Here is a 288,358-nt window from a genome sequence, read left to right as displayed (position 1 = left end):
CAGCCTGCAGCATTGGGACAGTCATGAGCATCAAATGGCCATTCGGCACTCTACACTTTGGCCAAGCTATTCCACCATGGGAGGCTGTGCACACTACATCAGGGCTTCACTCTGTCCAAGCTATTCCACCATGGGAGGCAGTGCACACTACATCAGGGCTTCACTCTGGCCAAGCTATTCCACCATGGGAGGCAGTGCACACTACATCAGGGCTTCACTCTGGCCAAGCTATTCCACCATGGGAGGCAGTGCACACTACATCAGGGCTACACTGCGCACTTACAGCCCGTCCTTTCTCTTGCAGGCTAAAGTAGCCTTTAATCGCCAGGCCCGTGCCAGGGGTGGCCGCGCCAAGCTGCAGAAGCTCACTCGGCTGGAGGAGCGCGTGTGTGTGCTCATGGGAGCCCGTGTGATCGTCCCCACAGCGTGCGGAGTATCCGACCCTCCACTGCCCGGCAATGGTAAGGACCTCGCCTTTTGGCCCTCTCGCGTCGCACTGGCCCATCCGAGCTACCTCCTTTGCCACTGTCCCACCAATGCGCTGAATGCCACCAGTCCTAACTCCCTCGCTGACGCCGTCTCCTCACTCTGAAGCTACTCTTGTGCATTCCTGCTTTCAGCTGGTGACGACCAGGACCCTGAAGCTGCCAGTGACAGCACCTCCGAGCAGGAGGAGGAGGAGGAGCAAGCCGGACCATCGGGGGAACAGTCACGTCCCGCAGGAGAGGAGGAAATGCTTGACACCTCCTCACTGGACGAGTGCCTGGAGGAACTGTAGCAGGGCAATGCAGCTTCTGGGACCAGTGGCGTCCAGCCACCCAGGAGCTGTGCGCGTGGCCCGCGGCCTTCCCCCCAAAGGGGGGAAGGATCAGAGGGGAGTGCTGCTGATCGGCACACTCGCCGCCACCAACGTGGCAAGGGTCCCTTAGTTCGGCCCCCTCCTCCCCAGCGGGAGAGTTGCGACTCCAGTCCGGACACCTTCACCTCGGAGGAGGTGCGGAAGCTGGATAAGATGGCCGAGGATTCGGACCGGCGCCACACGGAGCTCATGAGCGTGGTGGGGCGCATGCCTGAGGCCATCGAGTCGCTGGCGACCAGTGTGCGCGAGTTCGGGGCAGCAACTGCCGCGAGTGGCCGCATGCTGACTGATGCCGTCAAGACCCTGGCGGATGTGATGCGCGCGCACACCAGGACAACAGGGGCACTCACTGCTGCCACACGCGCTGTCTCAGGCAGGCATCGCCAGGGCAGCCGCCGCGCTGGACCATCCCAGCAAGCCGCCCCTCGGCTGATTGTTGCGGATCCTGCAGTGCGGGCCCGGCCGAGTGCCACCGCGCCACAGCACCAGCCAGCGCATCCCAGACGCCAGCTGGCCCACATTGCGCCATCCGTCGCCGCCATTCCCCCACTGGGGCGTCAAGGGCAAGCGGCTGCAGCTGATGGTGGCCAGGCTCAGGTGCGCCACTCAGCAGACGGCCCCTCGAGGCCCAAACGCCGTGTAGGCCGCCCCCCAGCGGCATCTGGTGGAAGGGCATCTGAGCCTCAGGCACCTTCCCCCAGCCTCGCAGCAGCCACTGGGCAGAGCTTGCGAAGGAGCAGCAGGCAGGGCAGGGGAGGCAAAAGGCTGGGCAAGGTCTCGCCCTCGCGGGCCACTCAGTAGAGGGTGTGGCCAGCTTTCCTTTTATATGGCGGTGGCCATCTTTATTTTGCCCATGGTTGTGTTGTTGGAGGGCTTATTTTTTGCGTTAGGCCGACGTTGAGGCCCAGTTTGAAGAAAGGTGGAGTGACTCCTCCCCAGTTTGTGGGAGTGAGTCGTTTGTTGGGCTTTTTGTGGGGCCCGTTTATTGTTTTTGGGGATTCATGTGGGAAGGGCTTTTCATTTTTGTGTAATAAAAAATTATCTTTATTCATGCAGTCTCCATGGTTATTCTTCTTAGTGTTTGTTGGCTTCGCCGGCTGAGGGCTTGCGGAGCGGCTGCATTCATCTTCCCTCATGGCCCCTGGCCATTCCCTTACAGGGGGCTTAGAAGTACCGTGTAATAAGGTGGCGTCGTGCGGCCCTTGGCCCTGGTCGCTCCCTCCTGGGAACGTACTCCAACTCCTCCTCCTCCTCCTCCTCATGCTCCTCCTGCTCCTCCTCCTGAGGTGCTGGTCCAACGTCAGGTTGCAGTGCCTGAGTCCTGCGGATAGCCAGGTTGTGTAGCATGCAGCAAACCACCACAAATTGGGAGACCCGGTCCGGCGAATACTGGAGAGCTCCTCCGGAGCGATCAAGGCAGCGGAACCGCTGCTTGAGGACCCCAATAGTTAGCTCGATGATGTTGCGGGTGGTTTGATGGCTCTCGTTGTAGGCCTCTTCAGCAGCGGTCCTGGGCGCGCGGAGCGGGGTCATGAGCCAGGTGCACAAAGGATAGCCTTTGTCCCCGAGTAGCCATCCTCTTGGGGGAGGCTGTGCCTGGAACATGTCATGCACAGTACTCTGCCGCAGGATAAAGGCATCGTGGCTGTTGCCTGGGAAGCTGGCATTGACTGCCATGATGCGCTGCTTGTGGTCACAGACCAGCTGCACATTCAGAGAATGGTAGCCCTTCCTGTTGCGATACTGCTCGCCATGCTCCAGGGTGGCCCGCAAAGCCACATGCGTACAGTCAATGGCGCCCTGCACCAAGGGGAATTCCCCGAGTCTGGAAAATCCCAATGCGCGCTGATGCTGGCTCTCCAGGGCCATGGGGAAGGAGATGAATTGGCTTCTCCTTCTGAACAGTGCTTCGGTCACCTGGCGGATGCAGCGATGCGCGCCGTACTGGGAGATGTTTGCTATGTCCCCAGCAGCGTATTGGAAGGAGCCGGTGGCATAGAAGTTCAATGCCACCGTCACCTTCACTTCCACCGACAGAGACGTCCTGCACCTGAGCTTTGGCCGCAGATCTCGGCGAAGCAGGTGGCAGATCTCTGCAATCACCTCCTTTCGGAATCGGAGCCTTTTAACACATCGCGCGGCACTCATATTTAGGTAGGAGCGCTGCTGGCGGTATAGCCTGACTGGGTAAGGCCTACGCGGCCGACACCTGTAGCCCCCTCTGCCTCTAGCCAGGGCTGCCCCTCTCACAATGCGTCTGCGAGCCCTATGGACATGGAGCTGCAGCTCCGCGTTGGCACCCCATGCAACCCCCATCAAATCCTGGCAAACACTCAAATTTCCAAAAGGCCACTTGCAGCGCTCTGGCCTGAGTCCAAAAATACCTGAGCTCTTGCTGCTTGAAACCAGTTAGCTATCCTCCTTGTTGTGTCTCCAGAAATTCGTTGCACAAGAGTGTTTTCTGAAAAAAGGCTGGCCTTTATACTGGAGAGCACGTCCCCTTTAATTTGCGCCCCCCGGGGCCCGCGCTGGTTGTGTTGCGTTCCTTTTTCCAAACGCTCTGGCCGCCAGCCGCACAATGGGGCGGTCCGACTGAAGTTTGGAATCGGGGCGCACAAAGGGCGTTGCACGAGGATGTGACGTCATTTTCTGTGCGCGCTTCCGGGCGGGCGCTAAACTTTGCGCCGGCGCTAACGGGCAACTTAATTTGGGGCGGGGTGCAAACTGCGCTGCGCACGGGCGCTACATGCATAGCACCCGAAAATCACTTCTCTTAAGGCGCTAACTGCTGGCGCTATCAACTGAAAATCTAGCCCTAAGGATATAAAATGACCCACTGAGATCCAACATAGCAAATTTTAGACCCAGTTTGAGACTACAGTGAAGTTATAGTCCAGGGGTGTCAAGTCCAAGCACGGTGAGATGGTCACATTGCTTGACTTTAGCGCATTGTGGAGTTAGATCAGATCCTGACTTGAAGTTACCCTGCCATTTTGGTGTCGATGGGCAGCGGTAACTTCGACTAATCGCAACCTGTAATTTGAGGGAAGCATTTCAACTATACTTCCCAACACGAGGCAGCGCATGGGTTGAGATCATAGAATCATTGAAATTTACAGCACAGAAGGAGGCCATTCGGCCCATCTTGTCCGTGCCGGCCGACAAAGAGCTATCCAGCCTAATCCCACTTTCCAGCACTTGGCCCATAGCCTTGTAGGTTATGGCACTTCAAGTACATAGCCAAGCACTTTGTAATGTGATGAGGGTTTCTGCCTCTACTACTCTTTCAGACAGTGAGTTCCAGACCCCCACCACCCTCTGGGTGAAAAACTTTCTCCTCAAATCCCCTCTAAACGTCCGACCAATTACTTTAAATCTGTGCCCCCTGGTTATTGACCTCTCTGCTAAGGGAAATAGGTCCTTCCTATCCACTCTATCTAGGCCCCTCATAATTTTATACACCTCAATTAAGTCTCCCCTCAGCCTCCTCCGTTCCAAAGAAAACAACCCCAGCCTATCCAATCTTTCCTCAGAGCTAAAATTCCCCAGCCCAGGCAACATCCTCGTAAATCTACACCTTCTGACTAAAAGGTGAGAGGTCGCGGTTTTGTTGCACAAGAATAGTTGCCACTTCACCAACAATTTAGTCCAACAACCTAGAAATTCGGTCAGCACAAGCAAATCCTGTAGCTCCAGACAAATGTCCAAAAATACAGAAGGTGTGGAATGGAGATGAAAACTTGACTCGTGAAGAATGACCTACGACCCAAGTGAATTTATGTTTCCCTAAACGATAAAATAAGTTTAACAGTTGAGGCCAAAAGGGTGAAACAGTAGGAAATTAATAACGAAAGATAATCTAACGCTGTATTTTCATGCAGCTATTTTTCATCAAGGTGTTGCATTGGTAGAGACAGAGGCAGACATGAATAAATCAATGTCAAAGAGCTACTTAGTTATTCAAGGGCGATGAGGACTTCTGATATCTTGCAAATAACAGTAGTTTGCAAACATGCATGCTTCTATACAGCCACGAATGTGCGTGTATTATCTTCAGTTTATCCTACAAAAGCATTTCTGTGCTTTATTGCCTTGAGCCAGACTTGTACTCCGTTCAACCTGATGTCCGAGATCGATGATGTGCCCTCTGGGAATGCAGGAAGCCCTGCTGTCTGCCCATCCGGCATCTACCATCTACAGGAAACTCTTTTTTTATCCGGCACCGACGGGACCGGCGTGGTGCCGGTTTATCAAAAAGTTCAGATTACAGAGAGGTATAGTTAAAGGTACGAGAGCCCCGTACATGGCCACAGATCCAGGCGTCCCTGTTGCATAGCAACAGGTGCAGGAACACCAGCCACAGACCAAGCGTCCCTGTTGCTTAGCAACAGGTGCAGGAACCCCGGTTACACGGCCACAGATCCAGGAACGGCCACTAATATGAAGTAAAACTTACCTGAATTTTGCCAGTTAACAGAGATTTCCGGTTATTTAGATGCCAGTAAATCAAGAGTTTCCTGTATTCTTAAAATGCATGAGGTTTCCCTTCTATGACAATTCAAAGCAACAACAGGTAGCTGGTTTCGTCAAACATCTTGAAACATGCCTTGACATCTTTGGCCGAGATGTGCCCGATGATTGCATTGAGCGTAAATTCTTTTCGGAGCTGCATTCCAAAGATTATTTATTTTGTTACTGGATTCGAGAGGTATCATGCTCAGATGCCAGCTTTTTGGGACTGCTTTCAAACTGATGACGTGGTATATACATGTTACAAATGTAACTGAATGGTGATCGTCTCCATCACAGAATCCCCAAACCTACTAATGTTATGACCAAAAAACAGAAACAGTTTATTCCTCCTACTTCAAAGTTCCTTAATTCAATTTTTCTTGCACTATAGCCTTGACATGAATCAGTCATTCATGAAAGAAAGACTTATGAAATAATACTGAGTGGCCTACGGGTGGCGCTGTCCAGGGAGAGTATAAATACTCGGGCACGGGCCCAGCTTGCGCAGGACATTCTTAACAGGAACTAGTGAAGGACACAACTAGACCTCCATGTTGTAAAACAGTTGATTAAAGCTTTGTTTAACGCTTAGACCGAGTGCCTAGTAGTTTTCTTACGTCAAGCCTCACCTTTCTGTGTTATGTACATTGCTTAATTCAAATTATTAAATGACTCCATTTTTTCTAGTACAAAAAACAACTTTGAATGACTGCACATTTAAAAAATAAGTCAGCCCCTAATAATATGTAATATCAACTAGATCTACAATTTGGGATTCCTATTTCGTGAAATGATAAACTACTTGACTCTACGCTATAACCAGTAGCATAAATCACATTCATATTCTCTCTTTTACCATTTTCAGTGGCAGCTGTGAGGAAACAAAATTGGCAAATATCATAAAATTCGACAAAGTGCACACAATGTGTCAGCTGTGGCTCAGTGGGTAGCACATTATCCTCTGGGTCAGAAGGTTGTGGGTTCAAGTCCCACTCCAGGGACTTGAACATATAAAGCTAGGCTGACGCTCCCAGTGACAGCGCTGAGGCAGTGCTGCACTGTCGGAGGTGCCGTCTTTCGGATGAGATGTTAAACTAAGGCCATGTCTGCTCTCTCAGGTGGATGTAAAAGATCCCACGGCACTATTTCGAAGAAGAGCAGGGGAGTTCTCCCCGGTGTCCTGGCCAATATTTATCCCTCAACCAACATAACAAAAACAGGTTATCTGGTCATTATCACATAGCTGTTTGTGGGATCTTGCTGCTGCATTTCCCACATTACAACAGTGGCTACACTTAAAAAATACTTCATTGGCTGTAAAGCACTTTGAGATGTCTGGTGGTCATGAAAGGTGCTATATAAATGCAAGTCTTTCTTTTTCTTTTTTATCTGCATTAAAGATTTTCAGGTTTGCTGTAAACAAATGGAAGATTCCTATTCTCTGAGACATGCACTATAAGAAATACACTTAAACACGGGACCATTCATCAATGATGAAATTAAGGGCAACAGTATGTTGATGGCTGATAATGCATTTCAATGTTTATTCCTGCTGCACAGGGAAGTCATTACAATACAGTCAATGCACATCTCTTCATCTTATCCCATGGCACCGTGAGATTTATTTTTGTAAAGATAAACACTGACGTTATCCTATCCAGTTGCTAAAGTTACAGAAGTGCAATAAGATCACATGAAAATCGGTAGTATTTTAACTTCACTGGTGAGAAAGGCCTCTGGGAAGCAACTTGTGAAGAAACATGCTTGATGTCTGGTTAATAGTGTATTGTTCCATTATTTTCCACCAGAGAGTGGCTGATGATGTATTCTTGAAGAAGAAACAATGATATCAGCCAGTTGCCAGGATAATAATTAATGCATGAATTGGCATTTTTTAATGGCAATGTGATGTGACTTTTTTTGACAGCAATATGGAGTCATACTTCATTAAATCGTTTACTATAAAATTTTGAATTTGATGATCTTCTGACTGCAAGACAAGATAACCAAAAAATTATGTTGTTAAGGTATAGTTGTGACTAATCAAAGTAATAAAGGTAACGATTCATCCAGATGCTTTGTTACCTCAAGTTGGTGAACAGGTGACTGTTCAAGGAAATTGCTAGAGATGGCTATGGCTCAATGGCAGCACTTCCACCTCTGAGTCAGATGGTTGTGGGTTCAAGTCCTCACTCCAGAGACTCGAGCACAAAAATCTAGGCTGACACTCCCAGTGCAGTACTGAGGGAGTGCTGCACTGTTGAAGGGTGCCATCTTTCGGAAGAGTTGTTAACCAGATGTCTGCCCTCGAAATGTAAAAGATTCCATGGCAGTATTTTGAAGAAGAGCAGGAGAGCTCTCCCCGGTGTCCCGACCAATGATTATCCCTCAATAAACACCACCAAAACAGATTATCTCTTCATTATCACATTGCTGTTTGTGGGAGCTTGCTGTGTGCAAATTGGCCATCATGTTTCCTACATTACAACAGTGATTACCCTTCAAAAGTACTTCATTGGTTGTAAAGCACTTTGGGAAATCCTGAGGTTGTGAAAGGCACTATATAAATGTATGTCTTTCTTTGTTTAGACAGTAATTAATTTGTAGGGCACCAGCTGTCATTATGAAGCATCAGTGACGATCTGCAGGACGAGCTGTAGTTAAAATTAATACCTACATAAAACTGTGACAGACCTGAACCAGGAAACTACATGCTAATTAGTCAAAAATAACGCAGGTTTGAAAACGATCTATAATTTGATGATAAACAAACAGTGTGGTTTTAGAAGGGAAAGATGTAGAAACCCCATAAAGGTGACTGAAAATGTAGTATTTGGTTGTCCAGAATGAGCTCTTCTGGAGGCCCAGCCAGCAGAGGGGAAAAGTGACCAAAACAAGGCCCTCTCCCTCCTTCAATGGAGTTCTTCTTCCTCTTGCAGCAGGTGTCCCTCTCCAATCTCCCTGGTATCAGTCCTGCTATGGGGTGGCAGTACTGAAGCAGGAAGACACCAAAATTGACCTGTTCCAAACTCCGATCCCTTTAAAAAAAAATTGTTTAGGGATGTGGGCGTCGCTGGCAAGCCCAGCATTTATTGCCCATCCCTAATTGCCCTGGAGAAGGTGGTGGTCAGCCGCCTTCTTGAACCGCTGCAGTCCCTGTGGTGAAGGTACTCCCACAGTGCTGTTAGGTAGGGAGTTCCAGGAACTTGACCCAGCGACGATTAAGGATCGGCAATATACTTCTAAGTCAGGATGGTGTGTGACTTGGAGGGGAACTTGGAGGTGGTGGTGTTCCCATGCGCCTGCTGCCCTTGTCCTTCTAGGTGGAAGAGGTCGTGGGTTTGGGAGGTGCTGCCGAAGGAGCCTTGGCGAGTTGCTGCAGTGCATCTTGTAGATGGTACACACTGCAGCCATGGTACGCCAGTGGTGGAGGGAGTGAATATATAAGGTGGTGGATGGGGTGCTTTGTCCTGGATGGTGTCGAGCTTCTTGAGTGTTGTTGGAGCTGCACTCATCCAGGCAAGTGGAGAATATTCCATCACACTCCTTACATGTGCCTTGTAGATGGTGGAAAGGCTTTGGGGAGTCAGGAGGTGAGACACTTGCCACAGAATACCTAGCCTCTGACCGGATCTTGTTGCCACAGTATTTACGTGGCTGGTCCAGTTAAGTTTCTGGTCAATGGTGACCCCCAGGATGTTGATGGTGGGGGATTCGGCGATGGTAATACCGTTGAAAGTCATGGGGAAGTGGTTAGACTCTCGCTTGTTGCCTGGCATTTGTGTGGCGCGAATGTTACCTGCCACTTGTCAGCCCAAGCCTGAACGTCGTCCAGACCTTGTTGCATGCGGGCATGGACTGCTTCATTATCTGAGGAGTTGTGAATGGCACTGAACACTGTGCAATCATCAGTGAACATCCCCACTTCTGACCTTATGATGGAGGGAAGGTCATTGATGAAGCAGCTGAAGATGGTTGGGCTGAGGACACTGCCCTGAGGAACTCCTGCAGCGATGTCCTGGGGCTGAGATGATTGACCTCCAATAACCACAACCACCTTCCTTTGTGCTAGTTATGACTCCAGCCAGTGGAGAGTTTTCTCCCCGATTCCCATTGACTTCCATTTCACTGGGGCTCCTTGATGCCGCACTCGGTCAAATGCTGCCTTGGTGTCATTAAAGTTCGGGAGTAGGGTTGCCAACTGTGGGTGGATGTAATCCCAGAGGATTTATCACACGACTTCCTCCCTCCAACTGACCTGTCCCCGGGTTCTCTGGTCGACCATTCTCACAGCGCAACGTCTTCCTGTGCCAATTGGAAAGTGAGTAAACTCTTCATTATCTGATTGACTGGCCGTCAAACAGCCTTTTCTTTCCCAACTCCAACATTTTTAGACAAAAGTGTTGAAAGATGCCCCTATGATTTTTCTCCTGGGGTTTTGCTCCCAGCAGTGTTCTGTAAATGAATCTTCAATTCATGGAGGCTCCAGGACAATCCTGGAGGGTTGTTCTCAGTTGAAGAGCAAACTACTGACATCCCTCGTGGTGGTGTGGGAGAAACACTTGGAAGGCCAGGTTTAGGGGGTGGGCATTTATCAGTCGGCCTCCCATCCCGGGGCACCACTGCAGCGCAGCTCGAAAATGGGCAGATTCCCAGAGGAAGGGAGGCCTTGACTGTAGTCCTACATGGATCACTGCTTGAATCCTTATTGTCTCTAATATACAAGGATAACCGGATACTGAATCCAAGTGGTCAAATTCGGGTAAAGGTTCAACAAATGAAACTGAACACTGCTAAATGTAAAATATTTGCTCAAAGGTCAGAAAAATATGGGACATAAATATACAAAGAATATAATTGACTTAATGCCAGCAGAACCCGGCATCATAATAGACACATCACTTTTAATGTCCGGACAATGTGGTAAATCAATTAAATCCCAGGACAATAGCACATAAATTTACAGAAATTATTCTAAGGCTTTGCAAAGTACTTGTCGGATGGCGTTAAACTATTGTACTCGGTTTTGGCTGGCATGCCACAAAAAAAAAATCTAAATTTGCATTAAGATGTCTGCAGCAAAGAGTAACAAGGGTAGAGGGAGATAGCTCGGAGGGAAGATTAGAGCTACTTAAGCAATACAGCCTAGAAGGAGCCTGGTTAAGGGGAATCTCATTTAAGTATGTAAAAATAGTAAGTGGTATCGATAAGGTAAACCCAGATTATTACTTCAAATTATGCCAAGAAAATAGGACTGGAGGACATAAATACAAAATCATGTAAATTTAAAACCAATACAGCAAGAAAAGCTGCTCATGGAATGCTAAATGTTTGGAATAATCTGCCAAGCGAGGCAACAGAAGCAAAAACATTGGGGTGATTCAAAGTACAATTAGATAGCATGCTAGGAGAGTTATCACACTACAAGGATGAGCTTTAATGGTCCAAATGATCTTTAATCATCTCTAACTTTTCTTATGTTCAATAAGAGACCACTAAAAATAATTTATTAAGGATCAAAAATGAATACAGGGAGCTTTGAAGGCCTCGCTGGCAGTCAAGGGCGATTTGGTGTTCTGGATACATACACCAAAGCTTTCTGCATAAGGCTTGAAGAATTAGGGCTTAATTGCTGTCTAGAAATAAATAATGGCCCAGAAATTCGGGTCGGGGGCTTCCCGCGGGTGCAAGCCCCCGACCTGCACTAACCTAGCGCGCCGGCCGTTGAGCTGTGGGCCCGCGTGGGATCCCGATCCTGGGCCTCCTCCAACTGCCGGCGTGCAGTGCTTGCGTATCCCAGGGGCGCAGTTAGTTCGATGCGTTCCCTGGGATCACATGGGCCATGGAGAGCCAATGGTAGCAGGGAATGCTTCATTCATAAGTTTGACAGGAAGAGCTGTCAAACCTATAAATACTATAAGCCCCAAAACTTCAAATAAATTTAAAAAAAAATAACATTTTTAAAATAACTATAAATTACATGAAATAACTATTTTAAACAATAATTTAAATTTTTGAAAAAATTAATTACATTTTCTAACGGGGCTAAAAATAAACTTACCTTTCTTTAAAGTATTTAAAAATAATAAACCTGTGGAAAAAATGTTTTAATTTTAATTAATTCACCACTTACCTTGTTAAAAGCAGGCCTTGCGCAGTGCACGCACGAAACCGGCACTTTCGTTGGGCTTACGCGTGAGTACTGTAATGATATCAGCAAATAGAGATGGTATTTGCCTGTTCAATTATGATGCCTTAATAGCATGTTTGCATGTATTGATTGCTTGTGCCTGACCAGCAGAGGGCATGTGACCGAGAGAAGCAAGGCAGTTAGTTTTAGTTTCAGTTTCGTTCTAGATGGATCACAAGCATCATGTCTCCTGTAAAAGATGTATAAAAGAGTTGAACAAGCTTTAGATTAAAAGCCATTCTCTTTCATAAATGTCTCATCATTGAACCGACAAAGAAATCAATACATGGTGTCAGAAGTGGCTGAAAGAGATGAAGAGAAAAAAATCTGAAGTTAAATCAGCTCTCCACAGATTAGCAAGCCAAAAGAGAACATTGTTACTTACCATTAGAGAATAGCTAACGAAGTGAAAAATGGAAGGTTTACACCCACCGGCGACGCTTCAGTTGACAGGTAATGTGGCTGAAAATTGGAGGAGATTCAAACAACGTTTAGAGTTGTATTTAGCGGCAATCGGAGCTGACGAGAAAAGTAATAAAAGGAAATCATCACTGTTCTTACATGTCGTGGGTGATGAAGCGCTGGAGGTGTATAATAACTTCACATTCGCTGCTGATGGAGACAAAATGAAGCTAGATAAAATAATGGAACAGTTTGAGGCCTACTGTGTACCTAAAAGTAACGTGACGTTTGAGAGGCACAGATTTTTCACATGTGTACAGAAAACGGGTGAGACTATTGATCAGTATGTGACTGAACTGAGAAACAGAAGCAAATCGTGTGAATTTGGGGGACTGACAGACTCGCTGATAAAAGACAGACTGGTGTGTGGTATTCCAGATAATGGTCTAAGGGAAAGACTGCTAAGAGAGCAAGATCTAGACCTGGGAAAAGCCATAGCACTGTGTAGGGCCACAGAGACTGTGAAGTCGCAAGCAAAGGAGCTGTTCAGTGACAATAGCTGCAACGTGGATGCAGTGAGAATGAACGGACATAAACCGTTTAACAAAAAGAGCGCCAATGTGAAAAAAAAGGCGTGGCCAGCGAACGAAAATGAAAGGGACAATCGAAAGACATGTAGTCGATGCGGTACACAGCATGCACCAAAAAAGTGTCCAGCATATGGTAAAACATGCAATAGTTGCAACAAGAACAACCATTATGCCCGTTGCTGTAAGAACCAAATGCAACAAAGCAAGGTCCATGCAGTAGATGAAAGCGACATAGAGGAGTTCTATGTAGATGTTGTGTCTGAAAACAAAAAAGAAGAAAGAGACTGGATGTTGACACTAAAAGTGAATGACATACACATTCCATTTAAATTGGATACTGGAGCACAAGTTAATGTGATATCAGAGACTGATTTTAAGAAAATTAGACCCAGACCAAAGATACATGGAATAAAAGTGAAAGTGACAGGATACTCAGGTACTGATATACCAGTGAAAGGAAGATGCATTGTCAAAGTAACACACAAGGACAGAGAGCACACGCTAGCATTAATCGTGGTGCCAAAGGATGTGCAAGCCATACTAGGTTTAAAAGCCTGTGAGAGACTGAACCTGGTAAAGAGAGTTCTCGTTGTGGAAAGTGAAGGAGAGACAGTCTATGATGAACTGAATGTTGCGTACACACCGGGTAAGCTGATGTATACAGCAGACACGTTGTCCAGATCTGTTGACCCAGGAGAGCCCGCAAACACAGTGAAAAGACTGAAGTACAAGGCAAAAGACAGTGGAACTGACTTCTACCAAAGCATGCTTGTATACCGCACAACGCCGCTCGAGTGTGGTAAGTCACCAGCCCAACTCCTGATGGGACGTCGGCTAAGGTCAAACCTACCCATCCCGGAGAACCTCCTGAAAACAAAAGAGGGGGAGAAAGTGAGGAAGTTCAAAGAGCAACAGAAAGAAAAGCAAAAGTATTACTATGACAGAGGAACACAAAACCTACCTGAACTCCACACTGGTGACCAAGTAAGGTTAAAAGACAAAACAAACACATGGACTCAGAAGAGAACTGTCCTGAGTGAAGTTCAACCAAGATCATACACCATTCAGACAGATGAGGGTGCTGTTCTGAGAAGAAATCGTCGAGATCTTCTCATGGGACCAGCCACAGCAGGTCAAGAGACTGATACTGTTGAACAACCTGATCACACAGCTGAGAACCAATCATCTGAGGCAACAACTCAGATTCAAGGACAATCAATCAGAAAATCCTCAAGACACGTGAAGCCTCCTGAGAGACTCATTGAGCAAATTTAAGGACTATTGTTATAGAAGGAAGTAATGTTATCTTATTCTTTCTTCAAGTTCTAGTGTATTGACATATTTCATGTGAACACACAAAGCAAGGTTAAAAAACCTTGATCATGATAATGATAATGTAAGTTCATTAAGTGTTACAGTTAAAATGCAGATTAATACAAAGAAAACATGTTGTTAGTTAAAAGTAAAGTACTTTTGTTTTAAGAAAAGGAGATGTAATGATATCAGCAAATAGAGATGGTATTTGCCTGTTTGATTATGATGCCTTAATAGCATGTTTGCATGTATTGATTGCTTGTGCCTGACCAGCAGAGGGCATGTGACCAAGAGAAGCAAGGCAGTTCGTTTTAGTTTCAGTTTCGTTCTAGATGGATCACAAGCATCGTGTCTCCTGTAAAAGCTGTATAAAAGAGTTGAACAAGCTTTAGATTAAAAGTCATTCTCTTTCATAAATGTCTCATCATTGAACCCACAAAGAAATCAATACAAGTACCCCATGCGTACTCACGCGTTGGGACCTGAATTTCTGGGCCATTAGAATAGGTGCACCTGATGTCTCTCTATGTTCTTTCTCCACTAAAGAAGCTGGTGACGACCACCGTCTCTACATTCTGGTAGACCCTGTGCTACTGGTAGAGCCTCGCACGCATGGAGCGGCTTACCAGAAAACCACGGGTGCGATTTTTCCAAACACCGACTGCATGAGAGACATCAGGTGCAGCTATTCTAATGGCCCAGAAATTAGGGTCCCATATCTTGAAATATTTTGCCCGGAGCATCTGCGGAGATGGATCACGTAGAGTTTACAGCACAGAAACGGACCATTCTGCCCAACTGGTTTGTGCCGGTGTTTGTGCTCCACACCAGCCTCCTCCCGCCCTACTTCATCTCACACTATCAGCATAACCTTCTACTCCTATCTCCCTCATGTACTTATCTAGCTTCCTCTTAAATGCATCTAACTACGCCACGCAGTAGCGAGTTCCACAATCTAACCAATCTCTGGGTAAAGAGGTTTCTCCTGAATTCCTTATTGGATTTAAGAACATAAGAACATAAGAAATAGGAGCAGGAGTAGGCCAATCGGCCCCTCGAGCCTGCTCCGCCATTCAATAAGATCATGGCTGATCTGATCCTAACCGCCAATCCACTATCACAGAACCATCTCCTGAATCTAACAGAATTAGACACACGAAATAGGAGCAGGATCAGGCTACACGGCCCCTGGGCCCGCTCCGCTACCCACAGGGCCATGGCCGATCCGAACCTAGACTCATGTCCAAATTCCTGCCCGCTCCCCGTAACCCTTAATTCCCTTTACTTCTAGGAAACTGTCTATTTCTGTTTTAAATTTATGTAATGATGTAGCTTCTACAGCTTTTTGGGGCAGCATATTCCATGGACCTACCACCCTCTGAGTGAAGTAGTTCCTCCTCATCTCAGTTTTGAAAGAGCAGCCCCTTATTCTAAGACTATGCCCCCTAGTTCTAATTTCACCCATCATCGGGAACATCCTCCCCGCATCCACCCGATCCAACCACTTCACAATCTTATATGTTTCAATAAGATCGCCTCTCATTCTTCTGAACTCCAATGAGTAGAGTCCCAATCTACTCAACCTCTCCTCATATGTCCATCCCCTCATCCCCGGGATTAACCGAGTGAACCTTCTTTGTACTGAACCTTATTAGTGACCATCTTATATTTATATTTATATAATCCCTAGTTTTTGACTCCTCCACAAGTGGAAACATCTTCTCTACGTCTACCCTATCAAACCCCTTCATAATTTTAAAGACTGCTACAGGAAACTTTCATTTAACCGGAGGTTAAAAGTCCGGAAATCTCTGTCTACCGGCAAAATTCAGGAGCCGTTTCCTATAATTTTTTTACTTCTCGTTGCTTTTTTTTTCCCAGTCAGGCTCTGCAAGGTCTGTAGCTAAGCAACAGCTTCAGCTAGAGACGCTTGCAGCTGCAGCCGACTGTTTTGAAGCTGTTGCTAAGCAACAGGGTTTGTTGATTCACACGGAGCTGAAAAGCTCTGTATGTTTCAACATTAGGGCTGGATTATACGGCAGTTTTGATCTAACGGCACCAGCTCGGTCCCGTCAGTGCCGGATACCAGAAAGTTTCCTGTATTAGGTCACATCTCAGCCATCTCTTTTCTAGAGGAAAGAGCCTCAGCCTGTTCAATTTTTCTTGATAGTTATAACATCTCAGTTCTGGTATCATCCTTGTAGATCCTTTTTGCACTTTCGTCAGTGCCATGGCACTGTTTGATTGAGAGCAGGGAGCCAGGCCAATATTCTCTTCTCAACCAGCAGCACTGTACAAAGATAAAGTGGCCACTCATCTTTTTCCATTGGGGGAGACCTTGTCTGCAAGTTGGCTGCTGCATTTGCCTCTATAACAACAGCAACTGTGCCTCAAAAAAATGTAAAACAAGAAAAAGTAGAAACAAGAAAATATTAGGTTTGAGCACCAATGACATTTTTTTTTTAGCTTTTGGGACTTGTACATGCCTTTCTTACCTCTAGACTTGACTATTCCAACGCACTCCTGGCCGGCCTCCCACATTCCACCCTCTGTAAACTTGAGGTCATCCAAAATCCGGCTGCCCGTGTCCTAACTTAACTCGCACCAAGTCCCGTTCGCCCATCTCCCTTGTGCTCGCTGACCTACATTGGCTCCTGGTTAAGCAACGCCTCGATTTCAAAATTCTCAACCTTGTTTTCAAATCCCTCCATGGCCCTCGCCCCTCTCTATCTCTGTAATCTCCTTCAGCCCCACAAGCCCCCGAGATCTCTGCGTTCCTCTAATTCTGCCCTCTTGAGGATCCCTGATTATAATCGCTCCACCATTGGCGGCCGTGCCTTCTGTTGTCTGGGCCCTAAGCTCTGGAATTCCCTGCCTAAACCTCTCCGCCTCGCTACCTCTCTTTCCTCCTTTAAGATGCTCCTTAAAACCTACCTCGTTGACCAAGCACCTGCCCTAATTTCTCCTCATGTGGATCGGTGTCAAATTTTTTGTCTTAAAATACTCCTGTGCAGCACCTTGGGACGTTTTACTACGTTAAAGGTGCTATATAAATACAAGTTGTTGTTGTTGTATAAGGGTATCAAGGGTTATGAAACCAAAGTGGGTAGATGGAGTTAAGATACAGATCAGCCGTGATCTAACTGAATGGCGGAACAGGCTCGAGGGGCTGAATGGTCGACTCCTGTTCCTATGGCTCTGTATCTGATTGCTGAACTAAACAAAGCTTATTCAACAATTGATCTTGTACTTCAAGATCGGTGTTGAGAACGGACTGGCTTAATATGGGGCTTGGTGCTACTACTAGACTGCACACTGCCAGGACGTGTGAAACCACGTCTTGCAAATCGAACTCTGACTCGAGAGAGAGAGAGAGACAGCAAAGATAAATCAGATGTGATATAACATTTCATCCAAAAGACAGAAACATGCACAAAGTTTTCAGATGGTCCATTTCATCTTGACTACGGGAGACGAATGCTACATGGGCCAAACCAAATGATTGGCATAAACAGGCTACTGAATAAAATTGCACAACCTGCACTTGGCTTCCAGTAATCGATTTGTAATACTTGGATTGCCTGCTGTGTGCATTTCAAATACAATGGAATGACAGTTGAGTTAGATTAGAAACTGCTATACTCCCATGTGTCTATTAATGCTTAATTATCTTAAATGCATTCTATTCAATTCACAGTGGGAATTGCAATTATAAGATTTTGGCGATGGATTATACTGATTGTATTAAAATTTAGCCTGCAACTCTTTGTAAGTAAATCTTTGACCTCATGGGTTCCCTTCTTAAAAAAAACTATCCAATCTATATATAAATATCAAAGACTTGTTATAGAGCCAGTGACAAAGCTAATTATTGATTGGACCCAACTGTTTGCCCAGTGAAATTCAGTGATGAGATAACAGGAGGCAGAAGTACTGTAACAATAAGTTCTAGAAAAGAAAGTGAAGTTGTTGAACATTAGCCAGATGCACAGATTGCATTCACACTAAGAGCTTTGCTCAATGTGAGATTTTATTTCAGACCTTCGGCTAGAGGCCTGAACCTAACTACAGGAAACTTTCGTTTATCCGGAGGTTAAATGTCTATGTCGGCAAAATTCAGCAGTCAGTTCAGATAATTTTTTTTCTTTTCGTTGCTTCTTTTCTCCAGTCCTGGCTCTGCAAGCGTCTCTGTAGCTAAGTAACAGCTTCAGCTAGACGCTTGCAAGCTGCGCCGACTGTTTTGAAGCTGTTGCTAAGCAACAGGGTTTGTTGCTTCACACGGAGCTCTGAGCTCCGTATGTTTTAACATTAGCGCTGGTTTCTATGGCAGTTTTGATCTAGCGGCACCAGCTCGGTCCCGTCGGTGCCGGATAGCAGAAAGTTTCCTGTATGAAGGACTTAGCAGGACTGCGAGTCTGTCATTCGGCCACCAAAGATACTCCAGACTTACACCACCGGTACGGTCACATCAGCGGAAACTGTCATTAGATCTAACTTGGCCAAAATGTTGACCCCAAATGGCCAAATGGAAATGATAATCCGACGGGTTCGGTAGCAGGCAGACAACCCACTCTGCCTCTGTACTGCCCCGCCGATGAAAATCAAAATGACTCCCAGCGAGTTTGCAATTTTAGGCAAGTTTCAAAACAGTGTTAAGAGGACACTATAAACTTGCCCGTATTGAGAAAACCGAAGGAAAATCACTTGAAGGTTCCCTAGTGACCGATTTCAGTGCAACATTTGTGCCTGGGAATTGGTAACTCATTCTTTTATTGGGGATATTGTGTCATTTAAGAGATTCAAAAAGGGAAGGGGAGAAAATATCTATAAATAAGCGGGTGTCTCACTGCAATTACATAGAGTTACATAGGATTAACAGCACAGAAAGAGGCTATTCAACCCAACTGGTCTGTGCTGGTGTTTATGCTCCACACGAGCCTCCTCTTCATCTATGTCAGCTGTGGCTCAGTGGGCAGCACTCTCTAGGTGGGAGGGGCTAGGATTGAGCCAGGTGTGACTAGTTGCCTAATTGCAGCTGAGTGTTGGAGGAAGTTTTGTAAAAAGTTGGTGGAGGGTTTTGGGGTGTTGTTTTCAGGTTTTAGGGTCTTTTTGGCCCACAAAAAACAGCCAGATGGCTGCTGAGGGGTCCGGAGTGCCGGGCCCCTCAGAGGACAATATTCCCGAGAGGAATTTTATTAGGGAAGAAACTGTGGTGGGAAGGGGAAAAAAAAGGCCCAAAGATTTGGGCCGGGACCTCAGGAGGTTTGGTAAAGAAAATACGGTGGTGGTGCAATGTGAAGATAAGAAGATTCGAGCCTGGGATATAATCCAGGCGGTTCATGAGGACTGTGGTGAGGGAAGCTGTTTTGCCTGCCGACCAAAACCAAATGTGGGATTTGAGGTGACGGTCAGTGGCCGTGAGTAGGTGGAAAAACTGCTGCTCAGTCTGAAAGTTGGGGAGAAATTTTTGGAGGTGACTCTGCTATATTCAGAGGAGGTGGTGGTTTCATTTTTGAACTTGCCTGTGTACATCGAGGACGAAGTGCTGAGCAAAAAGTTGGAGTCGTGGGACATTAAAATCTGTTCCGAAATAAAGAGGAGGTACTATCCGGGAACACGGGTGGCAGACGGATCCCGGTATGTAAAGGTGCGGTTCCCAGAGGGGGTGAGGTCTTTGCCTTACAGTATGAAGTTCGAGACACTGGAAGGAGTGCAGTACTTTCGTGTGCTGCACGATAACCAAGTAAAGGTGTGTTACTATTGTCTGGGACATGACCATCTCATAAGAAACTGTCCTGATTTGTATTGTTACAATTGCGGTGAGTCGGGACATATCGCGCGGAGCTGCAAGGCGGAGAGCTGTGGGGTGTGTCGTAAAGGCCCCGCCCGCTGAGTGTGTGTGGCAGAAGGGAGCGAAATGAGTGATGAGGAGATGGGAGAAGGAGCAGGAGAGGAGTGTGGAACGGCCGGAGGTGCGGTGCAGTCGGAGGACACAGCCGGTAAAATGAAGGAAAAAGGAGCACAGGAAGAGGCAGAGGTTGGTGGAGCGGAGATCGAGATGGAGATGGCGGAAAACACGGCGAGTGCTATGGAGGGGAACAAAGACAGCAGCGGGCAGCAAGGGTCGAGTGCAGACTCGAGCCTTAGTGCAGTTCGGCTCCCCCTGGGGAGTCTGGTGTCTGCGGGGGGAGAGGAGGCAGGAGCAGGGTGTGTGGTGGAAGTGAGTGCTCCGGGGAAAGGCGGGGAGTCGGATATTTTGGTGAGCGGGAGGGGGCAGGGCAGGGCGGGGAGAGGGTGCAAGAGGCAGGAGCCTTAAAGGGACAGCAGAATGGGATCGGCGAGATAGAGACGTCAGAAGGGAACAATTTAGGTGCACCATTGTCCCATGGAGTGAGGGAACAAGGTGCAAGGGTCAGAGGTAGAGACGTGGTCGAAGGGGACGGCACAGTGGGAGAAACTGCGATAACAGGAAGACTCTCTATGGGAGATGAAGTATCTGACAGGGAGCAGGATTGTGTATCTGACGGGGAGCAGGCACAGGGGGTTGCAGAAGAGCTTGAGTGTGAGGAATTAGAGGGGGACAGAGACATGGAAGTCGGGGATGGGGTGGCATCATGTGGAAAGGGAAAGGTTAGTGAGGGGCAGAAGGAGGGAGAAAGGGCAGCTCCTGGGCCCAAAGTTAAGGCAAGGAAGAGGCTGAAACAGCAGGGAGGGGTCAAACAGGAGGGGAAAAAGAGCCGGAGGCTGCAGGAAAAAGCAACAGCTGGCCGAAAAGTTGAGAAGGAGCATGAGAGGATGGAAGAGCCAGAGATTAAATGATGGGGAGATTATTGGGCATACTTCCCTTCTTTGGAGCCATGATTACATTGGTCTCGATCAATGTGAACGGACTGAGGGGTGAGAAGAAATTGCAGCAGTTGTTGCAGGGTTTTAAAGGCACGGACTTGTTGTGTCTGCAAGAAACCTTTTGGGATGAGGATATTCTAGAAAGAGTTCAGAAGGTTTGGAAGGGAGAGGTGTTTGCAAGTTGTGCAAACAATAACCGTAGAGGGGTGGCTGTTTTGATGAGTCCGTCCATAGAAGAGAATGTTGCCTTGGTGGACAAGGACACTGAGGGGAGATTTTTACAGCTAAGGGTAAAATTGGAGGGATTTAATTGTGATCTTTTTAATATCTATGCACCGAACGACCATTGCAAGCGTCGCGAGTTTTTTCGGGGGTTATTCACTGAAGTGGCAGAGGTGGAAAATCCTTGTATAGTGGGGGATTTTAATGTATTTTTATCTTGGATGGACATTTCAGCCCAGATGACCTTTAAAGAGGATAACTCCAGAGGGATGATTATAAAAATGATGGCAAATTTAAATTTGAGAGACTTATGTAGGGACCGGAACCCCATAAAAAGGGAGTTCTCCAGAGCAGGTTGGGTGGGTGATGTTTTAAAACAGAGCCGAATAGATTTTGTGTTAATGCGGGAAGGGTTAAGTTCGGAGGTGATGGAGATTTATTATAAAAAAGTATTTTTTAGTGATCACTCGGCTTTGGTTCTTAGAATTAGGAACAGCAGAGTTAAGATCGGTTCAGGGGTGTGGATTTTAAACAATCAATACCTGAAGGAAAGTGCTTATAAAGGAGGGATTATAAATATAATAAAGAATGCTCAGAAGGAACTTTTGTTCTTGAAAGAAAGAAGAGTTTGGTGGGACAATTTCAAATATGAGGTAAAAGATTTTTCGGTACGTTATGGGAAAAAGAGGGCGGCAGCTAACCGGCATCGAGAAGAGAATATAAACAAAAGGTTTACGGATGTCTGTAAAGCAGTTGACGGAGAGGATAAGGGAGCTGAGACTAAGTTCCGGGTGCTAAAGGAAGAGTGGGAATTATTGCAAGCTGAAAAATGCAAGGGGGCCATTCTCCGTGCAAAGGCTAGAGATGCATTGGAGGGCGAAAGATGCACTAGATATTTTCTAGAGCAAGAGAAGCTGTGACAGAGATTATCGTTAATTGAGGAGTTGAAGGTTGGGGAGAAGATCATTCATGAAAGTGAGGAGATTTTGGAGGCAGCTAGCAGCTTTTATCAAGAGCTATATACAAAAGAAGACATTTCCAATTTGGAGATGGAGAAGGTTACTGCTTTTATTGAAAAGGGTTTAAAGGAGGATGAGAGAAGCATGTGTGATAAAGAAGTAGGATTAGCGGAAATAAAAATAGCAATAAGTGGAATGAAGGGGGGGAAAAGCCCAGGGTCCGATGGACTAAGTGCAGAATTTTATAAGGAATTTTTCGAGATTTTAAGTCCATTGCTCTTAGGAGTTTTTAAGGAAATTAAAATTGAGGGAAGCCTGGCCCCATCTATGAGGAGAGGTATCATAAGCTTAGCTTATAAAAATAAAGGGGATAGACAGGATCTGAAGAATTGGAGGCCCATCACACTATTAAATGTGGATTATAAGATCTTGGCGAGGGTTATGGCAAATCGTTTGAAGGAGGTGTTACCGGAGATAGTTTGGCCCTCTCAGTCCTATGGAGTCATAGGCCGGGACATCGCAGACTCTGTGGTCTCAATCCGAGATGCGATAGAACTCATGGAAGAGAGTGGGAGGGAGGCTTATGTATTAAAGATAGATCAAGAGAAAGCCTTTGATAGGGTCTTTCATGAGTTTTTATTGAAGGTTTTGGAAGCATTTGGTTTCAAGGAAAATTTCATTCAGTGGATAAGGATTTTTTATTCAAACATATTTAGCTGTGTTAAATATAATGGTTTTGTATCTAAGTATTTTCCGATACAGAGATCAGTGAGACAGGGTTGTCCCCTGTCCCCACTGCTGTACACATTGGTAGCAGAACCATTAGGTTACATGATGCGAAAGAAACAAGGTGTAGTTGGGATTGTGGTACCCAGTTCCGGGCTGGTATCGGTGATACACCAATATGCAGATGACACAACCTTAACATTGAGAAATGGGGAGTCAGTGAGGAAAGCTATGGAGGTAGTGGAGGAATATTGTAGAGCTTCAGGTGCCAGAGTGAATTATAGTAAGTCCCAATGCCTGGTTGCAGGGAGGGGTACGGGGGAATGGTTGGGGGAATGTCCCTTTAAGGTGGTGGAGGTTTTGGAAGTTCTGGGGTGCATATGGGGTGCAAGAAAGACAGGGAAGAAGTGGATCGATTAAATTGGGAACCGAAGGTTATGAAAATTACAAAGATTTTGGGAAGATGGGAAAGAAGGTGGTTGAAAGTGCAAGGAAGAGCGACAGTGGTGTCTGCTCTCCTGCTATCTAAGCTATGGTACTTATTGACGGTGGAGGATATTCCTGAGTGGGCAGAAAAGTCCATCCGAGAGGCTTGTGTGAGGTTTTTATGGGAAGGGAAACCAGCCTTGGTGGCTTACAATACCATCATTGGACGGAGAAATCAGGGAGGACTCAACTTCCCAGATATTGATTTGAAGAAAAAATCCTTTAGAATCAAATGGGTGAAGAGATTTCTTCAGAAGTCAAATTCAAGTTTTTGGAAGAGTTGTTTTGAGCATTTTTTAAAACAAAGTGGGATAGGAGGGCAGGGGATATTGTATATGGAATACAATAATATGTTTTTGAAATCGATTAAGCTTCTCCCTAGGTTTTATAAGGGGGTTGTAGAGACTTGGGTTCAATTTTTAAAAAGTGTGCAGTTTATGCCCAAGGGGGCTGAGGAATTTTTAGAACAGCCCTTATTTTTGAACAGGTGGGTCAACATCGAAGGAGAGGTTTTATTTAGTCAAGCTTTTATAAAAGCTGGGATTATATCGGTGAAAAATGTATTATACGAGGTGATTCCAGGTTGGTTGCCGGAAGCGATAGTGAGGGACATGGTGTGGGAGGAGGATCAGGAGGTAGAAGGAAAAGCAATAGGAATCATGTATGAGAAGATTGTGAGGGCAATGCCACAGGATTGGATGGAAGAAACAAATGTGGAAATCTCCAAAGGAAGTAAAATGCGTCCTGCTTTTCCAAGCTTTGTACTGGAGAAAGGGGGAGAGTTAGTCCAATTTGACAACTGTAATACTCGAGATTTCTATGAGGTATTCAGAGAATGGAGATTCAAGACACCTGCTGGTCAGGAGTTTTGGCAGACTATATACCCACAGCTGGACTTCAACAGGATTTGGAAGGGAGTGTGGGCGAATTTTAAATGCCCAGAATGGATTGAACTGGATTTCAAATTGGCTCATAACCGGATTTTTACCATGACGGTCTTGTGCAAGATTGGACGAGTGGAGGCGGCAACTTGCCCAATGTGTGGGACACAGGATGAGACTCTGTCCCATTTACTGGTGTTATGTCCACAGTTAAATGACTTTAAGTACTATGTTCGACAGTTGTGTGAAGCTTTTTTGCTGTGTTGGGACCGAAGAGCGAGAATGGGAATCCCGTGGAACTCAATTTTGAGATGGGGATTGCAGGAGAGTCTGCCAGAGTCTAGTGGAGCGGCAATTAATTTAATGTTCAGTTTGGCTAGATTCGTGATTGTGCAAAGAAGGAATGCTCTGTTTTTTAAGGGGAGGAGAATCAATCTAAAAGAGTATTTTAAATATAAGCTAAAAGACCATTATAAGGCTCTGTGGATGTTTTATTCAGAAAGGAATTTAAGGACAGTATTTTACAACCAATTTTTAAAGTACAATCGATTAATATATGTTACAGGTGACAAATTAAACTTCAGGTTTGGATGTTAAAATGTGGTGGCGGAATGGCTGTGCAGGGCGGTGGAATTGATTTGTATCATACAATGTAATGATCACGATGTTGTAAATGTTCTTAATGTTCAATAAAGTATAATAAAAAAAAGAAAAAAAAGTGGGTAGCACTGCGTCTGAAGGTTGTGGGTTCAAGTCCCACTCCAGGGACTTGTAGCACATAAAGTGAGCTTGACACTCCAGTGCAGTGCTGAGGGAGTGCTGCACTGTCAGAGGTGCTGTCTTTTGGATGAGATGTTAAACCGAGGCCCCGTCTGCTCTCTCAGGTGGACGTAAAAGATCCCATGGCAGTATTTCAAAGAAGAGCAGGGGAGTTATCCACGGTGCCCTGGCCAATGTTTATCCCTCAATCAACATAACAAAAACAGATTATCTGGTCATGATCGCATTGCTATTTGTGGGAGTTTGCTGTGCAAATTGGCTGCCGCATTTCCTACATTACAACAGTGACTACACTTCAAAAGGACTTCATTGGCTGTAAAGGGCTTTGGGACGTCTGGTGGTCATGAAAGGCGCTATAGGAATGCAAGTCTTTTTTCTTTTTAACCCTACCTTCTATTCCTTTCTCCCTCATGTGTTTGCCTAGTTTCACCTTAAATGCATCAATGCGATGCGCCTCAACGACTGATTTCTCTTTTCTTGAGAAAAATGCCCCAGTCTGTTCAGTCTTTCCTGATAGTTATAACCTCTCAGTTCTGGTATCATTCTTGTAAATCATTTTTTGCACCTTCTCCAGTGCCTCTATATGCTTTTTATAATATGGAAACCAGAACTGTAATGAATGAAACGTACTTCAAATGCTTCCCTTTCAGCAACTGAAATGTATTGTGCCTACTGTTTATTACTCCTTTGTGGCAAAGCCACCAACGGACTCCTGTATAAATGTATAACTGCCTTTAACAGAGCCCTACAGCACCTATGTTTGTTTACTGTATGTAAATAGCCGTTCTGGATAAGCCCCAGAATCAGCGCGATGACATCATCACGTTGGTCACGTGACGCCCCGAACGGCGGGAAACGTGATGACGTCATGACGTCAGAGAGTGGGAGGTTCCCAACTCAGACCTCGTGAAACCAGCACCAGAAAAGACCTGTTGATTATTTCTCCTGCATGCAATTGTTTGTTCTCTAGTTTCTATTAAACTTCGTTTTATTATCGGACTGACTCGACCTCAGTGCTTCAGTTAGGGATCTGTCGATTCCTACACCTTCTTATTTATTCGCAGCCTCCTTTCTGTCTCAATCTCTCAGAAGACCACATCAGTCATGAAACACAAAATGGAGTGAGGTAACAAGACAGAATGGCGTGTATGTCACAAAACACGGAACGGAATATGGTTAACTATACCTGCGCTTGTCCGGAATAAAATGACACCTAACTCAAGTTCTGCTCAGTAAAACTCTGAGAAGGCTGAATGATTGACATCCACCCTATGTAAGGCCTCATGAGTGTTTGCTCAATAGGACCAGACTGTATTGCAATCAGTGGCGAACTATAGTGGTCAGCCACTATGTCTGCTGAGATCCAGTTGTGGGTGGTGGGAGATTTCCTCTGTGTGCCGTATGTAACAGAATTGTAGATCCCTTCTTTATAACGGGTGTACGGTTCTGTTGTATGTGACATAAGAACATAAGAAATAGGAGCAGGAGTCGGCCATTTGGCCCTTCGAACCTGCTCCGCCATTCAGGGGGGGGGGTGGAGTGGAGGAGGAGGGTGAAATTCGTCTTGGGCAGTCAATGGGAAAGAAAACTGGGTGGGGTGTAAAATCAGGCGGCCAATTCGCTAATGCCTATTTTAGCCAAGATGAATTTCACCCCCAACTCTACAGCACTCTACAGCCCTCTGGACTCAACATAGAGTTCAACAGTTTCAGATCATAACCTCGGCCCCTATCACATATATATATTTTCTTCCTTTTTTTTTATCCACAATTTTTGTTTGACCCCCTTTTATCTTCTTCCCTCCCACACGGCAGCTGTCCTTTATTCTGCCAGCACAATTCACACCCCATCTAGAGTGGCTAACCAGTAGTTTTGTTTAAAAATACTCTTAACTATTCCTTATTTGTTCCCAGTTAGTTGGTTTCAGCTGGGGCAGTAGTAGGAATCCGACAAATGTCCTGGTCTAGGAAGGAGAAAATCAGCCAGACACTCTCCTCCTAATTGCTATTCAGTCATTGCTACTAAACAGTGCCATTATGTGGATGTTTGGTTAGAACAGTAATGCACCTCCAATGCACTCAGTTACGGTAGTGTTGTCATTATATTACTGGACTAGTAATCCAGAGGCCTGGACTAATACTCCAGAGAATGTGAGTTTAAAGACTACCATGGCAGATTGAGAAATAGAATTCAGTTGCAAAAAGAAACCTGGAGGTTAAAAGGGTGGCATCAGTAAAAAAAAAAGTGAAACGAGGTTAGCGGATATTGGAAAAACCCAACAGAATCACTAATGTCCTTTCGGGAAGGAAACCAAAGTGGTTGACTCTTAACTGCTCTCAGTCGTCAGGGTAACAAGGGATGAGTCATAGAGTCATGGAGTTATACAGCACAGAAAGAGGCCCTTCGGCCCATCGTGTCCGCACCGGCCATCAAGTCCTATCTATTCTAATCCCATTTTCCAGCACTTGGTCCGTAGCCTTGTATGCTATGGCGTTTCAAGTGCTCATCTAAATGCTTTTTGAATGTTGTGAGGGTTCCTGCCTCTACCACCCTTTCAGGCAGTGAGTTCCAGATTCCAACCACCCTCTGAGTGAAAAAGTTTTTCCTCAAATCCCCTCTAAACCTCCTGCCCCTTACCTTGAAACTATGCCCCCTGGTTATTGACCCCTCTACTAAGGGGAAACATTCCTTTCTATCTATCATATCTATGCCCCTCATAATTTTGTACACCTCAATCAAATGCTGACCACCACATCCTGAGAATGGATAATTAAAGGAAAAAGGTCGAGATTCTGCTCTTCAGTTGTAACCTCGCTGGGACTGTGTCCAATCGTGGCTCCCAGTGTGGATCCTATTGGATTGTCCATGGCCAGCTAGTTTAAATATTGTTGGGTGGGTTTCGGGCGGGATTACGGTGGCACTGGGGAATCTGTCTCTAGTGGGAGGGGTGAGGAACATCACCGCTGTAGCCCTACTATGAATTGCTCTTGACCTGCGGGCCATATAAAATTGAAAAGCCCTCTTTAGTAGAGGGAGAAGAAGAGTGCCAACGTGCACTGAGGGGTGGGAAATAGGAAGAATAGTGCTTCTGTAAACAAGGGGGGAAGGGGGAGAAAGAGTGCTTTAATTGTCACCGCGATAATTATGAACCATTTAGAAGAATTTATCAGATTTAGAGGCGAGGAATACGAAAGCAAACAGTTTTTTAAACAGCGAGTTCTGATCTGGAATGCGCTGCCTGAAAGGGCGGTGGAAGCAGATTCAATAGTAACTTTCAAAAGGGAATTGGATAAATACTTGAAGAAGAAAATATTTTCAGGGCTATGGGGAAAGAACAGGGGAGTGGGACGAATCGGATCGCTCTCTCCAAGACTTGGCAGAGGCACGGTGGACCGAATGGCCTCCTTCTGTGCGCTATCATTCTATAGGAATCTGCAATTTACCCCCAAAATCCCCAAATTTTTGGATCGGTCTTCTGCTATATCAGTGATCGAACGTTGGGTATACCAGCAACCTCAATTATGACAAGTGCCAGGGCACATTTCATGCAACTACATGTCATGGGTTTATGGGCTGGGCTATTTTTGGCATTGCCAGCTTTTCTGGAGGCTCTGTGTACTTTTCTAGGTTGTCATGCGCATGTCTTTTGGGAGACCTAGCGAGAGAGAGGGAGAGATTTTTCAAAAATAATTTAAAAAGAGGCCCAAGATAAAGTGAGAAAGCCAAAGATAAATTTCAGGCACGATTAAATTTGCTTTATTCAGACTACTTGAGACGCCTTTTATTTAATTACGCTAGGTAGAAGCATCTCTCGATGCCTTTTCCCACAAAAACCTGACATTTTATGAGTTTACTTTGACTGGGTTAAATTAGTTTTCCACTTCCCAAAGTCTACAGCAAAGGTTTACATATGAACATGTGTGTTTGGCTAAAGCAAATTCCAAAGGCAGTGTAAACACCTTGAAACATGCCCACCTTCAGGCAAATCGTATTCATGTGCTGTCACATTCAGAGCATTTTTCCCATCTGCAGATACTCACACCTCCTCCTTTCAACAAACTTTGCAATCATGTACCGCTTGTGTGAATAGCCTGTCGTGTATTCAATAGCTGATTTCTCCGCACTCTCTAAAACCCCAGGGTCTTCCTTCAAAATCTCTTTCATTCGTGGCCGCCACGAGCGTTTTTGTGCCAAATTGCAACCTAATGGACCGTGCCCCTGCTAAACAAGTTTTGTGCGCAGATGTTATTTACTGTACAGTTGGTCGGAACATCTGAGCATTCATTACTCTTTGTTTGGTCCATGGCATGAAACGTGTAACATCTCCCCGACAGACGACCTGCATTCATGACTCCATAGAATCTGCAAAGGAATGTGGATTTCTGACATTTCCTTTCAACCTCTTTCCGGGCAGTCGAACTGTCACATCTTTGTGCTTAGATGTCAAGGGCTCTTAGTCTTGAGAAACAGCATCTAACGTTCAGAATGTAGCTGTTTCAAACACTAGAGGCCACAGCTAGAGTACTGCGTACAGTTCTGGTCACCACATTACGGGAAGGATGCGATTGCACTGGAGAGGGTGCAGAGGAGATTTACGAGGATGTTGCCAGGACTGGAGGATTTTAGCTATGAGGAAAGATTGGATAGGCTGGGGTTGTTTTCTTTGGAACAGAGGAGGCTGAGGGGAGACTTGATTGAGGTGTATAAAATTATGAGGGCCTAGATAGAGTGGATAGGAAGGACCTATTTCCTTTAGCAGAGGGGTCAATAACCAGGGGGCATAGATTTAAAGTAATTGGTAGAAGGATTAGAGGGGAGTTGAGGAGAACTTTTTTCACCCAGAGGGTGGTGGGGGTCTGGAACTCACTGCCTGAAAGGGTGGTAGAGGCAGAAACTGTAAAGTCTGTAGGTATTATGGCGAATTAATACACAGACTACAAGAGTAACTTTAACAGGACTTTACTATTCGAAGGTCAGGGCGAATCTGCCCAATAAATCCTGACACAGCACTTATATACCGGTGTGGTCACCGTCGGTATTACAGTATACAGCAGCCAAGATAAAGCAGTGCCACACCTAAAATAGTTCTCTTAAAGGTGGACGGTTACATACAATAGTTCTCTTAAAGGTAGAACAGTTACATACACTACAATCCTCCCTTTTTAGCTTACAACATACTTATTCCCCATTAACATAACATATATTCACTTCATGTAAAAACAGTTCACAGATATAGTCTCTGCGGGAAACAGTTCACAGATTCAGTCTCTGCGGGAAACAGTTCACAGATTCAGTCTCTGTGGAGGCGTCTCCTGTGCTTCTTGACTCGGTCCGGACAACGCCTCCGTGGTGTAGCAGTTCCTTGTGGTGTAGTCGGTTCACGTTGCTGGAGTGACTCATCCAATAGTCCTTCCCTAACTTAACAGCTTGAACTTCCGTCACTTCGGAACCAGCATTGTTGACTTTTACAAACAGCTAGATTGCCTTGGGAAGTTTCTCTACTTCCCAACTGATTTGGCTCCGTTCGGAGGGACCACGTGCGTGATCTGGTAGAGGTGATAATGGTTCAGATGGTCATCGTCTTCTGCTTCGTCTTTTCCTTTTCTGCTTCCTGGAGACTCTCTGGGCTCCACTGTCAGCTGCCAGCTGCATGCACAGTTCCTCCCTCTCATCCTCCTTTTCCCGTAGTAGCGCCACCATCTCCCGATGTTCCTTAGACTTTAGGTGATTCATCATGGTTTCGGCACCTTGGGAGTTTTCAGCACAAGCTGGGCAGACCAGGTCATCGTAATATTCAGCGTCGCTCAACAGGTCATGGTAATATTCGGTGTCGTCCTGAGCTAGACCAGTGAGAGGGTCTTCTATTTCCTCCTTACCCAGCTGGACGTTAGCCAACTTTTGTTCCAAATCCAGACATCTTTCCTGAAGAGACTTCTTCATGCGTTCAGCTTCATCCCGCTTTTCCTGGGCTTCCTGCAAGTCTTTTACTAATGACCTCATTTGTGATTTCAATACTTCAACATCATTCGGAGATTGATTGATCGGACTATTCAATCCTTCTACTGAAGTAGCTGTTTCAGCATTCCGTTGTTCTATATTGACGCGAGTCAGTGTACTTTTGGCATCCAAGGGCTGCTCTGCTGCAGTCTTCTCAGCCTGTGTTGCCACCTCAGCTATTTCAATAACTTTTGAGAGCTCCGAACCCCTTTTCTTTGAAGATTGAGGCTCGTGTTCAAGTTTTTTCCATTTTAGAGTCTTGTCCCTCAGCATATGAAGGAGTTGGCTGACTGTTAATTCTTCTGCCATCATCCGTTTCCCATTAGCTGCAGGGCTGTTTATAACCTTGCCCTGGGGCTCCTTTGCTGTTTCTACTTTGCCCTCATCCGCAGTCTCCACCATTCGAATTTCCACAATTGAATCGTCCGGTGATGCTGCACCCAACTTCAGTAGGAGCTCGGAAGTCATGTCGACCAACTCAGCCTTTTCTGCCTGCAACCTGCTAACAAGCGCCTTCAGTTGCTGAACATCATGTTCCACCAGATTAGAGCACGCACCTTCAGAACCCGAATCAGCTTTGATTCGTTTGGCCTCCTCGCGCAGACGGTTTGTGTGCTCCTGCTCCCTTTTCTCCCTCAGCTGCTTCTGTTGTCTTTCCAGATTCTCCCATTCGGTGTCCAAGAACTTTTGCATTGCTTTCATCTCTTGCTCAAGACGGCAACTCAATTGTTCTAATTGCTGTCGTAATTTGCAATGGAGTTGAGTTCGAGCTCGGTGTTCCTCAGTAATGTATATGTCTGTAACCTGGACAGACTCAGAATTCGCTGTCAAACTATGTTGTTGTTGTTCAGTGGAATTCTGTTCTGCAACTTTGTTCTCCTCTGGAGCATAAGCATTTATGCACGCCTTCGTTTTTCCAACCTTAGTCAGCAAGTCCATTTTAGACTTGTCTTTCGTACTTGGGCTGGTCTTATCGTCATCCGTTTCAGAGTCTGAGCTGATTGTCTGCACCGAGTCCTCACTCGTTATTGCTTTTAGGTAGTGCCATTCCATGTTTATTTTCTTGATCCACTCCCGTCCTAGAAGTGGTGGTCCTCCCTCAGGTAGTACATATAAATCCATTCCTGGGTGTTCTTTGCCCCTGTCTCTCACCTTGACTCTTATCTTTCCCATGGGGTATACTTTATGCCCCGTGTATGTCTGCAATACAAACTTAGTATCTCTCAAGGGTATATGTGAGAATAGCCGGTTGTAATCCTTTCGATTTATGACTGATAGGGCTGATCCTGTGTCCAATTCCATTTTCACTCGGACTCCGGCTATTTTTAGCATGACCCATATAGTTTGTAGGTCAGTTTCTTTACTCACATTGTGAATTCTCAGACTACCCAGTTCCTGGCCGTTTGGGTCTGAATCCGAATTCTGTTCATCTGAACTCTTCTCAGCCACCTTGTGTACCTTATTGTACTTTTCCTGCGGTGACTTTTTTTAATTGTTGCTGGTCTTCTTTCCTGACCGGCATACCTTAGCTATGTGACCAAGTTTGTCACATTTTCTACATTCCTGGTTTTTAAACCAGCATTGGTTCTGGTTATGTGTTGTCTTCCCACAACAATAACATTTCGATGTACCCGAAGTAATTTGATCCACACTGAGTACCGCTGCCTTCAGCTGCATTTCCGCTGTGCCTCTCGCTGCGGCTTCGTGCGATGCTGCAATAAGGACAGCCTTATCAAGTGTGAGATCGTTCTCTTCTAGCAGACGCTTTTGTGTTCCTTCCTTCGACAACCCGCACACGAACTTGTCTCTCAATGCCTCTGTCAGATTTTCCCCAAACTGGCAGTATTTTGCTAGTCTACGCAGTTCGACCAAGTATTCCGCGTTGCTTTCCTCTTCCCGTTGCGTTCTCGCATAGAATTTGAATCGTTCCGCCAACATCAGTGGTGTGGGGTTCAAATGATCCTTCAGGACAGCAACAATATTAGCGAAAGTCTGATCCGCCGGTTTAGCTGGTGATAGAAGATGCTTCAATAGCCCGTATGTCTTTGCCCCCATTGCGTTTAATAAGGTGAGAGCTTTATCATCATCTGCTATCTTATTGGCCTCACAATATATCTCGATACGCTCTACGTACGTGGCCCAATCTTCCACCTCGGAATCGAAGTTGTTGATGTTACCATGCTTAGGCATCTTCACTATCTCTCACTATCTTTCTGCGAAACAAACACGAAATTTTTCTTTAACTTTTTTTTTTTCAAAATGGCGGTTTCCCGCGCTTGCCTTCTTCCCCCGCCCACTTTCAAAATGGCGGTTTCCCGCTTCTGTCGTCTTCCCCGCCTACTGGCGGCTTCCCGCGTTTCTTCCCTTGGCGGGAGGGGTAAGCTTTTCCCTCGGGTGACGACCGCTGGCTTTCGGGGTTCGCAGCCTGCGCGTCAGCTTCAGTGCGTTCCTTGTTCCCTTTTCTCGGCAGGGCAACCGGCGCTGGGTACAACCCATTGACGGCGAACAGTTTCAGCCGCTGGGCTGGATCTCGCTCAGTCTCCCTCGCTCGGGCTCTGTTGTTCCCTTTTCTCGGCAGGGCAACCGGCGCTGGGTACAACCCGTTGACGGCGAACAGTTTCAGCCGCTGGGCTGGATCTCACTCAGTCTCCCTCGCTCGGGCTCTGTCTCTCCCGCTCGCTCGGGCTCTGTCTCTCCCTCAGCGGCTTCCAATCGCGCCTCCCAGCCCTCTCGCAGTCCGGTGCTTTCCTCCCCGGCTGCGGCTGAGTTCTCCGTGATTTATTTATTTTTATATCTTCCCGCGCCTTACGATCCCGGTCGCAGCACTTCGTGGCCTCGGTCGCTGCCCGGCCTTTTTCACTCCAATCGCGCCTCCCAGCCCTCTCGCAGTCCGGTGCTTTCCTCCCCGGCTGTGGCTGAGTTCCCCGCGGTTTATTTATTTTTATATCTTCCCGCGCCTTACGATCCCGGTCGCAGCGCCTCGTGGCCTCGGTAGCTGCCCGGCCTTTTTTGCCGGTCGCGGTCTAGCTGTCTCACGACGCCGTTGCGTCTCCCAGCCCGCTTGTACCGCGGCTTCCGTGCTCCACGCTGCCCCAGTCTCAGCGCCTCTGGGCCCGACTTCTGTCCGGCTCCTTTCCCCCGACCGTGGTCGAGTTCACCGCCCTTATCCTCCGTTTATTTTTTTTATTTTCCCTTTACTCACAGTCACTGTGGCCAACTTGCTTCTCGTGCTGATCGGCTCACTCACCACTGTGGCAGAAGGGACAATCAGTGCCTGTTGCTGATGGAAGGCTTCGTGTCTGAATTCTTCCTTCTTCCTTGCTCTGCAGACTCGAGTTTTCTCTCAGCAGAACGACGAGGGCGGGTGCCTCTTCTCGACGCTCGTTAACTGCTTCGGAAGTATTGTTGCCGCAGGGTAAGATCGAACTCGTCGCCACTGTAAAGTCTGTAGGTATTATGGCGAATTAATACACAGACTACAAGAGTAACTTTAACAGGACTTTACTATTCGAAGGTCAGGGCGAATCTGCCCAATAAATCCTGACACAGCACTTATATACCGGTGTGGTCACCGTCGGTATTACAGTATACAGCAGCCAAGATAAAGTAGTGCCACACCTAAAATAGTTCTCTTAAAGGTGGACGGTTACATACAATAGTTCTCTTAAAGGTAGAACAGTTACATACACTACAGAAACCCTCATCACATTTAAAAAGTACTTGGATGTGCACTTGAAGTGCCGTAACCTACAGGGTCTACGGACCAAGAGCTGGAAAGTGGGATTAGGCTGGATAGCTCTTTTTCGGCCGGCACAGACACAATTTCATTTACCGAGGTGGGTCCAGGGTCGGTAGCGCGGTCCAAGTCTGCTGCCTGCTCCATCCCGCTCTGTTGAAGTGATTTTACAATGATTGGGCTGGTTAAACCTGCCCAGCGAGGTTCCCGGCCAATTAAAAGGAAGTGGGTCTGATGACGTCATTTGATGACGTGTCATCAGCTGGTTTCCTTAAAGGGACCATGCCCAAATTTACTTTGACAGTTGTGCTGTCAGTGTTCTGCAGCATTGAGGTGCTGCAAACACTGACAAGCACTGCGCAAAGGTGCACGGCTGCACCCAGGCTTTCCCATGACTCCCTCCATATCCTTATGGAGGGAGTCACAGCACGCCGGGAGGTTCTTTTCCCTTCCAATGGGCGGAAGAGACCTCCCCAGGACACCAACGCAGCCTGGTTGCACATTGCAAAGGAGGACACAAGCAGGGATGTCATCAGGAGGACCAGGCTGCAGTGGCGCAAACCTTTCAATAATCTCAGTGGATCAAAAAACGTTACTGCAAAGCCACACTCAACCTCATCCTGCTGTGCGACTCATCACATCCCCATCACTCTGCCTTCCCCACCCTACTCCTGCACATCCTTACTCACACCAACTTACCTTGCACCTCCACCCATCTCTCTCTATCTACATTATCACTTCCCCATCTCACTAGCCACCCCTCACACTCACCCGCATCCTAGTGCAATCATACCAACTAACAACACACAAGAGCAGGCACTTGGGTGTTTTAGCCAATGATCATGTAAAGTTTCTGGTAATGTGCTGTCAAACATTGAAATCTTTATTTTCAATTGTGTTCTTGGACAGATTTGTGGGCACCTTTGGAAGTGGCTTAGTGAGTTGCAGTGAATGGTGAGACATAACAGTACCCCCCGCAATGGTGATGAGTGTGTAAGGAATGGCTTGGTCATTGTAGGGATGCTTTATGGTGTTGGTGTGGGGTAGTGCCAACCTGGCGCATCATGTGGCAGCTAGGGTGTACAGCAGTGAAGTAAATCTGGCCATGGTGAGGCCATCCCTGGCCTCCCTGGTAGCAATGTGGTGTGTCCTGTGCAGCATCAAGTGATAGCGGAGAAGGTTGGTGTTGTTGTTGGTGCTGCTGGTGTGCCCGGTGATGCTGGTGTTGGGGCTGATCATGGTGGGATTCTGAGGACCAAGGTGAAATTTTTTAATGGGCACCGATGCTGATGGAATAGATGGCAGGTGAAAGAACTAATCTGTCATTGGTGAGAGAGGTTGTTTCAATGAGGTGACACTGGATGGAGAGTTTGCTCCAAAAGCTCAATCGGTCTTCCAAATGCAGTAAGCAACAGCTTCTAACCTTGGAAAGTGAAGACCTATGAAATGGGAGCTTTTATAAACCATTTGCAGCTGTCAAGTTAGTAAATGATCCCATGCTGACACAACACCCGACTTCCTTACCTGACCTGATCCCCGAGCAGCGGGGAAGCCGTTGGCGAACTCTAAAAATCTAAATGTAAACTTAAAATAATACTTAATTGCCTCTTAACAATCCAGCTAATGATCTAAATTGCCTTCCCCTTGTCACTTGGCGTCGAGTCTGTTCAGCGCTGACAGACCCGATGCCTGGGAGACTAGCGTGGAGGCGGGTTGACAGCGGGGTCCCGACCAGCTGTCAATCATTTCCAAATTTCACAGCTGACCCGCCTCCAATCCTGCTCGCTCAGCGCCGGTAAAAATCCGGCCAATGGGTCAAATGGCCTCCTTCTGTGCTGTAGATTTCAATGATTCTATGATTCTACTGCAGTAAGGTAGGCAACCATGTTGCACTACACTGACTGAGATCAATGCTGCACCTTTCATTGAACCTTAAGGGTCACCCTTTACTGAGGACGTGAGTGCGAATGCACGATTCATTTTATCACGAATATGACCCTTGAATGACAAAGAAAAAAAAGTGCATATTAAATATAACCCCACACACAACTTAATAGCTCAAGAGATAGGGGGGGAAATTGGGTATGTAGCACCACCTGTTAGCGCTTAAAGAGGGCAGTCAGTGGCTGTAGCGCCACTGGCTGCGCCTCCCGCGATATTCAGCGGGGGCGCTAATGGTGGCGTTAGCCTGTTGCGCTGCGCCGCCACCGATGATGTCATCGGTGTGCGCAGCGCCCCATTAGCGCCCCGATCGTGATATTTGGTAGTGAACGCTGCTGTAGCGCCGTTCGCTACCCGCGCCCGGTTCACGGGGCCTTGCTGTGCCGGCAGTGGCGCAAGTTAAGGTGGAGGTGCGGGGCGGCCTCTTTTTTCGGCGGCCGCCTGCCAACACCTTCGTCCCCGGCCTCCTGACCCCCCCCTGCTGTTTCCCGAGAGCCCGGCACTTCTCCTCGGTGCCGGGCTCTTCTGCCGGCACTCGCGTGTGACGCTGCGGCACGTTGCGCTGCGATATTCAGTTTCAGCGCCCTAAGAGGGACGCGGAGTGCCTCGAGCCTCACCCCGTCTCCCTCTAGGGGTGCTGAAACTGAATTTCTGGTGATCGGTATTACTCCGAACGCTGCGCAAAAATCAGCACCCAGGCGAACTTGGCGCCACTTTGGCGCCTCAACCGAATTTCTAGGCCAAGAACTTTTGGTCACCTGTCCGAATATCTCCTGATGTGGCTCAGTGTCAAATTTTATTTGATAATCGCTCCTGAGAAGCAACGTTTTACTACATTAAAGGTGCAAGCTGTTATTATTGTTGTTGAGAGTAAGAAATTCTTCTACCCAGGGAATATTTCTCTATTCAGATGTTATTCTGGAGTGTGAACGGTTTTTAAAAAATTCATTCTTGGGATGTGGGCATCGCTGGCAAGACCAGCATTGTTTTTGCCCACCCCTGGTTGCCCCTGAGAAGGCCATTTCAGAGGGCAGTTAAGAGTCAACTACATTGCTGTGGAACTAGAGTCCCATATAGGCCAGACCGGGTAAGGACGATAGATTTCCTTCCCTAAAGGACATTAGTGAAACAGTTGGATTTTTAAAAAGAAAGAAAGACTTGCATTTCTATAGCGCCTTTCACGACCACTGGATGTCTCAAAGCGCTTTACAGCCAATGAAGTACTTTTTGAAGTGGAGACACTGTTGTAATGTAGGAAACGCGGCATCCAATTTGCACACAGCAAGCTCCCACATACAGCAATGTGATAATGACCAGATAAGCTGTTTTTGTTATGTTGGGTTGAAGGACACCGGGGATAACTCCCCTGCTTTTCTTCAAAATTGTGCCGCGGGATCTTTTACGTCCACCTGAGAGTGCAGACAGGGCCTCGGTTTAACGTCTCATCCAAAAGACAGCACCTCCAACAGTGCAGCACTTTTATAACAATCCAACAGCTCCGTGGTCACTTTTTACTGATATCTGCTTTTTATTTCCAAATTTTTGAAACTGAAATCAAATTTTCAAACTGCCATAGTGGGAGTTGAACTCTCATTCCCTGGATCATTGTCAAGGATCTCTGTAATGTAAGAAAACTACTAGGCACTTGCTCTGAGTATGAAATAAGGCTTTAATCAACTGGTTTTCAACATGGAGATCGAGTTGTGTCCTTCACTAGTTCCTGTTAAAGAATGTCCTGAGCAAGCTGAGCCCATGCCTGAGTATTTATACTCTCCCTGGACAGCGCCACCAGCAGGCTGCCCAGTATTACTTCATAAGTCTCTTATGTTCATTAATAAATAGACATTCTTATTATGAACACAGCTAGCTTTTGCTAGACACTTTTATTGAGCACATGTGGACTAGGTACAGTATCTGTAGAGGCATCCATCTTGACTGCTGCCTTGTGGGTAGCCTAGTGCCTCATGGGTAATGTAGTCTTAATATACATACAGCTGGGTGGTGTAGTCTTATATACATACAGCTATATACAGCTCTACACAGCTCTACGGCTCCACCTAGTGTCCACTATAGAATGACATGTTATTGATCATTACATCCCCCTTTCTTTGAGGTTTAACAAAATCAATATCAATCAACTTTCAAGAAAATAATAAAGATAATATCAGTAACACTTTTGTTAGTGCTCTATAAACATAAACACTTTCAAAACAGTCAACACATTTTCAAAGCTTTACATTGTACTCAAAGATTAAGTCTATCAGGCTTTTTTACTTCACGTGTGGATCTTCTCAACACGGGTAAGTCTGATGTGTCTTCATGAGATTGTTCTGGCGGTGTATGACAAGATGCAGTTGCGGCATTGTCATCAATCTGCTCTTGAATAGTCTCTTGTGTTTTTAGGAGGGAACGGCGGTTCCTCCTGAGAATCTGTCCTTCCTCAGTTCTAACAGTGTATGACCTTGGTCCTACTTCCTCAAGAACTGTAGCTTTCCTGTTCCATGCATCTGGATCCTCAATCCTGACAACATCATCCCTTGTCAATGGTTTTAGAGTTTTGGATGACTTGTCATAGTATGATTTCTGTTTCAGCTTTAACAGTTGAAGTCTCTGTCTCAGTTCCTCACTTTGCTGTTCTTTTGCACAGCAGGGTAGCGTGGTGCGCAACTTGCGACCCATTAGTAGTTCAGCAGGTGAAGAACCACAGTCTAAAGGTGAGGCTCGGTAGCTCAGCAGGGCGAGATAAGGATCAGACTTGCTTTCTGTCGCTTTCTTCAGTAGCTGCTTGAGAACTTGAACACCTTTCTCTGCCTTACCATTTGACTGAGCATACAAAGGACTGGATGTGATGTGCTGAAAGTCATAATGTGCTGCAAACTGTTGCCACTCCTTACAGTTGAAGCACGGACCATTGTCGCTAATGGCAATCCTGGGAATTCCATGTCTGGCAAAGATGGATTTCACATGCATTATGACACTGCTTGCTGTGGTGCTTGAGAGCAACGCCATCTCAGGATAGTTAGAATAGTAGTCAATCACTATTAGATAGTCTTTACCATTTAAATGAAAAAGGTCCATACCAACCTTTTGCCATGGTGCTGTTGGTATGTCAGCTACTATCATTGGTTCCTTTGCTTGTTTGTTTTGGTGTTTCTGACATGTCTCACATTTGCCTATCATGTTCTCAATGTCCTTATTTATGCCAGGCCAATAAACAGTGTCTCTTGCTCTCCTTTTGCATTTTTCAATTCCGAGATGTCCCTCATGAATCCTTTTGAGCATGTCTTGACGTAGAGCCTGTGGAATGACTATTCTGTTCTGTTTTAGTAATAATCCACTTGCGACACTCAATTCTGACCTTATGTGAAAATATTTTGGACAGGAACCTTTTGGCCAACCATGATGAATGTTCTCTATTACTCTACACAGCTCTATGGCTCCACCTAGTGTCCACTATAGAATGACATGTTATTGATCATTACAAAGTCATTTCCACATGAATTACAAGATTCATGTCAGTCTGTATTACTAGTCTAGTAACATAACCACTACGCTACGGTGCAACTCCCCTGGAATTAGAAAATAACAATGGGCAGCAAATGAAAAGAGAAGAAAGAAAGACTTGCATTTCTGTAGCGCCTTTCACAACCTCAGGGCGTCCCAAAGCGCTTTACAGCCAATGAAGCACTTTTGAAGTGTAGCCACTGTTGTAATGTAGGAAGCGTATGTCTTGTGATGAAATGGTAGAGTGAGATGGCATCAGCTGATTGGCTTTTTGTTGTCTATTCCTGATCTGGATAAATCAATTGGAATTAAGGTTAAAAACCATATTTTGATGCTTCCAGCACACTCATGGAAGAGTGGCGCAGCATGGAGCAGTGAAAGACGTGAGGGCTTGTGGGAGCAGAAGTTAAAACCTGAATTACTACATCAGGAAGAAAAGCTTTTTTCCTAACCTGCTCGTGATAGAGCATGAATAGTCGCATTTTCGAAACTCAAACCCAGTCCCATACTCAGTTTGAAAATGCATTAAATTATAGCTCACTGTAAATTATCATAAGACTTTACCCTAATTCCCATGTGATTGTCCTACAGGGCAGAGGTGTTCTTTTGGTTAGTTGCATTTATCTAATACGTAGCCTCAGACATTGAAGAGAGTTGTGGAAACCAGCCATGATGTAAATAAAGTCTTCTCATTTGGAAATAAAGCCCCTGACTTCTCCTTCATGTTATAAAGAACCAGGGAGGTAATTTTTTTCCATTCATTTACAGGATGTGAGCATCCCTGGCTATAATGATCGCTTAATAACTATCCATGCAGTCGCTCCCAAGCTGTCAGGGTCAGTAATCCCTCCAACCAGCTCATTGGATGAGGCCATCCCTATTCGTCATGCATACAAAAATAATTCTTCAAAAATCAACGTACTAAATAGGAGAGAAGTGTTATTCAGAATTTCCTCCTTTGATCCTTTTCAATGTAGGAATAATGGGGAGACCCTTCCTTTAATACAGCATCTCGGTTTCTGGACTCTGGTTTCATTTTATTTTGTGCTCATGTCCATGGTCCCAAGCAAATGGACATCACAAATCAAACCTAACACAACCTAGAATGCACGTGTTTGCCCTGCTGAATTTTTCCAAGGTGCTCCAAGAACTCCTACTCCCATTTGCTCTTTCCGTTGGATCGTAAACCCATTCCTTGCAGCCGGAAACATGGAAAAATAGGAGCAGGAGTCGGCCATTCGGCCCTTCGAGCCTGCTCCGCCATTCGGCCCTTCGAGCCTGCTCCGCCATTCAATATGATCATGGCTGATCCTCTATCTCAATACCATATTCCCGCTCTCTCCCCATACCCCTTGATGCCTTTTGTGTCTAGAAATCTATCTATCTCCTTCTTAAATATATTCAGTGACTTGGCCTCCACAGCCTTCTGTGGTAGAGAATTCCACAGGTTTACCACCCTCTGAGTGAAGAAATTTCTCCTCATCTCAGTCCTAAATATCCTACCCTGTATCCTGAGACTGTGACCCCTCGTTCTAGACCCCCCAGCCAGGGGAAACATCCTCCCTGCATCCAGTCTGTCTAGCCCTGTCAGAATTTTATACATTTCAATGAGATCCCCTCTCATTCTTCTAAACTCTAGTGAATACAGGCCTAGTCGACCCAATCTCTTCTCATACGACAGTCCTGCCATCCCAGGAATCAGTCTGGTGAACCTTCGCTGCACGCCCTCCATGGCAAGTATATCCTTTCTTAGGTAAGGAGACCAAAACTGCACACACTACTCCAGGTGTGGTCTCACCAAGGCCCTGTATAACTGTAGTAAGACATCCTTGCTCCTGTACTCAAATCCTCTTGCAATGAAGGCCAACATACCTGTCTCCCTAACTGCTTGCTGCACCTGCTTTCAGTGACTGGTGTACAAGGACACCCAGGTCCCTTTGTACATCAACATTTCCCAATCTATCACCATTTAAGTAATACTCTGCCTTACTGTTTTTCCTACCGAAGTGGATAACTTCACATTTATCCACGTTATACTGCATCTGCTATGTATTTGCCCACTCACTCAACTTGTTTAAATTGCCTTGAAGCCTCTTTGCATCTTCCTCACAACTCACAATCCCACCTAGTTTTGTGCCGTCAGGAAAAAAAAAATCAGATCTGTTTTTGGATCTGATTATTTCTTTGCTGCTATAAACGGAGGAGGAGTCGGCCACTCGGCCCTTCGAGCCTGCTCCGCCATTCAATAAGATCATGGCTGATCTTCTACCTCATCTCCACCTTCCTGCACTATCCCCAGATCCCTTGGTCCACCTAGTAACCAAAAATCTATCGATCTCAGTCTTGAATATACTCAACGACTGAGCCTCCACAGCCCTCTGGGGTAGAGAATTCCAAAGATTCACCACCCTCTGAGTGAAGAAATTTCTCCTCATCTCAGTCCTAAATGGCCGACCCCTTATTCTGAGACTGTGACCTCTGGTTCTAGACTCCCCAGCCAGGGGAACTGAGAGTTCTGAATTGGGAATCAGCCTCCCCACTCTGGAGTAGGTTTGACATCAGCACCAAATATATGCATGCTGGCACCTGCCAGTGCAACTTGGCAGCAGATTCTCATCCCAGATCAGCAATTATTCATACCACCCCGTTGCTTGTCCCATCATGAACTGTCTGCTACATGCCCCTCCCCAGTACAGCCCGCCAAGGCCAGATAAAAATAAGTAAAATTAAATAAAAATGAGATTTTGAAAGGTCTGTGCATATACATGTTGCATGTATATGTGCCATACATGTACAGTACACACATGTGTCTACCATTTCAATGAAAGGAGCTCTCCAATTATTGTTTGTTAGATGCGACATAAGAGAGGCAGTTAAATAGAATTTACAGCACAGAAACAGGCCATTTGGCCCAACGGGTCTGTGCCTGGTCTTAAATTTTTTTAAATTTGTTTATGGAATGTGGGCGTCGCAGGCAAGGCCAGCATTTATTGTCCATCCCTAATTGCCCTTGAGAAGGTGGTGGTGAGTCGCCTTCTTGAACTGCTGCAGTCCGTGTGGTGAAGGTACTCCCACAGTGCTGTTAGGGAGGGAGTTCCAGGATTTTGACCCAGCGACGATGAAGGATCGGCCGATATACTTCTAAGTCAGGATGGTGTGTGACTTGGAGGGGAACTTGGAGGTGGTGGTGTTCCCATGCGCCTGCTGCCCTTGTCCTTCTAGGTGGAAGAGGTCGCGGGTTTTGGAGGTGCTGCTGAAGAAGACTTGGCGATTTTCTGCAGTGCATCTTGTAGATGGTACACACTGCAGCCACGGTACACCGGTGGTGGAGCCAGTGAATGTTTAAGGTGGTGGATGGGGTGCCAATCAAATGGGCTGCTTTGTCCTGGATAGTGTTGAGCTTCTTGAGTGTTGTTGGAGCTGCACTCATCCAGGCAAGTGGAGAGTATTCCATCACACTCCTTACTTGTGCCTTGTAGATGGTGGAAAGGCTTTGGGGAGTCAGGAGGTGAGACACTCGCCACAGAATACCCAGCCTCGGACCTGCTCTTGTTGCCACAGTATTTATGTGGCTGGTCCAGTTAAGTTTCTGGTCAATGGTGACCCCCCCAGGATGTTGATGGTGTGGGATTCGGCGATGGTAATGCTGATTAAATGCAGCTAGGCTGTTCATCTCAACCACTCCATGCTGTATCAAGTTAATTGGCCAAATGATTCAATCGCTGAAACCATATTGCAACACCATGGTTCAGCATAAAGAAGATACATAGGAATCGCTGGACGGAAAAAGACCGATGTCCATCTAGCTCGCCTTTCACTGTCCTTGTACCCGCATGATACAACGATAATGGGAGTTGTTGACCAATCACAGCAATCAATCTCTATCAATGTGTCTACAACAGACCCAGACATGAGGTCAGGAAAACCCCCAGTGGTGGAGAGCTTTGGGAACCAGAGGTCCAAAGTCACCTGTTCCTCCCGAGCTCGCTACACTCACCACACGTTAGGCCAGAAATTAGGATCGGGTGCTTGCCGCGCGTGCAAGCCCCCGATCTGCACTCACCTTGCTTGCTGACATCTGAAGCCCGGGCCTGCTTGCATTTCCTGTCACAGGTCCGGTTCAGATGTCGGAGCGATGTGCTTACCTGATCCAGCGGCGTAGTTAGTGCGATGTGCCGGCTGGGATCAGGTGAGCACTCTGCAGCCAATCAGGGGAGGGGAAACTCATTCATGAGTTTGATACTAAAGCCCAAAAGACTACTTTAACTTTAATTAAAATTTTTAAAAACATCCCAATAATTAAATAAACTATAATTAACTTTAAAAAACTATTTAAAACAATTAATAAAATGTTTGAAATTTTTTTTTTCTCACAAAATCGGGTTTAAAAATAAACTTACCTTACTGTAAAGTCCTTAAAAACAATGAAGCTGTGGAAAAAATGTAATAATTTTAAATATTAGACCACTTACCTTCAAGAATCCACTGCTTACGCCTCCTTTTTTCATTTCCAAAAAGTTCAGTCCCTTGCACACGCGCAAACCTGTCTAAACGAAGGAAGTTTAACGCGTGCGCGCAGAGTCCTGCGCGCACGCGTTGGACCTCTTAACCCCTTAGTTCGATGGAGAGGAAATGCCGGTTTCCCGCGCATGCGCTGTGCATGCTGGAATCCGGCACTTCCAACGGGCCCACGTGTGAGTACACCGTCCGTACTCACGCGTTGGGACCGGAATTACTGGCCCGCTATGTCTCAAATTACTCATATATTCAGATATACAAAGGGCTGGATTTTGCCAATGAGGAGCTTTTGGAGGCGGCACTCCCATTTGTTGGGTTTTAGTCCCGCCTCCATCAACTTCTGGCCATCCCACGCTATTTTTCCTTGATTGACCTTGTTAATCCCGCCCAGCGGGTTTAGCAGGCCAATTAAGGGAAAGCTGGTTACAGAGAACGTCAATGTATGACATTTCATCTGCCAAAAAGTTTTGACAGATGACTTGCCATCGCTGTCAAACACTGACATTCTCTGTAGTTTGATGAGGTCTTGAATTCAGACCTCATCAAACTTCTTTCTTTTACAGAAATGGGATGGTTGTTGCATTGGCGAATGCAACGGCCATCTGTCATCTGCAACACGGAGGTCCAAGACACTCTGCATACCCACCGACTGAAGCCTGCAGGAAGAAACAAAGGTAAGTACACCTTTTCTAACACTTTGCACTTACCTCAGATACTCACCTCTCCACACTTACCTTCACTGCACACTTTTGCAACCCCCGACCCCGCAGACCCAGTGCTCGCCTCGGTGACCCTGGCGGGTTTCGGAGCCTTCGGGAAGCCCGCACTTGTGAGGGCAAAAAGGGGATAATCCTATTTTCTGCCTGTTAACTACCTGTTAACAAGCAGTTAATAGGCTTTAATCCCTTCCCACTTCCAACGAGATGGGACCCGGCGCGGGACGGCTACCCGCCTCCTGGCAAGATGGCACGGAGGCGGGTTGGGGGTGGGTTGGGCACCCGTCCCCAAATTCTACCATTTTTCCAGCAGTCCCGCCTCCAAACCCACTTCCCCATGGCTGGCAAAATCCAGCCCCTTGGTGCTGGGACCTTTACAAAAGACAAGCAAGTGTAAAAATTCAGAAAACACACATTAAAAAAAAATTGCAATACACTGTTCGTGCTTGATTCTCACTAAACGTGCTGTGTCCAGAGTGCATTTGTGCAGTATTAAGAATTAATGCTCCCCGACTTACTGTAATCAGCTAATATGTAAATTAGCATCATAACCTGTAGATTTTTCTGTAAAATCTGCACCATAAGGTAGCTGTGATTAAGAACTTAGCTCCTGGCAAAATCAGTGACTGCAATCAATTATTATTTTAAATATGATTAAACTAAAGGTTCCCATTTCCTGATCTCATTTTAGCCAGTTGATAACTTACGTAATGTATCCTTGGAGGATTGTGACATGACTTAATTGACTAATTACTGTAATTGAGTACCAAACATTGAGTGCTACACATGCAATCAATCATTAACTGGTCAATCCAGTTAAAATCTACTTTTCAAAAAATCCAAAGTGGGTTTTTCCACAGTAATCAGTATAATAGCCGAGTGAGTGGCAAAGGATAAACATTCCAGTCCAGTATCTCTGACGGCCCTAACTCGGTCTTTGTAATGCCATATCCCTGCTTTGAAAATTACAGAGGCTTCTGCGAATACCATCGGATTAGTACTTGCCGGATAATGGTAGAACAAAGGAAGGGAAATGGCACATGCTGGTCACACGTTGACAGCAACAGAAAAGAAATATGACAGCGTACAATGCCCTCGCTGTTCAGTCCGACCACTAGTCACTGCGTCAGTGAATACCTTCCCCTCCTAAGTTACTTGTGTGGGATTTCAGAAGGTCCCTGTTGAATATAAGCCTTCAGGTTACTGAAGAGAATAAACTTTTGTGCTCGCCCCTTATCAGAGGATTGTGCAACAGTACAACTGGTAATGAAACCGTGGCAATGCAGATAAGGCACTTTGCTAAGGAGACCAAAGGAAAATGAATGTAGTTCTGTGACATTGAAATTTGAGCACAAAATCTAGGCTGACACTCCAGTGCAGTGCTGAGGGAGTGCTGCACTGTCGCAGGTGCCGTCTTTCGGATGAGACGCTAAACTGAGGCCCCGTCTGCCCTCTCAGGTGGAGGTAAAAGATCCCACTGCACTATTTCGAAGAAGAGCCGGTGTCCTGGCCAATATTTATCCCTCAACCAACATCACTAAGAAAAACAGATTATTTGGTCATTTATCACATTGCTGTTTGTGGGAGCTTGCTGTGCGCAAATTGGCTGCCTCGTTTCCTACATTACAACAGTGACTGCACTTCAAAAAAAGTACTTCATTGGCTGCAAAGCGCTTTGGGACCGTCGTGAAATGGGCGAGTCTTTCTTTTACAAAAACAGGTCCTGCTGCCCCCTCCTCTTGCCGCCGTCATTCTCAGGAATTCTGCGCAGTCTTCCGCATGACAAACGAACGCTTGTCATCGTCAGTCACAGACTGCTCGAGTTTGACGAGTATTTTTTGAGAATTCTCATTGCTTCTCTTATGGAATTCCCACCAAAGTAGCGAAGCTTCAATCGTCTTTCGGTGCAGGGTGCTGTATCTGTTTAAGTGAAGTCCTCCGTGTGCAGGAGTCAACAACTTGTATTTATATAGCGCCTTTAACGTATTAATTAGGGCAGGTGAAAGAGGTAGGTTTTATGGAGTGTCTTAAAGGAGGAGAGGTAGAGAGACAGAGAGGTTTAGGTAGGGAATAACAGAGCTTAGGGCCCAGGCAACAGAAGGCACGACCACCAAAGGTTGAGCGATTATAATCAGAGATGCTCAAGAGGGTAGAATTAGAGGAGCGCAGATATCTCGGGGGGGTTGTGGGGCTGAAGGAGATTACAGAGATAGGGAGGGGCGAGGCCATGGAGGGATTTGAAAACATGGATGAAAATTTTGAAATTGAGGCGCTGCTTAACTGGGAACCAATATAGGTCAGCGAGCATGGGGGAACGGTAGTTAGGACATGGGCAGCCGAGTTTTGGATGACCTCAAGTTGCGGAGTCATTCATTATACATTATTTCTTGTACAGGCGCTATTTTAGTTTTCTGTAAGCACCTTGAGACTTTATCTATGTTAAATACCCTATATAAATGCAAGTTGCTATTGCTGATGAATGCATTTTTAGGATAAACATAGGTCTACTGTCTAAAATGTATGTCAACGACAGCTTTCAGCCATCAGAGTTGCCTTTGCTGCCTTTTGGGGTTGGTTAAGTATCATCCTGCATTGGGAAGGAGCTCGGAGTTATGGAGTTACCACTTACAACCTCTTTCTTCCACATGGTCCCGCCTGCTGTATTGGCGGGTCAATTGTCACCCACTCCCACTATTCCATCCACCGCCCCCCTCCCGTTCCTGTGCCTAATTTCAATCAGAATCAGATCGAGGTCGCTCTCCGAGCAGTCTCCGGCTTTCTTCTTCCTGGCGTCTTTTTTGATCCGTGGATTGGAATGGCTGCACGCCGGTGCTGCTTTAAGAGCAGCCCAGCTTTAAATGCAGCACTTCCGCCTTTAGCCTCTACTTCTGACTCTGCCGTTGTAACTCAGTCGCTGCTGACGAGACGTGACATTTCATCCCGCCCCGGAAATATTTATATTTGCTGACCGTTTGGAATTTCGGATGGTGTCGGCGCTGGACAAGTTGGGCGGACAGAAGTTCTGCTGCAACGCATTTACAGCAGTGGGTCATGGGACTCGGGAATCCCAAGGCTTTAGCCAGTTTAATCAGTATTTTCTTCTGATGCAGGCGTTAACAAGTTTAATGAAATCAGATGTCGGTACAAATGCCCCTTGAGACACAGAACAAAGCCAGAACTGATCTGATTTTGTTCTACCAGAAAGATTGCGACTCAGCAGCTAGCATCTTTAACATGCAACATAAATCATGAAATACCTTTTGGTCTGCAGGAATACCATGGAGCCATTCAGCGAGCAAGGCTGCCGACACCTGGATACATCAATTAGCATTTCAAAGTGAAGCCCTGAGTCCCAAATTCAGGCTGACAACTTAGATTTAAAGAGGCAGGGCTAGTTGGACTTTGGTAATCTTAAGTGAAATGCTTTCGAAATTTCTCGAGCACAAATGGAGAAAGAAAGGCTTGCATTTCTATAGCGCCTTTCACAACCACCGGACATCTCAAAGTGCTTTACAGCCAATGAAGTACTTTTGAAGTGTGGTCACTGTTGTAATGTGCAGCCAATTTGCACACAGCAAGCTCCCACAAACAGCAATGTGATAATGACCAGATAATCTGTTTTTGTTATGTTGGTTGAGGGATAAATATTGGCCAGGACATCGACCTCCCCTGCTCTTCTTTGAAACAGTGCCATGGGATCTTTTACACGCACCTGAGAGAGCAGACGGGGCCTCGGTTTAACTTCTCACCCGAAAGACGGCACCACTGACAGTGTAGCACTCCCTCAGTACTGCACTGGGAGTGTCAGCCTAGCTTTATGTGTTCAAAGCCGCTGGAGTGGGACTTGAACCCACAACCTTCTGACTCAGAAGCAAGTGTGCTACCCACTGAACCACAGCTGACACTGTCATGCTTTACCTAACAACCGGGCCTCCATCCACAATCACTTATTCTGAAGGACCTTTGACCCTGTTCTCAATATTGACATAAACACTGTACTTGGTTGGATTATTTAAGCTTAATTGCAACCAGATTGCTGTCATGTTGATTTGGATTACTTGAAGAGTCTCAATATTTTGCTGTTTTTTTTCCCACAGACGACAAATTTTAAATTTTTTAAAATTCATTTATTGGATCAGGGCGTCGCTGGCAGTGCCAGCATTTATTGCCCATCCCTAGTTGCCCTTGAGAAGGTAGCGGTGAGCCGCCTTCTTGAACCGCTGCAGTCCGTGTGCTGATGGGGAGGGAGTTCCGGGATTTTGACCCAACGACGATGAAGGATCGACAATATACTTCTAAGTCAGGATGGTGTGAGACTCGGAGGGGAACTTGGAGGTGGTGGTGTTCCCATGCGCCTGCTGCCCTTGTCCTTCTAGGTGGAAGAGGTTGCGGGTGTGGGAGGTGCTGCCGAAGAAGCCTTGGTGAGTTGCTGCAGTGCATCTTGTAGATGGTACACACTGCAGCCACGGTACGCTGGTGGTGGAGGGAGTGAATGCTTCCTGATTTAAAAATAAAATCAATGTCCAACAGTTTTTATTTACCATTGAAGCATAGAAGGAGTCCATTTGATCCATTGTACCTGTGCCAGGTCTTTGCTAGAACAGTCCAAAACTAATCACACTGCCCTTTCATTACCGTATAACTTTATATCTTCATCTACTTCCACTTGCATGACAGGTTTTGGCCGTACAGTTTCAGACAGTTGGATTTGGATTGAAAACTAATGTTTTTTTAATTTTAGCATTGAGAAACAGGTGAAAAGCCGTGGCCCATAGCCCAGGATAGTACTGAAGGTGGAAAGGGTAGGAGGGAGAGCAGGTAAAATTAAGAAGTAATGTTTGGGCGACTAAGACTGGGTTTTAGTGTCAGCCGTGGCTCCGTCTGTAGCCCCCGCACATCTGAGTCATAAGGTTGTGGGTTCATAGTCCCACTCCAGGGATTCTAGGATGACACTCCACAGAATCACACAGCGCAGAAAGAGCCCATCCTGCCTGTGCCAGCTCTCTGAAAGAGCTATCTAATTGGTCCCACACCCCTACTCTTTCCCCCTAGCCCTGCACATTTCTCCTTTTCAAGTATTTAGCAACTTTCAAAAGTGAATTGGATATTGAATCTGCTCCCACTGCCCTTTCAGGCAGTGCATTCCAGGTCATAACAACTCGCAGTGCAGTACTTTTCCATGAAAGAAAGAACTTGGGGGAAAAATTCAGTTGTTGGCACCTCCCGTTAGCGCCTTAAGAGGGCGCTAATGTGGAGCAAAGCAACTAGTGCCTGGGCACGGCGATGTTTGCGCCACTCGCAAAATTAACTAGACATTTTGCGGCGGCACTAAACACTACCGCCACCATCTCCTGCGCCGGCAGATCGTGACGTCAGTCGAGTGTGCAACGCCCCGGTAGCGCCCTGGACCGGATATTGAGTGGCGCCCCCTGCCTTACCGCCTGCCGCTAGCAGCGACAGGTTGAGGGGAGCGTTTTGCAGTCGGGAAGGGACTGGGGGGAGCGCTATTTAAAGGTGACCGCTTCCTGCCTTTTTTTGTTGGTGACATTTTTGCACCACACATTCTGAGAGAGAGAGAGAGAGACTTCTGGAGAGATTCAACGCTGTGTGAAGGAGTTTTGAGTACTGAGCAGCACTTTGCAGGTTTATTTTGATTGGCCCTTCCTTGCTTCGCCAGCGCTCTGAGGTAGCTCCTCGGCCTTTGCACCTTAAGACAGGTGTGAAGCGCCTGATTTAGTGCTCCAATCACCTCCAGGGGCGATAAAAGCCAAGTTTGCTGTTGGAGGTGATAATTAGCGCCAGGCGCTAAACTTTGCGCACGGCCGATAATGGCGCCCCAAAAAGGGCGATACTGAATTTTTCCCCCCTTGTATTTATATAGCGCCGTTTCGCGCACTCTGAATCTCTGAAAATGCTTTACAACCATAGATTACTTTTGACGCGTGGTCAATGTTGTTTTGTAGCCAATTTACAAACATCAAGACATAAACAGCAAATGAATGAATGACCAGTTCATCTGATTTTGGTGACTGTGTTCACTGGCCAATGCGAGCGTCTTGATCTAGTAAGAAAGTCTGATCTACTCTATGCCTATCCCAATTACAGGAAACTCTTTTTTATCCGGCACCGATGGGACCGGCGCGGTGCCGGTTTATCAAAAAGTCCGGATTACAGGGAGGTATAGTAAAAAGTACGAGAGCCCCGTACACAGCAACAGATCCAGGCTTCCCTGGTGCAGGAACCCCGCCACAAGAGCCAGGCATCCCTGTTGCTTAGCAACAGGTGCAGGAACCCCGGTTACATGGCCACAGATCTAGGAACGGCCACTAATATGAAGTAAAACTTACCTGAACCTACTCCTGAATGTTGCCGGTTAACAGAGATTTCCGGTTATTTAGGTGCCGGTAAATCGAGAGTTTCCTGTAACCTAGCGAGGCAACTGTGTCAGTACAAGTACCTTTGCTTTTAGTTAAATGTGAAACAAATGCAATCAATCAACTTGCAAATTATTGAAATTCTAGCCATATATATTTTATGGGAAAAGAGTTAAAAATTAAATGATAAACCAGTATAGTAGACGAACCTGGATCAGAGCCAGCATTACATGCATCAGTTCTGCCCGTGTAGACTTGCTTTTAGACTCCATGCTCATTCTCTTTGGAAAAACAGTTATTAGAAATGAGATACAGTGGCAGCAATTCATCGCGGACAAAAATAGGCATTAGCTCAATGGCTAAATAAGATCAGTTCTGTTCTTCAGCAGCTCAATGCCACTGCACAGTGTTTCTTTCAGGATAGCGTGCTACGTTGCCAGAGTTTTGGCGTATTAGATTGGACAGTGGTTGGAGTAATAAATCGTGTGACAGTATTTTCTTTGGGTCAGAGCGAATTCATTTCCTGGTTCTCTTGTGAAGATGCACCTTCTTCTGGGAGATGAAGGTCATTGGACAATAGTCCGTGTGGTTTCTTAAAAAGGGAATCAACCTCATTTTATATATACACACTTCAGTAAGACACCCCTACCCCCCACAAACACCTCCTCTCCAAACTCCAGAGATGGACTTTCTCTAAACTTTGGTCATTACTCATCTCCGTTAGAGCCGGTTTTAATTTTATTATTCTTCTCTGCACCCTTTCCAATACAGAATCACAGAATCACAGAAACCCCACAGTGCAGTTAGAGGCCATTTCGGCCCATCGAGCCTGCACCGACACATATCCCACCCGATCCCCGTAACCCCTACACCAACACATATCCCACTCTATCCCCGTAACCACACATATTTTAATCCCCCTAACGCTAATGGTCAATTTATCATGGCCAATCAACCTAACCCGCACATCTTTGGACTGTGGGAGGAAACCGGAGCACCCGGAGAAAACCCACGCAAACATGGGGAGAATGTGTAAACTCCACACAGACAGTCACCCGAGGCCAGATTTGAACACGGGTCCCTGGCGCTGTGAGGCAACAGTGCTAACCACTATGGAATATCTTTTTTTATTGAGATGCGGTGACCAGAATTGCACACAATACTCCAAGTGGAGTCTGGCCAATGCATTATACCACTGGAAACGTGTACGTTTATAGTTCCATGTATTGCAGAATTCTATTTCGTTTTTTTAACTGCTCTGCCATGTTGTCTAGAGATTGAAAGAGATGAGCTTACCATCACTCCCAGGTCCCTCTTTTTGTCCTCTTCAGCCAATGCAATTCATTTGAATGGTACATCATAAGTTTTGAAATTTATCAAGACTGAGATCGACAGATTTTTTATTAGATAGGGGTATCAAGGGATGTGGATCAAAGGTGGGTAAATGGAGTCGAGGTACAGATCGAATAATTGATATTTAATTGGTAGCTTTAAAAGGGAGCTGCATTGATACCTATTGAGAAGGGGGTTGAGGTCCCGAGAGATATTAATAGTATTGATTGATTGCTTCCTCTAGGGAGACAGGGAAAGGAAGCATTTCTTAAAAGGTGGGAAGAATTCCATGATAGTATAATCAGACATGGACTTCGGATGGAGTGTCATTAATGGGCCAAGTGGACTTTACTCACTCCCGACTTTACGTTCTGTTCCCTAAAATGCAAAAATATTGTAGTGAAAGGGTTAATCTAATTTCCACTTTGAGGAATACGTGATGTGAACTCGCTTCACACATTCAGTCTGGATCTTGCCTGGGAGAAGTGCAGACAGATGGGAGCATCTAAAATTACTTGTTGCTTCTAAAAAAAATGAATGGCTTAAGCAAACAATTGCTTCAGATCCAGATTTAGGGCAAGAAACAATATTTCAAAAAATATATTTGTCTTTTCTTTCTCTGGTCCTAAAGTTGTTGACCTCTTGCTGGATTACATTTCTGGATATACCAGAGGTCCTCATAGTATCTCTTATTCTTGTGTGAGACGTGACAGTTAATGATGCCGGGTTATTCAATCCCATAGGACATCAGAGTCAGACTCAATCCTGTCCTCACCCAATGACTATAGATACCTCATCAAATGTCCATAGATACCTCAAACAATGTCCATAGTTACCTCACCCAATGTCCATAGATACCCCACCCAATGACCATAGTTACCTCACCCAATGTCCATAGATACCTCACCCAATGTCCATAGATAACTCACCCAATGTCCATAGTTACCTCACCCAATGTCCATAGTTACCTCACCCAATGTCCATAGTTACCTCACCCAATGACCATAGATACCTCACCCAATCTCCATAGTTACCTCACCCAATGTCCATAGATACCTCACCCAATGTCCATAGATACCTCACCCAATGTCCATAGTTACCTCACCCAATGTCCATAGTTACCTCACCCAATGTCCATAGTTACCTCACCCAATGACCATAGATACCTCACCCAATCTCCATAGTTACCTCACCCAATGTCCATAGATACCTCACCCAATGTCCATAGATACCTCACCCAATGTCCATAGATACCTCATCGAATGACCATAGTTACCTCACCCAATGTCCATAGATACCTCACCCAATGTCCATAGATACCTCACCCAATGCCCATAGATACCTCACCCAATGTCCATAGATACCTCATCCAATGTCCATAGTTACCTCACCCAATGTCCATAGATACCTCACCCAATGTCCATAGATACCTCACTCAATGTCCATAGATACCTCACTCAATGTCCATAGATAACTCACCCAATGTCCATAGATACCTCACCCAATGTCCATAGATACCTCACCCAATGATCATAGACACCTCACCCAATGACCATAGATACCTCACCAATGTCCGTAGATACTCACTGCCAACAGGACTCACTGGATAGTAAACAGTAGTGAGAACACATGTTGATTTTCTGACCCAGGGATGCTGAAGCTAATTATATGACCGACCATCATTGCCCTGGCTAAGGTTGATTAATTCAGCACAGGCGAGGGATTGAACTTGGGACTTTCCTGATCTTTGTGGCTCAGCAACTCCCTGGATGGATTTGTTGGGTCATTGTGGAGACAATTCTTTTAAAAAGTATTTCAAGCTTATTTTAACCAAGAACAGGTCAGTGAAAGCTCAGCCAGCTCAAACCTGTTTGAATTAGCCTTGAGTTCTGGTTCTTGGCATTGTGTGGATCTGGAACCAAGGCGGGTAGATGGAGTTAAGATACAGATCAGCCATGATCTAACTGAATGACAGACTGGGCTCGAGGGGCTGAATGGCCTCCTCCTGTTCCGATGTTCCTAATCTTATACCTATATCCTCGCATTCTAGACCCCCTCAACCATGGAAACAGTTTGTTCCTACTCACCTGTGTAAATCGTTCATTGTTTTAAATAATTATATTAAATCATCCCATGTTCTCCCCTGTTCTAATGGAAATAGCTCCAATTTTCCCGGCTTTCTTTTTATTTCCTCAAACCAGAAAGAATCCTGTACCCTTTTGTTTTGTTTCAACATTCTTCGACTGGGGCCGGGCTCTCAGGCTGATTCCAGTGGGTGTGGAGCCCCAAAGCTGTACACAGGACTTAAACTATAGTCTTATTAAGGTCACTACCAGCTCTCTCTCTCAGCAGGGTAACTTCCCGCTAAAACCCTTGCTCCAAAAGCCTCTCTCCCTCCCTGCCATGTTGGATTGTCTTCAACTTAACCTCAAGATCTGAGATCTTGAGCTTCGTTACTGCGTTCAATTCTGGGCCCCACACCTCAGGAAGGATATCTTGACCTTGGAGGGGGTGCAGCGCAGATTCGAGGGGCTGAATGGCTTACTCCTGTTCCTAAGTACTGTACATGCAGTTGGAGGCACATCTCACAGATTTGTTTGTCCGAGTTGACATCCGCTGCTCAAGACTTCCACATCCTGAATAAACCGTACATCACTATCCCTTCCTATCCTGCCATTCTCACTATAAATGCTAGTTTAGTTATAGTTAAGTTTTAAGTTTATATTCCTTGTCTACTTTTAACTTCAATTAAATTACTCTACTCCTCCTTTCCCTCTACTACTAATTTCCATTCTAGCCAAATTCCTGTTTAAGAACTGCTGTTTTCACTCAATTAAAGAGCTCACTCCACGATATATTCTTGCAACTAACTCTCTTTTTTATACTCACACCAAATTAGGCCATTAACCAGTTTCAGCTGTTCAGTCAGTCCAACGGCACACCCGAGGGACTGGAGCACATCATCGCCACCGGAAAGGAGGTGGGGGTCCCCAAAGGAGGGTTCTCTATGCTGGAGTCCTCCCTTTATCGATTGGGGACTTGGTCCGGAGGGTGTTGCGCGGAGCAGTCCCGGCCAATAAATTTTTAAGTCGGTTCACGGGCTCCCAGGCCGCCTGCCTTTTCTGCGGCCTGGAGGAGTCCGTGTTCCATGTTTATAGAAACATAGAAAAATAGGAGCAGGAGTGGGCCATTCGGCCCTTCGAGCCTGCTCCGCCATTCAATATGGTCATGGCTGATCCTCTATCTCAATACCATATTCCCGCTCTCTCCCCATACCCCTTGATGCCTTTTGTGTCTAGAAATCTATCTAACTCCTTCTTAAATATGTTCAGTGACTTGGCCTCCACAACCTTCTGTGGTAGAGAATTCCACAGGTTCACCACCCTCTGAGTGAAGAAATTTCTCCTCATCTCAGTCCTAAATGTCCTACCCCGTATCCTGAGACTGTGACCCCTCGTTCTAGACCCCCCAGCCAGGGGAAACATCCTCCCTGCATCCAGTCTGTCTAGCCCTGTCAGAATTTTATACGTTTCAATGAGATCCCCTCTCATTCTTCTAAACTCTAGTGAATACAGGCCTAGTCAACTCAATCTCTCCTCATACAACAGTCCTGCCATCCCAGGAATCAGTCTGGTGAACCTTCGCTGCACTCCCTCTATGGCAAGTATATCCTTTCTTAGGTAAGGAGACCAAAACTGCACACAGTACTCCAGGTGTAGTTTCACCAAGGCCCTGTATGTGGAGTGTGAGGGCTTGCAGCCCCTCTTTCACTATTTGAAAGGGCTGCTCCTCGATCTTTGGCTGCACTTCAGTCCCATGCTCCTGATCTTTGGTCACCCGGTGTGGGAGGGGAGCAGGCAGTTCGGGGGGGGGGATCCTCCTCATGGGACTGCTCCTGGACCTGGCCAAAGCGACCATCAACTGATCCAGGCAGCGGGCGGTCGAGGGGGTCATTCGGCCCGACTGCCCAGCCTCTCTTCCGCGGCCACGTTCGCGCCCAGGTGTCCGCCGGCACGCTCGAGGCCTTCTGCGACCGGCGGGCACCGCGGGGACTGGAGTGCTTCATCACCCCCGGCAACCAAATTTCAATTTAATTTGTTACGGTTCATTTGTTGTATATTTGTTAAATTACAGTTTTAGTTGATCGCACCAAAACAGCATCACCACCGGAAATGGAATTTTAATGTAATTTATTAAGTTTCCTTTTAACTTGTTTTTTGTTCATTTACAGTTTTTATTGGTTGTGCCCCTTTAAAAAGGGGGGCACATGTTTGACTTTTAATAGGCAATTGCCTGTAACAAGAAGAGCCAGCCCAATGACACAGCGAATCAATTAACACCCAGCCAGTGACCAATGATCGCCTGCTACCTGTTAACTGCCAATTCAACATCAGTTGCACAAATTTAAAGTGCAGGGAAGGAATCGCAAGAAATTCTGGAATATTTACCTTTTTTTTATCCCTACTCACTGCTGAAATCTCAATTAGCCAAATTTCCATTTTGGAAATTCTGTTTTCACTTCACCGGTGTACTGTGGCTGCAGTGTGTACCATCTATGAGAGGCACTGGAGCAACTCGCCAAGGTTATTTTGACAGCACCTCCCAAACCTGCGACCTCTTCTGCCTAGAAGGACAAGGGCAGCAGGTGCATGGGAACACCACCACCTCCAAGTTCCTCTCCAAGAAACACATCATCCTGACTTGGAAATATATCGGCCGTTCCTTCGCTGTCGCTGGGTCAAAATCCTGGAACTCCCTCCCTAACAGCACTGTGGGAGTACCCTCAGCACACGGACTGCAGCGGTTCAAGAAGGCGGCTCACCACCACCTTCTCAAGGAGCAATTAGGGATGGGCAATAAATGCTGGCCTTGCCAGCGACGCCCACATCCTGTGAATGAATAAAGAAAGAAAAACTCCGTAGTGTGCTTTCTGCTCGTGAGGTATGTCACTAGGATGTTTTTGTTCCTGTAAGTATCACCAGCTGGGTTTGAAGAGCTAACTTACCATCAATAAGATCTTCACTGTCCATTTAAAGGGATTATCTGTTTCGTGAAACTAAATACCCAAGCTCCATGTTTCACCGTGACAACTTCACAAACAATGCAAATAATATCATCACAAAACAGCAACAACCTGCATTTCTATAGCAGTAAAACCTCCCAAGGCGTTTCACAGGAGAGTAATCATATAAAATTTCACACCGAGCCACATCAGGAGATATTAGAACAGGTGACCAAAAGCTTGGTCAAACAGGTAGCTTTTAAGCAGCGTCTTAAAGGAGGAGAGAGAGGTCGAGAGGCGGAGAGGTTTATGGAGGGAATTCCAGAGCTTAGGGCCCAGGCAGCTGTTTAAAATGTGTTTAGAGACAGCAGATGGAAAGGTTCCCCCCCATTACTTTCCTGGTCTGACAAGACTCCTTTTAATAGCTGCTGGGACGGGTTTGAGATGATTGCTGTAGAGTTTCTATGTACTGCCAAACCACAGTGACCACGTTCAGAGAGCTTGGCTTCTCATAGATTTCAGTGGGCAGTGGAGGCCCTTTCCTTGTGGTGGGTTGGCAACACACTGATGCCAATCTTCAGCTTTGTAAGAGGTGTTCAGGCACAGTCTACCTCACGGTTTAGTGATGCTCCCAGTTCGCAGGGGAGATGATTGACCATCTGGTGAGAAGCATTGTGAATAAGGCCACCCCGCTACACTTTGTGTAAGTCTTGAAAGAAAAATACAGGAAACTCTCTTTTAACCGGCAAAATTTAGGAATAGTTTCAGGTAAGTTTTACTGCATATTAGTGGCCGTGTAACCGGGGTTCCTGGACCTGTGGCCATGTAACCGGGGTTCCTGGATCTGTGGCCATGTAACCGGGGTTCCTGGATCTGTGGCCGTGTAACCGGGGTTCCTGGATCTGTGGCCATGTAACCGGGGTTCCTGGATCTGTGGCCGTATAACCGGAGTTCTTGCACCTGTGGCCGTCCAACAGGGACTCCTAGATCTGTAGCTGTGTAACCGGGGTTCCTGGATCTGTGGCCGTGTAACCAGGGTTCCTGCACCTGTGGCCGTCCAACAGGGACTCCTGGATATGTGGCCGCGTAACCGGGACTCCCGCACAAGTGCCGTGTAACCGGGGCTCCTGCACCTGTGGCTGTGTACGGGGCTCTCGTACTTTGGTAAGTATACCTCTCTGTAATCCGGACTTTTTGATCAACCAGCCGCACGCCGGTCCCGTCGGTGCCGGATAAAAAAAGAGTTTCCTGTATTGGGCCTGTCCAGATGAGAAATCAAATGATAAGTCATATATGACAACAATATTTCGGTATCTGAGCTGAGTTTCCAAATAGCCTTCCATTGCAAAAACTGCCCACTTCTACTTCTGTAACATTGCCACTCCTGCTTCGGACCTTCTGCTGCTGAAACCCTCATCTATGCCTTTGCCACCTCCAGACTCAACTATTCCAATGCTCTTCTGAGCAACCTCCTACCAGCCACTCTCTCTAAACTTAAGTCCATACAAAACTCTGCTGCCTATATTGTATCTGCACCAAGCCCCGCTCACCCATCACCCCAGTCTCACTGACCTACATTGACTCCCTCTCCCCTAACGCCTCACCATTGCCGGCTGTGCCGTCAGCCGTGTAGGCCCCCATGCTCTGGAATTACCTCCCTAAATCCCTCCGCCCCACTGCCTCTCCCCCTCCCTCTCCTCCTTGAAGACCCTCCTTAAAAACCCAACTCTTTCACCAAGCTTTTGGTCACCCTTCCTAATAGCTAGTTCTTTGGCCCATCATCTGTTTATTTTCCCCTATGCGTAGTGCCTTGGGATGTTTCTTCTACGCTCAAGGCGCGAGATAAATGCAAGGTGTTGTAGTTGTTGTTGCTTTTGCATCTTTGTAAAGTGCTTGGACTGAGATGCTAAATGTGATTGATGAAGCTCCCTTCAATCTTAGTGGCTACAGGCACCTCCTGATGTAGCACTGTGCTATACTGACCAGGAGCTCCCAGTTTTGCTTCCTGGCCTGTACTGGTCTGCACCAGGGCAGAGGTTGGGGTTCTACAAGTAGACTTAGTGCCCCAGGGCTACTCCTGATTGCGGTTCAGTGCCCCCACCCCCCGCCCCCGGCTGAAAAGTAGATGCATGTGTACGCTGAATGAGGATAAGGTCAGGCTCCTCCACGGTCAGAACAGGCCGGCAACCTCACCGTCTAAGCTCATGCATGAAAAATAGCTACTTAGATGAGATATTGGAGGGTGCCCAATATCCATGGCACTGTCCCCCAGCAAGGAGAGGGGAGGAGAGAATTGAAGAAAAACAGGATTGGTGTAAAGAAGATGGGGGCGATTTTATCAATGGGGACGCTTTGGAGGCGGGACTGCTGCTTGTCGGGTTTTAGTCCCGCCTCCATCGACTTGTGGCCAACCCACGCTATTTTCCCTTGATTGACCTTGTTAAGCTCGCCCAGCGGGCTTAGCAGGCCAATTAAGGGGAAGCCGGTTACAGAGAACGTCAGCGTATGATGTTTCATCTGTCAAAAATGTTTGACAGATGAATTGTCATCGTTTGAGAGCTCTGTGAAGCTGTCAAACACTGACATTCTCTGTTGTTTGATGAGTTCTTGTACTCAAGACTCAGCAAACCTCTTTTGTGAGCAGAAATTAGATGGTTGTTGCACCGGAGAATGAAGCAGCCATTCTGTCATCTCTGCCATGGAGATGTGGGAGTCTCCGGGAGTTCCCCAACTGTTGAGCCTGCAGGAAGAAACAAAGGTAAATAAACATTTTCTATCACTTTCCACTCACCTCACATACTTACCTCTCTACAATTGCACCCATCACTTACCTTCACAGTGCACTTTTGCACCCCCTCCGACCCCCGCAGACCCACTGCTCGCCTCGGTGACCCTGGCAGGCAAGATCACGCACAATGTTTCCACTTGTGAGGAAGTCCAAAACTAGGGGGCCATGAATATAAGATAGTCACTAATAAATCCAACAGGGAATTCAGGAGAAACTCCTTTACTCGGAGAGTGGTTAGAATGTGGAACTCGCTACCACAAGGAGTAGTTTAATTTATGACCCCTAGTTTTGGACTCCATCACAAGTGGAAACATCTTCTCTCCATCTACCCTATCGAACCTCTGTGTAATTTTCAAGACCTCTATCTGGTCACCTCTCAGTCTTCACTTTTCTAGAGAAAAGGGCCCCAGCCTGTTCATTAGACCTTTCGAAAGTAATTACCTGTGATTAGTTTGCACATTTAAATTAGAACAGATGTAAAATGGATAAAATGTTTTACCAGCAGCACGAATACTGGGTTATTTAAATGCTTTTACCACCCCTCCTGGCCTGTCATCCCCGACCCCAACCCTGGTGTCCATTTGCTAACCACTGTCCTTTAATACACTGTGAGACGTCTCTTTGTACATAATGAGCACTATAGAAATGTAATTTGTAGATCACATACAGAAATGTTGTTTATGGTGCTTGAGGATGTTTGGGGGGCCTCACACTTTTGGCATGAGACCAGAGATGCTTTGCTGCTGGTACAATCTCTTATTCCTATCGCTATTTTCAGGGCAATCTGTCAAAATGCTGCAGCAGTTCACAAATGCCAGTCGTATAGTGTAATAAACCAAATACATTGGCAGGATAGGTGCACCAACGTCAGTGTTCTTGCTCAGGCCAACATCCCCAGCATCGAAGCTTTGACCACGCTCGATCAGCTCCGATGGACGGGCCACATCGTCCGCGTGCCCGATACGAGACTCCCAAAACAAGCGCTCCACTCGGAGCTCCGGCACGGCAAGAGAGCCCCAGGTGGGCAGAGGAAACGCTTCAGGGACACCCTCAAAGCCTCCTTGAAAAAGTGTAACATCCCCACCGACACCTGGGAATCCCTGGCCCAAGACCGCACAAAGTGGAGGAGAAGCATCCGGGAAGACGCCGAATATCTCGAGCCTCTTCGCCGGGAGCAAGCGGAAGCCGAGCGCAGGCAGCGCAAGGAGAGCACGTCAACCCAAGCACCCCACCCACCCGCCCCTTCAACCAGCGTCTGCCCCACCTGTGACAGAGACTGTAGGTCCCGCATTGGACTCATCAGTCACCTGTGAACTCATTTTTAATGTGGAAGCAAGTCATCCTCGGTTCCGAGGGACTGCCTAAGAAGAAGAAGACTATTGATTTACAGAAGTGACCTAAAGACTGCTTTACACCCTTCCCACCCATCACCTTTTATAATCTCGCCAGTCATTGACTGCAGTCAATATTCAGGTAATAAATGAACCTTCATTCTCCTCAATAACAGACATCTACATAAAAAAACTCCAAATATTGGAAATCAACAACAATGTGCATTTATATAGTGTGGCGGAGCCACCAAAGGACTCGGAGCGGTTGTACATAATTCCTTTAACAGCAATATAGTTACTGTCTGTGCCTGTACCTTTAATTACACTGTTTGACTGTACAGTGTCTAGTTACCTTTACAGCACGGTTTCAACGTGATGACGTCATGCCGTTAGTCACGTGATGCACCAATGGTCGGAAGAACATGATGACGTCATGACGTCAGTCTTCTGACCAGAGGATCAGTCCTCGTGGAGCCCTCAAGGAGAGCAGACCTGTTATTGATGTGTTCTAGCAGTTTCCAGTTTAAACTCGTTTGGTTTCATTAAAGTTCATTATTTTAATTGCCTGAGTTGAACTCAGTCTTTTTGATAGGAACCTCCGTTCCTACATTGGTGACCCCAACTTCTACGAACCATTTTCGTGGAAGATTCGACATGGACACGAACGCCGTCACGCTGAAACTGCCACGGTTCTGGGAGCAACAACCAGACGCCTGGTTCATCCAGGCTGAAGCCCAATTCGCCATTCGGAACATCATCGCGGATCAGACCCGTTATTATTACATGGTCTCCGCCCTCAACAGCGCAACTGCATCCCGGATCATCAGCCTCATCAGTAGTCCTCCTACTGACAGCAAGTATGATGCAATTAAGGCGTGGTTGCTTCAGGTTTTCGGGCTATCAAAGTCGGAGCGTGCTCGCCGGCTCATCACGCTGCCCGGCCTCGGGGACTCCAAACCGTCTGAGCTCATGAGCCAAATGCTCACGCTCTTGGGTGCTGAACCGGAATGTTTCCTCTTCCGGGAGCTTTTCCTCTATCAACTGCCTGAACAGGTTCAGGCTGCCCTAGCCAGATCCGACATTACAGACTGCGTCAAGCTTGCGGCCAAAGCCGATAAGATTTTCACGGTTACCCAGCAGTGCTGCGCGGCACGAGGCGCCCACTCCCCACAGACGCGGCCCCGGCTTCTCCTACAGCGGGCTGGTGCTCCTACCACACCCGTTTTGGTGCGAAAGCACGATGCTGCCGTTCCCCCTGCAGTTTTTCGCCCCAAAAAAAACCCAAGAAAGCGCAGGCGGCGTCCCTGGCGACGGATGACCAAGTCTAACAGGCGTTCCGTGGTGGCGATGGCCGTCGGTTCTACAGGGAAACTCCTCTATATCACCGATTCCCTCTCGGGCCGCCGTTTCCTTTGTGACACCGGGGCACAGTGTAGCATTCTACCAGCGTCGAAGCTCGACATGCAGACTGGGAACCTTGGTTTTTCCCTCGTAGCGGCTAATGGCGCAGCTATTCAAACGTTCCGAAAGCGGCGGGTCGAAGTCTGTTTCGGCGGTCAATGCTTCTTTTGGGAATTCGTCACGGCCACAGTCTCACAGGCTATCCTAGGGGCAGATTTTCTGTGTGCCAACAGCCTACTAGTCGACGTCCGGCACCGCCGGCTGATCAACGCGGCCACTTTCCACTCAATTCCATGCTTCCACGGTACCTCCGTGGCGCGCTCCATTGCCTGTGCTTTCCCTCCTCCAGATGACTTCACGCGGCTCCTCGGGGAGTTTCCGGAGCTGACAAGGCCCACCTTCTCCTCTTCGGCGACGAAACATGGTGTTGAGCATCACATCACCACTACTGGCTCCCCGGTTTATGCGCGGGCTAGAAGGCTCGAACCTGGCAAGCTCGCAGCTGCGAAGGCGGAGTTCGCCACAATAGAGCGGCTCGAGATCATTCAGCGATCGAAGAGTCCCTGGTCCTCGCCTCTCCACATCGTGCCGAAACCAGGCGGCGGTTGGCGGCCATGCGGTGACTACTGACGCCTCAACGATGCCACCACTCCAGATCGGTACCCGATCCCGCATATCCAGGACTTCTCGGCCCACTTGGCGGGAAATTCTATCTTCTCTAAAGTCGACCTCGTCCGTGGATATCACCAGGTTCCAGTGCACCCACAAGACGTCCCGAAAACCGCAGTCATCACCCCTTTTGGCCTCTGAGTTCCTGCGGATGCCGTTTGGCTTAAAGAATGCAGCACAGGCGTTCCAGCGTTTAATGGACTCTGTTCTTCGAGACCTGTGTTTCATTTTCGTCTATCTTGACGACATACTCATCGCCAGTGCCAGCAAGGAGGAGCACATCTCCCATTTGCGTTCCCTCTTTACGCGCCTCAGCCAACACTGTTTAATCATCAACCCGGCCAAGTGCCAGTTCGGCCTGCAACAAATCGACTTCCTGGGACATCGCATAACATCGGTCGATGAAGGTTGAGGCGGTTACTTCTTTCCCGCAGCCGTCAACAGTCAAGGCCTTGCAGGAGTTCCTTAGGATGGTCAACTTCTACCATCGTTTCATCCCCACGGCGGCTCAACTCATGCAACCATTGTTCGGGGCCCTCAAGGGCAAGTCCGGTAAAGATCCAATCAGCTGGACAGCTGAAATGGTCCAGACATTCGGCGACACCAAGAACGCTTTGGCCAACGCAACCATGCTGGCGCACCCACTTCCAGGTGCTACTATCGCCCTTACTACCGACGCGTCAGACTACGCCATCGGGGCAGTGCAAGAACAGTGGTTCAACGGCATGTGGCAACCGCTGGCATTTTTCAGCCATCAATTACGAAAGAATGAAAAAAAGTACAGCACCTTCGATAGGGAGCTACTGGCCCTTTTCCTCGCCATTCACCATTTCCGGTATTTATTGGAGGGGCGCCCCTTCACGGCTTTTGTCGACCACAAACCCCTTACGTTCGCCATGGCCAAGACCGCCGAACCGTGGTCCGCTCGTCAACAATGTCACTTGACGTTCATTTCCGAATTTACCACGGACATTCAACATGTATCTGGTAAGGACAACCTGGTGGCAGATTGCCTCTCCCGTGCGACGGTCCACGCGGTGCACCTGGGAATCGACTACGCCCTCATGGCGGCAGATCAGGCTTCGGACTCGGAGGTCCAATCATATAGAACCGTCCCCTCTAGCTTCCAAGCGCCCGACGTCATCTTCCAGGCCGCAGGTGCCACACTCCTTTGCGACGTTTACATGGGAGTTCCTCGACCTATCGTGCCAGTCGCATGGCGCCGGAAGGTTTTTGATGCCATACACGGGTTGTCGCACCCGGGGATGAAGGCTTCGCAATGGCTTATGTCGGCCAAGTTCGTTTGGAAAGGTATGCACATCGATGTCCTTGACTGTGCTAATACCTGCGTCGTTTGCCAGAAGGCCAAAGTCCAGCGTCATGTCAAGGCTCCAGTGGCTGCGTTCACTGTTCCGGAGCGTCGTTTCGACCACGTGCATGTGGACCTCGTGGGCCCGCTTCCGCCTTCTCAGGGTTATACTCATCTCCTCACCATAGTGGACCGCACCACTAGGTGGCCAGAGGCAATTCCTTTGGTTTCCACCACATCGGCAGACGTCGCTAGAGCTTTCATCTCCTGTTGGGTTGCCCGTTTCGGGGTACCGGCGGACATTTCTTCTGACCGCGGTCCGCAATTTTCCTCGGAGCTTTGGAACGCTGTGGCTCAGGGGCTCGGTACCAAACTTCATCGCACCACCGCCTATCATCCACAGGCAAACGGCCTTTGCGAGCGATTCCACAGGTCGCTTAAAGCCTCTCTTCGGGCCAGTCTTCAAGGCGCAGGATGGGTGGACAGACTCCCATGGGTCCTGTTGGGTCTTCGTACGGCGCCCAAAGATGACCTACAATCGTCTTCGGCTGAACTCATCTATGGCCAGCCTCTCCGAGTACCAGGAGATTTCCTCCCTTCTCCCACAGAGCCATGGTCCGCCTCCCGGCAACTCGCTCACCACCAAGAATCGGCCAGATGCTTTGCTCCGATACCTACGTCCAATCACGGTTTGCAGAACTCCTACGTGCCACCGGGACTGAAGAATGCAGAGTATGTCTTCATCCGCCACGACGCTCACCGGGATCCGCTCAAGCCCCCTTACACTGGTCCTTTCCGTGTCATTGAACCAGGAGACAAATCCTTTTCGGTCGACGCCGGAGGGAAGCCAGATCACATCTCGGTGGACCGCTTGAAGCCGGCTCACCTGGACCTAGATCACCCTGTCGTAGTCGCTCAACCACCCAAATGTGGCCGACCACCCGTTGCCACTGCACCAGATCAACCAAAGCCGCCTGACAACTCCACCGTGCTCGCCGCGCCTGCTCAGCCACAACTGACTGCCAACTCAACCACCGGTCATCAAATTCCTCTACCAGGGTACCGAAGTCGATCGGACAGGCTCATCAGACCTCCTCCTCGCCTCACCTTTTCTGTTAAAGACAATTCTGTGGGGGGCGCATGTGGCAGAGCCACCAAAGGACTCAGAGCGGTTGTACATAATTCCTTTAACAGCAATGTAGTTACTGTCTGTGCCTGTACCTTTAATTACACTGTTTGACTGTACAATGTCTAGTTACCTTTACAGCACGGTTTCAATGTGATGACGTCATGCCGTTAGTCACATGATGCACCAATAGCGGGAAGAACGTGATGATGTCAATCTTCTGACCAGAGGATCAGTCCTTGTGGAGCCCTCAAGGAGAGTAGGCCTGTTATTGATGTGTTCTAGCAGTTTCCAGTTTAAACTCGTTTGGTTTCATTAAAGTTCATTATTTTAATTGCCTGAGTCGAACTCAGTCTTTTTGATAGGAACCTCCGTTCCTGCAATAGCACTTTTTAACGTAATAAAACATCCCAAGGTGCTTCACAGGAGCGTTACCAAACAAAGTTTGACACCAAGCCATGTAAAGAGATATTGGGACAGATGGTGGGTTTGAAGGAGCGTCTTAAAGGAGGAGAGGGGGGTAGCGAGGCGGAGAGGTTCAGGGAAGGGATTCCAGAGCTTAGGGCCTAAACAGCTGAAGGCACGGCCGCCAATGGTGGAGCGATGAAAATGGGGGATGTGCAAAAGGCCAGGATTGGGGGAGGAGCGCAGAGATCTCGGACAGTGCAGGGGAACAAATACTGGAAACGCGCAGCCGGTCCTGTCAGGTTCTGCGAAGAGAAAGGACAAATTGTCATTGTCCCTCCTTTTTGTCTCTTCACAGATGCCAATATGGCCGGCTGTGCGATTCCAGCAGTATTTTTCCACTACGTGTGACAGACTCGAGAACATGCCTGTTCAGCTCTCTGCTTGTTGACGGAAGGTTGGCTATTGAACTGGGCACGTGACTGCCGGGAACGGAGAGAGAGCCGGTGGAAGGTTTAGCGACTCACTTTTTGGGCAGTGCCTCAAACAGGTGTACGAGCCGAATAATTGTTTCATTCCTCGGGCAGCTGTCAGCTTACGCTGAATTGGAGCCAGCTGCAGGATGGATGGGGCTGTGAGCTGGACGGGAATAATCGAATTAGGCAGCTTCGGGTGGGCTGGAGGTTGGCGTGTTTGGAAAAACCCTGCAGACATGAGGAATTCACTGACAGTTAAGAGGCAGATTTATCTGTTATTTTTAAACAAAGGCAGGCAAATCCTCAGGTACCTCAGCTGACGTCAGATTGTGCGAGGTTTTCAGTCATGGCTGAGGACACTCCTGTCAAAAAAATAAATACCAAAGTAAGATGCGTGGACTGCTAATTCTTCTTCTCTCTTCCTTTTCTCATCCTCTGTTCCTTGCCTTTTATTTCATCCATTGTTCTCTTATTCTTCACAGTAACCCCCCTGCCCTGCCGCTCCACCCCCCTTCCCTCCCCCTCACCTGGGGAATCTTTAAGTGTTTACTCTTGCAACGGGGGGACAACATAAGAGGAACAGGCTCAACCCAGCTTCATACGAGCGGCGAAAGCTCGATATTGAAGCTGTACGGAGGTCGTGACGGAAAGCAAGAGAACTACCTCGGCAGAAAAAAGAAAGGGAATACCTTGCATTTCTGTAGCGCCGTTCACGACCTCAGGACTTTCCAAAAGCGCTTTGCAGCCAATGAAGTACTTTTTGATAGCGCGGTCACTGGTGTAATGTGGGAAACGCGGCAGCCAATTTGCGCACAGCAAGCTCCCACAAACAGCAGTGTGACAAAGACCAGATCGTCTGGTTTAGTGATGCATATTGAGCGATAAATACTGGCCAGGACACCAGGGGGAGAACTCCCCCTGCACTTCTCGGAAATAGTGCCATGGGCTCTTTTGATTGCAATCCTCAGGTTGGAGTGTGTAATGATGCAATTGCCATTGTGAGACGACTACCAAATGTGGGAGAGTTGGTTGTCTTCGGTAGGTGAATCTACAGATACCTACAATCCAAGAGAATCATCATAAATTCCGCAAAGAGCAAATTCAACTTGTAAAAAGAACTTGTATTGTGACAGGGTACTGAATTTGGATGATCAGCCATGATCTCATTGAATGGTGGAGCAGGCTCGAAGGGCCGAATGGCCTACTCCCGCTCCTATCTTCTATGACTCCTACCCAGAGTAGGTATAGCAGGTCAATAAATTGCTCATAACAAAACCTGAAACATATAAGATTGTGAGGGGGCTTGATCGGGTGGATGCGGGGAGGATGTTTCCACTGATGGGTGAGACTAGAACTAGGGGGCATAATCCTAGGGGGCATAATCTTAGAATAAGGGGCTGCCCTTTCAAAACTGAGATGAGGAGAAACTTCTTCATTCAGAGGGTAGTAAATCTATGGAATTTGCTACCTCAGAGAGCTGTGGAAGCTGCAAAATTAAATAAATTTAAAATGGAGATAGACAATTTCCTAGCTGATAAGGGAATTAGGGGTTACGGGGAGAGGGCAGGGAAGTGGACGTGAGTCTAGGTTCGGATCAGCCATGATCCTATTGAATGGCGGAGCAGGCCCGAGGGGCCGTTTGGCCTACTCCTGCTCCTACTTCTTATGTTCTGTACAGGCCTGGTGATGAATGGCAGTAAATGAATCAGCGCATGAGAATACTCGAATACTGGGGTTTTTGTACATTACATTTGCATACGAGCAAGCTTGGCTGGGTCAGTTATTTACCTTCCTGCTGTTAATGTATTTTGGAATTGACATAACGATTAATATTAAAAGCCTTCTGTGATGCATTTTGTAGAGTCCCTTCACACATCACCTGATCACAGTGTGCTGAATGCATACCCCCCCACCCCCTCCCGGTTGAGCAGCTGTTTCTGCCAGCGGGTTTTCCGAGACGGGGACTGAGCATCGCTGAGACTTCCCGCTTGTATTTGATAGAATGATACAATCGCACTGCACGGAAAGGGGGCATTCGGCCCATCGTGCCTGTGCCGGCTCTTTGAAAGAGCTGTTCAATTAGTCCCACTCCCCCCCTGCCCTTTCCCCACAGTCTCCCCATCAACTATTTATCCAACTCCCTTTTGAAAGTTACTATTGAAACTGCTTCCACCACCCTGTCAAGCAGTGCATTCTAGATATTTTATACGCCCCCATGAATCTTTCTTAAAAAGGAGCGACTCATGACAAAAAGGATAAAATATTTCTAACAGAATATCTAGGTGTAAAATTCAGTCTTAAGTTTTCAACTGTCTCCAGGAACTTTGTTTCTTTATATATCTACAGTAAACTCTTTCGTATCCGGCACCTACGGGACCGGAATGGTGCCGGTTGATTAAAAATTCCGGTTAACGGAGAGGTACACCTACTGAGGCAATTAATATATCGGCCGACCTCAGACCAGAAGGTGGTAATTCTGTGGGGGTGTTCCGAACTCAGCGGGGGAGGTGGGACACGGAGTGGCAATGGCCCAAGCTGGTTTTGTAAAAGCCAAAGGAGCAGAAGCTGCTTATTCTGGCCCCACAAATATACAGTCAAACTTCCCTTGGGCTGGACGGCCAGCTGATACTGCGCGGGGAAGATTGCAGCGCCCACAGCGCCGGCGGGAACAAGTGGTAAGTCATTCCACACCATTTTCGGGACACTACTGCCCCGTTCCTTCTGGGGCGGAAGCCTCAAAACCTACTCCTGAATTTTGCCGGTTATTAAAGAATTCCGGATGATTAAGTGCCGTTTAAACAAGAGTTTACTGTATATCATTTTATCTACATTTGCTGTTCGTGAGGAAACATATTCTTAAAGAGGAAGGTAACTCATTGGATAAGTACTGTAAACGATAAGTATTAACTACTTTAATGCACCCCATACACTTTTGTTATTCTCTTAACAAAGCACCCATACCACATCCTCCTCAGCCTGAGCTTGCGATGACCAAGCCAAGCCTGTGGACATTGCCAAGTATTCGTGGATACCATCAATGATGTTCCTTGGTTGACCCACTAGGAAGCACTCTGGAACGCGGCATTCGAACACTCCCCTTCTGTAATGTATATACCTTTAAGGGGGGAACTACTTTTTACAGCTCATGTATACTGTAGTACCGGCAGTGACCACACCTGTATATAGCACTGAGTAGTAATCTGTACAGTTCAGTTCCAGAGTGAGCCACGTTGAGTAAACACCTGTTGTATCGTTCTCCTGCAGTCTTGTGTCTTACTACTGATGGACACAACATTGGCGACGAGGCAAATTTGATCCTACCTGCAACTCTGCATCACCTCCCAGGGATTCATTCCTGGAGACCAGTAGATTGGAGGTCAAGGCCTGAGACACGGGCGTCGACCATGGGCAACCGCCCAGTCATCCAGCAGAGACTCGAGAATTGCGGGGGAGGCTGTTGAGAGCCAGGCTTGGCTTTCCAGTCGTGGTGGTCCAGCGAAACGGGCTGGCAACAGGTAGTGCGCAGACCCTTCCCGGACAGCGGCGGGCTAGAGCCCGACCGAGCGGCACAGCAAAGGGCCGAGCAGCGTCGACGGGGGAGAGAGAGAGAGGGCAGAGCGAACAGGGCGCAGCCGGTGTTCAGGGGCCGAGCAGCTTCGAGGAGAGGGAGAGAGATGCGCAGAAACCCGTGAGGCGCCGCCATTGCCACGAGGACCGCCGAGAGCAGCGTTGGCAGCAGCGGGGGAGGAAGGAAAGCGCGGGAGACGCCATTTTAAGCCATTTTAAACCACACCCAAAATGCCGAAGAGTGGCAGTATCACCGCATTTGACAATGAAGTCGAAGATTGGACTACATATGTCGAACGAATAGAGGTATACTGCAAGGCAAATGAGGTGTCAGATGACAAGAAAGTGCCGGTATTGTTAAATTTAATGGGTGCAAAGACGTATGGCTTATTACGAAATCTAGTAACCCCAGCGAAGCCAGTGGAAAAGAGTTTTGGAGACATAGTGACGATACTACAGGAACATTTAAACCCCACATCGCTGCTGATAGCAGAAAGATTCAAGTTTCACAAACGGAACCAGCATAAGGATGAACGCAATGCTGAATATTTAACAGAACTGCGCAAACTATCGAAACACTGCCAGTTTGGAACAGGACTGGCAGATACCTTAAGGGATAAGTTTGTGTGTGGGCTTCAAAGTGAAGGAACCCAGAAACGGCTTTTATCTGAAAAGGACCTTACGCTGGAAAAGGCTTTCAGCATTGTGGTATCATATGAAGCAGCAGCACGGGGCGCTGCAGAGATACAACAGAGACCGCAAGAATATGGCACAAACGAAATGTCATACAGAACAGAGAAGTGCTATCGCTGCGGCAGAACAACACACGACCACAATGATTGCTGGTTCAAAGACAAAGTGTGCAGACAGTGTGGAAAAGTAGGACACATAGCACGAGTCTGCAGGTCGGGAAAGAAAACCAGCAATAAGAAATCTCCAAAAGAAAAGTACAAGAAGGTACATAAGGTGACGGAGAATAGTTCAGACGAACAAAAGAGTGATACCGACTCCGAAAGCAGGGAGCTGAGTTGTCTGAAACTACATAATGTGATCAAAACGGAGGATCACCGAACCATTTGGGTCACTCTCAAGATAGCAGGAGTCCAGGTAAAAATGGAATTGGACACAGGATCAGCCCTAACAGTCATAAACCGACGGGACTACGAGCGGCTATTCTCACACATACACTTGAGAGACACAAAAATTATTTTGAAGACATACACGGGGCAAAAAGTCTACCCCAAAGGAAAAATAAGGGTGACCATTATATATAACGGTAAGGAAACACCAAAACTAGACCTGTATGTATTGCAAGATGGAGGACCACCATTACTGGGACGTGAATGGATCCGGAAAATACAGCTGGATTGGCATTCCATACAAGCACTGACTTTGGCTGCCAAAAAGGATGACGACGTCACACCTGGGCGACTGTCAAAGATCCTAACCGACGCGCAAGAAGTGTTCCAGCAAGGACTCGGAACACTAAAAGGCATGACAGCAACAATTAAAATCGAAGAAAACGCAAGCCCAAAATTTTTAAGGCCAGACCGGTACCTTATGCGATCCGCCCAGCCGTCAAAGCAGAGCTGGAGAGTTTGGAACGTTCAGGAGTACTGTCCAAGGTAGACTGGAGCGAGTGGGCTACACCCATCATCCCTGTGATGAAAAAGTCATTGAGCAGCACGCCTGGGGAACCAAGGAAGGTTCGCATCTGTGGGGACTTTAAGGTAACAGTGAACCAAGTCCTTCACACCGTGTAATATCCACTTCCGCGGATTGAAGATATTTTCGCCTCGCTATCTGGAGGGAAACGCTTCACTAAGATTGATCTGGCCCAGGCGTATCTGCAAATGGAGGTAGAAGAAGCATCAAAAAAATACCTCACAATCAACACCCATAAAGGTCTTTACCAATACAACCGGCTGGTATTCGGGGTAGCATCAGCTCCGGCTATTTGGCAAAGGGCAATGGAACAAGTCCTGCAAGGGATCCCAAGGACCCAGTGTTATTTGGACGATATCCTGGTCACGGGCGAAAATGACAGTGATCACCTCGCCAACCTGAAGCAGGTGCTCACTAGATTGAAGGAATATGGGCTCCGTGGTAACCACCCCAAATGCGAGTTTTTTAAAAAACAGATCTCGTATTGTGGCCATGTTATCGATAAAGAGGGGTTACATAAGTCCCCAGAAAAGATTGAGGCAGTAGTCAAGGCTCCAGCACCGGAAAACGTGTCACAACTGAGGTCGTTCCTCGGGCTGGTAAACTACTACCATAACTTCTTGCCAAATTTGTCTACAATACTACACCCACTGAACACCCTACTGCAAACTGGAGTGCCATGGAAGTGGAGTGACGAATGTAAACGAGCTTTCCAGAAGAGCAAAACACTAATCACATCGAAAGAGGTATTGGCCCATTTCAACCCAGCACTACCAATTCGGTTGGCATGTGATGCGTCACCCTATGGCATTGGAGCGGTGCTGTCGCACAAATTCTCGGACGGCTCAGAGAGGCCAATAGCCTTTGCGTCACAATCACTAACCTCAGCCGAGCGTAACTACGCCCAGATTGACAGGGAGGCCCTCAGCCTAGTGTGGGGAGTGAAAAAGTTCAATCACTATCTGCACGGGCAGAAATTCACCTTGCTGACTGACCACCAGCCTCTTGTCTCCATTTTTAATCCGAAGAAGGGCGTTCCGGTGATGACTGCGCAACGACTACAAAGATGGTCACTCTTTCTAGGGGCGCACCACTATGAGATTGAATATAAGGGCACGAAACAGCATGGAAATGCTGATGGGCTATCACGCCTGCCACTGCCTACTGCGGAGGAAGCACCAGCAGTGGATCCTGTTGAAATATTTCATTCGACTATAGTTGAATACCTACCGGTAACTAACGCTTGTATAGAAAAGGAGACCCGAAATGACCCGACACTTTCTCGGGTATATGATTTGACGGTGAAGGGATGGCCAGCACATGGTGACTCACTGTTGCCAGCATTCTCGATAAGAAGAGAACAGCTGTCAGTGTGCCGGGGGACCTTGATGTGTGGATCCCGAGTGGTAATTCCACCCAAGTTAAGGGATAGAGTGCTCAATGAGCTTCATGAGGGTCATCTGGGAGGGGTAAAAATGAAAAGCCTTGCCAGGGCTTATGTGTGGTGGCCAGGAATTGATAAACAAATCGAGGACCTGACCAAGAGCTGCTCAGGATGCCAGAAAGTCCAAAATGCACCACCACATGCCCCTCTACACCCATGGGTGTGGCCCTCATCTCCATGGCAACAGGTGCATATTGATTTTGCTGGTCCATTCATGGACTCAATGTTTTTAATAGCCGTGGATGTGCACTCGAAATGGCCTGAGGTCATCAAAATGTCCTCCACCACCACGGAGAAAACTATTGCAGTCCTATGGACCATTTTTGCCAGGAATGGCTTGCCAGAACAGATTTGCTCCGATAACGGACCACAGTTTGTGTCCGAAGAGTTCCGGAGGTTTATGAAGAAGAATGGGGTAAGGCATTACACATCCGCCCCGTATCATCCAGCCACAAATGGATTGGCTGAGAGGTTCGTACAAACCTTTAAGAAGGCAATAAAGGCTATGTACAATGACAACATTCCGCTGCAGCATAAGGTGGACAATTTCCTGTTCGCCTACCGGAATGCGACACATGCAGTCACCAACCAGGCCCCGGCCATGATGTTCTTTAACCGAAGGTTAAGATCTCGCCTGGACTTGCTCAGACCAAACGTACGAAGAGATGTTGAGAGTAAGCAATTCCAACACATCCATGAGAAGCCAACAAGGAGCTTCAATGTAGGGCAACCAGTTTGGCCCGCGACTACCGAACAGAAAAATGGCAGCCAGGAACGATATGCACACGGCAGGGCCCATTAATGTACACAGTGGACGTTGGGGAGAACATCGTGAGACGCCATGCTGACCAGATCCTAGAGTCACAGGAACAAGTCAACCCCATGCCTCGCCCATAAGTACCTGGTGAGGAACCCGACGTACAGATCGCATCTACCCCAGAAACAGTAGCATCGGAAGCTGATGAACCAACCGATGACAGGGTGTCAGAATCGCCTCCGCACCAAGAGCGAGACACTCAGGAAAGGCGCTATCCAGAAAGGATCAGGAAGCCTCCCCAAAGACTGAATATATAAATGGACTATTTTCAGCTAACGTTGTATGTTAAAAGTGTTAATTGCAATTAGTTTGATATTTAATTGTTAAATGAGTGTTATGGTACTGTTAATCTAAAAGGGGAGGAATCGTAATGTATATACCTTTAAGGGGGGAACTACTTTTTACAGCTCATGTATACTGTAGTACCGGCAGTGACCACACCTGTATATAGCACTGAGTAGTAATCTGTACAGTTCAGTTCCAGAGTGAGCCACGTTGAGTAAACACCTGTTGTACCGTTCTCCTGCAGTCTGTGTCTTACTACTGACGGACACAACACCTTCCAAAGGTAGTTTTTCCTTTGTTTTCCTGGATAGTTTGAGGTACTAGTGGAGAGGTACCACCAACGCTGCCTCCACAAGATCTTGCAAATCCATTGGCAGGATAGGCGCACCAACGTCAGTGTTCTTGCTCAGGCCAACATCCCCAGCGTCGAAGCTTTGACCACGCTCGATCAGCTCCGATGGACGGGTCACATTGTCCGCATGCGGTGGTGTTTAAGCATCTCAGAATAATGATCCCAGTTTGTGCCTATGTTTCATTGTAGTTGTGTGGTATGGGTGCCAAGGTTGCAATAGGTCTGCGCACACTCGGAGGTCGAACTCCAAACCATCGTCAACACCTTCACCGAAGTGTACAAGAGCTTAGGCCTTACACTAAACATCCGTAAGACAAAGGTCCTCTACCAACCTGCCCCCGCCACACAGTAATGCCCCCTGATTATCAAAATCCACGACAAGGCCTTGGACAATGTGGACCACTTTCCATACTTCGGGAGCCTACTGTCAACAAGGGCAGACATCGATGATGAAGTCCAGCACCACCTTCAGTGTGCCAGTGCAGCCTTCGGTCACCTGAGGAAGAGAGTGTTTGAAGACCAGGACCTCAAACCCGGCACCAAGCTCATGGTCTACAGATACCCGCCCTCCTGTATGCCTCAGAGACATGGACCATTTACAGCAGGCACCTCAAAGCATTGGAGAGGTACCACCAACACTGCCTCCGCAAGATCCTGCAAATCTAGTGGCAGGATAGGCGCACCAATGTCAGTGTTCTCACTCAGGCCAACATCCCCAGCATCGAAGCTTTGACCGCACTCGATCAGCTCTGATGGACGGGTCACATCGTCTGCATGCCCGTTACGAGACTCCCAATACAAGTGCTCTACTCGGAGCTCCGACACGGCGAGAGAGCCCCAGGTGGGCAGAGGAAACGCTTCAAGGACATCCTCTAAGCCTCCTTGAAAAAGTGTAACATCCCCACCGACACCTGGGAATCCCTGGCCCAAGACCAGAGCACAAAGTGGAGGAGAAGCATCCGGGAAGGCGCCGAACACCTCGAGTCTCTTCGCCGGGAGCAAGCGCAAGCCAAGCGCAAACAGCGGAAGGAGCGCACGTCAACCCAAGCACCCCACCTACCCGCCCCTTCAACCACCGTCTGCCCCACCTGTGACAGAGACTGTAGGTCCTGTATTGGTCTCTCAGTCACCTGAGAACTCAATTATAATGTGGAAGCAAGTCATCTTCGGTTCCGAGGGACTGCCTAAGAAGTAGAAGAAGAAGCTTGGCCTGGAATTTCCTGCATATTTTCGCCCAGAGACACGCGCAATCTGGGCGCAAATCGTGAATAGAATACGGTCACATCTCTGCGATCTTTTACAATTGTCTATCGGTCTCTACGCCAGAACGCAACTCCAATCATAATACTGGCCCCACCCCCTAGTTACAGGGCCTTATTTGCGGATTTTCGGGATTTGCACTTTCTCAGAGGCTCTCTTCAAATTACGGCCAGTTTCAGGAGCAACGGGAAAGTAAGTCAATGTTCTGGTGTTTAATTGAAATTATTCAAATAGTTTTAAAAGTACATATCCTCACTGAGACCTGTAACAGTATTTTCTCTTTCTTTGAATGCATTTTTATGGCAAAAGTATAATTTAAAACTTGAAAAGCTTCCCCGATTGCAGGTTTCTAAACATGCCGTGCCTGATGTTGCATGTAGGATGGTTAGATGAGTTAAGGCTTTAATTTTCATACTTATATAGGGTGTGCGATCAGCACTTTCCCCTCCAAGTCACCCGCCATCCTGGCTTGGAAGTATATCGGCCGTTCCTTCATCATCGCTGGGTCAAAATCCTGGAACTCCCTCCCTAACAGCACTGTGGGAGCACCTTCACCACAGGGACTGCGGCGGTTCAAGAAGGTGGCTCACCACCACCTTCTCAAGGGCAATTAGGGATAGGCAATAAATGCCGGCCTTGCCAGCGATGCCCACATCCCGAGAATTAATTTTTTTTTAAATGACACGATAAGGCGATACATCAATGCAAGTTATTTCTCTTTCTCTAGAACCCCCTCATCGAATCCTCCACATTATTGGTGTTAGTTCTGTTGCCTAGGCCCTAAGCTCTGTAATTCCCGGCCTAAACCTCTCCGCCTCGCTACCTCTCTCTCCTCCTTTAAGACGCTCCTTAAAACCTACCTCTTTGGCCAAGCTTTTGGTTATCTGCCCTAATTTCTCCTGACAATAGCAAAATTCTTAACTTGTCCCATTACCATCTCCTTTCGCCTTGCACCATCATCCCTTTTGTCTTTTAATCTCTCCTGCCTTCACAGACCTTCCCTGTGTTCTTTCGTCCCCACCTCCCTTTCCCGGCCCCACACTTGCTTAAAAATCGATTACATCTCCAACCTTTTCCAGTTCTGACGAAGGGTCATTGACCTGAAACGTTGACTCTATTTCTCTCTCCACAGATGCTGCCTGACCTGCTGAGTTTTTCCAGCATTTTCTGTTGTTATTTCTAATTTCTCCTGATGGTGTCAAATTTTTTGTCTTTTAAGAACATAAGAACATAAGAAATAGGAGCAGGAGTAGGCCATTCGGCCCTTCGAGCCTGCTCCACCATTCAATGAGATCATGGCTGATCTTCTGCCTCAATTCCATTCACCGGCCCTATTGCCATATCCCTTGATGCCCTTACTAGTCAGAAATCTATCGACTTCTGTTTTGAATATACCCAATGACTGAGCCTCCACAGCCCTCTGGGGTAGAGAATTCCAAAGATTCACCACCCTGTGTGTGAAGAAATTTCCTCTCGTCTCAGTCCTGAATGGCCTACCCTTTATCCTGAGGCTGTGGCCCCTGGTTCTAGACTCCTCAGCTAAGGGAAACGTTCTCCCAGCATCCACCCCATCAAGCCCTGTAATAATTTTGTATGCTTCAATGAGATCCCCTCTCATTCTTCTGAATTCAATAGAATACAGGCCTAGTTTACTCAATCTCTTCTCATACGACAGTCCCGCCATCCCAGGAATCAATCTCGTGAACCTTTGCTGCACTCCCTCTATGGCAAGTATATCCTTCCTTAGGTAAGGAGACCAAAATTGTACACAGTACTCCAGGTGTGGTCTCACCAAGGCCCTATGTAATTGGAGTAAGACTTCTTTACTCCTGTACTTAAACCCTCTTGTAATGAAGGCCAGCATACCATTTGCCTTCCTAATGGTTTGCTGCACCTCCACATTCACTTTCAGTGACTCATGTACAAGGACACCCAGGTCCCTTTGAGCATCTGCATTCTTCAATCTTTCACCATTTAGGAAATACTCTGCCTTTCTGTTTTTTCTACCAAAGTGGATAACTTCACATTTATCTTTTAATACACCTGTGCAGCGCCTTGGGGCGTTTTACTACATTAAAGGCGCTATATGAATACAAGTTGTTGTTGTTAATGCAGTCATTAATGTAGAATAGCAGAGGACCTTCAGCCTACAATAACGAATCATAAAATTGGGCCTGTCAAAATACCAGGGGCAATCTTGCAATATTGGACTACAGGTCAGAGTCTCACACGCAGGGAGGGCCTATCAGAATTTCAAGCCTGCACTGTGCTCAATTTTAAATGGTCAGGGCATTATGTGCAGGGAGCATTCCAATTTCCAAAGTGTGCTCCCACAAACATGGCCCCTCATGGGGAGTGCAATGCCAGAACAATTACCCCAATTCTGTAGACTATTGTGCAGTAACAACTGGCACTAAACAACTCAAACATTTCTGTTTGCAGACAGCTGTGACCACAATCTCTCCTCCAAAAGTAAATATCCATTTTAACATAGCCACCCAGGCTGTTATTAATCAAGACTGCAATCTCCCCAACATAATTATATTTTTCTATGGCGCATGCAAACATTCAGCTTCGACCGAGAAGCGTACATCTAAGAGGCTGCTCAGACATAGCTGCATACTTCTAATCATCTGTCATCTTCTTCAGATAAAATTGACAACTGTTTAACAAGTGTCCAAATGTCTGACTTAGGAAAGAGTGTGTATGACACTTGTTTGCCTGGGTAGGCCCTTGCCACATGATTACCTTTACAACTCGCCAAGGCTTCTTCGGCAGCACCTCCCAAACCCGCGCCCTCTTCCACCTAGAAGGACAAGGGCAGCAGGTGCATGGGAACACCACCACCTCCAAGTCACACACCATCCTGACTTAGAAGTACATTGGCCGATCCTTCATCGTCGCTGGGTCAAAATCCTGGAACTCCCTCCCTAACAGCACTGTGGGAGCACCTTCACCACATGGACTGCAGCGGTTCAAGAAGGCGGCTCACCACCACCTTCTCAAGGGGCAATTAGGGGTGGGCAATAAATGCCAGTCTTGCCAGCGACGCCCATATCCCATGAACGAATTTAAAAAAGTCAGACTTTGTTTTGTTGCTCCTGTCTTCGGTCTTCCAGTAGGTATAGCCAGACTCCATGCTGAGTCTTCCGTTTCTAGAATAATAGTTGCTAAGGGATTGCGGGGTAAATAACCCATCCTGTGTGCCCAGTGGGGAGCAATGCTCAAAGGGTGTGTGGGTCTGAGAATCAGCAGCACCAATGTTGTAGCCCTGTCTTTGCCTTACACTCCCTTGGACTGCAGGTTGGTTGAATGCATCCTTACAACTTTACATTCAAATGGGTAAGAAAACTACTAGGCACTTGGTCTGAGTATTAAACAAGGCTTTAATCAACTGTTTTTCAACATGGAGGTCCAGTTGTGTCCTTCACTAGTTCCTGTTAAAGAATGTCCTGAGCAAGCTGGCCCCATGCCCGAGTATTTATACTCTCCCTGGACAGCGCCACCAGCAGGCCGCCCAGTATTATTTCATAAGTCATTTCCCATGAATGACAAGATTCATGTCAGGGATGCTCTTCCCATTACTTTTGGAATACAATATACAGGAAACTTTCGATTAACCGGCCCCTAAATAACCGGAACGCTCTATCCACCGGCAAAATTCAGGAGTCGGTTCAGGTAACTTTTTTTACTTTTATTACTTTTTTTACTCCATTTGTTGCTGTGCAAGGGTGTAGCTGAAGCTGTTGCTAAGCTACAGAGACGCTTGCAACTTGTGCCAATTGTTTTGAAGCTGTTGCAACAGGGTTTGTTGCTTTATACGGAGCTCTGAGCTCCGTATCTTTTACTATAGCGTTCGGTTATCCGGAATTGTTGATGAACCGGCACCACGTCGGTCCCGTCCGTGCCGGATACCAGAAAGTTTCCTGTACATTGATTTGACACAGAAGGCATTTTATGTTAAGGGCAGCAGGCGCATGGGAACACCACCACCTCCAAGTTCCCCTCCATGTCACACACCATCCTGACTGTGGTGGTGAATTAAAAGTAGAAATAAAATACTCCCTCTCCATTTATCTATGATGCATAGATTTGCTTTCTGTAGCACGTCCATGAATGAATATTGGATGCAGACTTGTAAGTGCCAGCAAGTCAGCTGACTCTGTGCTCACTGACCTACATTGGCTTCTGGTCCACCACTATCTCAAATTTAAAATTCTCATCAAATCCCGCCATGGCCTCGCCCCTCCCTATCTCTGGTACTTCCTCTCCAGTCCAACAACCCTCTGAGATCCCTGCGCTCCTCCAATTCTGGCCTCTTGCGCAACCCTGATTTCCTTCGCCCCACCATTGGCGGCCGTGCCTTCAACTGTCTCGGATCTAAGCTCTGGAATTCCCTCCCTAAACCTCTCCAGCTCACTTTCCTGCTTTAAGCGGCTCACCTAAACCTACCTCTTCTCCCCTAATATTTCCTCATGTGGCTTGGTGTCAAACTTGGTCTGATAATTCGCGCGTGAAGTGATTTTTGGATGTTTTATTATGTTAAAAGCGCTGTATAAATGCAAGTTGTTGTTGTTGAGGGGCATCTGAGACTAACTTGAGGGATCTTTACGTCCTTGAATAACCAGTCAGAATACCGAGATCTAGGCAACCACTGCTGTTCTGCGGGAAATATGCAATGTCACGCACAATCCTGCATGATGAAGAACTGAACTCTGACCTCCAAACTGGCTGAGGATTCTGGGTCAGTTGATGTCACTGGGCGCCAGTGAGTGGCTGATTCGAGTGATTGCATTCAAAATTGCTGTTGCCTTGTAATATTGTGCACAGTTACAAAAACACGGCACGAGGAAACATTTTTTAACGCAGCGAGTTGTTGTGATCTGGAATGCGCTGCCTGAAAGGGCGGTGGAAGCAGAATCAATAGTAATAGAGAATTGGATGAACACTTGAAGAGAAAATCATTTACAGGGATATGGGGAAAGGGCAGGGGAGTAAGACAAACTGGATAGCTCTACCAAAGAGCCGGCGCAGGCACAATGGGCCGAATGGCCTCCTTCTGTGCGGTATCGTTCAATGATTCTATGAAAAAAATAACTGTTGTCTTCATTTTAAAATGAAGCCTAAAAACAGACGTGTTGCTACCAGTAAGATAGCCACGATTGTTGTCTTAGCAATATTTTGACAATAAGTTCGTAAAGCCCTCCTGTTTTCTTTCCAAACCACCAAAATGTGTTGTAGCCACCCACGCATTACCTGGGTAATCTTGGGTTAAGCTGCTTCCTACAGAACTGATTGTGGTGCTTAAAATGTCTGCCCACAAAATTAGTATAGCTTGTGTCCTAGATATATACTTAAACAGAAGCCGTCTTTACTCACTGTGATGTTGGATTTGCGAGCTTTGAGTAGGAAGCTAACAGAATAATCCAAGCAACTCTCTTGTGGAACTTCAAAGAAACACAACTAAATCAAGTAAATCCCAAGTTTGCTATCTTCCTGAACAAGTGATCTGGAATAAAAGCAGAAAATGCTGGAGATACTCAGCAGGTCAGGCAGCATCTGTGAAGAGAGAAACAGAATTAACCTTTCGGGTCGATGACCTTTCGTCAGATTCGATTGCCTAGAGGGGTTGGAGAAGAATTTCCCAGATTTTTGTCCCCAAATTGGCTTGGGTTTTTATCTGTTCTTTTGCCTCTCCCAGGAGATCACATGGTTATGGGAGGGGTGGGGAGAATATATAATTGTGCTGCACAAGGTGTCATAATTGTGTGAATCATAAAATGTCAGGTACAGAAAATAATCAAAAAGGCTAATGGGATGCTGGCCTTTATAGCTCAAGGACTAGAGTACAAGGGGGTAGAAGTTATGCTGCAGCTGTACAAAACCCTGGTTAGACCACACCTGGAGCACTGTGAGCAGTTCTGGGCACCACACCTTAGGAAGGATATATTGGCCTTGGAGGGAGTGCAGCGTAGGTTTACCAGAATGATACCCGGACTCCAGGGATTAAGTTACGAGGTGAGATTACACAAACTAGGGTTGTATTCCCTAGAATTTAGAAGGTTAAGGGGTGATCTGATTGAAGTTTTCAAGATATTAAGGGGAACTGATAGGATAGATAGAGAGAAACTATTTCTGCTCGTTGGGGAGTCTAGGACTAAGGGGCACAGTCTAAAAATTAGAGCCAGACCTTTCAGGAGTGAAGTTAGGAAACACTTCTACACACAAAGTTTCGAACTCTCTTCCGCAAACGGCAATTGATGCTCAGTCAATTGTTAATTTTAAATCGGAGATTCATAGCTTTTTGGTAACCAAAGGTACTGAGGGATATGGGCCAAAGGCGGGTATATGGAGCTAGGTCGCAGGTCAGCCATGATCTCACTGAATGGCGGAACAGGCTCGAGGGGCTGAATGGCCTCCTCCTGTTCCTGTGTTCCTATGTGTGGGACAGGCTGGGTGGACCAGAGGGTCTTTTCCTGTCCGTCATTGTTCGTATGTAAGTCCTCTCCTGCATTTCATTTGTCACACTGGATTCTGATATTATGGGGTAGATCTTCTGCAGTGTTTGTGGGTGTTGATAGAATGCTGAAGCATGGGCTATGCACACGTCCAAGAGGTACATGTCGACCTGGATGAAGTCTCTGGGGTGGGATCGGATTGTGATAAAAGGATTTATTTTTGTTTAATTTGACGTTGGTGTCTCCCCCTTTAAATCCAGTCACCATACATAAGAGCCAAAATTTTCCCTAGCTGGATGGGTCTGGCGCGGGCGTGGCCATGGCGGGTCGTGACCCCGTTGCTGGTTCCTGCCCACTCCACAGAACAACTTTATGTTAATAGGGCCTATTAAGCCCGTCCTGTGCGTTACCTGGCCCAATTAAATGGAGCGGGTCTGGTGATGTCATTCATGACGCGTTTTCAGCCGGGATCTTTAAAGGGGGCCATGGCCACATTACATTTGCAGGTTAATGTAACATCGTGCTGTCAGTGTTCTACAGCATTGGAGTGCTGCAAACAATGACAATCACTGCACAGAGGCAGAGGACTGCACCCAGGTTCTCCCATGACTCCCTCCATATGATTATAGAGGGAGTTACAGCACGCAGGGAGGTCCTCTTCCCTTCCAATGGACAGAAGAGACTTCCCCAGGAGACCAGAACAGCCTGGTTGGAGATTGCAGAGGAGATCACCAGCAGGGATGTGGTTAGGAGGACCTGGGTGCAGTACTGCAAACGTTTCAATGATCTCATTAGATCAGGAAACGTGAGTACAAAGCCACCCTCAACCTCATCCTGCTGTGCCTCTCATCACATCCCCATCACTCTGCCTTCCCTACCCTACTCCTGCACATTCTTACTCACACCGACTTACCTTGCACCTCCACCCATCCCTCTCTATCTACATTATCACTTCCCCATCTCACTAGCCACTACTCACACTCGCACTCACCCTCACCCTCATCCTAGTGCAAGCATACCAACTAACAACACACAAGGAGGCCACTTGGCATTTGTAATGTATTATCACATGGTTGGTCACATGGTTTGTCACATGGTTTAGTAGAAGCATGCTCACTTCACTCTGGCCTAACAAAGCAAGCTCATGAACTAGCAACTGGTGTCCTGTCCTTCATTTGTTCTACCCACATTATTTTGGTGACGAGAATGGGATCCCAAAGCTATTTTTAGGGATCATGGAACGACACAGTGTTCAACCTTCAAGTGGAAAAGTTGATGGTGAATTTGTGGCACCTAAACTGAATTTTTGCGATGTTTTACTGTTAATGCTGATGCAGAATCCTCTGTGCTTCGCCTTCGCGTGTATGTACACACAGCAACAGCGGCGCTGATTCTCATAGATACACAGGAAGCGTGCTGAGTCACTGTTCAACGGGATCGGGACAATCATGGCCGCGCCTACGGGATTCATCGGAAGCCTCGGCCTGTATGACCGAGCTCGCAAACCATTCAGTTCTTACATTGAGCGGATGGAGATGTTTTTTAAGGCCAATAACATTATTGAGACCGAAGATACAGATGAGAATATTCAAACTCAAAATAAAGTAACTCGTGAACAGAAAAAAGCAATTTTTCTAACGGAGATCGGGCCAGATGTCTACGAAACGTTGACAAACCTACTCGCGCCAGGGAAAGCGAAGGATGCGTCGTTTGAAGACATTGTCGAGAAACTCGAGGAGCATTTCGACCCAAAGCCGTTAGAAATAGCAGTTTGGTACCCGAAACCAAAATCAACGTGAAACTCTCAGTGAGTACATTGTAGCTCTTAAGAACCTGTCTTTGCATTGTAACCTCAAAACATTTTTGGATCGTGTGTTGTGAGATAAGTTTGTGTGTGGACTGGTGGATGAGCGCACACAGTTCAAGTTACTGAACACTCCGGAACTAATGTTTGACATAGCATGCAAAATTGTCCTATCTATGGAGCTGGCATCTAAGAATGCGAGGGAGCTCCGTCCAATTCAATAGTGACTGGTGCAGCTGAAGTCTACAGTCACAAAGCCACCGCCAAACCTAAAGCTGTGAGACCGAGTCAAAAGCATGTCGGTGACGGCAGTTCAGTGAATTGTTATCGCTGCAATGGAAATCACTCACCACAGACCTGCCAATACAGAAATGTGAAGTGTTTTCACTGCCAGAAGCAAGGCCATATTTCAACAGCTTGCAGAGCTAGATCGAAAGCAGGAAGTAAGAACCATTCTAGTAGCAATGCAAAGCAGTGACAACAATAGGGAAAAATTCACAATATTGAAGTGAACACACCTGATGTTGAAGAACAAGGCATCTACAGTATCTATGCCACTAGCAGCAACACTAGCAGTCATGAGAAAGACTTCCATACAAAACTTTTGATCAACGAGCAATATACAGGAAACTTTGTGCTATCCAGCACCGACGGGACTGAGCTGTTGCTGTCCCATCAAAACTGCCAGACAAACCAGCGCTAATGTTGAAACATACGGAGATTTTGAGCTCCATATCTGGCAACAAACCCTGTTGCTTAGCAACAGCTTCTAAACAGTCGGCCGTACCTTGCAAGCGTCTCTGTAGCTTAGCAACAGCTTCAGCGAGACCTTGCAGAGCCTGACTGCTGGAAAAAAAAGCAACAAAAAGAAAAAAACCTAACGAAACAGCTCCTGATTTTTGCCGGTGGCTCGAGCATTCTGGACAGTTAACCTCCGGATAAACCAAAGTTTCCTGTATTGATATGTGTATCGACACAGCAGCGGACTGCTCTATCATGAGTAAGAGAGTAAGTTTAATCAAATACCACTTACAAAGAGTACTGTAGAGTTAAAAACCTACTCCGGAAAACTCCTAGAGACATGTAGACAAATGGAATGTACAGTTCAACACAATGGCCAGTCAGTAAAGCTGCATATTATTGTAGCGAGCTACAACAACAGGCCAACCCTCATGGGCAAAGACTGGTTGAGAAAGTTAAAACTAGACTGGAAAAACATCTTCAGTGTAGATGCTTCAAAGAAGCGACTTGACACAATGCTGAATAAGTACGAAAGCATGTTCACAGATAGTTATGAGGGCATCACTGGGTATGACGCGCGTATCCGCATCAAGTCCAACGTGAAGCCTGTCTATTGTAAGGCAAGGCCGGTCCCCTATGCATTGAAAAGTCAGGTGGAGGAAGAGCTAGCGAAGCTGAGAGAGAACGGAGTGCTAGTAAAATCTGACAAAAGTGAATGGGCTACCCTGATTGTGGTAGTGCCCAAAGCAGACAAACTGTACGCTTGTACAATGACTACAAAGTTACTATCAACCAAGCAGTTGATGATGAGCAGTACCCATTACCTACATCACAAGATTTGTATACAGCACTCTCTGGGTCAAAGGTTTTCTCCAAGCTTGACCTGTCGCACGCTTATGCTTAGCTGAATGTTGACAAAGAGAGTCAACAGTATCTCACCATCAAGACACACAAGGGCCTGTACTCATACACCAAGCTGCCATATGGTGTAAAGTCCTCCCCCAAAATCTTCAAGGCTATGATGGATAAGATTTTACAAGGAATTCCAAATTGCTTAAGCAATCAAGATGATGTGCTGATTGCAACAAGCAGCAAGGAAGAAAATCTAGAAGTTTTAGATATAGTGCTTCAAAGGTTGAATTCCCACAATGTCAAATTGAAAAGGAGCAAATGTGCTTTTGTGCAGCCTGAAGTTGTGTACCTTGGTCTGAAAGTTGATGCAAATGGCTTGCAACCAGTTAAGGAAAAGATTGATGCTGTCATCAATGCTCCAAAGCATGTGTCTGAGTTAAGATCTTTCCTTGGAATGGTCCAGTACTACGCACGTTTCTTACCTGAGTTAGCGACCATGTTAGCTCCATTGCATGAGCGCCTCAAGAAGGATGTCCAGTGGAAGTAGTCGAAAGCGCAACAGGAAGCTTACAATGCTTGTAAGAGGTGTGTCTCGCGATGCTCTACTTGTGCACTCCGACACAAAGCATGAGCTTAATTTAGCGTGTGATGCTTATAGCTACGGTGTGGGAGCTGTCATAAGTCAAGTAATGGATGACGGCCAAGAGAAACCAATCGCATTCGCATCGCGAACCCTCACAAAGAGCGAAAGAAACTACACACAAATTGAAAAGGAAGCACTCGCCATAGTGTTTAGAATCAAGGAATTCCAACCGTTCCTGATCAGCAGAAAGTTTACCCTGATGATAACCCCTTGGGTCAGAGCGATCATAATATGATCGAGCTCTCAGTCGAGATGGAGAGTGAGGAAATTGAATCAGAGACTAAGGTCCAGAACTTAAATAAAGGGAATTACGAGGGTATGAGACGGGAATTGGGTAAGATTGATTGGGTGGTGTTTCTGGGGGGATTGACAGTGGATAGACAATGGCAAGCATTCAAAGATAGAATGGAAGAATTCCAGAACATGTTTATACCGGTTTGGCATAAAAATAAACCTAAAAAGGTGACTCAACCGTGGATAACGAGGGAAATTAGGGACAGCATAAAATCAAAAAAAAGGGCATATCAACTGGCAAAAAAAAGCACCAGACCGGAAGATTGGGGGCAGTACAGGATACAGCAAAAGAGGACAAAGGGATTAATCAGGAAGGGGAAAATAGAATACGAAAGTAAACTTGCAGCAAACATAAAGACAGACTGCAAAAGCTTTTATCGGTATATCAGGAGGAAAAGACTGGTAAAATCCCAAGTCGGTCCCTTGCAGTCCGATTCGGGAGAATATATAATGGAGAATAAGGAAATGGCAGACCAATTAAACTCATACTTTGGTTCTGTATTCACAAAGGAGGACACAAATAACCTCCCAGGAATATCGGCAAACATAGGGACTAATGAGAGGGAGGAGCTGACAGAAATTAGTATCTCTAGGGATATGGTGTTGGGTAAGTTGAGGGGACTGAAGGCCGACAAATCCCCGGGGCCTGATAAACTACATCCTAGGGTACTTAAGGAGGTGGCCCTGGAGATAGCAGATGCTCTAAGGATCATCTTCCGGAACTCCATTGACTCGGGAACAGTACCCGTGGATTGGAGGGTAGCTAATGTTACCCCAATATTTAAAAAGGGGGGTAGAGAGAAAGCAGGGAATTATAGACCAGTAAGCCTTACATCGGTTGTGGGCAAAATGCTAGAGTCCATTATTAAGGATAAAATAGCGGAGCACTTGACAAATGGGGAAAGGATCGGACAGAGTCAACATGGATTTACAAAGGGTAAATCGTGTTTGACTAATCTGCTGGAATTTTTTGAGGAGGTAACTGGTAGAATAGATGGGGGAGAGCCAGTGGATGTGGTGTACCTTGACTTCCAGAAAGCCTTCGATAAGGTTCCACACAAAAGATTATCATGCAAAATTAAGGCTCATGGGATTGGGGGCAAAGTATTAACGTGGATAGAGAACTGGCTGGCGGATAGAAAACAGAGAGTTGGAATAAACGGCTCGTTTTCGGAGTGGCAGGCAGTGACCAGCGGGGTGCCGCAAGGATCTGTCCTGGGACCCCAGCTGTTCACAATATATATAAATGATCTGGATCAGGGAATTGGATGCAATATTTCCAAATTCGCTGACGACACTAAACTAGGAGGAGGGGTGGGCTCTGATGAGGATGTCAGGAGGCTACAGTGTGATTTGGACAGGTTGGGGGAATGGGCGGATACGTGGCAGATGCACTATAATGTGGATAAATGCGAGGTTATCCACTTTGGGGGTAAAAACAGGAGGGTAGATTATTATCTAAATGGCAATAGATTGGGAGATGGGGAAGTGCAGAGGGACCTGGGTGTTCTTGTGCACCAGTCACTGAAGGAGAGCATGCAGGTGCAACAGGCGATTAAGAAGGCAAATGGTATGTTGGCCTTCATATCAAGGGGGTTCGAGTATAGGAATAGGGATACCTTACTACAGCTGTACAAGGTGCTGGTGAGACCGCATCTGGAGTATTGTGTACAGTTTTGGTCGCCCCATCTGCGGAAGGATGTTCTTGCCATGGAAAGAGTGCAACGGCGATTCACCAGGCTGATACCTGGAATGGCGGGAATGACCTACGAAGAGAGATTAAATAGTTTGGGCTTGTACTCACTGGAGTTTAGAAGATTGAGAGGGGATCTCATCGAAACATATAAAATTATGGCAGGCCTGGACAGGCTGAATTCAGAGAGAATGTTTCCAATGGCCGGGGAGCACAGAACCAGGGGCCACAGTCTAAAAATAGCGGGCAAATCATTTAAAACAGAGATGAGGAAGAATTTCTTCACTCAAAGAGTGGTGAGCCTGTGGAATTCCCTGCCACAGAGGGCTGTGAAGGCTAATTCACTAAATATTTTCAAGAGAGAATTGGATATATTTCTGAAGGCTAAGGGGATTAAGGGTTACGGAGAAAAGGCGGGGACGGGGTACTGAACTGGTAAGATCAGCTATGATCTCAGACGAAGATCAGCCATGATCTCATTGAATGGCGGAGCAGGCTCGAAGGGCCGAATGGCCTACTCCTGTTCCTATCTCTATGTATCTATGTATCTATGTATCACAAACTGCTCCTAGCAATATTTGGGCCCAAATCTGCCATCCCTGCAATGGCCGCATCAAGAATGCAACGTTGGGCAGTGCCGTTGTCACAATATGACTACACGATTGAATATCGCACTTCAAAGCAAAACGCAATCGCAGATGGTTTGTCCAGGTTGCCACATGAAGACTCGTGTATTGGGAGTGAAGGTGAGATTTTCACACTAGTTGACAAAGGCTTTCCCGAGAATGCTACTGAGATTGCAGATGAGACTCAAAAGGACTCAGTACTGATAAGAGTGTATGAAAACACCTTGAATGGATGGACTGATCAGTATCTGGACAGAGTTGAAACCATTCCATAACCGTCGTACTGAATTGCCTTGTGAGCAAGGCTGTATCAAGTGGGGAAACAGAGTGGTGGTACCTACTTCTTTGAGGGATAGAATTCTGGCCGAACTTCATACTGAACATCCAGGGGTTGTCAGTATGAAATCAATTGCAGGAATCTTTGTTTACTGGCCTGGATTGGACAGTGATCTTTAATCATTTGTCAGCAAATGCAGTGTTTGCCAAAACTGCAGAAACAAACCACCCAAAACTCCACTACAACCCTGGTCATGGCCAAGTAGATCTTTTCAGAGAGTACATGTAGACTTCTGTGAGAAAGCCAATGATTATTTCCTGGTAATTGTAGATAGTCACTCAAAGTGGATTGAAGTGAAACACACGGGTTCAAATACTACAACTGAACGTACCATAGATGAGTTGAGGTCTATCTTCGCATGTCATGGCTTACCTGAAGAGTTTGTTTCTGACAGTGGCCCTCAGTTCCATTCTGCTCTATTCCAAGAGTTCATGAAATGGAACGGTATCAAACACACTCTTGTTCCACCATATCATCCAGCTTCAAACGGAGCAGCTGAAAGATCAGTCAAAATAGTGAAAGAAGCTCTCAAAAAGTGTTGCAGGGTTGTTCGCGACTCAGCACGAAGCAGCATTTGGCAAATTTCTTGCTGAAGTACAGAACTACTGCGCACACTGCAACTGGACATACCCCAGAACTCTTGATGAAGAGGAGGTTAAGAACATGATTGATTCTTGTTCAACAGAATTTGGCCTCAAGAGTTGAACAGAAACAGTTGAGTCAGAAACGTTATTATGACAGCAATCAGAAAGAACGCAGTTTCAGACAAAACGAGTGTGTTCATATTCTCAGTCCCCCTGGCAAGTCGAGTTCACACAAGTGGGATATAGGAACCATGGTAGAGGTTGGTGGAACCAAGAGATATTTGGTTGAAATTGGTGACAACATCCAAAGTGCTCATGTAGATCAAATGATCTCTGCTGGAGATGAACCAAGACGTGATCTTGAACCACTTGATCATGAACACATACCTGAGTTTGACTCCGTTCAAACTTCAGTAACTGAAGTACCAGGTTCGAACAAGTCTGAGATAGAAACAGGATCATCTTTGATAAAATAGCAAAATACTGCGAATGCTGGAAATCTGAAATAACAACAGAATTGAGTTCGGAATCAGAACAAAACAGCCCGAAAATTGGTCCAACACCAAAACCTTTTGTAAGGAGATCAGGAAGCCTCCGCAAACCTGTTTTTAAACTGGATTTGTTGTTCGTTTGTAGCATTTGTAGTTAATTTTTTAAAAAAGCCAAGAGTTTTTGTTATGTGGTACATGTAATGCTGGGAGAGATGGGACCATAGTTTTGTTGGATTTGAGAGGGGAATATGTACATTTTTTTAAGGGGAATGCAGTTTAATGTATTATCACACGGTTTGTCACATGGTTTAGTATGAGCATGCTCAGTTCGCTCTGGCCTAGTAAACAAGCACATTGACGAGCAACTCATCCTGTCTCTCCTTCATTCGTTCTAGACTGATATATTACAGCTTTGGCACCCCACCCCATCACAGTCTCCATCTAAAGATGTAACCCATCCATTCCTTACACTTATTCCATCACTCTCACTCAAACTTCTCTTCTTTCCCTCCTTGCAGGAAAAGAGAGGCCAAAATAAGAGGGAGAGGAGGAGAACCGGTGGTGGCCCTCCATCATTTGCAAACCTTACCACAGCAGAGGAGGCTGCTTTAGATATATCTGGAGTCGCCGAGCAGCTGGAGGTGGGAGATGGGGAAAGGGGGACATCTCAGCAACCTGGTGACAGAATTACATATCACACAGTTACATGGCATGCATCATTTTCTCATATGGGGACTGATATCAGCAGCCAGTGATTTGTCATCATGTGCATAATGGTATCTGTACCCATTCTTCATATGACATATCTAACTCATCTCTTTTCTCTCCCACAGATCCATCAAAAGGTCCCCCCACAACTGTCCAGGAGGAAGAGGAAGATGACTCCTCAGAGGAGCCTCCAGCCTCTGAGGGCGCACCGTCACCAGACATGAGCGCACCCAGCACCAGCGCAGAGACGCACACCTGGGTGGGTCCCACGCGAGATAGAGTAGTGTTGTCACCTGGTGTCTCACAAATCACAAGTGAGCAAGAGCAGACGGTGGAGACAGCAGTGGAGAGTCCTCGCCGGAGGGTGCAGGATGCTCCACTGCTCAGATGCATGCAGACGCTGAGCCTCGGGGGCCATCCAGAAAGAGGGCGTTCCTGAAGGTGCAGAAAGAAGTGCAGGAGGCTCTGACAGGTTTTGCGAGCGCGATGTCTGCAAATGTTCAGAGGATGGAGGAGTCCATCTCCAACATGAGCACCACCGTGTCGCAGGTGATGGCGACTGTAAGCTCCTCCATGGATAGGATGTCCACCTACATGGAACAGCTAATGCGGCACTCATAGGAGCACATGGTCTCTGTGGAGAATGGATTGCTATCTATGGAGGATAGATGGCTATGTATGGAGAATAGATGTGGTATGGAGATGCCGGAGTTGGACTGGGGTGGACAAATGTAAAAAGTCACACAACACCAGGTTATAGTCCAACAGCTTTATTTGAAATCACAAGCTTTCGGAGCACTGCAGTTGGAAAGGTTACCTGTAAACATCTGACATGATTCTCTGACTATATAAGCTGTGTCTTTATGCATTTCTCCACGTCACCTGAAGAAGGAGCAGTGCTCCGAAAGCTTGTGATTTCAAATAAAGCTGTTGGACTATAACCTGGTGTTGTGTGACTTTTTACATTTGGAGAATAGATGGCAGAGGCTCATACACCTCCTGTCGAGGAGGGATGTCAGCGTAGACGTGGGTCCTCATGGCCCCACTGATGTGCAGCAAGGTGCTCCCCAGCTCCTTGACAGCAGGGAAGTGAGCAGGCTGCCTCTACCTCTGCTGAAGCCACAGGGCTAGCACCTGGTAGAAGCATGTGGAAGAGAAAGATGACACACAGGTACATTCATAAGGGTAGCCACTTGGATGTTTTATCCAATGTTTATGTAAAGTTTCTGTTACTGTGCTGCCAAACATAAACATCTTTATTTTCACCACTTTCCCATTTTGGACACATTTGTGTGCACCTCTGGAAGTGGCTTAGTGAGTTGTCGTGAATGGTGAGACATAACGGTACCCCCAGCAATGTTGGTCAGTGTGAAAGGAATGGCTTGGTCATTGCAGGGATGCTTTATGGTGTTGGTGTGGGGTGGTGCCAACCTGGTGCAGCATGTGGCAGCTATATGGGTGTACAGCATCAAGTTAAGTAAATCTGGAGAAGGTTGGTGGCGTTGCTGTTGGTGCTGCTGGTATACCTGGTGCTGCTGGTGTTGGGGCTCATCGTGGTCAGATTCTGAGGACCAAGGTGAGACAGTATAAAGGACACCCATGTTGCTGGAATAGATGGCAGGTGAAGTTGCGATGACAGAAGCGACCTGTCAATGGTGAGAGAGTTCTTCCGATGAGGTGACACTGGATGGAGACTTTGCTGGAAACATAGAAGATAGGAGCAGGAGTAGGCCATTCGGCCCCTCGAGCCTGCTCTGCCATTCAATGAGATCATGGCTGATCATCCAAATTCAGTACCGTCCCTACTTTCTCTCCATATCCCTTGATCCCTTTAGCCTCAAGAAATATATCTAACTCCTTCTTGAATATATTTAATGAATTGGCCTCAACTGCCTTTTGTGGTAGAGAATTCCACAGGTTCACCACTCTCTGGGTGAAGAAATTCTTCCTCATCTCAGTCCTAAATGGCCTACCCCTTATCTTCAGACTGTGACCTCTGGTTCTGGACTCCCCCGCCATCGGAAACATCCTTCCTGCATCTAGTCTGTCTAGTCCTGAAAGACTTGCAGCCTGCAGAATCTGTGCTGGGAATGCCGTGAGTAACAGCTTCTGCTGAGGAAAGTGATCATCTGTCAGGTGGGAGCTATTATAGTACATTTGATGCTGTCAACTAATCAGCTGGAGCAATGGCCACACAACTCCTGCCTCAGGTTGACAGATGTGGTTCCCGAGCAGCGTGGTTCCCGTGGCCATGCAGGTAAATTTAAAATGTAGGGGGGAAAAAGGCGCATAACTGTCTGAAAACAAAGTTACAATGATTTCAATTAGGTTGCCCGCCTCTGCCGGTTGGGTCGCTGCTGCACCGGCAAACGCGCCCGAGGGAAAGGCATGTGGGGGTGGAATGACGGCGAGTTCCTGACCCGCTCCCAAAAACATCAACTTTTCCACCCGACCCGCCTCCCATCGCTTCCACAACCGCCCCCCGGAAAATCCCGGCCAAGAAGTTTAAAAGCCTGCTGCAGTTAAATCACATGTCCCAGCCTCGGTCAATATGAATTTTGCCAGGTTGGTCCAACCTGGATTTTGACCAGCAGGCTTAAGGGGAGGAGCCCAACCCACATTCAAACAAACGTGCACTGTGCGATTTTGTTCAGCTGTCTGCTTGACAGCAGGTTACTTTTGAATCCCGCATTCAGTTATTCAAATCCACATGTGTTGAGGGAATAATTATGAGCCTGGGGTGAGCCAGGTCGAATTGAGTTCACAGAGTCTAAAGTGAGTTACTCCAAATTAGTGACAGCTTCCTGCATTTACTGTGGTAATTCCTACTTTTGGTCTCCTTACCTAAGGAAGGATATACTTGCCACAGAGGGAGTGCAACGAAGGTTCACCAGACTGGTTCCTGGGATGGCGGGACTGTCGTATGAGAAGAGATTGAGTAAACTAGGCCTGTATTCTCTTGAATTCAGAAGAATGAGAGGGGATCTCATTGAAGCATACAAAATTATTACAGGGCTTGATGGGGTGGATGCTGGGAGAATGTTTCCCTTGGCTGGGGAGTCTGGAACCAGGGGCCACAGCCTCAGGATAAAGGGTAGGCCATTCAGAACTGAGATGAGAAGAAATTTCTTCACACAGAGGGTGGTGAATCTTTGGAATTCTCTACCCCAGAGGGCTGTGGAGGCTCAGTCATTGGGTATATTCAAAACAGAAGTCGATAGATTTCTGACTAGTAAGGGCATCAAGGGATATGGCGATAGGGCCGGTGAATGGAGTTGAGGCAGAAGATCAGCCAGGATCTCATTGAATGGCGGAGCAGGCTCGAAGGGCCGAATGGCCTACTCCTGCTCCTATTTCTTATGTTCTTATGTACTTACTAACTGGCTGGTCAAACAGAACAGATTAGTTTCAGACTCTTTTGAGCCATTGTCCTTCAACAGTATTTCAGATGGACAGAGCTATCTTCCAAAAAAATATGTTGCAAGATGGAAACTCCAAGGACCCATTTTGAGGGTGTCCAACATCTCAGCAGTCTAAAGGTCTGCCACAATCTTCCTGATATAGAGAGATTTGAACACAATAGCAAAATACTGCGGATGCTGGAAATCGGAAATAACAACAGAAAATGCTGGAAAAACTCAGCAGGCCAGGCAGCATCCGTGGAGAGAGAAACAGAGTTAACGTTTCAGGTCTGGGACCCTTCATCAGAACTGGAAAAATTAGGGATGTAACAGGTTTTAAGCAGGTGCATGTTTTGATTTCTTTGTGGGTTCAGTAACGACTCATTTATTGAAAGAGAATGAGTTTTAATCTAAAGTCTATTCAACTCTTTTTAACAGCCTTTACAGAACACACTATGCTGTGATGCATCTAGAATGAAACTGAAAGTAAAACTCTCTGCCTTGCTTCTCTCGGTCACATGACCTCTGCTGGTCAGGCATAAGTAATCAATACCTGCAATCATGCTATTAAGGCATCATAATCGAACAGGCAAATAACATCACTATTTGCTGATATCATTACATCTCCCTTTCTTAAAACAAAAGTATTTTACTTTTAATTAACAACATGTTTTCTTTGTATTAATCTGCATTTTAACTGTAACACTTAATGAACTTACATTATCATTATCATGATCAAGGTTTTTTAACCTTGCTTTGTGTGTTCACATGAAATATGTCAATACACTAGAACTTGAAGAAAGAATAAGATAACATTACTTCCTTCTATAACAATAGTCCTTAAATTTGCTCAATAAGTCTCTCAGGAGGCTTCACGTGTCTTGAGGATTTTCTGATTGATTGTCCTTGAATCTGAGTTGTTGCCTCAAATGATTGGTTCTCAGCTGTGTGATCAGGTTGTTCAACAGTATCAGTCTCTTGACCTGCTGTGGCTGGTTCCATGAGAAGATCTCGACGATTTCTTCTCAGAACAGCACCCTCATCTGTCTGAATGGTGTATGATCTTGGTTGAACTTCACTCAGGACAGTTCCCTTCTCCGTCCATGTGTTTGTTTTGTCTTTGAACCTTACTTGATCACCAGTGTGGAGTTCAGGTAGGTTTTGTGTTCCTCTGTCATAATAGTACTTTTGCTTTTCTTTCTGTTGTTCTTTGAACTTCCTCACTTTCTCCCCCTCTTTTGTTTTCAGGAGGTTCTCCAGGATGGGTAGGTTTGACCTTAGCCGACGTCCCATCAGGAGTTGGGCTGGTGACATATCACACTCGAGCGGCGTTGTGCGGTATACAAGCATGCTTTGGTAGAAGTCAGTTCCACTGTCTTTTGCCTTGTACTTCAGTCTTTTCACTGTGTTTGCAGGCTCTCCTGGGTCAACAGCTCTGGACAACGTGTCTGCTGTATACATCAGCTTACCCGGTGTGTACGCAACATTCAGTTCATCATAGACTGTCTCTCTTTCACTTTCCACAACGAGGACTCTCTTTACCAGGTTCAGTCTCTCACAGGCTTTTAAACCTAGTATGGCTTGCACATCCTTTGGCACCACGATTAATGCTAGCGTGTGCTCTCTGTCCTTGTGTGTTACTTTGACAATGCATTTTCCTTTCACTGGTATATCAGTACCTGAGTATCCGGTCACTTTCACTTGTATTCCATGTAACTTTGGTCTGGGTCTAATTCTCTTAAAATCCGTCTCTGATATCACATTAACTTGTGCTCCAGTATCCAATTTAAATGGAATGTGTATGTCATTCACTTTTAGTGTCAACATCCAGTCTCTTTCTTCTTTTTTGTTTTCAGACACAACATCTACATTGAATTCCTCTATCTCGCTTTCATCTACTGTATGGACCTTGCTTTGTTGCGCTTGGTTCTTACAGCAACGGGCATAATGGTTGTTTTTGTTGCATCTATTGCATGTTTTACCATATGCTGGACACTTTCTTGGTGCATGCTGTGTACCGCATCGACTACATGACTTCCGATTGTCCCTTTCATTTTTGTTTGCTGGCCACGTCTCTTTTTTCACATTGGCGCTTTCTTTGTTAAACAGTTTGTATCCATTCCTTCTCACTGCATCCGCGTTGCAGCTACTGTCACTGAACAGCTCCTTTGCCTGCAACTTCACAGTCTCTGTAGCCCTACATAGTGCTATGGCTTTTCCCAGGTCTAGATCTTGCTCTCTTAGCAGTCTTTCCCTTAGACCATTATCTGGAATACCACACACCAGTCTGTCTTTTATCAGCGAGTCTGTGAGTCCCCCAAATTCACACGATTTGCTCCGGTTTCTCAGTTCAGTCACATACTGATCAATAGTCTCGCCAATTTTCTGTACACATGTGAAAAATTTGTGCCTCTCAAAGGTCATGTTGCATTTAAGTATGCAGTAGGCCTCAAACTGTTCCATTATTTTATCTAGCTTCATTTTGTCTCCATCAACAGCAAATATGAAATTATTATATACCTCCAGCGCTTCATCACCCACGACATGTAAGAACAGTGATGATTTCCTTTTATTACTTTTCTTGTCAGCTCCGATTGCCGCTAAATACAACTCTAAACGTTGTTTGAACCTTCTCCAATTTTCAGCCACATTACCTGACAACTGAAGCATCGCCGGTGGGAGTAAACCTTCCATTTTTCACTTCGTTCGCTATTCTCTAATGGTAAGCAACGATGTTCTCTTCTGGCTTGCTAATATGTGGAGAGCTGATTTCGCTTACTTGCCACAACTCCTTTCACTGTCCCATCGAGTTGCTAACTTCAGATTTTTTCTCTTTCAGCCACTTATGACATCATGTATTGATTTCTTTGTGGGTTCAATAACGACTCATTTATTGAAAGAGAATGAGTTTTAATCTAAAGTCTATTCAACTCTTTTTAACAGCCTTTACAGAACACACTATGCTGTGATGCATCTAGAATGAAACTGAAAGTAAAACTCTCTGCCTTGCTTCTCTCGGTCACATGACCTCTGCTGGTCAGGCATAAGTAATCAATACCTGCAATCATGCTATTAAGGCATCATAATCGAACAGGCAAATAACATCACTATTTGCTGATATCATTACAGTGCAGAGGCAGGGAAAGTGGGGGGAGGGGAGGGGAGGAACTAAAGGGACAGTCTGTGCTAGGATTGAAGGCAGGAGAGATTAAATGTTGCAAATGGGGATGGCAGAATCATCAACAGCTGCCGCCTGAAAAAATGGGAGGGTTATGATCTGAAATTGTTGAACTCTGTGTTGAGTCTAGAAGGCTGTAAAGTGCCTAATCGAAAGGTGAGGTGCTGTTCCTCGAGCTCACGTTGAGCTTCATTGGAACAGTGGAAGAGGCCGAGGACAGAGAGGTCAGAGTGGGAGTGGAGCGGAGAATTAAAGTGACAGGCAACCGGAAGCTCGGGGTCACCCCTACGGACTGAACGGAGGTGTTCCGCAAAGCGGTCACCCCCAGACCTGGGAAACGTTAACTCTATTTCTCTCTCCGCGGATGCTGCCTGGCCTGCTGAGTGCTTCCAGCATTTTCTGTTGTTATTTTAGAGAGCTTTGAATACTGCTTTCACCACATGAACAAAAAATATCTCAACCTCATAACAAACAGCAAACAAATGAGGGCGACCTGTTTTTCCGAGCATGCGTATTGAGCCTTAACTCCAATCCGAACCATTGTGTAACGGTCTCTGCACCCGATCAACCCTTCACAATTCAAGACTCTGAATATCATCCTGCAAAAAATATGCAATCAAAGAGTAAGGGACTCCTGGTTGTGTCTCACAGGAGTGAAGGTAATCGAAAGCTGAAAAAAAATCAGAATGTATAGCGTACAAAACAGGATGGTTGAGTGCTAGAGACTGGATCTGTGACATTGTGGGGCAATTGACAGGTAGACAAAGTAATGACTTGATCTGTGCAATAGAAGTAAGTCATCAGAGAAGCCAAAAATATATTTATAAGAGATATCCCCGCATATAATCAGCATAAATGTATGCTGAAATAGACTTACATAGAGAAAGAAAACTTATTAGTTAAAACAAATCTTGGACTAATTCTTTATTGGCCAAGTTAAATAATTCATGAAATGCCCTTAAATAATTAAATGATGATCTCAGACTAAGATGGATGCACCATCAACAGAAATAAATAATTAACACTCAGGGAATAATTTGATGTTGCTACCTCTTTGTTCAGTGATTCTTGTTCTGGAAGAGTTCTTCTTTTCATGAGAGAGGCAGCTGGTAAACGAGGTCATTGCCTCCATGTAGGAGATGAATGCTCCCCATGGCCAGTCAATCATTTCAACTGCCCTTCCTCATAGATCCTACTTCTTAGTTTGCCCAGAATAAACTTTTAACTTCATTTACTGATTACTTAGCATATATTGTCAGAGAACTTAGTACGCCAAGGTATTACCATTGCAGGCACTTGCTACTACCTTACATTAAAGGCCTAATTCTTCCCCTGATAGCTTTTTGGAATGCCACTTAGAGGCAACACTGCACAGGGAGGGTTTTAAAGTGGGTAGGTGAGTTATGCATATTTCAGTATTCGTTTGATGAGTAGGTGGTAGCACTCATGCCTTTGAGTCACACACAGAACACACAGAATCCCCACAGTGCAGATAGAGGCCATTTCGGCCCATCGAGCCTGCACCGACACATATCCCACCCTATCCCCGTAACCCCACGTATTTAATCCCCTAACACTAAGGGTCAATTTATCATAGCCAAATCAACCTAACCCGCACATCTTTGGACTGTGGGAGGAAACCGGAGCACCCGGAGGAAACCCACGCAGACACAGGGAGAATGTGCAAACTCCACACAGACAGTCGCCCAAGGCCGGATTTGAACCCGGGTTCCTGGCACTGTGAGGCAACAGTGCTAACCACTATGCCACCGTGCCAGAAGGTTGTGGGTCCAAGTCCCACTCCAGAGACTTGAGCCCATAATCTAGGCTGACACTCCCAGTGCAGTACTGAGGGAGTACCGCACTGTTGGCAGTGCTGTCTTTCAGATGACACCTTAAACTGAGGTCCCGCCTGCCCTCTCAGGTGGACGTAAAAGAACTCATGGAGAGCAGGGGAGTTCTCCCCAGTGTCCTGGCCAATATTCATCCCTCAACCAACATCATTAAAATAGAATATCTGGGCATTATCACAATGCTGTTTGTGGGAGCTTGCTGTGCACAAATTGGCTGCCGTGTTTCCTACATCACAACAGTGACTCCACTTCAGGAGTGCAGGAAACTCTCGATTTACCGGCACCTAAATAACCGGAAATCTCTGTTAACCGACAAAATTCAGGAGTAGGTTCAGGTAAGTTTTACTTCATATTAGTGGCTGTTCCTGGATCTGTGGCTGTGTAACCGGGGTTCCTGCACTTGTTGCTATGCAACAGGGACGCTTGGTCTGTGGCCGGGGTTCCTGCACCTGTTGCTAAGCAACAGGGAAGCCTGGATTTGTTGCTGTGTACGGAGCTCTCGTACCTTTTACTACACCTCTCTGTAATCCGGACTTTTTGATAAACCGGCACCACGCCGGTCCCGTCGGTGCTGGATAATAAAGAGTTTCCTGTACTTCATTGGTTGTAAAGCGCTTTGGGATGTCCTGAGGTGGTGAAAGGCTCTATAGAAATGCAAGTCTTTCTTTATTCTTGTCCCAAATGTTCCTATAACAGACAGAACTGCTACACCTAGCTTTATCCGTGGCAGGGTTTCCGTGAGAAAAATAACACAGCTCAACATGAATTCCGCAGTTATATTGAGCGGGTGGCAAACACGAGGGAAAAAATGTCATTAAAAGGGAACGTCTCCAGTTGTGTTGAGCATTTTTGTAATGATAAGTCACAGGCTCGCGAGTGCTTCAGTGTCCTTGCCCATCAAGCAAAGATTTAGTAAGGAGTTACTTGTGAAATCGACTTGCCTGAAGGCATGTGACTTCATTCCTGCTCCATGATGAAAGGAATCCAAATGCCCTGGTGCAAGTCTAAACTATTAGAGGAGCTTGCCGAAGAGCTAACAGATACATTCCATCAGTGAACATTTTGGAATAAAACAAGAATTTGTTCAAATCCAAAGTAGGTGAAGTAAATTTTCCAAATTGTACCAGGGCAAAGGTTTGATGACGGCCGCACTCTCCATCACGTTCTAAACATTGCTTTTGATTTATTTCAAGAGAAAGTGACTGTGATACAATGTGTTAGAAGGAAAGACTTGCATTTATATAGCGCCTTCCCAAAGCGCTTTACAGCCAATTAAGTACTTTTTGGAGTGTAGTCACTGGTGTAATGTGGGAAAGGCGGCAGCCAATTTGGGCACAGCAAGCTCCCACAAACAGCAATGTGATAATGATCAGATAATCTGTTTTAGTGATGTTGGTTGAGGGATAAATGTTGGCCAGGACACTGGGGACTCTCCTGCTCTTCTTCGAAAATAGTGCCGTGGGATCTTTAACGCCCAGCTGAGAGAGCAGACGGGACCTCAGTTTAACGTCTCATCCGAAAGACGGCACCTCCGACAGTGCGGCGCTCCCTCAGCACTGCAGTGGGAGTGTCAGCCTAGATTTTTGTGCTCAAGTCTCTGGGGTGGGACTTGAACCCACAACCTTCTGACTCAGAGGCGAGTGTGCTGCCCACTGAGCCACCCAAATGCACAACACAGGCTGGTAGGGGTCAGATTTACACCTGCAATTCTCCACTCACTGAAGTCCAGACATAGCCGTGTCACTAAGAGACAGTGCCAAGTTTAACTTCAGAAGCACCCCAGACTCGCTGGGGGAAAAATTAAGTTGTTTGCGCCTCCCGTTAGAGCCTTAAGAAGGCGCTAATGGGGCGCAAAGCAACTAGTGCCCGGGCGCGGCAATGTTTGCGCCGCTCGCGAAATTAACAAGACATTTTGCGGTGGCACTAAACACTACCGCCATGATCTCCTGCGCCGGCAGATTATGACGTCAGTCGAGTGCGCAACGCACCGGTAGCACCCTGGACCGGATAGTGAGTGGCGCCCCCTGCCTTACCGCCTGCCGCTAGCAATGACAAGTTGAGGGGAACGTTTTGCAGTCAGGAAGGGACTAGGGGAGCGCTATTTAAAGGGGACCGCTTCCTGCCTTTTTTTTTGGTGACATTTTTGCACCACGCATTCTGAGAGAGGAGAGAGACTTCTGGAGAGATTCAATGCTGTGTGAAGGGGTTTTGGGTACTGAGCAGCACTTTGCAGGTTCATTTTGATTTGCCCTTCCTTGCTTCGCCAGCGCTTTGAGGTAGCGCCTCGCTCCTTGGCCTTTGCGCCTTAAGACAGGTGTGAAGCGCATGATTTAGCGCTCCAATCACCTCCAGGGGCGATAAAAGCCAAGTTTGCCATCGGAGGCGATAATTAGCGCCAGGCGCTAAACTTTGCGCACCGCCGATAATGGTGCCCCAAATGGGGCGATACTGAATATTTCAGGGTCCCATTGCTGGGGGCCTAACAGGAGCTGAGCCTCGGGTGAGGATGATGCAATGAGACTGAACTAAAAAGTTGGGGATAAAATACTTATATTGAAGGAGTCTTATCCTCAATAACAAAGTCAAAAAAGAGACAGTGGACAATATTCCATTGAATTGGCTGTGTGACTAAATAGCAGTATTAAGTAGAATATGTGCCACATGCATTTCCATGGACTTCTAATACATTTTCATGCCAGTGGAAAATCAGTTAGAGTCGAGATGAAATGCAGCATTAAGTTTTTTTCCATATAAGCCAGTAATAATTATTCTACTATATCAAAGATATTCGGAAGACCACAGCAAACTCGAGGAGCACAAAACTGCCCTGGCATTGCAAGACTCCACTCCCATGGAAGACTTTTTTTTCTGCAGCTGTTTCTTTGCTTCTTTCCTACTCTGCAATTCTTTTCCGTGTCCCTCTCTTTCTGTCTCCTATCCTCTGTATGGCCCAGAATTTGCGGTTCAGGTCTGCCTTTACCACCACCCCCCCCCACCCCATGTGAGAGCCCCAATCTTTTTTTTTGCTCTCTCTAACATCCTTAAAAAGTTAGAATTTTGTGGGCTTACCCACTTCCTGGTTTGCTGTCTGCGATAATTCTGCGTTTTGATTTTTTTTTATTCGTTCATGGGATGTGGGCGTTGGTGGCAAGGCCAGCATTTATTGCCCATCCCTAGTTGCCCTTGAGAAGGTGGTGGTGAGCTGCCTTCTTGAACCGCTGCAGTCCATGTGGTGAAGGTACTCCCACGGCGCTGTTGGGGAGGGAGTTCCAGAATTTTGACCCAGCGACGATGAAGGAACGGCCGATATACTTCCAAGTCAGGATGGTGTGTGTGACTTGGAGAGGGAACTTGGCTGCTTAGACAGCTTGTTGACGTCACAGCAGCTCGCACTGGGGGAATCCCCATTAACTTCTGATGATTTCATCTATGCGTCGGAAAACCCGAAACTCTCATCAGAGAGATCGCGAGCTCTTTGTGCGAAGCTTACTCCGGAGCCAGCAGTGAACGCCTTTGCCTCGCCACTGACCACAAATTCCAGGTCTATGATCCTTGGAGACTGACGTAAGAAAACTACTAGGCACTTGGTCTAAGCATTAAACAAAGCTTTAATCAACTGTTTTACAACATGGAGGTCTAGTTGTGTCCTTCACTAGTTCCTGTTAAGAATGTCCTGCGCAAGCTGGGCCCGTGCCCGAGTATTTATACTCTCCCTGGACAGCGCCACCCGCAGGCTGCTCAGTATTATTTCATAAGTCTTTCTTTCATGAATGACTGATTCATGTCAGAGACTATTCTCATTGTGGTGTCCATTACTCTGTTGGTTTCTGACTTTTCCTCACTCTTTACCGACCACTCTTTTTGTCTGTACTTTCTTCCCTATGTCTCCTTTCTTTTCCGTGTATCTCTTTAAGTCTGAAGTCCATCCTCATTTCTTTTGGAGGCAGAGATTTTGGAAATAAGTCGATGGTTTCAGGCTGGGTGAAACCCCTGGCTTCTTCTCTCTCAGTAGCAGAGACTGACAGGGCTTTGACAGGCATCAAGTGGCAGCCTTCTAATTGCCCCAGGCTGCAAACTGACCGTGAGCATGTTCTGAGCCAGTGAACTATTGATAAGAAAGCCCAGCCAAACTATGCAAGATCTGGAAATGAAGTAGATCTCAAGTACAGATTACAGAGAAAGGGACAAGCTCCTGTGTAGCAAAGTTGTTGCAGGTATTTCTAATAAAAAATATGTATGTTCATTGCAAATTTTGGAGCTTTATGTGAGAATGATATCTTCTTTAGAGATATAATAGTCTATATAACATTACAAGATATAATGCAGTGCATATGTTATGTATTAATATGTTCTGTTTTATATAGAGATATATTTGTACTCCAATAATTATCATCTACTTCACCCAAGCACCTGTTTAGATCACTTCCCCATAGCAAAGTGGCCTTAAAGGGACAAGTTAGGTTAGTAACTGAACCTTACGGCTATGCTCTAGACACCAGACTATCCATGAGCAGCAACAAGGGAGATCAGCTGGTGCTATGTAACAACACAGTCATTGAGCACAGCTGTGGAACTCAGGAACGGTACAAACTAAACTGTAACACCATGTACGGCTAGGGAGAATTCTTTAATTGTAAAAGATTTTGCTGGGAATGTGCTTAAAGCAGCCAGCTTTAATTTTTCTAATATAATGGCACAATCAGCAGATGGTGGATGCTTAAGTGCTGGAGATTAGATTTTGTAGAAATAATACTTGCTAATAAATGCTTTTCTTTTGGGAATGACATATGGTAATGCCTAAACAGACATAGATGTGTGTACGCATGCACACATACACACACATGCACACAAACACAGACACACACACGCACACAAACACATACACACATGCACATACACGCACACACGTACGCACACGCATACACACACAAACACGCGCACAAGCACACACATACAGACACACACACGAGCACACACACACAAACAAACACACACACATACAAACACACACAAACACACACATACAGACACACTCACACAAACATACACACTCACACACAAACACACACATACAGACACACTCACACAAACATACACACTCACACACACACACATACAGACACACACACACACATACGCACTCACATACATACAGACACACTCACACAAACATACACACTCACACACACACAGATGCACACACAGACATAAACATAGATACACCCACACAGACACACCAACATACAGATACACAGACACACACATACAGACACACACACACAAGCACATGCACACATACACATAAACACACACACAGACACACAGTCACACACAGACATGCACACATATATAGACACACAGACACAGACACACACAGACAGACACACACACACACACTCAGATACACAGGCACACACACACAGACATATACAGACAGGTAGACACACACACACACACACGTATACATACACACAAGTACATGCACACGTACACACATTCACAGACACCACAGACGCACGCACACATGCACGTACACTTACAAACACATGAACACACCACACACACACACGGTTTTGTAGCCAGTTCTGAAATATATCAACATCTTTTGAGAAGTTTGTGCTAATTTTTCTGATTGCCTTACAAAGATATCATCCATATCATTGAACATGTCAAGAGATTTTACACTCCAAGACCAGCCATTCCCATCTAATTAGGAGGGGGTCACTTACTAAGCTAGTTTTTCAACACTGTTAATTGTCACACACTATCACATTGCGTTAGTAACTGAGCAATAGGTATGTTTTTTAATTTGTACTGACCGGATGAGAAGTAAATATTAATTTTCCCCACTTTTTAAGGAACGTAGTGAAGCTTTAGGTTTCTACAATTTCCATTGCGTAGTTAAACCTGTCATTCATCCAGCTCCAGGAGGCATTACACCCTGCTTGACTGGTCACTGGAATGCCAGATTGGCTAGCGAGAGACTTGAAGACTGATGGAGTCACAGAAGGAATGCTTTCTTAGGCACGCCACACTGGCAACCCGTGCAGAACCAGCAGTACACAAACATCCTTCAACACCAGCTTAAAGTAACAAGCATTTTTTTTTAGAAAAGGGAATTAAAAAAAAAAATTGTTTATGGGATGTGGGCATCCCTGGCGTGGTCGGCATTGAATGCCCATCCCTAATTGCCCTTGAGAAGGTGGTGGTAAGCTGCCTTCTTGAACCGCTGCAGTCCATGTGGTGTTAGGGAGGGAGTTCCAGGATTTTGACCCAGCGACGATGAAGGATCGGCGATATATTCCTAAGTCAGGATTGTATGTGACTTGGAGGTGGCGGTGTTCCCATGCGCCTGCTGCCCTTATATAGAACAATAGAAACATAGAAAAATGGTAGCAGGAGTAGGCCATTCGGCCCTTCGAGCCTGCTCCGTCATTCAATATGATCATGGCTGATCCTCTATCTCAATACCATATTCCTGCTCTCTCCCCATACCCCTTGATGCCTTTTGTGTCTAGAAATCTATCTATCTCCTTCTTAAATATATTCAGTGACTTGGCCTCCACAGCCTTCTGTGGTAGAGAATTCCACAGGTTCACCACCCTCTGAGTGAAGAAATTTCTCCTCATCTCAGTCCTAAATGTTCTACCCCGTATCCTGAGACTCTGACTCTTTGTTCTAGACCCCCCCAGCCAGGGGAAACATCCTCCCTGCATCCAGTCTGTCTAGCCCTGTCAGAATGTTATACATTTCAATGAGATTCCCCTCTCATTCTTCTAAACTGTAGTGAATACAGGCCTAGTCGACCCAATCTCTCCTCATACGACAGTCCTGCCATCCCAGGAATCAGTCTGGTGAACCTTCGCTGCACTCCCTCTATGGCAAATATATCCTTTCTTAGGTAAGGAGACCAAAACTGCACACAGTACTCCAGGTGTGGTCTCACCAAGGCCCTGTATAACTGTATAAATGCACACATATATTCTGTAAAGTCTCTGTACAGTTGTATCACACGGCACATACAAAGGAAACTTATATTTATGTAGCGCCTTTCACCACCTCAGGACATCCCAAAGTGCTTTACAGACAATTAAGTATTTTTTTTTAAGTGTAATCACTGCTGTAATGTAGGAAACTTGGCAGCCAATTTGTGCACAGCAAGCTCCCACAAACAGCAATGTGATAATGACCACATCATCTGTTTTAGTGATGTGAAGCTCCTGTGAAGCACCTTACGATGCTTTACTACATTACAGGCGCTATATAAATGCAAGTTGTTGTTGGGTATTTAGATGGACTCATTTGGTCTAACTGTTAGATCATGAAGTTGTGGTCTGGAGCCCCACACCAGGACTCGAGCACTTTATCTAGGTTGACTCACTTGCAGCATACTGCATTGGATGAGATGTTAAGCTCACGCTCAACATTCCTACCTCCACCAAAACAGATTAACTGGCCATTTATAGAAACATAGAAACATAGAAGATAGGAGCAGGAGTAGGCCATTTGGCCCCTCGAGCATGCTCCGCCATTCAATGAGATCATGGCTGATCATCCAAATTCAGTACCCGGTCCCTGCCTTCTCCCCATATCCCTTGATTCCTTTAGCCTTAAGAAATATATCCAACTCCTTCTTGAATATATTTAATGAATTGGCCTCAACTGCCTTGTGTGGTAGAGAATTCCACAGGTTCACCATTCTCTGGGTGAAGAAATTCCTGCTCATTTCTGTCCTAAATGGCTTATCCCTTATCCTTAGACTGTGACCCCATCTTCTTGCTGTGGATCTGAGAATCCACCCGAATCCCCAATAAAGCAACAGTTCCTCTTTAAGGGAGAAGACATGGTGAACGACCTGACCGCAAAGTATTGCATCCGTCACACTTGAAGCTGCCACAGAGTGTGTGTCACGCTCAAATACCTCATTCGTAGAAAACAACAGCTTACATTGCAGCAGTCTTTTACAATGTTTTAGAAACAGAAAGACCGTTGATTGCTGTTTATTTCTTCTGGACTTGATAACCTGTCCTGTCCCCAAGGGGAGGAGGTTCTCTGATGTAGAGAGAAGCTTTCAACGCAACAGCAATTGACCTCGAATTGATCTCAACACGCCGTATAACACAATTGCCCACATAACAGCAATAGCTGCATTTTAAAGCATAGAAACATAGAAGATAGGAGCAGGAGTAGGCCATTCGGCCCCTCGAGCCTGCTCCGCCATTCAATGAGATCATGGCTGATCCAAATTCAGTATCCTGTCCCTGCCTTCTCCCCATATCCCTTGATCCCTTTAGCCTTAAGAAATATATCCAACTCTTTCTTGAATATATTTAATGAACTGGCCTCTACTGCCTTCTGTGGCAGAGAATTCCACAGGTTCACCACTCTCTGGGTGAAGAAATTCCTCCTCATTTCAGTCCTAAATGGCTTACCCCTTATCCTTAGACTATGACCCCTGGTTCTGGACTCCCTGGCCATCAGAAACATCCTTCCTGCATCTAGTCTGTCCAGGCCTGACAGAATGTTATAGGTTTCGATGAGATCCCCTCTCAATCTTCTAAATTCCAGTGAGTATAAGCCCAATCGACACAATCTCTCCTCATACGTCATTCCTGCCATCCCAGGTATCAGCCTGATGAATCTTCGCTGCACTCCCTCCATGGCAAGAACGTCCTTCCTCAGGTAAGGCGACCAAAACTGCACACAATACTCAAGGTGTGGTCTCACCAAGGCCCTGTACAACTGTAGCAAGACATCCTTGTTCCTGTACTCGAACCCTCTTGCTACGAAGGCCAACATACCATTTGCCTTCTTAACCGCCTGCTGCACCTGCATGCTTACCTTCAGCGACTGGTGCACAAGGACACCCAGGTCTCTTTGCACTTCCCCTTCTCCCAATCTATTGCCATTCAAATAATAATCTGCCTTCCTGTTTTTGCCACCAAAGTGGATAACCTCACATTTATCCACATTATAGTGCATTTGCCATGTTTCTGCCCAATCACCCCACCTGTCCAAATCGTACTGGAGTTTCACGACATCCTCCTCACAGCTTACCCTCCCACCCAGCTTTGTAATTCATTGGGCCAGAATTCGCTGGAGCAGGGTATTCCCACGAGTTGGATTACTTTCCTCACCTATCAGCTCAAATATTTTTTGCCCAGCAAATTGCTGGAAGCGCGAGCTGATAACGGCATGGCGAGGGCAACGGGGCATCTAGGACCGTGGTGAACAACAGGACCAACAGTCTACTTCCTTAACCAATGAGATTGAAGGATTGAGAAAGAAACAGAGGAACGACGGAGAAGGAAATAGGGTGAATTAGAGTCAAATCAGGTGCAGAAAGAGAAATAAAGAGAGAGAAAGAAAGATTGGATTAAGAGAGAGAGAGAGAAAAGAGACAGAAAGGAAAAGTAAGAACATTTAAATTCAAAAACCCTCCAGCAACAATTTGCTACCTGCAGGAATGAGACTCCACAGTTTCAATTGTTTACTTTCTGGGCCGAAGAGGTTGAGTGGCATTGCAGGAACATAAATCTCCTCATTAAAAGGATCCTTACGCCGTTAAGTACCAGATCTACCTTTCTGCGGTGAGTTTAATTCTTACTTAGTGGGCAAATCCAGCAATTTCTTGAAACTCACGGGGAGGTTGAGGGTGAGTTGCTCTTTTTGTGAGGCTAAAGGCAAATTGTCCAGCAATTTGTGGCAATTCGCAACTCGCCGTAGCTCCTCCTCTTCAAAAACATTTGCTGGATCTTTCACACACTAATAACACACAAATTCTGGCCCATTGTGTGCAGCACTTTGCAAGGTTTCGATGAGATAAAGCAAGGTATAAATACAATAATTTTTTTTATCTGACTTCCTTGACGGAAAACCATTTAGGGATGAATCTAAAACCTCTTCAGTTCTTTCATTGAGGAAGTCATACTTGGATACAGCTTGGGAATATTTTTTGCAATGTAACTGCCTAGACTGGGCACAAGCATGAGCTCACAAAACCCATCCCTGTGCGCAACAGGGGTGAAGACGGGCTTTATGGGTCTCCGCCCCCTTTTACTGTGCCCGAACATCTGATGAACTGGTGTACAATGCGGTGTACAAGATGAAATATCAGCCCTCTTCTGCTTTATTCCAAATTTACTCAGTGCAGATCGGTCAGATTTCGCGTTGCGCTAAAGCTTTTTCAAAGGCAAGTGCGTCAACAGATAACACCTGATTCAACTGATTAGAAGATCTGGAGCCAGGAGACGAGATGGTACGGTGGGGCAGGACAATCCCCTTTTGTAATGGGGCGGGGGGCATTTCTGAGACTCTTCTACATCCCTCTCTTGGGCCGACCCAATCCTCTTTTCCATCTCCGGGTTTGGATGGAGCGTTGGGCACAAGAAGATATAATAGTTGATGTAAGAAAACTACTAGGCACTTGGTCTAAGCGTTAAACAAAGCTTTAATCAACCATTTTACAACATGGAGGTCTAGTTGTGTCCTTCACTAGTTCCTGTTAAAAATGTCCTGCGCAAGCTGGGCCCGTGCCCGAGTATTTATACTCTCCCTGGACAGCGCCCCCCGTAGGTCACTCAGTATTATTTCATAAGTCTTTCTTTCATGAAGGACTGATTCATGTCAATAGTTAAAGCAGTTTGTTGAGACAGGGAACATAGGTTATCAGAACAGCAGGCTGCATGCCATGGTGGAATTATCCTCGGTCACGAATATAATTAGGCCTGTTTCAACAGGCTCGACCCTGCAAACTTGGACCAAATCGACACTTGCCTTGCATCCACAAGTAATTGGCAGGCAAACTGTTAGTTATAAAGCTGCGAGACACACATTTACTCAACCTTGCATCAAGACACACCTGAAAGAAAGCGAGAGATTTCCAACTCCATTCCAATTGTAGGCAGCAACGCCACCCTTTGCCAAGTCTCAAACTGGGCAGAGAGCAAAATTGGCAAAGGAGAAAGGCTGGGAGTGCGGCTTGAGTTGTGAGTTGTGTTGTCTTTCCTGCTGATGAAAATTCATTAAAGACTGCAATTACAGTTAAAGGTTGCACAAGATGTAGAACCATAGAAACTATTTTAAAAAAAGGAGACTTTCTTTTGCCCTGGTTATATTTTAGTGATTTTCCTGTGCGTCCAGTCCACATAGACACTGCTGCAAGATGCCAAGCAAAGCGGGTCAAAAATGGTTTCCTTCTCTGTAGCCTCCTTGCCCAGAATCCATTGCCATCGCAAAATGAAGAGGGATTCTGGATTAGCCAGATTACCGGATTTAGAGCTTAACTGTATCACAGCGGAGCGCTAATTGACCTAAAGAGTTATTTACCATCTTTTCAAGATGCCCCAAAGTGCTCTACAGTCAATGAAGTACTTTTTCTTTTAAGTGTAGTTACTGTCGGAAACACAGCAGCCAATTTCCATACATCAAGGTCCCACAAACAGCAATGAGATAATGAGCAGATAATGGGGGAGAAATTCAGTGGAGCCGCAAACGGGGCGCCAAGCTCGCCTGGGCGTCGGAATTAGCGCAGCGATCGGAGCAGTTGCGACCGCCGGAAATTCAGCTTGAACGCCCCAAGAGGGACACGGGGCGAGGCTCGAGGTGCTCCGCGTCCCTCTTAGGGCGCTGAAACTGAATATCGCAGCGCAACGTGCCGCAGCGCCACACGCTGCGGCACGGCGCGCTGCGGTACTGCAGGCCTTCCTCCCATTCTTAAGGGGGAGGGGCCTGCACCAGCGCGATCGGAGATCGCGAGTGCCGGCAAAAGAACCCGGCACCGAGGGGAAGTGCCGGGCTCTCGGAAAACAGCCGGCACTGCCGCGGGGGGAGATCAGGAGGCCGGGGACGGAGGTGCTGGCAGGCGGCCACCGAAGAAAACGGCCGCCCCGCAGCTCCACCTTAATTTGTGCCACTGCCGCCACAGGAAGGCCCCGTGAACCGGGCGCGATTTGCGAACGGCGCTAAAGAGGCGGTCGCTACCGAATATCGAGATCGGGGCGGTAGCGGGGCGCTGCGCACACCGATGACGTCATCGGTGGCGGCGCAGCGTAACAGGCTAACGCCGCCATTAGCGCTCCAGCTAAATATCGCGGGAGGCGTGGCCAGTGGCGCTAAAGCCACTGAGTGCCCTCTTTAGGCGCTAACTGGTGGCGCAGCCCACCGAATTTCTAGGCCAATCTGTTTTAGTGACGTTGTTTGAGCGATAAATATTGGCCAGGACACCTGCCCTTCTTCGAAATAGTGCCATGGGATCCTTTCCATCCACCTAAGAGGGTAGACCTTGGTTTAACACCTCAATCTGAAAGACGGCACCTCCGACAGTGCAGCACTCCCTCAGGAGGATCAGCCTAGATTTTGTGGGACACGACCCAACAATCTCCTGACTCCGAGGCGAGAGTGCTACCGCTGAGCCACGCCTATTACTATTAACTACTACTAGTGCCATTAACCTTTCGATCCAAACTGGCAGCGCTGTACAACGGAGTGGGCCGGACCCTCTTGCATCAGATTGGAGAGTGCTACCACTGGTCCAATAATGCTGCTTCCATAAGTTGCTATCTATTTATATGGGAATTTTTTTTTTTAAGTTTTCAGTTAAACATATAAAGAAAGGCAACTGCTGTATGCCTCTAGAATGCATTACAAAGTAAAAAGATTCCACTTTAAAATGTGGCGTTGTTTAAATTGTCGCAGGTGTTGTAATCCTGCGGCTTGAATATAATAGCCTAAAATGTGTATGTTTGGGAAAATTGCCTCAGAAAAAAGTTGAATAGTTCATGCTTTGCCTTATCATGGAATCACAGAATTATAGAATCGTAGAAATTTACAGCACGGAAGGAGGCCATTTTGGCCCATCTTGTCCGCGCCGGCCGACAAAGAGCTCTCCAGCCTAATCCCACTTTCCAGCTCTTGGTCCGTAGACCCTGTAGGTTACGGAACTTCAAGCGCACATCCAAGTACTTTTTAATTGTGATGTGGGTTTCTGCCTCTACCACCCTTTCAGGCAGTGAGTTCCAGACCCCCACCACCCTCTGGGTGAAAAAAGTTCTCCTCAACTCCCCTCTAATCCTTCGACCAATTACTCGAAATCTATGCCCCCTGGTTATTGACCCCTCTGCTAAGGGAAATAGGTGCTTCCTATCCACTCTATCTAGGCCCCTCATAATTTTATACACCTCAATAAGGTCTCCCCTCAGCCTCCTCTGTTCCAAGGAAAACAAACCCAGCCTATCCAATCTTTCCTCATAGCTAAAATTCCCCAGCCCAGGCAACATCCTCGTAAATCTCCTCTGTACCCTCTCTAGTGTCATCACATCTTTCCTCTAATGTGGTGACCAGAACTGCACGCAGTACTCTAGATGTGGCCTAACGAGTGTTTTATACAGTACAAACATAACCCCCCTGCTCTTGTATTCTATGCCTCAGCTAATAAAGGCAAGTATCCTGTATGTCTTCTTAACCACCTTATCTACTTAGCCTGCTATCTTTGATATTTTACACAGAAAAAAAATCCCTTTAACTGGAAACTAGATAGGTACATGAGGGAGAAAGGTTATGTCGATAGGGTGAGCTGAAGAGGGGTGGGAGGAGGCTCATGTGCAGCATAAACCCCGGCTGTAAATTCCATGTAGAAGAATGAGAGGGGATCTTATTGAAACATACAAGATTCTGAGGGGGATTGACAGGGCAGATGCAGAGAGGACGTTGCCCCTCGTGGGGGAATCTAGAACTAGGGGGCATAATTTCAGAATAAGGGGCCACCCTTTTAAATCAGAAATGAGGAGGAATTTCTTCTCTCAGAGGGTCGTGAATCTTTGGAATTCTCTTCCCCAGAGAGCTGTGGAAGCTGGGTCATTGAACATATTTAAGGTGGAGATAGACAGATTTTTGAACGATAAGGGAGTCAAGGGTTATGGGGAGCGGGCAGGGAAGTGGAGTTGAGGCCAAGATCAGATCAGCCATGATCTTATTGAATGGCGGAGCAGGCTCGAGGGGCCAAATGACCGACTCCTGCTCCTACGTCTTATGTTCTTATGTAAAGTTACTTTCTCTACCCTAAAATAGGTCTTGATAATTTTCCACTGGAGGAGGTGGCACTTACAAACAGCAGGTATGCTCTGTAATTGGTCACTCTTGCTGTCAATCATAAAACGTTCTATGAGTTGGCTGCATTGGTGCGTTCCAGTATCTGTAGCCTTCTAGATCAACTCTCAAACAACAGTGATGAATATGCACGAACGAAACTGGTGGCAGGAAGGATTTTCAAATAATATTTGAAGCAATGTTGTTGGTTCAACTTCTCTCTATAATTGGGCTATTTTACTAACTTCTCATTATTGATTCATTGGTTTCTTATACTCTTCATCAGAAGTTTATGTACCCACTTTCATCCTGGCCTTTATAAATAGAGGCGTAGAGTACAAAATCCAGGAGGTTATGCTAAACCTACATAAAACACTAGTTCGGCCCCAGCTGGAGTGTTGTGTCCAATTCTGGGCACCGCACTTTAGGAAGGACGTGCAGGCTTTGGAGAGGATGCAGAAGAGATTTACTAGAATGGTTCCAGGGATGAGTGATTACAGTTACGCAGATAGACTGGAAAAGCTGGGGTTGTTCTCCTTGGAGCAGAGAAGGCTAAGAGAAGATTTGTAAGAAGTCACACAACACCAAGTTATAGTCCAACAGTTTTATTTGAAATCACAAGCTTTCGGAGCGCTGCTCAGGTGACGAAGGAGCAGCGCTCCGAAAGCTTGTGGTTTCAAATAAAACTGTTGGACTATAACTTGGTGTTGTGTGACTTCTTACATTTGTCAACCCCAGTCCAACACCGGCATCTCCACACCAAGAGAAGATTTGATAGAGGTGTTTAGAGATTTACTAGAATGGTTCTAGGGATGAGTGATTACAGTTACGCGGATAGACTGGAAAAGCTGGGGTTGTTCTCTTTGGAGCAGAGAAGGCTAAGAGAAGATTTGATAGAGGTGTTTAAAAACATGAAGGATTTAGATAGAGGAAATAAAGAGAAACTGTTTCCAATGGCTCAAGGGTTGGTAACCAAAGGACACAGATTTAAGGTGATTGGCAAAAGAGCCAGAGGTGACAGGAGGAAAAACCTTTTTACGCAAAGAGTGGTTAGGATTTGGAACACGCTGCCTGATAGGGTGGAGGATGCAGATTCAATAGCAGCCTTCGAAAGATAATTGGATAATTATTTGAAGGGGAAAAAATTGCAGGGATATGGGGAAAGAGCGGGGGAGTGGGACTGACTGCTTTTTGAAAGAGCTGGTGCCGAATGGCCTCCTTCTGTGCTACTATTCGATGATTCTATGTTGATTTGTATGTTCTGTAACTGTTCAGTTCTGACTTCTTGCTGTGGTATGAATATGAAATTTGAGCCAATTGATTGCAAGGAATTTGCATATATAGACGAGTGAAGCCAAAGTGTGACACAGGAAGATTGATATGATGGACAAATTATGCTTGGCCAATTGATAGGTAGATAGACAATGATAGATAGTTATACTTAGATACTCCATTGATTTCAAGTTGTATTTTTAAATTCTACCATCTTGTTTTTGAGAGTACAGGTAGAATATCCTTTATCCGAAAACCTCGGGACCAGCCGTGTTTCGGTTTTCGGAAAATTTCGGATTTCAGAAGGTATTTTATAAGACTGGGAAATTTGTCGGGGGTGGGGGTCGGCGGGGGGTCGGCGGGGGGTCGGGGGTGGGGGTCGGCGGGGGTCGGCGTTGGCGGGGGGGTCGTCGGGGGGTCGGGGGTGGGGGTCGGCCGGGGGGTCGGGGGCGGGGGTCGGCGTCGGCGGGGGGGGTCGGGGGCGGGGGTCGGCATCGTGCGCACGACTTACGCTGAACGAAAAAACTTTCGGTTTTTAGAGGTTTTCGGTTATCGGAAGTTCGGATAAAGGATAGTCTACCTGTATATGAGTGTCCTTCTGGTTTCTGTGACAGCAGACAGTACATATGTACCAATCACCGTGCTTCATGTGGGCAGTCAGCGTTTTGGAAGGAGTGTTTGCTTATCCGCGATTGTGGATGAAAATCAGCTCCACTATGATCCCTGCCCTTTACTGCTGCTTCGAATAATTCTGCGATGTTAAAAAATCTCAAACACTGACGTAAGAAAACTACTAGGCACTTGGTCTAAATGTTAAACAAAGCTTTAATCAACTGTCTTACAACATGGAGGTCTAGTTGTGTCCTTCACTAGTTCCTGTTAAGAATGTCCTGCGCAAGCTGGGCCCGTGCCCGAGTATTTATACTCTCCCTGGACAGCGCCACCTGTAAACATAGAAACATAGAAGATAGTGTTGAATCCGTGAATGTCAATGTATGGTGTTCTTCAATAAATCGACAGAGACTGCAGAGGAACAATTAACAGGTGTTTACTGGATGCAGGTTACTCAAAAACTAAAGTACAGATCCCTACTCAGGGTTTATGTACCGGTGTGGTCACTGCCAGCACTACAGTATACAGGAGCTGTAAAAAGTAGCTCTCCACTTAAAGGTACATACACTACAATTCCTCCCCTTTTAGATTAACAGTAGCATAACATTCATTTAACAATTAACACTTTTAACATGTAACATTAACGGCAAATAGTCCATTTATAAATTCAGTCTTTGGGGCGGCTTCCTGATCCTTTCTGGATAGCGCCTTTCCTGAGTGTCTTGCTCTTGGTGCGGAGGCGATTCTGGCCCCCTGTCGTCGGTTGGTTCATCAGCTTCCGATGCTACTGTTTCTGGGGTAGATGCTACCGGTATGTCGGGTTCATCACCAGGTACGCGAGACCTGGGGTTGACTCGTTCCTGTGACTCTAGGATCTGGTCGACATGGCGTCTCACAATGTTCTCCCCAACATCCACTGTGTACATTACTGGCCCCTGCCGTGTGCATATCATTCCTGGTTGCCATTTCTCTGTTCGGTAGTCGCGGGCCAAGACTGGTTGCCCTACATTGAAGCTCCTTGTCGGCTTCTCATTGATGTGCTGGAATTGCTTATTCTCAACATCTCTTCGTACATTTGGTCTGAGCAAATCCAGACGAGATCTCAACCTTCGGTTAAAGAACATCATGGCCGGGGTCTGGTTGGTGACTGCATGTGTCGCATTTCTGTAGGCTAACAGGAAATTGTCCACCTTATGCTGCAGTGGAATGTCGTCATCGCACATGGCCCTTACTGCTTTTTTAAAGGTTTGTACAAACCTCTCAGCCAATCCATTGGTGGCTGGATGATACGGAGCGGAGGTGTAATGCCTTACCCCATTCCTTTTCATAAATCTTCAAAACTCTTCGGACACAAACTGTGGTCCGTTATCAGAGCAAATCTGCTCTGGCAAGCCGTTCCTGGCAAAGATGGTCCGTAGGACTGCAATAGTTTTCTCCGTGGTGGTGGAGGACATTTTGATCACCTCAGGCCATTTCGAGTGCGCATCCACAGCTATTAAAAACATTGAGTCCAGCAAAATCAATATGCACCCATTGCCATGGAGATGAGGGCCACTCCCATGGGTGTAGAGGGGCATGTGGTGGTGCATTTTGGACCTTCTGGCATCCTGAGCAGCTCTTTGTCAGGTCCTCGATTTGCTGATCGATCCCCGGCCACCACAAAGCCCTAGCAAGGCTTTTCATTTTCACCCCTCCCAGATGGCCTTCGTGAAGCTCATTGAACACTCTCTCCCTTAACTTGGGTGGAATTACCACTCGGGATCCACACATCAGGGTCCCCTGGCACACTGACAGCTGTTCTCTTCTGGATGAGAATGCTGGCAACAGTGAGTCGCCATGTGCTGGCCATCCCTTCACCGTCAAATCATATACCCGAGACAGTGTCGGGTCATTTCGGGTCTCCTTCTCTATACCAGCGTTAGTTACTGGCAAGCATTCAATTATAGTCGAATGAAATATTTCGACAGGATCCACTGCTGGTGCTTCCTCCGCAGTGGGTAGTGGCAGGCGTGATAGCCCATCAGCGTTTCCATGCTGTTTCGTACCCTTATACTCGATATCATATTGGTGCGCCCCTAGAAAAAGGGACCATCTTTGTAGCCGTTGCGCAGTCATCACCGGAACGCCCTTCTTTGGGTTAAAGATGGAGACAAGTGGTTGGTGGTCAGTCAGCAAGGTGAACTTCTGCCCGTGCAGATAATGGTTGAACTTTTTCACTCCCCACACTAGGCTGAGGGCCTCCCTGTCAATCTGGGCGTAGTTACGCTCGGCTGAGGTTAGTGACCGAGACGCAAAGGCTACTGGCCTATCTGAGCCGTCTGGGAATTTGTGCGACAGCACCGCTCCAATGCCATAGGGTGATGCATCACACGCCAACCGAATTGGTAGTGCTGGGTTGAAATGAGCCAACACCTCTTTTGATGTGATCAATTCTATGCACTTCTGGAAAGCTCGTTTACATTCGTCATTCCACTTCCATGGTACCCCCGTTTGCAGTAGGGTGTTCAGTGGGTGTAGAACTGTAGACAAATTCGGCAAGAACTTATGGTAGTAGTTCACCAACCCGAGGAACGACCTCAGTTGTGACACATTTTCCGGTGCTGGAGCCTTGACTACTGCCTCAATCTTTTCAGGGGACTTATGTAACTCCTCTTCATCAATAACGTGGCCACAATACGAGATCTGCTTCTGGAAAAACTCGCATTTGTGGCGATTAGCTCAGAGCCCATAATCCTTCAATCTAGTGAGCACCTGGTCCAGGTTGGCGAGGTGATCACTGTCATTTTCGCCCGTGACCAGGATGTCGTCCAAATAACACTGGGTCCCTGGAATCCCTTGCAGGACTTGTTCCATTACCCTTTGCCAAATAGCCGGAGCTGATGCTACCCCGAACACCAGCCGGTTGTATTGGTAGAGACCTTTATGAGTGTTGATCGTGAAGTAGTATTTCGAGGCTTTTTCTACCTCCATTTGCAGGTACGCCTGGGCCAGATCAATCTTAGTGAAGCATTTCCCTCCAGATAGCGAGGCGAAAATATCTTCAATCCGCGGAAGCGGATATTGTACAGTGTGAAGGACTGGGTTCACTGTCACCTTAAAGTCCCCACAGATGCGAACCTTCTTTGGTTCCCCAGGCATATTACTCAACGACCTCTTCATTACAGGAACGATGGGTGTAGCCCACTCGCTCCAGTCCACTTTGCATAGCACTCCTGAACGTTCCAAACCTTCCAGCTCTGCTTCGACGGCTGGGCGGATCGCATAAGGTACCGGCCTGGCCTTAAAAAACTTTGGGCTTGCATTTTCCTCTATTTTAACCGTTGCTGTTTTGCCTTTTAGTGTTACGAGTCCCTCCTGGAACACTTCTTGTGCATCAGTTAGCATTTTTGACAGTCGTCCCAGTGTAACGTCGTCATCCTTTTTGGCATCTACAGTCAGTGCTTGTATGGAATGCCAATCTAGCTGTATCTTCCGGATCCATTCACGCCCTAGTAGTGGCGGTTCTCCATCTGGCAATACATATATGTCCATTTTTGGTGTTTCCTTGCCGTTGTATATCACGTTCACCCTTATTTTTCCTTTGGGGTAGACTTTTTGCCCCATGTACGTCTTCAAGACAATCTTTGTATCTCTCAAGAGTATGTGTGAGTATAGCCGCTTGTAGTCCCTTCGGTTTATGACTGTTAGGGCTGATCCTGTGTCCAATTCCATTTTCACTTGGACTCCTGCTATCTTTAGCGTGACCCAGATAGTTTGGTGATCCTCCGTTTGGATCACATTATGTAGTTTCAGACAACCCAGCTCCTTGGTTCCGGAGTCTGTATCACTTTTCTGTTCATCTGAACTACTCTCCGTCACCTTATGTACCTTTTTGTACTTCTCCTGTGGAGATTTCTTGCTGCTGGTTTTCTTTCCCGACCTGCAGACACTTGCTATGTGTCCTACTTTTCCACACTGTCTGCACACTTGGTCCTTGAACCAACAGTCCTTGTGGTCATGTGTTGTTTTGCCGCAGCGATAACACTTCACTGTTCCATATGACATTTCATTTGTGCCATATTCTTGCGATCTCCGTTGTATCTCTGCAGCACCCCGTGCGGCTGCTTCGTGTGATACTGCCATGCTGAAAGCCTTGTCCAGCGTAAGATCCTTTTCTGATAGAAGCCGTTTCTGGGTTCCTTCACTTTGAAGCCCACACACAAACTTGTCCCTTAAAGTATCTGCTAGTCCCGTTCCAAACTGGCAGTGTTTCGATAGTTTGCACAGTTCTGTTAAATACTCAGCATTACTTTCGTCTTTATGCTTGTTCCTTTTGTGAAACTTAAATCTTTCAGCTATCAGCAGCGGTGTGGGGTTCAAGTGGTCCTGTAGGATTGCCACTATGCTTTCAAAATCCTTTTCCACTGGCTTCTCTGGGGTTATTAGGTTTCGCAGTAAGCCGTACGTTTTTGCACCCATGGAATTCAACAATACCAGTGCTTTCCTGGCATCTGGCACTTCATTCGCCTTGCAGTACACTTCTACACATTCTATATATGTTGCCCAATCTTCGACTTCATTGTCGAACGCTGTGACACTGCCACTCTTCTGCATCCTTGGGTGTGGTTAGACTGGCTAAAAATGGCGTCTCCTGCGCTCTCCCTTCTTCTCCGCCGGCTCAAAATGGCATCTCCCACGCTTCTTTCCTCCCCCGCGGACGCTGCTCAGCCCTTGAAACCCCGGCCGCGCTCTGCACGTTTTCCCTTAGAGTCATAGAGTCATAGAGTTATACAGCACGGATAGAGGCCCTTTGGCCCATCGTGTCCGCGCCGGCCATCAAGCCCTGTCTAATCTAATCCCATATTCCAGCATTTGGTCCGTAGCCTTGTATGCTATGGCATTTCAAGTGCTCATCCAAATGCTTCTTAAATGTTGTGAGGGTTCCTGCCTCCACAACGCTTTCAGGCAGTGAGTTCCAGACTCCAACCACCCTCTGGGTGAAAAAGTTCTTTCTCAAATCCCCTCTAAACCTCCCGCCCTTTACCTTGAATCTATGCCTCCTAGTTATTGACCCCTCTACTAAGGGAAAAAGCTCCTCAGCATCCATCCTATCTATGCCCCTCATAATTTTGTACACCTCAATCATGTCCCCCCTCAGCCTCCTCTGCTCCAAGGAAAACAAACCCAATCTGCCCAGTCTCTCTTCATAGCTGAAGCGCTCCAGCCCTGGTAACATCCTGGTGAACCTCCTCTGCACCCTCTCTAACGCGATCACATCCTTCCTGTAATGTGGCGACCAGAACTGCACACAGTATTCCAGCTGTGGCCTAACCAGTGTTTTATACAGCTCCATCATAACCTCCTTGCTCTTATATTCAATGCCTCGGCTAATGAAGGCAAGTATCCCATATGCCTTTTTTACCACCTTATCCACCTGTTCCGCCGCCTTCAGGGATCTGTGTACTTGCACACCCAGATCCCTCTGACCCTCCGTCTTGCCTAGGGTCTTTCCATTCATTGTGTATTCCCTTGCCATGTTAGTCCCCCCAAAGTGCATCACCTCGCACTTTTCCGGGTTAAATTCCATTTGCCACTGTTCCGCCCATCTGACCAACCCATCTATATCGTCCTGCAGACTGAGGCTACCCTCCTCGCTATTTACCACCCTACCAATTTTTGTATCATCCGCGAACTTACTGATCATACCTTTTACATTCATATCCAAGTCATTAATGTAGACCACAAACAGCAAGGGACCCAGCACCGATCCCTGTGGTACCCCACTGGCCACAGGCTTCCAGTCACAAAAACAACCTTCGACCATCGCCCTCTGCCTTCTGCCACTAAGCCAGTTTTGTATCCAATGTGCCAAGGCACCCTGGATTCCATGGGCTCTTACCTTCTTGACCAGTCTCCTGTGTGGGACTTTATCGAAGGCCTTACTGAAATCCATGTATACCACATCCACTGCGTTACCCTCATCCACACACCTAGTCACCCCCTCAAAAAATTCAATCAAATTAGTCAGACATGATCTTCCCTTGACAAAGCCATGTTGACTATCCCTGATTAATCCTTGCCTCTCCAAGTGGAGACAAATTTTGTCCCTCAGAATTTTTTCCAATAATTTTCCTACCACTGATGTTAGGCTCACTGGCCTGTAGTTCCCCGGTTTTTCCCTACTACCCTTCTTGAATAATGGTACTACATTAGCGGTTCTCCAGTCCTCTGGCACATCCCCTGTGGCCAGAGAGGTCCTGAATATATGTGTTAGAGCCCCCGCAATCTCTTCCTTTGCCTCACACAGCAGCCTGGGATACATTTCATCCGGGCCTGGGGATTTATCCATTTTTAGGCCAGCTAAAACCGCCAATACCTTCTCCCTCTCGATGTTAATATGTTCGAGCATATCACAGTCCCCCCGCCCTATTTCTATGTCTACATCGTCCTTCTCCATAGTGAAAACAGATGCAAAAAATTCATTTAGAACCCCTCCTACATCTTTCGGCTCCACACACAGATTGCCACTTTTGTCCCTAATGGGCCCTATTTTTTCCCTAGTTATCCTCTTACCCTTAATATACTTATAAAACATCTTAGGATTTTCCTTTATTTTGCTCGCCAGTGTTATTTCATGGCCCCTCCTTGATCTCCTAATTTCTTTTTTAAGTATCCCCCTGCACTTTTTGTACTCCTCTAGGGCTTCCTCCGTCTTTAGCCTTTTGTATCTACCAAAAGCCCTCCTTTTTTTCCTAATCCATTCTCGTATATCCCCTGACATCCAAGGTTCCCTGTGGTTTTTGGAACCACTCTTGACCTTTACGGGAACATGTTGCCATTGTATGATCTCAATCTCCCTTCTGAAAGCCTCCCATTGCTCCGATGCAGATTTTCCTACAAGTAGCTGATCCCAGTCCATTTTGGCCAGATCCTGCCTTATCCTATTAAAATCGGCCTTCCCCCAATTTAGAACCTTTATTTCCGGCCCATCCCTGTCCTTTTCCATGACCACCTTAAATCTTACCATATTATGGTCACTATCACCAAAGTGCTCACCTACTAGCACTTTTTCCACTTGGCCGGCCACATTCCCTAGAATTAGGTCCAGTACCGCCCCCTCTCTTGTAGGACTTTCTACATGCTGGCTCAAAAAGCTCTCCTGGATGCACTTTAAGAATTCTACACCCTCTGAGCCTTTCACACTCTGACTATCCCAGTTAATATTGGGGAAGTTGAAATCCCCCATTATTATTACCCTATTATTTGCACATTTCTCTGAGATTTGCCTACATATCTGTTCCTCTATCTCCCCCTGACTGTTTGGAGGTCTATAGTACACTCCCAGCAAAGTGCTTGCCCCCTTTTTGTTTTTAAGCTCCACCCATATGGCCTCATTAGAGGAACCTGCTAATATATCATCCCTCCTTACTGCAGTAATTGACTCCTTAATTAATATTGCGACACCCCCTCCTCTTATACCTCCCCCTCTGTCTCGCCTGAAGATTCTGTACCCCGGAATATTGAGCTGCCAGTCTTGCCCCTCCCTCAACCATGTCTCCGTGATAGCAACAATATCATACTCCCATGTGTTTATCAACACCTTCAGTTCATCCACCTTATTTGCAAGACTCCTTGCATTAAAATAGATGCCATCCAGCCTTGCCCTTATATATTTGCCCTGTCTACCAAGCTGACTTGTTTTTTTCTCTATAATTGGCAGCACATCACCCCCTATTTCAGCTCCCCTCTGTATCCCATCCCCCTGCCAAGTTAGTTTAAACCCCCCCCAACAGTGCTAGCAAACCTCCCCGCAAGGATATTTGTCCCGCTCTGGTTCAGGTGCAACCCGTCCGACTTGTACAAGTCCCACCTTTCCCAGAAGCAGGCCCAGTGATCCAGGAAAGTAAAACCCTCCCCCCTACACCAACTCTTTAGCCACGCATTCATCTGCTCTATCCTCCCATTCCTATACTCACTAGCACGTGGCACTGGGAGTAATCCAGAGATTACAACCTTCGAGGTCCTGCTCTTTAATCTGTTACCTAGCTCCCTAAATTCTTGATGCAGGACCTCATCCCCCTTCCTTCCTATGTCGTTGGTCCCAATGTGGACCACGACCTCTGCCTGCTCACCCTCCCCCTTAAGAATGCCCTGTAGCCGCTCAGTGACATCCCTGACCCTGGCCCCAGGGAGGCAACAAACCATCCTGGAGTCACGTTTGCGGCCACAGAAACACCTATCTGTTCCCCTTACGATAGAATCCCCTACCACTATTGCTCTCCCACTCTTTTTCCTCCCTTCCTGAGCAGCAGAAGCGTCCCTGGTGCCAGGAAGCTGGCTGCTGCTGCCTTCCCCTGGAGAGTCATCCCCCTCAACAGTATCCAACTTGGTATACTTGTTTGAAAGGGGGATGTCCGCAGGGGTTCCCTGCATTTCCTGCCTGCCTCTGTTGCTCCGCCTGATGGTCACCCCCTGTGCAGCCCTACCCTGAGGCGTGAACAACTCGCTAAACGTGCTATCCACGACCCTCTCAGCATCGCGCATGCTCCAAAATTCATCCACCCACAGCTCGAGCGCCGCAATGCGGTCTACAAGTAGCTGCAGCTGGATGCATTTCCCGCACACATGGTCGTCAGGGACACTGGCAGCGTCCCTGACTTTCCACATGGAGCAAGAGGAGCAGAACACGGGTCTGAACTCTCCTGCCATGACTTACTCCTTTAATTAATTTAAAAATTTATTCAATACCCCAGTTACAGGTATACTCTAGGGCGCTTTATTTACCAACTGTCCCCACTACACCAGAGACCCTCGAAATTTAACACCACAGAAGTCAAGCTTGTATTGAAAAGAGAGAAATACTCACCAACCAATCACTTACCTGCTCCCTGGTGACGTCACACTCTGATTACTTTTTACCTCTCTCCCCGCTGCTGAGTTGGTAAGGCTCACCTCCTCTCTGCTGCCGCCCCCGAACTGGTCTCGGGCCTCGGTCTTCGCGCCGGTTTTTATACCGGGCTCACCTCCTCTCTGCTGCCGCCCCCGAACTGGTCTCGGGCCTCGGTCTTCGCGCCGGTTTTTATACCGGGCTCACCTCTCTGCTGCCGCCCCTGAACTGGTCTCGGGCCTCGGTCTTCGCGCCGGTTTTTATACCGGGCTCACCTCCTCTCTGCTGCCGCCCCCGAACTGGTCTCGGGCCTCGGTCTTCGCGCCGGTTTTTATACCGGGCTCACCTCCTCTCTGCTGCCGCCCCCGAACTGGTCTCTCGTTGACGCCGCTCGGTCTTCAACCCCGGCTGCGCCCTGTGCGCTTCACACTCTCTCTTACCCCGTCGACGCTTCTACATCTTTTTGTGCGCCGTCGATCGGCTCCAGCTGCTGCCGTCCGGGAAGGGTCTGCGCCGTACCTGCTGCCAGCCCGCTGTACTGGATCGTCTCGACTGGGGAACCAAGCCCAGCTCTCCACAGCCTCCTCTGCGATGTTCAAGTCCTCTCCGGATGGTCGACGCGTGCACTGGTGGAATCGGCCTTCTTTTACAGAATTGCAGGTCGGTTCGAATCAACTCGTCGCCACTGTTGAATCCGTGAATGTTAATGTATGGTGTTCTTCAATAAATTGACAGAGACTGCAGAGGAACAATTAACAGGTGTTTACTGGATGCAGGTTACTCAAAAACTAAAGTACAGATGCCTACTCAGGGTTTATATACAGGTGTGGTCACTGCCGGTACTACAGTATACAGGAGCTGTAAAAAGTAGTTCTCCCCTTAAAGGTACATACACTACAGATAGGAGCAGGAGTAGGCCATTCGGCCCCTCGAGCCTGCTCCGCCATTCAATGCGATCATGGCTGATCATCCAAACTCAGTACCCTGTCCCTGCCTTCTCCCCATATCACTTGATCCCTTTAGCCTTGAGAAATATATCCAACTCCTTCTTGAATATATTTAATGAATTGGCCTCTACTGCCTTCTGTGGTAGAGAATTCCACAGGTTCACCACTCTCTGGGTGAAGAAATTCCTGGTCATTTCTGTCCTAAATGGCCTACCCCTTATCCTTAGACTGTGACCCCTGGTTCTGGACTCCACGACCATCGGGAACATCCTTCCTGCATCTAGTCTGTCTAGTCCTGTTAGAATTTATAAGTTTCGATGAGATCCCCTCTCATTCTTCTAAACTCCAGCGAGTACAAGCCCAGTCGATCCAATCTCTCCTCATACGTCATTCCTGCCATCCCAGGTATCAGCCTGGTGAATCTTCACCGAACTCCTTCCATGGCAAGAACATCCTTCCTCGGATAAGGCGACCAAAACTGCACACAATACTCAAGATGTGGTCTCACCAAAGCATTGTACAACTGCAGCAAGACATCCTTGTTCCTGTACTCAAACCCTCTCGCCACGTAGGCCGCTCAGTATTATTTCATAAGTCTTTCATGAATGACAAGATTCACGTCACACACCATGCAACAGAGCTCCATCCCTAGGGCAGTTAGCAGCTTCAGCACCAAGTAGGAACCAGGAGTGGTGGTTGCTAGATCCGTGATTCTGAGGGTATGCTGTTTTTCAATAACCACACGGATGCTGTAACTTAACAATAAACAGGTATTTACTGGAGGAGGGTAGTCTCAAGACTGGGGGTACAGAGGCATGCGCAAAGCTTATATATAGGTGTGGTCACTGCCGGTACTACAGTATACATGAGCTGTAAAAGTAGTTCTGTCTTAAAGGCACATACACTACAATTCCTCCCCTTTTAGATTAGTAGTACCCCTAATATTCAAATAACAATTAACACTTTAACATGTACATTAAACAACAATAGTCCATTTATAGATTCAGTCTTTGGGGCGGCTTCCTGACCCTTTCGGGATAGTGCCTTTCCTGAGGTTCTTGTTCTTGGTGCAGAGGCGATTCTGACGCCTTTTCATCGGGTAGTTCATCGGGTTCCACTGCTACTGGTTCTGAGGTAGATGCTACCGGTATGTCGGGTTCATCCCCAGGTACTTGAGACATGGGGTTGACGCGTTCCTGTGACGCTAAGATCTGATCGACGTGGCGTCTCACAATGTTCTCCCCGACATCCACTGTGTACATTAATGGCCCCTGCCTTGTGCATATCGTTCCGGGTTGCCATTTCTCTGTTCGATAGTCACGGGCCAAGACTGGTTGTCCTACATTGAAGCTCCTTGTCGGCTTCTCATTGATGTGCTGGAATTGTTTGTCCTCAACATTTCTTCGCACATTTGGTCTGAGCAAGTCCAGACAAGATCTCAACCTTCGGTTAAAGAACATCATGGCCGGGGTCTGGTTGGTAACTGCATGTGTCGCGTTTCGGTAGGCTAATAAGAAATTGTCCATCTTATGCTGTAGTGTGTAAAGTCCGCGCCTCAATAATACACGGACTTCGGGAGAACAGTTTAACAGGTACTTTACTGAACAAGAGGCAGCTTGAAACTGAAACTACAGAAGCCTGTTAGGGCCTTTTATACAGGGGTGGTCACTGCCGGTACTGCAGTCTAAGACCAGTTATTCCCTTAAAGGTACATACAAAACAATTCCTCCCCTTTTAGATAAACAGTACATAACATTCATTTAACAACTAAATAATAACTAATTACAATTACAATTTTCTCAGTAATATATACATCAACTGAAATAGTCATTTATAAGTTCAGTCTTTGAGGAGGCTTCCTGATCCGGACTGGATAGCGCCTTTCTCGAGTATCCTGTTCTGGCGGTGGAGTCAATTCTGGCTCATTGTCATTGGTTGGTTCGTCAGCTTCCAATACCCCTGCTTCTGAGGTAGACGCAATCTGTACTTCGAGGTCATTACCAGGTGCACATGCTTGTGGTACAGGTTTGGCTTGTTCCTGTGACTCTAGAATCTGGTCAGCATGGCGTCTCACGATGCTCTCTCCAAAGTCCACTGTGTACATTAGTGGTCCCTGCTGTGTGCATATCGTGCCTGGCTGCCATTTTTCTGTTCGGTAGTCGCAGGCCAAGACTGGTTGCCCTATCTTGAAGCTCCTGGTTGGCTTCTCATTTATGTGCTGGAACTGCTTATCCTCAACATCTCGTCTTATGTTTGGTTTGAGCAAATCCAAGCGACATCTTAGTCTCCGGTTAAAAAACAGTACGGCTGGAGTTTCGTTGGTTACTGCATGTGTCGCATTCCGGTAAGCAAACAGGAAGTTATCCACCTTGTGTTGCAATGGTAAGTCGTCATTATACATTGCCTTTATGGCCTTTTTAAAGGTATGAACAAACCTCTCAGCCAATCCATTTGTGGCTGGATGATATGGGGCAGATGTGTAATGTTTCACCCCATTATTCTTCAGGAACCTCCGGAAATCCTCAGACACAAACTGTGGGCCATTGTCGGAACAGATCTGTTCTGGCAACCCATTCCTGGCGAAGATGGTCCTAAGGACTGCAATAGTTTTCTCCGTGGTGGTGGAGGACATTTTAATGACCTCTGGCCATTTCGAATGGGCGTCCACAGCGATTAGAAACATTGAGTCCATAAATGGACCAGCGAAATCAATGTGTACCCATTGCCATGGAGATGAGGGCCACTCCCATGGATGTAACGGGGCCTGTGGTGGAGCGTTTTGGACCTTCTGGCATCCTGTGCATCTCTTGGTCATATCCTCGATTTCTTTATCGATTCCCGGCCACCACACAAATGCCCTGGCTAGGCTCTTCATTTTTACCCCTCCCAGATGACCCTCGTGAAGCTCATTGAGTACTCTATCTCTCAACTTGGGTGGAATTACCACTTGGGATCCACACATCAAGGTTCCCCGGCACACTGACAGCTGTTCCCTCCTTGGCGAGAATGCTGGCAACAGTGAGTCGCCATATGCTGGCCATCCCTTCACCGTCAATTCATAGACCCGAGAGAGTGTCGGGTCATTTCGGGTTTCCTTCTCAATACTTGCGTTTGTAACAGGCAAACATTCGACTATGGTCGCATGGAATATCTCCACAGGGTCCACTACAGGTGCTTCTTCCGCCGTAGGCAACGGTCAGCGCGACAGCCCATCAGCGTTTCCATGTTGTTTCGTACCTTTGTACTCTATGTCATACTGATGTGCCTCTAGAAAAAGTGACCATCTTTGCAGCCGTTGCGCCGTCATCACCGGAACGCCCTTCTTTGGGTTAAAAATTGAGACCAGGGGTTGATGATCAGTCAGTAGGGTGAATTTCTGCCCGTGCAGATAGTGATTGAACTTCTTCACCCCCCACACCAGGCTGAGGGCCTCCCTGTCAATCTGGGCGTAGTTACGCTCGGCTGAGGTTAGCGAGCGCGATGCAAAGGCTATTGGCCTCTCTGAAACATCACGGAATTTGTGTGACAGCACCGCTCCAATGCCGTAAGGTGATGCATCACATGCCAACCGAATCGGTAGTGTTGGGTTGTAGTGGGCCAATACTTCTTTTGAAGTGATTTGGCATTTACATTCCTGAAAGGCATGCTTACACTCATCACTCCATTTCCATGTTACACCAGTTTGAAGGAGGGCGTTCAGTGGGTGCAGAATTGTAGATAAATTTGGCAAGAACTTATGGTAGTAGTTCACCAACCCGAGGAACGACCTCAGTTGCGACACATTTTCTGGTGCTGGAGCCTTGACTACAGCCTCAATCTTGTCCGGCGACTTATGCAACCCTTCCTCATCAATCATGTGGCCACAATACGAGATTTGTCTCCTGAAGAACTCTCATTTGGGACGGTTGGCTCATAGCCCATATTCCTGCAATCTCGTGAGCACCTTTTCCAGGTTGGCAAGGTGTTCATTGTCATTTTCGCCCGTAACCAGGATGTCGTCCAAATAACACTGGGTCCCCAGGATCCCTTGCAGGAGTTGTTCCATTGCCCTCTGCCACATAGCCGGGGCCGATGCTACCCCAAATACCAGTCGATTGTACTGGTAAAGGCCTTTGTGAGTGTTTATCGTGAGGTATTTCCTAGATGCTTCTTCCACCTCCATTTGTAGATACGCTTGAGCCAGGTCAATCTTTGTAAAACGTTTCCCTCCAGATAGTAAGGCGAAAATATCTTCTATCCGCGGAAGCGGATACTGTACTGTGTGCAGGACTGGGTTCACAGTCACCTTGAAGTCCCCACAGATGCGAACCTTCCTTGGCTCCCCAGGTGTGCTGCTCAATGCTTTCTTCATTACAGGAACGATGGGTGTGGCCCACTCGCTCCAGTCCACCTTAGACAGCACCCCCAAACGCTCCAGACTCTCCAGTTCAGCTTCCGCAGCTGGGCGTATCGCGTATGGCACCGGTCTGGCCTTGAAAAATTTTCGGATTGCGTTATCCTCAATCTTTATGGTTGCCTTTACTCCTTTTAGAGTCCCAAGTCCTTGTTGGAACACCTCTTCCGCGTCAGATAGAATTTGTGACAGACGTCCAGGTGCGACGTCATCATCTTTTTTGTCAGTCACAGTTAGTGCCAGAATGGAATGCCAATCCAATTGTAGTTTTCGGATGCATTCACGTCACAATAATGGTGGTCCTCCATCTCGTAGTATATACATGTATAGTTTCTGTGTTTCCTTTCCGTTATATTCAACTGGCACCCTTATTTTTCCTCTGGGGTAGACCTTTTGCCCCGTGTATGTCTTCAATACAATGGATGTGTCCTTTAAGGGTATGTGTGAGAATAGCCGCTCATAGTCTCGTCGATTCATGACAGTTAGGGCTGATCCTGTGTCCAGTTCCATCTTCACTGGGGACCCTGCTATCATGAGGGTGACCCAAATGGTTCGGTGATCTTCTTTTGCGATCACGTTGTGTAACTTTAAACAACTTAGTCACCTGCTCCCGGAGTCCTTATCACTCTCCTGATCTTCTGAACTACTATCTGTCAGTTTCTTTACTTTCCTGTACTGTTCCTTAGTAGTTCTTGTCATGTTGGTCTTCTTTCCCGACCTGCAGACTCTTGCTATATGTCCCATTTTCCCGCATTGCCTGCATATTTTGTCTTTAAACCAGCAGTCCTTCTGCTCATGGGTTGTTCTGCCGCCGCGATAGCACTTTTCGGCTCCATACGCCATTTCGTTAGCGCTGTATTCTTGTGGTTTCTGTTGTATTTCCGCAGCTCCCCGTGCTGCTGCTTCGTAGGATACTGCCACGCTGAAAGCCTGTTCTAGCATCAGGTCCTTTTTTGAAAGTAGTCGTTTCTGGGTTCCTTCACTCTGGAGCCCGCAGACAAACTTATCCCGTAAGGTGTCTGTCAGTCCTGCTCCGAACTGGCAGTGCTTCGATAATTTGCGTAGTTCCGTAAGGTAGTCAGCATTGCTCTCATCTTTGTGTTGGTTTCTTTTATGGAACTTGAATCTTTCTGCTATCAGCAGTGGTGTAGGGCTTAGGTTTGCCTGTAAGATATGAACAATCTCCTCAAAACTTTTCTCCATTGGTTTAGCTGGGGTAATTAAATTCCGCAATAGGCCGTACGTACTCACACCCATCAGATTTAATAATACCGACGCCCTCTTTCCTTCAGCAACCTCATTTGCCTTGCAGTACACTTCAATTCTTTTCACATACGTGGTCCAGTCTTCTATCTCGTTGTTGAAAGCAGTGATACTGCCACTTTTCGGCATCTTGGGCGATTTAAAATGGCGCCTCCCGCGCTTTTGCTTCTTCCCCAACGGGATAAAATGGCGCCTCCTGCGGTTTTGCTTCTTCCACTTACTGCCACGCTACTCCTAGTGTTCTACGGGGTAATGGCGGCGACCCGCAGCTTCGGCGCGTCTCGCTTTCTTTCCCCCCCCATTTAGTTTCTCTCCGCTGTCCTGTTCTCGAGCACCGACCGCGCCCTGTGCACTCCACCCTCTCTCTCTTGTTTTCTTTTCCCGGCAACGCTGCGCGGCCCAATTTGTAGAGCCGCTCGATCGAGCTTGAGCCCGCCGCAGTCCGGAAGGGTCAGCGCGCTACCTGCTACCAGCACGATTCGCTGGAACCACAGTCTCTCCCGCAATTCTCCAAACACCGATGGATTCTTTGGGCGGTTGCCCTCGGTCGACGCCCGTTGCTCAGACTACGACCTTCCAGGACCTTCCTTTCAGGCGAGATCCCCGTGAGATGATGCCACACTGCAGGTGAGTTCGAACTTACTCGTCGCCACTGTAAAGTCCGCGCCTCAATAATACACGGGCTTCGGGAGAACAGTTTAACAGGTACTTTACTGAACAAGAGGCAGATTGAAACTGAAACTACAGAAGCCTGCTAGGGCCTTTTATACAGGGGTGGCCACTGCCGGTACTGCAGTCTAAGACCAGTTATTCCCTTAAAGGTACATACACAACATAGTGGAATTTCATCGTCGCACATGGCCTTTATCGCCTTCTTAAAGGTTTGTACGAACCTCTCAGCCATTCCATTTGTGGCTGGATGATACGGGGCGGATGTATAATGCCTTACCCCATTCCTTCTCATAAATTTTTGAAACTCTTCGGACACAAACTGTAGTCCATTATCAGAGCAAATCTGCTCTGGCAAACCGTTTCTGGCAAATATGGTCCATAGGACTGCAATCATTTTCTTTGTAGTGGTTGAAGACATTTTTATCACCTCAGGCCACTTTGAATGAGCACCCACTGCTATTAAAAACATTGAGTCCATGAATGGACCAGCGAAATCAATATGCACCCGTTGCCATGGAGAGGAGGGCCACTCCCATGGGTGTAGAGGGGCATGTGGTGGTGCACTTTGGACCTTCTGGCATCCTAAGCAGCTCTTAGTTAGGTCTTCGATTTGTTGATCGATTCCCAGCCACCACACATAAGCCCTAGCAAGGCTTTTCATTTTCACTCCCCCCAGATGACCTTCATGTAGCTCATTTAGCACTCTCTCCCTTAACTTGGGTGGAATCACTACTCTGGATCCACACATCACTGTCCCCTGGCATACTGACAGCTGTTCTCTTCTGGATGAGAATGCTGGCAACAGTGAGTCGCCATGTGTTGGCCATCCCCTCACCGTCAAATCATATACCCGAGACAGCGTCAGATCATTGCGGGTCTCCTTCTCTATATCCGCGTTCGTTACTGGCAATCGTTCAATTATTGACGAATAAAATATCTCGATAGGGTCCACTGCTGGTGCTTCCTCCACAGTAGGCAGTGGCAGGCGCGATAGCCCATCAGCGTTCCCATGCTGTTTCGTGTCTTTATATTCTATTTCACCCTTATTTTTCCTTTGGGGTAGACTTTTTGCCCCGTATACGTCTTCAAGACAATCTCTGTAGCTTTCAAGGGTATATGTGAGAATAGCCGCTTGTAGTCCCTTTGGTTTATGACTTTTCGGACTGATCCTGTGTCCAATTCCATTTTCACTTGGACTCCGTCTATCTTGAGTGTAACCCAGATGGTCCGGTGATCCTTCATTTTGGTTACCTTATGTATTTTCAGACAACACAGCTCCTTGCTTCCGGAGTCTGTGTCACTTTTCTGTTCATCTGAACCACTGTCCATCACCTGGTGTACCTTTTTATCCTTCTCCTGTGGAGATTTCTTACTGTTGGTTTTCTTCCCAGACCTGCAGACTCATGCTATGTGTCCTGCTTTTCCACACTGTCTGCACACTTGGTCCTTGAACCAACAATCCTTCTGGTCATGTGTTGTTCTGCCACAGTGATAGCACTTCCCTGTTCCATAGGACATTTCATTGGTGCCATATTCTTGCGGTCTCCGTTGTATCTCTGCAGCGCCCCTTGCGGCTGCTTCGTGTGACACTGCCATACTGAAGCCTTGTCCAGCGTAAGATCCTTTTCTGATAGAAGCCGTTTCTGGGTTCCTTCACTTTGTAGCCCACACACAAACTTGTCCCTTAACGTATCTGCTAGTCCCGCTCCAAACTGGCAGTGTTTCGATAGCTTGCGCAGTTCCGTTAGGTACTCAGCATTGCCTTCGTCTTTGTGTTGGTTCCTTTTATGGAACTTAAATCGTTCTGCTATCAGCAGCGGTGTGGGGTTTAAGTGGTCCTGTAGGATTTCTACTGTGCTTTCGAAATTCTTATTCACCGGCTTCTCTGGGGTTATTAGATTTCGCAGTAACCCATAAGTTTTTGCACCCATGGAATTTAACAAAACCAGTGCTTTACTAGCATCTGGCACTTCATTCGCCCTGCAGTACACCTCAATACGTTCCACATATGTCGCCCAATCTTCAACTTCATTGTTGAACGTAGAGATACTGCCACTCTTCGGCATCCCTGGGTGTGATTTAACTGTCAAAAATGGCATCTCCCGCGCTTCCCCTTCTTCTCCGCTGGCACAAAATGGCATCTCCTGCGCTTTCCTTCCTTCCCGCGCTCGCCCTTCTTCTCCGCTGCGGCTTCTAAAAATGGCATCTCCCGCGCTCTTCCTTCTTCTCCGCGGCTCAATGGCGTCTCCCGCGCTCTCCCTTCTTCTCCCCGCGGACCCTGTTCAGCCTGTGAGCCCTGGCTGTGCTCTGCGCGTTCTTATTTTAATTTAAATTTTCTCGACACCGCTCGGTCTTGAACCCGGCTGTTTCTTTACCCTCTCTCTCTCCGGTTTTTTTTTTTTTTCTCTCGACGCCGCTCGGTTTTCAACCCCCGGCTGCGCCCTGTGCACTTCACCCTCTGTCTTACCCCATCGACGCTGCTCGGCTTTCTCTCCGCCGTCGGTCGGCTCCAACCGCCGCTGCCCGGGAAGGGTCTGCGCTGGACCTGTCGTCAGTCTCTTGCTGATCGTCGTGGCTGGGGAACCAAGCCCAGCTCTCTACAGCCTCCTCTGCGATGTTCACTCTCTGCCTGATGACTGGGCGGTTGCTCGTGGTCGACGCCCGTGTTCCTGGCCTCAACTTTTTTTTTTAGTTGCAGGTAGATTCGAATCGACACTCGCCACCACTGTTAGATCCGTGATTCTGAGGGTATGCTGTTTTTCAATAACCACACGGATGCTGTAACTTAACAATAAACAGGTATTTACTGGAGGAGGGTAGTCTCAAGACTGGGGGTACAGAGGCATGCGCAAAGCTTATATACAGGTGTGGTCACTGCCGGTACTACAGTATACATGAGCTGTAAAAGTAGTTCTGTCTTAAAAGCACATACACTACAGTGGTAAGAAGGTAGAGGAGAAGGATGCCGGTGTGAACTGTGAAAGGAGAGGAGTATCAGGTCCTGTTCACCCATTACCACTCTGCTCGCTGACCTACATCGACTCCCAGTCCACCAAGGCCTCGAATTTAAAATTCTCATCCTTGTGTTCAAATCCCTCCATGGCCTCCCTATCTCTGTAACCTTCTCAAACCCTCTGAGAACTCTGTGTTCCTCCCATTCTGGCCTCTTGTGCATCCCTGATTTCTTTTGCGTCACCATTGCTGGCTGTGCTTTCATCAGCCGAGGCCCTAAGCTCTTGAATTCTCTCCCTAAACCTCTCCGCCTTGCCACTCATCTCTCCTTTTCTTTATATTCGTTCCTGGGGTGTGGGTGTCGCTGGCAAGGCCAGCATTTATTGCCCATCCCTAATTGCCCTTGAGAAGGTGGTGGTGAGCCGCCTTCTTGAACCACTGCAGTCCGTGTGGTGAAGGTACTCCCACAGTGCTGTTAGGGAGGGAGTTCCAGGATTTTGACCCAGCGATGATGAAGGAACGGCGATTATATTTCCAAGTCAGGATGGTGTGTGACTTGGAGGGGAACTTGCAGGTGATAGTGTTCCCATGCACCTGCTGCCCTTGTCCTTCTAGGTTGCAGAGGTCGCGGGTTTGGGAGGTGCTGCCGAAGAAGCCTCGGCAAGTTGCTGCAGTGCATCTTGTAGATGGTACACACTGCAGCCACGGAGCACTGGTGGTGGAGGGAGTGAATGTTTAAGGTGGTGGATGGGGTGCCAATCCAGCGGGCTGCTTTGCCCTGGATGGTGTCGAGCCTCTTGAGTGTTGTTGGAGCTGCACTCATCCAGGCAAGTGGCATGCTCCTTAAAGTCTACCTCTTTGACCAAAGTTTTGGTCATCTGTTCTAATATCTCCTTCCTTGGCTCAGGGTCAATTTTTGTCCATTTACCCTCCTGTGAAGCAACTTGAAATTGGAAGTGGCAAAGCAAAGTACCAGGGTATCCTGAGGGGGATGGGGAATGAAGATGGATTGAGAGAGGATGGGAAGCTGGGAGCTGAGTACCAGCATGAACTGAGGGGCAAGAGAGAGACGAGTACCATCAGGAGTTGGCAGAAGATGAATACCAGCGAGACACTGAGAGGAGACAGGAGAGGATAAGCCACGGAGGAGAGGGAGAAGTTCCAATATGAACTAGGGGAAGGGGAAAAGTGCCATTCTGAACTGACAGGAGGAGAAGGGAGAACAATGTTTAAAAAGAGAGCATCAATGCATAAGTATAATAACCCATAATTTCTCTGCATGAAATGGCAGAATTTTTTTGCCTGAATCTTTGCCACAATCTTCCACTATATAAGTGTTGGAATGTTTGATATAACTGTAGCTTAAAGTTATGCCAAATTTGTACCCTACTGCATTTTGAATGTAACTACATATCATTGGATTACATTTAAGGCTACTTTTAAGTGTGCAACTTTTTAGAAGCTGTTGGTCAACTTTTCTTGGTATCCCAGTTGTCCAGCTCACATAACTCCCAGCAGCTGAGAATGAAGTGGCACTGACAGAGGCCTGGGAGTAGGTCACTTGCCTATATACTGTTAGCCACGGATTATTTAAGGTAAGTGGGCGAGACTGAATGGGGAAGAGGAGAAAAATATATGTATATATAGCTTACCAAGAATAATTAATATACTCTATAGTTGCCAGGATGCCTCACACATGTAATTTTTTAATTCATTCTTGGGACGTGGGCATCGCTGGCAAGGCTGGCATTTATTGCCCATCCCTAGTTGCCCTGAGAAGGTGGTGGTGAGACACCTTCTTAACATAAGAAATAGGAGCAGGAGTAGGCCATTTGGCCCTTCGAGCCTGCTCCGCCATTCAATAAGACCACGACTGATCTACCTCATCTCCACTTTCCTGCACTATCCCCATATCCCTTGATTCCCTTAATATTCAAAAATCTATCGATCTCTGTCTTGAATATACTCAACGACTGAGCCTCCACAGCCCTCTGGGGTAGAGAATTCCAAAGATTCACCACCCTCTGAGTGAAGAAATTTCTCCTCATCTCAGTCCTAAATGGCCGACCCCATATTCTGAGACTGTGACCCCTGGTTCTAGACTCCCCCAGCCAGGGGAAACATCCTCCCTGCATCTACCCTGTCAAGCCCTGTAAGAATTTTGTATGGTTCAACGAGATCACCTCTTATTCTTCTAAACTCTAGAGAATATAGGCCACATGGTAACTGTAAAGTCTGTGGGTTGTTTAGTTAATTAATACACAGACTACCAGAGTAACTTAAAACAGGACTTTACTATTCGAAGGTCAGGGCGAATCTGCCTAATAACTCCTGACACAGCACTTATATACCGGTGTGGTCACTGTCAGTATTACAGTATACAGAAGCCAGCAAAGTAGTGCCACACCTAAAGTAGTTCTCTTAAAGGTGGACGGTTACATACAATAGTTCTCTTAAAGGTAGACGGGTACATACACTACAATCCTCCCTTTTTAGCTTACAACATACTGATTCCCCATTAAACATACATTATAACATATATACAACTTTATGCAAGACAGTTCACAGATTCAGTCTCTCTGGAGGTTTCCGGACTCTGTCCGGATAACGCCTCGGTGGTGTCGTAACTCCCGGCGGGGTAGCAGGTGCTTCTGGCAAGGTCGATTCGGCTTGAAGGACAGTGTCAGGTTCATCTGATTCCAGTATTACCAGATTGGAGGTAGGTGTTCTGGGTATCTCTGTCTCAACATTAACTGTGTAAGGTGGTGGAGTAGATTGGCCATTTGTGGCTGACCCTATGATCTGGTCAACATGGCGCCTTATTATACTGTCCCCAATGTCCACCGTATACATCAACGGCCCTAGCCTTTTTCCAATAGTTCCAGGCTGCCATTTCTCGGTACGGTAGTCCCGGGCCAAAACTTGTTGACCTATCTGAAAAGATCTAGTTGACCTTTCATTCATGCCCTGGAATTGCCGGTTCTCTACGTCCCTTCTGACGTTTGGCTTAAGCAAATCCAGCCGGCATCTTAGTCGTCTATTAAAAAACATCATGGCGGGAGTTTGATTTGTGACCGCATGTGTTGCATTCCTGTACGCCAACAAGAAGCTATCCACCTTATGTTGTAAGTTAATGGCTTCATTACCCATGGCCTTTATGGCCTTCTTGAAGGTCTGGACAAACCTTTCAGCCAATCCATTGGAGGCGGGATGGTATGGGGCTGACGTGTAGTGCTTAACCCCATTGCTCTTTAAGAATTTCTTGAATTCTTCGGACACAAATTGCGGTCCATTATCAGAACAGATCTGTTCCGGCAGCCCATTCCGAGCAAACATGGTCCTTAACACTGTGATGGTTTTTTCCGTGGTGGTGGTGGACATCTTTATTACCTCCGGCCACTTGGAGTGTGCATCCACCGCTATTAGAAACATTGAGTCCATAAATGGACCAGCAAAGTCGATGTGTACCCTTTGCCAAGGAGATGAGGGCCACTCCCATGGATGCAGAGGAGCCTGTGGTGGCGCGTTTTGGACCTTCTGGCATCCTAGACAGCTCTTAGTGATTTCTTCGATGTCCCCATCAATGCCTGGCCACCACACGAACGCTCTTGCTAGGTTCTTCATTTTCACTCCACCCAGATGTCCCTCGTGCAGCTCCTTTAACACCTTCTGTTGAAGTTTGGGTGGAATCACCACTCTAGATCCACACATCAGGGTTCCTCGACACACTGACAGCTGTTCTTTTCTCTGCGAAAATGCTGGCAGCGTTGGTTCGCCCTGTGCTGGCCATCCCTCCACCGTTAAATCATAGACTCGTGAGAGAGTCGGGTCATTTCTTGTTTCGTTTTCGATCATCGAATTTGTTACTGGTAGACATTCCACTATGGATGAGTGGAACATCTCTACCGGGTCCACTGTAGTCGCTTCCTCTACTATCGGCAATGGCAAACGCGATAACCCATCAGCATTTCCATGCTGTTTGGACCTTTTGTATTCGATGTCATATTGGTGTGCCCCAAGTAACACGGACCACCTCTGTAACCTTTGCGCTGTCATGGTGGAAACGGCCTTGTTAGGGTTGAATATGGACACCAACGGCTGGTGGTCTGTCAGTAATGTGAACTTCTTGCCCTGCAGGTAATGATTGAATTTCTTTACGCCCCACACAAGGCTGAGGGCCTCCCTATCTATTTGAGCATAATTTCGCTCCGCGGAGGTCAATGATCGGGACGCGAATGCCACTGGCCTTTCCGAGCCATTTGGTAACTTGTGTGAAAGTACTGCTCCAATTCCATAGGGGGAAGCATCACAAGCTAGACGAAGAGGTAACGTTGGGTTGAAATGAGCCAACACTTCTTCAGAGGTAATCAACGCCTTGCTTCTGCGAAAGGCCTTTTTACATTCCTCACTCCACTTCCATGGTACTTCTTTCCGCAACAGAGCATTCAGCGGATGCAGCACCGTGGATAGATTCGGCAGAAACTTGTGATAATAATTAATCAACCCCAAGAATGATCTTAACTGTGATACGTTTTCCGGCGCGGGGGCCTTCACGACAGCTTCTATCTTGTCAGGTGACTTGTGCAGCCCCTCTCGGTCAATGACATGACCGCAGTACGAGATCCGTTTTTGGAAGAACTCACATTTCTTGCGATTAACTCGAAGGCCATATTCCTTCAACTTAGTGAGCACCAGTTTCAAATTTGTGAGGTGTTCTTCCTCGTCTTCTCCCGTAATCAGGATATCGTCTAAGTAACACTGCGTGCTTGGAATTCCTTGTAATACCTGCTCCATGGCCCTCTGCCAAATTGCTGGAGCCGAAGCTACTCCAAAAACCAGTCTATTATAACGATACAAGCCTCTGTGTGTGTTGATGGTGAGGTACTGACGCGACTCTTCCTCGACTTCCATTTGTAAGTATGCCTGTGCCAGGTCTATCTTGGTGAAGTGTTTCCCTCCAGCCAACGAAGCAAAGATATCTTCAATCCGCGGGAGCGGGTATTGTACCGTGTGAAGCACCGGATTCACTGCGATCTTGAAGTCTCCGCAGATGTGGACCTTCCCCGGTCCCCCTGGCTTGTTACTTGGTGAAGACTTCATGACGGGAACAATGGGCGTGGCCCACTCACTCCAGTCCACTTTTGACAGTACCCCTGATCGTTCAAGTTCTTCCAGTTCTGCCTCCACAGCAGGTCGTATCGCGTAAGGTACCGATCTGGCTTTGAAAAATTTTGGGCTTGCATGTTCTGCAATCTTAACCTTTGCTTTAATTCCTCGCAGTGTTCCCAGTCCTTGCTGGAATACCTCTTTAGCTTCGTCCAATATTCTGGACAACCGTTCAGGTTTGACATCTTCCTTTCCGGAATCTACCGTCATGGTGTTTAGTGAATGCCAGTCTATCTTTATTTTCCTGATCCACTCCCGTCCCAGAAGTGGTGGACCTCCCTCAGGCAACACATACAGGTCCATCCTTTGGTGATCTTTGTCCTTGTATCTCACCTTGACTTCTATCTTTCCGATGGGGTATACTTTGTGCCCCGTGTATGTCTGCAATACTAGTTCCGTATCCCGTAGGGGAATATGCTTGAATAACTTTTTATAATCATGCTTATTCATGACCGTCAACGCCGATCCGGTGTCCACTTCCATTTTCACTTGGACTTTTGCAATCTGTAGTGTGATCCAGATAGCTTGTCGGTCAGCTTCATTACTCACATTGTGCATTCTCAGACTATCCAGTTCCTTGCAGTTGGAGTGTGAGTCCGAATTCTGTTCTTTCGGACTCTTCCTAGTCACCTCATGTACCTTTCTGTACCTCTTTTGTGGTGACTCATTATTGTTGGTCTTCTTTCCTGACCGGCATACCTTAGCTATGTGACCGAGCTTGCCACATTTCCTACATTCCTGGTTTTTAAACCAGCATTGGTTCTGGTCGTGTGTTGTCTTCCCACAACGATAGCATTTCGTTGTACCCGAAGTAATTTGCTGCACACTGAGTGCCGCTGCCTTGAGCTGCATTTCCGCCGTTCCTTTCGCTGCGGCTTCGTTCGATGCAGCAATAAGGACAGCCTTATCAAGTGTAAGATCGTTCTCTTCGAGCAGTCGTTTTTGTGTTTCTTCCTTTGACATTCCGCACACGAATTTGTCTCTGAGTGCCTCTGCCAGATTTTCCCTAAACTGACAGTGTTTCGCTAGCCTACGCAGTTCAATCAGGTACTCCGCGTTGCTTTCCTCTTTCCATTGCGTTCTGCGTAAAATTTGGATCGTTCCACTAACATCAGTGGTGCAGGGTTAAAATGATCCTTCAGGACAGCAACAATATCATCGAAAGTCTGATCCGCCGGTTTAGCTGGTGCTAGTAGATGCTTCAAGAGCCCGTATGTCTTTGCGCCCATCGAGTTTAGCAAGGTTATAGCTTTGTCATCTTCTTCTATTTTATTGGCCTCACCATAGATCTCAATGCGTTCCACATACGTGGCCCAGTCTTCTACCTCGGAATTAAAATCGTTGATGTTACCACGCTTAGGCATCTTCCTCTCTTCCTGATAACACCATGGATTATTTCTTTAAATTTTCTTTTTTTTTCAAGATGGCGGTTCCCGCGAAAATGGCGGTTTCCCGCGCTTATCTTCTCTCCCCGCCCACTTCAATGGCGGTTCCCCGCTTCTGTCTTCTTCTCTGCCTAATGGCGGCTTCCCGCGTTTCTTCCCCTGGCGGGAGGGGTACACTTTCCCCACGGGCGACGGCCGCTGGCTTTCAGGTTCACAGCCTGCGCGTCGGCTTCAGTGCTTTCCCTTTTCTCGGCAGGGCAACCGGTGCTGGGTACACCCCGTTGACGGCGAACAGTTTCAGCCACTGGGCTGGCTCTCGCTCAGTTCCCCTTGCTTGGGCTCTGTCCCTCTCCCGCTCGCTCGGCTCTACCGGCGCTGGGTACACCCCGTTGACAGAGAACAGTTTCAGCCGCTGGACTGGCTCTCGCTCAGTCTCCCTTGGTCGGCTCTGCCTCTCCCGCTCGCTCGGCTCCCAATCGCGCCTCCCAGCCCTCTCGCAGTCCGGTGCTTCCCTCCCCGGCTGCGGCTGAGTTTTTATATCTTCCCGCGCCTACGCTCCCGGTCGCAGCGCTTCGTGGCTTCGGTCGCTGCCCGGCCTTTTTCGCCGGTCGCGGTCTAGCTGTCTCACGACACCGTTGCGTCCCCAGCCTGTCTGTACCGCGGCTTCCTTGCTCCACGCTGCCCCAGTCTCAGCGCCTCTGGGCCCGACTTCTGTCCGGCTCCTTTCCCCCTCGACCGTAGTCGAGTGCACCGCCCTTATCCTCCGGTTATTCTTTTTACTTTTCCCTTACTCACAGTCACCGTGGCCGGCTTGCTTCTCGTGCTGATCGGCTCACTCCTCACCGTGGCAGAAGGGACAGTCAGTGCCTGTTGCTGATGGAAGTCTTTGTCTCTGAATTCTTCCTCCTTTCCAGCTCTGCAGACTCGAGTTTTCTCCCAGCAGAATGACGAGGGCGGTTGCCTCTTCTCGACGCTCGTTAACTGCTTCGGAAGTATTGTTGCCGCAGGGTACGATCGGACTCGTCGCCACTGTAAAGTCTGTGGGTTGTTTAGTTAATTAATACACAGACTACCAGAGTAACTTAAAACAGGACTTTACTATTCGAAGGTCAGGGCGAATCTGCCCAATAACTCCTGACACAGCACTTATATACCGGTGTGGTCACCGTCGGTATTACAGTATACAGAAGCCAACAAAGTAGTGCCACACCTAAAGTAGTTCTCTTAAAGGTGGACGGTTACATACAATAGTTCTCTTAAAGGTAAACGGGTACATACACTACAGTAATGGTTTGATACAACTGAGTGGCTTGCTAGGTCACTTTAGAGGGCAGTTAAGAGTCAACCACGTTGGTGTGGGACTGGAGTCACATATAGACCAGACCGGGTAAGGGCATTAGTGAACCAGTTGGGTTTTTACGACAATCCAACAGCTTCTTGGTCACTTATACAGATAACCGGACTTTTTTTCCCTCTTATTTCCAGATTTTTAAAACTGATTCTGATAAGATTTATAGAATTCGTATGTGGACATGTTCGAAGTATTTCTAATTTAGAGCCAGCCTCCCCTGCCTAATAGGTTAACGTTCATTCTTCTGGCACACTCTGGTGCCTGCAGCTGTCTTGCATTTGCTCGCTAATCGCAGCTAGTTAGGGCTGGTCAGGGCAATAGAAGTTCTTTCTCAGTAATTTGAATCGGGGAACGCCACCCGTGATTGCTGAAATATTATCCACATCCATTTGGGAAAAAACCTGGCCGAGACAGAACTGCATCAACTGGTCATTGCAGGAGTCCCACAAGGGTATGAAGGATTCCCACAGGTCCTAGTGCCTCCCGACACAGCCAGCCCCATGCTGACAATCATACCAATGACACTTTTATCAGCAGAGAGGTTTTATTTTATCTGCTGCAGGCATTCAGTCATGCCGGCTACACTTACCACAAGTGCTAGTTACTCCCTTTCCCCCCAATGCCATTCTTCATGTGTGAGCCCACATAGTGAGGGCTGACGGGCTATTCGACTGCAGGCAGGCATCACAGCTAACCCTGATGCTATCCTCACTGGATGTCTACTTGAGCACATTGGCTAGCAGCAATCCATAGTTAGCGATCGGGATCAGGAAGCCTCGCTGATTGTCCCTCTCCCTAGCACTACTGGCTTGGCATAGAGAACATATGAACATAAGATGTAGGAGCAGGAGTAGGCCATTTGGCCCCTCGAGCCTGCTCCGCCATTCAATAAGATCATGGCTGATCTGATCTTGGCCTCAACTCCACTTCCCTGGCCGCTCCCCATAACCCTTATCGATCAAACTTGGGATTCTCCTGGTCTGTAGAGATTGGTTCCAAGCTGGGCATCCATTTATAAAGTAAGCTGTCAGGGGATTCAGCAGAGTTACTGGCTCATAAATCCAATAGATCTTTGAGGTCTGCAGCGGCACCCATGAAGGTGCCTACGGTCACCTCATTATTTATGAAATTGGACCCTGGAAATTGTAGCTCAACTTCAGTTGTAGGGAAGCTATTGGAAAGCAACCCCCTTCCCTTTGCTGCACCATTGGCGGCCATGCCCTTCAGCTGCCTAGGCCCCACACTGTGGAATTTCCTCCCTAATGCTCGCCACCCCTCTCCTCCTTTAAGACCCTCCTTAAAGCCCACCTCTTCGACTAAGCTTTGTGTCATAGAAACATAGAATGTTTCATCCTCCTAACATGTCCTTCTTTGACTTGAGTTAATTTATTCATTACGCCTCTGTGAAATGCCTGTGTGAAATACATTAAACACGCTACATAAATGCAAGCTGTTGTTGATGTGTCAGCAGTGTCTCAGTGGGTAGCACAGTCACCTCTGAGTCAGAAGGTTGTGAGTTCAAATCCCACTCCAGGAACTTGAGCACTAAAATCTAGGCTGACACTCCAGGGGAGTGCTGAGGGAGTGCTGCATTGTCGGAAGTGCCGTCTTTCGGATGAGGTGTTAAACCTGTCTGCTCTCTCAAGTAGATGTAAAAGATCCCATGGCACTATTTTGAAGAAGAGCAGGGGAGTTCTTCCTGGGGCCAATATTTATCCCTCAATCAACATAACAGATTATCTGGTCGTTATCACATTGCTGTTTGTGGGACCCTGCTGTGTGCAAATTGGCTGCCGCGTTTCCCACATTACAACAGTGACTCCACTTCAAAAGTACTTCATTGGCTGTAAAGCGCTTTGAGACATCTGGTGGTCGTGAAAGGCGCTATAGAAATGCAAGTCTTTCTTTGATGTGATATGATATATAGTTACTTGGAGCATTTGGCAGTTAATGGGGACACCCAACATGACTTTAGGAAACGTACGTCCTGATTAAGTTATTTGACAGAATGGTGGATGAACATGTTGATGTTGTATACTTTGACTTCGAAAAAACTTTTGATAAAGTATCACATAGAGACAGCTATCAGAAAATTTCGATCATATGGGACTTTAGGACACATAGGATAGATAAGCTGGTTGAAATCATATAAACAGAGGGTTGTTATAAAGAACATAAAAACATAAGAAATAGGAGCAGGAATAGGCCACTTGGCCCCTCGAGCCTGCTCTGCCATTCAATAAGATCATGGCTGATCTTGGGCTCAAAGCCACTTCCCCGCCCGCTCCCCATAACCCTTCACTCCCTTATCTTGCAAAAATCTGTCTATTAATGTGAGTGGATCTGATTGAGGCCTGGCTCCAAACAGAGTTCCTCAGAATTCCTCAGAGTTCCTATTACCATCTCGTCTCACCTTGAATATCTCTCAATGTCTCTTCTTTCATCCCCTCCCCCATTTCCCAGCCCCCAAACTGCCTTTTAATCTGTTTAATTTCCTGCCTTTTTTTTCTCAGTTCTGACGAAGGGTTTCGACCCGAAACGTTGACTCTATTTCTCTCTCCACAGATGTTGCCTGGCCTGCTGAGTTTTTCTAGCGTCTTCTGTTGTTATTCCTCAGAGCTCTGTTATGAATCCATTATTGTTCAGAATTTTCATCAATGATCCAGGAGAAGCCTTAAATGGAACCATTCTGAAATGCGTGGATGATACAAAAATGTGCATAGAGGGTTACTAATTCAGAGCAAACTGATAGGTTGCAGGCTGGTTTAGATAAGTTGGGTCGAGTACAAAAGGAAGAGCACTTTACTTATGTTACATAAGACTCTGGTATGTCCACATTGGAGTGCTCTGTCCAGTTTTGCTCCCCACACATGGTGGATATCGAGGGACTGGAAAGGATAAAATTGAAGGTGACCTCTGCAAGCGGCAATCATATTTTCTAAATTTTGCTCAATTGGCCACAGTTGTATTTTTGAGCATACCAATTATCTTCAGTTCTTGAACATTATATTTGAGTATTTTCCTCCCCTTTTTAGGGTCAATGGTGTTGTTCACCATTCATCAGGCATGAGGACAATCAGAAAATCCACTCCCAACCACCTATCAGACTGGAGATGGTCATTATGGGCATGCAAATGCAAACCGGCTAACTTGACCCCCAGTAAATTCTTTCTCTCCGTCGGGAAACAATTGACTTCTTCTCAGAACCTCCCTCCTCCTGACATGGCCAAGTGCACAAGCTTGTCAAGTGAAGAACTGTAGGTGTGAAACCCTTTACTGCCACTCAATTGCAGGCAGCTGCTTGAGGACACTTTCTTAAAAATTGCAAGTGCAGTTGCCACTGAGTGAATGAGTTCCCCGCTTCTTTGGAGAAACCCATTCGGAAAAGACTGCATTGCTTGTGATGGAGAGGAATGGGTTCAGGAGGTCATAACAACATAAGAATTAGGAGCAGGAGTCAGCCGTTTGGCCCCTCGAGCCTGCTCCGCCATTTAATGAGATCATGGCTGATCTGATCTTGGGCTCAGCTCCATTTCCCTGCCCGCTCCCCATAACCCATCACTCCCTCATTGTTCAAAAATCTGCCTATCTCCACCTTAAATATATTCAATGACCCAGCCTCCACACCTCTCTGGGGCAGAGAATTCCACAGATTTACGACCCTCTGAGAGAAGAAATTCTTCCTCATCTCAGTTTTAAATGGGCGGCCCCTTATTCTGAAACTATGCCCCCTAGTTGTAGATTCCCCCACAAGGGGAAGCATCTTCTCTGCATTTACCTTGTCGAGCCCCCTCATTATCTTATATGTTTCAATAAGATCACCTCTCGTTCTTCTAAACTCCAATGAGTATAGGCCCAACCTGCTCAACCTTTCTTGATAAGTCAACAAAAGGTCTCTTTTCTTTCATCCTTCATGAACTTCAAGAGGGACAGCCACCCTGTTCCATCCCAATTATGCCTTAATCCAAACTTGTGTTTGGCACTACTGCTGTGAAGAGAGGCAAAGAGGATCCCACTTTTGCTAGAGTCAGGCACTGAAGCATTACCTGTCTGCTCATTTTGGAAATAAGCTACATGACTGGTGTCGAAGGACAATATTTGCATGGCTTCCTTAAAGTGTCAAAAACAGGAAGGCAGATTATTATCTGAATGGCAATAGATTGGGAAAAGGGGAAGTGCAACGAGACCTGGGTGTCCTTGTGCACCAGTTGCTGAAGGTAAGCATGCAGATGCAGCAGGCGGTTAAGAAGGCAAATGGTATGTTGGCCTTCGTAGCGAGAATTTCGAGTACAGGAGCAAGGATGTCTTGCTGCAGTTGTACAGGGCCTTGGTGAGACCACACTTTGAGTATTGTGTGCAGTTTTGGTCGCCTTATCTGAGGAAGGATGTTCTTGCCATGGAGGGAGTACAGCGAAGATTCACCAGACTGATACCTGGGATGGCAGGAATGACATATGAAGAGAGATTGGGTCGATTGGGCTTATATGCGCTAGAGTTTAGAAGAATGAGAGGGGATCTCATTGAAACTTATAAAATTCTAACAGGACTAGACAGACTAGATGCAGGAAGGATGTTCCCGATGGCGGGGGAGTCCAGAACCAGGGGTCACAGTCTAAGGATAAGGGGTAAGCCATTTTTAGGACTGAGATGAGGAGGAATTTCTTCACCCAGAGAGTGGTGAACCTGTGGAATTCTCTACCACACAAGGCAGTTGAGGCCAATTCATTAAATATATTCAAGAAGGAGTTAGATATATTTCTTGAGGCTAAAGGGATCAAGGGATATGGGGAGAAGGCAGGGACAGGGTACTGAGTTTGGATGATCAGCCATGATCGCATTGAATGGCGGAGCAAGCTGGAGGGGCCGAATGGCCTACTCCTGCTCCCATCTTCCATGTTTCTATGTTTCTCTGTTTCTATGTACTTTTGCGCTAGTTAAAACGTTAGCTTTCCAGGAACCCACAGTAGGAGAGCAGAGCTCACTGGGGTTGGATCTGGCAAAGTTTAGTTACTGCCAGCGCAGTACTTTGTTTCCACACTCGTGTTACCCTGCGGAATCCTGATGAGACTGCCAACAGTAAAACACAATTGCTAAACACCTTCCAGAAAATGGAAAATACATGTATCCTGGAGAAATCTGAGCTATGGGTTACATTCTGGCTCTCTTTGCTTTTCACATGCACTGACACAGAGATGCGCTCTGTTCTGCCTGCCAGTCTCTAATGTTGGCTTTATGCGGTGAAATATAATGTAGAGTGGGTATGTTTTTTTTTTCTATTTTTGGAAGAGTTGCTTTAAATGGAAGAATTGAAAATATGATCATTATAGATATGATAGATGGAAAATGACAGTTAGACAAGTGAAAATGTTTCTCTATAAATTTGCAAAGTTTTTGATCTAAAAATAATCTATGTTGCACTATTGTACTTAGTGCCTTGGTTCAACTTAAGAAGGATCTCCATCACTGGAGAGAGAAGCTTGACGTCGCAATGATGTTCTGCATTTTAAAAAATTCATTCTTGGGATGTGGGCGTCGCTGACAAGGCCAGCATTTATTGCCCATCACTAGTTCCCCGCGAGAAGGTGGTGGTGAGCCGCCTTCTTGAACCGCTGCGGTCCGTGTGGTGAAGGTGCTCCCACAGTGCTGTTAGGGAGGGAGTTCCAGGATTTTGATCCAGCGACAATGAAGGAACGGCCGATATATGTTCAAGTCGGGATGGTGTGCGACTTGGAGGAAATCTTGGAGGTGATGGTGTTCCAGGCCATTCAGGAGAGAAGTTAGGAAACACTAGTTCACGCAAGGGGTGGTAGAAGTCTAGGGCCTAGAAATTGGGTTGGGGCGCCAAAGTGGTGCAAAAGTCGGCGGAGCGCAGGATTTAGCGCAGCGATCGGAGTAATAGCGATCGCCAGAAATTCAGTTTCAGTGCCCCTCGAGGGACACGGGGCGAGGCTCGAGGCGCTCCGCGTCCCTCTTAGGGCGCTGAAACTGATTATCGCAGCGCAACGTGCCGCAGCGCCACATGCTGCGGCACGGCACGCTGCGGTACTGCAGGCCTTCCTCCCACTGTTAAGGGGGAGGTGCCTGCAACAGCGCGATCCCCGCTCGCGAGTGCCGGCAAATGAGCCCGGCACCAAGGAGAAGTGCCGGGCTCTCGGGAAACAGCCGGCAATGCCGCGGGGGAGGGGTTAGGAGTCCGGGGACGGAAGTGCTGGCAGGCGGCCGCCGAAAAAGCGGCCGCCCCGCACCTCCACCTTAACTTGCGCCGCTGCCGGCACAGTAAGGCCCCGTGAACCGGGCGCGGGTAGCGAGCGGCGCAACTGCGGCGTTCGCTACCAAATATCGCGAACGGGGCACAAATGGGGCGCTGCGCACACCGATGACGTCATCGGTGGCGGCGCAGCGCAAATGCCTAACGCCACCATTAGCGCCCCTACTGAATATCGCCGCAGACGCAGCCAGTGGCGCTACAGCCACTGACTGCCTCTTTAGGCGCTAACAGGTGGCGCTACTCACCCAATTTCTCCCCCTAGAACGCTCTGCCACAAGGAGCAGTAGATGCTAGCTCAATTAATAATTTTAAATCTGAGATCAATTGATTTTTGCTAGCTAAGGGTATTAAGGGATTTAGAGTCAAGGCAGGTGGATGGAGTTAAGATACAGATCAGCCCTCATCTCATTGAATGGTGGACCAGGCTCGAGGGGCTGAATGGCCTACTCCTGCTCCTGTGTTCCCATGCACCTGCTGCCCTTGCCTTTCTCGGTGGTGGAACTCATGGGTTTGGAAGTGAGTAATAGAATGCTCTTTTCATGAAGAGATGATGCATTAGGACATGGGTTGCTTCATTGCATTGAGAGAAACACTTCGCAACAACTGACTGGAAACTTAACTGGACCAGCCACATAAATACTGTGGCAACAAGAGCAGGTCAGAGGCTGGGTATTCTGCAGTGAGTGTCTCACCTCCTGACTCCCCAAAGCCTTTCCAGCATCTACAAGGCACAAGTAAGGAGTGTGATGGAATACTCTCCACTTGCCTGGATGAGTGCAGCTCCAACAACACTCAAGAAGCTTGACACCATCGAGGACAAAGCAGCCCGCTTAATTGGCACCCCATCCACCACCTTAAACATTCACTCCCTCCACCACTGGCGCACCGTGGCTGCAGTGTGTACCATCTACAAGATGCACTGCAGCAACTCGCCAAGGCTTCTTCGGCAGCACCTCCCAAACCCGCGACCTCTTCCACCTAGAAGGACAAGGGCAGCAGGTGCATGGGAACACCACCACCTCCAAGTTCCCCTCCAAGTCACACACCATCCTGACTTGGAAGTATATCGTCGATCCTTCATCGTCGCTGGGTCAAAATCTTGGACCTCCCTCCCTAACGGCACTGTGGGAGTACCATCACCACACGGACTGCAGCGGTTCAAGAAGGCGGCTCACCACCACCTTCTCAAGGGGCAATTAGGGATGGGCAATAAATAAGCTGGCCTTGCCAGCGACGCCCACATCCCACAAACGAATAAAAAAAGATTCTTTGGCTATAAATAAGTGGAAGTGGGACATAACCAACTCGCGGAATGGCTGCAGATCGTTTGTTTCCTGGGTATGACCTCATTTGGATATCCAAACTATTTTGCGTTTGTTTTGTCACAATTGCACTCTATAAATTGGGTGTCCAGGGTTCTTTGTTTGAATTGTAAGTCATTTAAAGGGACAGGCTGCAAGTTCAATTCATAGTTTTGTAGTCTACGTTTGTTTTCTTTACAGGCATTTTTATTTTCTGCCCACTCAGTTGCTGAAACCATTTTGTTCCAAGGGCTTTGGCACTTCCATTATTTTGTTTCCTCCTAGAAATTGGGCGATGGATTGCCTTGTGGAAATCCCTGTCTATTTGATATATGGTGGAAGAGGAGGAATGGGGTGTTGTTCAGGGAGATGAGACTGCACCAGAGCGCCGAGCCACTGTTGTGCATAAACAGGCAGAGGTGACGTTATATCGACTTATCTGAAGAACTGCGCCTGTACAGGTTGAGATCTACCAAGGAGCTTAATGGAATTTTGCCACAGGCTGCAATCTGATCTGCAGCCACACTCCATCACAGGCATGGCACCGCCAATGGTCTCAAGATCATTTCAGCTCTGAGGTTTTGTATCTCAGATGCACTTCAGCCTGCCACAGTCAACCCGCAGTCCTCAGATGTATCAAGTGGGTAACTGGTGCCTTGTTTGACAGAGCAAGTGAGTTCATCGCTCAACCTCCGTGAGATGGATTCTGAGATGGCTCAGATACAGGCTCCACCACTTGCGAGGGTGGATTAGCCCTGTACACTTTCTGGGCACACATACAGCCAGTGAGAGCAGGAGGGTCGAATGTGTTGTGGCTCACCATATTCGGTCCCTCTTCCATCCATTCTCCAGTTGAGATCCGGAGCGCCTTACGGATGGTACCAATAAGACGGGTGAAATCTCTGACCAATGGCTCTCTGCATCTGATTCCCAGGCCTCTGCAAGTCAGAGGAAAGATTCTATTGCGATTTGGTGCCAAAGACTTTTATGGCGCCAGTGTGAGCACTTCTGAGAGATGCTACCACTGGCCTTGGGGCCTCTTGCACAGGGCACTATACCGCAGATATCCCTGGAGTTGTCACCTGCTTGCTGGTGGACTGCAGTGTTATGAACCTGCCCGTCATCTCTTGGAGGTTGCTCGGCACAATCTCTAATAACTGATGTAATCACCTTTAAAAGAAAGACTTGCATTTCTATAGCGCCTTTCTCAACCTCCCAAAGCACTTTACAGCCAACGAAGTACTTTTGAAGTGTAGTCACTGTTGTAATGTCAGAAATGCGGCAGCCAATTTACGTATAGCAATGTGATAATGACCAGATAATCTGTTTTAGGTGCGGGCCGGGACAATTTGGAGAACTCCCCTGCTCTTCTTGTGCTATGGGATGCTTTGCGCTCACCTGAGAGGGCAGACCGGGCCTCGGTTTAACGTCTCATCTGAAATACAGGTCCCCTGAGATTATGATCTGTGGCCTCATCAATTGAGGACAGACTTGCACCGTCCCTCTAGGTAACAGATTCCTGCTCCTCCTTGCTTGTCCGTTGTGCATTAGTCAGGCACCTTCCACAGTATTGAAATTTCACTGGGGAAATGTATCTGAGCTGGAGCTGCGAGTGAGTGATGCTGCGTGCTGTGAGATGCTGCCTTGCTTATTGTCACTAACTTTTGGCTCAACCTCCTGTACCACATCTAAAGAAAGTGAAGCGCAACCTAGGCTATAGGCGAAGGGCAGCACGGTGGCATAGTGGTTAGCACTGTTGCCTCACAGTGCCAGAGACCCGGGTTCGAATCTGGCCTCGGGCGACTGTCTGTGTGGAGTTTGCACATTCTCCCCGTGTTTGCGTGGGTTTTCTCCGGGTGCTCCGGTTTCCTCCCACAGTCCAAAGATGTGCGGGTTAGGTTGATTGGCTATGATAAATTGACCCTTAGTGTTAGGGGGATTAAATACGTGGGGTTACGGGGATCGGGTGGGGTATGTGTCGGTGCAGGCTCGATGGGCCGAAATGGCCTCTATCTGCACTGTGGGGTTTCTGTGATTCTGTGATTCTGTGATTCTGTGATAATACTGTTCTCATGAGAATCCTTCAGATGCTGCTTTCAGTGACTCACATATTATACTTCATAAGAATATAAGACCTGTTTCTGCTCATCTACACTTTGTATCTGATTCAACTGAGGGTGAGTGTAAGTACATAAGAAATAGGAGCAGGAGTAGACTGTACGGCCCCTCGAGCCTGCTCCGCCATTCAATAAGATCATGGCTGACCTTTAACCTCAGCTCCACTTTCCTGCCCGATCTCCATATCCCTTGATTCCCTTAGTATCCAAAAATCTATCTATCTCAGCCTTGAATATACTCAATGACTGAGCATCCATAGCCCTTTGTGGTAGACAATTCCAAAGATTCACAACCCTCTGAGTGAAGAAATTCCTCCTCATCTCAGTCCTAAATGGCCGACCCCTTATCCTGAGACTATGCCCCCTAGTTCTAGACTCTCCAGCCAGGGGAAACAGCCTCTCAGCATCTACCCTGTCAATCCCCCTCAGTGTATGTTTTATTATCAGAGAGCCAGTGAGTGAGTAAAGGGGGAAGAAAGACCAGGAGAAGGATCATACTAACTCTGAGTTGGGGATAGGCTCTTTTCATTGCCCATCCCCCTGCTCCCTAAATAGCCTCTCAGCCTAAATCTCCAGGGCAACCTCTTCATATATAGTGCTTGGCGTGGTTATGAGGGGGGTTCAGATGGTATCATAGATTGAGAGTCCCATTATCTTATAACATATTTCCAGCCATCATTTATTTTCCACATAGCATTCTTTGGAAAGTTGTAATCTCTAGGCAGTGAAAGTCTTCAAGATTTCCTCTGAAAACCTATTGATTTGGGAAATCTAACACCCTCTTCTGTTTGACAAATAGATGTCACATTGGGCAGGTAATGGGTTAACTCTGATGTTTCTGCCCCTGCTGACTTGTGTTGACACAGGGATGGTTTAGGAGCAGATTGGTGAGATTGACATTTCTCCAAATTACTGCAAACCCTCCCACCCACCACCCCAGAGCCCGTGGCCCCTCAGGACGGGTAGCCATGGCTCAGTGGGTAGCACTCTCGCCTCGGGGTCAGAAGGTTGTGGGTTCAAGTCCCACTCCAAGAAACTTGAGCACAAAACTCTCATGCAGTGCTGAGGGAGTGCTGCACTGTCAGAGGGACCGTCTTTCAGATGAGATGTTAAACTGAGGCCCTGTCTGCCCGCTCGGGTGGATGTAAAATATCCCATGGCACTATTTTGAAGGCGAGCAGGGGAGTTATCCCCGGTATCCTGGCCAATATTTATCCTTCAAACAACATCAACAAAACAGATTATCTGGTCATTATCACATTGCTGTTTGTGGGAGCTTGCTGTGTGCAAAAAGGCTGCTGCGTTTCCCACATTACAACAGTGACTACACTTCGAAAAAGTACTTCATTGGCTGTAAAGCGCTTTGGGACATCATGAGGTCATGAAAGGCGCTATAGAAATGCAAGTCTTGCTTCTGAGAAGTGGGTTTCCTCCTTGGTATCTATCGAACCAAAGAAAACAGAAGCCAAAGCAATCTGGAGGTCCATTAAACTTAATATTATAGCTTTTAGCATCGATGTAAAATGGAAACCAATTTGTACTGACGCCAATCGGCTGTTTGGGATAAGAGTCACTCGCAGGGAAGCTCATTCCGCGTTAGATCCGACATTGGGCTGCACTCACACTGCAATTGCAATGGCCCTGTGATGCTTCACCTCACAGGACAGTTTTGGAGGAGCGTGAATGCATCATCAGAGAGCGCAGACCCCGGCGGTGACGAGCGAACAGCAATTTAATCCAACCTCTCTTTGCATTCCTAGGAGAAGAATCAGACAGTTTGGGGGAAATACCGCGAGTTGATGATGAAGAAAATTGCCCCATCTCAAAATTATTGCAAACTATCTGGATATGGGAGGGCATGTTTCACTTCTGTGGAAAGTTGCAATTCGATAAGTTAACTTTTATGCCTCACGGTAAACTTGAGTTCCAGTTTGGGCTGAGCAGAGATTTGTTTTGTGCAAGACAATAAAAAATAAACGAAAACTCGTCGGGCGCAGGGATCCCACGGAATCCCCCTCTGAAGAAAAGTCCATTCGCAGGCGAGTTGCTTCAGACCTAAGAGCGGTTAGTTACTGGAGTGGAGGAGAGCAAACGGGTGACCAAGTGGTGACGATGTGAACAGAGAGAGAGAGAGAGAGAGAGAAGGAAGGGAGGAAGGGCGGCACAAAGTCAGTGGTTGCATTAAGTGTCACTGCAGAGCACTGAGAACCTATGAGGCAAAGACTTGTCTGGGATCTCGCCTCTCACCATCAGCCCTCTCCCAAGATGTCCAGCTTGGAGCTGTGCGCTGCAGGACAAGAGCACCAGCAGGAAATTTGAGCTGGTCGCCTTTATGCGGAGGAGGAAGAGAGAGAAGATCTAACAAAGTTTTTCAGGCGACTGGATAAGTTGGTGCCTTGTCGCAATGGAAGGAGTGCGGCGGCTGCTGATGCGGGCTCTGTTGGGCTGGTCAGTTTCCTGGTTAGTTGCTCTGACCTTTCAGCTGGTCCAAGTTCAGGGGCAAGGACAGGGCAACAACGGGCGCTGGAGGCAGATGATCCAGTGGGAGAACAACGGCCGGGTCTACAGCCTCCTCAACACCGGTTCCGAGTACATCCCCGCCGGCCAGGTCACCCCTCAGAGCAACCCCAGGGTCTGGCTGGGAGGCTCCAGCAGGAATCCCAGTAGACCACTTCGCCCGGCCGGCACTGGCCGCCGCCAAGCCCCGTCCCAACCAGGCAGGGTGGGCTCAGAGACGGTGAGGGGTCAGACTCGGCATCCTTTCGGTTTTGGCCAAGTGCCGGACAACTGGAGACAGGGGACGTTTGGAGATCCCAGCAACACTCACAGATACATCCCGTCCTCCCCAAGGCAAGGCACCAGGCAGAGGCAACGCCAATCCAGCTCCTTCTCCGAATCCCCCTTTCTTCAACCATCCTACCCACGTTTTCCAGCTGCCCAGCCATCTTACCCCAACTCTTATGACCCCAGCTATGAATATGGTTCGCCAAGGGGCTTCGACGCGGTGGATGAAAGCGTTCCTTATCGCAGAGTGCCTGGGAGCTTACCCTTGGAAAGTGGGGGTTACCTCTATCAGCCCAGGACCAGAGATGACGAGTATGGAGAAAATGTCCATCCCTACAGACCCCAGGGTCAAATTCCTGCGCAGGAGCGCTACAACGTCCCCCAGCAACCTGCTGCTTCCGATGGACTTGATAGGAGATACATGCACAGCTTGTACGATGAGAGCAGGGGGCCGGCAGGAGAGGGTCCATCGGCCCTGTCGCCATCTGGCGCTGGCAGAAGTCCTGCGATTCAAGCCCCAGGCCCATCCTCAGAGGCTGGCTACTTAGGCCCAAGGGCGAACTCTGAAGGGGCAGGCGCTGGTTTCTACCCATTGAGCCGCAATGTCCCAGTGGACCCCTACCCCTCGTCCCGCAACATTGAGCCAAATGCCCCTGTCACTAATTTGGACCAGTACGCACTTCCGAGAGCGGGTTCCAATGGTGGGGCTGAACAACAGGGGCGCCAGGTTCCTGTACGTATGGCCCTGGGGAGTGTATACAGACCAGACCAAGTTGGCAGAGGTACGGTTTTTAAAATGTGTAACGAGCTGTCGCCGATACCTTGTTTTGCTGTTGGAACAAAATCTAACATGAAATTACTGTTTTCTTCAAGCATGCTTGAAATTCTTGAAATGCTTGCATGGCACATCTGTATTATTGCCCAGTGCAGTCCCCCAACACATGTTAGTGAGAAAGATACATGCTTCTAAAACGGTGAAGTTCATTTTTTGAAGCATGTTTATTGCATAAACATACACCAGGCGGTGAGAATTACAACACCTTTTCATCGGGTCTTGCTGTATTCGGTACAAATGTCAAATTAATATTTGAAAATTATTTCTCATCATTACTGATCATATTTGGGCAGTGTTGTCTGTGTTGGAAGATGCAATGTTCTGGTCCCACTGCAATCAGCTTTCTTTTTCCACTCATAAAGAAAGACTTGCATTTATATAGCGCCTTTCATGACCTCCGGACGTCCCAAAGCGCTTTATAGAAACATAGAATGGTTACAGCACAGAAGGAGGCCATTCGGCCCGTCGAGCCCGTGCTGGACTCGACGGGCCGAATGCGGCCCAATGGCACTTTATAGCCAACAAAGCACTTTCTGAAGTGTAGCCACTGTTGTATTGTAGGAAATGTGGCAGCCGATTTGCGCACAGCAAGCTCCCACAAACAGCAATGTGACAATGACCAGATGATCTGTTTTTCCACCTCATCTTCCGATTAGGCACTTTACAGCCTTCCGGACTCAATATCGAGTTCAACAATTTCAGATCATAACCTCGGCCCCTATTATATTTTTATATTTTTTATCCACACTTTTGGTTTGTGCCTTTTCCCTTTTCTCTCTCTCTCCCACATGGCAGCTGTCTCTCACTCTGCCAGCGCATTTCACACTTCATCTAGAGCCATTGCCTGTTTCTTTACCTGTCCTATTACCATCTTGTCTCACCTTGAATATCTCTTAATGTCTCTTCTTTCATCCCCTCCCCCATTTCCCAGCCCCCAAACTGCCTTTTAATCTGTTTAATTTCCTGCCTTTTTTTCTCAGTCCTGACGAAGGGTTTCGACCCGAAACGTTGACTCTGTTTCTCTCTCCCTGGATGTTGCCTGGCCTGCTGAGTTTTTCCAGCGTTTTCTGTTGTTTTTGTTATGTTGATTGAGGGATAAATATTGGCCAGGACACCGGGGATAACTCCCCTGCTCTTCTTCTTCGAAATAGTGCAGTGGGATCGTTTATTTCCTCCTGAGAGGGCAGAGGGGCCTCAGTTTAAGGTCTCATCCGAAAGACTCCTTCCGTACTGCATTGGAATGTCAGCCTAGATTTTGTGCTTAACTCTCTGGGGTGGGACTTGAACCTGCAACCTTCTGAACTCGGAGGCAAGGGTGCTAGTCTTTAGTCCAGCTGCAGTGGATCATTCAGATAGAGTTTCTCAGTGACAAGTGAAAATCCTGCGGGATTTCTCATGACAGCTTACACACAGTTTCATTTCATTGTTTTTCTATTTCCCTAATTGCTCATTAAATATCAGTTTCTTTTTGAACTCACAATGACTTAATATTGCAGGCATTCCCTCAAGGATAATATTGCAGTTCTACAGAGCGGCGATAAACTACAGGGTTCAAAGGCTGAATCTATTTGGTTAGAGTTAAGAATGTTTTCCTGACTGGAGAGGAGTATAGAATGCAGTGGAGTACCCCAATAGGACCATTGCTTTCCTTGTTATATATACATATTCTGGACTTGGGTATAGGGGGTGGAATTTTGAAGTTTGCGGATGATACAAAAACTTGCCAAACTAGTAAATAATGAGCAGGATAGCAGCAGACAGCAGGAGGATATAGACAGACTGGTGAAATGGGCAGACACATGGCAAATGCAATTTAATGCGGGTAAGCACGAAGTGATGCACTTTGGAAGAAACAGCATGGAGAGGCAGTATAATCTAAACGGTCGTATTTTGAGAGGGGGGTCGGGCAAGAGCAGAAGGACCCAGGGGTGCATATTCACAAATCTTTCAAAAAGGCAGGACAAGTTGATAAGGCGGTTAAGAAAACATATGGGATACTTGGCTTTGTAAATATTGGGCATTGAATACAAAAACATGCTAAACCTTTACAAATCACTGGGTAACCTGGCCTCTACCTACAGCATCTTAGAATCTGCTTTCGGTGAGTAGGTGGACTCTGGGGTCAGTCAGAGGTGAATTATTTTTGGTGAGGGACATTAGTAGATTGGCAGCTGCTTCGAAATCTTCTCGCTCCAGGTTAAAAGAAGCCAGCGTGAATTTTTTAAATATACTTTTGCTACTTTGAACTGTGACCTCTGAAGTGGCACACTCAAAGCTATATATAAATAATGTACGTGGGCATGTGTGTAACCTTACTTCCTGTGTCAAGCTTTTTGGTTGCAATTTTATGTCATCATTTCCCATTGTAAATTCCCACGTCTGCATTTTAAATCTAATTTTCCTATGTCAACATCCACTGTCACAGTCTGTTGATGAACTAATTAAATCACTCAAATTTTTGTTTTTAAATTGACTGCCATTTTTTTCACCAAAATCTTGAATGCCCAAAATAACATTCTAAATAAAATCCTTCAAAGAGAAATATTTCACATTAACATGGTTAAATTTATCAATGAAATTGATTTTATGCCTTTTTTTAATACCTTCATTTGAGTCTTTAATTGAAGGCAGAAGTCGCTCCTAAGCGCCTGGGCTTGGATTTGATATTTCTGACCAGAGTGGTGACTCTTGTTAGCTGTTTGCGCTCCTCTAATTCTGCCATCTTGAGCATCCCTGATTATAATTGCTCAACCATTGGTGGCCGTGCCTTCTGCTGCCTCGGCCCTAAGCTCTGGAATTCCCTGCCTAAACCTCTCCGCCTCGCTACCTCTCTTACCTCCTTTTAAGACGCTCCTTAAAACCTACCTCTTTGACCAAGCTTTTGGTCACCTGCCCTAATTTCTCCTTATGTGGCTCGTGTCAAATTTTCTGTCTTAAAATACTCCTGTGCAGCGCCTTGGGACGTTTTAATATGTTAAAGGCGCTATATAAATACAAGTTGTTGTTGTTGAAAGGAAACCCTGTAAGCCAGAGCATGTGCAGCGAGCATAATTTCCCAGGATCCATCAGCGAGCCAAGTGGTTTGGAATATAGCTCTCTCTCTCCCTCAAGGCTGGATTTTACCAGCCCTGAGGAGGCGGGTTTGGAGCCGGGACTGCAGGGAAAATGGGAAAAATTGGGAGCGGGTCCCAACCCGCCTCCGAACCATCTTCCCGGGAGGCGGGTCACCGACTCACACAGGGACCTGTCTCCTAACGGCGGGAAGGGGATTAGAGCCAATGAACTGCCTGTTAACAGGTAGTCAACAGGCAGTTAAGAGGCTTTTTACCATTTTCTTCCTGCTGATGCGGCCTTCCTGACAGCGGGAAACCCCGCCAGGGTCAGCGAGGTGAGCTGTGGGTCTGCTGCAGTGTAAGTGTGCAAAAGACTGCTGCAAAGGTAGTGTGATGGGTGCAATGGTGCAAAGGTAAGTATGACAGGTGAGAGAATGTAGTGAGAAATATTTTTATTCTGTTTACATATATCTGCAGCTGACAATATTTGATGTTTCTGTGCAGCCTCATCTGATTGGGTGAATTGACAGATGGCTTCTGCAAACTCACATGCAGCTGCCATTTGTTTTCTCCTAAGGAGAGAGTCATTGGTGAGCCTGGGTGCAAGGGCTCACCTTTGGACAGTGATCGTCAATGTTTGACATCACCTCAATGCTGCCAAACACTGTCAAATCATCTGTTAAAAAATTATGGGGCCTGTCACTTTAACAAAACTGGCAGATGAAGCGTCATGCACTGATGTCACCTGACACCGGCTTTCCCTTAATTGGCCGGCAAGCCCGCAGGCCGGGCTTAACAAGGCCAATCAGGGGAAAATAGCGTCTGTGCGTCGGACGTCACTGGGGGCGGGACTAGAACCCGGAAACCAGCAGTCCCGCCCCCCAACGCGCCGCCTCAGGTAAGATCCCGGCCATAGTCTCTCTCAAAATCTCTTTCATTGTTTTTGCAAAATTATTTAAAGAAAAGTGTGAGGATACATTTCAAGTCTGTGACTATTCAGGTAAAATTGACACTGACTTTTTTTTAAAACAGAGAGGCTGTGTGTGTGGGTTTATGAGAGTAAAACAAACATGACAAGCTACTAATTACATACCTGTTGTAGCATTTGTTGCTATTCGGATTATACTCTCTAAACTTCAGATAGCGTATTAAGCTGAAGGAAAGAGTAAACAGTGCCGCCTCAACCTAATTGGAATTCTTCGTTTCAAAAAAAAACAAGTCATTTTGAATTTTGAAAGTAAACAGTAAGTCCATAATTATTACTTGACTAACATATGTCTGTTGTTTAGAAAATGTGTTACAAGTCTCATTTAAATGGCATATCTCGCCAAATGAGGTCCCATGCTAAGTTTCACAGCGTTGAGTGAGGCTTTTCACCCAGCGCGTGCCTTGCCCCATTATAATGGGATGTACGCCAAGTATATGGGGCTGGCTTTATTTGGAGCAAGGTTGCTGTTTCATGGGATGTTGAATTCTAGTTGTTTGGTATTCAGAGTCTCTACGTGTGCATTGATTATCCTGCGTACTTTTATTCCCCTCTAAATTTCTGCCTTTTTTTTGCTGAAGCCTTCAGTTTGCGACAACATACTTTTCTGGCAAAGTTGGGAGGATGAGAATCACTATGGGTGTTCCCACAGTGCTGCATGAATTGGATGAGGAGCAACAGTTGCTGAGAGCACAACTTGATATGGTGATACATTGGGCTCTCGTATGAGAACGGGCATACTCCCTTGTTTTGGTTTGCCTTTGGGTACAGTTAATTTTTTATTCACAATGTGCTAACCATCACAACAAGGCCTGTTGTATTTTTAAAACAAATTGTTGTGGTTTAATGGGCCCTGCACTGATTTTTTACAACAACAACTTGTATTTATATAGTGCCTTTAACGCAGTAAAACCTCCCAAGGCGCTTTACAAGAGCGTAATTAAACAAAATTTGACACCAAGCCACACAAGGAGATATTAGGGTAGATGTACAAAAGCTTGGTCAGAGAGATAGAGAGGCGGCGAGGTTTAGGGAGGGAATTCCAGAGCTTAGAGCCTCGGCAGCTGAAGGCACGGCCGCCAATGGTGGAGCCATTGAAAACCGGGGATGCTCAAGAGGCCAGAATTAGAGGAACGCAGATATCTCTTGAGTGTTGTGGGGCTGGAGGAGGTTACAGAGATGGGGAGGGGCGAGGCTATGGAGGGATTTGAAAACAAGGATGAGTATTTTAAAATCGAGGCGTTGCTTAACTGGGACCCAATGTAGGTCAGCGAGCACAGGGGTGATGGACGAACGGGACTTGGTACGAGTTAAGAGGCGAGCAGCCGAGTTTTGGATGACCTCAAGTTTACAGAGGGTAGAATGTGGGAGGCCGGCCAGGTGTGTGTTGGAACAGTCAAGTCTAGAGGTAACAAAGGCATGGATGAAGGTTTCAGCAGCGGATGAGCTGTGGCATCACATATGTTAAAAAAATAAAGTGGACTCTGCCTCTTTTTAACAAAAATGCTGGACGGTGTCAAACAGGAACAAACAAAATAAGAGTACTGGCCGCATTTCTGTTAGCTTGGTAAACAGTGAGGGAATCTATGTAGGTACAAAGAGCTGCAGTGTGTGGTCAGGTTCCACACATCTGATTGGGAAATAATGAAAAAGGTGTGTGTCTTGACGGCAGTTTTAACCATGCTTTTTGATTGAAATGCAATATAAGATAGTCACTACAGGAAACTTTGGTTTATCCGGAGGTTATATGTCTGGAATACTCGATCTAACGGCAAAAATCAGGAGCTGTTTTCTATATGTTTTTTTAGTTCTCGTTGCTATTTTTTTCCCAGTCAAGCACTGCAAGGTCTGTAGCTATAGCAACAGCTTCAGCTACAGACGCTTGCAGCTGCAGCCGATTGTTTTGAAGCTGTTGCTAAGCAACAGGGTTTGTTGATTCACACGGAGCTTCTCAGTTCTGTATGTTTAAACATTAACTCTGGTATGTCCGGCACTTTTGATGTTACGGCACCAGCTCGGTCCCGTCAGTGCCGGATATCAGAAAGTTTCCTGTAATAAGTCCAATAGGGAATTAGGGAGAAACTTCTTTACCCAGAGAGAGTGGTGAGAACGTGGAACTCACTACCACAGGGAGGAGTTGAGGCGAATCGCATGGATGCATTTAAGGGGCAGCTAGATAAGTACATGAGGGAGAAAGGAATAGAAGGATATGCTGATAGAGTGAGGGAAGGAGGCTCGTGTGGAGCATAAACACCAGCATGGACCAGTTGGGCCGAATGGCCTGTTTCTCTGCCGTGCATTCTATGTAATCAGACCACAGTTTTTGAGTGTTTTTATTGGGTTTTCAGCGAAGTTGTTTTACTCTGCCCGGTTGTGAGTGTCCCAGTACTAGACGGACACGCTGATTGCCGTGATTGTTTCGGTTGTATGGCAAAGCTGAATTCTAAGATGATCTCCGATGCAGAGCAACCCACGTAGACTTAGACCTTTAAGTTCTCTATTGTCATTAGCTGCTGTATCCCATTCATCGATCTGTAGATGTAAAAGAAAGAAAAAAAGACTACAGCAACTTTCACAGCCACTGGACGTCCCAAAGTGCTTTACAGCCAATGAAGTACTTTTTGAAGTGGAGTCGCTGTTGTAATGTGGGAAACACGGCAGCCCATTTGCGCACAGCAAGCTCCCACAAACAGCAATGTGATAATGGCCAGATAATCTGTTTTAGTGATGTTGGTTGAGGGATAAATATTGGCCCAGGACACCGGGGATATCTCCTCAGTTCTTCTTATGTAACAGTGCCATGGGATCTTTTACGTCCACCTGAGAGAGCAGACAGGGCCTTGGTTTAACATCTCATCCGAAAGACGGCACCTCTGACAGTGCAGCACTCCCTCAGCACTGCACTGGAGTATCAGCCTAGCTTTATGTGCTCAAGTCGCTGGAGTGGGACTTGAACCCACAACCTTCTGACTCGGAGGCGAGTGTGCTACCCACTGAGACACAGGTGACATCACGTTAGTTTTGGAGCCCCCAATTATTTCTCCCTTGCTTGCCTGGAGCTGCTGGAGGACATATCCATGGCTGGCAGTGCATGCTGGGAATACAGTCCTCACGCGGGATTGCATCATACTGATGTCCAACACCCTCCTCATCTGACATCCATATTTTCGAGGATGGATCACTGGTCAGGAGTGGGAAGCCTGGGTGACTATTAGTCATATAACAGTGAAAGCAGAGGAGTATGAATAACGTAATTCATGCTTAAAGTTTACATCACTATAATAGCTGATTATGCCATCATTGTAAGAAATCACACAACACCAGGTTATAGTCCGACAGCTTTATTTGAAATCACAAGCTTTCGGAGCGCTGCTCCTTCGTCAGGTGAAGTGGAGAGATGCATAAAAACACAGCTTATATAGTCAGAGAATAATGTCAGATGTTTACAGGTAATCTTTCTACCTGTAAACATCTGACATTATTCTCTGACTATATAAGCTGTGTTTTTATGCATCTCTCCACTTCACCTGACGAAGGAGCAGCGCTCCGAAAGCTTGTGATTTCAAATAAAGCTGTTGGACTATAACCTGGCGTTGTGTGATTTCTTACATTTGTCCACCCCAGTCCAACACCGGCATCTCCACATCATATGCCATCATTGACATTTCAAGATTGTAACAACCCTTTCCTTCAATCTGTCGATTTCAGGTTAGTGTGCGTGGACAATATTTAGAATTGAGCAAAGAGTGTGTTCTTGGGTTCTCAGATACGAAGCAGCCATCGGCAAATAACATCATTTATATCTCTCAAGCCTCAAGTCTCCAAGAATCCAAGTCCATGCCAGATGTCCCACTTTGTTATAGATGCAAAGCTATCTTTAAAAAATAAAGCCAGGCATTTCATTCAGGGTTCTTCTGACCTGGAGCCTGAAATTTACAAACAACGTACTTTTAAAAATTCATTCACGGGATGTGGACGCCGCTGACAAGGCCGGCATTTATTGCCCATCCCTAATTGCCCTTGAGAAGGTGGCGGTGAGCCGCCATTTCAGAGGGCAGTTAGGAGTCAACCACATTGCTGTGGGCCTGGAGTGACATACAGGCCAGACCGGGTGAGGGTGGCAGATTTCCTTCCCTAAAGGACCTTAGTGAACCAGTTGGGTTTTTACAGCAATCCGATAGTTTCATGGTCATCATGACTGATACTAGCTTTTTATTCCAGATTTGTGTTTAATTGAATTTAAAATTGGAATTTAACTCATGTCTCCAGATCATTTGTGAATTAGTGAAGGAGATAAGACAGTTCGCAGGTCCTAGGAAAAGGCCCCGATTTTAACTCCAGGTGGATTTCCCCGCTCAGGCCTGAGTTAAAATTACAGTCGGGTCTCAATGATGTCATCGGGCCACAACATGCATATGTAAAGAAGGACCCTCTTGGCTCCAGGCGGGCGGGTGTCCTTGCTGCCTGCTTAGGAGAGCAGGTTAAAATCACAGATGTTGCGATCATGGCGGCTTTCGGACAGGTAATTTTAAGGGCCCACCCGCCAGCTTTCTGCTGAGCGAGTAGGGTTAAAATCGCCCCCGTGTCAAAACGGAAAACTTTGCAATCAGTTTTAACTTCAATATAATGAGGAGTTAGAGCAGGGAAAGTACGTGTAAAACAGTGAGTTTGGAGTGTAGAAGGAACAAAAGTGGAATGTTCTAAGACGAACTGACCTTAGTAGCAACAAAATAGAGACAAGAAAGATTGGAATGGAGAGATATGGGGTGCGGGTCCCTTTTAAAGCAACAAGCCAAGATTAAGATGTGGTTGCTGTTGGTAAGAGGGCAGTTAAGAGTCAACCACATTGCTGTGGGTCTGGAGTCACATATAGGCCAGACCGGGTAAGGACTGTAGATTTCCTTCCCTAAAGGACATTAGTGAACCAGATGGGTTTTTATGACAACCCATTATTGATACTAGCTTTTTATTCCAGATTTATTTAATTAACTGAATTTAAATTCCCTAGTTGTCATGGTGGGAGTTGAATTCACATTAGTCCAGGCCTCTGGATTACTAATCCAGTAACATAACCAATATGGTGCCGTACCCCTATACGCACTGACCTCCGTTGTACCTTGGGAGAGCTTACAAGCGGTTACTGTTAATTGGGCTTCCCACAGCAAGTACCTGACGAGTCACTCTCTGGGCTGGATTTTCATTCAGAAGTCGGGAAGGAGGCGGGAATACAACTTTCGGGGTTGTAGTCCCGCCTCCATCGAGTTGTGGCCAATCCACGCGATTTTCCCTTGATTGACCTTGTTGAGCCTGCCCAGCAGGCCAATTAAGGGCCACCTGGCAACAGGTGACGTCACAGACTGAAATTTCATCTGTCAAGACGTGTTGACATGAAATATCAGTATTTCACAGCTGTTTGAAGCTGTCAAACACTGACAATCTTACTTCTAACCTGAGTCCTTCTACGCAGACTCAGTTAGAAATCTCGCCGGCACTGAAAGCTGCAGGCTGTCACTTTTGACAGATCGCAGCCATTCTGCTTTCTGTGCCGGCTGAATGATGGACTCCCGAAACCTAGAGGAAGGAAGGCTGTAAAGGTAAGTGCAGGTAATTTAAACTTCTTTACACACTTTAGACACACCAAACACACTTACCTTTGCACTCATGCACCCATCACTCTCCTGAACACTGACATCTCAACCACTCCAAGTCCTTCAACCCGACGGCCCGCCTCCTCTAACCTGGCGTGGTTTAGAGCCGTCGGGAATCCCACACGACACTCCTCAAAATAGGGATTAGGCTAAAAATTGGCACTAATCCCTTCCCGCCTCAGGTCGGCGGGTCCCAGTGCGGGGCGGGCACCCGCCTCCTTTGAAACTTACATGGAGGCGGGTTTTGGGCAGGATGGTGTCAGGACCCCCGAATTCGGGATTTTAGCCCCCCGCACGCCTAAAAGCCCGCCTCACGGCTCCAGGAAAATCGACCCCGCTGGGGGGTTATAGGATCAGGGTTGGGTGGCGACTGCAACCTCCTCATTGGCCTCGCTGCCAAAATGACACTGCTTGGCTTCAACATTGTTTATTTTCCAAAAAAAAGAAATGAATGGTTTTAATTGGCAGAATAGTGACTGCTGAATTCAATCATTTGTGATTCTCCCGTCAATAATCCCCAAAAAGTGCCAATTTTCAAGTGCGGAACTTTTTGCTTTTACATTGAGGAAAAAGTAGGCGAAGGGCCGTGGTCCATGCTGCAGGTCACCATCAAGGTTGAAAGAACCGTCAAATGTCTGGAGGCCCCAGTGTATCATCTCAACTTCCACTTTCCCTGCCACTGGCAGATGACTCAACACTTTGTCATAAAAGCCCACTTTATGAGCCCTGCGCATTTCTGCCTGTGCGGCAGAAAGGACAACCCAAATTCCTGTTCCCAGTTTAGTGGCATTTGCCAAAAGACAGGCAATGATTCTCTTTTCTTGGCCTCGAATAAAAGGACAAAGGTAGAAAGTCAGAATCCCTGCAGTCAAAGCATTTGTGCGGTTGAAAAAAGGTAAAAGGGTTTGAGCTAAATTCAGTGAGTCGCCTGATTAAACCAACCTCGCAGTTAAGGTATCCGTTTCATGTCACTGTTATTGCTGATCTCTTTACCGTCCATTCCCGGGTCTGTTCCTCCCATTCCATTGCTGTTTGATCCTGGTCAATCTGGGAGGACCAGATGCCTGGGAAATGTCTCTTGCTTTCAAAACTGTGTACAGTCAGACCTCCTGTCACACCAGATAGGCTCTGGTGCTAGTTCAGAGGTCAGAAGTGCTTAAACAGTTTGAACTAATGTTTGATAACTGGATGATACATGACTGGATGAGGCTTGCATGAACCGTGACCTTCATGTTGAGGGATTTCAAGATTTTGGAAAAAAAAACATTTCAGATTGATGGAATGGTTAGGGTTTTCCCTTGTGTTAATTGGAATTTGTGCCCCTGTTTCTACTAGAGGATGAATTAGGGAAGAATCTATCAGATTATCTGTGGAGAGAAGATAATACAAACCAGGGAGGGGGAGTGGTCTCCCTGTACTGTGAACAGGCCAGCCAGAAATGGCATTGATCCATGGAGATGCCCAAAGGGTGGTCTCTCCCACCCTTCAATCTCATTGAAATGTATAAAATCCTTAGAGGGCTTGACAGAGTAGTTGCTGAGAGGCTGTTTCCCCTGGAGTCACAGTCTCAGGATAAGGGGTCGGCCATTTAGGACTGAGATGAGGAGAAATTTCTTTAGTCAGAGGGTTGTGAATCTTTGGAATTCTCTACCCCAAAAAGGCTGTGGAGGCTCAATCGTTGAGTATATTCAAGACAGAGATCAATAGATTTTTGGACACTAAATAAATCAAGGGATAGGGCATGAAAGTGGAGTTGATGTAGAAGATCAGCCATGATACTGAATGGTGGAGCAGGCTCGAGGGGCCGAATGGCCTACTCCTGCTCCTATTTCCTATGTTCTTACACTCTCCCTCAGTTGAATCAGATGCAAAGTGTAGATGAGCAGAAACAGGTCAGAAAATGATGGCTGGGGATCTTCCACCCCTGCAAGTGCCAGCCACTGATTTCCATCCATTCAATTTAGAGGGCAGGCAATCACAGACTGATGTGGGTAGAAGCAGAAAACCCCAGCTAGTAATTTTAAGGTCTGCTTTCAAAGTGATGGAGGCTCAATAACCTTAATCATGTAAAAAAAAACTCTCATAAATCTTTAATGTTGTTTTTCTAATGAGCTAGTGGAAGAAACTAATACGCAAGTCACATTTAATCAAATATTAATGCTTTCCTTCCAGCTTCTCCAGCCTTCTCCTACTTTGCACACTGACAGGTGCAATCACTATGGAGGGGGAAAGGTGCCAGGCATATGTCTTCCCCAAATTTGTTTATTTTCAAATCTTCGAAGACCTTTTCGTGCCTCTTGCAACCTCTAATCGTCAGCTCCAACAACAACTTGCATTTATATAGCGCCTTTAATGTAGTAAAACATCCCAAGGCGCTGCACAGGAGTATTTCAAGACAAAAAATTTGACACCGAGCCACATAAGGGAAAACTAGGGCAGGTGACCAAAAGCTTGGTCAAAGAGGTAGGTTTTAAGGAGCGTCTTAAAGGAGGAAAGAGAGGCAGAGAGGTTTAGGCAGGGAATTCCAGAGCTTAGGGCCCAGGCAACAGAAGGCACGGCCACCAAAGGTTGAGTGATTATAATCAGGGATCCTCAAGAGGGCAGAATTAGAGGATCCAGATATCTCGGGGGGTGGGGGGGCGGTTGTGGGGCTGGAGGAGATTACAGAGATAGGGAGGGGCGAGGCCATGGAGGGATTTGAAAACAAGGATGAGAATTTTGAAATGAAGGTGCTCCTTAACCGAGAGCCAATGTATGTCAGCGAGCACAGGGGGTGATGGGCGAACAGGACTTGGTGCGAGTTAGGACACGGGCAGCTGAGTTTTGGATGACCTCAAGTTTACGTAGGGTGGAATGTGGGAGGCCGGCCAGGAGTGCGATGGAATAGTCAAGTCTAGAGGTAACAAAGGCATGGATGAAGGTTTTAGCAGCAGATGAGCTGAGGCAGGGGCGGAGACTGGCGATGTTACGGAGGTGGAAGTGATGCAGCTACCACATTTTATTTTTGCTTTGTTGCCTTATAGGTTACCTCCTCATCTGCGGCCTGCACCCCCTCTCTCGCCATTCCAAGTCTCTGTTTCATTGATACCAAGGTCTGTTCTCCTCAGAACGTTCCACTTTGGTCCCTTCTGAACTCCAAGCTCACTGTTCTACACGCACTTGCCCTGCGCTACATTCTCATTTCTGGCGAAATCGAGACTTATTCCAAAGCCTCCTACTCTCAGCAATTTTTTCCCCAGCACCTCAGGACATCGGGAGTTCCTATCTCTTTCACTCTTCCCCACACCTTCTTCCCCTTCCAAAGACCCAACACTTTCTACATGGTTGCGCAGCTGTAATACAGATGTCACATGCTGCCTTCCTCTGGCACCTTAAACTTATTCTGTAGGGACAGCAGCAGCCTTTAGTCTTCCAAGAGTTATAGTAAAAGAAAGAAGCAGAAGAAAGACCAGATGTCTGGAGGTCATGAAAGGCCTCTGGATGTTTCAAAGCACTTTACAGCCAATGAAGTACTTTTGAAGTGGAGTCACTGTTGAAATGTGGGAAACGCGGCAGCCAATTTGCACACATAAAGATCCCACAGACAGCAATGTGATAATGACCAGATAAACTGTTTTTGTTATGTTGATTGAGGGATAAATATTGGCCAGGACACCGGGGAGAACTCTCCTACTCGTCTTCAAAATAGTGCCGCAGGATCTTTTACATCCACCCGAGAGAGCAGACGGGGCCTCGGTTTAACATCTCATCCGAAAGTCGGCACCTCCGACAGTGTAGCACCCCCTCAGTACTGCGCTGGAGTGTCGGCCTAGATTTTTGTGCTCAAGTCTCTGGAGTGGGACTTGAACCCACAACCTTCTGACTCAGAGGCGAGGGTGCTGCCCACTGAACCACGGCAGACACAAAAGGCCTTGCTGACATTCTTTGTTCCTTCCAGCAAAACACAACCCCTTTCTATACTCCAGTAAATAACTGGTGCATATTGAGGACCTGGCTCATAACTTGTAGATTCTTATCTGTATTTAGATTAAATAAAAATAAAATCACTGATTTGCCACACATGGTTTACAGTTGAAAGATCCAATATATAATCTTGTGGCTGCACAACAGTGCTCGAAAATTTCCATTGTGCACACTCTTTTGTTTTGTTTACCCCAGTAGATTGTCAGAAAATGGAATGCCTTGGCAGGAATAGATTGCTGAATATCTCGACTTTTAATTGAGTATTGTTTCAAAGAGGGAGTGAAGTGGTCTGAAATTAAGATGAATGGTTGTAACACATCGCCACGACCAAGCTTATCGGGCACCCCTCCGAACGTCTCCCTCCCTGGCTCCTATCTGTGAAGAGGTGCGGGACGTTCCTTACAATTGCGCTAGTGTCAGCTGTGGCTCAGTGGGTAGCACACTTGCCTCTAGAGTCAGAGGTTGTAGGTTCAAGTCCCACTCCAGAGACAGGAGCACAAAAATCTAGTCTGACACTCCCAGTGCAGTGCGGAGGGCTGCACGGTTGGAAGTGCCGTCTTTCGGATGAGACTTTAACCCTTTGGGTGGATGTAAAAAATTCCCATGGCATTATTTCGAAGAAGAGCAGGGGAGTTATCCCCGGTGTCCAGGCCAATATTTATCCCTCAAAACAACATCACCAGAGCAGATTAGTTGGTCATTATCACATTGCTGCTTGTGGGAGCTTGCTGTGTGCAAAATGGCTGCCACATTACAACAGTGACTACACTTCAAAAAGTACTTAATTGGCTGTATAAGCGCTTTGGGACGTCTGGTGGTCGTGAAAGGCACTATATAAATGCGCGTTGTTACGACTGTAACAGTGCGGGGAAGCAATTGCAGTTCTGTGCTTCACAAACTGATTTCAAAAAAAGTTTAAGATGCTTATTTAATCCGACTCCCAATTTTGAAAATGTAAACCAGCCAAATGTTGGTAACGTAAAGGGAACAGCTTTGAGCAAGAGCCATTTAACATATTGGAACAAACTTGGAATCGCATTATCATTGTAACCTGACAGCAGCAGATCAGGCTGTGATAGTTGGTGTAAGCGACTCAGGCAGTCTCACGTGAAGATACTCATTAAAATCCTGATGATTGTATCATGTTGGTCATCTACCTTTATCCGCGCCTGTTGATTATTTCCCTCATCAACTTCTTTCACATTCCCATCAAAGCACACAACCTCCTATCAGTGCTGAACCACTTTATCTTGACCTTATCCATGCCTTTCACCGGGGCAATGACAACCTTATTTGTTTCAAATCTTCAAAGAACTTTTTCATGCCTCTTGCAACTCTTATCAACAGCAACCGCATCTTAATCTTAGCTTGTTGCCTTACAGGGGACCCGCACCCCATATCTCTCCATTCCAATCTTTCTTATCTCTACTTTGTTGAAAGTAAGGCCAGTTCGCCTTAGAACATTCCACTTTTGTTCCTTCTAAACTCCAAACTTACTGTTCCACAAGTACTTTCCCTCCTCATTATATTGAAATTAATACTGATTGCAAAGTCTCCCACTCTGACACAGGGGCGATTTTAACCCTACTCGCTCAGCAGAAAGCTGGCAGGTGGGCCCTTAAAATTACCCTGTCCGAAAGTCGCATGATCGCAACATCTGTAATTTTAACCTGCTCTCCTGAGCAGGCAGCAAGGAGACCCGCCCGGAGCCAAGAGGGTCCTTCTTTACATATGCATGTTGTGGCCTAGTGACATCATTGAAACCCGACTGTAATTTTAACTCAGGCTTGATTGGGGAATCCACCTGGAGTTAAAATCGGGGCCTATTCCTAGGACCTGCGAACTGTCTTATCTCCCTCACTAATAGTGGTTATGCTACTGGACTAGTAATCCAGAGGCCTGGGCAAATCATCTGGGGACATGAGATCAAATCCAAATTTAAATTCAATTCAAAATAAATCTGGAATAAAAAGCTAGTACAGGAAACTTTGTGTTATCCAGAGGCTAAATGTCCGGCAAGCTCGAGCCACCGGCAAAAATCAGGAGCCGTTTTGTTAGGTTTTTTTTCTTCTCGTGGCTTTTTTGTTCAACAGTCAGGCTCTGAAAAGTTTCTCTGAAGCTGTTGCTAAGCTACAGAGACGCTTCCAAGGTACGGGCCGACTGTTTAGAAGCTGTTGCTAAGCAACAGTGTTTGTTGCCAGATACGGAGATGAAAAGCTCCGTACGCTTCAACATTAACGCTGGTGTGTCCGGCAGTTTTGAGGGAACGGCAACAGCTCGGTCCCGTCGGTGCCGGATAGCACAAAGTTTCCTGTATCAGTAATGGTGACCATGAAACTACCGGATTGTCTGAAAAGCCCAACTGGTTCACGAATGTCCTTTAGGTGAAGGAAATCTGCTGCCCTCACCCGGTCTGGCCGATATGTGACTCCAGATCCACAGCAAAGTGGTTGTCTCTTAACTGCCCTCCGAAATGGCCTAGCAAGACACTCAGTTGTATTCAAGAAGGTGGCTCACCACCACCACCACCATCTTCTCAAGGGCAATTAGGGTTGGGCAATAAATGTTGGCCTTGCCGGCGATGCCCACATCCCATGACTACATAAAAAAACCTCCTTCCTTCAAAGTATGCTCTTCAGACTTTTAAAGCAAAACCTTGGTGTCTTGGTATACTTATTGCTTCCTGATTTAGTTTATTTTGCTCTTTCTATCCTTGCCAAGGCTTGCACTCTAGGGGGAAAAAATTAAGTCGCGCCGCCTTTGGGGCGCTAACTTCGCTGCCCGAAAAAATTAGCGCCCCCGTGGCTGAAATTCATCAGTAGCGTCCCGAGAGGGAAGCGGGGTGCTACTGGAAGCGCTTCGCCTCCCTCTTGGGACGCTGCGAATGAATATCGCGGCGCTACGTGCTGCAGCACCACCCGCTGCGGCACATCGCTCTGCGGTACCGCAGGCCTTCCTCCCCTTCTTAAAGGGGAGGGGCCTTGTGCAGCGTCACCCGGGGCTCAGCTGGGCCCCCGGGGATCGGAGTGCCGGCAAAAGAGCCCGGCACTCGAGAAGTGCCGGGCTCACAGAGCGCAGCCGGCACTCTGTGGGGGCGGGGGGGGGTGGTGGGGTGCTGAAGAGAAGGCCGGGGATGGCAACGGGAGCAGGTATTGCCAGGCAGCCAGCAACAAAAATGGCTGCCCGGAACTTCGCCTTTAATTAGCGCCGCTCCCGCTGCAGGTAGGCTCCCCTGACCCCGTCGGATATAGTGTCCGGCGGTAAGTCAGGGGGCGCTACCGTAGATTGTGGCTGGGGCGCGAGCGGGGCGTTGCGCGCGGCGATGATGTCATCGTCGGTGGTGCAGCGCTGCGGGGCGCTAACGGTTACCACCGCCGCTATCCTCCCACTGAATTTCGCGGGAGGTGTTGGCGGCGCTGCACCCGGGTGCTAGTTACTTTACTAGGTTTACTAGACTAATACCTGGAATGGGCAGGTTGTCTTATGAGGAAAGGTTGGACAGGCTAGGCTTGTATCCGCTGGAGTTTAGAAGAGTAAGAGGTGACTTGATTGAAACATATAAGATCCTGAGGGGTCCGGACAGGGTGGATGTGGAGAGGATGTTTCCTCTTGTGAGAGAATCTAGAACTAGGGGTCACTGTTTAAAAATAAGGGGTCGCCCATTTAAGACAGAAATGAGGAGAATTTTTTTCTCTCGGAGGGTCGTGAGTCTTTGGAACTCTCTTCCTCAGAGGGCGGTGGAAGCAGAGTCTTTGAATATTTTTAAGGCAGAGGTAGATAGATTCTTGATAAGCAAGGGGGTGAAAGGTTATCGGGGGGAATGTGGAGTAATCAGATCAGCCATGATCTTATTGAATGGCGGAGCAGGCTCGAGGGTCCGAGTGGCCTACTTCTGCTCCTAATTCGTATGTTCATATGTTGCTTTGCTAGCGGGAGGCGCAAAGCAACTGAATTTTTCCCCAAACGTCTTCACCCTGCAGGTTGGTTTCTCAGTTTCTGTGTAGGACTACAACTATCAATGCTTAAGCAAATGCTATCAGCATGTATCATTATTACTGCATCAGCAATCAGGACCTCATATCGTGCACTGCAGTAGAGCACTTAGACATTTCAGCAGCAGTATAATGAGCTCTGTTGTTAAGATGTTAGCTCTGACTCTTAAATATGTAACACTTTACATTGGTGTTCTGAGTCCATTTTTACGTGTCAGCTGTGGATCAGTGGGTAGCACACTTGCCAATGGTTCAAGAAGAATGTGGGTTCGAGTCCCACTCCATACACTTGAACACATAAAGCTAGGCTGACACTGCAGTGCTGAGGGAGCGCTACATTGTCAGAGGTGCCGTCTTTCAGATGAGACATTAAACCGAGGCCCCGTCTGCTCTCTCAGATGGATGTAGAAGATCACACGGCACTATTTCGAAGAAGAGCGGGGGAGTTATCCTTGTAATGTGAGAAATGCAGCAGCCAATTTGTACACAGCAAGCTCCCACAAACAGCAATGTGATAATGACCAGATAATCTGTTTTTGTTATGTCGAGTGAGGGATAAATATCGGCCAAGACACCGGAGAGAACTCCCCCTGCTCTTCTTCGAAATAGTACCGTGGGATCTTTTATGTCCACCTGAGAGAGCAGACGGGGCCTCGGTTTAATGTCTCATCCGAAAGACGGCACCTCCGACAGTGCAGCACTCCCTCAGTACTGCACTGGGCGTGTCAGCCTAGATTTTGTGCTCAAGTCTCTGGAGTGGGACTTGAACCTCACAACCTTCTGACTCCGAGGCGAGGGCGCTGCCCACTGAGCCACGGCTGATACGGAAGGAGCATCTATATGTTCTCCTGCTCAAATTGAAACATTAACACTTACTGATGTTAAGGCAACATCTATAAATTCTCAGATTCAAACAGATGGTTCTTTACAGCCAAAGAACGCTGTCAAATTCTACTTACACTGGACCCCTCACCCTGAAGTGATGTCGGGCACTACGCCAGGCTACTGATTTACAGGGACATCTAAAAGCATTTAAGGATAAGCAGGACAAAGTGGGGGGTGTGGGGAAAACACCTTTCAACGATGTGTTATTCTGAGCAGATTCGAAGCCAACGTTAAGATAAATTTAATACCAGGGCCAAATTCAGACACAGGATTTTCTCGACGTGATAGTAAAGTACCCAGCAACATTTAGTGCAGTCGTACGTCAGACCGCAGTATCAGCACTGCCTTGGTCCTTGATAGCGTGCTGATGCCTGCTCGGTGCCCCGTGCATGTAGCATGCTATAATGTGCCCTGTAGTAATTATGGCCCTTGGGACCCTGTGCCTCAGTCATACACTAGGCTCATTATGATGCTCAAAAGGTTTTGAATGTGGGCTAATCCCTATAATGCAGCCTGAGCACTTGAATCAGCACCTATATTAAAAGCCTGCTGCACAGGGAGTCCCCCCCTTCCCTTTGCTCTTAAAGGTGGTCTGCACTTTTCGGGAGCTTCTCTGAAGCACTTTCTGAACATTTCTGTGCTTACTTGTTGTTTTGGGAGAAAGGAGGAACCCACCAGCTTCAAACTGTGTTATTTGTGTCTGCTTGCCCGTGACGAGCACAGATTAACACAAGGCAACCCTGCATATTTTGGGTCTGCCTGGATTCTCCAAAATGTAGGACATTATTGGTGACGCACATGTGGCCATTTTGTGACGCACATGTGGCCCCTTCTCCCAATGTTGCCCTCTCCTCAAGTATGTAGCTGGTCTGTTGGCCATCGGGTACAGGTCTGGCGTGCGAGTGCCTGCTAACTTGGCAGTTGGCACGCTTGATCCATTTAATTGTGGGAGCTTGCTGTGCGCAAATTGGCTGCCGCGTTTCCCACGTTACAACAGTGACTACACTTCAAAAAGTACTTCATTGGCTGTAAAGTGCTTTGGAACGTCCTGAGGTCGTGAAAGGCGCTATAGAAATACAAGCCTTCCTTCCTTCCTGCCTGCCTCCCTCCCTTCCCCTTCCCCTCTCCCTTCCCTCCCTCTTCCTTTCCTTCCCTCCCCACAATTCCGACCTTATTTCACGAGCCAGGAATGCTGCCTACTTTGCTTTCAAAATATGGCCCTCGACATTCAATGCTGATCTTTGTGTCGCTCAACCTTCATTCACAGCCTAACAGCCCAGAATGAGAAAAGGATAGCGGCTCTCGATGGGGGGTGGGGGGGAGAACAGTGAATCACCCTGGTTTAATGGCATCTCGCACATTGTTTTTAGCAGTTAAGAGTGGTATTCTGGACTGTTTCTCAGCAGGAGACAGGGAGATGTTTGTGGAAAACATACTGTATTACTTATTGCCTGAAGGTGTCTGGAAAGTGTTATGATGTCATTACATCACTGTGGATCTATTGAACATTTTTTACAAGTTCGAGAGGAGAATTATTTCAGTGTCCAGATGTCACGGATCTGCACTTTCAGTGACCTGTGTGGTAACCATCACAAAGAAGTAGACTTAATCAACCCTTATTTCGTCACAGTAACCTTTGTGTGTACGCTGTATTAAGAAACTTTAAACAGGAAATGAGGAAAGGCCTTTCATCCCTTAAACCTCCTTGCACAGACCACGCACAATTTGCCCGATGGCCAACCCTACCCAACTTATCTAATCTCAGGAGGGAAAGTTCTGCAAACATCTCTCCCTGACCCCTGAAGGTAATTGGGCGGAACGCCAGGATATCTATTTAACCTTCCAACCCCTCTTCTTCAATACTGGCTGGTTACTTCCCACAGATGGCATTTCCATAGTTGCAGACGTACGGGGATTGTTGCGGTCCCCGGGGTATTTAATCATCTGTCCGCACTTTACCATGTAACCTTCAATTACATTTCCAAGCAGATATTTTTCCAGCTGTTTTTAAAAGTTGAGTTAATGGCCCGTATTTTCCGATCGCAGGCCTCCCGCGGGCGGAGGACTGTGATCTGGAAAAATCTACGCCCTTACCCGAGGGCTCCCGGGAGGCACACAATTCCGATGCTGGGCCTCTCCAAACTCCAAGTGCTCAGGGCCCACGTATCCTAGAGGCGCAGGCGGTTCGCAGCGTCCCTGGGAGCACGTGGGCCATGGGGAGCCAATCAAAGAAGGGAATCTCCCTTCATACACTTGACAGGAAGACCTGTCAAATATATGAATGGAGATCGCCCCAAAACATAGTAAAACTTTAAATTTTTTTTAAAAAATCACATTTTTTAAATGACTTGAAATTACAATAAATTAAGTATTTTAAACAAAAATGTAACTTTTTGAAAAAAAAATTAAAGTTTTTTACAGGGCTAAAAATAAACTTAGCTTTTTTTAAAGCATTTTTAAATGATAAATCAGTGAAATTTTTTTTACTTTTTAAAAAACTTTTTTTCAACTCTTATCCTGGTAAAAGCAGGCCTTACGCAGGCTTTTACCAGGTGTAAGAATTGTAAGGGTTTTCTGCGGGCGGAGGGTCTCCAGAAAGCGGAACTTTCCGCCGCAGAGGCCCTTCTCCAGGGCAGCCGGAGGATCATCTGTCGAGAGCTTTCTTGACAGATTGGAAATGCCGTTTTCAGCGCATGCGCTGTGCATGCCTAAAACCAGCATTTCCGATGTCCCTACGGGAGGGTGCACAGTGCGTACACACCCGTAGGGACCGGAATATCCGGGCCAATTAGTTAACGCGGCGCTAACCTTCGCTGTGAGCCTGATCCACTGTTTTAATCTCTAGTCTCGCATTTTACAATCAAAAAAGATTACCGGGGTAAATTGTACAATTCTGTGCTTCCAATGCTGGGAGTGCATTTAGGGAATTCAGGCTCGGAAGTCCATTCGCTCGATTTGCGGGTTGCACAGTTTTCTGTCCATTCAAGCTAAGTAATCTCCAGAATCGCCTTGGGACATTTTACTATGTTAAAGGCGCTATATAAATGCAAGTTGTTGTTGAGTACGGTATGCTCAGTCTGATTAAAGATTCCCATCAAAGCTTAATGTTCAGAAAGCATCCTTTGAAAGCAAGATCCACGAGTTCCAAATGCTCTGGCTCATCAGCCAAGACGGGACACTGAGCTGGTCCTCGGGAAGTAGGTGCCTCCTCCTAAGCTCTGTCTGCCCGTGGGTGGATGTGAAAGATCTCATTTGCCATTTTGAGGAAGAGCGAGGATCTTCTCCCCAGGGTCCTGGCCAACATTTATCCCTCAACCAGCATCACTAAAACAGATTATCTGGTCACTTATCTCATTGCTGTTTGTGGGAGCTTGCTGTGCAGAAATTGGCTGTCGAATTTTTTCCCTACATTACAACTGACTACAATTCAAAAGTAATTAATTGGCTGTGAAGTGCTTGGGGGCATCCCGAGGTCGGGAAATGTAGCTTCTTTCTTCTGTGTCACCACAAGCTACTCCTACTCGTAAATGTGCGGATGAATTTCCACGGGAGTTTTCCCGTTCATCCACCATAACTTTGGCAGATGAGCTGTGGAAACCCCGCACTATTTTTCTGGGATCTGACATGAATCAGTCATTCATGAAAGAAAGACTTATGAAATAATACTGAGCGGCCTGTGGGTGGCGCTGTCCAGGGAGAGTATAAATACTCGGGCACGGGCCCAGCTTGCGCAGGACATTCTTAACAGGAACTAGTGAAGGACACAACTAGACCTCCATGTTGTAAAACAGTTGATTAAAGCTTTGTTTAATGCTTAGACCAAGTGCCTAGTAGTTTTCTTACGTCAGGATCCTGCCACCAACATTATGGAGAATCCGCATAGAAATATACCCCGTGTTTCGCCCAATGCATCTTCTCTAGCTTACCCTATAAATCACCCTTTTTGTTCAAATGGAAAAGAAATTCACGTTTAAACTGCAAACAACTTTCCTCCGTTGAATCTCGCAACGCTTTCTAGCAGGTTTGCAAGGCAAGGAAGGGACTTGAATGGATCCATAATTGTGTTGACGTTAGACCTGCCAATTAGCTGGATCAAGCATCTGACCCTTTTTGTTCTTGGGGTGCGGACAATACCGGCAAGGCAGTATTTTTTGCCCCCTCTCTGGTTACCCTGAAGACATTAAGAGTTAACCACGTTGTGTTGAATGGGGGTCACATATATGTAGACTGGGTAAGGGTGGCAGGTTCCCTTCACTGAAGGACATTAGTTAACCAGTTGTGTTTTTACAATAATCTGGCTGTTTTCACCATTGTCTGATGGCAGATTACTAGATTTGTTGAATTTAGTTGCCATGGTGGGATTTGAACTCATGACCTGTGATGTAAAAAAACTACTAGGCACTTGGTCTAAGCATTAAACAAAGCTTTAATCAACTGTTTTACAACATGGAGGTCTAATTGTGTCCTTCACTAGTTCCTGTTAAGAATGTCCTGCGCAAGCTGGGCCTGTGCCCGAGTATTTATACTCTCCCTGGACAGCGCCACCCGTAGGCCGCACAGTATTATTTCATAAGTCTTTCTTTCATGAATGACTGATTCATGTCAACCTGGGTTGCTAGTCCACTCCCCTAGGCTCTATGACCTGAGTGATCCAGTGTGCTGTGAAGTGGGCACATCTAGGGAAAGAGAAGAGGAAGACAGGTTATGGTGGTGGTCTGATGTGTACCCTTCCCATACAGTTTTCAGAAGAAGGAATAACGTAGTAGAGGCCTAGTTTTTGCTTGCAGTTACTAAATAAGGGAACAGGAAGAGCAGCAGAAATTGGTAATGAACCCTGAATTGGTGGCTCTCGTAGTTCCCCATTTCCTTTACCCTCCATGGTCTCCTTTCTGAGCGTTTTGAGGTTTTCTTCCTCATACAGTGTAAGGTCTGAAGTTAGGAGGGTCCTCCTTCTGTAAGTGTTCCTTCAACATTTTAATGGACTGTCTTCTACAAGAGGAGTAAAAATGAGAACATCCATGATGGCGCGCAATAATACCCAAGTGTCAGCATTCAGCCCACAGTGAATGTGATGACGTATACATGCTTCATTAGATGGGAAGATTCTTTTGGGCTGAAGCATGCAAGGATGAGAGTGAAAGAACACTTCAGGTAAAGGATGGGGGGTGGGGGGCGGAAAGTGCACCCCCCCTTGCTCTTCCTGGCACTCGGTGCAGAAGAGAACTTCCTTCCTCTGCCTCACATTCTTGAAGCATCTCTACGACCCCTTCGGAGGAGTGGGCTGCTCTATGACCTTCTGTGCTGTTGGTAGGCATTCTTCTCGGCTCTGAAACTTGCTATTTTGAACTTTGGAACAAAAAAAACATGGTTGTCTGATCTGCTGCAGGACTTTAAATCTGCCAAAATTTCCATTCAGGCTTACAACCAATTGGGAAAATCTAGGCCACTTGCATCTGGATCTGCAGCATACAGAGAAGCACTATTTTTTGGCATTGTAAGAAAAACCAAGCATCTGAGTATTTCAGTGTCTCTATTACTGGTCTATCCCTTCTGCTTCAAAGTTCTTCCTCTGTTCTCTAGGGGCCCCTCTGTTAACTCGGAGGTCAAGTCTCATCTCCATGCTATGCAAACCAGCAAGGTACCAAAGTCGTTGCTGTGTTAGCTCTCTCTGGCAGGCAGTGTTAGGGGCACTTCAGTTAGTCATGGCACCCTGGGTTAGGGGAAGAAAGTGAGCCAGATTCCCCCGCCCCTGTTCGCTGCATACCAGCCCAAGGAGGTGCAGATCCCTGGATGCCAGATTGCGGGACAGTGTCAGTCGCCATTGTGATGTCTTCCACAGCTGGGTAGTCTGCCAGCGCTCGCAGTCAAGGTTCGCACATGTACAGTGCCTACTTGAACAAGGCACGGGGGAGGGCGACTGGGGAGTGGTTGAGCTTTCGAGAAAGGAGAGAAAATTGGACAAAAATTATTCCTCTGCCACCTCCCCAAGACCATTTTCTCGCCCCCTGCACCCTCTGAGGAAGGATGTTCTTTACATGGAGAGAGTGCAGCGAAGATTCACCAGACTGATACCTGGGATGGCAGGAATGACGTATGAGGAGAGGTTGGGTCGTTTAGGCTTATATTCGCTAGAGTTTAGAAGAATGAGAGGGGATCTCATTGAAACTTATAGGGCTAAAAATTCGGTGGCGCCGCGTTTGGGGCGCCAAGCTCGCCTGGGCGCCAGAATTTGCGCTCCGGGCGGAGCCGCTTGCGCCCTCCCAATATTCAGTTGGAGCACCCCAAGAGGGACTCGGGGCGCTGCTCGAGGCTCCCCGCGTCCCGCTTGGGGCGCTCAAACTGAATATCGCAGCGCTAAGTGCCGCAGCACCACACGCTGCGGCACGGCGCGCTGCGCTACTGCAGGCCTTCCTCTCCTTCTTAAGGGGGAGGGGCCTGCACCAGCACGATGACCGATCGCGAATGCCGGCAAAAGAGCCCGGCACTGAGGAGAAGTGCCGGGCTCTTGGGACACAGCCGGCACTGCCCGGGGGGTGGGGGATCAGGAGGCTGGGGAGGGCGGCGCGAGGAGGTGCTGGCAGGCGGCCACCGAAAAAAATGGCCGCCCCGCACCTCCACCTTAATTTGCGCCACTATCGCCACAGGTAGGCCCCGTGAACCGGTCGCGATTTGCGACCGGCGCTACGGGGGGGGGGCGCGACCCAATATTGCGCTCGGGGTGGTAGCGGGGCGCTGCGCACACCGATGACGTCAACGGAGGCGGCGCAGCGCTACAGGATAACGCCGCCATTAGCGCCCCACTAAATATCGCGGGAGGCGTGGCCAGTGGCGCTAAAGCCACTGAGTGCCCTCTTTAGGCGCTAACTGGTGGCGCAGCCCACCGAATTTCTAGGCCATAAAATTCTAACAGGACTAGACAGACTAGATGCAGGAAGGATGTTCCCGATGGCGGGGGAGTCCAGAACCAGGGGTCACAGTCTAAGGATAAGGGGTAAGCCATTTAGGACCGAGATGAGGAGGAATTTCTTCACCCAGAGAGTGGTGAACCTGTGGAATTCTCTGCCACACAGGGCAGTTGAGGCCAATTCATGAAATATATTCAAGAAGGAGTTGGATATATTTCTTGAGGGTAAAGGGATCAAGGGATATGGGGAGAAGGCAGGGACAGGGTACTGAGTTTGGATGATCAGCCATGATCTCATTAAATGGCGGAGCGGGCTCGAGGGGCCGAATGGCCTACTCCTGCTCCTATCTTCTATGTTTCTATGTTTCTTCGAGAGGGTAGGAGATGGGAAAGTTGACCCAGGACACTGATAAATGTACACCTGACCATGAGGGTCTTCCCTTTAACTCTGTGCCCCCTCCAAGTGCCCAACTGAGATACAGATCTTGGCTTGTGGTAAAAATCGCTGGTGCCCTACACTAGGGTGCATTTTTCCATCAGTTCACTGGCCATGGTGCCACTTTGTACCATGTTGTTCCACACTGCCAGCTTGGAAGAAACATTTTATTGCTATAGGTTAGGAAAGGACTTCTGTTTGTAAATTTTTATTTTTAAGTGTTTGGACCTTTTTAAATAATTCCTGGTTAAACTGTTTATCTAAGAAGATTATCAAAATGGCAGAGGTTACATCCTTCTTGCTTGCTTTCTTCCTTTTAGTGTAAATACTTTGAAGGAAATATAAATATTTAGGCCATTGATATATCTAAACATTAACAGTGCTCACTTCTTGTTTTCATGAGCACTGGACATTCATTTCAGAGTCTGGAAAAAAAAAGTGAGGGACGTGAGTTTATTAGGTGAGAGCACAGGTGACGGGTTGGAACAATCGTCTTCCCGCCCCTTGGCCCGTCTCCAATTCCTGTCGAGAGAGGCTCTACTCCGAGCACCCCGGGCTTGCTGAATTTCTCTAAGTCCCAATTTGAGCCCCGCAATAGGACTTGAGCTCATAGTCTAGGCTTTTACTCCAGCGCAGTGATCAGAAAGGTCTGCATTGTGGAAGGTGCTGTCCTTTGGATGAGACGTTAAACTGAGGCCTCGTCCCCCACCCCCCCGCTGTCCCGATGGCTCAGCTGAATGCTAAAGATCTCATGGCACTATTTGAAGAAGAAGAAGAGACTATTCCTGACAACCTGGTCAACTTTCATCCCTCAAACAAGATCAGACTGCTGTACATGGGATCTTGCTATGTGCACAATGGCTGCCAAGTTGCCCAACTAATAAGTCAATGTACTTGAAGACAATTGATTGTATGTGAAGCCCTTTGAGTTGTGACACAGTTTGTCTGTAACTGTAGTTTTTTCCCTTTTCAGTTGAGCTAATTCAATGTAGTAAATGTATCCTATAAATTAACTATGATTAGTGTTTGAAAGAAAGACTTGCATTTATATAGCGCCTTTCGCAACCACCGGACATCTCAAAGCACTTTACAGTCAATGAAGTACTTTGTGAAGTGTAGTCACTCTTGAATGTAGCAAACGCGGCAGCCAGTTAGCGCACAGCAAGCTCCCACAAACAGCAATGTGATAATGACCAGCTAATCTGTTTTAGTGATGTTGATTGAGGGATAAATATTGGCCCAGGACACTGGGGAGAACTCCCCTGCTCTTCTTCGAAATAGTGCCATGGGATCTTTTATGCCCACCTGAGAGACCAGACGGGGCCTCGGTTTAACGCCTCATCCGAAAGACGGCACCTCCGACAGTGCAGCACTCCCTCAGCACTGCACTGGGAGTGTCAGCTTGGATATTTGTGCTCAAGTTTCATGGAGTGGGACTGATTCAGAGGCAAGGGCGTTACCCACTGAGCCACGGTTTGATACTGAACTTAGTCAGATTAAATAACAGCTATTCTGGTGCCCGTCAGATTTTGGCTGAGGTGAGCAGGTGACTTGCTTCAGACCTCCTCTCTAACTAACCGCTGTGAGATGTGTGAGAGAAGCTCTCCCTTTAAGTAAGTGGTTGAGTCTCTGGTCTGGGCCTCCCCTTAGAGTCATAGGGGTTAAACTTGGTTTATTTATGCCCCCTGTTACACGTAGCACCGTGATATTGGCTTGCAGTGCCCCAGGAGGGACGCGGGGCGCTTCCAGTAGCGCCCCTCCTCCCTCTCGGGGTGCTACCTGGGAAAATCGGTCGCGGAGACGCTAAAATTGGCGCCCCGGCGAAGGTAACGCCCAAAGGACTACCCAATTTTTACCCCATAGAGTCATAGGGGGAAAATTTGAGTCGCGCCCCCTTTGGGGCGCTAACTTCGCCGGGGCGTTAATTTTAACGCCCCGAAAAAATTAGCGCCCCTGCGACCGAAATTGAGTGGTCGCGCCCCAAGAGGGAAGTGGAGTGCTACTGGAAGCACCGCACCTCCCTCTTGGGGCGCTGCGAGGGGACGGCAGCCAAGGCAGGTGCTGGCAGGCGGCCAGCACCAAAAATGGCTGCCCGGCACCTCGCCTTTAAATAGTGCCGCCCTGGCCGCAGGTAGGCCCCCCTGACCCTGTCGGACATAGCGTCCGGCGGTAAGTCAGGGGGCGCTTCCGAAGATTGCAAGCGGGGCGCTGCATACAGCGATGACATCATCGCTGGCGGTGCAGCATCGCAGGGCGCTAACGGTTACCGCCGCCGCTAAACTCCCGCTGAATTTCACGGGAGGCGTTGGCGGTGCCGAGCTCGGGCGCTAGTTGCTTTGCGCTCATTTAGCGCCCTCTTAGGGTGCTAATGGGAGGCGCAACGCAACCGAATTTTTCCCTCATAGAGCCAGAACGACGCAGAAGGAGGCCATTCGGCCCATCGAGTCCGTGCCGGCTCTCTGTACAGCAATCCAGTCAGTCCCATTCCCCCGCTCTATCCCCGTAGCCCTGCAAGTTTATTTCCCTCAAATGCCTATCCAGCCTCCCCTTGAAAACATTGAGTGTCTCCGCTTCCACTACTTCTGTCGGCAGCGAGTTCCAGGTCCTCACCACTCGCTGCGTAAAAAAGATTTTCCTCACATCCCCCCTGTATCTCTTGCCCAAAACCTTAAATCTGTGTCCCCTAGTCCTTGTACCATCAACTAGTGGGAACAGCCTTTCCCCGTCTAGCCTATCCAAAACTATCATAATCTTGTACACCTCGATCAAATCACCCCACAACCTCCTTTGCTCTAATGAAAACAAGCCCAGCTTCTCCAACTTGTCATTGTAGCTCAGATCCCCCATCCCCGGAACTATTCTGATAAATCTCCTCTGCAACCTCTCAAGGGCCTTCACATCCTTCCTAAAGTGTGGTGACCAGAACTGGACGCAATATTCCAGTTGTGGCCGAACCTCACTTTATAAAAGTTCAGCATAACTTCTCCACTTTTGTACTCAATACCTCTATTTATGAAGCCCAAGATCCCATATGCTTTGCTAACCACTCTCTCAATATGTCCTGCCACCTCAGGGACCTATGCACATTAACTCCCAGGTCCCTCTGTCCCTGCACAATCTTTAAAACTGTGCTATTAAGTGCATATTGCCTCTCCCTGTTCCTTCTGCCAAAATGCACCACCTCACCCTTCTCTGTATTAAATTCCATCTGCCACTTGTCTGCCCATTCTGCTAGCCTTTCTATGTCCTGTTGCAGTTAATTGGTATCATCCTCACTGTTTCCCACGCCCCCAAGTTTGGTGCCATTGGCAAATTTAGAAATTCTACTCTGTATATTCCAATATCCAGGTCATTTATTTAGATCAAAAAAAGCAGTGACCCCTTCTCCCTGCTCGACCAAAATGACACAGTTGAGACTAGGATTTGAACATTTGGGAATCTCAGCAGGATCTGGTTGGGAAACGCTGTAAGGATATCATTTGTATTTTCATTTGTAAACAGAATGTAACCCAGCTCTGCCTCTCCCCCACCACCCTTGACTGCACGGACAGTACTCTACTGTTCTATTGCTTGTTTGACCTCATCTCATGGATCATCCAGACCTGGCAAAATCAAAGTCACTCCTGCCAGAAACCTCTGTGCCCTAGCCTTCGAATCTGTCAACTCCTCCCCATCTCCCCCCCCACCCTGCCCCCCCGACTGCTAACTCAATAGGGCGCAACCTTGGTGCCCTGTTTGACACTGAGCTGAACCTCAAACCCCATTCGGGTTTCTAACTCTCCAGGAAACTTAACTGGACCAGCCACATAAATACTGTGGCAACAAGAGCAGGTCAGAGGCTAGGTATTCTGCAGCGAGTGCCTCACCTCCTGACTCATCAAAGCCATTCCACCATCTACAAGGCACAAGTCAGGAGTGTGATGGAATACTCTCCACGTGCCTGAATGAGTGCAGCTCCGACAACACTCAAGAAGCTCGACACCATCCTGGACAAAGCAGCCCGCTTGATTGGCACCCTATCCACCACCTTGAACATTCACTCCCTCCACCACCAGCATACTGTGTCTGCAGTGTGTACCATCTACAAGATGCACTGCAGCAACTCACCAAGGCTTCTTCGGCAGTACCTCCCAAACCCGCGACCTCTTCCACCTAGAAGGACAAGGGCAGCAGGCGCGTGGGAACACCGCCACCTCCAAGTTCCCCTCCAAGTCACACACCATCCTGACTTGGAAATATATCGGCCGTTCCTTCATCGTCGCTGGGCCAAAATCCTGGAACTCCCTCCCTAACAGCACTGTGGGAGCACCTTCACCACACGGACTGCAGCGGTTCAAGAAGGTGGCTCACCACCACTTTCTCAAGGGGCAATTAGGGATGGGCAATAAATGCTGGCCTTGCCAGCGACGCCCACATCCCATAAACGAATATAAAAAATGGATTGCCCTGGAGTCTCCAGGAATTAAAGATTAATCTCCTAGATGCTGCTTCCAGCAATCCTTGGAGAAAAGCATAGAGCCGATTTTTAAGAACATGTTTTTTTAATTTTCTTTAACACTTGTTTATTAATTATAAAAATATTAAGAGATTGTAGGCGGGTGGTTGGGGGCGGATGGCTGACAGTCTTTCAATTGGGTAATGAAGAGTCTATTCACTTTCCAATTGGCGTGGGAAAGGGGGGGGCACCGCGTAGATGGTTGTGTTGAACGACCAATGGCGGGAGTGTGGGGGTGGGTCGATTGGAGGTGGGAGGATCATGTGATGGTACCTCCAGCAATACCTCCAGCCAGAGTTCCAACCCTAAATTCCATAGCCTTACTATTACCAAAACTCTCTGGGGGAAAAATTCAGTTGGTTGCACCACCCGTTAGTGCCTTAAGAGGGCGCTAAGTGGAGCGCAAACCAACTGGCGCCCGGGCGCGGCACTGCCCACGCCTCCCGCCAAATTCAGCGGGAGGTTAGTGGTAGCGCTAACCGGTAGCGCTGCACCGCTAGCAATGATGTCATCGGTGTGCGCAGTGCCCCGCTCATGCTCCGGCCGCGATCTTCGAGAGTGCCCCCTGATTTACCGCCAGACGCTATGTCCAACGGGTTCAGGGGGGCCTACCTGCGGCCGGGGAGGCACAAATTAAAGGAGAGGTGCGGGGCGGCCATTTTTGTTGTTGGTCGCCTGCCAGCACCTGCCTGCGCTCCCGTCCCCGGCCTCCTGAACCCCCCCCCTCCCCCCCCGCGGAGTGCCGGCTGCATTCCAAAAGCCCGGCACTTCTCTTCGGTGCCGGGCTCTTTTGCCTGCACGCGCGATCCTCGGGAGCCCAGCTGGGCCCCAGATCGCGCTGCACAAGGCCCCTCCCCTTTAAGAAGGGGAGGAAGGCCTGCAATACCGCAGCGCGACGTGCCGCAGCGTGTGGCACTGCGGCACATAGCGCCACGATATTCACTTGCAGCGCCCCAAGAGGGAGGCGGGGCGCTTCCAGTAGTGCCCCGCTTCTCTTTAGGGCGCAACTGACCAATTTCCGGCGCGGGCGCGCTAATTTTTCCGTGGCGCTGAAGTTAGCGCCCCAAACGGGGCGATACTGAATTTCTCCCCCTCTAGTTCCACTTCTGTGTCATTGCTTGTCGCTGCCTCTACTTCGCCCCCATTGCTGCTAAAAGTCATCCAGGCCTTCATAACCCACCCCACCCCCACCCCACCCTCCCGGCGTGACTCCTCCAACACTGTCCTCATCAACCTCCTGAGTTCCACCGCCACAAACTCCAACTTGTCCTAATGCTCACTGCTGCATCCTGTGCAGCGTTCTGTACCCCTGCTGCCCCTCTCCTCACCGATTGTCTCCATAGTCCCCGATGCGTTGATTTGAAAATCCTCACCCTCATTTCCCCATCCCACCGTGTCCTTGTCCCACCCGACTGGTGAAAGGGAAGCATCAGCCGGAGATTCCCTTTCCCACGGCTATTCAAGGATTCCTTCTGCAAATTGTCTATAAGTGGGGGATATTGACTGAAGACAGGTCAACATAGGAACAGAAGGAGGCCATTCAGCCCCTCGAGTCAGTTCTGCCATTCAATGAGATCATGGCTGATTTGTATCTTGACTCCATCCACCGGCCTTTGCTCCAATCCTTTTATACCCTTATCTCGCAAAAATCTATCAACCTCAGATTTAAAATTATTAATTCAGCTAGCATCTACTGCTTTTTGAGCGAGTGAATTCCCCACTTCTACCACTCTTTGTGTGAAGAAGTGTTGCGTAACTTCTCTCCTGAGTGGCCTGGCTCTGATTTTAAGGTTGTCCCCTTGTCCTAGCTTCCCCCACTAGTGCAAAAAGTTTCTCTCTATCGACTGTATCAATTCCTCTCAAAATCCTAAAGACCTCAATCAAATCATTCCTTAACCTTCTATATTGCAGGGATCCAATAAGGCTCTGTTGTGATATTCCTCATGTTGAATAGGATGCCCGTTGTTGCTGTCCAGCCTCACACATGCTTGTTCCCCTGGCCAGGTACCAGGGATTGACCAGTACCAGAGCTCCTTCGAGAAGAGGGCAAAAAATTAAGGGCCAGAATATTGTTTTTAAAAACGTGAAAGAAAGGAGGCTTTGGCTCTAGATAGTACGAGCCATGACCTTTGTTCTTAGCCTGGGTCAGCGGAGAGTCAGTGAGGGGTGAGACAGAATGTGGATGTGAATTGAGTCTGGAAACGTGGGTAAAACCAGTGCAGTTAACCAGAGTTTGCTCCTAACAGCAACGATGAACAGGAAGAAATCACGCTGGCCTTAATTAGAAAATAGCTTGTTTTTATTACTTGTACTTCTTGCAATCTGGTATACTGTATTCGCTGCTCACGATGCGGTCTCCTCTACATTGGGGAGACCAAACGCAGATTGGGTGACCGCTTTGCGGAACACCTCCGTTCAGTCCGTAAGGGTGACCCCGAGCTTCCGGTCGCCTGTCATTTTAATTCACCGCCCCATTCCCACTCGGACCTCACCATCCTTGGCCTCTTGCATTGTTCCACGGAAGCTCAACGTAAATTCGAGGAACAGCACCTCATCTTCCGATTAGGCACTTTACAGCCTTCCGGACTCAATATCGAGTTCAACAATTTCAGATCGGAACCTCGGCCCCTATTATATTTTTACTTATATTTTCCATCCACACCTTTGTTTTGGTTTTTTTTCTCCCCCCCTTTCCTATTTTTTTCTCTCTCCCACATGGCAGCTGTCTCCCATTCTGCCAGCGCATTTCACACCTAATCTAGAGCCGTCTTTTGTCTCCACTAGTCCTATCACCATCTCGTCTCATTATGAATACCTCTTAATGTCTCTTCTCTTTTGTTCGATCGCAGCCCGGCCTCTTAATCTATTTCATTCCCTGTGCCTCTTTAGTCTTGATAAAGGGTTTTGACCTGAAACGTTGACTCTAATTTCTCTCCACGGATGTTGCCTGACCTGCTGAGTTTTTCCAGCATTTTCTGTTGTTATTTCGGATTTCCAGCATCTGCAGTATTTTGCGATCGTGTTAGCTTGTTTTTATTGGTAGTTTCTGTACCCTTCACTAAAGCCTGAAGTTCAAATTGAGCCTTTAGAACTTTTTGGAAAAATTAGCCGTAGAGAAGGTGTTTTCACTTGTGAGGGAGACCAAAACTAGGGGCCGTAAGTAAAAGATAGTCACCAATAAATCCAAAAGGGAAGTCAGGAGAAACTTCTTTAACCAGAGAGTGGTGAGAATGTGGAACTCGCTACCACAGGGAGTGGTTAAGACAAATAGCACAGATACATTTAAGAGGAAGCTGGATAAGCACATGAGGGAGAAAGGAATAGCAGGATATGCTGATAGGGTTAGATGACATAGGGTGGGAGGAGGCTCATGTGGAGCATAAACAACAGCATGGACCAGTTGGGCCGAATGGCCTGCTTCTATGTCATCTGTTATCTGAACAGGGAAGAATCTCCCCCTGAATAGCTGGGCCTCCAGGCCAAATGGGAGCTTGCCCACAAAGCCACCAACCTACTTGGATGGCTGCAACCAACGCCCTTAGGTGACGCTTTTGTTTAACAGCTGCATTTGGGTTACCAATATTATGTGATTGTATTTAAAAGGACAGGCTCACCTGAATCAAAGCCGTTCTATAAATTGAGTCCAAGTCCCCTTTATTTGCAGCTCTTGCCCCACTGTCGACGGGGATCGGTTACATCAGATTGACTGTAACTCAAGGGGTGATATAAGATGTTCAGAACTCGAGGGTGATGCCACTGATGCCCATGATGTATCTCTACATGAGACAGGAGAGAAGAGAAGGAAAGTGAAGATGGTTTTCAAAAATTAATACATGTGGCACTCTGAGGGAGGTTTGAAGTGTGCAGGTGATGGAAAGTTAATACAAGTGATTGAGTTGAAGCTTTACAACACCATTTGATAGAACCAATATTGTTGCAGTACAGTTTTTCTTCTTGCAGAATATAGAAGTATGCAATGTAGAAATATTTGCAATAGTAGATCACTACCTCAGCCAGCGGTTTTCAAATGTTTCTGTTGGAGGGAGGTTGGGGATCGCCAGTGTAAATGTTGGCATTTTCTGGGGGACCCCCGGCGTATATTGGGGCATTCTTGGGGACCCCCACATATATTGTCACATTCCTGGGGACCCCCTGCAAATTTTGGCACATTCCTAAGGACCCCCTCCATGTATATTGGCACATTCCTAAGGGCCCCCATATATATTGGCATATTCCTAAGGAGCCCCATATATATTGACACATTCCTAAGGACCCCCCATATATACAGTATTGACACATTCCTAAGGGCCCCCATATATATTGACACATTCCTAAGGGCCCCCATATATATTGACACATTCCTAAGGGCCCCCATATATATTGACACATTCCTAAGGAGCCCCCATATATATTGGCACATTCCTAAGGGCCCCCATATATATTGACACATTCCTAAGGGCCCCCATATATATTGACACATTCCTAAGGGCCCCCATATATATTGACACATTCCTAAGGAGCCCCCATATATATTGGCACATTCCTAAGGAGCCCCCATATATATTGGCACATTCCTAAGGACCCCTCATATATATTGGCAAATTCCTAAGGACCCCCCATATATATTAAATATTCCTAAGGACCCCCCATATATATTGGCACATTCCTAAAGACCCCCATATAAACATATTCCTAAGGACCCCCCATATATATTGACATATTCCTAAGGACCTCCCATATAGATTGACTCATTCCTAAGGACCCCCCCTATATATTGGCACATTCTTAAGGATCCCCTCCCCCTGTTTATATTGGCACAATCCGGGGGACTCCGATCAGATATTGACACCTTCTTCAGGAACTCCCCTTTCCCAACCTCTGAAAGCCCATGTCAGACACCTAAAAGGACAACTGTGCAATGATATGGAGAAAAGATTCATTTTTATTAGTATAGAGAAACAGAAATAACATCTTGGTAAGTTAACAGACAGAAATCGGATGCTGTGATCCCCTTGGAGATCCCTTTGGGGCTGGGAGACCCCAGGTTGAATACCTGTGCTCTGGGCCTTTGATGTGCAAAGCCATGTGTGATTCCTGAGGTTAACTTTGTTCTCTGTTCCCCTTTTTTTTTCCTTTTTCACTTAGGTTTGCCTGACTTAGTGCCAGACCCGTACTATGTCCAAGCCTCCACTTACGTGCAGAGATCCCACTTGTATTCGTTACGGTGTGCAGCGGAAGAGAAGTGTCTGGCAAGGTATGCAGCCGCATTCGGGACGTGTTTCACCCCCCCCCCCCCCCCACCACCGCCCCCTCCCACCACCCCAGCAGATTTTCATTTGCTTTTTCGAAGTTAAGTGTTCTGTGCTAATGAATCGGAATTCCGAAGGCCTTTCCGTAGGCAGTTAGTACAAAGGGAAAGTCTCATTTGCTGTTCTTTGTCCCAAATCCTGGATTTAGATCAAATGGTTTCCGCTAAAGAAAAAGGTCTACTCATGGAGTCTGCGATGGAATGGAGTTTTCTTCGATTCCTGACATACAAGCCCCTGAACTCCAGTCAACCTGATGTAAATGGCAATGGGGCAAGAACTGGCTATAAGGTGGAATTTCACTCCGTTTATAAATCCGCTTTGATTCAGGCGAGCCTGTCCCTTTAATTGGGAACATAGAACAGCACAGCACAGAAGGAGACCATTTGGCCTATCGGGTCTGCGCCGGCTCTTTCGAAGAGCAACCCAGTTAGTCCCACTCCCCTGCATGTTCCCCATATCCCTGCAATATTTTCTCCAAGTATTTACCCATTATGAAGGCTTCTATTGAATCTGTGTGCAGTTTTGGTCTCCTTACCTAAGAAAGGATATACTTGCCTTAGAGGGAGTGCAGCGAAGGTTCACCAGACTGGTTCCTAGGATGGCAGGACTGTCGTATGAGGAGAGATTGGGTCGACTAGGCCTGTATTCACTGGAGTTTAGAAGAATGAGAGGGGATCTCATTGAAACATATAAAATTCTGACAGGGCTAGGCAGACTGGGATGCAGGGAGGATGTTTCCCCTGGCTGGGGGGTCTAGAATGAGGGGTCACAGTCTCAGGATACGGGGTAGGACATTTAGGACTGAGATGAGGAGAAATTTCTTCACTCAGAGGGTGGTGAAACTGTGGAATTCTTTACCACAGAAGGCTGTGGAGGCCAAGTCACTGAATATATTTAAGAAGGAGATAGATAGATTTCTAGACGCAAAAGGCATCAAGGGGTATGGGGAGAGAGCAGGAATATGGTATTGAGATAGAGGATCAGCCATGATTATATTGAATGGCGGAGCAGGCTCGAAGTGCTGAATGCCTGCTCCTGCTCCTATTTTTCTATGTTTCTATGTTTCCACCACCCTATCAGGCAGTGCATTCCAAATCCTAACCACTCGTTGCATAAAAAAGTTTTCCTCATGTCGCCTCTAGTTCATTTGCCAATCACCTTAAATCTGTGCCCTCTGGTTATCGACCCTTCAGCCATTGGAAAGAGTTTCTCTTTATTTACTCTATCTAAACCCGTCATGATTGTAAACACCTTGATCAAATCTCCTCTTAGCCTTTTCTGCTCGAAGGAGAACAACCCCAGCTTCTCCAGTCTATCCATGTAACCGTAATCCCTCATCCCCGGAACCATTCCAGTAAATCTCTTCTGCTCCCTCTCCATAATAACACAACAAAATGTCATTAAATGCTAGTGCCCAAATGCAGCAGGAAAAATAACCCTGAAAGTTGCCTTCAGGGTGTCGGGCGGCTGCAACATGAAGTTGGCGGTTCAGTGGGTGTCATTTCTCCTGGTGGCCCATAGTCATATTTGAGAGCTGGATGGATCTGCATTGATGCAATCCCTTCACATGACGTTACAACTAACTCCTGGATCAATCTGCAGGCTACTACGCCAGGAGCAAAATGAACACGCGGGACAAATTCGACCTCTGGGAATCGGAATGGGAACAAAAATTTGGAAAGCTGCTGACCTGAAATTCAAAGGGAACCTGGCGTGTGTGTTTGTGTGTGAACCGGGAAGAGCCTCCACCCCGATGGCCAGGGGCTTCTGGCTGACGATGGACCACCTGCAGAATGAGACACACCCACTAAGCCACCAGCTTGCTTTTTGTAGCCACACTCTGGGGAGGGCCACCCAAGACCCTGAGGCAAACTTCCTGTGCAGCTGACAGATGGTCTTCCCAGCTGCCTTTTGGGCGACGCTATTTACTGATATTTTGTTGCGTTTACTTAAAGGGACAGGCTTACCTGAATCAAAGCGGAGCTGTAAATTGAGTGAAATTTCGCTTTATAATCAGCTCGTGCAATGCTGCCAATTACACCGGGTTGAGTGGAGTGCAGGGGCTTGTATGTCAGTAATTAAAGGAAAAACATGCATCTTCAGCGGGCGGTCTGCATCCTTGGTGTCAACCTGCTTTTTTTTTCTTCTCCCAGGCTACTGGTTCACTGCTGTCTATTCCGCCTTGTCCGATTTTCTGCTTCCATTCCTCCCTGATGTTTATATTTACCATGGTCTGTCACCCAGCGATCGGAGGCATCAGACAAACCTCCTCCCAAGGGGCAAATGTTAGCACTGGAGCGCCATCACATTAACACGCCGCTTTCGACAGTGCTCCTGTCGTCGGAGAGAACTGCTTAAAGTAAATGGGATTTGAGCAACGAGGCTCTCATCCACCCTGCTTGCATTGCACTTGAGTGGCAGGGTGTGCAACTGTTAGTTATTCTGCTGCTGTGGAATACCGGAGCACTGATGTTTTTACATTGAAAGAAAGACTTGCATTTATATAGCGCCCTTCACGACCTCAGGATATGCCAAAGTGCTTTACAGCCAATGAAGTACTTTTTGAAGTGTAGTCACTGTTGTAATGTAGGAAGCACGGCAACCAATTTGCACACAGCAAGCTCCCACAAACAGCATTGTGATAACGACCAGATAATCTGTTTGTTCTTTTAGTGATGTTGGTTGAGGGATAAATATTGGCCAAGACACCGGAGAGAACTCCCCTGCTCTTCGAAACAGTTGTTTTACTCGCATCCGCGAGAGCAGCCTAGGTTTGATCTCTCATCTGAAAGACGACACCTCCAACAGTGCAGCACTCCCTCATCAGTCCCTTTGATCCCATGGCACTATTTCGAAGAAGAGCAGGGGAGTTCTCCCTGGTGTCCTGGCCAATATTGATCCCTCAATCAACATCACTAAAACAGATTATCTGGTCATTCTCACATTGCTGTTTGTGGGAGCTTGCTGTGTGCAAATTGGCTGCTGCATTTCCTACATTACAACAGTGACCACACTTCCAAAGAAACAAGTACGTCATTGGCTGTAAAGCGCTTTGGGACGTCTGGGGGTCATGAAAGGCGGTGTAGAACTGCAAGTCTTTTACTTTTTTTAGTACTGCACTGGAGTGTCAGCCTGGATTTTATAAGAACATAAGTAATAGGAGCAGGAGTCGGCCATTCGGCCCCTCGAGCCTGCTCCGCCATTCAATGAGATCATGGCTGATCTTCTACCTCATCTCCACTTTCCTGCACTATCCCCATATCCCTTGATTCCTGTAATATCCATGACGCCTATCCTCTGATGGCACTTTCATAAGACCAGTGCAGCTCACAGGAAACGGTAATGAACCAAACAGCATATGATGTGGATTACCTGTGGGATCAAATTAATTCCGTGGTGGCGGGATACAAAGTACTTAGATGTGCACTTGAAGTGCCGTAACCTACAAGGATACGGACCAAGTGGGATTAGGCTGGATAGCTTTTTTTTTAATTCATTGATGGGATGTGGGTGTCGCTGGCTGGCTAGGCCTGCATTTAGTGCCCATCCCTAATTGCCCTTGAGAAGATGGTGGTGAGCCGCCTTCTTGAACCGCTGCAGTCCATATGGTGTAGGTGCACCCACAATGCTGTTAGGAAGGGAGTTCCAGGATTTTGGCCCAGCGACAGTGAAGGAACGGCGATACAGGTCCAAGTCAGGATGGTGTGTGGCTTGGAGGGGAACTTGTAGGTGGTGATGTTCCCATGCGTCTGCTGCCCTTGACTTCTAAGTGGTAGAGGTCGCGGGTTTGGAAGGTGCTGTTGAAGAAGCCTTGGTGAGTTGCTGCAGTGCATCTTGTAGATGGTACACACTGCAGCCACAGTGCGCCGGTGCTGGAGGGAGTGAATGTTGAAGGTGGTGGATGGAGTGCCAATCAAGCGGGCTGCTTTATCCTGAATGGTGTCGAGCTTCTTGAGTGTTGTTGGAGCTGCACTCATCCAGGCAAGTGGAGAGTATTCCATCACACTCCTGACTTGTGCCTTGTAGATGGTGGAAAGGCTTTGGGGAGTCAGGAGGTGAGACACTTGCCGCAGAATTCCCAGCCTCTGGCCTGCTCTTGTAGCCACAGTATTTATATGGCTGGTCCAGTTCAGTTTCTGATCAATGGTAACCCCCAGAATGTTGATAGTAGGGGATTCAGCGATGGTAATGCCATTGAATGTCAAGGGGAGATGGTTAGAGTCTCGCTTGTTGGAGATGGTCATTGCCCTGCACTTGTGTGGTGCGAATGTTACTTGCCACTTGTCAGCCCAAGTCTGAATATTGTCCAGGTCTTGCTGCATATGGACACGGACTGCGTCAGTATCTGACGAGTCTCGAATGGTGCTGAACAGTGTGCAATCATCAGCGAACATCCCCACTTCTGACCTTATGATGGAGGGAAGGTCATTGATGAAACAGCTGAAGATGGTTGGGCCTAGGACACTGCCCTGAGGAACTCCTGCAGTGATGTCATGTGATTGAGATGAATGACCTCCAACAACCACAGCCAACTTCCTTTGAGCTAGGTATGATTCCAACCAATGGAGAGTTTTCCCCTTGATTCCCATTGACTTCAGTTTTGCTAGGGCTCCTTGATGCCACACTCGATCAAATGCTGCCTTGATGTCAAGGGCAGTCACTCGCACCTCACCTCTTGAGTTCAGCTCTTTTGTCCATGTTTGGACCAAGGCTGTAATGAGGTCAGGAGCTGAGTGGCCCTGGCGGAACCCAAACTGGGTGTCAGTTAGCAGGTTATTGCTGAGTAAGTGCCGCTTGATAGCACTGTCGACGACACCTTCCATCACTTTGCTGATGATTGAGAGTAGACTGATAGGACGGTAATTGGCCGGGTCGGATTTGTCCTGCTTTTTGTAGACAGGACATACTTGGGCAATTTTCCACATTGCCGGGTAGATGCCGTTGTAGCTGTACTGGAACAGCTTGGCTAGGGGCGCAGCTAGTTCTGGAGCACAAGTCTTCAGTACTATTGCTGGAATGTTGTCAGGGCCCATAGCCTTTGCAGTATCCAGTGTCTTCAGCCATTTCTTGACATCACGTGAAGTGAATTGAATGGGCTGAAGACTGACATCTGTGATGCTGGGGACCTCAGGAGGAGGCCGAGATGGATCATCCACTCGGCACTTCTGGCTGAAGATAGTTGCAAATGCTTCAGCCTTGTCTTTTGCACTCACGTGCTGGGCTCCACCATCATTGAGGATGGGGATATTTTTGGAGCCTCCTCCTCCTGTTAACTGTTTAATTGTCCACCACCACTCACGGCTGGATGTGGCAGGACTGCAGAGCTTTGATTTGATCCAATGGTTGTGAGATCGCTTAGCTCTGTCTATCGCATGTTGCTTCCGTTGTTTGGCATGCAAGTAGTCCTGTGTTGTAGCCTCACCAGGTTGACACCTCATTTTCCGGTATGCCTGGTGCTGTTCCCGGCATGCTCTCCTGCACTCTTCGTTAAACCAGGGTTGATCTCCCGGCTTGATGGTAATGGTAGAGTGAGGGATATGCCGGGCCATAAAGTTACAGATTGTGGTTGAATACAATTCTGCTGCTGCTGATGGCCCATAGCGCCTCATGGATGCCCAGTTTTGAGTTGCCAGATCTGTTCAAAATCTGTCCCATTTAGCACGGTGGTAGTGCCACACAACACGGTGGAGGGTATCCTCAACATGAAGACGGGACTTCGTCTCCACAAGGACTGTGCGGTGGTCACTTCCACCAATGCTGTCATGGACAGATGCATCTGCAACAGGTAGATTGGTGAGGACGAGATCAAGTAGGTTTTTCCCTCTTGTTGTTTCCCTCACCACCTGTCGCAGACCCAGTCTGGCAGCTATGTCCTTTAGGACTCAGCCAGCTCGGTCAGTTGTGGTGCTACCGAGCCACTCCTGGTGATGGACATTGAAGTCCCCCACCCAGAGGACATTTTGTGCCCTTGCTACTCTTAGTGCTTCTTCCAATTGGTGTTCAACATGAAGGAGTACTGATTCATCAGCTGAGGGAGGGCGGTAGGTGGTAATTAGCAGGAGGTTTCCTTGCCCATGTTTGACTTGCTGCCATGAGACCTCATGGGGTCCTGAGTCAATGTTGAGGACTCCCAGGGCTACTCCCTCCCGACTGTATACCACGGTGCCACCACCTCTGGTGGGTCTGTCCTGCTGGTGGGACAGGACATACCCAGGGATGGTGATGGTGGTGTCTGGGACATTGGTTGTAAGGTATGATTCGGTAATTCTGACTATGTCAGGCTGTTGCTTGACTAGTCTGTGGGACAGCTCTCCCAATTTTGGCACAAGCCCCCAGATGTTGGTAAGGAGGACTTTGCAGGGTCGACAGGGCTGGATTTGCCGTTGCCGTTGTCGTTGTCGTTTCCAGTGCCGAGGTCGATGCCAGGTCGTCCGGCCGGTTTTATTCTTATTGTTTTTCGGAGCGGTTGTTTACGACTGAGTGGCTTGCTAGGCCATTTCAGAGGGCATTAAGAGTCAACCACATTGCTGTGGGTCTGGAATCACATGGAGGCCAGACCAGGTAAGGACGGCAGATTTCCTTCCCTAAAGGACATTAGTGAACCAGATGGGTTTTGCAACAATCGACAATGGTATCATGGTCGCCATTACTAAGACTAACATTTAATTCCAGAATTAAATTGAATTGAATTTAAATTCCACCAGCTGCCGTGGTGGGATTTGAACCCATATCTTCAGAGCATTTGACTGAGCCTCTGGCTTACTAGTCTAGTGACATAACCACTACGCCACCGCCGGGCCGAAAGACCTCCTTCTGTGCTGTAAATTTCTACGATTCTATGATCATTGAGGATGAACTAAATTCTCAACGGCTCACGGTGGTTCTGTAGAAAGCCTCCGCTCCAGCATGGCGTATTACGGAGGTTGTGTTTCAGTCGCCTGATTGATGCCTCTCTCGCTGAACTCTTGTTCAACCAGCTCTTCATTCACTGAACTACACCGATAGGAAATTTCATTAAGAGGGCAACGACTCTCTGAGAAACTGTTCAGCAAACCTTCTCATTTTTTTGCTCCCAGGCAATGGAATGATATGATGATGCATTTTGATGCAAATTATATCACTTTTGCAAGGCTTCATTATGATGAGTGATAGCTGTCTCTTGTTCTGCAGACTATTAAGGTTTGGTAAGCATTTTTTGTGAAGATAATGCTCCTTTGATCACAAGAATGGATGAAGAATACAAGGGGGTGATAATTATGCTACAGTTTTATAAAGATCTGCTGAGAACGCATTTCTTTTTATTCGCTTGTGGGCTGTGGGCATCGCTGACGAGGCCAGCATTTATTGCCCATCCCTAGTTGCCCTTGAGAAGGTGGTGGTGAGCCGCCTTCTTGAACCGCTGCAGTCCGTGTGGTGAAGGTGCTCCCACAGTGCTGTTAGGGAGGGAGTTCCAGGATTTTGACCCAGCGACGATGAAGGATCGGCCGATATACTTCCAAGTCAGGATGGTGTGTGACTTGGAGTACTGTATTCAGTTCTGGGCACTGCACCTCAGGACAGATATATTGGCCTTGGAGGGGGTGCAGCGCAGATTCACCAGAATGATGCCGGGGCTAAAAAGGTTCAATTATGAGGAGAGGTTGCCTAGACTAGGCTTGTATTGCCTTGGGTATAGAAGGTTGAAGGGTAATCTAATTGAGGTATTTAAAATTATAAAAGGATTTGATAGGGTATAACGAGAAACTATTTCCTCTGGTGGGGGAGTCCGGAACAAGGGGGCATAACCTTAAAATTGGAGCTAGGCCGTTCAGGGTGATGTCAGGAAGCACTTCTTCACACAAAGGGAAGTGGAAATCTGGAACTCTCCCAGGTTGAGGCTGCGGGGGGGTGGGGGGGTCAATTGGAAATTTCAGAACTGAGATTGATAGATTTTTATCAGGCAAGGATATTCAAGGATATGAAACCAAGGCGGGTAGATGGAATTAAGACAGAGATCAGCCATGATCTCATTGAATGGCAGAACAGGCTCGAGGGGCTGAATGGCCTCCTCCTGTTCCTATGTTCCTCAGAAAGAACAGAGGACTTGGGGGTAACACGTTTACTGGTTTGCCTCAATTGGTAGCCATCTCCCTTTTATGTCAGAAAGTTGTAGAAACATAGAAACATAGGAGCAGGAGTCGGCCATTCGGCCCTTCGAGCCTGCCCCGCCATTCAATATGATCATGGCTGATCCTCTATCTCAATACCATATTCCCGCTCTCTCCCCATACCCCTTGATGCCTTTTGTGTCTAGAAATCTATCTACTTCTTAAATATATTCAGTGACTTGGCCTCCACAGCCTTCTGTGGTAGAGAATTCCACAGGTTTACCACCCTCTGAGTGAAGAAATTTCTCCTCACCTCAGTCCTAAATGTCCTACCCCGTATCCTGAGACTGTAACCCCTCGTTCTAGACCCCCCCAACCAGGGGAAACATCCTCCCTGCATCCAGTCTGTCTAGCCCTGTCAGAATTTTATACGTTTCAATGAGATTCCCCTCTCATTCTTCTAAACTCTAGTGAATACAGGCCTAGTCGACCCAATCTCTCCTCATACAACAGTCCTGCCATCCCAGGAATCAGCCTGGTGAACCTTCGCTGCACTCCCCCTATGGCAAGTATATCCTTTCTTAGGTAAGGAGACCAAAACTGCACACAGTACTCCAGGTGTGGTCTCACCAAGGCCCTGTATAACTGTAGTAAGACTGAGGCTCACTCACTGTAAGTTTGAGGCTCACTCCAGGACTTGAACACATAATCTAGTGTTATAAATCTCATCATCATAAAGAAACTACTCATGAAATAACACTGGACGGCCAGCTGGTGGCGCCGTCCAAGGAGTATAAATACTCGGGCGTGGGCCCCAGCTTGCCCAGGGACATTTTGTAAGACAGGAACTAGTGAAGTACAACTAGACCGCCATGTTCTGAAACTAGTTGATTAAAGCCTTGCTTTATACTCAAACCAAGTGCGTAGTGAGTTTTATTACGTCAGACAGTTCCGTGCAGTACTATTGTCGGGGGTTCCTTCAGCTGAGACTGAAACGCCATTTGCCTGTTTAGGTGGACGTGAAAGATCCAACAGCTCTATTCAAAGAAGAGCAGGGAATTCTCCTGGTGTCCCGGCCATATTCCTCCCTCAATCCACGCCCTCAGAACAGATTAACTGGTCACTTATCTAATCTGTTGTTTAGCGGGATCTTGCATTGTGCAAATTAGCTGCTGCGTTTGCCTAGAATAACAACAGTGACGGCACATCTACTTTAATTCAAAAAGCAAGATAATGCGGACGCTGGAAATCCGAAAATGCTGGAAACACTCGGCAGGTCAGAGCAGCATCTGTGCAGAGAGAAACAGAGTCAGCGTTTCAGGTCGATGACCCTTCGTCAGAACTTTATCTGCTTCAATTCATCAGCTGTGAAGTGCTTTGGCACATCCTGAAAGGCACTTTCTGATAAAGTTTTAATCTCTCAGTTGAGGAGCACATGAGTTTAAACTGTAGTCACAATTAACGCGTGAGCTTGCTTTTCCTGATTAGAATTTTCCCAGATTTTGACTGGGTGTGCTGGCCACAAATCAGCAGAATCCTTGGCCTCTTGCATTGTTCCACGGAAGCTCAGCGTAAGCTCGAGGAACAGCTCCTCATCTTTCGATTAGGCACTTTACAGCCTTCCGGACTCAACATAGAGTTCAACAATTTCAGATCATAACCTCGGCCCCTATCATATATATATACTAGCTGGAGTGCCCGGCGGTGCCGAGGTTTTTTCGAGGGCATGTTGTTGTTGGAAGAGAGAGAGAGAGTGACTGGGGGGGGTGGCAGAGAGAGAGAGAGAGCGACTGGGCGGGGGGGAAAGAGAGAGAGCGCGACTGGGGGGGAAGAGAGAGAGCGAGTGGGGGGGAAGAGAGAGAGCGAGTGGGGGGGAAGAGAGAGAGCGAGTGGGGGGGAAGAGAGAGAGCGAGTGGGGGGAAGAGAGAGCGAGTGGGGGGGAAGAGAGAGAGTGGCTGGGGGGAAGAGAGAGAGCGAGTGGGGGGGAAGAGAGAGAGCGGCTGGGGGGGAAGAGAGAGAGCGGCTGGGGGGGAAGAGAGAGCGCGAGTGGGGGGGAAGAGAGAGCGCGAGTGGGGGGGAAGAGAGAGAGCGAGTGGGGGGGAAGAGAGAGAGCAGCTGGGGGGGAAGAGAGCGCGAGTGGGGGGGAAGAGAGAGAGCGAGTGGGGGGGAAGAGAGAGCGGCTGGGGGGGAAGAGAGAGAGCGGCTGGGGGGGAAGAGAGAGCGCGGCTGGGGGGGAAGAGAGAGCGCGGCTGGGGGGGAAGAGAGAGCGCGGCTGGGGGGGAAGAGAGAGCGCGGCTGGGGGGGAGAGAGAGCGCGGCTGGGGGGGAAGAGAGAGAGCGGCTGGGGGGGAAGAGAGAGAGCGGCTGGGGGGGAAGAGAGAGAGCGAGTGGGGGGAAGCGAGAGAGCGAGTGGGGGGAAGAGAGAGAGCGAGGGGGGGAAGAGAGAGAGCGAGTGGGGGGGAAGAGAGAGAGCGAGTGGGGGGGAAGAGAGAGAGCGAGTGGGGGGGAAGAGAGAGAGCGAGTGGGGGGGAAGAGAGAGAGCGAGTGGGGGGGAAGAGAGAGAGCGAGTGGGGGGAAGAGAGAGAGCGAGTGACACTTTTTGTCTGTGTGTTTTTTTCTTCTCCCCCACATGGCAGCTGTCTTTCATTCTGCCAGCACAATTTACACTTCATCTAGAGCCAAAGCTCCTTCAACAGCACCTTCCAAACCCGTGAGCTCTACCACTTAGAAGGACAAGGGCAGCAGACGCATGGGAACATCACCACCTACAAGTTCCCCTCCAAGCCACACACCACCCTGACTTGGACCTGTATCGCCGTTCCTTCACTGTCGCTGGGCCAAAATCCTGGAACTCCCTTCCTAACAGCATTGTGGGTGCACCTACACCATATGGACTACAGCGGTTCAAGGCGGTGGCTCACCACCATCTTCTCAAAGGGCAATTAGGGATGGGCACTAACTGCAGGCCTAGCCAGCCAGCGACGCCCACATCCCATCAACGAATAATTTTTTTTTTTTTAAATCCTTTGTTTCTTAACCTGTCCCATTACCATCTCCTCTTGCCTTGAATATCTCTTAATGTCTCTTCACCTCTCCTGCCTTCTGTCCTATCACAGACCTTCCCTTTTGTTCTTTCATCCCCTCCTCCCTTTCCCAGCCTCTTCACTTGCTTACAAATCTGTTCCATTTGCTGCTTTTTTTCCAGTTCTGATGAAAAGTCATCGACCTGAAACGTTAACTCTGTTTCTCTCTCTACAGATGCTGCCCGACCTGCTGAGTTTCTCCAGCATTTTCTGTTTTTATTTCAGCAGAATCCTCTGTAGCTTCCATCTTCTTGGGTGTGGGGAAAGGGTCCTGCTGTGAAAACTGCCCCAGCCTAAGACCTCCATTGTAGAATCATAGAAATTTATGGCACAGAAGGAGGCCATTCGGCCCATCGTGCCTGCGCCAGTTGAAAAATAGCTATCCAGCCGAATCCCACTTTCCAGCTCTTGGTCCATAGCCTTGCAGTTAGTGGAAGTTTATGAAAGTAAAGCTGTCATGATACAGAGTAGTATTGATATCTGAAGCATGGAATATGATGACTGGAGGCAGCAGCAGAGGTCTTGAAGGGGGAAGGAGAGCCAGCACGGATTTGTTAAAGGCAAATCGTGTTTGACTAGCTTGATTGAGTTTTTTGATGAGGTATCACAGAGGGTGAATGAAGGCAGTGCAGTTGATGTTGTGTACATGGACTTTCAAAAGCCTTTTGATAAAGGACCACGTTTTAGGCTTCTTAGCAAAATTGAAGCCATGGGATAAAAGGGGCACTAGCAGCATGGATACAAAATTGGCTAAGGGATTAAAAAACAGAGAGTTGTGGTGAATGGCTGTTTATCGGACTGGAGGGAGGTATACAATCCTGACAAAGGGTTTCGACCTGAAACGTTGACTCTATTTCTCTCTCCACGGATGTTGGCTGGCCTGCTGAGTTTTTCCAGCATTTTCTGTTATTATTTCGGATTTCCAGCATCTGCAGTATTTTGCTATCGTCGAGGTATACAGTGGCGTTCCCCAGGGTTCAGTACTAGGACCAGCGCTGTTTTTGAGATACATTAATGACTTGGACTTGGGTGTACAAGGCACAATTTCAAAATTTGCAGAGGACACAAAACTTGTTAGTGTAGTAAACAGTGAGGAAGATAGTGATAGACTTCAAGAGGACATAGGCAGGCTGGTGGAATGGGCGGACATAAGGCAGATGGAATTCAACACAGAAGTGTGAGGAGATGCATTTTGGCAGGAAGAATGAGAAGAGACAATCCAAGCTAAATGGTACTATTTTAAACGGGGAGCAAGAACAGAGGGACCTCGGGTTGTTTGTACACAAATCTTTGAAGGCAGCAAGACCGGTTAACAAAGCAGTTAATAAAGTATATGGGATCCTGGGCTTTATCAATAGAGGCACAGAGTACAAAATCCAGGCAGTTATGCTAAACTAATATAAAACACTAGTTCGGCCCCAGCTGGAGTATTGTGTCCAATTCTGGGCACCGCTCTTTAGGAAGGACGTGAAGGCTTTGGAGAGGGTGCAGAAGAGATTTACTGGAATGGTTCCGGGGATGAGGGATTGCAGTTACGTGGATAGACTGGAGAAGCTGGGGTTGTTCTCCTTAGAGCAGAGAAGGCTAAGAGGAGATTTGATAGAGGTGTTTAAAATCATGAAGGGTTTAGATAGAGTAAATAAAGAGAAACTGTTTCCAATGGCAGAAGGGTCGATAACCAGAGGGCAACAGATTTAAGGTGATTGGCAAAAGAACCAGCGGCGACGTGAGGAAAACTTTTTTACGCAACGAGTGGTTAGGATTTGGAATGCGCTGCCTGATAGGGCGGTGGACACAGATTCAATGGTAGCCTTCAAAAGGGAATTGGATAAATACTTGAAGGAGAAAAAATTGCAGGGATATGGGGAAAGAGCGGGGGGGGAGCGAGACTGACTGGATTGCTCTTCGAAAGAGCCGGCGCAGACTCGATGGGCCGAATGGCCGCCTTCTGTGCTGTACTATTCTAAGATTCTAGGCCCCATAAGCAGGAACCAGCCTCCCTTTCCTTTGAGAGGAGGGGAGCCATTTATTTTTCATTCTAAATTGTATCAGAATGGATCAGTGGGAGTTATCTCCAGACTCACTGTTGTGAAAGACATCTTGCTGTGTGATCTTCCAGATGCATTGAAGAGAAACTGTCCTATTTATTTTCTCAGTGCAGCACCTGCCTTAAGCACCTGAGTATGAAATTTCTCTATTAACAAAATAGAAAATTGTACACCGGCCATTCAAATATTAATTAAAAAATTCTATTAATTTCGAAATTTCCCCAAAACCTTAAGCAATGTAAAAATCCATCTTATCTGTTTAAAATAGATTATTTTCCCTCCCACAGAGTGCTTGGGTAAGGGTGGCCAGTTGCTCTATAGCTTTTCAATTGCATCCGTGCAGATCATTCACAGGCTTTGTGGTGAATTCTACCAGCACAGGCTCAGACAAGCTCTCTTTCTCTCTTGTCTCCTTCAGCTCTGCTTATACGTCCGAAGCCACGGACTACGACATCCGGGTCCTGCTGAGGTTTCCCCAGAGGGTGAAGAACCAAGGGGTGGCCGATTTCCTCCCGAACAGACCGCGACACACTTGGGAGTGGCACAGCTGCCACCAGTAAGTCCGCCGGCATGACATTGCGCGCGTAGGTGTCGCGCGTTGGAAAACCCTTTGGCAAAGGGGCAAATTAGAATCCTCATTTGTACAAAAAACCTGCGTAAGCACTATTGGCCCAGGGATTCAATTAAGATCAAATTACGCCTACATGGCAGTAATTATTTCTGTATAATGGAACTGACTTGAGAACGTTGTTGGAAAGATTACAGCTCATTTAAAATGTCAAGTGAAAAGGTTAAGACAGTGACTGTAAAATCGAATAAATAATGGCAATTGATGCATCACTCATCGTTAAATTGCAGTCATTAATATTTATTGAGGATTTTTTTTCTGATCGTGTTTGTTTCAGATTCATCTTCTATTAGTTTCCATTTCATGTTCCGTTTAAACACAGTGTTTACCTGTTGCACCCGAGCTGCCGGTAGTCACGACAACGGGCCTGAATTTGCGGGTGGATGCCTACGAAACCGCACGAAAAGTGCGAACCTACCCGATGACCCCGGAGGTTCAGACACTCGTGCTCCTGGGCCTCTACCCGCGCGCCTGCGTGAAAGGCCCACGTAATCCAGGGGCGCGTGCGGTTCGCGAGCGTCCCTGGGATCACGTGGGCCGGCCCAACCAACCAACCAAAAAGTGGGATCCCCATTGTACCTCTGCGGGGATTCCATTTACGTACGGAATGCCCATAAACAAGAATGGGAATCACCTAAAAATCACAGTTACACACCAGTTAAATAAAAAAATAAATCATCACGTGTTCAAAATTAATTAATTTAAATAAACATTTAAAACCAAAATTTAATTTTTTGAAAAATAAATGTAAACATTTTGGGGGAGAAATTCAGTTTGGTTGCGCCACCCGTTAGCGCCTTAAGAGGGCGCTAAGCGGGTCGCAAGCCAACTCGCGCCCGGGCGCAGCACTGCCCACGCCTCCCGCTAAATTCCGTGGGACGTTAGTGGTGGCGCTAACCGTTAGCGCTACGCCGCTGCCGATGACGTCATTGGTGTGCGCAGCGCCCCGCTGACGCCCCACCCGTGATATTTGGCAGCGCCCCCCCTGATATACCGCCGGACGCTATGTCCGACCGGTTCAGGGGGGGGCCTACCTGCGGCCGGGGAGGCGCAAATTAAAGGCGAGGTGCGGGGCGGCCATTTTTGTTGTTGGCCGCCTGCCAGCACCTGCCTGCGCTCCCGTCCACGGCCCCCTGAACCCCCCCACCGCGGAGTGCCAGCTGCGCTCCAGGAGCCCGGCACTTCTCTTCGGTGCCGGGCTCTTTTGCCGGCACTCCCGATCCTCAGGGGCCCAGCTGGGCCCCAGATCGGCTGCACAAGGCCCCTCCCCTTTAAGAAGGGGAGGACGGCCTGCAATACCGCAGCGCGACGTGCCGCAGCGTGTGGCACTGCAGCATGTTGTGCCACGATATTCACTCGCAGCGCCCCAAGAGGGATGCGGGGCGCCTCCAGTAGCGCCGCGCTTCCCTTTGGGGCGCAACAACTCAATTTCCGGTGGGCGAGCGCGAATGTTTCCGGGGCGCTACTTTTAGCGCCCTGGCGAGGCTGGCGCCCCAAACGGGGCTATAGTCAATTTCTCCCCCTTTAAAGGGGACCAAAAATAACCTAAACTAATTTTAAAAGGATTTATTATTGAAATGTTTTAAAATTATTTAAACATATTTATTTAAATTCTTACGCTGTTAAAAGAAGGCCCTACGCCTGTTTTTACCGGGCGTAGGAGTTTCGCGGGCATTCGCTGGGCGGTAGTCGGGCAAATAGCCCAAGTCTCCGCCAGCGAATGTCCGTTTCCCGGGGATGCGGAGGACGATCTGTCGAGCAGAAACTTGACCGATCGCACGCAGGGACCCGGAACTTGCGGGGCACTTACGGCCGCGTACGCAGTCGTAGGCCGCGGAAAACCCGGGGCCATCATGCTTGGAATTGCATCTAGTGGGTTTGTGTAAGTACTGAATCCACGCGCACATTTGGGGTAGAGTTTGACTTAATTTACATGCGGTTTTCTGCTCCCACGACTAATGTCCTCACTAGACCGACCAAGCCCGCACTGGGACCTGTCAATATCGATACAAGTGGACAGGCTGAGGAAATTTAAGTGCTATTAACACTTTACAGGGTTGGTCTTGACCTTGTGTGATAGTGTCAAATGGGTGATAGCAAATCGGCAGCCTGTTTTGACATCTCTTGGCCGACTTTTATTTCCATTGAAGTCAGTGCCTAGTCAATATTAAGGCCCACATTTTTCCTCTTGTGAACAAACAATCTGTAATTGGGAAAAATTGGGTTGCTTTGCGAAATTCAGCAGGAGGTTAGCGGCAGCATTAACCGGTAGCGCCCCGCGGCGCATAGCCGCCGGCGATGACATCACCGCCGTGCGCAGCGCCCCGCTCGCGCCCTGGCCGCGATCTTTGAGAGCGCCCCCTGACTTACCGCAGGACGCTCTGTCCGACGGTGTCAGGGGGGCCTACCTGCGGCCGGTTAAAGGCGAGGTGCCGGGCGGCCATTTTTGTTGCTGGCCGCCTGCCAGCACCTGCCTGCGCTCTCGTCCCTGGCCTCCTGAACGGGCCCACCCCCCCCCCGCGGAGTGCCGGCTGCGCTCCAAGAGCCCGGCACTTCTCTTGAGTGCCGGGCTCTTTTGCCAGCACTCCCGATCCCCGGGGGCCCAGCTGGGACCCGGGTCGCACTGCACAAGGTCCCTCCCCTTTATGAAGGGGAGGAAGGCCTGTAATACCACGCCACGATATTGATTCGCAGTGCCTAAGAGGGATGCAGGGCGCTTCCAGTAGCGCCCCGCTTTGCTCTTGGGGCGCAACCACTCAATTTCCGGCGCGGGGGGCGCTAATTGGGGCGCTACTCAATTTTTAGCCCTTTTTCTCTTGCACTGTGTGCAGAGAGCATAAATTCTGGAATAGTTGTAGCAGGATCACAGAAACTGTTAGTAAGAGACTGTACTTGGCACGAGAGGCAGCTTGAGCGGAACCATCTAAACCTCAATGTTAGTAAAATGAATTAAACCTCCACTGTGCTGCTTCGTAAATCTTTTATTGATGAAGAACAGTCAAACTTTGCAACAAAACTGGGACCAACTCTCCTGAAGCCGCAGTGGTTGCCAACGTTTTTGGAGTATTGACTAGCCTCGGGCCTGAAGGCGCCAAAAAACCCCAAAAGGGTGTAACCAGCATTTCCACTAAGCTGCACGGCCACGCGGCGGTCTGGAGTGACCGCGCATACACGGAAACTTGAATGGGCCGCGCAGTCACTTAAAGGGACCGCGCATTCAAAAAAAAAAGAATTAGAAAGAAAAGAAAGACTTGCATTTCTGTAGCGCCTTTCACGACCAACGGACGTCTCAAATCGCTTTACAGCCAATGAAGTGCTTTTTGAAGTGGAGTCACCGTTGTAATGTAGGAAACGCAGCAGCCAATTTGCGCACAGCAAGCTCCCACAAACAGCAATGTGGTAATGACCAGATAGTCTGTTTTTGTTATGTTGATTGAGGGATAAATATTGGCCGGGACACCGGGGAGAACTTCCCCGCTCTTCTTCGAAATAGTGCCGTGGGATATTTTATGTCCACCTGAGAGAGCAGACGGGGGCCTGGGTTTAACGCCTCATCCAAAAGACGGCACCTCTGACAGTGCAGCACTCCCTCAGCACTCCACTGGGAATGTCAGCCTAGATTTTTGCGCTCAAGGCCCTGCAGTGGGAGACGTGAACCCACAACCTTTCTGACTCAGAGGCGAGGGTGCTACCCACTGAACCACGGCTGACGGAACGTTGGGTGTAACTGTCCAGTCAGATTCATTTCAGCAAAAATGCTCAATGAAGGAACTGCTTTTGGCAGCTGCTCTCACCTGTGGAAATTTCATCTTTAGTACAAATTTATTATTAATTTTGAAACGCCGCACACTTTTAGGCTAAAACGAATGCAAAATGACATACAGTAGAGTCTACAGTATCCTGTACAGGTCAGATACGGCTTTTCATGTTTAGATAATTTGATGTGTTTTCGTCTGATGCCTGGATAAAACAGCAAACCTTAGTCTCCCTTTTATAAGTATTTGAATAGCACAGCACTAAACTATCCAACGAGCAGACGACTAAAATCAGAGAAATCTTATCGCCCTGTCACAAGATTGACGGTGACACGCTTATCAGTCGACATTAATTTTTTAATCTGGTGCTGGTTATTTAAACATTTACAAAACAAAATCACTCTGCGCTAGCGCTCTGTTTGCTTCAATATTCTGCAGTATAGTGCTAAATTGCACTTACATTATACGGCATTCTGTACTTCCTGTTGTGCAATCTTAGCTTTTTTAAAAATTCGTTTATGGGATGTGAGCGTCGTTGGCAAGGCCGGCATTTATTGCCCATCCCTAATTGCCCCTTGAGAAGGTGGTGGTGAGCTGCCTTCTTGAACCACTGCAGTCCCTGTGGTGAAGGTGCTCCCACAGTGCTGTTAGGGAGAGAGTTCCAGGATTTTGACCCAGCGACGATGAAGGATCGGCGATATATTTCTAAGTCAGGATGGTGTGTGTCGCTTGAAGGGGAACTTGGAGGTGGTGGTGTTCCCATGTGCCTGCTGCCCTTGTCCTTCTAGGTGGAAGAGGTCGCGGGTTTGGGAGGTGCTACCAAGGAAGCCTTGGCGAGTTGCTGCAGTGCATCTTGTAGATGGTACACACTGCAGCCAACGTGCGCCGGTGGTGGAGGGAGTGGATGTTTAAGGTGGTGGATGGGGTGCCAATCTAGCTGCACCAAAGAAACTGATAACTCTTCCTTCCTTTTCATTTTCTAGGAATTGGGGTGTTGAACGAGCCACCTGTAAACCTAAAATGAGGGTGGGGGTTGAGATTTGTCAGGGGCGGTATTGACTGCCTGTTACGCACCCTGCCTGATATTCTGTTCTGTCATAGCATCATAGCAATTTACGTCACAGAAGGAGGCCATTCGGCCCATCGTGTCTGTGCCGGCCAAAAAAGAGCTATCCAGCCTAATCCCACTTTCCAGTTCTTGGTCCATAGCCCTGCAGGTTACAGTACTTCAAGCGCATATCCAAGTACTTTTTAAATGCAATGAGGGTTTCTGCCTCTACCACCCTTTCAGGCAGTGAGTTCCAGACCCCTACTGCCCTCTGGGTGAAAAGAGTTCTTCTCAAATCCCCTCTAATCCTCTACTAATTACTTTAAATCTATGCCCCCTGGTTATTGACTTCTCTGCTAAGGGGAATAGGTCCTTCCCATCCACTCTATCTAGGCCCCTCATAATTTTATACACCTCAATCAAGTCTCCCCTCAGCCTTCTCTGTTCCAAAGAAAACAACCCCAGCCTATCCAATCTTTCCTCATAGCTAAAATTCTCCATTCTCCTCCGTACACTCTGTTGTGCAATCACATCTTTCCAGTAATGTGGTGACCAGAACTGTACACAGTATTCTAGTTGTGGCCTAACTAGTGTTTTATACAGTTCAAGCATAACCTCTCTGCTCTTATATTCTGTGCCTCGGCTAATAAAGGAAAGTATGCCTTCTTAACCACCTTATCTACCTGTCCTGCTACCTTCAGGGATCTATGGACATGCACTCCAAGGTCCCTCTGTTCCTCTAGACTCCTCAGTATCCTACCATTTATTGTGTATTCCCTTGTCCTGTTAGCCCTCAACAACAACAACTTCTATTTATATAGCACCTTTAACGTAGTAAAACATCCCAAGGCACTTCACAGGAGTATTAAAAGACAAAACATTTGACACTGAGCCACATAAGGAGAAATTAGGGCAGGTGACCAAAAGCTTGGTCAAAAGAGGTAGGTTTTAAGGAGCGTCTTAAAGGAGGAGAGAGAGGTAGCGAGGCGGAGAGGTTTAGGCAGGAAATTCCAGAGCTTAGGGCCTGGGCAACAGAAAACAGAAGGCTCGGCCACCAATGGTGGAGCAATCAGATATCTCGGGGGGTTGTGGGGCTGGAGGAGATTACAGAGATAGGGAGGGGGTGAGGCTATGGAGGGATTTGAAAACAAGGATGAGAATTTTGAAATCGAGGCGTTATCTCAGTGCATTATCTCACTCTTCTCCAGATTGAATTCCATTTGCCACTTTTCTGCCCACCTGACCAGTCCATTGATATCTTCCTGCAGTCTGCAGCTTTCTTCCTCACTATCGACCAAACGGCCAATGTTTGTATCATCTGCAAACCTCTTAATCATGCCCCCTACATTGAAGTCTAAATCATTGATGTATACCTCAAAAAGCAAGGGACTGAGGACCTAGGAGAACAATTCTAAATTTTCCAACCTCTCCTTATAGGTGAAGACGCTCCTCCTCTGTACCCTTTCTAAGGCCTTTACATCTTTCCTGAAGTGTGTTGTCCACAGTGCTCTAGCTAAGACCTAACCAGTGATTTATCCCTTCTATTTTCATTTTAAACTTAAATGTTTTACTTAATCGTTCCCTCTGCCCTTTTGAATCGCATCAACTATGCTGGAAGTAGGGCCTATATGGAAAATTGGCCTCTGCCTGCCCTCCTAAGACCAATTTTTCAACCAACTCAGTGCCAGAATACTAAAGTTTGACATGATTACATCATGGGTACATCCAGGCCAACCTTGGCCGTGCCTATAAATTGTCAAAGCTGGACAGGCCACATTGTCCATTATGCCGGCAGCTCAATTGCATCCAGATGCATGTAACTGATCTGGGATGCTGCGAGTGTTGAGTGGGATTTGGTCCGACCTGTTTTATCTTAACCTTGCTAAGTTCACCTCCCTGGAGTTTAGAAGAATGAGAGGGGATCTCATCGAAACTTATAAAATTCTGACAGGTCTGGACAAACTAGATGCAGGTAGAATGTTCCCGATGGTCGGAGAGTCCAGAACCAGGGGTCATAGTCTAAGGATAAGGGGTAAGCCATTTAGGACAGAGATGAGGAAGAATTTCTTCACCCAGAGAGTGGTGAACCTGTGGAATTCTCTACCACAGAAGGCAGTTGAGGCCAAGTCTTTAAATATATTCAAGAAGGAGTTAGATATATTTCTTAGAGCTAAAGGTATCAAGGGATATGGGGAGAAGGCAGGTACGGGGTACTGAGTTTGGATGATCAGCCATGATCTCATCGAATGGCAGAGCAGGCTCGAGGGGCCGAATGGCCTATTCCTGCTCCTATCTTCTATGTTTCTATGTTGAAAGATCCTGTGGCTTTAAGAGTGGGTGCAGCCCGTAAAGCGTTTCCCGCCTCGCCCTTTCCCTTAAATCAGAGGAGCATAATTGGGTTAGAACAATATCCGTTCACTCCTGGGATCAGGATTCAAATGAAACACAGACTAATAAACCTTGTCTCTCTTGAATACTGCAAGAGACTGATGGGAAATGAGTTTGGGCAGTTTTAGCTCTGGTTCTGATTGGCAGTGGTCCATGGAACAAACCTCCTCCATATGTATCACTAAATGTGGCTATTTCTAGATAAAGCTGTGCTGTTCTCTTGTTTTTCAAGTGGTCCTCCACTATTATTTCACTTTAATCCTAGTCACATTTGTGACCGGTACTAATGCATCTTTCTTTATGGATTATCCAATGGGTTACCCTATATTTACCCGTCCAGTTTATGAGCTAATTGTCAGTAATTACCAGCAAGTTCTCACTGACGTTACCTCCTGGGTTTTTTTGTGTGTGGTGTTCTAAGAAATAATGTCCGTCAGCCCTTAATCACATTAATGAGCTTTTTCCTCTTGGCTGGAGATTTGCCGATCATCCATAATCATACAACAGCAAGCTTGCAAACTATGTGAAGCATTCCTAACAAACAAGTCGAAAGTTCATGACTACAAAGGCATGACTGTGTACCAGTGTGGATAAATGATCTTCAAGTTTGTGCAAATCCACCGCAATACTTTGCCCTTCTGCAGAAATGTCACGACGACAACAAGAATCAGGAATTCCTGTAACTAAATTGTTGGCCGTTTGAAAAGGAGAGAATGGAAGTCGGGACGGCAGCATAATTATGCGAACATCAGAATGGGGAAACGAGAGCCTGTATTTATTGTATCGAATGCCAGAAATAGCGAGCGTTTTCAGATCTCCACTCTGTGGGCTGTTATTTTAACTCACAGCTGCACTTCCATTCAAGTAAGATGGTTGTTGTGGTTGAAGGTCAATCATCACAGCCCCAGGACATTGCTGCAGCAGTTCTTCAGGGCAGTGGCCTGGTCCCAACCATCTTCAGCTGCTTCATCAATGACCTTCCCTCCAACATAAGGTCAGAAATGGGGATGTTCGCTGATGACTGCACAGTATTCAACGCCATTCACAACTCAGATAATGAAGCAGTCCATGCCCGCATGCAACAAGACCTGGACGACGTTCAGGCTTGGGCTGATAAGTGGCAGGTTACATTTGCGCCACAGAAGCGCCAGGCAATGACTATCTCCAACAAGTGAGAGCCTAACCACCTCCCTTTGATATTCAACGGCATTACCATCACCGAATCCCCCACCATCAACATTCTGGGGGTCACCATTGACCAGAAACTTTACTGGACCAGCCACATACTTTGGCAACAAGAGCAGGTCAGACGCTGGGTATTCTATGGCGAGTGTCTCACCTCCTGACTCCCCAAAGCCTTTCCACCATCTACAAGTCACAAGTCAGGAGTGTGATGGAATACTCTCCACTTGCCTGGATGAGTGTAGCTCCAACAACACTCAAGAAGCTCGACACCATCCAGGACAAAGCAGCCCGCTTGATTAGCGCCCCATCCACCACCTTAAACATTCACTCCCTCCACCACCGGCGTACCGTAGCTGCTGTGTTTACCATCTACAAAATGCACTACAGCAACTTGCCAAGGCTTCTTCGGCAGCACCTCCCAAACCCGCGACCTCTTCCACCTCGAAGGACAAGGGCAGATGGTGCATGGGAACACCACCGCCTCCAAGTTCCCCTCCAAGTCACACACCAGCCTGACTTAGAAGTATATCGCCGATCCTTCATCGTCACTGGATCAAAATCCTGGAACTCCCTCCCTAATAGCACTGTGGGAGTACCTTCACCACACGGACTGCAGCGGTTCAAGAAGGCGGCTCACCACCACCTTCTCAAGGGCAACTAGGGATGGGCAATAAATGCTGGCCTTGCCAGCAACGCCCTGATCCCATAAACAAATTTTTAAAAAGTGAATGCAGAGTAATATTGGGCGGGGTGTAAAACTGATGGTCCAATCGATCCCGTGGATGTTCGGTTAAAATCACCCCCTTTGTTACAGTTTGATTAAACGATCTAGAGGGGAGGTAAGAAGGAATGTCTTCACTCCGAGAGCTGTCGGGATCTGGAACGCTCGACCCGAAAAGGTGGTGGAAGCTGATTCCATAAATAATTTTTAAAAGGGCGTTGGACGGGTTCTCGCGGATGAGGAGCTCACAGGGTTACGGACAAAAAGCGGCGATGTAGGACTAAGCAGGACTGATCTTACAAAGGGCCAGCACAGGCACAATGGGCCGAATGGCCTCCTCTGTCTGTGATTCTAAATCCTTGGGTCGTTGCCTGTATAGAGTCATGGGGTCGATTTTATCTCAGGTGCGGGGAATTGGCGGGTTCCCTGAATTTAGTGATTCCCACACGATTGATGCAATTTTAACTCAATTGGCCAATTGATTTCCAGCGTGTGGGAAGCCTTGGCAATTGAGTATTTCCAGTCAGAAAGTCGCAGAATATGACGTCATCATTGCTGCTACTTTTAAGGTCCACAGCAAGCCTTGCTTCCTCTGTAGGCTCCCAAACTTCACCATTAAGATGGCACAGGAGCCTGCAGGAGCAACGGCCAGCGGGAGGGCCAGATCTGCCCCCAAATTTGATGAGGCTTCACTGCAGGCATTACTGGATGGTGCTAGGGCCCACAGGGAGGTCCTGTTCCCTTCTTCAGGGAGGAAGAGGCCTCCCAGCCCGACCAAGGCTGTGTGGCTACAGGTGGCAGGTCAAGTCAACTGCTTGGGGCTCACACGAAGAACGTGGTTGCAGTGCAGGAAAAGATTCCATGACCACCTTCGCACTGGAAAAGTAAGTACTGTATGGTGTTTCCATCACCCTCAATCTGATCCCCATTGCCTTTCCTCACCAGCACTCAGCTTTAGCAATCTCTTCCTGCACATCCCACTAGACACTCACATCCATGCACCCTTACCCATTCCCTCTCTCTATGCTCACATTCACAGAACTATGCCACCATGCAGCCCTCACACTCCCTCTCACTCTGATGCTTTGAACACAACTGACAACACACAGGGAGGGCCCTTGGTATTGCAACCTCACTCCATCATTGTCTCCTTCTAAGTATCTATGCTATGCAATCTCTGCACTCACTCCTTCATTCTCACTCAACCTCCACTTGTCTCCATCATTGCAGGAAAAGAGAGCTCACAACAGGAGAGAGCGAGCCAGGACAAGAGGAGGGCCGCCCTCATTAGCCCAGCTCACCCCCTGGGAGGAAGGCGGCCTGGAGATTGCCGGGGCTGACCTAGATGTGGACGTTGGGGAAGGACAGGCAGGAGCATCCCCGCAAGCTGGTGACAGAATAGTTTCCCCTCTCATTGGCATTGCATGAGTCGCTGATAATGATTCTGAAGCTACATCATATGGACTTATGATCATCTGCAAAATGCAATGTGCATGTAACCTTGGCATCACATCTCTAACTTTTTCCTTGACTCCCCCACAGGACCATCGAGAGCCCCCGTCCCCACTGTGCAGGAGGAAGAGCCTGAGCAGCCGGACTCCTCAGAAGAATCTGCAACCTCTGAGGGCGCAGCGTCAGCAGAAATAAGCGCACCCAGCACCAGCGCAGACACTCACACCTCGGTGGGACCTCCGGGACATAGAGTAGTGTTGTCACCAGGTGTATCACAGCTCACAAGTGAGCCTCAGCAGATTGTGGAGACAGGGACAGCAGTGGAGAGTCCTCGTCGGAGGGCGCAGGACTCTGCCAGCTCGGCTCAACTGCATGTCGACCCTCTGCCTCTGGGTCCATCCGTAAGATCAGAGGTGATGGAACTCCAGGCACAGATGCAGGAGTCTCTGGCAGGTTTTGTCTCTAGGGTCGCTGCGAGTGTGGAGTGAATGGAGGAGTCCATAGCGAACATGAGCAGAGCCTTTTATGGAGTCATTGGCACATGAACGCATCAACACGGAAAGGATGGCTACCTATGTGGAAATGATTGCTGCCTCCATGGTAAGGCTGGCTACGGTAGAGGAGAGGAGGGCTACAGCCATGGGGGAGGTTAGTCGCCAGGGTATGGAAAACATGGTGAGTGTTCAGAATAGAATGACATCTCTTGAGGAGCGATGGGCATCTATTGAACAGAGAAACCAGACCTTCATGGAAGTCCTTTTGAGTAGGACTGCCATTGTAGATACGGGTCCCCATGGCCCCCCTGATGTGCAGCAAGCTGCTCTCACGCCACTGAGGGGGACCTGACCCATGAGAGGGAGGTTGGTGGCAAACCTCAAGGAAGTGGGGGCTCCTCTCCAAGCGCTCACACTTCCATGCCACTGCAGAGCCCTCGGTCAGAGCCCCGCCGAAGTACACACCCAACGGAGATAGAGGTCTCAACCCCTGCACAGCCGCAGGAGCAGCAGACTGCTGGCGAGCCCTCACAGGCTCGCCATCCCAGAGGATGCCCGCCAAAGGTGTCGAGACCGGAGCAGCAGGAAAGTGAGCAAGGGGTCTCCACATCTGCTGAAGCCACAGGGGAACCACTACGTAGGAGCACGCGTAAGAGGAAAATAAAGCACAAATAGTCACAAGGGTAGTCACTTGGGTGAAATGCTGTGTATTTTGTGAAAATGCCATCAGTTGTGTGTTTTTCATAAAAATTCTGATGGCAACTTCTGCAGTTGTGGCATGTGTCATTTTGCGAATGGGGCTGGAGGTCCTCTAATGCCAAGAGGGGAAGGAAAAAAAGGCCTCCCATGCGAGGAAGCGCTGAGTGAGGGTGGCGAGAGGGGTCTCGCAAGAGGTCACACTGGAGAAGTGTGTGAGGCTCCAACCAGGTGTGGTTAGGCCTGGTAAAAGTTGCCGCAGACCTGAGACAACAAAGTCCTGCCACCTGCAAATGATGACTGATCAAATATCCTCTTTAATGTTGGACCTGCAGCTGATAGTCAGCAAGCCAATAGTGTTCATGCCAGGTTTCACAGGCGTGATCCCCACCAGGCGCGTTTTACGTGGGAAAAGGGTTAAACGGGCAAGGGCCAGTTAAAATGGGATTATAAAGGCCAATCAGTGCTGTTTAAGGGCCCTAAAGACCAGTCCCGCCTGTTGCAGGCGGGACTGATTCGGGTCAATCAGACACACCTTGGTTAAAATGGCGTGGAGGCGGGAACCAGGCGGGGGGGGTCCCGACCCCCAGGTTTTGCGATTTTAACCCCCCACACGCCTAAAAGCCCACCTGTCGGCTGCGTTAAAATCGAGCCCATAGAGTCATAGTTATACAGCACAGAAAGAGGCCCTTCGGCCCATCGTGTCCGCGCCGGCCATCAAGCCCTGTCTATTCTAATCCCATTTTCCAGCACTTGGCCCGTAGCCTTGTATGCCATGGCATTTCAAGTGCTCATCTAAAATGCTTCTTGAATGTTGTGAGGGTTCCTGCCTCTACCACCCTTTCAGGCAGTGAGTTCCAGATTCCAACCATCCTCTGGGTGAAAAAGATTTTCCTCAAATCCCCTCTAAACCTCCTGCCCCTTACCTTGAAACTATGCCCCCTGGTTATTGACCCCTCTACTAAGGGGAAAAGTTCCTTTCTATCTACCCTCTCTATGCCCCTCATAATTTTGTACACCTCAATCAGGTCCCCCCTCAGCCTTCTCTGCTCTAAGGAAAACAACCCCAGCCTGTCCAGTCTCTCTTCATAGCTGAAGCGCTGCAGCCCAGGTAACATCCTGGTGAATCTCCTCTGCAACCTCTCCATATTTTATGAGATTTGTTCCTGATTGTTGCAAGAAGCTTAAAAAAAAAGTAACTCATTTATTGAGCTTACCTTGACTGACACCCATGTAACTGTTGAGTCAGGACAAAAAGTTTCCTAAGCTCTTGAACTCGACAGAGCTGGCTCACGTGACTATCATCTGGGGCTGAGCGGTGGAATCTCCAGAGACTGCGCGCTCTCCGCAAGTGCCAGGGACTTTCGATTTAAGACTGACTTGTTCAGCTCTCCCTCGCTAAAGATCTGCGGGTCACATACATTTGTCTTGTACACTGTCAGCTTCAGAGACAGACCTAAGTGGCTCCTAGAAGTTACATGGTTGTCGTGAGGCAGGAAATCGTTTAGAAGGCATCAGGAAATCACTGCACATAAAGAGGGAAAACCGAGGGATCTCAGCAGCAGTAATGAAAGAGCCACTGCAGAAAAGATGGACAGGATTGTGTCGACTGTTTGAGCATGTTGACTTTTTTGTATTTGGGAACTGGATATGAATCCTGTCAACTGAATAGAGACAAAATGCTTCTGCCCTTGCAAGAGGGTGGTACAATATGTTATTACTTTATCACTGGAATCTGGTGTTGAATTTAGATATAAACCTACGGCACAGAAGGAGGCCATTCGGCCTGTCGTGCCTGTGCTGGCTCTTTGAAAGAGCAGTCGTGCTTAGTCCCACCGCCCCCCCGCTCTTTGTCCTGTAACCCTGTGAGTTGCTCATCCTCCAGAACCCGTCCAACTCCCTTTGAAAATTATTGATGGAATCAGCTTCCACCACCTTTCCAGGTCGAGCGTTCCCGATCCCGACAACTCTCTGAGCGAAAAAAATTCTCCTCATCTCCCCTCTCGATCTTTATCCAATGATTTTGAATCTATGACCTTTAGTTATTTACCCACTCACCAGAGGGAATATTTTTTCCCTCTTTACTCTATCAAAACCTCTCATCATCTTGAAAACCTCTATTGGGTCACCTCTTAACCTTCTCTGTTCCAAGGAGAACAGTCCGAACTTTTCCAACCTCTCCTCATAACTGAAACCCCTCATCCCTGGCAACATCCTGGTAAACCTCCTCTGTACCCTCTCTAATGCCTTTAGCAGAGGAGTTTCCTCTCTAACTGAGGTACTCCTTAATACAGGAAACTTTCGATTAACCGGCCCCTAAATAACCGCAAATGTCGGTTAACCGGCAAAATTCAGGAGTCGGTTCAGGTAACTTTTATTACTTGCACAGCAACAAATGGAGGAAGGCAAGGGTTTGGCTGCAGCTGTTGCTAAGCTACAGAGACGCTTGCAACTTGTGGACGTTGTTCTGAACCTGTTGCTAAGCAACAGGGTTTGTTGCTTTATACGGAGCTCTAAGGAATTGTTGATGAACCGGCACCACGTCGGTCCCGTCCGTGCCGGATACCAGAAAGTTTCCTGTATCTCACTTTAATACTTAAGCTTCCATTTAAGATGTAGAGCGAATCTTCAGGTCCTGAAACTAGGAGTTTGTGAGCTAACAATTAAGTAGCGCCCCGCCTCTCTCCCGGGGGCGCTGTGTTGGAATATTGCGGCGCTATGTGCCATAGCGCCAAGCGCTGCTGCACGTCGCGCCATGGTATTACAGGCCTCCTACCCCCTCTTGAAGGAGAGGGGCCTTGCACAAGTAGTTCAGGTGGTGCGCTGCCTCAGTGCAATGTGTTTGGCACCGGGTTTGAATCCCAGCATCGGCCAAAGTGCGCTTGGATTGACCCCAGAGCCCCCATGCCAACTTGGCCGGGTTCACGGAGGCTGGGTCAGAACCACCTCATCGGCTGTAAAGCACTTTGGGATCTCCAGAGGTCATGAAAGGCGCTATAGAAATGTAAGTCTTTAAGTAAAGGTGAAGAGTAGAAACAGAAGGTCAAATGCCATTAATCAGCCCTCTGGGGAGTTTCCAGGCAGGTTCAGTACCTGGAACAGCCAGTAGCATGTCAGCATGTTGGTCAGTGAGAATGATACGTGGTGCAGTACAAGTTATTATAATATTTCAACTTAAATATATATTTTTGACGAAGGGACAATCATTAATGCATTGATGGCCGTCGCATCAATATGCATTTTTGTTTACAAACACAGGTGGTAAAATGATATTTGAATGGTTCTACCAGGATGGTAAGATGTACTTCTTGGTAATCTGAGGTGGACGCTACTCCTGGTTGTTTCAGAGACTGCGTTTGCAAAACTTTCTCCCTCTCCTTGTTAATCCGACAGTAGCAAGCATACATGTGAGCAGGTGGAAGAAAGAATTTTCCTTTATATAGCACCTTTCACATTCTCAGGAAGTCCCAGATTGCTTTACCACCAATGAGTTACTTTTTTGAAGTGTAGTCACTGTTGTTTATCAGTCCAAGGTGACAGCCAATTTGCGCACAGCAAGGTCCCACAAATAGCACTAATGACCAGTTAATCAATTTTGCGTGGTGTACATTGAGGAATAAATGTTGGCTAGGACTCGAGGAGTGCTCTCCTGCTCTTCCTTGAAGAGTACCATGTGATATACTAGGTCCCCCTGAATCTGTTTAATGTCACATCTGAAAGACGGCACTGTCGACATTACAGCACTCCCTCAGTACTGCACTGGAGTGTCGGCCCTGGAGCGCGGGAACTGGAATCGGCAATCCATCCCCTCGGGCTTGTTCCACCATTCAATTAAATCATGCCTGATCCAATGTTCCCTCCAAGCTGCGCTTTGTTGTGTGTAGCCAGTTTATTTCAATGCGCGGTTCCTTTAAATTTCTGTGCATGTGCGGTATTTGCAATGGAAAGGCTTGTGAGTGACCAGATTACTGCGAGGTTGCACACGCGCGCAGCTTAGGGGGAACGTTGGACTAATCTGTACCTCAACTTCATTTGATCCATATCCCTTGATACCCTTACCTAATAAAAATCTGTCAATCTCAGTCTTAAAAATTTCAATTGACCAGCATCCACAATTTTTTTGGGGGGAGAGAGTTCCAGGTTTCTACCACCCTTTGTGTGAAGACATGTTTCACTCCTGAACGGCCTAGCCCTAATTTTAAGATTGTGCCCCCTTGTTCTGAATTCCCTCACCAGAGGACCTCTGTCCACGTACACTATCAAATCCTTTTTATCATTTTAAAGACCTCAATTACAGGAAACTTTTTTTTATCCGGCATGGACGGGACCGACGTGGTGCCGGTTCATCAACAATTCCGGATAACCGAACGCTGTAGTAAAAGATACGGAGCTGAGAGCTCCGTATAAAGCAACAAACCCTGTTGTTTAGCAACAGGTTCAAAACAATGGCCACAAGTTGCAAACGTCTCTGTAGCTTAGCAACAGCTGCAGCCACACCCTTGCACAGCAACACATGGAGGAAGGCAAGTAATAAAAGTTACCTGAACCTACTCCTGAATTTTGCCGGTTAACCGGCATTTCCGGTTATTTAGGTGCCGGTTAATCGAAAGTTTCCTGTACTCGCTCCTCAGCCTTCTAAACTCAAGGGAATACAAGCCAAGTCCTCGTAACTTAACCCTTTAAGCCCTGGTATCATTCTGGTGAATCTTCGCTGTACTCCCTCCAAGGCCAATATATCCTTCCTGAGGTGTGGTACTCAAATCTGAACACAACACTCCAGATGGGGTCTGCTCAAAGCTTTATATAACTGAAGCATCATTTCCTTCCCTGTGTACTCCAGCCCCATTGCAATAAAGGCCAATAGTCCATTAGTCCTTTTGATTACTCTTTGTACCTGTGCACTAGCTTTTAGTGATGTGCTTACCTGGACACCCAAATCCTTTTCCTCTTCCACAGTTCCCAGTCTCTCGCCATTAAGAAAATATTCCGATTTGTTTTTCTTGGATCCAAGGTAGATGACCTCACACTTTCCCACATTGAATTCCATCTGCCACAGTTTTGCCCACTCACTTAATCTGTCTGTGTCCCTTTGGTAGCTTCTTGCTCCCACCTACACAACTTACTGTGCATCCTAACTTAGGGCTGGATTTCACCAGCCCTGAGGAGGCAGGTTTGGAGGCGGGACTGCTGGGAAAGTCTAAAAAGAATGGGAGCGGGTCCCGAACGCAAACCCACTCCCAACCCGCCTCCAACCAATCTTCCCGGGAGTCGGGTCCTCGATTTGCACAGGGACCCGACTCCTAGCAGCGGGAACAAGATTATAGCCACTTAACTGCCTGTTAACAGGCAGTTAAGAGGCTTTTTCCCATTTTGAGACTTCTGCTGTGGGCTTCCTGACGTCGGGGAACCCCGCCAGGGTAAGTGAGGCGTGCTGTGTGTCTGTTGTAATGTTTGTGTATAGCTGACAGCTGCAGAAGTGGTGTGAAGGATGCAATGGGACACTGGTGAGCAGATGTTGGGAAAGTCATTTTAATGTGTTTAGATTTTTCTGCAGGTGACCAGCTTTGAAGTGTTTGTGTGGCCTCACCTCATTGGGAGAAGTGACAGATCGCTTCTGTAACCTCACCTGCAGCTGCCATCTGTTTTATCCTAAGGAGAGAGTCATTGGAGAGACTGGGTGCAAGGGCTCACCTTTGTACGGTGATTGTCAGTGTTTGACAGCACCTCAATGCAGTCAAACACTGACAGATCATCTGTCAAAAATAAAAGGTTCATGTCACTTTAAGAAAACCGGCAGATGAAGCGTCATCAACTGATGTCATCTGACACCGGCTTTACCTTAATTGGCCGGCAAGCCCGCAGGGCCGGCTTAACAAGGCCAATCAAGGGAAAATAGCATCTGTGCGTCGGACGTCGCTGGGGGCGGGACTAGAACCCGGAAGGCAACAGTCCTGCCCCCAACTCGTCTCGGCAGGTAAAATCCAGCTCTTAGTGTCTGCAAACTTGGATGAAGGAATAGAGTTGTATATCCAAGTCACTGACATGGTGAAAAGCTGAGGCCCCAGTGCAGAACTTTAGAGAACATGACTTATCACATCCAGCCAATCACGTCTTTTTCCCTACTCTCTGTCTCGTATCTCCTAACCTATTACCAACCCGTGTCACGACATAACATCCAATTCTATTCGCTTTTATTTTTGCTAATAATCTCTGTGGAACATTGTCAAATGCCTCTGGAAGTCCATATCGACAACATCTGTATGTCTCCTTCACAGGCTAGCTCTATTTTTATCTATCTATTTATCACTGTGTAGACCGATACATTATGTGTTACTGTTCCCTATATTTTTGAAATAATTAACATTTCAGATAAAAAAAGACTTGTATTTATATAGCACCTTTCACGACCACCGGACGTCCCAAAGCGCTTTCCAGCCAATGAAGTACTTTTTGAAGTGTAGTCACTGTTGTAATGTAAGAAACGCGGCAGCCAGTTTATGCACAGCAAGCTCCCACAAACAGCAATGTGATAATGACCAGGTCATCCGTTTTAGCGATGTTGTTTGAGGGGGGGGAGAACTTACCCCGCTCTTCAAAGTCAAAGCAGGCATCCAAAAAGTAAATTTGCTCAGTAAAGATTCATCAGTAAACAGCTTCTCCTTCAAATGAATGTCCTGTAAGAATCTCCATTAGCTCAGCGTGTTTATTCAGTTAATAGCTGTGCTGTGTACACCATAAACCTAGAAGATTTGATTTCCAGTTTGGGCTGAATTGGCTGATCTTAATTAGTGCAGTGGGAGGGGCACCACTAGGAGTCTCCGTTCCTCTCCTCTGAGGAGGATGATATCAGCCTCTTGGTATCATCTTGATTCACCATTGCTGGAAATGCTTGGGTGTCAAGGTCAAGTGAGAATTGAGCTCAGCTGTGATTCTCCGTGTAGTTGAGTAGTCTGTTGAAAATCACCTTGTTAAGGCTCACGTGTTGATAATGCCCGCTTGACCAAGGCACCGAATGATCAGCGTCAGTCTTGGGACTGTACCCCAGCAAGGGGTCAATGCCGCCACGCCCCAGCCTTTACCCCCCGCCACCCCGCATCCCTGAGAGGATTGACTGGATAAATGGAAAAGAACCTACTTTAACTGCACTAGAGATAAAAGGGGAAAAATTTGGTTGCTAAGAGGGCGCTAACGGGGCGCAAAGCAACTAGTGCCCGGGCGCGGTGCCGCCAATGCCGCCCACGAAATTCAGCGGGAGGTTAGTGGCGGCAGTAACCGTTAGCGCCCCGCGGTGCTGCGCAGCCGGCGATGATGTAATCGCCGTGCGCAGCGCCCCACTCGCACCCCGGCCACGATCTTAGGTAGCGCCCCCTGACTTACCGCCGGACGCTATGTCCGACGGGGTTGGGGGGGGGGGCGTACCTGCGGCTGGGGCGGCGCAAATTAAAGGGGAGGTGCGGGGCGGCCATTTTTGTTGCTGGTCGCCTGTCCCCGGCCTCCTGACACCACCCTCCCCCCCGCGGAATGCTGGCTGCGCTCCATGAGCCCGACACGTCTCTTGAGCGCCGGGCTCTTTTGCCAGCACTCCGATCCCCGCTGGTCCAGCTGGGCCCCAGGTCGCACTGCGCAAGGCCCCTCCCCTTTAAGAAGGGGAGGATGGCCTGCAATACCGCAGTGCGACGTGCAACGTTCCCTAACAGCACCCCAAGAGGGAGGCGGGGTGCTTCCAGTAGCACCCCGCTTCCCTCTTGGGGCGCTACCACTCAATTTTGGCTGCGGGGGTGCTAATATTTCCATGGCGCTAAAGGGGGCACTACTCAATTTCCCCCCCAAAGCCTGTTGAAAACATCAAATATCATCCGCAGGAAATCTACAGTAGAAAACAATAATGACGTACAGACAATGCAATAACGGGTTGATTTAATAAAGCATCTTTTTGAAGCTGTTTTTCAATGTACTTTTAATCTTAAAAGAAAACTTGTGTTTACAAATACATCTGTCCTGTTTGACTGGATACTCAGGGCCCTTGTTCATAGAGAGGGTTTCTGATATCTTCATAACTTGTAGAATCATACAGCAGAGAAGGAGGGCATTCGGCCCATCGTACCTGTGCCGGCTCTTTGAAAGAGGAATCTAATTAGTCCCACTCCCCCTGCTCTTAACTCACCAATGCACAGCACATGCAATGCAAAGAGGAATGTCACATAATGCGCAGACTCTGGACAGTTCACGGCTGTGTTTCTGACATTACAACAGTGACGACACTTCAAAAGTACTTCATTGGCTGTAAAGCGCTTTGGGACGTCCTGAGAGAGTGGAAGGTGCTATATAAATGCAAGTCTTTCCTTTTACCTGAAATATTTTCTCCGTTTTCTGAACTGCACTCAGAAATGCGCTCCTCAAAACCATGTAACTTTCTTCAGCAGATCATTGTGAGCTCATTCGGAGGCGGAATATGTTGGCACCAAGACACTAGTTCTCTTGCCAGCTTCATATGGAACTGGTACTGTGTCAGCTTCTTCGAGGAAAACATCTTGCGCACGATCGACTCCTTCATGAGTCATAATGTTGCTGGAATGGAAGGAAAGTTCCTTTCAAGCTTTCATCACCCTCTGTGCCAAGTGATATTGCTTTCCAAGCTAAACATTTCTGTCGGCATCCTCCATGTGTTTGTTATAATCCAGCGCACAACTGGGCTCGACGATAGCAGCTCCAGTCTTTTGATCAAACTCGAAGATATCATCCCCAGGATGCATTATCTAGCTTGCTGTGGCATGCAGCACGCAAACAGAGTGCTTTTTGGCGACAGACCAGGTCCCCCACCCTTCAACTTTGTATCTGCCAGAGGATGAAGAATGTTTTTCTTTCATTGTCATTGGCATTTGACAACCATTGATTGCCACTCTTCTGAGTTTAAGGAACAATAAAAAAAATGGATCAGAATGCACTCTTTTTGGAATCTTTCCCCACCGTGTTGAAGACCAGCTGATGTACTATTTGTGCTCACCTATATACGAACAAAGGAACATACGTGTTATAAATCTCATCATCAAGAAACTACTTATGAAATAATGCTGGATGGCCAGCTGGTGGCGCCGTCCAAGGAGTATAAATACTCGGGCGTGGGCCCCAGCTTGCCAGGGACATTTTGTAAGACAAGGAGCTAGTGAAATACAACTAGACTTCCATGTTCTGAAACAAGTTGATTAAAGCCTTGCTTTATGCGTAGTGAGTTTTATTACGTCAATACGAATTAGGAGCAGGAGTAGGCCATTCGGCCCCTCGAGCCTGCTCCGCCATTCAATAAGATCATGGGCTGATCCGATTAATCCACATTCTCGCCTACCCCCGATAACCTTTCACCCCCTTGCTTATCAAGAATCTATCTACCTCTGCCTTAAAAATATTCAAAGACTCTGCTTCCACCGCCCTCTGAGGAAGAGAGTTCCAAAGACTCACGACCCTCTGTGAGAAAGAATTTCTCCTCATCTCTGTCTTAAATGGGCAACCCCTTATATTTAAACAGTGACCCCTAGTTCTAGATTCTCCCACAAGAGGAAACATCCTCTTCACATCCACCCTGTCAAGACCCCTCAGGATCTTATATGTTTCAATCAAGTCACCTCTTACTCTTCTAAACTCCAGCGGATACAAGCCTCGCCTGTCCAACCTTTCCTCATAAGACAACCCGCCCATTCCAGGTATTAGTCTAGTAAACCTTCTCTGAACTGCTTCCAACGCATTTACATCCTTCCTTAAATAAGGAGCCCAATACTGTACACAGTACTCCAGATGTGGTCTCACCAATGCCCTGTACAACTGAAGCATAACCTCCCTACTTTTGTATTCAATTCCACTCGCAATAAATGATAACATTCTATTAGTTTTCCTAATTACTTGCTGTACCTGCATACTAACCTTTTGTGATTCATGCACTCGGACGCCCAGATCCCTCTGCATCTCAGAGCTCTGCAATCTCTCACCATTTAGATAATATGCTTCTTTTTTATAATTGCTCTCACCTGTAGATACTTGCCACTCATACTTGTAACCACTTTGAGTTTTATGCAGAGTGTATGATCTCTTTGATCCTAAACTTTTAACAAAGTGGGTATTGACACCACTGTGTCAGCCAATGAGCTGGAGGCGAGGCAGGACCTACGACGGGACTTACAGCAAACAGTCTATTTTACAGCAAACAGAGTCTATTTACTCAGCAAACAGCAAACAGAGTCTATTTACTCAGCAAACAGAAAACAGAGTCTATTTACTCAGCAAACAGAGGGCTAGATTTTCCGTATAGACAGTTTTGGGGCGCTAACCTTAGCGCCCACCCAAAGTTAGCGCCCGCCCCAAAGTAGCGCCCCGTTGCCGGAAATTCAGTGGCTTCGCCCTAAGAGGTTGGTGGAGCGCTAAAAGAGGCGTTCCACTACTATCTTTAGGCGCTAAGCCGGCGGTGCAGAGCGCAACACCCGAGCTCGGGCGCAGTGCATGGCAGACACTCTGGTGCCAGTGAGCTCTTAAAGGGGAAGGGTGCATGTGTTCTTTCCAAAGGCAGAGTCTGGGGGGGAAAACAGGAGGAGGAGGAAGAGGAGGGGGAGGGGGGGGGGAGGGGGAGGAGGAGGAGGAGGTGGTGGTGGTGGTGGTGGTGGTGGTGGTGGTGGCCGGCACCATAAATACACCGTTCACAACAACACACCGGATCCCACACAACACATGCAGACTGCCTTTTATAGTGCAGGAGGAGCGCCCTTTAATTTGCGCTCCCCAGGGTGTGTTGCGTTCCATTTTACAAACGCTCTGGACGCCAGCCGCACAATGGGGCGGTCCGACTGAAGTTTGGATTCGGGGCGGCCAAAGGGCGTTGCACGAGGATGTGACGTCATTTTCTGCGCGCGCATCCGGCCGGCCACTAAACTTTGCGCCGGCGCTAACGGGCAACTTAATTTGGGGCGGGGCGCAAACTGCGCTGCGCACGGGCGCTACACGCATAGCGCCCGAAAATCACTTCTCTTAAGGCGCTAACTGCTGGCGCAAGCAACTGAAAATCTAGGCCAGAGTCTATTTAAACAGTGCACTGCAACAAATAGTCTATTTACTCAGCAGAGGATACAATAACAGTGGTTTACCACATTCACCCCTTGTTTAAAATTTAGTCCGGCGGGGTGAAGTGTACTACAAGTTCGTGTAGGTAAGTCTATCAGGAGGCCTTGTATGACGTCCTGATCGTCGTGGTGGCGGCGGCGGTGGTGCAGTATCCAACGTCGAATCTGGTGTCTGGGTGGTCAACGAAGGGTCCTGGGGCTCCGGCATGCCGTCTACAGGGGTTGGGTTGGGAGAAGTGGTGGGGGATAACGGTGGTAATTCAGGGGCACCCGAGGGTGCGAGGTCTCGTATGGAGACCGTGTCCTCCCGCCCGTCTGGGTACGCCACGTAGGCATACTGGGGGTTGGCGTGTAGGAGGTTCACCCTCTCGACCAGGGGGTCCGTTTTATGGGTCCTCACATGCCTCCGCAGTAGGACGGGCCCAGGAGAAGTCAGCCATGTCGGTAGCGAGGTTCCCGATGTGGACTTCCTGGGGAAAACGAACATTTGCTCATGAGGGGTGGCATTAGTGGCAGTACAAAGCAGTGACGGATGGAGTGGAGTGCCGCAGGGAGGACCTCCTGCCAGCGAGAGGTCGGAAGGCCCTTAGATTTTAAGGCTAAGAGGATGGCCTTCCAAACCGTCGCGTTCTCTCTTTCCACCTGGCCGTTCCCCCGGGGGTTGTAGCTGGTGGCCCTGCTCGTAGCAATACCTCTCGCGAGCAGGTACTGACGAAGTTCGTCGCTCATGAAAGATGAGCCCCTGTCGCTATGTATATAGCTAGGGAACCCGAACAGGGCGAAGAGGTCATTCAGACATTTGATGACCGTGGTACTGGTCATGTCTGGGCAAGGGATGGCGAACGGGAAACGGGAGTACTCATCAATTATGTTGAGGAAGTACACGTTGTGGTCAGAGGAGGGGAGGGGCCCTTTAAAATCGACGCTCAGGTGCTCGAAGGGGCGAGTGGCCTTGATCAGGCTTGCTCTGTCTGGCCTATAAAAATGCGGTTTGCACTCGGCACAGATTTGGCAGTTCCTGGTCATGGTCCTGACCTCCTCGATGGAGTAGGGCAGGTTACGGGATTTGATGAAATGGAAGAACCTGGTGACCCCCGGGTGGCAGAGGTCATTGTGGAGGGACTGCAGTCTATTAACCTGCGCGTTGGCGCATGTACCACGTGATAGGGCATCTGGGGGCTCATTGAGTTTCCCGGGCCGGTACAAGATATCGTAATTGTAGGTGGAGAGTTCAATTCTCCACCTCAAGATCTTGTCGTTCTTGATTTTGCCCCTCTGCTTATTATTGAACATAAAAGCAACTGAACGCTGGTCAGTGAGAAGGGTAAACCGTTTTCCGGCCAGGTAATGCCTCCAGTGACGCACCGCTTCCACAATAGCCTGGGCCTCCTTTTCGACAGGAGTGTCGAATCTCGGGGCCCTGGAGGGTCCTTGAGAAAAAGGCCACGGGTCTCCCCGCCTGGTTAAGGGTCGCAGCTAGGGCGAAGTCGGATGCATCGCTCTCCACTTGGAAGGGGATGGACTCATCCACTGCGTGCATTGTGGCCTTCGCAATATCGCTCTTGATAAGAGTGAAGGCTGCACACGCCTCTGGTGTCAGGGGGAAGGAGGTGGATTTGATGAGGGGTCTGGCTTTGTCCGCATAGTGGGGCACCCACTGAGCATAGTAAGAGAAAAACCCCAGGCATCTCTTCAGTGCTTTTTGGCAGTGGGGGAGGGGGAGCTCCATAAGGGGGCGCATCCTGTCGGGGTCGGGCCCGATGACTCCGTTCTCCACTACGCAGCCGAGAATGGCAAGGCGTTTGGTGCGAAACATACATTTCTCCTTATTGTACGTTAGGTTTAGCCGCTGGGCCGTACGGAGGAATTTTTCTAGATTAACGTCATGGTCCTGCTGGTCGTGGCCGCAGATGGTGACGTTATCCAGGTAGGGAAAGGTGGCCTGCAGCGCGTTCTGGTCAACCATCCGGTCCATCTCCCTTTGGAAGACCGAAACCCCGTTGGTGACGCCGAAGGGAACCCTAAGGAAGTGGTAGAGGCGGCCGTTCGCCTCGAAGGCAGTATACTGGCGGTCCTCATGGCGGATGGGGAGTTGGTGGTATGCTGACTTAAGGTCAATGGTGGAGAATACTCTGTATTGCGCAATCTGATTGACCATATCAGATATGCGAGGAAGTGGGTATGCGTCCAGCTGAGTGTACCGGTTTATGGTTTGGCTGTAGTCAATGACCAGGCGGCGTTTATCGGTGCTTTTAACGACTACAACCTGGGCTCGCCAGGGGCTGGTGCTCCCTTCGATAATGCCCTCCTTCAGGAGCCGCTCCACCTCAGAGCTAATAAAAGCTCTGTCCCCGGCGCTGTACTGCCTGCTCTTGGTAGCGATGGGTTTACAGTCGCGGGTGAGGTTAGCGAACAAGGGGGGGGGGGGGGACTTTGAGTGTGGAAAGGCTGCAAGTGGTGTGCGGCGGGCGATTTAAAAGGTGTTGGTTGCAGACTGTGAGTGGGGGGAGGGGTCCACCGTATGCTAATGTGACACTTTTAAGGTGGCACTGAAAATCCAACCCTAGCAGCACGGCAGCGCAAAGACGGGGCAGGACAAGAAGTTTAAAATTTTTATATTCTGTGCCCCTAACCGAAAGGGTCACCACACAGTAGCCGCCGACGTCCATTGAATGGGACTTAGACGCCATAGAAATCCGATGGCGTGTTGGCAGGACCGTGAGGGAGTGGCTACGTACCGTGTCGGGGTGAATAAAACTCTCTGTGCTCCCGCTGTCAAATAGGCAAGTGGTGGCGCGGCCGTTTACCGTGATGTCCATCATGGACCTGGACAGATGATGAGGCAGGGCTTGATCCAGCGTAACGGAGGCCAGTGTATGGCTTAGTGAGTCGATATGGTCGTCCGACGAGACGGTGGTCGAGTCCGGAGACGAAATGGCGGCCGCCATGATTCAGGTCCCCACGCGGCCGGAGGTGCACAAAATGGCGGATAAGATGGCTGCCCCCACGGTTCGCACGCGGCGCTGCTGTCATTCGCGGGTTTCCCCCTGCAGGCATTGGCGTAATGGCCTTTCTTCCCGCAGCCCGAGCAGGTAGCGGTCTTAGCCGGGCAGCGCGCTCTAGGGTGTTTTAACTGGCCACAGAAATAGCATTTTTGGGCCTGGTTACGGGGCATCGCTGCAGTTGGTACCGGGGGCGGCGGTCCCGGTTGATTTCGGGACATCGCTGCAGCAGTTGGTACCGGGGGCGGCGGTCCCATGTCCCAAGGTCGCGATGGCCATGGCGCGGCGCCGTTACGTGAGTATGCTTCGAGGTTTCGGTGGGCCGCATCTAACGAGAGCGCAAGGGCTACGGCCGACTTCAGGTCGAGCTCCTTGCTTTCGAGCAGTCTCTGCCGGGAGTAGTCGGACTGGAGGCCCCTAACGAAGGCATCACAGGTAAGTCCCTCCGCGTGCCCCGCAGCCGTTACCTCCTTACAGTCGCAGTCCCTGCAGAGTGTCTGTAACGCCCGTAGAAATACCTCTACCGATTCCCCCGGTTGCTGCCTGCGGGATCCCAAGAGGTGTCTGGCGTAAATCGTGTTCACTGGGCGCGTGTATTGCCCTTTTGGTAGTTCGAGGGCCGCCGTGTACGTAGTAGCATCCCGGATGAGTGTATATACTTGAGGGCTCACCTGGGCGGTCAAAATTTTTAGTTTGTTCTCCTCCGATGTCACGGCGGAGGCTTCTAGGAAGGATGCAAAGCAGCTCAGCCAGTGTTCGAAATTTGTCGATGAACCCGCTGCTTGAGGGTCGAGGTCCAGGCATGCCGGTCTGAGGGCTCGCAGCAACGCCTGCTGTTGTTGCTGTTCAGGTGTCGACATTTTACTTTTAGACGAGAGGCATGCTCTGTTCTTTAGTTAATAAAATTGATACGCTTATCAATTACTCCATAAAAGGCGATGAATTAGGAAAGTAATGAAGAGGTTTTTATTAACTAAAGAACAGAGCATGCCTCTCGTGGCCAACTGGTTCCAAGAAGGAAGTGGGTTGCCGAAACACCCACCTTTATACCTGGTCATGTGGGCGGAGCCAGCTGAGGCATGCATTGGTACACAGCGCCAACCAGAGGTAACAATATGCAATAACGATAACAGTAGGATACAATAACAGTGGTTTACCACAAAATGTTTGTGTTTATTAAGGTGAGGGATGCTGGAAGACGGAATGCTTTTCATTTTCTGTTGCATCTGTGTCAGAAATGAGCAACGCTACAATTGACCTAACCCATATTCTTACACTGTTCCAATGAAGCTCAACGTAAGCTCAAGGAACAGCACCTCATCTTTCGATTAGGCACTTTACAGCCTTCTGGACTCAACATCGAGTTCAACAATTTCAGACTATAACCTCGGCCCCTATTTTTCAGGCAGCTGTTGTTGCTGATTCTGCCGTCCCCATTTGCAACATTTAATCTCTCCTGCCTTCCACCCAAGCACAGACCGTCTCTTTTGTTCCTTCCTCCCCTCCCCTTTTCCCAGGATCTGCACCTGCTTAAAACCTGTTACATCTCTAACTTTTTCCAGTTCTGACGAAGGGTCACAGATCTGAAACTTTAACTCTGTTTTTCTCTCTCCACGCATGCTGCCTGACCTGCTGAATGTTTCCAGCATTTTCTGTTGTTAGTTAGCCCAAATTAGATGCAGGTTAAAACTCCAGTTACACCGTCTCGACTCCAATCGCAGAAGGACTTTTGGGTTCTATTTTCCAAGTGCTAACTTTCTGCTAATTAGAAAATGGCAGACATTGGGGTCGATTTTCATTGACCCGTGGAGTCGGGATTGGAGATGTGCGGGGGGTTAAAGTCCCGAATTCGGGGGTCCCGACACCATCCCACCCCCAACCCGCCTCCATGTAAGTTTCAAAGGAGGCGGGTACCTGCCCCGCGGGAAGGGATTAGTGCCAATTAACTGCCTGTTAACAGGTAGTTAACAGGCAGTTTTTAGCCTAATCCCTATTTTCAAGCTTGAAGTGTACGATTCCCGACGGCTCCAAACCATGCCAAGTTAGAGGAGTTGGGCCGTCGGGTTGAAGGACTTGGAGGGGTCGAGATGTCGGTGTTCAGGTGAGTGATGGGTGCATGAGTGCAAAGGTAAGTGTGTTTGGTGTGTCTAAAGTGTGTAAAGAAGTTTAAATTACCTGTACTTACCTTTTCAGCCTTCCTTCCTCTAGGTTTCGGGAATCCATCATTCAGCCGGCACAGAAAGTAGAATGGCAGCGAACTGTCAAAAGTGACAGCCTGCAGCTTTCTGTGCCGGTGAGATTTCTAACTGAGTCTGTGTAGAAGGACTCAGGTTAGAAGTAAGACTGTCAGTGTTTGACAGCTTCAAACAGCTGTGAAACACTGATATTTCATCTGTCAAGACCTCTTGACAGATGAAATTTCAGTCTGTGACGTCACCTGTTGCCGGGTGGCCCTTAATTGGCCTGCTGAGCCCGCTGGGCGGGCTCAACAAGGTCAATCAAGTTAAAATCACGTGGATTGGCCGCATCTCGATGGAGGTGGGACTACAACCCCGAAAGTTGTAGTCCCGCCTCCTTCCCGACTTCTGAATGAAAATCACTCCCATTGTGTTACTCTCTAAACAAACAGTAATGACTTAAAGAAAGAAAGAACTGACATTTATATAGCGCCTTTCAGAACTTCAGGATGTCCCGAAACACTTTACAGCGAATGAAGTACTTTTTGAGTGTAGTCACTTGCAATGTTTCAGCTCTCTGCCAGTCCCGTGCAGCCCAGGACTGGCTTTTTCAATGTTAAAGTTTACCTGTCAATGGGCCGCGCAGCCCTTTTTAAAAGGGTCATGCACGCAAAAAAAATTACGGGGAACATTGATCACTTGTGATGTCGATACGCAGCAGTCAATCTTCACATAATGTCCGACAAATACTAATGAGATAAATGACCAGATTATCTTTTTTGTGGTGTTGGTTGAGGGATAAATGTTGGCCAAAACCATCCTACTCCTTTTCAAGATGTGCCATGACATATTTTACAACCTCTTAAAACTAAAGCCCTGTCTGCCCTCTCAACATCTCATCTGAAAGACGGCACCTCTGACAGTGAGGCACTCCCTCAGTACTGCAGTGGAGTGTCAGCCTAAGTTATGGGCTCAGTTCTCTGGGATGGGGCTTGAACTTATAACTTTCTGACTGGGAAGCAAGGGTGCTCCCACTGAGTCAAGGCTGCCACCCGAGTTCTTGCCACTCATTCCATAGGTTTACTAGACTAATCTAGTGGGCGGGTTGTCTTATGAGGAAAGGTTGGACAGGCTAGGCTTGTATCCGCTGGAGTTTAGAAGAGTAAGAGGTGACTTGATTGAAACATATAAGATCCTGAGGGGTCTGGACAGGGTGGATGTGGAGAGGATATTTCCTCTTGTGGGAGAATCTAGAACTAGGGGTCACTGTTTAAAAATAAGGGGTCGCCCATTTAAGACAGAGATGAGGAGAAATTTTTTCTCACAGAGGGTCGTGAGTCTTTGGAACTCTCTTCCTCAGAGGGCGGTGGAAGCAGAGTCTTTGAATATTTTTAAGGCAGAGGTAGATAGATTCTTGATAAGCAAGTGGGTGAAAGATTCTTGGTAAGCAAGGGGGTGAAAGGTTATCAGGGGTAGGCGGAAATGTGGAGCAATCAGATCAGCCATGATCTTATTAAATGGCGGAGCAGGCTCGAGGGGCCGAGTGGCCTGCTCCTGCTCCTAATTTGTATGTATGTTCCCCCCTCCCTGGCCACTGTCTCAGGCTGAACTAGATTGTTAGCAAGCTTGATGTCCTATTTGAGGCTGAGCTGAGTTTTTGAAATTATATCCTCTCTATCACAAAGACCACCTACTTCCACATCTGTAAACTTGCCCGCTTCTGTCCCTGCCTCAGTCCACCTACTGCGGAAACCCTCATCCATGGCTTTGTCACCTCCAGACTCGACAATTCCAACGCTCTGCGGGCTGGCCTTCCATTCTCCACCCTCCATAAACTTCAGCTCATCCAAAACCTGCTGCTCATATCCCATTTTGCACAAATTCTCGCTCACCCAGCACCCCTGTCCTTCTGGTCCCTCAATACCTCAAATTTTAAATTCTGCTCCTGTAGGAATAGGTGTATTCCTAACAAATAACGGAGCTTGACTCGGAAGAACAACAAACTGGATTTTAATGTTGGATTAGATGAAATACAGCAAACAACGTAGATCGATGCAAGAGAGTCGTGGAACAGGTCTTTCCCCAGCAGGGACGCCGCGAGGACTTACTCGGTAGTCCCGTGGATTGCGTGATGACGTCATCGCGTTTTCCCGCACTTGGGCAGTCACGTGAATGGCGCGATGACGTCATCGCGTTCTCCCGGTGCTGCAGCCGGCCGTTGCGGCCGAAGTCGCGGGAGCGGGAGGCTGAGCTGAGCCGGCAATGGCCACAGGAGTGGGAGGCCGAGCTAGGCCAGCGATTGTCGTGGGAGCGGGAGGCCGAGCTGGGCCGGCTTGCGTTTAGGTGAGTCACGTGATGCGCAATGTGACGTCATCGCATTATCCCGCGTTTGGGTGAGTCACGTGATGCGTGACGTGACGTCATTGCGTTAGGTCGCGTTCTTAAAGGGGCAACGCCCCGTACATGCAAACTGTATATAAACATAGTTAAAGTTAAAGGGAATTATGTATAACAAGTAAAGGACACTCGGTGGTACCGCTACACTCCTTGTATATAAATGCCCTCGTGGCCTTGTCCCTCCCTATCTCTGTGGCCTCCTCAAGCCATACAACCCCCAAACCGGCCTCCCAAACTCTCAGTTCCTCTGATGCTAGCCTTGTGTACACTCCCCCTCCCTTTGCTCCACCATTGGCGGCCTTACCTTCAGCCATCTAGGCCCCAAGAATTCCCTCCCTAAACCCCTTCGCCCTTCCTCCTCGCTCCCCTCCTTTAAGACTTTCTTTAAAACCCACCCAAGCTTTTGATCACCCCTCCTCACATCTCATTCTTTGCCTCAGCATCCATTTTTGTCTCATTTCGCCTCCGTGAAGCATCTTGGAACATTAAAGGCACTAATGCAAGTTGTTGTTGTTGCTGCAGTTGTGAAGTACTGCAAGTTTATTGATGTTGTACAAAATGTTCCAAGTTAATGTGGCGTAAAGCAATCTGTACATTTTATTGATGCACTTTATAACTCATAGGGATTATCACATTTATATATCAATATAAAAATATGGCTGGAGTATGGTTAGCAATAATAGCAGAGATACCAGTAGTATAAATGGTAATGATTTTAATGGTTTTAAAATGGTTCCAAATGGATGATTAAAATTGTTCCAACTTGACTGTCCTTTAGAACTAATTCCTGAAAAACAGGTACCGTGAGAGCGATCTGAAAATAGAATGACTTGTATTGGAATGAATTGGAACTGAAACAGTGTCCAGCAATAGTTATTCATTAAATCCTCCCTGTCATAGAATCATAGACATTTACGGCACAGAAGGAGGCCATTCGGCCCATCGTGTCTGTGCCGGCCGACAAAGAGCTCTCCAGCCTCATCCCACTTTCCAGCACTTGGTCCATAGCCCTGTAGGTTACGGCACTTCAAGCGCATGTCCAAGTACTTTTTAAATGTGATGAGGGTTTCTACCTCTACCACCCTTTCAGGCAGTGAGTTCCAGACCCCCACCATCCTCTGGGTGGAAAAAGTTCTCCTCAACTCCCCTCTAATCCCTCTACCAAGCCCGATTGCCTGCCTCTCTTCCGCGGCTAAGTTCGCGCCCGGGTGGCCCTGGAGATGGAGCACGCGGTGTCCGCCGGCGCGCTTGAGGCCTTCCGCGACCGGTGGGCGCCGCGGGGACTGGAGCTCATCATCACCCCGGCCAATACAATTTTAATTTGATTTGTTAAGTTTTATTTGAAGTTTTTCTAAGTTACAGTTAACTTATTCAACCAAAAGAGCAATCCCTCTACCAATTACTTTAAAATATCCTATTTAATGGAGTTAAATTAGAATAAGTTGAATATTTCGATTGGTTAACTTGTCACAGGTGGTAAGTGGCCAGCTGGTATTTAAGAACATAAGAATTAGGAACAGGAGTAGGCCATTCGGCCCATCGAGCCTGCTCCTTCATTCAATAAGGTCATGGCTGATCTTTGACCTCAACTCCACTTTCCCGCCCGATCCCCATATCCTTCGATTTCCCTGAGAGTCCAAAAATCTAGTTTGAGTTTTTTCTTTTAGAACAAGCCAGGAGTTTTGATCTTTGTGACATTTTGAGGTTAAATGATCTGCTCATTAAGAGAATGGCTCATTTCCCATTCCTGGCACCCAGTGGTAATACCAAGCACTCCCAGGCCAGGTGTAGCGCAGTTAGATGCTCCCTCCGCCTTGCCCTAACAACCTGTTTTAGCTACAACCTGGGGACAGCAGTACATACTGGCACTGCAGGCACTGTGCGGGCCTCTCTCTTGTTCAGCTAATTAGTGCCAAGTTAAGGGCAGCTTTGCGCTGTCTGCCCATCCCCACTGAGAACTGGTTAAGCCTGTTCAAATTCACTTCACATACAGTCGGAGGTGACTTCCATCTCAATTACCTGGGATGGATTCGAACAAAGTGCCGGAAATGATAGTCCAATGTGCTAACTCACTGTGCAATTCAAAGTAATATTTCAGCTGAATAGAAATGATGTATTTTTTTTTCCAATCAAGCCATTAATTCGCACGTATCTTGCTTTCCCAGGCACTATCACAGTATGGACGAGTTCAGTCACTATGACCTGCTGGACGCTGCCACTGGAAGAAAGGTAGCTGAGGGACACAAAGCCAGCTTCTGCCTGGAGGACACCACGTGTGACTTTGGCCACTTGAAGCGTTATGCCTGCACAGCACACACTCAGGTAGGAAGCGCAATTCGGGCAACGTGCACTCTGGAGCCGTTCAAATTAAATATTAGTGTCCTTCATTATGGTGCCTGTGTTGCCTGAGTGTGGGTCAGAAATAGTACTTCACCTATGTGGGATAAAAAGGAATGTGGTTAAGAAGGCAAATGGTATGCTGGCCTTCATAGCGAGAGGTTTCGAGTACAGGAGCAAGGATGTCTTGCTGCAGTTGTACAGGGCCTTGGTGAGACCACACCTTTAGTATTGTGTGCAGTTTTGGTCGCCTTATCTGAGGAAGGATGTTCTTGCCATGGAGGGAGTGCAGCGAAGATTCACCAGACTGATACCTGGGATGGCAGGAATGACGTATGAAGAGAGATTGGGTCAATTAGGCTTATATTCACTGGAGTTTAGAAGAATGAGAGGGGATCTCATTGAAACTTATAAAATTCCAACAGGACTAGACAGACTAGATGCAGGAAGGATGTTCCCGATGGCGGGGAGTCCAGAACCAGGGGTCACAGTCTAAGGATAAGGGGTAAGCCATTTAGGACAGAGATGAGGAGGAATTTCTTCACCCAGAGAGTGGTGAACCTGTGGAATTCTCTACCACAGAAGGCAGTGGAGGCCAATTCATTAAATATATTCAAGAAGGAGTTAGATATATTTCTTAAGGCTAAAGGGATCAAGGGATATGGGGAGAAAGCAGGGACAGGGTACTGAGTTTGGATGATCAGCCATGATCGCATTGAATGGCGGAGCAGGCTCGAGGGGCCGAATGGCCTACTCCTGCTCCTATCTTCTATGTTTCTATGTTTCTATGGAGCGTTACTGGACTGTACCTTTAAGGAAATGTATTCTGGTGAAAGGGAGGGGGCGTGATTTAAAAAAAGATCATCAGTCAATTTTTATAATTCCAATACATGCTGCTTCACCATTTAGGTCAGTTTATGAGAATTACAGTTCATATTCTTGAGATTGATTAACTTATCATGCAGTCTGCAAGACAGCCTATTAAATGCTGTTTACTGTAGGAATGATGAATGTGATGTCTCGGGTTAAGGTGTGATATTCAGCTGGTCTGAGTTGTCCGACATTAAATTAACCCAAATGAATTTAATTTATAATTGGCTGGGAACCAGTTAGCTCTCAAGAAATGAATGCTGGCACAGAGTTGAATCTTGAGACTTGAGCACAAAAATCTGAGCTGACACTCCAGCACTAACGGAGGCGTTGTCGTCTGAGGAGAGATTGGGTCGACTAGGCCTGTATTCACTAGAGTTTAGAAGAATGAGAGGGGATCTCATTGAAACGTATAAAATTCAGACAGGGCTAGACAGACTGGATGCCGGGAGGGTGTTTCCCCTGGCTGGGGGGGTCTAGAACGAGGGGTCACAGTCTCAGGATACGGGGTAGGACATTTAGGACTGAGATGAGGAGAAATTTCTTCACTCAGAGGGTGGTGAGCCTGTGGAATTCACTACCACAGAAGGCTGTGGAGGCCAAGTCACTGAATCTATTTAAGAAGGAGAATAGATAGATTTCTAGACACAAAAGGCATCAAGGGGTATGGGGAGATGCAGTATAATGTGGATAAATGCGAGGTGGCAAAAACAGGAAGGCAGATTATTATCTGAACGGCAATAGATCGGGAGAAGGGGAAGTGCAACGAGACCTGGGTGTCCTTGTGCACCAGTCGCTGAAGGTGAGCATGCAGGTGCAGCAGGCGGTTAAGAAGGCAAATGGTATGTTGGCCTTCGTAGCGAGAGGGTTCGAGTACAAGAACAAGGATGTCTTGCTGCAGTTGTACAGGGCCTTGGTGAGACCGCACCTTGAGTATTGTGTGCAGTTTTGGTCACCTTACCTGAGGAAGGACGTTCTTGCCATGGAGGGAGTGCAGCGAAGATTCACCAGGCTGATACCTGGGATGGCAGGAATGACATACGAGGAGAGATTGTGTCGATTGGGCTTATACTCACTGGAGTTTAGAAGATTGAAAGGGGATCTCATCGAAACCTATAAAATTCTGTCAGGTCTGGACAGACTAGATGCAGAAAGGATGTTTCTGATGGCCAGGGAGTCCAGAACCAGGTGTCATAGTCTAAGGATAAGGGGTAAGCCATTTAGGACTGAAATGAGGAGGAATTTCTTCACCCAGAGAGTGGTGAACCTATGGAATTATCCCCAGTGGCCTGACCAATATTTATCCCTCAATCAACAGCTAAAATAGATTATCTGGCCATTATCACATTGCTGCTTGTGGGAGCTTGCCAAGCGCAAATTAGCGTCTCCTACATTACAACAGTGACTGCACTTCAAAAGTACTTCATTGGCTGTAAAGCAATTTGGGACATCCTGAGGTTGTGAAAGGCGCTATAGAAATGCAAGCCTTTCTTTCTCTATCATGAAGAGAACCTGATTATCAAAGTGATAATCACTACAGGAAAAATAGTTGTAAGACAAGCAATAACAAAATTCATTAAAGCATGATAGCAGTACAGAACTTAGCTGGGTTCAATTTAACATAACATCTCCGCTCTACATTTGGTTTTGGGAATTACATTACAGGTAGTCTTTTCAATTTGCCTATCAGTATAATAATAGGCCCTATAATCCCATGTTTCTATTTAAGTCTATGGTACTAGTAGAAGGGTTTATGACCTCTTTGCTTCAAAATACCTTTCTCTGCAGCAAGCTATTTCTGTGTCTCTGCGATGTGCTGGTTATATCTCTAAGTGGTGTGTTGGATATGCAGTCTGCGAGCCCTTCACAATCGTCCTTTCTTCCTGCTAAAGTGTGATTTTTATCAAGGATGGAGCCATCAACCAATTCATGCCTTCTTTTCTGTCTCTTTAGCTATTACTCCTATAATGTTTATAACTCGAGAGCCTTTTTAGCTAAGTTACTGTAGCATAACTGCCGACTCTCTCTCTAAACTGAGTTCAGTTCTTTTAACTTCTCAAAGCAGGCTAATGTTCTATCCCTTTCTGATCTCTTTCAGACGACAGCAAGCTCTATCTCACCACCACTCTCGACCCCTCCACAGCCTCTGACCCCGTATCCTCTCCATCACTGAGACCGCCTACTTCCGCCCATGTCTCAGCTCATCTGCTGCTGAAACCCTCACCCATGCCTTTGTTGCCTCCAGCCCCGACTATTCCAATGCCGGCCTCCCACCTACTACCCTCTGTAAACTTGAGCTCAGCCAAAAAGCTCTGCTGCCCGTATCCTAACTCGCACCAGGTCCCGCTGACCCATCACCCCTGTGCTTGCTGACCTATATTGGTTTCCAGACCGGCAACACCGCGATTTTAAAATTCTCATCCTTCTGCTCGAATCCCTCCGTGGCCTCGCCCCTCCCTATCTCTGTAACCTCCTCCAGCCCTACAACCCTCCGAGATCTCTGTGCTCCTCCAACTCTGGCCTCTTGTGCATCCACGATTTCCTTATCTCCACCAGCCCTAAACACTGGAATTCCCTCCCTCGACCTTTCCGCCTCTCTAGCTCGCTTTCCTCCTTTAAGTCGTTCCTTAAAACCTACCTCGTTGACCAAGCTTTTGGTCACCTGTCCTAATTAATATCTCCTTATGAGGCTTGGTGTCAAATTTTATCTGATAATCGCTCCTGTGAAGTGCCTTGGGATGTTTTACTAGCTGAAAGATGCTGCAGAAATGTAAGTTGTTTCTGTGGATTTATGCCTTTGTATTACACCTGTACAATCTGCCTGCATTTGTGTTGCTCCCTTTTCACTTTTTAAATCCGCCCTGCTCAACTTTGTTCGATTTGTCGCTTAATATTTTTGGGGGTTTTGTGGTTTTACAACTGAGCCCCACGCCGAGATTTTCAATTCACAACTGCAGCAACAAATCAAGAGAGACCGTAACAGCAGCCCTCGTTATACTTTCGTGTTCCTTGTAACAGCTTCTTGGCCACATCTTGTTTTACACCCAGCGAGGTTGGACGGTTGCAGGCCAAACGTCTCCGCTTATCGACCAGTCTCTCGGGTGTCAGGGCGTTTTCTGACTGCACAATCCTGCAGTAATTGGCACACGTTCGGATAGAAAAAAAAGACTTGCATTTATACAGCGCCTTTCACGACCTCAGGATGTCCCAAAGCGCTTTACAGCCAATGAAGTACTTTTTGAAGTGTAGTCACTGTTGTAATGTGGGAAACGTGGCAGCCAATTTGTGCACAGCAAGCTCCCACAAACAGCAATATGGTAATGACCAGATTATCTGTTATTTTTGTTATGTTGATAGAGGGATAAATACTGGCCAGGACTCCGGGGAGAACTCCCCTGCTCTTCATAGTGCCATGGGATCTTTTACATCCACCTGAGAGAGCAGACGGTGCCTCGGTTTAACGTCTCATCCGAAAGACGGCACCTCCGACAGTGCGGCACTCCCTCAGCACTGCACTGAGGTTGTCAGCCTAGATTCATGCACTCAAGTCTCTGGAGTGGGACTATGAACCCACAACCTTCTGACTCAGAGGCGAGAGCGCTACCCACTGAACCACTGCAGACGGATGGAGACTCTTCTGTTTTAAGGAGCTGTTCGGCCATTATGAGCTTTTTAAACTCACTTATTTTAAATACAAACAATAAGTAATACCTCAGTTTGAATTAAATGTTTTTTTTAAATTAGGTCAGTCGTTTCTTGGTTGGCAAACTTTGATTTCAAGAGCAATTTGTGCTGTTGATGGCATTGCCCCGACTCAGTCACTGCAACTTGCAGCTCTTAATCCTTAGTAAATAGTTCATCCCTGCTTATTGCAACTGAATGGTACAAACACTGACTTTTCAACTCTTAGGGGGAAAAATTGGGTGGTGCCCCTTTTGGGGTGCTGATGTCGCCGGGGCGCTAATTTTGCAGGCCTCCTCCCCCGATTAAAGGGCAGGGGCCTAATGATCGCGGCCGGCACCCCGCATACAAAAGCGCAAGGGGGCAGTCGGATCAAATAAAAATGGCCGCCCGACACCTGCCTCTTTAACTGGGTGCCATTGCGCACCAGTCGCTGAAGGTAAGCATGCAGGTGCAGCAGGCGGTTAAGAAGGCAAATGCTATGTTGGTCTTCGTAGCGAGAGGATTTGAGTACAGGAACATGGATGTCTTGCTGCAGTTGTACAGGACCTTGGTGAGACCACATCTTGAGTATTGTGTGCAGTTTTGGTCGTCTTATCTGAGGAAGGATGTTCTTGCCATGGAGGGAGTGCAGCGAAGATTCACCAGAAGAATGACAGGGGATCTCATTGAAACATAAAATTCTGACAGGACTGGACAGACTAGATGCAGGAAGGATGTTCCTGATGGCGGGGGAGTCCAGAACCAGGGGTCACAGTCTAAGGATAAGGGATAAGCCATTTAGGACAGAGATGAGGAGGAATTTATTCACCCAGAGAGTGATGAACCTGTGGAATTCTCTACTACAGAAGGGAGTAGAGGCCAATTCATTAAATATATTCAAGAAGGAGTTGGATATATTTCTTAAGGCTAAAGGGATCAAGGGGTATGGGGAGAAAGCAGGGACCGGGTACTGAATTTGGATGATCAGCCATGATCGCATTGAATGGCGGAGCAGGCTCGAGGGGCTGAATGGCCTACTCCTGCTCCTATCTTCTATGTTTCTATGTTGCGCCGCCGGCGCTGCAAAGGCGCCCCCTGACCCTGTTGCACACATCGTGCGGCGATAGGTCAGGGGGCGCAAGGGAAGTTTGCGGCCAGGGCGCTACCACTGCCGCTAACCTCCCGCTGAATTTTGCAGGAGGCGTTAGTGGCGCAGCGCCCAGGCGCAAGGGGATTTGTGCACCTGTTTGCACCCCCCGGATGCGCTAACGAGAGGCGCAAACCAACCCAATGTTTCCCCCTTAGATTTTAACCTGCGGGAGCACGTTAAACTCTTGGTAACTTTGTTATTTCACTACAACATAATACAGTAAACTCTTTTGTATCCAGCACCTATGGGACCAGGATGGTGCCGGTTGATGAAAAATTCTGGATAACCGAGAGGTATACCTACCAAGGCAATTTTGAACACAAACAAAAATAAAAACCACTGACTAACTCGGCCACCGTGGGAGACTCGGACTCGGCAAAACGAGTGCTGGATGGATTCGGCAAGATTACCAGTTATCTATTTTGCCGGTTATTAAAGTATTCCGGATGATTAAGTGCCATTTAAACAAGAGTTTACTGTGGTACGGGCAAGCTACAATTATTTGGCAGAAGGGCATTGTTGCTAATTCCAAAGGCCTAAGCACACAAATAACGTTTACATTGGGCCAGATTTTACTGAAAAAATAATGGCATCTGAACGACGCATGGCGGTATTAATGCGCAAATCAACCAGCAACTTGTGGCGAGGAAGAGATACCCCGTGAATTGCGACTCACCGCCTGTTGCTGGCCGGGACGCGCCGCTCCACTGTTAGCCTCACGAAAACGGCAGCTCGCCCTCAACCTCCCCGTGAGTTTCAAAAGGTTGCTGGATTTTCACATTAATTGCCCATTAAACTCGCCACAGTATTAATTAACAGCACAAGTACCCTTTTAACGATATAATTATTGTTAATGATTGCCAATCAACCTTTCTTGCCCAGAGAGTAAACAACTATAAGTGTGCCATCTCATTCCTTCAGGTTGTGAATTGTTGCAGGAGATTTTTAAAAAGTCAAATTTTTAAATTAAATTTTTTTTTTACTTTTCCTTTCTCTTTTTTTTCTATCTCTTAATCCAATCTTTCTTTCTCTCTTTTTATTTCTCTTTCTGTGCCTGATTTGGCATTGAATTCACCCACTCTTAGGGTGGATAGAGAGAAACTATCAACTTATCTCCTCTGGTGGGGGCAGAACTTTTAAAATTAGAGCTAGGGGTGATGTCGGGAAGCATTTCTTCATACAGACGATAGTGGAGATCTGGAACTCCCTCCTGAAAAGCTATTGAGGCTGGAGTGGGTCAATTGAAAATTTCAAAATTGAGATTGATAGATTTTTGTTAGGTAAGGGTATGATGGAGTACGGAACCAAGGCGGGTAGAAGGAGCTAAGATGCAGAGCAGCCATGATCTCATTGAATGGCGGAACAGGCTCGAGGGGCTGAATGGCCTCCTCCTGTTCCTGTGTCACATTGAGGAGTAAGAAAGAAGAAGGACCTTGCATTTGCATAGTGGCCTTTCATACTCGGGGGGGGGGGAACCCAAAGAGCTTCACAGCCAATCAATCAGTTCAAAAACCCAGTTACTGCTGTTATGTAGGCAAACTCAATGGAGCCAATTCACGCACAGCAAGATCCCACAAGGAAGCAATAACCAGGGGGCATAGTTTCAAGGTAAGGGGCAGGAGGTTTAGAGGGGATTTGAGGACAAACTTTTTCACCCAGAGGGTGGTTGGAATCTGGAACTCACTGCCTGAAAGGGTGGTAGAGGCAGGAACCCTCACAACATTCAAGAATCATTTAGATGAGCACTTGAAATGCCATAGCATACAAGGCTACGGACCAAATGCTGGAAAATGGGATTAGAATAGATAGGGCTTGATGGCCGGCGCAGACACGATGGGCCGAAGGGTCTCTTTCTGTGCTGTATAACTCTAGGGGCTGGATTTTCATTCAGGAGTCGGGTAGGAGGCGGGACTACAACTTTCGGGGTTGTAGTCCCGCCTCCATCAAGGTGTGGCCAATCCACGCGATTTTAACTTGATTGACCTTGTTGAGCCTGTCCAGCGGGCTCAGCAGGCCAATTAAGGGCCACCCAGCAACAGGTGACGTCACAGACTGAAATTTCATCTGTCAAGAGGTTTTGACAGATGAAATATCAGTGTTTCACAGCTGTTTGAGGCTGTCAAACACTGACAGTCTTACTTCTAACCTGAGTCCTTCTCCACAGACTCAGTTAGAAATCTCTCCTGCTCAGAAAGCTGAATGCTGTCACTTTTGACAGTCCGCAGCCATTCTGCTTTCTGTGCCGGTGAGATGAGGGACTTCCAAGACCTAAAGGAAGGAAGGCTGAAAAGGTAAGAAAAGGTAATTTAAACTTCTTTAAACACTTTAGACACACCAAACACACTTACCTTCGCACTCATGCACACATCACTCACCTGAACACCGACATCTCGACCCCTCCAAGTCCTTCAACCCGACTGCCCGCCTCGCAAACTTGGCGTGGTTTGGAGCTGTCGGGAATCCCACACTTCAACCTTAAAAATAGGGATTAGGCTAAAAACTGCTTGTTAACTACTTGTTAACAAGCAGTTAATTGGCACTAATCCCCTTCCCGCCTCGGGTAGGCGGGTCCCAGTGCGGGGCAGGTACCCGCCTCCTTTGAAACTGGCATGGAGGCGGGTTGGGTGTTGGATGGGGGTCGGGACCCCCGATTTTGGGATTTTAACCCCCCACACGCCTCCAATCCCGCCTCCGCGGCCCAATGAAAATCCTGCCCTATGACTCTAAATTATTTTTGCATGCATAGGCACAACCTTTTTTGAATCATTGACCGGGAGATTCCTCATAATTGCTCCAGCTCTGCCAGCAGCACTTCCAGCAGAAGGATGCCGGTGAAGAGGGAGCAGCTCCGAGAAAATTCCTGGCCATTTTTATTTGTGTACACCGCAGCATAATGGTCACATTATTCTACCAGTTCAGTTACTGCAGTGTGATAATCAAATACACATTGGCAACTCATGCCCTAAACAACAACTTGCATTTATATAGCGCCTTTAACTTAGTAAAGCATCCCAAGGCGCTTCATAGGAGCGTTATCGGAAATAAATTGACCCCTAGCCACATAAGGAGACATAAGGACAGGTGACCAAAAGCTTGGTCAAAGAGGTAGGTTTTGAGCAGTGACTTAAAGGAGGGGAGGGGGAAACATAGAAACATAGAAGATAGGAGGAGGAGTAGGCCATTCGGCCCCTCGAGCCTGCTCCGCCATTTAATGAGATCATGGCTGATCATCCAAACTCAGTACCCTGTCCCTGCCTTCTCCCCATATCCCTTGATCCCTTTAGCCTTAAGAAATATATTAACTCCTTCTGGAATATATTTAATGAATTGGCCTCAACTGCCTTCTGTGGTAGAGAATTCCACAGGTTCACCACTCTCTGGGTGAAGAAATTCCTCTTCATCTCTGTCCTAAATGGCTTACCCCTTATCTTTAGACTGTGACCCCTGGTTCTGGACTTCCCCGCCATTGGGAACATCCTTCCTGCATCTAGTCTGTCTGGTCCTGTTAGAGTGTTATAAGTTTCAATGAGATCCCTTCTCATTCTTCTAAACTCTAGCGAATACAAGCCCAATCGACCCAATCTCTCCTCATACGTCATTCCTGCCATCCCAGGTATCAGTCTGGTGAATCTTCGCTGCACTCCCTCCATGGCAAGAACATCCTTCCTCAGGTAAGGCAACCAAAACTGCACACAGTACTCAAGGTGTGGCCTCACCAAGGCCCTGTACAACTGCAGCAAGACATCCTTGTTCTTGTACTCGAATCCTCTCGCTATGAAGGCCAACATACCATTTGCCTTCTTAACCGCCTGCTGCACCTGCATGCTTACCTTCAGCGACTGGTGCATAAGGACACCCAGGTCTCGTTGCACTTCCCCTTCTCCCAATCTATTGCCGTTCAGATAATAATCTGCCTTCCTGTTTTTGCCACCAAAGTGGATAACCTCGCATTTATCCACATTATACTGCATCTGCCATGCATCTGCCCAATCACCCAACCTGTCCAAATCATGCTGGAGTTTGAGGTTTAGCGAGCAAATGCCAGAGATTAGGACCTAGGCAGCTGACGGCACGGCCACCAATGGTGGAGCAAAGAAAATCGGGGACCCACAAGAGGTCACGATTGGAAGAGCGCTTGAGCTCTCGGAGGGTTGTAGGGCTGGAGGAGGTTACAGAGGGCGGGAGGGGCGAGGCCATGGTGGGGTTTGAACACCAGGATGAGAGTTTTAAAATCGAGGCATTGCCGGACCGGGAGCCAATGTAGATCAGCGAGCACAGGTGGTGATGGGCAAACGGGACTTGGTGCGAATGAGCATAATAATATTTCAAACTCTCTTATTCAGTTAAAAATTCCAATCAGACATCTGGTTTACTCAGCAAAGTCATGCAGCACAGGCAGGCCTGCTTTGTCCGTATAATACACAGGGTACGATAGAATACTGGGGGCTAGATTTTCAGTTGTTTGCGCCAGCAGTTAGCGCCTTAAGAGAAGTGATTTTCGGGCGCTATGCGTGTAGCGCCTGGGCGCAGCGCAGTTTGCGCCCCGCCCCAAATTAAGTTGCCCGTTAGCGCCGGCGCAAAGTTTAGCGGCCGCCCGGATGCGCGCGCAGAAAATGACGTCACATCCTCGTGCAACGCCCTTTGGCCGCCCCGAATCCAAACTTCAGTCGGACCGCCCCATTGTGCGGCTGGCGCCCAGAGCGTTTGTAAAATGGAACGCAACACACCCTGTGGAGCGCAAATTAAAGGGCACTCCTCCTGCACTATAAAAGGCAGTCTGCATGTGTTGTGTGGAAGGATCCAGTGTGCTGTTGTGAACGGTGTATTTATGTTTCCGGCCTCCTCCTCCTCCTCCTCCTCCTCCTCCTCCTCCTCCTCCTCCTAAAAAAACACATGCACCCTTCCCCTTTAAGAGCTCACTGGCACCAGAGTGTCTGCCATGCGCTGCGCCCGAGCTCGGGCGTTGCGCTCTGCACCGCCGGCTTAGCGCCTAAAGATAGTAGTGGAACGCCTCTTTTAGCGCTCCACCAACCTCTTAGGGCGAAGCCACTGAATTTCCGGCAACGGGGCGCTACTTTGGGGCGGGCGCTAACTTCGGGCGGGCGCTAAGGTTAGCGCCCCAAAACTGTCTATACTGAAAATCTAGCCCATCGTGTCTAACATAGTTTTGCAGTCGGAGACGGGTCGCTAGAAACTAGGCCACATGTGATTCTAACACTTACCTGTTTTCGACTGAAACTTGTGTGTGAGTCATGCCCCGCGAGATAATTACTTTCTCATACTTTTTGGGTGGTATCAGCAGAGTTTTATTTTGAAAAGTGAATTTTATACCGCTAAATGAATATCAGTAAAATTGTAGCAATATCTGCCCACAGCATAGGGCTGCGCTTTTTCTCGGTCTGGAGCTTTGCGTAGGAAGTTACTGCAGGTGAACCAATATTCCGCTTTGAAGAAAAGTAAACTCCAGTGGTGAAGTCATTCCTTTCATTGCATTACTCACTGTAATTTCCATATTGGTACAATAAAGGTTTTGCTTGTTCTTCTGCTCAAAGCACTCTGCACTCACTTATTTAGGCCATCTGGATTGCATATTTCCCTGCTGAGAATTATGAGGCCTGTAGGCTCACCGTTCCTTTTTCTAATATTCTGTTCATGCGCTTCTCACCTTTTCTTTGTAAACTTGTCTGTCATCTTCTGTCTGCCTGGACTTGATGTCTCTGTGTCTAGGAGGGCAAGGAAATGGCCTGCCTGCAGATTGCTGCCAATGTGCCCGGTAGCTGGCAATTAGATGGGACTGGAAATCACCTCTCCAATTTTCCTTCTCCTGAAGGGAGACCACACATAGGTCTGGATTATACTTACCGAGGCAAGTTGGGATCGGGACTGATGCCTTCCGGGTTCTAGTCCCGCCCCCAGCGACGTCCGATGCACAGATGCTATTTTCCCCTGATTGGCCTTGTTAAGCCCGCCCTGGGGGCTTGCTGGCCAATTAAGGGAAAGCCGGTGTCAGATGACGTCAGTTGATGATGCTTCATCTGCCGGTTTTCTTAAAGGCACATGAACCATCTATTTTTGACAGATGATTTGACAGTGTTTGACAGCATTGAGGTGCTGTCAAACACTGACAATCACTGTACAAAGGTGAGCCCTTGCACTCAGGCTCTCCAATGACTCCTTAGGATGAAATAGATGGCAGCCGCAGGTGAGAGTACAGAAGCGATCTGTCACTTCTCCCAATAAGGTGAGGCCACACAAACACTTCAAAGCTTGTCACCTGCAGAAAAATCTAAACACATTAAAAATGACTTTCCCAACATTTCGATACCTCTGATACTCACCAGTGTCCCATTGCATCCTTCACACCACTCCTGCAGCTGTCATCCATACACAAACATTACAACAGACCCACAGCATGCCTCACTTACCCTGGCGGGGTTCCCCGACGTCGGGATGCCCGCAGCAGAAGTTGCAAAATGGGAAAAAGCCTCTTAACTGCCTGTTAGCAGGCAGTTAAGTGGCTATAATCCTCTACCTGCAGCTAGGAGTCGGGTCCCTGCGCAAATCAGGGACCCGACTCCCGGGAAGATTGGTTGGAGGGGGGTTGGAAGCGAGTTCGGGACCCGCTCCCATTCTTTATGATTTTCCCAGCAGTCCCGCCTCCTCAGGGCTGGTAAAATCCAGCCCATAGAATCACGTTGAATTTACAGCCATTCGGCCCAACTGGTCCATGCCGGTGTTTATGCTTCACACCAGCCTCCTCCCACCCATCTTCATCTCACCCTATCGACATATCCTTCTATTCTTTTCTCCCTCATGTGTGTATCTAGCTTCCCATTGAATGTATGCTATTCGCCTCGACCACTGCCTATGGTGGCGAATTCCACATTCTGACCCCTCTCTGAGCAAAGAGAAAATATGATTTCTCTCGATGCTTTCCCACTCAGACAGGGCTTAGAGAGGGAACAGAGTAGAGCACGGATCAAGCTTACGTTCATCCTCACTCCTGTGACTGTGGCTACTCCATCACCTGCAGGCTCCTAGCTGAATGTAAAATTTTCCTTCTATTATCTTATTTAAAGCGGTACCTCAAGAGAAAATCTTTACAATGCCCCCTATCTGTGTGTATCTATTTGAAAAAAATGAAAAGTGAACATTTGTAAATTGGCTTTAGCATTCAGCCGTAGCTCCCATCATTCCCCATTGCTTCTCTGAAGGCGGCAAGCAGTGGGGAATGCTGGGAGCTGAGGCTAAATGAAGCACAGTGTAGGTAATAATCCCAACCAGGAAATTGGTGCGTTCTTTGCGGGGCGGGGGGGAAGAAGCATCATTCAAATATTATAATTTCATAGAATCATAGAATGGTTACAGCACAGATGAAGGCCATTCAGCCCGTCGAGCCCGTGCTGCCTCTCTGCAAGAGCACTTCAGCTAGTCCCACTCCTCCGCCCTTTCCCCGTAGCCCTGCAATTTTTTTTCCTTCAGGTACTTAACCAACTCCCTTTTGAAAGCCGTGCTTGAGTCTGCCTCCACCACCCTTTCAGGCAGTGCATTCTAGATCCTAACCACTCGCTGAGTAAAAAAGTTTTTTCCTCATGTCGCCTTTGGCTCTTCTGCCAATCACCTTAAATCTGTGTCCTCTGCTTCTCGACCCTTCTGCCAATGTGAACAGTTTCTCTCTATCTACTCGGTCCAGACCCCTCATGAGTTTGAACACCTCTGTCAAATCTCCTCTCCATCTTCTCTGCTCTTGGGAGAACAACCCCAGCTTCTCCAGTCTATCCACGTAACTGAAGTCCCTCATCCCCGGAACCATTCTTGGTGCAAGGCTAATGGGTCAAGTTAAGAAACAAAAGATGACTCTAGATGAAGTGTAAATGGCAATGGCAGAATGAAAGACAGCTGCTATGTGAGAGAGAGAATAAAAATGAAAAAAAAAGATAGGGGCAGAGGTTACGGTCTGAAATGATGTTGAGTCCAGAAGGCTATAAAATGCCGAATTGAAAGATGAGGTGCTGTTCCTCGAGCTTATGTTGAGCTTCTTTGGAACAGTGTAAGGGGCCAAGGACGGAGAGGTCAGAGTGGGAGTGGAGCGGAGAATTAAAGTGACAGGTGACCGGAAGCTCGGGGTCACCCTTACAGATTGAACGGAGGTGTTCCGCAAAGCGGTCACCCAATCTGCGTTTGGTCTCCCCAATGTAGAGGAGACCGCATCGTGAGCAGCGAATACAGTATATTAAATTGCAAGAAGTACAAGTAAATCGTTGTTTCACCTGGAAGGAGTGTTTGGGGCCCTGGACAGTGGGAAGGGAGGAGGTAAAAGGGCAGGTGTTGCATCTCCTGCGCTTGCACGGGAAGGTGCCGGGCGAAGGGGAGGGGGTGTTGGGGGTGATAGAGGAGTGGATAGGGTGTTGCGGAGGGAGCGGTCCCTTTGAAATGCTGAAAGGGGAGGTGAGGGGAAGATGTGTTTGGTGGTGGGATCACGCTGGAGGTGGCGGACATGGCGCAGGATGATCCGTTGAATGTGAAGGCTGGTAGGGTGAAAGGTGAGGACAAGGGGAACCCTATCGTGGTTCTGGGAGGGAGGGGAAGGGGTGAGAGCAGAAGTGCGGGAAATAGAACGGACACGGTCAAGGGCTGTGTCAACCACGGTAGGGGGAATCCTCGGCAGTGGTAGTGAATTAAACACTAATACAAAAGCAAAATACTGCGGATGCTGGAAATCTGAAATAAAAACAGAAAATGCTGGAAATACTCAGCGGGTCAGGCCTTATTTTCTTAGCTTGTTTTACTTGCTGAGCCTTAGAATCGTATACCATTCCCCTCATGGAGGTGGGGGAGAAAGGCAAGCTGCTCCCAGCTCTCTACTGCTCTGTAACCCAACACCGAGGGTTGCGTGATGAGAGACCCGAGTCTCTGGTTCAGTCACTTTTCTTTCACTCTCTTTCCCCTGTGGCGAAAACCTCCCTTCATCGCCTTGCTGTGATCACCTGGGCCGAAGCTGACAGCTTGCCCTGCGGGGAATTGTCGGTAATGAATCTGCAGCCTTCAGCCCACAGCGCTGGATTATGTGCTGATCTGCCTCGTTGTACAGGTGTTCAAAATTATCAGGGGTTTTGATCAGAGTAAATAAGGAGAAACTGTTTCCATTGGCAGGAGCGTCAGTAACCAGATGACACGCATTAAGATAATTGAGGGGAGATAAGGAGAGTTTTTTTGACGCGACGAGTTGTTGTGATCTGGAATGCGCTGCCTGAAAGGGCGGTGGAAGCAGATTCAATAGTAACTTTCCAAAGGGAATCGGAAATGTACTTGAAAAGGGGGGGAAAAATTGCAGAGCTATGGGGACTGGGATAATTGGATAGCTCTTTCAAAGAGCCGGCACATGCATGATGGGTCGAATAGCCTCCTTCTAGGTTCACTAGTTTGATTTCTGGGATGAGAGGGTTGTCCCAGGATGGCTTTCAAAAGAGAATTGGAGAAGTACCTGAAGGAAAAAAATTAGCAGGGCTACGGGGAAAGGGCGGGGGAGTGGGACTAGCTGAAGCGCTCTTGCAGAGAGCTGGCACGGGCTCGACAGGCTGAATCACCTCCTTCTGTGCTGCAACCATTCTATGATTCGATGAGGAGAGATTGAGTAGATTGGGCCTATACTCTCTGGAGTTTAGAAGAATGAAAGGCGATCTCATTGAAACATGTAAGATTCTGAGGGGGATTGACAGGGTAGATGCTGAGATGTTGTTTTCATTGGCTGGAGTGTCTAGAGCTAGGGGACATAGTTTCAGGATAAGGGGTCGGCCATTTAAGACTGAGTTGAGGAGGAATTTCTTCACTCAGAGGGTTGTGAATCTTTGGAATTCTCTACCCCAAACGGCTGTGGATGCTGAGTCATTGAGTATATTCAAGGGTGAGATAAATAGATTTTTGGACTCTAGGGGATTCAATGGATTATGGGGATCGGGCGGGAAAGTGGAGTTGAGGTCGAAGATCAGCCATGATCTTATTGAATGGCGGAGCAGGCTCGAGGGGCCGTATGGCCTACTCCTGCTCCTAATTCTTACGTTTCTTATGTATCTTCTGTGCTTTATGATTTTGATACTTCAACAATTCATTTTTAAAATTTGTTTATGGGATGTGGGCGTCGCTGGCAAGGCCAGCATTTATTGCCCATCCCTAATTGCCCTTGAGAAGGTGGTGGTGAGCCACCTTCTTGAACCGCTGCAGTCCGTGTGGTGAAAGTACTCCCACAGTGCTGTTAGGGAGGGAGTTCCAGGATTTTGACCCAGCGATGATGAAAGATCGATGATATACTTCTAAGTCAGGATGGTGTGTGACTTGGAGGGGAACTTGGAGGTGGTGGTGTTCTCATGCACCTGCTGCCCTTGTCCTTCTAGGTGGAAGAGGTCGCAGGTTTGGGAGGTGCTGCCGAAGAATCCTTGGCAAGTTGCTGCAGTGCATCTTGTAGATGGTACACATTGCTGCCACAGTACACCGGTGGTGGAGGGAGTGAATGTTTAAGGTGGTGGATGGGGTGCCAATCAAGCGGGCTGCTTTGTCTTGGATGGTGTTGAGTTTCTTGAGTGTTGTTGGAGCTGCACTCATCCAGGCAAGTGGAGAGTATTCCATCACACTCCTTACTTGTGCCTTGTAGATGGTGGAAAGGCTTTGGGGAGTCAGGGGGTGAGACACTCGCCACAGAATACCTAGCCTATTGGTAAAGTGTATCACAGAATGATTATTATAAACATGACTTTCTTTTTCATTCTTTCAGGGTCTAAGTCCTGGCTGCTATGACACCTACAATGCAGATATTGATTGTCAGTGGATTGACATCACAGATACCCAACCTGGGAAATATATACTGAAGGTATAGGACTACCAGAGTTGTTGCTGCACACAGTGCTGATCTCTTTCAACATTACATAGTTTTATAACTCGCTTGTATTTTTATGTTATAGCTTCAAGTAAACCCCAACTATCTTATACAAGAATCAGATTTCACCAACAACGTTATCAGATGCGACATTCACTACACAGGGCGATATGTTGCCACTACAAATTGTAAAATAACACAGTAAGTATTTCAAGTCTTTTGCTTTGATTTATGAGTTACCTTCGGCCTGCCGAGCTCCAGCCAGTGCCAACTTCGGTTCGTCCCTAAGCTCTGACAGTCCTTTACCTGTCCCGCACTCCGTCCCGCTCACCCATCACCTCCCTCCCCTCTCCGCTCCATTGGCGCCCTGTCCCCCAACAAAGTTTTCATCTATATCTATATCTATACAGGGATCCCTCCCCAACCGCAGGGGATATGTTCCTGAAAATCCCCGTGGTTAGTAAAACCGCAGTTGGCAAATTCAGTATAAATGTGTATAAACACAACAAAAAAATATATAAAAAGCATAACAATCATTGACTTAAGAAAACTACTAGGCACTCGGTCTAAGCGTTAAACAAAGCTTTAATCAACTGTTTTACAACATGGAAGTCTAGTTGTGTCCTTCACTAGTTCCTGTTAAAGAATGTTCTGAGCAAGCTGGGCCAATGCCCAAGTATTTATACTCTCCCTGGACAGCACCACCAGCAGGCCGCCCAGTATTATTTCATAAGTCATTTCCACATGAATGACAAGATTCATGTCAATCATGTTTTTTACTTTATTCCTAAATTAAAAACTGCGGATACGCGAATTTCACTGCTGCGGTTGGCGAAAATTGTCGCAGAGTGGAAACCATGTATACGTGAAATCCGCGTATGGCAAAACTGCGGGAATCCCGTATCTATATTAGAGCAGGCTCGAGGGGCCAAATGACCTACTCCTGCTCCTACGTCTTATGTCTCCCCCACCTGTCTCTATTACCTTCTTCAGGCCCGTATCCCAGCCCATGCCATATGGACCTCCAACTCTGGCCTACTGTCTATTCATCCCTTCCCTCTAATCCACAATCGGTGGCAATGCCTTCAGCTGCCTTGACCTTGAGATTTTGACCTTCCTTCATAAATCCTTTCACTTTTGCTACTTCTCCCCTCACCTTCGGAAGCCGCCTCGAAACTTATCTTTTCTACCATACCTGCAGTTACCTCCCTCGGCTCTTGCACTGCTGCTTAGCATCTGTCTCTTCTCCGCAAATTGCTTTGGGGACAATTTTCTACTTTAAAAGTGCTCTATAAACGTTAGTTGCTGTCAATAGGAGTCTATAGGATGTTGAGCAAGGGTGTATGAAAGAAAGATATAAACAGCTTCTAGAGAAATGCCTACAGATTTTGCATATCACACCTTTGTTTTAAGTACTAGGCTTCATACTTCCTCATTTACTAGTATAAGAACATAAAAACATAAGAAATAGGAGCAGGAATCGGCCATTCGGCCCCTCGAGCCTGCTGCGCCATTCAATGAGTTCATGGCTGATCTTCGACCTCATCTCCACTTTCCTGCACTATTCCCTTAATGTCCATAAATCTATCGATCTCTGTCTTGAATATACTCAACGACTGAGCCTCCCCAGCCCTCTGGGGTAGAGAATTCCAAAGATTCACCACCCTCTGAGTGAAGAAATTTCTCCTCATCTCAGTCCTAAATGGTCGACCCCTTAATCATTAAAATCCCTGTTTTGAAATGCTCAAACATTAGTTGGATTGGCTACTTTGCTGTGCTGCCATGTGATAAATTGCACCCGTGATTTCCTGCACAGCAAGGTTACAATCTCTGCTGCGCCGCTCTTTCGCAGTGTTGCGCCGAGCGGGCAGATCATCAGGCGCACAGTCATGGGTTGTTCTTGGGCACCACCAAGTGGCTGATTCTTGAATGGTATTGCCAGAGGCCTGGGAGGATGATCCTCGCTGGGAAGTGGCACGTGACTCTGGCCGACCTAAAAACAGCTGGATGAAACATATAATTGTCTTCCCACCCGCTCGTGTATAATAAAGAGAATATATCAGGGCCAGAGGTGATATATGATAATTAGCTCCACTTGTATAGTTGACCATAACTCACTGATGAGTGGACTTCTGTATCAATGTCTTTCTGCTTGCCTTAACATGTCCGCTGTGAAGAACAACAATTTGGTTGTCCATCTATTAATCTGTTCTACATAGAAACATAGAAGATAGGAGCAGGAGTAGGCCATTCGGCCCCTCGAGCCTGCTCCGCCATTTAATTAGATCATGGCTGATCATCCAAATTCAGTACCCGGTCCCTGCTTTCTCCCCATATCCCTTGATCGCTTTAGCCTTAAGAAATATATCTGACTCCTTCTTGAATATATTTAATGAATTGGCCTCAACTGCCTTCTGTGGTAGAGAATTCCACAGGTTCACCGCTCTCTGGGTGAAGAAATTCCTCCTCATCTCTGTCCTAAATGGCTTACCCCTTATCTTTAGACTGTGACCCCTGGTTCTGGACTCCCCAGCCATCGGGAACATCCTTCCTGCATCTAGTCTGTCTAGTCCTGTTAGAATTTTATAAGTTTCAATGAGATCCCCTCTCATTCTTCTAAACTCCAGCGAAAATAAGCCTAATCGACCTAATCTTTCCTCAAACATCATTCCTGCCATCCCAGGTATCAGTCTGGTGAATCTTTGTTGCACTCCGTCCATGGCAAGAACATCCTTCCTCAGATAAGGTGACCAAAACTGCACACAATATTCAAGCTGTGGTCTCACCAAGGCCATGTACAACTGCAGCAAGACATCCTTGCTCCTGTACGCGAATCCTCTCGCTACGAAGGGCAACATACCATTTGCCTTCTTAACCGCCTGCTGCACCTGCATGCTTACCTTCAGCGACTGGTGCACAAGGACACCCAGGTCTCATTGCACTTCCCCTTCTCCCGATCTATTGCCGTTCAGATGATAATCTACCTTCCTGTTTTTGCCACCTCGCATTTATCCACATTATACTGCATCTGCCATGCATTTGCCCAATCGCCCAACCTGTCCAAATCATACTGGGGTTTCTCGGCATCCTCCTCACAGCACACACGCCCACCCAGCATTGTGTCATCTGCAAACTTGGAGATATTACATCTAGCTCCCTTGGCTAGATCATTATATTGTGAATAGCTGGGGTCCTTCAAGGCAGACAAATGTAGCTGCACAGACCCCAGTGAAGTTGCGCCGCCCTCTCCTGTGTGCTATTAAGGTGTCATCGTTGAAACTTATTCATCAAACCACTGCTTTACGTTACCAAGCCGCAACTTCCATGGATGATCCGTTCTCTCCACAGTGCTGTGTGTCAGCTTCCTATTACTCTCACAGCTCCATGGCCAAAATACAACATTTTTTGACTTGATCATTCTGCCCATCATCTGGGAATAGGAAGCTGACAAACAGCACTTGGCTCAGTGGGTAGCACACTCGTCTCTGAGTCCGAAGGTTCTGGGTTCATAGTCCCACCCCAAGGACCTGAGCACTGCAGTGCTGAGGGAGTGCTGCATTGTCGGAGGTACTGTTTTTCGGATGAGACATTAAACCGAGGCCTCGTCTGCTCTCTCATGTAGACGCAAAAGATCCCAAGGCACTATTTCGAAGAGTTCTCCCTGGTGTCCTGAGTCAATATTTATCCCTCAACCAACATAACAAAAACAGATGACCTGGTCATTATCACATTGCTATTTGTGGGAGCTTCCTGTGTGCAAATTGGCTGCCGTATTTCCTACATTACAACAGTGACTACACTTCAAAAGTACTTCATTGGCTTTAAAGTGCTTTGGGACGTCCGGTGGTCGTGAAAGGCGCTATAGAAATGCAAGTCTTTCTTTATCCCTCTTTACATCCAGCTTGCGAACCCAATCATTGGTGCTTTTAATTGCCCTGCGTATCTTACAGAACCAACCGTTCTCTTTTATATTTGTCCTCGGGATGTGGGTGATGCCGGCATGGCTGCTTTAATTGCCCATTTCCTGGTCGCCATGAGGAGGTGTTGTGGGCCTGAGTGGTTTGCTGGGCCACCTCAGGAGGTATTAAGAGTGAACAGACATAGTATTGGACTGGAGTCATGGTTGGCAGCCCTGAAGGACATTTGTGACCCAGTTTGAAAGAAAGACTTGCATTTCTATAGCACCTTTCACGACCTCAGGACATCCCAAAGCGCTTTACAGCCAATGAAGTACTTTTGAAGTGTAGTCACTGTTGTAATGTAGGAAACGCGGCAGCCAATTTGCACACAGCAAGCTCCCACAAACAGCAATGTGATGATGACCAGATAATCTGTTTTTAGTGATGTTGATTGAGGGATAAATATTGGCCAGGACACCGGGGAGAACTCCCCTGCTCTTCTTCGAAATAGTGCCGTGGGATCTTTTACGTCCACCTGAGAGAGCAGGCGGGGCCTCGGTTTAAAATCTCATTCGAAAGGCTGCAGGGGGACTGGAACCTGCAACCTTCTGACTCAAAGGCGATAATGCTCCAACGGAACCTTTGGGTTTTTACAGCAATCCTGTCCTCTCCTGTTGTCAACCTAAAAGTTACTCAAGACCCTTGGGTGACTGAACCACTCAGCCCTCCTAATGCTACATTTCAGATGCCCTAATCTTGGCTTCCGCCCCCCCTCCCAAGATTTTTTTAAATAACTTTCCTTACAAAATAATTTCTTCACCCAACCATGTGAGTTAATTTATTGACCAGGTTTGGCTGCGGTAATTTACCTCCAGACTTTAAAAGAAACCTTTTTATATTCACTGAAACTAGAAGAAGACAAGGTTTTTTCTTAAAATCACAATCCCAGAAGGCGTGGGTGACATTGTGCAGGAGCGCAGCACATTTATTGTACAGATAAATAGTTAATGATGGACAGCAGGCAGTGCAGTGGCTGCTCTTTCACCTTTTGGGGCCTAGATTTAACGTCTCATCCAAAAGACGGCACCACTGACAGTGCAGCACTCCCTCAGCATTGCACTGGAGTGTCAGCCTAGTTTTTTTTGCTCAAGTCCCTGGAGTGGGATTTGAACCAACAACCTTCTGACTCAGAGGCTACTAACTGAGCCACAGCTGACACTGAAGGGATGAAGGTCTACGCTGGTAGTTGTGATACGGGTGAAGTGAGTTTGGGCTGTTTCAACTGACTTCCAAATTGGCTTGGGTGAAACCTCAAAGCTGCCTCGAATTTTGGCACTCAGTTGGTTATGCCATTTAGATAGACCATAAGGAATGCAGTTGTGGAAAAATTTGGAGTGCTACAGTAGAGGGCATATTATTGAGGTAGAGTAAAGGGAGCTTCATACGCCAGCTTGCTGTGCTGAGTCTGGTCTGTGGAGTGCTCGATACAGACACTGGGTGAGCAAAGTGGGAGCCTCTCATCACTTCTTGGCATTGACATCCTTCACTTTGATGAGCAGAAAATCCTCCTCCAGACATAAAGTTCGAAACTAGTAAGGTCTCAGATGTGTGAGACTCTTGCTATTCAAGAAGATCAGAGCTTTCTTGCTAGCCTTGAGAATATGAAATGAGAGTTTGGTCTGCTGGCGTAGCAGTTTTCTGTCTATAGGTGGCATATTCAGACCAGGCTATGTCTGTGGCAAAGTTGGATCTGTAAGGATATGCAGATATTTCTTCTCTTCTTAGGCAGTCCCTCGGAACCGAGGATGACTTGCTTCCACATTAAAAATGAGTTCTCAGGTGACTGATGAGTCCAATGCGAGACCTACAGTCTCTGTCACAGGCGGGGCCGACGGTGGTTGAAGGGGCGGGTGGGTGGAGTGCTTGGGTTGACGTGCGCTCCTTGCGCTGCCTGCGCTTGGCTTCCGCTTGCTCCCGGCGAAGAGACTCGAGGTGTTCGGCGCCTTCCCGGATGCTTCTCCTCCACTTTGGGCCAGAGATTCCCAGGTGTCGGTGGGGATGTTGCACTTTTTCAAGGAGGCTTTGAGGGTGTCCTTGAAGCGTTTCCTCTGCCCACTTGGGGCTCTTTTGCCGTGCCGGAGCTCCGAGTAGAGCGCTTGTTTTGGGAGTCTCGTATTGAGCATGCAGACGATGTGAGCTGTCCATCGGAGCTGATCGAGCGTGGTCAAAGCTTCGATGCTGGGGACGTTGGCCTGAGCAAGAACACTGACATTGGTGCGCCTATCCTGCCAATGGATTTGCAGGATCTTGCGGAGGCAGCGTTGGTGGTACCTCTCCAGTGCATTGAGGTGCCTGCTGTACATGGTCCATGTCTCTGAAACATACAGGAGGGCGGGAATCACTACTGCTCTGTAGACCATGAGCTTGGTGCTGGGCTTGAGGTCCAGGTCTTCAAACACTCTCTTCCTCAGGCAACTGAAGGCTGCACTGGCACACTGAAGGCGATGTTGGACTTCATCATCGATGTCTGCCCGTGTTTTACAGTAGGCTCCTGAGGTATGGAAAGTGGTCCACATTGTCCAAGGACTCGTCTTGAATTTAAACTGAAGTTTAAGACCTGATTATGGTTGATGGCCCAAGACTTACTTTATAATTTGTATAGTTTCAGTTGTAGCCGCCTGCACTGGATTCTGAGCATCGCCAGCTGTCACAGCAGTTTGTTGGTCAATTAAGCAATTAAGATCTGGATTCCCACATACTTGGTGAATGCCTGGGAGGATCAGTGCCTGTAATGCGAATGCAGAGTGCTGAGTAAATCATGGGGGACAGGCACTCAAATTGGGCCACATTTCCGTGTGTGTGTGTGAAAATGTTTTATGCAAAGTACACAGAATATCGTCTGTCCTTTCAGGTGAACGTAAAAAATCCCATGGCACTATTTCGAAGAGGAGCAGGGGAGTTCCTCCCCGGTGTCCTGGCCAATATTTTCCCCTCAACCAACAGCACAAACAACAGGTTATCCGGTCATTAGGGCAGCACGGTGGCATAGTGGTTAGCACTGTTGCCTCACAGCGCCAGGGACCCGGGTTCAAATCCGGCCTCGGGTGACTGTCTGTGTGGAGTTTGCACATTCTCCCCGTGTTTGCATGGGTTTCCTCCGGGTGCTCCGGTTTCCTCCCACAGTCCAAAGATGTGCGGGTTAGGTTGATTGGCCATGATAAAAATTGGCCCTTAGTGTTAGGGGGGATTAAATACATGGGGTTACGGGGATAGGGCTTGGGTGGGATGGCTGTCGGTGTAGGGACCGGGTGCTAGGGTTTGGATGACCAGCCATGATCTCGTTGAATGGCGGAGCAGACTCGAAGGGCCGAATGGCCTACTCCTGCTCCTATCATCTATGTTTCTATGTTTCTATTACCACATTGCTGTTCGTGGGAGCTTGCTGTGCGCTTATTGGCTGCTGCGTTTCCTACATTACAACAGTGACTGCACTTCAAAAAGTACTTCATTGGCTGGAAAGCACTTCAGGAAGTCCTGAGGTTGTGAAAGGTGCTGTAGAAATGCAAGATCTTTTTCGAAAAAGAATAGGAATGCTGGAAGTCTGAAGTAAAAATAGAAAATGGTGGAAATGTGTACAGGTCAGTCACCGTCTGATAGAGAAAACGTTTTTTGAGCGGAGGTGCTCCGACTGCCGAGGTTGTGACTGAGAGACTGCAACAAAAAATGAGTCTGTTTTGTTTTTTTCTCTCTTTCGGATACTGATGGACCCACTGTGTATTCCAGCATTTTCTGGTATAAATACCATACACGTGTACCTTGTATTCACAAACGAGGCAATGTGCTCCAATCTGATTGTCTGACCCCCATGCACGTTACCCAGTCGGGCATGCATATTACGCATGTGCTCAGAATGGGTCTCGTTACTCAATGTAGCACAAATACACAGGGCTCAGAATGGGTCACGTTACTCAATGTAGCACAAATACACAGGGCTCAGAATGGATCTCGTTACTCAATGTAGCACAAATACACAGGGCTCAGAATGGGTCTCGTTACTCAATGTAGCACAAATACACAGGGCTCAGAATGGATCTCGTTACTCAATGTAGCACAAATACACAGGGCTCAGAATGGATCTCGTTACTCAATGTAGCACAAATACACAGGGCTCAGAATGGGTCTCGTTACTCAATGTAGCACAAATACACAGGGCTCAGAATGGATCTCGTTACTCAATGTAACACAAATACACAGGGCTCAGAATGGGTCTCGTTACTCAATGTAGCACAAATACACAGGGCTCAGATTGGATCTCGTTACTCAATGTAACACAAATACACAGGGCTCAGAATGGGTCACGTTACTTAATGTAGCACAAATACACAGGGCTCAGAATGGGTCTCGTTACTCAATGTAGCACAAATACACAGGGCTCAGAATGGGTCTCGTTACTCAATGTAGCACAAATATACAGGGCTCAGAATGGGTCTCGTTACTCAACACAGCACAAATACACAAGGCTCAGAATGGGTCTCGTTACTCAATGTAGCACAAATACACAGGACTCAGAATGGGTCTCATTACTTAACACAGCACAAATACACAGGGCTCAGAATGGGTCACATTCATGAGAAAGTAGACTGATTGTGAAAAGTATTTCCCCTCCAGTCCATCACTGGACATCATTAAAATGAATTGTCTATGTGCGATCTCTGCATTCTGATGTGGGATGCTGGCTAACTGTGCACGCTCCTCCTCTGAACTGAATATACACGGGGTCTGATATTCCCAACATGGCTAGTCCTTGCACGTAGTAAATGAAGCAGTGTCTTAAAGAAATAGTGACTGGTGAGTGCCAGTACTTGAGACTGGCTGATTAATCCATAGTTTGGATCATGTAGATAGTGCAGCGTTAAAACTGAGATCAGGAATGAATCGTGTCAGTTTAATTCAAGCAAATATAGACTCACTGAATGGAGGGTGACTTGCAAAATGCCTCAAGGGAGTGCTGGCAGAATGGTAGTTGTGTGCTGCATGTGGAACAATAGAAAAAAAAAGAAATCTTGCCTTTATATAGCGCCTTTCATGACCTCAGGATGTCCCAAAGCGCTTTACAACCAATGAAGTACTTTTTGAAGTGTGGTCACTGTTGTAATGTAGGAAACGCGGCAACCAATTTGCGCACAGCAAGCTCCCACAAACAGCATTGAAATAAATGACCAGACCATCTGTTTTAGGAGTTGGTTGAGGGCTAAGTGTTGGCCAGGACACCAGGGAGAACTCCCCTGCTTTTCTTTGAATAGTGCCATGGGACCTTTAGCGTCCACCTGAGAGGGCAGACAGGGCCTCGCTTCAACATCTCATTTGAAAGACGGCACCTCCAACAGTGCAGTACTGAGGAATGTTGGCCCAGATTTTGTGCTCAAGTCTTTGGAGTGGGACCTGAATTCACGACCTTCTGACTCCGAGGCAAGAGTGTTACCAACTGAGGCATGTCGGATACTGGAAAGAGTAGGTGGCCAGGTTTAGTGAAAGGTTTAGTGAAAGCCCTGCCAAGTATCTGCTTGTGGTTCAGCTGGCTGCCTACCTCTACATGTTGCAGGCCCTGATGTTCTTGCCTACGAAGCCAATAAAAGCTTTTCCTGTTTGGGTGGGGGCCTGCCTGCCCGTCCCTTGTCCACAAGGTAAGTGTAGATAAGGACCAAGTGATGACTTGAGACGTCCAGTGCAACTACACACGGGGTGCATTGACCTCTGTTCCCAATTTCCCGATATCCATTCCTGGTGAGATGAATGGAAAATTGCGTGGGTGTCGAATCAAGCATGCCGGCCTCCAAATCCCCAGTGTGCACTCTTCTCGTGTGGACAGGAAATCTTCCAGGCTGCAAATCAGCCAATTTTCTTCCTGTAATTATCTCCCCTCCTCTCCCGAGGATGTTCACTTATGTCTAGGGTTCAGCTCCATGAGGAGAGTCACTGAAATGGCCGTTATTGTTGTGTGACCCTTGGCAGTGAGTTCAAACAGGCTTATTCAGTCATGTGGACATCACAGCTGAGCTCCATCCTGGTGTTGCCTGATGTCTATACACACTCACTTCCAGCAGAGGTTTTTTTTTTGTTATTCACGGGATGTGGGCGTCGCAGGCAAGGCCCAGCATTTATTGCCCATCCCTAATTGCCCTTGAGAAGGTGGTGGTGAGCTGCCTTCTTGAACCGCTGCAGTCCGTGTGGTGAAGGTACTCCCACAGTGCTGTTAGGGAGGGAGTTCCAGGATTTTGACCCAGCAATGATGAAGGAACAACAATATATTTCCAAGTCAGGATGGTGTGTGACTTGGAGGTGGTGGTGTTTCCATGCGCCTGCTGCCCTTGTCCTTCTAGGTGGTAGAGTTTGTGCATTTGGGACGTGCTGTCGAAGGTTGGGGGACAGCACACAGGAGTGGGCTGGGAACCCCGGTTGACTTGCCGAACAAACTTGACTTCACTTGTACTACAGCTCTCACTAAGATCAGCTAACTTAGCACCAATTGTGATCAAACCTTGGGCTTTCCTGGTCCATTTGCCTCAGCTACTGATAGGCAGCGTTCCCGCTAAGCCACGTGGACACGCAGCGGTCTGGAGGTCCTGCGCAGACCGCTCACCGGCTGTAATATGGGAGAACTGGTCCGCACAGCCAGTTAAAGGGACCGCGCGCCAAAAAAAATAAGAGGGAACATTGCTCATGGGCTAAACCCACTGACCCATCGGGGATACCTCACAATACTGTTTTAACAACAAAGATCTTTTTTCATGACTATTCTTTTTAGCCTGTACTGTAGTGTTTCTGAGATTGAAACAGCCAACTTATCTACAGGAAACTTTGAGTTATCCGGAGGTGAACCGTCCGGCAAGCTGGAGCCACCGGCAAAAATCAGGAGCCGTTTTTTATTCTTTTCGTTTCTTTTCTTTGCTTTGTTTGAACAGTCAAGCTCTGGAAGGTCTGTAGCTAAGCAACAGCTTCAGCTAGAGACGCTACAGAGACGCTTGCCGACTGTTTAGAGGCTGTTGCTAAGCAACAGGGTTTGTTGATTCATACGGAGATGAAAATCTCCGTATGTTTCAACATTAACTCTGGAGTGTCCGGCAGTTTTGAGGGAATGGCAGCAGCTCGGTCCCGTCGGTGCCGGATAGCACAAAGTTTCCTGTAGTTGGATTTCTTGCATTCTTGAGCAACAAACAAGTCTTGCTTGTGTATTTTTTTTAAAAAGTCCAGTTCGTGCCTGCTTATGCTCGAGAGCTGAGGGAGATTGAAGTCAATGAGATTTCTTGTTTTGACTTTTCCTGCGATTTAAAAAAATTTTTTTTTTTTTTTTTACACAGGTCATGATCTGCAAGTTTTGAATTTCAAAACACTGCGTATCCTGAGTGAACATCTGGTGCGTGAGGAACTTGATCGTGCAGCAGCTGTGGTTTGGTCGCCGCCCATCGGGAGTTCAGCCAGGACCAAAGAAGCCACCTGTGGTGCAGGAGAGCTGTGGGACATGAGCTAACAACTACAAATAAACCTTTGCATGCACTAGTCACCAGAGTACTGCCAGCGAGTGTGTGCGGGCACCCGAAAAAGGTGCTGTTAATTAGCGACTCTGTTATGAACTAGTTGTGCCTTATTAGTGAATCACCTCAGTTTCACTTTTAAGAACATAAGATGATAAGAAATAGGAGCAGGAGTAGGCCATAAGGCCCCTCGAGCCTGCTCCACCACTCGGTAAGATTATGACTGAACTTCTGCATCGCCTCCACTTTCCTGCCCTACCCCCATTCCCTTGGTGCCCAAAATTCTATCTATCTCAACCTTGAATATACTCATCGACTGAGCATCCACAGGTTTAGAGAATTCCAAAGATTCTGAGTGAAGAAATGTCTCCTCATCTCAGTCCTAAATGGCCGACCCCTTATCCTGAGACTGTGACCCCTAGTTCTAGAATCTCCAGCCAGGGGAAACAGCTTCTCAGCAACTACCCTGTCAAGCCCTCTAAGAATTTTATGTGTTTCAATGAGATCACCTCATACTTCTAAATACCAGAGAATATAGGCCCACTCTACTCAATATGGGCCTCTACTTTTGATTACTGGTACTCAATAAGGGACCAGTCCATCGTGGGATCCTGCTTTTATGTCCTCGATTCGTTGCTATGGTAGAAAAAACACATTTCTGTGATTATATAATAAAAATTGAGCATGTTTACTTAGTTAATAGGATTCTTCTCTCACCTCCTAGCATTCAGTGACAGAACAGGATCAAGAGGCTGAATGGCCTACACCTGTTGCTATCTTCAATGTCTTTTTGCACACAGGGCTTACACACTCGGAACATTAACCTGTCTTTCCTCATCGCAGATGCTGACTGACCTGTTTCTAGCATTTTCTGTTTTTATTTCAGGTCTTCATTCATTTTATTTGTACTTTGTGTCAGCTGTGGCTCAGTGGGCAGCACACTCACCTCCGAGCCAGAAGGTTGTAGGTTCAAGTCCCACTCCAGGGACTTGAGCATATAAAGCTAGGCTGACACTCCCAGTGCAGTGCCGAGGGAGTGCTGCACTGTCGGAGGTGCCGTCTTTCAGATGGGGCGTTAAACCGAGGCCCCTTCTGCTCTCTTAGGTGGATGTAAAAGATCCCACGGCACTATTTCGAAGAAGAGCAGGGGAGTTATCCCCAGTGTCCTGGCCAATATTTATTCCTCAATCAACATCACTAAAACAGATTATCTGGTCGTCACATTGCTGTTTGTGGGAGCTTGCTGTGCACAAATTGGCTGCCGCGTTTCCCACATTACAACAGTGACTGCACTCCAAATGTACTTCATTGGCTGTAAAGTGCTTTGAGACGTCCGGTGTTCGTGAAAGGCGCCTGTGTAAATGCAAGTCTTTCTTCTTTCGATAAAGTAAAAAGGGGAAAAAAACAGCAAACGCTGGAAATCCGAAATAAAAAAAAAATACCCCAAATTGCTGGAAATACGCAACGGGTCATTTGTCATCTGTAGAGGAAAAAGACAGGTTTGGCCCTTCATCCGAACCGAAACTGTAATAAGATCGGATAAAATTTACAAGAGAGAATAAGAGGGAGGTAGGGAGAGAATCAAGTGATATGCCAATCACATATCGATACCTTAGTCATTATTCTTCTAAACCTTCGCCTGGTTGTTCCTCCTATGTTTGACCTCCTTCCTGCAACTTCTCACTGTTGAAATCAGAATTAATCTCATTGTCTCTTACTGTAACTCATTCATTCGCTGGTCCCAGCAACTCTGGAACTCACTTCACTGGAACGCCTTTCCTTCCTACAACAACAACTACTTGTATTTATATCGTGCCTTTAATTAACATAGTAAAACGTCCCAAGGTGCTGCACAGCAATATTTTAAGACAAAAAATTTGACACCCCCCGAGCCACACAAGAAGAAATTAGGGCAGGTGACCAAAAGCTTGGTCAAAGAGGTAGGTTTTAAGGAGGAGAGAGAGGTAGCGAGGCGGAGAGGTTTAGGCAGGGAGAATTCCAGAGCTTAGGGCCTAGGCAACAGAAGGCACGTCCACCAAAGGTTGAGCGATTATAATCAGGGATGCTCAAGAGGGCAGAATTAGAGGAGCGCAGATATCTCGGGGGGGGGTAGTGGGGCTGAAGGAGATTACAGAGATAGGGAGGGGCGAGGCCCTTGATGGGGTGATGGGCGAACGGGACTTGGTGCGAGTTAGGACACTGTCAGCCGAGATTTGGATGAACTCAAGTTTACGTAGGATGGAATGTGGTAGGCCAGCCAGGAGTGCGTTGGAATAGTCAAATCCAGAGGTAACAAAAGCATGGATGAGGGTTCAGCAGCAGTTGAGCTGAGGAAAGATACCCGCTTGCCATGACCTAACCATGACCTCATCTTATACAACAACAACTCGCATCTGTAACGCGCCTTTACCGTGGTAAATATCCCAAGGTGCTTCACAGGAGTGCGGTCAGACAAAATTTCACGCCGAGCCACATAGGATATTAGGGCAGGTGACCGAAAGCTTGGTCAAAGAGGTAGGTTTTAAGGAATGTCTTAAAGAAAGAGAGAGGTGGAGAGGGTTCGGGAACGTAGGGCCTAGGCAGCTGAAGGCATGTTTTTAGACTAATCTACAATGTATTCCTGATGATTTGAAGTTTTTTTTTTACATTTAAAAAACTGCATTATCTAACACTTCAAGCAACTTTGAATTACCTCTTACTTTCATCCCCATCTAGGATTATGGATCTTGGTTATTTACCTAAGTTTCTCAAAGTAAAAAAAAACGCTCCATCATTCTGAGCACAGGTTACATAGGATTACATCGGATATACGGCACAGAAACAGGCCATTCGGCCCAACCAGTCCATGCTGCCATTTATGCTTCACTCAAGCCTCCTCCTGTCTTTCCTCATCTAACTCTATCAGCGTAACCCTCTATTCCCTTCTCCCTCATATGCTTGTCTAGCCTCCCCTTAAATGCATCTATACTATTCGCCTCAACCACTCCCTGTGGTAGCGAGTTCCACATTCTCACCACTCTCTGGGTAAAGAAGTTTCTTCTGAATTCCCTATTGGATTTCTTGGTGACTATCTTATATTGATGGCCTCTAGTTATGCTCTTCCCCACAAGTGGAAACACTCTCTCTGTATCCACTCCATCAAAACCTTTCATAATTAGGTCACCCCTCAGCCTTTTTTCAAGAGAAAAGAGACCCAGCCTGTTCATCCTTTCCTGATATGTATACCCTCACATTTCTGGTATCATCCTTGTAAATCTTCTCTGCACCCTCTCCAGTGCCTCTATATCCTTTTTATAATATGGTGACCAGAACTGCACGCAGTACTCCAAGTGTGGTCTAACCAAGGTTTGATACAGGTTTAGCATAACTTCCCTACTTTTCGATTCTATCCCTCTAGAAATAAACCCTAGTGCTTGGTTTGCATTTTTAGTGGCCTGTGGCGCAACTTTTAGGTTCAAAGTAAGTGAAGTACTTGTCAAATGAACGCTTTCAAGTTCCATATTAATGTCATATAATCTACTAGGGCTGCTTAACATTGTCTTTATGCAGAGTTGAATCAGTAATGTAACCTGTTGTTGAAGATTCACCAGACTGATACCTGGGATGGCAGGAATGAAATATGAGGAGATATTGGGTCAATTGGGCTTATATTCGCTGGAGTTTAGAAGAATGAGAGGGGATCTCATTGAAACTTATAAAATTCTAACAGGACTAGACAGACTAGATGCAGGAAGGATGCTCCCGATGGCGGGGGCGTCCGGAACCAGGGGTCACAGTCTAAAGATAAGGGGTAAGCCATTTAGGACAGAGATGAGGAGGAATTTCTTCACCCAGAGAGTGGTGAACCTGTGGAATTCTCTACCACAGAAGGCAGTTGAGGCCAATTCATTAAATATATTCAAGAAGGAGTTAATATATTTTTTAAGGCTAAAGGGATCAAGGGATATGGGGAGAAAGCAGGGACAGGGTACAGAATTTGGATGATCAGCCATGATCTCATTAAAAGGCGGAGCAGGCTCGAGGGGCCGAATGGCCTACTCCTGCTCCTATCTTCTATGTTTCTATGAAGAAGTCTCCACAGCGAGCTTCCTCACTATATCTGCACAGTGTTTCCTGTTCCAATACTGCAACAACTTCGACCTGATCATTTATTTATTTTTTTTAAGTTAACCCAATTTTGTGGCAATCTGCCGAGGAATGGTTCTTTGTCAATCATTCCAGGGACTTGGAGAGCTGGCTGATTTCTGAAGCTGACCTAGATCTGACAAGGTCGTTAGGGGGATATCTATGACTTTACATTTATCCAGTGAGATTTGAAGTGTACTTCAATGAAACATGCCATCTCAACCTATAGTATGTTATATAAATCCATGCTCTGGACCAAAATCTGCTTCACCAGTTAAGTACAATTCTGTTTTCCACTGATTTGTAAAATAAACATGTAGTTCTGGGTTCGAGCACTTTAGGTTTAGGAACGTTGGGGTCGATTTTCCTGGAGCCGTCAGGCGGGGTTTCAGGCGTGTGGGGGGGAAAATCCCGAATTCGGGGGTCCCGACACCATCCCGCCCAAAACCCGCCTCCACGTAAGTTTCACAGGAGGCGGGTACCCGCCTCGCACTGGGACCCACCGACCCGAGGCGGGAAGGGATTAGTGCCAATTAACTGCCGGTTAACAGGTAGTTAACAGGCAGTTTTTAGCCTAATCCCTATTTTGAGGGGTGTCGTGTGGGATTCCCGACGGCTCCAAACCACGCCAGGTTAGAGCAAGCGGGCCGTCGGGTTGAAGGACTTGGAGGGGTCGCGATGTCGGTGTTCAGGTGAGTGATGTGTGCATGAGTGCAAAGGTAAGTGTGTTTGGTGTGTCTAAAGTGTGTAAAGAAGTTTAAATTACCTGTACTTACCTTAACAGCCTTTCCTCCTCTAGGTTTCGGGAGTCCATCACTCAGCCGGCACTGAAAGCAAAATGGCTGCGAGCTGTCAAAAGTGACAGCCTTCAGCTTTCATTGCCGGTGAGACTTCTAACTGAGTTTGTGTAGAAGGACTCAGGTTAGAAGTCAGACTGTCAGTGTTTGACAGCTTCAAACAGCTGTGAAACACTGCTTTTTCATCTGTCAAGACCTCTTGACAGATGAAATTTCAATCTGTGACGTCACCTGTTGCCGGGTGGCCCTTAATTGCCCTGCTGAGCCCGCTGGGCGGACTCAACAAGGTCAATCAAGGAAAAATCGCGTGGATTGGCCGGACGTCGATGTAGGCGGGACTAAAACCCGAACGTTGTAGTCCCGCCTCCTTCCCAACAGCTTAATGAAAATCGACCCCGTTGTGTTCAATGTTCCCACGCAGTCCACTCACCGGCTTTTAAATGGAAGAAACCAGGCATGTGCGAGAATTTGAAAGGGCCGCGCAGCCATTTAAAGGGACCGCGCAAAACAAAAAATTACAGGGAACATTGGTTGTGTTCGCATTGCTTTTAAAGATTGCTAAAGACTCCTGATGATTTGAAGAGGTTTTTTTTTTGCCTTAAAAAAACAGGATTATCTAATATTTCAAGCAACTTTGAATTACGAGGAGTAGAAAGAAAGATAGGATTTGCAGTTCTCTGGTGCCTTTCACAACCTCAGGACGTCCCAAAGCGTTTTACAGCCAATGGAGTACTTTTTGAAGTGTGGTCACTGTTGTAATGTAGGAAACGCGGCAGCCAATTTGCGCACAGCAAGCTCCCACAAACAGCAGTGAGATGTATGACCAGATCTTCTGTTTAATTGTTGTTGGTGGAGGGATAAATATTGGGAGAACAATCCTGCTCTTCTTCCAGTAGTGCTGTTGGATCGTTTTCATCCATCTGAGAGAGCAGAATTAGCCTCGGTTTAACATCTCATCCGAAAATCATTTGACTGAGAGAGAAAATTGCCCCCTCAAATCTGTTTCTGCACTGCAAATAGAGTGGGAGAGAAGATAGTCTCCACTTATTATTATGGGCCTCAGAATGAATCAGATTTACAAGTAATGGTACTGGGAACACAGTAAACCTTTTGCAAATGTCTAAAGTTCAATTTAATGGAAAGCTTCAGATGGGTTCTTAAGGGCAAGGTGAATGAGACTTTGGTTGTCCTAATGTCGCCTTTAACCCCTCTGTGAAAGTCCAAGCATTTCTGGCATTTTTTCAATGGGGTGGATGGCAGGCTGCCTGTAGTTTGCACAGAATTACAGAGAATATACAGCACCGAAACAGGCCATTCGGCCCAACCAGTCCATACCGCTCTTTATGCTCCACTCGAACCTCCTTCTTTCTTTCCTCATCTAACCCTATCAGCATAACCCTCTATTCCCTTCTCCCTCATATGTTTGTCCAGCCTTTACTTAAATGCATCGATACTATTCGCCTCAACCATTCCCTGTGGTAGCGAGTTCCACATTCTCGCCACTCTCTGGGAAAAGAGGTTTCTTCTGAATTCCCTATTGGATTTCTTGGTGACTCTCTTAGATTGAACAGATATGATGAACCTCCTGAACTTCTGATTACACTTCCTGTGGGTAAAATGTAAAGTTCTCTCATGTCCTTGCCTGCTCTCTTTGCATCAGTACCTGCACAATGAATTCTTCGATTTTGCTTTCAATGGAATATTTTAATCGTTGTGTGTGTTTCTGTAAATAACTCATCTGTAGTAAAAAGAAAACCTTTACTACTGACAAAGGAAAATAATGATTTGCTGTTGCGTCAAAGGTAACTGAATGAAATAATACTTGTGGGGAACAATTGAACTATTTTTTTCCCTCCCCCAGAATAATAGCACAAAACAATCAGCTGGACACAGTTGTACACAGAATTGATTCGTGCTTTTATTCCAAATACTCAGGAACCAAAAACTGGAAAACCTGACAATAAGCTTAACCCTACTGTATGATTTGCCTTTAACTGAACCAAAATGATTTCATGAGATATATAACATTGCACTCAAAGGCTCTGCCTGGTAACTGTATGTATGCACCAAATAAATATCAGAAATATTTCATAAGAAATGGTTAATTTTGCTGAACTTTTGTAGGCTGGATGTATAATTACAATATTAAAAAAATTAAAGAATATTCAATGCAAGTTTTGATTTGAAGCCAGCCACCATTTGATCCCGCCTCTGTTTTCATTGTTTACCTTCTGCCATCTGACTGTCTCTGTAAGTGTGCTAGAAGAAGGGAACGCTTGCATATTACACCCTGTAACAGAATATCAAATAGCGCAGCATAAGTCAATCCTACCACGGCAGCTGGGGAATTTAAATTCAATTAAATAAAGTCTGGAATAAAAAGTTAGTAGCAATAATGATGACCATGAATTGTCCGAAAAACCCATCTGGTTCACTAATGTTTCTTTAGAGAAGGAAATCTGCCGCCCTTACCCCGGTCTGGCCTATATGTGACTCTAGACCCACAGCAATGTGGTTGACTCTTAACTGCCCTCTAGTGGCCGAGCAAACCACTCAGTTGTATTCAAGAAGGTGGCTGCTCAAGGGCAATTAGGGATGGGCAATAAATGTATATAATGACGTATGAGGAGAGATTGGGTCGATTGGGCTTATACTCACTGGAGTTTAGAAGAATGAGAGGGGATCTCATTGAAACTTATAAAATTCTAACAGGATTAGACAGACTAGATGCAGGAAGGATGTTCCCGATGGTCGGGGAGTCCAGAATCAGGCGTCACAGTCTAAAGGTAAGGGATAAGCCATTTAGGACAGAGATGAGGAGGATTTCTTCACCCAGAGAGTGGTGAACCTGTGGAATTCTCTACCACAGAAGGCAGTGGAGGCCAATTCATTAAATATATTCAAGAAGGAGTTAGATATATTTCTTAAGGCTAAAGGGATCAAGGGATATGGGGAGAAGGCAGGGACAGGGTACTGAGTTTGGATGATCAGCCATGATCTCGTTGAATGGCGGAGCAGGCTCGAGGGGCCGAATGGCCTACTCCTGCTCCTATCTTCTATGTTTCTATGAATGCTGGCCTTGCCAGCGATGCCCACATCTCATGAATGAATAAACAAAATCGAAGCATGTTTCAAGGCTGCATCAGTTTGGACGATGCTGTTTATTGTAATCTGAACCTTGAGATGTTGTGCTACCCTGTAGTAAGAATGTATTATCTATGCAATTAAAATAATGGCTAGAGATTGGGTGGGGCGGAACCGCCCTTTGATGCCAGTTCACTTCACAGCCAGAAAATACTGCAAATTTATTGATTGAAATAAAGAAACATAGAAGATAGGAGCAGGAGTAGGCCATTTGGCCTCTCGAGCCTGCTCCGCCATTCAATGCAATCATGGCTGATCATCCAAATTCAGTACCCAGTCCCTGCTTTCTCCCCATATCCCTTGATCCCTTTAGCCTTAAGAAATATATCCAACTCCTTCTTGAATATATTTAATGAATTGGCCTCTACTGCCTTCTGTGGTAGAGAATTCCACAGGTTCACCACTCTCTGGGTGAAGAAATTCCTCTTCATCTCAGTCCTAAATGGCTTACCCTTTATCCTTAGACTGTGACCCCTGGTTCTGGACTCCCTGACCATTGGGAACATCCTTCCTGCATCTAGTCTGTCTAGTCCTGTTAGAATTTTACAAGTTTCAATGAGATCCCCTCTCATTCTTCTAAACTCCAGCGAGTACAAGCCCAATCGACCCAATCTCTCCTCATACGTCATTCCTGCCATCCCAGGTATCAGTCTGGTGAATCTTTGCTGCACTCCTTCCATGGCAAGAACATCCTTCCTCAGAATGAACTGCGACAAAGAAGAAGGCCCACCACCACCTTCTCAAGGGAACTAAAGGATGGGCAATAAATGCCGGCCTTGCCAGCAATACCCACATCCTGAGAATGAATTAAAAATGGAAACACAGCAGCCAATTTGTGCACAGCACAGTCCCACAAACTGCAATGAAATAAATGACCAGATAATCTGGGTTTTTTTTTAAGCTGTTGATTGAGGGACAAATATTGGCCAGGACACCTGTAGGAATCCCTGCTCTTCTTTGAACAGTCCCGTCCAGCTGAACAGGTCGCCGGGGCTTGGCTTGATCTCTCATGAAAGACAGCACTTGCATCAATGCAGCAGGAGTGACTTGAGTTTTTAAATATTACTATAATAATGTAATTTGCAGGAAGAGTAACATACCCACTCCCCCGATCATCATCCAGTTGAACGGTAGCTAGGACAACAAGTATTGGAAATTCTTTAAGACACTCTCATTCCAAGAAGGAATGGGTCAGACAACTGGCTATAAATGCTTTAGAGAAAAGAAATAATTAGCACTGAATCCTGGCCAAATGATTATTACTCCAAGTATAAAATAAATGTAACATTAAGAGGTCAAGATATTTTTGGAATTCAGTGCGATAACCACCATTGGGATTACCATCTACTACTATTAGATTAGCAGCTACTTAATGACAAGGCAACGGGCCAAAGGTTCAATGTGCAAGACAGTCACAGGATGGAAAAGAGTAAGTGAGGTTGTTCCAGGAAGTGGTGATTAATGGATGTCAAACTTGGATTTTAACTGTCTGAAGATTGTAAGACAGAGGCTGGAAAGAGGGCAGTATCAAAGCCAGAAGTGGGTCAGGCAGGACTTGCGTGCACTGGACCCATTCTCCTGGGGCAGAGTCAATGATATATTCAGACCGGGCTCCCAGCTGCAGCCTTGCTCTTCGGAGGAAGTCCATCACTACTGAGGAGGAAGAAGTGGTGCTGCATCAGAGCACTCTGAAATGGATGGGGGACAGCAACCCCTTAAGTGTACCTGCCCTTACATTTTGATTTGGCTCCAACTGAGCCCAGTATCCACCGTACAAGCATTTGGAGGGATTGGGAGAAGGAGAAGTGGCTGGCTTGTAACCTGGAACCAATCCTCCCGCATCCCACAACCACCATCTCCCTCTTTCTTCTGGCCGTCCTCTCCATTGGCGAAGTCCAAGCAGGAATGGGGAGGGGGGGTAAATCGGGTGGAGTCCCAAGAACTTGCCCTCTCACCATGTGGGATGGTCAACAGCAGTGGTGGTGGGGGGAGGGGAGGAAATTGTTGGTGGCCAGTTTTAGGACCAGGAATTCCGTTATAAGCCACTCCCTCTCCCCCCTCCCCACCCCCCCATTTTCATTCATACAAAGTTCTGGGACTTTCTGAAAATGGGCAGATTCCCAGAGGAACTCCATCAGCAAGTGTCTTCTTGCAGGGACGAGAGAAAGTTGACTGGAGAGTGTCCCCCTCTGTGTATCCTGGTGGGAAACCAAAGACTGCCCCTCACATCACAGAAGATACGTGAAATCAGCTGCCAGGAATAAGAAGGTGCATATTGACGTAAGAAAACTACTAGGCACTTGGTCTGAGTATTAAACAAAGCTTTAATCAACTGTTTTTCAACATGGAAATCTAGTTGTGTCCTTCACTAGTTCCTGTTAAAGAATGTCCTGAGCAAACTGGGCCCATGCCCAAGTATTTATACTCTCCCTGGACAGCGCCACCAGCAGGTCGCCCTGTATTATTTCATTAGCCATTTCCACATGAATGCCTTTGTAGGAATTGTGCTGAGTTGTACAGGATAGTTATCGCTGTAAAGCATTAAATAAAGCTGACCATTCAAAAAATGGATATAAATTTTAACATCCATCTTAAATTGTGCACGTAAACACGATTCAACCAAGATTTTGGATTTTTGAGGTTTTGAAGGATGTGGGCAATATGGCAAGGCCACATTTATTGCCCATCCTTAGTTGCCCTGTGATGATGGTGGTGCTTCCATGATGATGTCAGGATTTTGACCCAGCAACGATGAAGGAATGGTGGCAATATATTTCCAAGTCAGGATAGTGTGTGACTTGGTGGGGAATGTGGAGTTTATGGTATCCTCATTATATTGCTGCTCTTGTCCTTCTCAATGGTAGAGATCACGATCAGGATCTGGATCTTTCAGAACTTCCCATTACACTCATTTGCCTAGTATATGGGGATTTCCAGTTATTTTAGTGGGAGGATGTGGAATTTTCATGTGGTCTTGAAATTAATTCGCAAATGCCATGTGCGACTAGTGATTCTAATATAATGTCCATCTGATAACACTGTACAGTACAATGGAGCTCAATATCTTCAGACTCTCAGATGAAGAGCTACTCCAAAGTTTTGAAAACATATAATGCAAACACTATGGCCGCAATTTTCCCTACTTCGGCGGGTCCATGGCGGGCGATGCTGGTGGCGGGTCGCGGCCCCGCTGTTGGTTCCATCCTGGCCTCCGACATGACTTTTCCTTGATTGGACTTGTTAAGCCCCGCCCAGCGAGCTTCCCGGCCAATTGAAGGAAGTGGCTCTGATGACGTCATTTGATGACGCATCATCAGCCGGTTTCCTTAAAGGGACCATGGCCACATTCATTTTGACAGGTGTGCTGTCAGTGTTCTACAGCATTGAGGTGCTGCAAACACCGACAAGCACTGCACAGAGGTGCATGGCTGCACCCAGGCTCTCCCATGACTCCCTCCATATGCTTATGGAGGGAGTCACAGCAGGCAGGGAGGTTCTCTTCCCTTCCAATGGCCGGAAGAGACCGCCCCAGGAGATCAATGCAGCCTGGTTGCACATTGCACAGAAGAACATAAGCAGGGATGTCTTCAGGAGGATCAGGCTGCAGTGGCGCAAACCTTTCAATGATCTCAGTAGATCACAAAACATTACTGCAACACTACACTCAACCTCATCTTGCTGAGCGACTCATCACATCCCCATCACTCTACCTTCCCTACCCTACTCCTGCACATCCTTACACCAACTTACCTTGCACCTCCACCCATCCCTTTCTATCTACATTATCACTTCCCCATCTCACTAGCCACCCCTCACACTCACCCTCATCCTAGTCCAATCATACCAACTAACAACACTCAAGGGTAGGCACTTGTGTGTTTTAGCCAATGTACATGTAAAGTTTCTATTAATGTGTTGTCAAACATTGAAATCTTTATTTTCAACACTTTGTGTTCTTGGACAGATTTGTGTGCACCTTTGGAAGTGAGTTGCAGTGAATGGTGAGACATAATGCTACCCCCTGCAATAGTGATGAGTGTGAAAGGAATGGTTTGGGCATTGTAGGGATGCTTTATGGTGTTGGTGTGGGGTGGTGCCAACCTGGCGCTTCATGTGGCAGCCAGGGTGTACAGCGTCAAGTGAAGTAAATCTGGCCATGGTGAGGCCATCCCTGGCATCCCGGGCAGCAATGTGGTCGAGTGCTGATGCCCTGTGTCCTGTGCAGCATCAGGTGATTGTGCAGAAGGTTGGTGTTGTTGGTGCTGTTGGTGTGCCTGGTGATACTGGTGTTGGGACTGATTGTGGTGCGATTCTGAGGACCAAGGTGAGAGAGTTTCAAGGGCACCCATGCTGATGGAATAGATGGCAGGTAAAGTAGAGATGACAGAAGTGATCTGTCAATGGTGGGAGAGGTAATGAGGTCAGACTGGATGGAGACTTGTGTAAAGACTTGCAGCATTCTGAATCTGTAGTGAAAATGCAGTTTAGAGAAGCTAGTGCTTAAGGGAACATTTCTCAATCAGCTGGGAGCTTTGTCTTGACATTTGAAGCTGTCAACTCATCAGCTGATTCAATGGTCATTGACCTCCTGCCTCAGCTTCACAGACAAGGTCTAGGCACAGCGGGAAACTGGTGGGTGACCTGTCAAATCCAAAAAGCTGGGTAAGAAAGCATGGTTAAGTGGCTGTAAACAAGCCACTAATGATTTGAATTGGGTCCCCGCCGCTGCCTGTCGGGTCTGTTCAGCGCTGGCAGACCCAACATCGGGAAATGCAGGTGTGCACATTTTGACAGCGGGTTCCTGACCCCTGTCAAACATTTTAAATTTCACAACTGACCCGCTACCCATTCCATCCACTGAGCGCCGGCAAAACCATGGCCTATATGTCTGCCTATACCAAGTACGTTTATAAAATATTAATGCAAGTCTACTTGACTATTCTTAAACAGGTTAATGCTTCAAGGCTTCTGTATTTTTAGTAACATCTAGGCTAAAATTTGTTTGGAATTTCTAATGGTGGTACGACATGACTTGTTAACCTCCAGGAAGACAAACACCAGAGGCGTTCAGCTCTGTACAGTTCAACCCGGAAAAGCCGACAACACCAGAACAAAAGTGAAAACGGCAAACTGGTGAGGGAATATTGTGGGCTGTCGAAGGAGTTAAACAAAGCCAATTCCACATCCGAACAAGAAGTATTTAGCAGGTGGATGCGATTTTCAGATGGAGGGTTGGAAATTTGAGCTACCAGTGTCAGCGAGGCAAGACTGAAATTTGTCTCAAAAAACCCCAAAGCTGCAGCAGGCATTAAGACTGTGTTTTAGAAGCTTGGGGTTCGAGTTCGTCAATGGGGAGCTTTTGGAAGTGGGACTTCCACTTTTTGGGTTGTAGTCCCGCCTCCATCGACTTGTGGCCAACCCAAGCTACTTTCCCTTGATTGACCTTGTTAAGCCCGCCCAGCGGGCTCAGCAGGCCAATTAAGGGACACCTGGTTACTAGTGGCATCAATGATTGACATTTCATCTGCCAAGAGCTTTTGACAGATGAAAAATTAACATTTGACAGCTCTGTGAAGCTGTCAAACACTGACAATCTGTCTTCTAACTTGAGTCCTTCTACTCAGACTCAGTTAGAGACCAGGATAACTGCTGTCAGCCACTGATTGGGACCCTCTTCCTTCGACCACCACCCTTTTAGGTAATTACTCCAGCTGCTCACTCACTGAGCACTCGGCAGCCTGCCTGCAATATGCTGCTGAGGCCTGAACCAGCAAATGGTTCTGTTCCGCCCTCCCCACCCCCAACCCTGGCTTTGAGTGGGCAATGCAGCCATTCTGCTGGCATCACACCCATTTTTGGGCAGAAGTTGAAAATTCCTGCCCCATTAGCTCATCACAAAGCGAGGGAAGTTCCATATCCTTGGTATACTTTAATTTCCATGCCAAGTTTGTGGCAGTCACAGCATAATATTGTATGAAGGCATTTTACGGAGCTACCAAGTTTCAATCCCCTTTGACTGTGATGCTTCCAACAAGGTCTACCCAATATAGTTGAGTTTCTGATCAATAGTGACCCCCAAGATGTTGATAGTAGGGGATTTGGCAATGGTAATGCCATTGGATGTCAGGGGGAGGTGGTTAGGATCTCTCCTGTGGAGAAGGTCATTGCCTGGCTGTTTTGTGGCGCGAATGTTACTTGCCACTTATCTGCCCAAGCCTTGAGGTTGTCCAGCTCTTGCTGCATGCAGACATGCTCTGCTTCATTAGCTGAGGTATTGTGAATGGAGCTGAACACTGTGGAATCATCAGCAAACAGCCCCACTTCTGACCCTATGATGGAGGGAAGTTCATTGATGAAGCAGCTAAAGATGGTTGGGCCTAGGACGCTGCCCTGAGGAACTCCTGCAGCAAAGTCCTGGGGCTGAGATGACTGGTCTCCACCAACCAAAACCATCTTCCTTTGTGTCTGGTATGACTGGTATATATATTTTGCTTGGTGGGTGGGGAGCCTCGTTGGCCAAGAGTACATATCAGAAATTCTAGCGGTGCTGTGTACGATTTTCCAAGCGTTAGTTTAAATGCACAATGTACACCAAGATATGTCCTGTCGGCCGGTGAAGGTCCCGGTCAGGAGCGGAAAGGCACCGGAGATTATCCCAATAACGTAATTGTGCGGGGGCTGGAACAAGTGCCCTTTCACCACCTGTGCTGGCAAACACTGGACTTGAACCTCCTTGCCCCTTGATTAACATCGGGCTCATTGACTTATTCTTCCTAAAGTGCAGTTGATAGGCATCCAGAGACGTCCAAGTAAAAGGAACTCTTTACCCAAAGATTGTAGTACTTCAGCTTGCCAACAATGAGCCTTGTGCCGTGGTATAGCCTTGCAGTCGGCCACCATGAATCACAACCCTCCACACAAACATTGCCCAAGCAATACTTTGTTTTAAAAAGAAAAACTTGCATTTATATAGCGCCTTTCACGACCACCAGATGTCTCAAAGCACTTTACAAGTGTAGTCACTGTTGTAATGTAGGAAACGCTGCAGCCAATTTGCGTACAGCAAGCTCCCACCAACAGCAATGTGATAATGACCAGTTAATCTGTTTTTGTTATGTTCGTTGAGGGATAAATATTGGCCCAGGACACCGGGGATAACTCCCCTGCTCTTCACGAAATAGTGCCATGGGATCTTTTACGTCCAGCTGAGAGAGTAGACAGGAGCCTCAGTTTAACATCTCATCCGAAAGACGGCACCTCCAACAGTGCAGCACTCCCTCAGCACTGCACTGGAGTGTCAGCCTAGTTTTATGTGCTACGAGTCCTTGGAGTGGGACTATGAACCTACAACCTTCTGACTCAGAGGCGAGTGTGCTGCCAACTGAGCCACAGCTGGCACTAAAAGTGATTACAGAGAAAGCGATTGAATTGACCGCTTTACATCTCGAGGATCTGGACTTTATCACCTTAGGTTAGAACAAAACGTTTCTTGCAGATTAATTAGAGCAGAAATATACCAGTTAATAGGTTCTTCAGAGTGGAACGGAAAAAGACCATTTAAAAATAATTACAAAAATTATTTTCTTTATTATGGCTTTATTATTAAAGTCCTGTGCTATCTTAACGTGATGGCAAAGATAATTGCGAGTTAGAACCTTCAAGTTAATATTTTCCTGTTACGAAGACTTGTACACTTGAACATGGGAATGGTATCTGTATTAGATTAAAAATCTTATGTCCGTGGTCAATTTTTTGCATTGGAAATTCCTGTGTCCACATTAATAATGGGAACTGTCTGTCACACTCTAAGTGCATCACCCTCCAGTGAAGATGCTGCAACAACAGCCCTAGTGGGAGGGTGTAATTCAAGTGTGACAGGTTTATAGACACAAGTTCCATTATAAATGTGGGCATTGAAATTTAAAAGGGAAATATAAAAATAAGGACACATTGTACAACTTTAAAATGGATATTGAATTACGTCTGTCTGCCCTAGTCCAATTATCCCTTCTCCTCCAACCACACTTTATCTGTAACACTTAGTCTTGACTGTACAACAGGAGATTGACTAGTAATATATTAAAAGTCTCACGACTACATGCATTCCCTGCCAAGTAATACTTACTTCCTTTTTAACACTTTCTTGTCAAAATTAAACTTACTTATTCATAGCACCGCTGGAATTTCTGATATGCACTCTTGGCCAACGAGGCTCACCACCCTCAAAGGTCTAGGCTGACCCTCCAGCGCAGTACTGAGGGAGTGCTGCGCCGTCCGAGGTGCCGATTTTCCGCTGAGACGTTTATTCCAGGCCCCGTTATCTGGTCATTATCACATTGCTGTTTGTGGGAGCTTGCCGAGCGCAAATTGGCTGCCGTGTTTCCTACATTACAACAGTGACTAGAAACAGTACTTCATTGGCTGTAAAGCGTTTTGGGATGTCCGGTGGTCGTGAAAGGCACTACATAAATGCAAGTCTTTCTTTTCTTTTACTTTGCTTGGATTGAGTGCTCAATGTTTGCCCCCCAAGGTAAATGGAGCTGTTGTTTACATCACTTCCATCTACACCTGAGGAGCTACAGTGCCACGGGCTGCTGGAGGGTGTAATTACAGTGTGAAAAGTTTACATAGGCAGTTTGCATTATAAATGAACATAACAATTCATAATGTCAAAAATGCCACAAAAATGTGACAACAGGACGTTAGGTTTTGTAGACAGGAAGTAAAAGAAAGCCTTGCATTTATATAGCATCTTTCATGACCTCAGGACATCCCAAAGCACTTCACAGCCAATTAAGTTCTATTTGAAGTGTAGTCACTTGTAGTAGGAAATGTGGTAGCCAATTTGCGCACAGCAAGGTGCCACAAACAGCAATGTGATAATGACCAGATAATCTGTTTTAGTGATGTTGGTTGAGGGATAAATATTGGCCCAGGACTCCGGGGAGAACGCCCCTCCTCTTCTTTGAAAAGTGCACGGGATCTTTTACACCTGAGAGGGCAGACAGGGGCCTCGGTTTAACGTCTCATCTGAAAGACAGCACCTCCGACAGTGCAGCGCTCCCTCAGCACTGCACTGGGAGTGTCGGCCTAGCTTTATGTGCTCAAGTCTCTGGAGTGGGACTTGACACCCAAAACCTTCTGACTCAGAGGCGAGGGTGCTACCCACTGAGCCACAGCTAACACCTAAAGGAGGCACACAGACATAATGGCCCAGAAATTCAGCTCTCCACGGGTGAGTATGTGCTGGGTACTCACCCGTAGGCCCAATGAAAGTGCCGGTTTTGCGCATGCACTGCGCATGCGCGGGAAACCGGAACTTCCGTTTCCCTTAAAGGAAGTGGTTCACAGGTCGAACGTGTGCGCTGGCGAGGCAGCGCCTGCGCCTGGTACTTACGTTTTTTTTGCAGGTTTCTCCAGGAGGGTAAGTCTCCAGCAGTTACACTTTTAAAAAGCAGGCGCAAGGCCTGCTTTTAACAAGGTAAGTGGTGAATTAATTAAAATGAAAACATTTTTTCCACCGGTTTATTATTTTTAAATACTTTAAAGAAAGGTAAGTTTATTTTTAGCCCCGTTAGAAAATGTAATTAATTTTTTCAAAAATTTAAATTATTGTTTAAAATACTTATTTTATGTAATTTATAGTTATTTTAAAAATGTGATTAAAAAAAAGTTTATTTGAGGTTTTAGTGATGTTTTGGGGCTTATAGTATTTATATTTGTGACAGCTCTTCCTGTCAAATTTATGAATGAAGCATTCCCTGCTCCGATTGGCTCTCCATGGCCCACGTGATCCCAGGGGACGCATCGAACTAACTGCGCCCCTGGGATACGCAAGCACTGCGCGCCGGCAGTTGGAGCAGGCCCAGGATCGGAATCCCACGGGGGCCCACAGCTCAACGGCCGGCGCGCAAGGTAAGTGCAGGTCGGGGGCTTGCACCCGCGGGATGCCTCCGACCCGAATTTCTGGGCCATTATGGTTAATCAATTATTGTTTAGACTCAGTTGTTTCTGAAATTGTTTTACTGTGTAGCACATTGCTGATGGTTCTCAGTTAACTGTTGGTCCCTGATCAATCTACACAGCACGTTATTTGGCAGCAGAGAGGTGTTGCTGTCGATTAGGGAAGTAATAAATGCTGTTGGACAAGCTCTTAGGTAAATTAATTTTATGTGCCAGACATCGGGTAACAAATGTGTCTTTTGTTGGACAGAAAACAGGTTCAGCGTAGCTGTCGCTTTTATGAGGCGGCAAACTGCAGGACAAAAAGGTTTTAATTTTCATTTATTTTGGGTGAGCTCATTGATGGATGGCGCATTAATGATGAGAATGAGAATGTTTTGGCTGTATCTTCTCCTCCAGCCTCCCCAGACGTTACGCTCCTGCCGCACCTCCTGCCCACGATGCCCATCGCCTGCGCTTCAAGTGGGGAAAGCATGTGGATGAAGCGTCGCCCTCCCTCCTGTGGCTCCCTGCTCCCTGTTACAATGTGCGAGCTTGGCCCGCGAGAAAGAAGGAAGCGTGTCAGTGTCGGAGGCGCGTTGGGTTCAGAGCGCGTGCGTGTGAGGGTCGAATACTGTTGCTGGTGGGTGAAAGGTGGCGGAAGTGCGAGGAGGTGAAGGAAGTAATAGCGAGGACAGTAGCAGGCGTAGAGTGCTACAGTAGCCGCAGAAGGAGGTGGAGCGAAGTGTGCTGCAGTGATTGGAGAAGAGTGCTGGTAATCGGGGGCAGGAAGGGCTGTGAGTGTAGGGGCAACTGTATGGCTAAGCAGAATGAGAGATATGTGATATAAAGCTTACCTTAGCACACCTCGTGAGGTCGTTAAACTTTTTCCGGCATAGCAGCAGATGTCCATGGGGGGGGGGGCGATACTTCTGGCACTTGTGCTACACTGCCTCTGCCTCTGCCCACTCTACCTCTGATGGCAGCTTGCCTGGAGAGCTTCCTATTCCTGGGAGCCAATGCACTCAACACTAAGGGGGTGAAATTCGACTTGGGCGGGGAAGTAAAACGGTCCGATATTCAGTTCCACTGGCTTCAATAGAACAGAATGTCGAGCGGATGCGATACCACCTGTTTTAGGTCCCTTCCCAAGTCGGGTTTCACCCCCTGAAATTTATTGGCACAGGGTCACATGGTGTGTGGGCATAAGTGTGCTGTACAGAATAGGGATCGGCTAGCAGCTGAATTTACACTTAAATGTTTGGCTGAATTGCAGGGGAATGTTCTGTAGCTTTTTTTAATTATGTAATTTTTTTTTGTGATAAATTCATAATATACTATTTCAGTATTTATTGAGAATTGCACTTGGCCCTGTGGCCGCCACCTTACTTTGAAGTGTCTGTGCTGAAATTGGAGCTCTTCATTCCAGGTAGGTTACTGGAGAGTTGATGGTTGTCTTACGATTAGGTGTGAACACTTTGAATGAAAGATGCTTAATTCCAGTGATTTACCTGTGCCAATAAAGTATTAATTACTTTCAATTTCTGGTTACTTAGTAGTCGGTTTCCAATTTAAAGGGCTATTGTCTTCTGTGTTTGGCAAACACACAATAGCAATGCATAAGTTGTAGTGAACATAAGAAGCAGGAGTAGGCCTTTCGGCCCTTCGAGCCTGCTCCACCATTCAATAAGATCATGGCTGATCGTCTACCTCAACTCCACTTTCCTGCACTATCCCCATATCCCTTGATTCCCTTAATATCCAAAAATTTATCGACCTCTGTCTTGAATATATTCAACGACTGGGGTAGAGAATTCCAAAGATTAACCACCCCCTTGCGCGAAGAAATTTCTCCTCATCTCAGCCCTCAATCAACATAACAAAAACAGATGATCTGATCATTGTCACATTGCTGTTTGTGGGAGCTTGCTGTGCGCAAATTGGCTGCCACATTTCCCACATTACAACAATGACTACACTTCAAAAGTACTTCATTGGCTGTAAAGCGTTTTGAGACGTCCGGTGGTCATGAAAGGCGCTATATAAATGCAAGTCTTTCTTTCTTTCTAAATGGCCGACCCCTTATTCTGAGACTGTGACCCCTGGTTCTAGACTCACCAGCCAGGGCAAACAGCCTCCCACTATCTACTCTGCCAAGCCCCGTAAGAATTTTATACTTTTCAATGAGATCATCTGAATTCTGGGAAATATAGGCCCTGTCTCCTCAATCTATCCTCATAGGACAATCCCCTCAGCCCAGGAATCAGTCTAGTGAACCTTTGTTGCATTCTGTCTAAAGGTAAATATATCCTTCCTTAAGTGAAACGTGTCATTTCATTTTGCAAATTATGTGATTAAGATAAAAATAAGCCAGGGACCTAATGGCTCTTTCCCAAAACACAAACCGGTCTGCTTTTTGTGTGAAGGTAGTGCCCCTTTAAGAAAATGTGGCTGACTAAAAATACATGGGCTAGCTCCTGATTTCATTAAATGGAGTTACTTATTTCAATTGCTGTACTCTCCTAATTTGTTACAGAAAGAGAATTTCAACTCTTACTGGTGTACCCTTTTTGTGCTAACAATAAACTTTAACTTAACAAAAAAGCTTTAAAGGAAACTTAACAAATTACATTAAACTTTGGTTGCCGGGGTTGATGACACCCTCCAGTCCCTGCGGTGCCCACCGGTCGCGGAAGGCCTCGAGCGTGCCGGCACTCTTACTGGTGTATCTCAATTTTCCTTTGATCCTGTAATTTGTCCTTTGAAATAACCACTCAGAGCTAGCCCGTGAACAAGCATGTGGAGAGAATTCTTCAGTGCCCTGAAGTTCCAGTCCAACAATGTTCTTGATGCAAGTAAGATGGCTGCAAGCAGGTCTCCCCATTCGCAATGTTACTCGTGAAGCAGTTTTAACCCACGGGAGACTGACAGACACCAGTAAGTGTATAAATGCAATCCTGGGTACAGGAAACTCTCTTTTAACCGGCAAAATTCAGGAGTAGGTTCAGGTAAGTTTTACTTTATATTAGTGGCCGTGTAACCGGGGTTCCTGGATCTGTGGCCGTGTAACCGGGGTTCCTGCACCTGTGGCCATGTAACCGGGGCTCCTGCACAAGTGCCGTGCAACCGGGGCTCCTGCACACGTGCCGTGCAACCGGGGCTCCTGCACAAGTGCCATGTAACCGGGGCTCCTGCACAAGTGCCGTGCAACCGGGGCTCCTGCACAAGTGCCGTATGACCAGGGCTCCTGCACAAGTGCCGTGCAACCGGGGCTCCTGCACCTGTGGCCGTGTACGAGGCGCTCGCACCTTAGTAAGTATACCTCTCTGTAATCCGGACTTTTTGATCAACCGGCACCACGCCAGTCCCGTCGGTGCCGGATA

At 47.3% G+C, this 288,358-nt stretch overlaps 1 protein-coding gene across 1 annotated transcript; it reads left to right on the top strand.

Annotated features, from left to right (window-relative positions):
• Positions 1–154,732: 154,732 nt before the first annotated feature.
• Positions 154,733–274,080, top strand: loxl1 (lysyl oxidase-like 1). The gene is made up of 7 exons (XM_085972228.1): positions 154,733–156,661; positions 192,221–192,329; positions 206,020–206,157; positions 238,812–238,968; positions 255,435–255,530; positions 255,622–255,737; positions 266,794–274,080. The coding sequence occupies exons 1-7, from the start codon at positions 155,500–155,502 to the stop codon at positions 266,798–266,800; spliced, it is 1,785 nt and encodes a 594-aa protein (XP_085828354.1). The 5' UTR covers positions 154,733–155,499; the 3' UTR covers positions 266,801–274,080.
• The last annotated feature ends 14,278 nt before the right edge of the window (positions 274,081–288,358 follow it).

The sequence above is a fragment of the Somniosus microcephalus genome, chromosome 32, assembly GCF_052327205.1.
Source record: "Somniosus microcephalus isolate GS21.2 chromosome 32, FLI_Smic_1.0, whole genome shotgun sequence".
NCBI classification, from domain to species: Eukaryota; Metazoa; Chordata; class Chondrichthyes; order Squaliformes; family Somniosidae; genus Somniosus; species Somniosus microcephalus.
Note: the sequence above shows the minus strand (reverse complement) of the source record. Positions and strands in the feature narration are given on the sequence as shown.

What these genes read in the sequence shown, in the direction of transcription:
- loxl1 (XM_085972228.1), top strand. Translation starts at nt 155,500, where the DNA reads ATGGAAGGAGTGCGGCGGCTGCTGATGCGGGCTCTGTTGGGCTGGTCA. An exon ending in CCTGCACAGCACACACTCAG is followed by an intron (nt 238,969 to 255,434) that starts GTAGGAAGCGCA and finishes TCATTCTTTCAG; the next exon opens with GGTCTAAGTCCTGGCTGCTA. An exon ending in CTGGGAAATATATACTGAAG is followed by an intron (nt 255,531 to 255,621) that starts GTATAGGACTAC and finishes TTTATGTTATAG; the next exon opens with CTTCAAGTAAACCCCAACTA.